The 234735-nt window shown below is 43.2% G+C and overlaps 2 protein-coding genes across 2 annotated transcripts; one reads left to right on the top strand and one right to left on the bottom strand.

Moving 5' to 3' along the window:
• The first annotated feature begins 3308 nt into the window (after nt 1–3308).
• SVOPL (SVOP like) lies at nt 3309–33753 on the top strand. Its single transcript, XM_074940348.1, has 16 exons — nt 3309–3540; nt 8203–8343; nt 9317–9408; nt 10433–10531; nt 11203–11274; nt 12230–12354; nt 15941–16004; nt 18442–18567; nt 20379–20507; nt 22579–22652; nt 24874–25076; nt 26937–27048; nt 28696–28777; nt 29986–30075; nt 31240–31353; nt 33587–33753. The coding sequence occupies exons 2-16, from the start codon at nt 8265–8267 to the stop codon at nt 33596–33598; spliced, it is 1473 nt and encodes a 490-aa protein (XP_074796449.1). The 5' UTR covers nt 3309–3540; nt 8203–8264; the 3' UTR covers nt 33599–33753.
• A 4216-nt stretch (nt 33754–37969) lies between these two features.
• Nucleotides 37970–127323, bottom strand: TRIM24 (tripartite motif containing 24). The gene is made up of 19 exons (XM_074940304.1): nt 127223–127323; nt 115826–115944; nt 100905–101052; nt 93580–93712; nt 92433–92549; nt 88655–88769; nt 87830–87976; nt 85346–85463; nt 77809–78074; nt 71424–71591; nt 69362–69541; nt 67522–67657; nt 64471–64543; nt 54030–54198; nt 53060–53373; nt 48399–48531; nt 47378–47452; nt 43285–43434; nt 37970–38693 (listed from the first exon to the last, which is right to left on the bottom strand). Exons 1-19 carry the CDS (start codon nt 127320–127322, stop codon nt 38484–38486), a joined length of 2871 nt encoding a protein of 956 aa, XP_074796405.1. The 5' UTR covers nt 127323; the 3' UTR covers nt 37970–38483.
• Nucleotides 127324–234735: the final 107412 nt, after the last annotated feature.

Here is a 234735-nt window from a genome sequence, read left to right as displayed (position 1 = left end):
ACTAGCAGCCTACAAAATAGTCCTCACATGGGGGAAGCGCTGTATGATCTGAGCTTGGCAAGAAATTGTTGCCTGTGTATCCAGGCTTACGTGCATCCCGTTGATCTGGATGGTGTTTGTTTGCAGTAGTGAGGTGATGGGAGCTACACAGTATCGTGAGGTGGTTAACAAAACAAAACAAAAAAAATCTCAGCACTTCCTGACATTTTCCACGGTAACTGTTGTCATCTCCTGTCAGGGCTATAGCGCATGTTTCCTGAGATCCACCCAGAGCAGGGGAACTGCCAAGCCTCGGGCAGTCTGGTTCAAATTCGCATCCCAAAGCTGAGGCAGTTAAAACCTCTTTCCTCCCCAGAAGTGATCCCGCTAGCGCAAACGTTAAAACACGTCGATGGCAAATCTGGATGTGCTGCTGCCCACACTGTACCTCTCATGTGGGGAAACAGCCTGGACCGTTGGCAATCTAGCACCCTCCGCCAACGTGGTAAAACCACTTCCAAAAACGAGCGCCAGAAAATGCTTCTGGCAATTCCACTGGGAACCACAAGCTGCCAGCTGCATTTGTTCCTTTGCAGTTCGTTGCTGAAAAAAGCCTTGTGCCTGACACATCATTGCTAACTTCACCATCTTTTATTTCCAGAGTACTCTCAGATTGGCGTGGCATGATGCAGACCCTCCTGTGCTCCAACACAATGCCCCTTTCTGTTACCACATTCCTTAACACCGGTTTGTTATACTGAAGCCTTGATTACATTAATGGATGAACCCGTAGCCATCCAGACCACTGCCATCCAAGTGTTCATTCTCGCATCACTGACACAATCATGCACATCACTGGATTGAATTCGTTCAGTCTTTAAGGCAGCTGCCAATTCAACAAAGGCATTGAGATGTATTATTTTCATTCGCTTTATCCAAAATCTTCATTGTTTTGCATTTCCATTCCTGTTTATGTACAAGTGCCGAGCCAGATGCATCTTCCCCCTTCTGCATGCCATAGGCATTACCGGGGCCAGGGATGAGAGGAATGTGTCTCTCACCAGGTTATTATAATTGCACTATTGTGTACTGGCCCTTATATTGCCCTCATCACCATCGTATTTAATACCTTCCAGTCGTTGATGTCCCTCTCAGGGCAGCTGCAGGAGTCATTCATTTTTACTCCTGCTCTCTCTGCGTATTTTTTGTGTGTTTGCACCTCTATTTCTTGGGTGGCTGACGTTCCCAGGAAGTGACATTCACGTGTCTCATTGGACATGGTCTGGCCCCACTTCATTCGGAATACTAATAGGCAACACTGCTGCTTCATCTACTCCTCCCCACCCCCACGCACACATTCTGTTAGCCAGTTTATTCCCAGTTTCTCTGGGCATCTGAATAATAATAATAATCTCTCTGAACTCCTTCACATATGTTTGTACAAACATGCGGCTAAGTGGGTCACTAGTGGAGAGCTCTGGATCTAAATGCACAAGCCTCTACTGCTTGAGCTAAAGAATTAGCTGTGTTAGTTTAATGGCAGTATAGACCCACAAATCTCTATACATAGCCTAGCCATTAGAGGGGAACAAAGTCAACCATGTTAGTGTAGGTTATACACTCTCACTGGTCAGGAAAGCTCATCCCATGCATTAGAGATCCACAAAGTTCAGTCCTCCAACAGAACATTATTTGTCACGATTCTCCTGGATGTATCATTGGGAGGGCTTGAACATTGGATCTCTGGGCCTAAAATTATGAGTTTCTACTGGTTGGGAATGTCACAGAACTGTGGCCAGTTTTGTTCACATTAACACAGGGAAGTTGGCATTGTGAAATTTCTACAAAATGCTGTGATTTTACATGAAGCGTTTCAATTTTGCTGGAACCAGTTTACAAAGTGGGTATAGGATCGTGGATTTGGCACACCAAATCCTACTACTGATCCATCTAGTTCAGCACGGGCCAATACGGGATATTTAAAAGGAGGCTGTAAAATAATGCTATGGAATGTTATATGTTGGGCTGGAGCAAATTCCTTCCTGACCCCAGAGGCCATGCGGCATGAAGTTAAAATGCTTTGGTAAGACTACTATTATAACACTGTGTTCAGTTCTGGTGTTCACATTTTAAACAGGGAGAAGATGGTACCTAAAGAAAACTGCCCTCCTTTACTTAACTCATAAGTCCTCATTGTGAAACAGTGCTCGTATTAAACTGGAAATATCTGGGAATAGACGTCAGGCCGTCATGCCAGCATCAGAGGAGACCATTTGGAATCTCACACTCCCATTCATTATGTTAGGGCCTCTCTCTTTTAACAAAGGATGTCTTCCCATCAGTTTCTGTGTGTCAGAGTTTGAGGGGAGTCTGTGAATCTGTGACTTCTCCCATTGATTCCCTTCCTTCATTAGTCATGGAGAGAACAGGAAGCTCTACATGCTCATGCCACTTTCAGTTCTGCATTGTGATGATGACTATAACCACATCTCATGCTTCAGGGCTTTAGTTGGTCACCTGCAGGGGTCAGGAAGAATTTTTTCCCCCTGATGAACAATTGGCCAGGAGTAGTGTGGATCAGAGGGTGGGGGCATGGAAAGGGAGTTAGGTTGGTTTGGTTTGGGGTTTTGTTTTTTTGTTTGGTTGGGTTTTTTTTTTTTGCCTTCCTCTGAAGCAGGAGGGATTGGCCAGAGGAGGAGACAGGACAACAGATGGGATGGATCAGTGCTCTGAGGTGATATATGGAGGCCTTTTTCTCTATACCTGGCCAGTGCGCCTTGTTCACGTGCTCAGGGTCAAACTGACTGCCATTTTCTGGATCGGGAAGGAATTTTCTTCCAGGGCAACTGGCAGGAAACTTGAGAGTTTTCACCTTCTTCTGTAGCATGGGGCCTGGTTTGCCTGCTGGGATCATCTGGGCACATCTCACCGAATCAATTCCCTGACACTGCAGAGGCCTTGGGCATAGGTGGCACCTCAGTCTCTACTGTTCTCTGCCTGTGGAACACAATAGTTTAGTTTCCTGAGGAGTTAAAATTGCTTTAATCTAACCCAAATTATTGAGCTCAATATATGGGTAACTGTGTAAAATGTAATGGCCTGTGATATGCAGGTAGTCCGATTAGGTGATCTAGTGGTCCCTTCTGGCCTTAAATGCTATGAAATTATGGGTTGGTGTTGCCCTTTTAAGACGGGACAGGTGAAATGTTGTTGTGGAGGAGGTGTGGCTCAAGGATATTAACCTGCATATTTTAGTGTAAATTCCTTAAAAACATTTCCTGGAGGCACAGGGTGAATTGACCTATTAAGATACCGTAAATGCAGCAACTTACTTTGGAAAGGAATGAGGAAGTTTTGAAACCCTTCATTTAAAACCCAGACAAGCCAGAGCTGAAGGATTTAGAGAGGGATGTGTGTGCCCCAGGCTAGGAAGAAAAGTAAGTTATGGAAGCTGGCCCCTAAAGCAGCAATGCAGCTAGTGCAATAAAAGGAAAAAAGGCGGAATAGTTAAAACTGTAAACGAGGAAAGAGCCATTTCCCCAAGTTTGAGAGCTTTCTAAGGTAAGAAACTCACGCAAAAATCAAAACCAAGTCCTGTCTAGGTGGAGTGGGGTTATTTGAATGTTTGTGTGTTTTGCTGTGACGGAGACTACGTTATCTAAAGGCCTAGTGAGCAGCCATGTATTTCCTATACCTGCCTCCATTGCTGAGAAATCCTGCCAGGGTTCTCATTGTGGGTCAGTTAATCTTTCTGTGTTATCTCTGTGCCACTAAACTTATCACTCAGGCTGCTCCCTTTAGCTAGTGCATTATTGTGGTGGTGATGGTTATTAATGTATCACTTATACAGCACTTAATGTTTTCAAAGTGACTTACAATTATTAATCAATTAACCCTTGTGACAGCCCCAGGACAGAAGACTCTAGCTCTTGTACCAGGGCAAATAAGTTTGGAAACGTTTCGGGGGAGCAAGCCTGCACTTTTAGTAAGATCTGTAGTAAGATTTCTTGGAAGTATTCACATATGGATGAAAACGTCACTCTCCGCTCACCCATTCTTGTAGACATAAAAGCTGTTGTGTAGCATGTGGTACTATAGACATTTGACGTATACAGCGTCTGTCATGATGCATCCAGCACAAGACACCGTATGGAGAGAGAGATGAATATACAGGGCATGTTTCTGTGGTGCTGCTCCTTTGTAGATGTGAAGCAAGGGGCTTTTTCTCATGACCACCACAGTGGCACTGCGAAAGATCTATCAGTGTATTTGACTGTGAAGCATCCAGCCAGCGTGGGAGCACTGGAGAGTGACTAAAAAGGTAGAGCCTTCTGTTAACATTGATTTGCCAAATGCTTTCTCTGCGCTACCCTCGATTTAGGGTTCTGATGGGCACCTTACTATCAAACTGTCTGAATCAGCATATGCAGTGGGGTAGTAGCTGTGTTGGTCCCAGAATATTAGCCAGACAAGGTGGGTGAGGTAATCTTGTTTATTGGACCAACTTCTGTGGGTGAGAGAGAAGCTTTCGAACCACATGGAATTCTTCTTCCGATCTGGGAAAGGCACTCCAAGCCTCACTGAGGGTACGTTTCCCAGACCTGAAGAAGAGCTCTGTGTAAGCTCCAAAGCTTGTCTCTCTCACCAGCAGAAGTTGGTCCAGTAAACGATATTACCTCACCCACCCTGTCTTTGACATAGTAAAAGCATGGCATTAGGGCCTCGTCCAGTGCTCACTGAAGTCAATGAGAGATTTTCCTTTCACTTCCGCAGGCTTTGGATCGGGCCCTTACTAGCTAAAAGACCTCCTGTGTCTCTCTCCTTTCATCTGATCTAGTTAGCTGCCTTCCAACCCCTACCCTCCACCACAAACACTCTAATAATAAGAAAAGGAGGACTTGTGGCACCTTAGAGACTAACAAATTTATATGAGCCTAAGCTTTCGTGAGCTACATCCGATGAAGTGAGCTGTAGCTCACGAAAGCTTATGCTCAAATAAATTTGTTAGTCTCTAAGGTGCCACAAGTCCTCCTTTTCTTTTTGCAGATACAGACTAACACAGCTGCTACTCTGAACTCTAATAATAATCACCACTTCACTGCATCGAAGCCAGCTCTGGTTTGGCATACCGCAGCTTTTCAGCAGTGCACAGCAATATTAGGGCAGGACGTACTGACAGAGTTATTTATTTATCTCTAGCCTTTATAGTTGTGAAGAAGACATTTCTAACCTGGAATGAAGCACTGTTCTCTTTCCAAGGGCTCTTCTAGATAATCCATTTTAGTAACAATTTATATTGTTTCCACTTATAAATGGTTAAGAATTGGGAAGAGACAGTATAAACATATTACAGATATGAGTAGTATGTGTTGTGGACAGTTATAAACACCTCAAAGGAAGATGTTATAAGCTATACCAGGGGTTCTCAAACTGGGAGTTGGGACCACTCAGGGGGTCGCGAGGTTATTACATGGGGAGTCCCAAGCTGTCAGCCTCCACCCCAAACCCTGCTTTGCCTCCAGCATTTATAATGGTGTTAAATATATAAAACCATTTTTAATTTACAAGGGAGATCGCACTCAGAGGCTTGCTATGTGAAAGGGGTCACCAGCACAAAAGTTTGAGAACCACTGAGCTATGCAATAAGCAGCTTATTGACCTGTTGGACTCTTTAACAATTTATAACAAAGATTCTGTCATCTAAAACATCTGTTAATCAATTATTAACCCTTTAAAATATCCCTCAGTGTAAAGTGTTGACCTAAATTTTGAATGCTTCCAGAATTCAATTTTTTTTCAATGTTTGTGTTTCCCTCTAACTAATATAACTGACATTTTACATCTCTTTAAAATGTCACAGTTCATTTTTTTTGTCTCAAACTCTCTGACTCTCTTCAAACCATTGTCTTTTCTGATTTGGCCTTTTGGTCTCTATCTATTTTTGTCTTCAGTGTTCAACCCTCTCTGTCAACATTTCTCTCCTCCCTTGCCTCTCTCCCCTTGCTGGGCCTACTGGGATAGGAAACAGCACATTGGTCCTGCGCCTGGAAGAGGAATGTGTTTGAGAGGGTGACTGAGTGAATTTCTTAGCGTAACTTTCCAGGGGCCCAACCGAACTCCCACTGACGTCAAAAAGAGAGCCTTCCATTGACTTCACTGGGAGTTGGACCCACATCCCGAATGCAGGCAAGCGCACAGCCCTGCAGCCTTAGTGAAAACACTAACCTTCATCTCCCCAGCCAGCAGAGGAGACCTGTGATTGCCTCTATTATAATCTTTTGGACCTGTTTCCCCTGCCCCGGAGGCAGTAGAATGTGAGATGGGGGTTAAAACTGTTTGAGGAAGCTGGGCAAAACAACCTCATGATGTTGTTTTCATTGAGGAGCGACACCAACAACGGGCAGTGTTTTGCTGGTTATATAATGGGGGGTTAGGTTGCACAGAATACACTGGCAGTGTTGTTCTCGGGCAGCGTACGAAGGGCTTAAGAAAAAGTGCTTAAGAGCACAGATGCGTGATCCCTTTTGATACGTGTGCAGGGTGTTCCAACCTGCTGGGCTTAATTTCAAAGCACCATATAATAATGATTAGCAATTAGAGAGCCCATTATGTCTTTAAAAGAGCTTAGCCAATGGGAAGTAATCCCCACAGCATTCCTGTGAGGGAGGCATTGTTGTCCCCTTTTTACAGACACACGGAAGATTTAAGCTCTAACTCCCTTAGGCGTCTTTGCAAATCCCAGTCTCCACAGCTATCTTCACCCCGAGAAGTTGTCCTTTCAGCACAAGGTTGAAGGTGCCGCTGATGGCTGGAGGGGAGCAGTGTTAAGGTAGCTTACTTTGCTGCTGCCCAGGCTAATCCCCATTGAATGCAGAGAAAGAGGATGGCAATCCCTAATGTTGTGCGTCTGGTCCTTTCCCCAGCACTGCTGGTACCTCATGTGAAACCCAGTGTGGATCTGTTTCTGAGGAAACCGGAAAAGCAGGCAGAATTCCAACTCAACAGCACAACCCTCTTTATTACATTCTCAGTGCTTGTGTGTAACGAGGAACCTGCCCCTACTGGGACTTCATCTGGAGTGATGCTCTCATTTGTGTCACACGAGAGTCTCCCCTAAACAGGAGGTGGCTCTTGTGCCAGCCAGGGCGGAAAATGTTTTTGTTGCATCCCCACTCCCCTTCCAAACAGCAGAGGAGGAAAACAAACAACCTGAGCATCACAGTGGCACTGCACCCCCTGGAAGTTGGCACCTAAGGCAACTGCCCTGCTCACCCCCCCGCCCCCCCCCCCCGCCCCAGAACAAGCCCTGCTGCTAAGAGTGAGTAGCAGAACTGCGCAGAGGAGGGAGATTTCATTTTGCTAAGGATTTGGGGCTTTCTAAATTAGGCTTTGTTCTGCAGCAAAGCAAAAGCAGAAAATTTCAAAATTCTCCATGAAGGAAAATTCTGAAGCATTTTGTTTTTCGTTTTCATGTCAGTTTTGACCCTTTAAATGTTTTGTATGCATCATAATATGTAATATAACCAAATATTCAAATGAAAAGTCCTTTTGTAATGAAAAATGTAAATGTTCCATTACGAAAACGTGAAAACAGGTTGTTTCAATGTTGTTGGAACTTTTTTCCAGTTTTCTTCCAAAACAAAATTCTGGTGAAATCAGCCTGATTCAGTGAAGCATTTAGATTTCGGTGGAAACACACTCTGTCTCTCTGTGAAGAGAGAGTCTATTACTACTCTAAGGAAAAAAGTTAGAAAGTCACCATTCATACAGTCTCCCATTTAGGTTACCTGATTCCTTCTTTGCCTTCCTTTCCTTGAACGAACACAAACCCACAGCATGCTAGGTGCCTTTCAGACAATGACTTCTGCACATATAGCACCTTTCACTTGAGGATCTCAAATCTCTTTACAAATGTTGATTAAAAAGCCTCCACGATACCCCACAAAGGTATATGAGTGTTATCCTATCTTTTTTAGTAGCTTCATTGGACTTTTCATGAATAGGCCAGGATGGTGACTGACCTTTGCCAATTTTAATAAATTGTCCGTGACAGCCCTTCTAATTTTTTATTTAAATGCACACCAACAGGAGGTAGGTGCGAACCCTTAACATTTCCGATTAGCATCCTGTGAAACTAAGAGACTTTAAACTGCCCTCACTACCACCAGTCTTGCATTGGAAATTACTTGATGGCTCATTACTAAGACTGTGACTATCTTGTAGGTTGGAAAGTGAAATCAAAGTAATCTCCATTGTCATCTTTGGGAACCCAACAAGAGCTGAAGATGGCCACCCAGCAAAAAGAAGTGCCAAATGCCATTGGCCTGGAGGAAATAGGCACTGAGAGGCAAGAACCCAAGAAAGGTTGGTTCATATAAGCTGGACTTAGGGTGGTGGTTGTCATATCTCAGTAAGGAGGGGTAGTCTGGCCCTGGGTTGGGGTTGGGTGTGGCTTCCCCACAGAGAGCCCTACCACCTCCATACGGGATGAGCAAGGTTCTGCTGGGATAAATAGCCAGCCCCCTGGATGCTACTCTGTGATAGCAACTCAGCAAGTGAATTTTACCCTAATATAGTTTGAAGGTAGATTTTAGCACTTTCTATTAAGCTTATTTTAAAGCAATTTATGCAAGGAAAGCTAGGGCCCAGTCCTCAGCTGTGTCATGCTTATGCTGAAGATGGAAAAGTAAAGTTGGCACTAAGCTCTTCAGCGGCTGACCTGACCTATAGCACAGGTTAGAGCAGCCAGCTTGTAATTGTCATCTGGGGCCGTTAAAATAACAAGGATTACTGGGCTGCAGTGAGCTCTGGCTTCCTCCCCTTCTGAAATGCCTGCTGTGCTGGGGAAAGTAGTATTATCCTGACTAGTACAGCTGGGGAACAGAGGCCCCAGAGTAAGAGACTTGCCCAAGGCCATACAGGAAATCTATGGTAGAGCTGGGAAATGAACCCAGGGCTCCTGCAGCCCAGTACAGTTCTCTAACCCGAAACCATTCTTCCTTGGTCTGAGCAATACATACAGTAGCTCAGAATACTATATGAAAAGCACTGGATGATAGACCTCGTCCTTCCTTCCATGTATGTTCTGTATTCTCACTGGCTATCTATCATCTCTTGATTTTATCTCTCTCTCATTTTGTTGAATCTCTAAAGTGCCCAGCAACCCTGACCTCTTGGGGATCTATATAATTCTACAGCTGCTTAGTTGAAAGAAGCTCTCTGGCACTGATGGAGTTTCCAACATCTTTCCTGCCAATAACAAAAAGTGGTTCTGTTTTGCAAGGACATACTTAGGGGTGGTCTCAGTTCTAACACTCTCTTTCTCTTTGATGTTTAGAACAGAAGACATTTACAGTGGAAGAGGCTGTGGAAACCATCGGGTTTGGGCGGTTTCATATAGTGCTTTTCCTGGTCATGGGCAGTACTGGTGTAGGTTTTCATTGTCTACTAACTTGAGCCTAAAAATCCTATTACAGTATCCTTATTGATATGAAACAGAATCCATAGACTCTAGGTTCACTTCTGACCTCACCTATCACTCACCATTGACTTAACTGGGGTTGCATGGGTGTACATGGGTCAGCATTTGTCACTCTTAGTTCCCTTTCCTTTCTTCTTTTTGTAACAAGCCATCCTGAAAAACACAGAAACACCACAGTTGTCAGCTGGGCTCAGACCTGAGAGTGACTGCACCAAAGTGTTATAATTTCAGCTAAAAGAGGGATCTCATTAGCTATGAGCAAATAGCAGGCTCTTATCTTTGCTGTCACCAGTCACTAGCGGGCAACATGGTCACATGTATTAAATCAATGTAGTACAATTGCACTTCCCAGCCAAGATTTTCAAGCGTGGGTGCCTCGAGTTAAAACTCTTAAATTCATAGTTAGACACTGAAAGAAGTAGCTTGATTTTTCAAGAGTCTGAAGGACAAAGCGGTCTCCACTAATACACATGGGCAGAGAGAGAGGACCCTGTCAGTCTCTAGCCCTCCCAAAAATAATTTGAGAAGCTTCCCTCTGAACCCCTCCCCCCATGTTTCCAAGAATTCACAACTTTCTGGAGAAGACAAAGATTGGGTCCTCCAGTAGGCCTTGTAAATGGTTGTTATTCTCTGAGTCCAGTACCACAGTAACTGTTCTTTGAATGACTGAGAATCCCAGTAATACAACCGATGGGGGTATGCATGCCTTGCAGAGGTACTGGATATACTCCATATCAGGGGCTGAGGGAGATGCCCGTTCCATGATTCCTTTGGCTCTGCCTGCAGAATGTTCCAGGTTGGTTCTGGAAAGTGTATGTGTACTGTTCCAAATGGATGGCCTGACGTTTGGTCACCTGGATTTCAAGCCCTAGCATGACTGCAATCTTTCCCCCCCCCCCGGCATGCAAAGGAATTGTTCACTGTGCTGCCACTGGAAATGGTCTTTGCAAATGTCTGTGTTTGTTCTTGAAGGTGGTAGAAGCCATGGAGATCATGCTAATAGCTGTTGTTTCTCCACTTATCCGTTGTGAGTGGCAACTTAACGACTGGCAGGTGGCTTTAGTGACAACGGTATGTGTCATTTATAACCCCTTAAGCTTGTACTCTGCAAACATTGCCAGGGGAAGGAGCTGTTTGGTTTAGTTTAAATGCACATTTAACCAGATCAGAAGATGCTCAGTGCTATGGAGAAAAGGGATATATGAGTACTCAGAAAATTGCTACCTAATATATACTAATTTTAGTTATTTATAGACTCTTCCACAGGGCAGTATCTGAACACATCACAGACGTTAATGAATTTAATCTCCCAATAGCCCTTTGAGGGAGGGACATGTTATCATCATTTTACAATTGTGGAAACTGAGGCAAAAAGACTAAATGAATAGCCCAAAGTCACACAACAAGCATGTGGCACCGTCAAGGTTAGAATCCCGACCTTCTGAGTTCAGTGCCTTCATCACAAAACCATTCTCTCCCTTTTAAAGATTTGTCGTAGTTTATCCGAAGTATCAGTCCCAGGATTGAAATAGTAGAGGATGCTACAGGTCTGGATTAAGCCACCTTGGGAAAGCTGTGAATGGTAAACCTGACCATACACACGGCTCAAGTCACAGTTATTAATCCCTCAGTTTCAGGTGTATTAAGTTCAACCACACATTTAAGAGCAGTGCCACATAATAGGTACAAGGTGTGGAAAAACCCCTACTGATTAACCAAGGCAATGTTTTAATCCCTCTTAGATGGTGTTTTTTGGCTATATGATATTCAGTATACTCTTTGGACTCTTAGCTGACAGATATGGCCGCTGGAAGGTAAGTGAAAGTTCTGGAGCATTCCATTTTAGTCCCTTTTAACAACAGAGCCAGGCCTGATGACAGAACTGTCAAAATAATAAGGTTAGCACTGACCCAGACTGTTACACCTTTAACCACATCACCTAATCAATCTTTATGAAGGGGCTATTGTTATTCATGTCCCCCTTTACACATACACTTGTCCAGGGCTGCACAGTGAATCAGTGGCAGGGCTGGGATGAGAATTAAGGACATTTTCAAACATGGGTTCCTACAGGTAAGCCTCTGAAACATAATCACAGAATATGGTGGGCACCATTAGATTGCTCGCAAGCTATTTAAAGGGATACCACCCTATTCCTAGGCACTCCACATTCCAGAGTTAGAACTGGTTCAGGAAGCAGAGCCCTTGTGTCTCTCACGATGGGCAGTCAGACTATATGACAATGAGCACTTGTGTCAGAGGGTATCGAATTTGCACAGTGGTTGGTTGTTGGAAGGGTACAGAAGCATTCAAAGGCTTTTATGGATCCTTGGTCCTTTTCACTTCCCCTTGAGCTTGATCTAAAGCCCTTTGAAAGCCTGCTCTTGGATCAGGGTCTTTAAAGAGGTCAATGTGAAAGAATGGGGCCAACTGGAGCTGTAGGTGACGTTAACTAAGGAGGAAGCCTCGCCCAACTCTGTTTATTTGAAGAGTCTCTCGGGCTACATCCGTGCTACAGCACTTGCAGCTGCACTGGTGGTGGTGGTGGTGACTCTGTAAGCCAACAGGCAAGAGCTCTCCTATCAGCTTAATATCTCCTGCCACTGAAGTAACCTGTAGTGTAGACAAGGTCTCAGAGACCAAGGCTTTGAATTTCCATTTGGGCTCAGCTGATCTGTGCTTTATTTATGCCCCAAGTCAGCAAAACATTCAATCCTATGCTTGAAGTGCTGTCCTGAACAGGGATGTTTTCTAATCTTTCCCTTCCAGATTCTGCTGATGTCTTTCTTATGGGGGGCCTATTTCTCCTTGCTGACATCATTTTCCCCATCGTACATCTGGTTTGTTTTCCTCCGGGCCATGGTGGGATGCGGTGTGTCAGGCCACGCACAAGGGTAACGTTGTACTTTGAGCACTGTAGCCCTGGAAGCAATAGGCAAATAGAAATCAAGAACACCTTTTAAGGGGAGGAGATCAGCTGAATTCTCCCCTTGTCTCATGTGACTAAGTACTACTTACTAAATGTGACAGATAGAGCTGGTTGCATGAGGGGTGTGTGTGGAAAAATTAAATTCTCATTTTATGCCAAAGAAAAGGTCATTGAAATTTTCCAACCAGTGTAAGCAAGTGAAAAACTTACTGGCAAGCTGACTAATGTGCCCTTTTTTCAAAGGTAAAGAGGAAAAGACCTATACTACTCGGTTAGCTGTGGTAGCCAGACTAGAATGCACTTTGAACTGATCTAATTTTGTTAGACTCAGTCGGTTAAAAGTGATAACAGAGTTCTATTAAATTGTAGTGCTCTGCAGATTACGAGTTCAATCCACAGCATCCTGGGCCTAGTAGAGGCTGGATGCTTCATAGAGTTTAAGGCCAGAAGGGACCATTCGATCATCTAGTCTGACCTCCAGTGTATATCAGGACATAGAATTTCCCCCATTTCCCCCTGTATTTAGCCCATGGAGTGATGTGGAGGCAGTTTACTTCACCTCAGGCAGGCAGGGGCAATCATGGGAGTAGACCGTCAACCAGGGACTTCTTAAGAGGGCTGGGAATAAAGGGGAAATGAGGGGAAATTCCCCCATCCACTTTACCAGAATTTCAAGGAACCCTTCTGAACAGAGCTTTAAATTACATTCCCGAAGATCTAAACAATCTAGATTAGACAGGGGCAGCTAGTTTACACTAAATGAATGACAATGGCTTATCAAATGGTGTATACAAGATAATTGTAGCTGTGTCAGTCCCAGGATATTAGAGAGACAAGGTGGGTGAGGTAATAGCTTTTCTTGGACTAACTACTGGTGGTGAGAGAGACAAGTTTTTGAGCTACACAGAGCTCTTCCTCAGGTCTTTGGTTATGGCTACACTACAGTTTAAGTGAGAATAAGCTACCCCCCTGAATGATGTAAATTACTCTGACCTAAGTGCCGGTGCGGACAGCACTACGTGTCAGCATGAGAGCTTCTCTCTCCGACATAGCTAGCACTGCTCCCGGGGGCTGGAGTAATTAAGACAACGGGAGAGCCTTCTCCTGTTGGCATAGAGCATCGGCACTCGCAGCAGTGCAGCTGGGCTGTTGTAAGCTCTGTAGTGTAGCCATAGCTTTCCTCAGGTTTACCTCAGGCCCAGACCTGAAGTCTGGTCCAAGAAAAGATATTGTCTCACCCACCTTGTCTCTCTCATGGCTTATCAAACACATTTGATAAGGGGCAAATAAACAGGTAATCGATGTGTAAATGTTACTTTACAGTAAACAAAAAAAATGGACACAATTCTGTTTTAATAATGGACTGTTTTATGAGAATAGTATGTTTGTATTGAAATGTAAATGCAGTGCGTACTTGAGAACCACAGTGTTAAGTGTTACACAGTCAGTGTTATAGCGAACACTTTCAGTACTTCCTTTTCAGAAAAAGCCTTTATGCTGTAACATTGACACTCACAACACTGTCAGCCCTTTTACTCCTGACCCCCCAACCAACCAAGAACAACAAAAGAAGAAAAAGAGGAGAAAATAACTACATCTAAAAAATTAGAACAAAAACTCTACCGCAAGTACAGTTTTTACTTGGAAAAGGGAAAGTACTAGAGATTACATGAAATCCACGGTGGAATTTGCTATTGCTATTCTTTTTTGTGGAAGGTGCTCAGATGTCGTGGAGATGGGAGGCCGTGTAAAACCCCGAGAGAGAGAGAGATACTTTACATATAGTCTTTCCCCACTAAATGGATATTAGATGCCCCCCCTTCATGAAAATCTCAGCATGGAAAGTGAGATTAAAGGCTCATGAATTCCACTAGGAATAAACACATGGGAGTCCATTCAAATCAAAAAGCTAAAGACGAGAGCTGCCCAGGTGACCTAGTTTGGCGTGTTCCGTTGTTGGAAGCCTGGAGTCACTCCCAGTTCTCAGGCAGGGGTTGGAAGTGCAGCGGGTCAATATTTTTCACCCCCACCATTTTCCCGCTAAAAAATGGAGTTTTGTCAAAAATGAAAATTTTCATAGGATACTGTAATTTTTGATTATTTCTTTAATTGTTTTGACAGGAAATTTTGAAATAAAGCAAAACATTTGATTTCAAATTGAAATTTTTATTTGGTTGGGTTTTTCAAAAATTTTGGATTTGGGTTTTTTTTTTTTTTCTTCCCCTTTCCCAACCTTTTTGCCACTGACTGTAATAGCTGAATGATGTATGTTGGGTTTTTCCCCCTCACTTTTCCCTGTGTTGGTTTGGTTTGGATTTGGGGTTTTTTTTCCCTCCATTTTCCCCCACTCTAACTTTTCAAAACATATTCAAATCTGGAAAAGTTATAGCGTGACAAAAGGAAAAATAAAACCCTGTAACTTTTTTGAAGTTGGAGATGTTTCAAAAAGTTATGGTGGGGAGAAAAAAAAGTGAAGAACCCTTTCCCACTCACATGTTATTCCTTTTTCTGCACTCAGTGGCAGAAAGGGAGAAAGGGGAGGGAATTTAAATTAAAAATATTGAAAATTAAAATTTTTTTTGAAAAAACAAAATTTCACCAAAGTTTTAGGGAAAAACTGTTTCATTTCAAACCATGCAACATGGAAACAAATCAGAAAACTCACCATTTTTCATTATTCCCGCCCTCCCTCCCTTTTTCCACTGGCTCTCTCTGGTAGTGCTATGCTGCAGGGCACTTGGACCTTGGGAAAGAAACAGTGCCCTGCAGAGGTTACTGTTCTCAACCAGGGACTCTGCTGGCGGAGTAGTGAACAGACTGATGAATTGCAAAGTGGCTTCAATCCAATGTGAAAGGTTATGACCCACCTCCAGGCTCTGGGGATAGGCAGGTGAAGAGAGAAGCCCCTCAGGATACCTAATCAAAACCAGCCTTTCTTTAACTTCACATCACACAGAATGCATAGCATTTAAACATGGAGTCCAAACAGCTCCACGGATCCTTCCCTTAGAGGTGTGCATGATGCAAAGTGCCAGCACTCAGATACTTGTATTCTGAGATTATGTCCTCAAGTGTACTATTGGATTGACATTACATAGCCTCCTTGTCCCTGTGGGCAGATATTTGTGCAGCATGTTGTGTTAAACTAGGTCGATATTTGGCAGCAATCTTTGCTGCAGGAGCAGTAACGTTAAAGGATCTCTGACATGGAGGAGGGGACACTCTCTGTCAAAGGACCAGAGACTCTTCACTGAATTACAAGTTTAAGGTCAAACCCCCATCTGCTGTAAATGGACACAGTTCCAGTGAAGTCAGTTGAGTTACACCTATTTACTTCAGCTGAGGATCTGGCTCTATGGTACGCAATGAGACATGCTCACAAACGCTATGCACATTTATTTGTTCCGCGCCCAATTTTCAGTTGCTAGCAGTGAAAGAGCAATTGACTGACAGTGGAGTCTCAATTCTACTGACTGACAGTGGAGTCTAAAATTGACTGAGCTGGCATTTCAGCTGCATGCAGATTCTCACACTCTCTGCATTTTTTTCAGACTTATCATAAAAACCGAATTCTTGCCTACAAAATACCGAGGGTATATGTTGCCTTTATCTCAGGTAAGATTAAATGCATTGCAGCCCAGAGTCCCAGATTTCCTGTGTCTGGCTCAGAAAGCAGAATTCTAGCCAGTTTTAATGTGTTCCACAATATCTGAATATGTATTACACGCAGTGAGGGTCTCTCATTCTCAGCGTGTGTCACAGGCAACACTGCATTATTAAACATGTGCACGGGTGTGCAGAAGAAAAGCAATTTCTTTTCTGATAATTGGCTGCTCTGTACATGGCACTGAGACACTGATTGACAGCTGACGTCCAGCCTTTTGGTTGCCAGGTTGATAAATGCGTCCGTTGCCTGTTCTAACAGTACCGCCCCTGACAGGCTGTCAGTCAGGAGCTGGGTCAGCCGCTCAATCTCGTTTCAAGATAATAGCATATAGGCAGCTAAAAATTGAAATAGAAATGTGCTCCACGCCGGTAGACTGGACTCTGTCTATCTGGAAGCAATTTTCAGTACTCAAACTGGGGCTGGCCCAGGACAAATGAATCAGCACATGTGCTGTGTACCTTTGGAGATGAGTTCAAAATCTGATTTGGGTCATAATAAGAGATTCATTAGGTGGTCCCATGCGAGTTCCCAATTTATGCACATCAAAAACTTATCATATAGTGTGGCATAATGGGCAGTTTCTGTTCAGGAGAGGCTCAGAGCTGGAAAAGCTAAAGGTGCCCTGGGTGGCCAGGAATGGAGCAGCATTGATGGTTGCGAGTTAGGACTGAGGTGCTCTGGGACAGGTTGTACTGCCTAGCAAGGGCTGGTTAAATCTGGAGCTGCTTGAATTTTTTCTTGTGAATGATTTGTCCAATGAATTTAGCACTTTTTCCATGGGTTTCTGGAATTATCTGTAAAGAGCTCCTGATACATAGGAATTTGTCCAATTGCTCAACCAGCAGGGGCACTGGAGCCTTCCCAAAAGTGAGGGGCCCGAGGCCCAGCCACTTCCCCTCCTCTCCCCCTGGAGGCCCCATCCCCTACCGAGCCGGAAGCTGGAGCAGGGCCAGGGAACCCGCGCGCCCCTCCCGCCCCGCCCGGGGTGGGGGTAGGGTTGAAAGCAGTCCCCTGCCCATGTTCCCGTCCCCCAGACCTCCCGCACAGGGCAGCTGGAGGGACCCAGGCTCCCCACAACTGCCTGTGTGGGCTCTTCCCGACCCTCAGAGCTGGAGCCCAGCTGTGTGGGCAGAACAGTGTGGGCAGCTGAGGAGAGCCTGGGTCCCTCCACCTGCCCGGTGGGGTGGGGGAGCACTGAGAGCAACCCCTAGCTGTGTCCCTACCCCCTCAGGCCCTCCTCCCAGGGCAGGTGGAGGGGCTGCAGCTCCCTGCCCACACCAGGCTGCGACTCTGAGCCCCCCCAGCTGGAGCTGGGTCAGGGAGAGCCGTGTGAGGCGCTGGCATGGAGTCACAGACCCTCCACTTCCACCTGTCCTGGGCCGGGGCGAGGACATGGGCCGGGGGCTGCTTGCAGCCTCCCCCGCCACACCATGGGCAGGTGGAGGAGCCACATGCGTGGCTCCCACAACTGCCCAGGTTCCCCTCCCTGGCTGGGCTCCATGCTGGCCTGGACAGGAGATGGGGCCTTGGGGAAAGAGGAGGGGATGGGGGTGGGAGTCAAAAAGCGAAAGGGCCCTGGCCCCCTAAACCCCCGCTCCCCTCGGTTCCGACACCCCTGTCAACCAATAGTTGTGCAAACATATATTGGCCTCTGGCTTATTCATGGTCTTGTAGCAACGAGTGTTTGCTTTTCATTATTCTCTGTTTGAGCCATTGGATTGATCACTTAAGTCATTGTTTCTGTTCTCACCTAAGATTTATAAACAGGCGAAATCCTTTGATTATTATTTATTATTTATTTTCCCTTCCCCCAGTTTACTCAGTGGACAGGTTGTGGCTTTTATGAATTTGTTTGTTGTTGCTTACCTTATTTGTGTAAATAAAAAAAAGCATTTTTTCTAATGGCTACATGAGAACTTCAAGGACACACATGCTTGCAAGTGTTGGGCCAGATTCTCCTGTGGTGTAAAATCAGTGGAAAGTATTGCTCACTATTTGCACTAGTGTTCATAGCACTATTGCCTTCTACAAGCATTCTTATAAGAAAAAAAAATCTCATTCATATGACTAATGAAGCAAATCAAAAGGCTCATGAATACCAGGGAAGCAGATTAAAGGGTTTCATTTGGAATGATAACCACACATGGCTTTCTGTGTTCAACCACAGCTACCTGAAACCATCCTGGGCCCAGTCGCACCAAAACTTTGGCCCAGCTCTCTCCAAAAATTCAACTTCCCTGACTGTGTCTGGGTCAAATCTCTACCATATTCTAATGGTGTGGATGGAGAAGGTTGCTCAGAAAAGAATGAGAACACCGGTGGTTAAAATATACAAACCATAACCATTGGCTCCTTTATTGTAACCTCTCACTTTCCATTTGAAAGGTCTTTTGGTTGGCAGGCTCCTTATTAATTATTGGATTGGCATCAGTGGTTAACCCGACCATAGGCTGGCGCTGGCTGATCAGAATCTCCTCTGTTCCAGGCATCATTCTCATCCTGGCATTTAAGGTGAGAAGAACACTCCCTCCCACCCAAAAGAACACACTAGGTCTGGAATCTCTAGGTATATTTTGCCATCAGCTGATAGAGACAGCAGGACCTGATAGCCTGCCTCTGTGGTCCTGCTTTCACCATAACCCACAGCAGCCCTCTCATGGAGACAAACTTTGAAGAGCCCACACCAGCCACCAGCACGCAGGGACCTGCAGGAGACAGCCTCTTTCTACAGATTTGCTGTTCCTTCATAGCAGCATCCCAAGACTAGGGCATCGGTGTTCTGGATCCATACACTGTGTTCTGATATTGTGGTGGTGGGGGAGGGAAGGGCATGCAAACATAGATGAGATGAGATTGGATTAGATTATGTAGAAGCTTGCAATTCATATGCTGGCAAATTTAGGAATTTGTTGCTGTCATCCCTGTATATACCCCATCCTCGTAACTCTTTACATTTTGTAGAACTAAGTGAATAATTCACAACAAACAATGTACCCAACAAAGTTAGCCTTTTAACAGGTTGCAACGTCGTCTTATTTATTCAGGGGAGAGCATATTTTCTCTCTCTGGACTGATGTAAACAAGTCTCTGTGAATATCGCAATTTGAGCTATGTTGATTAGCTGTGATTGGTCAGATAAATCACATAGACGATAAAATCCATTCCCTGATTGGATGAGTGCCCAAGCATGTCTGAGAGTATGTCTACACCGCAGGCAAAAATGTGATTTGCAGCTTGGGGAGACATCATTGCTGTAGTTTTAATGTATTTAGTACAGCTAAAAATAGCAGTGAAGTACAAAACTGCCTGGTCCCCTGGAATATGGATTCACTTTCCAAACCCATGCTGAAGCCTGTGCTCCTATATCTTCACTGCTATATTTAGGCCTATATTATGCCTGTCCAAGCTGCAATCACACCTTCGATTGCAGTCCAAACTGCAATCACACCAGTCCAGTGCAGACATGGACTGAGATAAATACGTATGCTTGCAAATATAAACTAGGATCTCTGTAAATACCCATGTCTTGAAATTTGACTTCTCTGAACATCTCTGCTAGTAAAACTATGCTGCATGATTTGTTCATGGAAATAACAAAACGAGAGGCACAAGCATGGCCAAGCAAATGCCTTTAAAAATTCAAGCACCGCTTTCTGTAATATTCATTCAGTTCTACTTATTTTGTGATCAATACGAGGGATGAGTGAAACACTCCAGTTAAACTAATGTCCCCCAATTTTGTCCATCCCTTGAAATGAACCCAAAATCTCTTTTAAGTCTGGGACGCTTTTATTAAGAGGGAGAGGTATGTTGTTAGTCTCAGCTTACAATGTCAGATTCAAGTTAGGTTTTGTTTAATTATTATTTCTGTTTCACTGTTTTGGTTTGGTTTCCCCACAGTTTTAAAAAAGCCATTTTCTTTTTATTGATTGGCTGTCCCAGAATGGCTGTAGAACGGAGATCAGCAGTTCTGTTAGTTCTCTGAGAACTCACTGAATATGTGGAAGGAATTGCTGTTGTTCAGAACACTTATCTAGCACTGTTTATAGACTGGACCAGAGCCTCAGGTTGGGTCAATCAACATAGCTCCACTGCAGTCGATGGAGTGACACCAATTTACGCCAGCTGAGGGTCTGGCTTAATATTTACGAATGTGCATTCTCAGTGGATTGGAAAACTGAACCATGCAGATGGGAAACAGCAAAAAGAAGGGGGGAATCCAATAACTGTTGGGTCTGTGCACTGTCTCCTGGCACTTAACCAAAGCTCTGTCTTGCTGCCCAAAGCGGTTAAAGCTCTTCCTAACCAACCTGTATTTGCAGTTCATTCCAGAGTCTGCTCGGTACAATGTATCTACTGGAAATAACAAAGCCGCCGTTGGAACACTGGAGAAGATAGCCAAGATGAACCGCTCAGTAATGCCAGAAGGGATCTTGGTGGAGTCTGTTAATGTGAGAGTTAAAATATCTTCTCTCATCACGCTGATGGTTGATTGGATATTTCCTGGGGCACAGGATTACTGGGATTCTAGGGGACAGGGCTATCTTGCTTAAGCTTTCATGTTCTATGCGTTTCTACTATATCAGGCATCATTCCAAAGGAATATTGAATGCCATGATAGAAGCTGTCACTTGTCTATTTAAAAGAGAGAAATCTTAGCCCTTTCATTTTAATGGGCTTGTTTATTATATTCTTCTTCTCATTCACATGAACGTAATGCTGGGGAAATGTTTGCTTTCGCTACCATAAAAAAGGCTTCCAGTAGAGAGCACCCCCTTTGACCTGGTGAGATCCCTAAGCAGTCTTTTCCGAGTTGCTGAGAGATCTGGCAGCAGCTCTCCGGGTGCAGGAAATTCATGTCTTTCCCTTCCTGGAAGATCTGTTCATCCAAGCTCCTTTTTGAGGGAAATGGCCCTTCAGGACACACAAACAACCATCACCTACCTGCAAGAGCATAGCTTGTAGGTGAACATGAAGAAGAACCATCTGGTTCTGAGTCAGAGACCAAAGCACCTCGGAGTAATGCTAGCCGAGCCAAAGACAAGGCCTTCATCTCTGACATGAGACAATTGCCCCTTGTTGGCCTGACTCAATGATTGACAACTGCACCCTGGTATCAGTAAGATTCCTCATGCAGCTCCAGGGCATGCTAGTATCAAGTGTGGAAATTCTCCAGGTGGCACATTTCCAGATAAAGAGCTACAAAGATTCCTCCTCCCCTCCCTGTGCCATGGCTGGACAGAGTTAAGCATGGCTTACTGCCTCAGGTATGCAGTCCAGCTCCTCAAATGGGGGCCCATAGAAACATACAAGTGACTCAGGGAGAACAGACAGACCAAGAGTGAAAAAGAATCATGAACTGTGGGAAACTGGGCTTATGCTCCTTCCTTTCCAGATAGAACTACAAGACAAGCATGTACTAGTCATGACCGGCAACACCCGGGCAGTGGCAGATGTGGGGGAATGGAGCTGGAGCACTTGACGGTGCGGGAGCACTGGAGCAGTCATTATTGGTTACAATATGGCTCAGGCCCTGCATATCAATATTAAAGGGAACATCATGGTGTGAGTGGCTCAAGAGCCCACAGTTAGATCGAAGGAACTTAGACCTGAACCATGGGAATCTTCAACACCATCACCCAGCTCGGAGGGGTCCCTCTTCTAGACCTGTTTGCTGCTTATCTAATCCCACAGGCACTTAGCATTGGCCTTGGCAATGTGGTACTATTGAATTGGCGTTAGGATTAAACAAGAAAGGCCTTCCCTATACGCTCTGTAGAATTTCTGTAAAGAGATCTCACTGGCTCTGTGATGTTTCTATTAAAATTTAAAGTTACGCACACAGCCATGTTAAACAAAGAGGAAAAAATCAACTCGAAACATTCATGTGAACTCTTTCCCCCTCCCCTGGGACAAGTGATGATTAATTGACTCTCTTCACATTCATGGCAGCAAGAATCTTGCCTTAGATGTACCAATCCTCTAGCTGTTACTACATGTCTTCACTTTCATATCTGCTAGCCCAATGTCTGACAGCTGGTTAGATGCAGAATACAAAAGCAAGCGTACAGCCTCTAATTTCTGACTCTGTTTCTCATTACGGCATTTATGTCTTGTAACATAAAATGTTACATATAAGTGGTAACTGCGGTCAGTTCAGACTGCAGTAGTCAAACCAGAAACAAATAAGTAACCAACACCTTTCCCAGCTTAGGCCATAATACAGCAAATTTTTCCACACAAGTGGAGCCTGGGAACATTCAGAGCCCTGTGGAAGTCAGTGGGGCTGCACGTGGACTTACAGGATCACAGCCACAACCCCACACATTCTCTCTACAACCTTTTCCCTTTTGGTGCTCTTTAATCTCCAGATTCATCTGTGTGCTGCTGAAGTGTGTTACATGTCTGCCTTTCAGCTCAGCAAACATATTAGTGTGTAGAAATACATGGGAGCACCAGAAAATTAGTCCAGAGAGCCAAGATACTTCTCCAAACTTGTGTTTTCTATTAAATAATTTGCAGGAAAGAAGAGGTAGATTCTGCGACCTATTGGACTCCAAATACTTACGAACCACTTTGCAAATATGGATCATATGGTAAATATGTTATTTGGTTTTGGTTATTGTTTTTAACGTAATTCTTTCATATGAGGGGGGTAGGACCCTGATTAAAAGTCTCCCATTGACTCTAAAGCAAGTTGGATCAGACTCTGAGTGACCTACAGAGACATCCGGTGTAGCTGGAATAGGGGGGAACGTCTGGATTGGTTTTAAGATTGCTCTCTCACCCCTGGCTTTCCCAAAACGAGAACCGGTGCTCCACCAGCTGCTTTGGTAGCACAGCCAGCGTACCAGTGAAATAGGTTTCAGACAGAATGTTGTTAGCTCTTACTAATTCCACTGGCTTTGGAAAATTCAAAGTGAACAAAAGATGACTCTCATCTGAAGTCTCATAAGTAGGCCTGAAGTAGATCAATCTATATTTTAATGGCACCATTGTCTAGAATTATAATAAGATAAGGTGGGTGAGGTCATATCTTTTATTGGACCAACTTCTGTGTAGTTCAAATCAACAGGAGTTAGTCCAATAAAAGATAGTACCTCATCCACCTTCTCTCTCTCAGCTCCTGGGACCAATGCAGCTCTGACACCACTGCAGACTAGAATTGTAATGTGCTGATAATGGGTGTGTGGAAGCTCAGTGACCCAGAATCTTTGTATATCGGTCCCTGCATCTTTTATGATTTTTCTATTTTTGTAAAATACAGTTTTTCTACAGTTATAAATCAGCTTATAGGCTCCATAGGTTTACTTCCCCATCCTCTGTGTACTTAGCATTCTCCTTGCATTCGGTATGCAGATCTTTTGATAGCTTGTAATTCTGAGGCTCGCTTCTTCAATTGCCGGGGGTGGGGGGGGGAGGGGAGTGAAAATCCACTTCTTAGCCTGTTTATGATGAGGGACATGCCGAATTAGTTGATGATGTTGCAACAAGGCTGCCGTCATTAATACTCTGCTCTTGACAGAGAGCCACGACAATATATGAGCTTCCCCCATCAGACGGTGCGTAAAATTGATTTTAAAAGTCACTGCACAGAATGGAGAATGAAGCTCTGATGGTCCTAGGATTTGGTAAAAGAAGCATCAGGGATTTGTTTTAAATATTCAATGGGCAGGTTCCACCAGGAATGAATGTTTGAAAAATTTCCCGGCACAAACATGCATTGCTACACATTTTTAGGGTCCACTGCCCCAGCCTGTAAATAATACCATTGCTCCTTTCATCAATGGGTCTCAAACATTTGGAAAATAGTATAAGGTAGGTAAGAAACATACAGTGATAATTTCCACCCACCATGCACCCACCTCTGGTATAGAACATCGCAGCTGTTTAGCAGTGCACAGCAATACTTCACAATACATGTGGGGAAAAATTGTCTTTAACTGAAATGGCAGAATGTAATTCTACAGACTGGCATTTGGCCAGAGCTTCAGGGCTAACCTTCCTGTTCATATGAAAAGTATAATGGGAATTTTAATGGTCACAAGGGATCAGGATCTTGGCTTTACATTTTAAATGAAAGCTTGTAAACTACAGTATATAGAGCCCTGCATCAAAGAATTTTAAGAACACCGTGGGCCCAATGCTGCCACACTTCCTCAAGCTGAGTAGTATTTTATTCTGCGGCCTTAACATGGAATAAGCTCATATTCTGTGGTGGTAATTTCATCCCTATGCAGACAGTCTGAACAAAAGCCTATGTATTTCTTAAATTCTACTTCTTAAGTCCTCAAAACAGGGTGTAAGTGAAACATTGACCTTATGCTGGCTTTCTGTACCAAGGTGAATTTCACCCTCTGTGAGATAGATTTATACCCATTTTATGGATGGGAAAACTGACACACACAGAGATCAGCATTATTTGGACTGTAAGCTCCTTTGGACAGGGACTGTCTTTTCATCCCTGTTTGTACAGCACAGTGGGGTCCTGGTCCATGACAGGGACTTCTAGGTGCTACCATACTACAAATTAATAATAACAGTCCAGTTAAGAACTGGGCTTTTTCTTTTAATAAAGAGGTGTACTTATATGGTAGCTGCCATTGTGTAACACGTTCGTGACAACCAGTTTGCTGCTGGTTGCACAAATAAATACTGGGGTTTCTCTGGACTTAAGATTTCCAAAAGTTAAGTGTTGTTTACCTGTTTTGCTTTGTAATTGTACTTGGGCATTTAATATCTGCTGAGTTTTACTCCTCTATGGTTCCATGAATCTGATTATTTTCTCCTTGTCAACATTGGTTTTCTTTCCCCCAGGCTTGGAATATCTTTTGCTTATTATGGCGTCATCCTGGCCAGTGCTGAGTTACTGGAGCGGGACATGGTCTGTAGTTTGCAGACAACAGCAGCGAAGGAGTTGGGGAATGATTCAGAGGAAAGCCACAGCCCATGTCACTGTCGCTTATTTGCCCCTTCGGATTACCGGATCATGATCATCAGCACAATTGGAGAGATTGCATGTAACAGAAACATCTCCAAGTTGTCTTTCTGTGGCTATTTAATGTGTTATGCAAAGTGTTTAACTCGGCAGTTTTACATGCCCGTGCACAAAACAATATATAGGCTATAGGTGAAATTCACCCTGTGCACAGAGCCAGCCAATGGCAATGCACTACTTCAGTGGGATTTACAGTAGAACCTCAGAGTTACAAACACCCTGGGAATGGAGGTTGTTTGTAACTCTGAACAGAACGTTATGGCTGTTCTTTCAAAAGTTGACAACTGACCATTGACTTAATACAGCTTTGAAACTTTACTGTGCAGAAGAAAAATGCTGCTTTTAACCATCTTAATTTAAATGAAACAAACCCAGAAACAGTTTCCTTACCTAGTCAAGTCATTTTTTTAAACTTTCCCTTTATTTTTTTCGTAGTTTACATTTATTACAGTACTATACTGTATTTGCTTTTTTGGGGGCGGGGGGAGGGAGGGTCTCTGCTGCCTGCTTGCATACTTCCGGTTCCAAATGAGGTGTGTGGTTGACCGGTCAGTTTGTAACTCTGGTGCTCATAACTCTGAGGTTCTGCTGTAGCTGCATATGCTTTGTGCTGGTGTCACAGGGAGGAATTTCACCCTACATGACTAATTTATCTTTAAGGACAGTTGTGAAAATTTAACTGGCAAAGCCGAATAGCCCCTATGCAGGGGATACATAATGACTTCCTTTTTTAAAATGACCATAGGAAACTACCTGAACAGTAAAGTCCAGATCCTCAAAGATACTTAGGTGCCTATCTTGCACTGAAATCAGTGGAGGCTAAGCACTTCTGAAGTTCGGTTTCTAAGTTACCAGAGAGCCAGGATTGGCTTGAAGGCAAACTTTCAGACAACTAGAACGTGACTTTTGGAAATGCTAGCAAGAATTGCAACCAGTCACTGATATGTAGGCAACAGAATGCAGCAAAGGTGTGCTTTAGCTTAGAAAGGGTATTATTTCAATGCCGTCATCCTGTACTGTGCAGCAGAGACCTGCTCAGAGTAGGTTAGAATGGAATACAGCAGAAAGTACACAATGCATCCAGAGCAACACAAATCACCATGTTTCTTGGTATATCTCCTCTACTTCAGTATTAGGTGGTAAAAGTGTCATGTGATAACATGTTTCCATAGCCCCTTCCATCTAAGGCGCTCAAAGTACTTGGTAAAACATTACTGGATTTAGCTTCATGGCTCCCCTGTGAGGTAAGCTTTATCCCCATTTACATCTAGAGCAATGAGATAAAAGGAGATTAAAAGTTTGATCCTGTAAGGTGCCAAACTCTCTGACCTCAGTCCAACAAAGGGCATAAACACATACTTAAGCTAGAAGTTAACCATGTGCTTCAGTGTTTTGCTGGGCTGGAGCCACATTGCTTAGCATCCTGGAGCCCTGGGTGACTTGCCCAACTCGTACGGGAAGTCTTTGGGAGAGTTGGGGATAGAACCCAGCTGTCTAGAGTTCAAGTGCTGTGCTTAACCACATGACCCCACCCTTCCTCCCAGCATCTTGCTGTTACTAAGAAGTGATCAAGGCTATAATGCTAGTGAGACATTACTGTAGTCGTGACACAATAGTAGTGTGTCTATAGCGGGAACTAAAGTGTCTCAAGTGAGGCCGGTTCAGAAACTCCAGACATTAAAAAAAAAAAAAGAAAAAGGAAAAATAAGTAAGAGGAAGATCATAGTGTTTGGGTAATGGAGGGTGAAATCTTTTCTACTGGGAACGGTGGGATGGAATTCCTGGTTTGTAGTGTCAGGAAATGACCGCTAAATAGGGGCTGAGACATAATTAGATCATCTAACTCTGAAGTTTGACATTTATGTTTTGTTCTGTTTTCCAGTAAATCCCTTAAACATTCTAGGCATCAATTTCCTAGGAAGACGGCTGAGCCTGTCTATAACAATGGGATGCACTGCACTATTTTTCCTCTTCCTTAATATCTGCACTACAAGGTAGCGTATTAGATTAGTATGCTAGTACTGTCGTGGTGGTTTGTAATACCACAGGCAGAGGGCAGGACCTCTTAAATTCTCAGTTTGCTAATCAGTAGTCCTGATAATTCTCTCTCTCTCAAAAAAAATCTCCTGCAGTTTCCTGTCACTTCCCAGCAAAAAAATGTAATAGCAGAAGCTGTAGTGAGGTCTTGTATTGCTGAGACTACGGGGATTTCACAAACTATACGACAGGACGTGTCCTAGCGTGCTATGAAGTGCAATAAATAATTATAGCTAAACCACACATCAAGATAAGGAAACAAAGTACATTGTGTGGTACAGTGCCCATAATTTTTTGCATTGTTTGTTTGCTCATTTACCAAGTTAGGGTAGGTCTCTATGGAGAACAGAAAACCTGTGGCTAGCCTGAGCCAGCCGACTTGGGCTGTGGGGCTTTTTCATCGCTGTGTAGACTTCCAGGCTTGGGCTGGAGTCCAGGCTCTAGGACCCTGGGAAGTGGGAGGGTCCCAGAGCTCAGGCTCCAGGCCGAGTCCATGAGCCCAAGTTGGCTGGCACAGGCCAGCTGCAGGTTTTTCTTTGCCGTGTAGACATCCCCTTAGACTAATAATCCACGGGGCGGGGGGGGGGGGTGTCGGGTCTCCTAATCAGGATGAATTAGCAAGGTTTGACTATATTCACTAAATAAAGACTGAGCTGAAGGGATTTACAGGTCCCGTCCCCCCCCGTGAAGCTGGCAGAGCTTGTCAGTTTTTTGAAGTGGACCAGGACTTCAGCTAGGGCTCGGAAATGACCCTTCAGCTGAAAGGTTCCATTAAACTGACCTTTCAGCTGTGAGGGACGGCCATGAAGCACAGTAGCTAATGGTCTGCTTTACTGGTGCCTGAAAACCAGCATAGGAAAATTGTACGTTCATGTTTGAGATGGGAACTTTACTACTAGTATCATAGGTGCTGGAACCAGTGGTGCTGCACCCCCTGGCTTGAAGTAGTTTCCATCATATCCAGGGTTCACAGTTTGGTTCAATGGCTCTCAGCACCCCCCACTGTACAAATTGTTCCAGCGCCCCTGACTAGTATAATTTTCTTCAAACTTGGCTTGTTGCATGCATGGCAGGGAAATTTAGAAATCAAGCCAAAGTCAAAGTTTCTAGCCAAATCTATGCAATAGTTACTTGAATGCAAAATTCTGATTGGAGTAAAGGGCTTTTTCCAGTGGCCAAATACCTGAAACAATTATGCTCAGTCTTCACCTTTGGGCTGAGTCCAAGCATAGACTTTGTGAGAGTTAATTAGCAACTGAGAAAGAGGGATAAGACAGCAAGTTAGAACCCAGTCTTAACTCTAGCAGATGCAACCTGAGGTGCTATAATGAATATAGATGTCATCTCTCCCTTGGCTTGCAAGCTTGGTCAGTCCATTTTCCAAGCATTTCCTCAAGAAGAAAGTCCCTCAGTGTGAATCATCAACCTTTCCTTGTCAATTGAATGGATAAAGGTTACATTTGTCATTATTACATTTTACTTGTGTCTTTTATTATATTCTTATTTTGGAGGGAAGTTCCTTAGTGCAGTAACCATTTGTTTTGCCTGTGTTTAACAAGTGTTCTCTGATGCTAGTTCCATATTCTCCACCCCTTTCTCCCTAGTACGGGTCTGATCGGTTTTCTCTTCATGCTGCGTGCCTTGGTAGCAGCAAACTTCAACACCATCTACATTTACACAGCAGAGGTAGGTCCTTCTGAAAGTTCCTCATTAAGCTGCTCTTGCCAGAAGCTGGGAATGGGCGACGGGAATTACCTCTCTTGTTCATTCCCTCTGAAGCACCTGGCATTGGCCACTGTCAGAAGACAGGATCCTGGGCTAGATGGACCTTTGGTCTGACAGTGTATGGCTGTTCTTATGGAGTGTATTAAATGAATAACAGCACAGTTGCCTATTCTCAGGAATTTTCCCATGCTACTTGTCTGTGGCAAAGTTATTGTAACTATATGATTATCTATGAGTCTGCTTTACTATCTCTGTACCATTAATAATTTAGTATATCACAATCGTGCTTACAAGAATGCACCTGCATAGATATATTAATCTTTTGGTGGTCTAGAATTGTGGAAGTCCATTATTGGCTATGGATGTGTCAGAAACCACTAACCTGAGAGCGTTTAATAAGAAGGGACAATGAAGCCCACCCAGTGCCTGGAAAATGCTTCTTGAGACTGCTCCCCTCGAAGATGGAAAGCAGTTGGGGAATCCTTCTCTTGAAGTGGCTTAGTGAGAATGATACCCCTCTGAGTCCTTCTACAACCATATTTCTAACAGATAATAAACTACACAGTCCCACCCCTTTATGCTTATGTGCTTTGCTGAAACAGGGCCTAGGAGTGGCAAAAAGCATAATCCACAGTGAGTCTTGGAGGTTCTTTTTAGGTCACTTTTTTGTCTAATACATAAGTGAATTTAGGTCTTGCCTAAGGATTGAAAGCCGTGGACACTTCTTGTCTCTGTCCATCAGACGTGGAGCGTGGCCATGCAAGAGTACCCTATATCACCCTATCACGGTTCTGCAACCCTGACCTTGAGCAACCACCTCCAAGGCTGAGGGATTCGTTCAGTGTCCGCTCCAGCTTTGATTGGACTAACGCAGTGGTTCTCAACCTATTTACCATTGTGAGCCGCAACAGTACCGCTATGGCCCTGAGGATGTCACATGGGCTGCAGCTGTGTGCTGATTGGGCTGCAAGTGGCCCATGGGCCACGCGTTGAGAACCATTTGACTAACATAAACTGATTCAATATGGAAGAGAGAGATTTGGGAGCCTTACTGCCCTTTGAAAATCTCCCCCTACAGCTGTCCTTTCTTGTGCAGTGAGCCTCCAGGAACCAGTGGCATGCCATAGTTCTTACTGGTATTGAATTAAACCCTCTTTGTCCTGCTACAGGTTTACCCTACCACAATGCGCGCTCTGGGGATGGGGACAAGTGGTTCACTATGTCGGATTGGAGCTATGGTGGCACCATTTATAGCACAAGTAAGATGCTTTTCCTGTTATCAGCCTGGTATGAGGTGGGGGTTGTCAGTGATGGGGAATGGAAAAAAAAAGCCCTAGGATGGTATTTCTTCAGCTACCTTGGAAGAGCTTTCAGCACTGGCCTTTGTTTTTATGGGCACCGTTCTGGTTTTTGGTAAACTCTATGCCCAACGTTGCCCTCAGATGCACCCACAGATCTCCTGAAAGCTCATAGGTGCATGCATACACGTGTACATACTGACCTTTGTTTTTGCCAAGACATTGGGTCTTTGATATTTATGTGGACACTAGGATTAGTTACGTGGTCATTGCCAAAAAGACCCGCATCCATGGTGGTTCTTGACAGGTGAGACACAAGTCACAAAATGGTTACATTCCCCCCCCCCCCCCAGTGTATAATTTAATAGATATTAAAAGTTTATCTTATTTATAATGTAGTAGGAGCAGGAGCTGGAGCTGCTGCTGCGGCTACTCAGGCCGCAACCAGGGGGTGGAGCATGAGGCCGGCCTGGGAGTTGACAACAGCTCTTGGTGGTTAACTTAGACAGCCCCCCTGAGGCTAGGGAGGCACAGGTCCCAACCCTGCCCCCTGAGCCCCCTCCTTGAGCCTGGCCTCAACTGCTCTCATTCCCCAGCTGTGGCCCCTCCACGCAGTGGTTACCACAGCAATGCTGATAAAATGAGACCTCTGCAGGGTAAATTGTCATGGTAACAAGGCAGCTCCTTGAGGCACTCTTCGCTATCCCACATTTCAGCCTCACGCAGCACCACATTCGTCAAACTTCCTAGTGTGGGGTTTCGCTACGGGCGCATGGATTGTGCCATTTATACCAAATCATAAATTTAAAGCTGTATAAATGTATCAGTTACATAAACAAGAATATGCAAAAGGTATGGTGTAGCTTTTTGGGAATTCTTGGGTAGCCTGTGGCTCATGTTCCTGGGCTGGCAAGCTGCTCCTGCCCTGTGTAAAGCTCTCTGTACAGAAAATAACTGGTTAGCGTGTGTTACACACTTTGCAGAAGCTGTTAGAACAGCTTGTTTTCTTGGCTATTATTGAATCCTTTAGTCTCTTATCCATTTCACATCTTGATTCCTACCATGCCCCCTGACCACAATCTTGTACTGCAGCATGGAGCTGATGCTTGAATTGTTTGTTTGTAGGTTCTCATGAATGCTTCCTTCCTTGGGGCCTTGTGCCTTTTCTCAGGCGTGTGTGTGGTGTGTGCCATCTCTGCCTTCACTCTGCCCATAGAGACCAAAGGAAGAGCGCTCCAGGTTTGTAATATCTCATTTCTGACACAGCTACAGCTTTGTCCCCATGAGAAAATGATACTGATTTAACTAAATCAGGTTAGAGGCTCCTAAAATCATTATCCTCTCCCAGCTCCATAAAAAGCACACAAACCAAAATAACAGGTTTCAGAGTGGCAGCCGTGTTCGTCTGTATCCGCAAAAAGAAAAGGAGTACTTGTGGCACCTTAGAGACTAACAAATTTATTTGAGCATAAGCTTTCGTGAGCTACAGCTCACTTCATCGGATATATGCAGTGGAAAATACAGTGGGGGAGATTTATATACACAGAGAACATGAAACAATGGGTGTTACCATACACACTGTAAGGAGAGTGATCAGGTAAGGTGAGCTATTACCAGCAGGAGGGGGGGGGAAAACCTTTTGTAGTGATAATCAAGGTGGGCCATTTCCAGCAGTTGATAAGAACATCTGAGGAACCGGGGCGGGGGGGGGGGAAACATGGGGAAATAGGCTTGAATAAAGACTGGGGGTGGATGTGTCATTACACAAAGTAAAACTAAGTTAATTGTAGCCAGTTTGCAAATTAATTCCAATTCAGCAGTCTCTCGTTAGAGTCTGTTTGTTTTTGAAGTTTTTTTTGTTGAAGAATTGCCCCATTTAGGTCTGTAATCGAATGACCAAAGAGATTGAAGTGTTCTCCGACTGGTTTTTGAATGTTATAATTCTTGACATTTGATTTGTGTCCATTTATTCTTTTACGTAGAGACTGTCTGGTCTGGCCAATGTACATGGCAGAGGGGCATTGCTGGCACATGATGGCATATATCACATTGGTAGATGTGCAGGTGAACGAGCCTCTGATAGTGTGGCTGATGTGATTAGGCCCTATGATAGTGTCCCCTGAATAGATATATATCAACAAAAAAACTTGTCAACTGCTGGAAACGGCCCACCTTGATTATCACTACAAAAGGTTTTCCCCGCTCTCCTGCTGGTAATAGCTCACCTTACCTCATCACTCTCATTACAGTGTGTATGGTAACAAACACCCATTGTTTCATGTATATAAATCTCCCCACTGTATTTTCCACTGAATACATCCAATGAAGTGAGCTGTAGCTCACGAAAGCTTATGCTCAAATAAATTTGTTAGTCTCTACGGTGCCACAAGTAAACCAAAATAAGTGTCTTTACACACACAGCTTGGACTGATCTAACTAAGCCCTTGTCTTACTACTTACTTTGCCATTATAGCTCTATTGGCATAGCTAGGCTGCCAGAGCACTGTCACCATACCTCTTGGCATAATGCCACAACCTTCCTAAAAAAAAGAGTTTCAGAGAAGGACTTAAGGTTCTTTAATTACTCTGCCTCTGTGGGTAAAAGGCAGCCCTGTGCTGAAGGCTCGCACACTATTTAAACCCTCAAATGGTTAATATTGCAATAATCAAACAAAAACACTCCAATAAATTGCATTACATGTAAGAGAAAAGCTTTGATCCATCTATAATTGACATGACCTAGATAAATGGGCTGCATTCTTGTGAGCTAATATCACAGCTGAAGTTTCAATAGACATCATCCTTTTTGCAGACAAGATCTATGGCCCTGATTTTGCTACCAGTTATACTTTTCACAAAGGATTAGTCCCATGGAGGTTAATAGAAATAATCAAGTATGCAAAGTTACTTGTGCACAAAAGTTAACCAGATTAGGGCCACAGGCTTTATTTTCAGCAGGGATGATGCCAATGCTTATGCAAATGTGTAACTTTGCATACTTGATAACATCCTATTAACATCAATGGGATCATAAAGTTATGCATGGCTGCAGATTCTAGACTAATGAATGTATTGCCCCTCGCTCTCTAATAGTAGGGATAGGAGGCCATATAAAATGCTGTCTGTATTCTTTAACACAGTGACATTTAAGGCTAAGAGCCAAGGTGGCAATGTCTACATTGTGCCTTCCAAATCTGCTTTGTAGGCAGCTATATTTCAAGAGTAATTTTAGAAGTCTGCTCAATGTTATTTGAAAGAGACACAGGCTGAAAATATCCAGCCTTTGCTCTAAGATTAAAATCTGATGCAATCTTAGAATAGTGTATGGGTCTTGCAAATACAAGGCAGGATTTTTAGACAGATAAAAATACACATTTGTATCTGAGAGCGGAACCTGCTACTGGTCCATATGCCCCTGTTCTTTCAATTTGACTCTGAAATTTTTATCCTTTTGTATCTTTCCCTTTTTTAGCAAACGAAATGAATGAAGACACTCAAAGTTGGCTCGTGTGTGAGAGAAAAAGGAACCCTTTGAATAGTTTCTCAGTTGCAGTTGAGCTGCTTTATGTTGATTGCTTCTTGATGCCATTTCTGGAAAGAGGAGGCATAAATAATCACAGTTGAAGAGCACACAAGCTACAGGATGCATTTGGAAAAACTGTTGTGTGCGCGGTCTTTCCTGTGATTCAATAAATAGATCTCTCTCCAGCCCCTGGAGCAAGATGAAGTCTCTACACTACCCACTGGATTACGGGCAGTGATCGATCTAGCAGGGGTCGATTTATCATGTCTAGTCTAGACGCAATAAATCGCCCCCGAGTGCTCTCCTGCTGACTCCTGTACTCCAGCTCTGTGAGAGGCTAAGGCAGAGTCGATGGGGGAGCGGCAGCAGTCGACTCACCACGGTAAGTCGATCCAAGTATGTCGACTTCAGCTACATTATTCATGTAGCTGAAGTTGCGTAACTTAGATTGGATTCCCCCCCCGGGCTTAGTATTGGTCCCATGCCACAAGATGGCCACTAAAATACATAGGTCCTAGGCCCATCTTGGAATACCTGGTGTTGGGCAAGTTGGTGTATTTACTTTACAGCTGGACTAATGGGGAGGGTGTTTTTCCTTCATGAGTGGAATATGGTTTTTGCCATGGCAATCTGGCTTACAGCATGTACATACTAATCAAGTACAACATTCCTTCCTCAAGGACCAAATATTCCCATCACTAGGACTGACCTGTAAAAGCAAGTTTCACTTGCCCTCACAATGGGGCTTTCGGGTGAGTGCTCTGGCCCTTACATTTACCTCAATGTTTAGAGCTGGCTGGAATTATTCCATTGGACACCTGCCAGTTTCTGTTTCTCGCCTCAGCAATCAGGGACCCTGGCACAACACTAGGGTGCTCCCCCCCCACCCCCTTTTAAATATAACTTCCACTAATGGATATTTCTGTAAGACTGGAAAGTTGTACAGAGCTCAATTAAAACAGCAGATACAAAACAGGGTTCAATACAGAGGAGTCAGAACCTGGGTGAAGGGGGCAGCTTTCCCGATCAGGCCCACAGAGGGAGCAGTGTCTGCATAGCTGTGGTGTGTTTGTATGCTGGAAGTCTGAAAACTATAGTGGTTTTTAAACATTCCAAAATCATTTATCTTTTTCAAAATACCTGTATTTCATTACTGTGAAAACTAAAGCTTCCCTTGGCTGTCACAGGCTGGGATAGAACGAGGCTAATGGACAGTCAGTGTAACCGCAACCATTTAGAATTTTTTTAATCATTAGTGTGTATGGGGGTAAAATGCAGCATTTATCAAGAGGCTACTGCCTTCTTGGGGGAGTTACTTCACCTCAGTCTCCTCTCCACATGGAGAGACAGACAGGAGGTGTTGGAGATGAGTAAGCTACTGTTACCTTGCTAGTGGATACTTGCCCCACTATGGGAATACAATCTTGAGCTAATGCATCATGATATGAGGGAAGCACTCCTTGCCTTAATTATGCCACTGCCATGGAGAATTTGGGCAGAAATTAATGTTTTTTCCACAGAATTTCCTTTTCCTCCACAGAAATGGGATGCTGGCCACTAGAGGGGCTGCCACTGGGAGGGAGCTGCAGGGTTTCCTGCAGCTGCAGTTCCCAGGAGACAGGCTGATTCTCCCTCTGGGCAGGAGGGGGCATGTGCTGCCAGTGTCTGAGGTGGGCTCTGGGGAGATGGGGTAGAGAAAAGGAATTTCCTTAAAACTCTACTCCTGGGGAATTTGTGTGTGTCTGTAATGTTACAGACAGATAGGCATTTTGAAATAAATTATTTTGGTAATTAAAACAGGCAGGATTATAGGGTGTCATTTTGACAAAAAAAATTGCAGAACTTTAAAATACCAGTGCAGAATTTTTTGGTACAGAACTCCCCCAGGAGTAAGCACATGAAACACACCCACTTGTATTTAGAACAGACATGGTCAGTCTATCCTCTAATGCTCACAGCCCAGCTTCTCTACTTTGTGCCTGTATAGTGTTGTCTGTGCCTGCTCGCAGAGTCTTTATCCCGAGGCTCGTTGTGTCTGGCAACCACGGGGCAGGGGCCTGGCTCCAAACACTAGTTGTTTCAATACAGCTGCACATAAGTGTATACATCTAGGAACAAAGAACATAGGCCATACTTACATGACAGGGAACTTAATCCTAGGAAATGGACTCTGAAAATGATTTGGGGTTGGTGATGGATAATCCGTTGATTGGCCATGAGCTCTCAGTGCAACACTGTAGCCCAAAGAGCTAGTGTGCTGCTGGCTCCATAAACAGGGGAGTAGAGAGGTTATTTTACCTCTATACTTAGCACTGATGCAACCGCTGCTGGAATACTGTATCCAAGTCTGGTGCCTACAATTCAAGAAGGATGTTGATAATTGGAGGGGGTTTAAGAGTCAAGCAAATGATAAGAAAACAGACTTATGGAACTCACTCACTAAGTCATATCTGTAATCAAGTCATCCCTAAGTAAAATAATCTCTGCATGGGGAACACATCTAGTAATGGACTGTTCAGCCTAGCAGAGAAAGGTGTAACACTCTAATAGCTGGAAGTTGAAGCTAGACAAATTGAGCCTAGAAGTAAGGTGTACATTTTTAACAGTGGGTAATCTACCAAGGGTCATAGGAGATTCACCATCACTGACCATTTTTAAATCAACATTGGCTGTTTCTCTGGAAGATCTGCTCTAGGAATTAATTTAAGGAAGTTCTATGGCCTGTGTTATACTGGAGGGGTGACCAGATGGTCTCTTCTGGCCTTGAACATTAGTAATCTCCTCCCCACTTCCCATCCATCCTGTGCCCTCCATGGTCATACCAATTTTCAAGCTGGCTATGCCTCTGCACATTATATCACATGGGAGTGGAGGGTGAGGTGACTGATATAGAGTCATGAAACCTCCATGCATCTGAAGAAGTGGGGTATTTTACCCATGAAAGCTTATGCCCAAATAAATTTGTTAGTCTTTAAGGTGCCACCGGACGCCTTGTTGTTTTGGTGGACACAGACTAACACAGCTGCCCCCTGATACTTGTAAATTTAAAATCATTGATAATTCACTCAGCTCAGCACCCACCAGCAGCAGCCCTATACTCCACTCTGGAGAACCAAAATAAAGTAACAAAAACAGGCAACTGTTAATCTAAAACCTAAACTAAATGTTTAGGAAATTACCTACAGAAAAACTGTCAGATTTTTTAAAATAGTTTGTTTACTTTTAGCAACTCCCCTTATGTATTAGGGGGGCTTAGAACCCCCGGCAATAGAATACATACTGCTACTGGGGCTCCAGGGTACCTCAGGTGGCAGCAGCAGAAGGTTCTTATTCCAGAGCAGAGGTGACCCTGCCTCTGCCTTTTTTCCTTCTCGCTTCATCCCTGCTGCAAACTTGCTAATATTTTATAATGAAAAATGGCAGGTAACCTACAGCTAAAGGGGAAGTACCAGCCACCCTTCTACTAAGGCAAAGACGACTTACCTGGCTATAATGCTCACCTTCAGTCGGTTTCTTCCCCTCACTCCAGAGCTCTGCCACCAAGTAGTCATCAATGGTTGTGGCCAGCCTCTAAACTCCTGTGGTAACGATCATGTACACTGGAGCAGCAACCTATCTATCTGTTTGCTTACCTGCAGTATTGGTGTAGACAGCTACCACAGTGCCCCACAAATGGGAACAGTTTGGCTACGGCTGCCCCTGTGAAGTTCAGTTTCCACATAAAACCAACCTGAATTAGGGCTTCTAACTGGTCTGTGGAGCACTCACAGACAGGTGCCTTTGAAAGGAAATTGTACTTAGGTCAGTGGAGCATCAAAGAGAACGGCTTGAGAAGGAAGCATGGGTTGACATATTTCACAAACACTGCCACAAGACAGCTAGTGAGGTCAATGGCAGGGAGAAGGAGGAGAGCTGAACAACAGTGTCTCCTGATTTCCAATTTGAAGAGGTATTGCTATAGTGATGACTCAGTCATCCAGGAGCGATCACCATGACCACCTCTATGAAAGGAATGAGAAATGCAAAACTGTATTCCAAAGATGACATTTTTAGAAGTTCAATAAATTGTCTAAACAACCCTAGGTACAAGTAATTATTCCTTCCTTGCAACTATGCCATTAACTCCTATTAGCACATGTACATTGAATCTGTCTTATCTTGTTTAGAGGACATTTCAGAGACATTTTAGTGCATCTCATTGCAGTAATGCATAGTGACCAAGAGAAATCCAACTGCTGGGATGAGAGGAACAACCTTCCTCACCTATAAAAACACCCCAAACAAATCCCTGATTTTTTAAATATATTTTAATACAGCCCCCCCTTTACATTTTAAATCACCAGTAACTTCTTTGGGGGGGCAACTACACTTCCATTGTACCAGTCAGTATCCTAGGACAACAAATTACACCATGTGCTTTCATGGCTTGGGGTTAAGTACAGTACAAAACTCAAATTCTGGCCAGCCACATGCCTTTGGTAAAATTAATGTCTGGTGATATTACATTGTCTTGAAACTGAGAAAGTCACACATTGAATTCATGTAACATTTTAAAGTTTAATTCTGTACAAATTCTTTTCTTTAAATGAATTTGAGCAGCTGTTGTTCCAGACTGCCGTTTGAATGACGTTCAACATGTAGGATGTAAGGACTGAACTTCAGAGAACAGTCTCTCCAAATGCCTTGATCCCTGGTAGATTTCTGTTTGAGGGGGAAGGGTATAAAGTCTAGTAGACATCCACAAACGTACAGGTCAAAGTGGTCAAGACTTTTCCTCTTGACAACTGACAGTTGATAAATATATTTGTTTAGTTTTAAAAAATTCATTCCAGTACATGCGACTCATTCATTTAAGCAACTGGCGCTCCTCTCCTTTGAGGCGTTTTTTCCGGGGCTGTACAAAATCATCATCAGAGTCATCACTAAATTCTGGATTCTCTCTCTCACTCCGACAGTAGGGTTGTATAGGGAATTCTCTCTCTGGATAAAGGGTCTTTAGGAGTTCTTCAAAGTAGGCTTCAAGTTTCATGCCAGCATCAGCCACTTCTGAATCAGGCTGTTGGGTGAGTTTACAATAATCAGTGCATCATAAAATAGTTTGACACTTATAGCACCCAAAGAATCTCAAAGTGAAAACTACAAAAATCAAGTAGCAATAAGACACAGACATCTCTGGGACATGGGTGGCAAACAACCAGCACACAGAACTCTGCAAAAATCAGTGGTGGAGGGGAAATTTTGGCCAAGGACATCACAGCTAATTCCTTCTCTTACAAAATGGACATAAAATCTAATGTTCAAGTACAGACAAGATCATTGGTTTAAGATCTCCACTGAAAAACCCACTTAAGAGATCATACATGGTACAAAGTTTAGCCACTTCAGAAATGGAAGGGTTGGGTCAATTGTGCCACTAAGACGACAGAGTATTTTGTACCAGATGCTTTGACTGCTATGCTGCCATTTTTCCACCTCTCTCATATACACAGCAGAATATAAAATGTTACTGACATGGATGATTATACCTTAGGACACTAACCAGCCCCAAGGTGTTTCACATCAGCAGCCCTGGCCAGTTTCCTGGTTTAAGCAGAGGCTAATAGCTAAAGCCAGTTCTAGTCAGGTCTGCCTCCTTCCTGCCCTACATGGGACATTTATCTCTTCCCCAGGGTTCCACCCCTCACTTCAAATGAGGAATCAGCAGATGGCTAACAAAGCCAGCAGTGGCCACGGAGTTCTTGGCATGGCAGTCAGAAGCCACTGTATACTTAAGAGGTTGATTGAAGGGCAGGACAAGGTGGGTGGGGAATGAAAGGCTCACTACTCATTGAGGGGTCAGGGAAGGGAGGAAGGGCAGTGGAAAGGATATTATTCTGCAGATAGGAGGCAAAAGGCAGAGAGAGAGAGAGAGAGATGTAAAGAAATATATAATAATGGTATATGTAAAAGGGAATTTGTCTGTTTTCTGTATCTGTCAAGATGACAGCTCTCAAAACTCTGCTAAAACAACTTTAAAGATTGTAAAAATCAGAAAGCTGGTTTGTCTCTTATCTACAGTGGATTCTTGGTTCGTGTAGATAACAGGGCAAAGCAAACCAGACAAAGTGTGTGGTTTCAGCGTAACAGCCCTGTTAGTCTGTATTTGCAAAAAAAAAAAAAAGGAGAACTTGTGGCACCTTAGAGACTAACCAATTTATTTGAGCATAAGCTTTCATGAGCTACAGCTCAAATAAATTGGTTAGTCTCTAAGGTGCCACAAGTTCTCCTTTTCTTCAGACAAGGTGTGAGATTTACTAGCCAGGTGAAGATCTTGGACTAGGGAGGATGGATATTAACTAGACAGAACTAGCGAAGTTCAAGGTCACAAGATGAAGATAAGAATAAGACACACAAAAGCAATGAAAAGACAGCTAGATTGAGTAAGGACGGTAGCAATGGTTAAAAAGACAAGAGATACCAATTAGAGTTTTTGAAGGATAAGTAAAAGATGTACTAGAGTTACAATGGTGTGTATATGAAAATGTTTAGAATAGAATGTTGACAGATAAGGAATTTTAAATAATCGGTGCCTGTATGAGACAAGGTATAAAGGACATGTGGAGCAATGCAGGACCCCTACCAGACTGGACCAGAATGGCTCTGATGAGAACAGAAACAGACTACCAGTGCCCCAGGACTGTATCCTACTCTGATCTGCTTTACTTATGCTCTATACTTAATTAAGGTGGTAATATAGTGTCCTAAAATGTTCTTAAAGTTTTCAACTAATTAAGCTTAAGTAACTGGTGTGGATTGTGCCTTTCACCCAACAGAAGAAGCCATATTAAAATCTGCTCCTATCCATTTCCATAGAATAAATGGTTACTAACTGTAACTGCACTTTGAGATGTGATGCAGATGTGTATTCCAGGTAGGTTTGTGCACATGCTGGAGCCAGAGACTTTTGCCTAGCAGTAGCCGTAGAGCAGTGGCGCTCACGCTTCATGCCTGTAGCCCCTCCCTTGGCTATATGAGGCGACTAAACCCTATCTCCCCTCAGTTCTTTTGCACAGAATGTTCAGGGAAGACTGATGCTGAGGGGATGGTGGGCGGATTGTGGTATACACGTTTGCATCCTATCTAGAAGAACCAGAGTTACAGTAAGTACTTGTTTAGTCTTCTTTCAGTAGATGCAGACACGTATTCCAAGCAGATAACGAGCGAACCCCATCTGGAGCGAGGACTTAGCATCCACCTGAGCAAGGACTGCAGGACTGCTCTTCTGACATTAGTGTCTCCTCTGGAAGAAGCAACGATTGCCTAATGATCTGTCAAAGTATACACAGTGACCACCCGACAAATGTCCAATATGGAAATGTCATTGAGGAACGCCACCAAAGTTGCCTGTGCTCTCGTCAAATGTGCCCATATCTGCTGAGGACACGTAACTGATGCTATTTCGTATGCAGTATTGAAGTGAGAGGTTATCCATCTAGAGATGGATAACAGAGACCGCTTGACCCTTCATATGGTCTGCATATGATACAAACAGGGCAAGGCGAAGCACAAAACTGTTCCATCTTGTTCAGATAAAAGGCTAGACAGCGTCTAACATCTAGTATATGGAGGCATTGCTCCTCGGGGGAGGAATGCAGCTTGGGGAAAAATACAGGCAAATACACTGCCTGGTTCAAGTGAAACTGAGACCAGTTTGGATACAAAACTTTAGATGTGGCCAAAGCATAATCTTGTCCTTGGAAAACTGTGTTTAAGGAGGACCAGCCATCAGGGCCTGCAACTCACACCCCTTCTGGCACAGGTAATGGCTATCAAGAATGCAGTTTTCTGGGACAGGAGGCAGGAAGCAAGGGGCTTACATGGCGGCCCCATTAGACCCACTAAAACCATGTTCAGGTTCCCACAAGGGGACCAGCTCTCTGACGAGAGGATGCAGGTGGAGTAGTTTTTTCAGAAATCTCATCACCATGGCATTGGAGAAAAACAAATTTTCCTTGGACAGGCAGATGAAATGAGATTTCAGTCTTCAGGGACCACTCGGGGCTCAGGGAGAAAACCCAGTGAGATGATCCATGAGATGGTTCTGGACCCCTGGTAAGTGGACAGCTATTGGGGTGGTATCATCTGATACAGACCTGTCACAGGTTGATTGCCTCCAGGCAGAGTGCTCTGTTGTGGGCTCCCCCCTTATTTGTTCACATAGTACATCACAGTAATATTATCTGTGAGTATGTGAACCACTGAATGCCTGATTCAGTCCCAGAAGGCACAACGTGTTGTGGATGGCCCGAAGCTCCACACTGATATGAAGCAAGTCTCCTGTTCCGACCACAGACCCTGCACCTCCAGCGAGTGCAGATGTGCTCCCCAAAACAGAAGGGATGTGGTGGTAACCACTGATTTGGTGGGAGAGGGCCGAGTGAAGGGGACCCATTGGCACATATTGGATGGGGACTCCCACCAGTGCAAGGACTTCAGGACTGATGAATGAAGGTGAATCAACCTGTCTAGAGGATACAGGGCAGGGCTGTAAACCATCCTGAACTACATCTGAAGAGGACAAAGGCGTAACCGGGCAAGATGGACCACCTAGGTGCTGTTGGTGGTGGTACAGTTCCCTGTTCCCATGTGGCCCAATAGGCTCAGGCACACATGGACTGTCGTGGACAGCTGTGATTGCAAACTGAGGCACAGCTGTGGAACATCAGGAACGCCCTTGACCTCGTGGAATCTAACAGGGCCCCAGTGAACACTATTTGCTGAGCGGGGGCCAAAGTCCCAAACAGTCAAGAAAGTGTAGTATGGTATCAATGTGGGCAAGAACCTCCTCTCTGGAGCCTGCAGCAACTAGTCATCAAGGTAAGGGAAGATATGGATTTCTTTCCTCTTCAGATATGCCATGACTACCACCATGCATTTGGTGAAGACTCGGGGGCGCAGCAGAAGAGAGGCCGAACGGGAGAATCATGTATTGAAAGTGGCAGTCTCTTACCATGAAGCAAAGATACTTCCTGTGACTCGGTAGAATAGCCACATAGAAGTAGGTGTCTTGAAGGACCAGAGCTGCAAGCAAGCCATTTTGAGACAAAGCAGGGAGGATAGATATATACAACAAACTAGGCTAAGATATAAACTCGTGAGGTTGTGAAGCAATAACTGTATAGAGCTCCAACTCCAGCAAATGGGCAGTAAGAAGGAACTGAGGGGGTTTGGGGTGCCGCCGCCACATATATCCAGGGGAGGAGTGACAGGCCCGAGGCATGAATGCCATCCCTCTACAGGTACTGCTAGGCAAAAGGCTCTGGAGCGTGGGGCACGCATACACCTACTTAGAATACACATTTGTATCTACTCAAAGAAGAATTAATGCATATTTAATCCTGGTGTAATAACAATTAAACCAAACTGTTTGCTACTGCCTTCTTTCCCTTCTTCCTTCTATGGAACTGTCTCTACTACATACTAATCTAATACAAAAGTAATTTCAAGTGAAATCTATAACTTCATTGAATAGGTCTTATAACCAAAGCAAGATTAATTCACAAAGTTATGTCATGTCATTTGTATCAAGAAATTCTACCACCTGCCACAAATTCTGCTTTCTTGGAAATATGTAAGCTTGTAAAACTATATGGTTTTACTTTTCTGACCTCATTAAACTCAGCACAATTTTGGAAAATCAGTCTGAAATCAGCCACAAAATCTTCTGGTTTCATATACAGCGGATGGTTCACTTGCAGTCTTTTTTTGATTGTTGACAAGTCCATAGGCTTCTTTATTATTTTGTAGTATTCAGGCACCTAAAAGAAAAAAAATCATCAATTCAATCAGATATCTCTCTCACACAGACACAGACACACACTTTTAATCATCATTTCTAGGCAAAATACTATTCAGTTTAACTCCTGAAGTATAGTTTTAAGATGTAAACATAATGCCTTCTTCCTTGAGCCTGGCTCCCTGTGAGTAGCGAGACACAACTCTGCTTACCTTTACGATAAGATAAAGGATGTATTTGGGTTTATTTCTACACCACTAAGGCCTGGTCTGCACTACAGATGTTAGGTCGACATAAGACAGCTCACGTCAAACTACCTGTGTAAGTGTTTATACTACAATTTTTCTCCCACTGATTTAACTTGCGCACTATGTTGACCTAATAACTCCACCTCAAGAGCTATAGCACTTAGGTCGATGTAGTTAGGTCGACGCAGTGTCTGCGTAGACACTGCATTGCTTACATTGCCTGTTGCTGCCTTTCACAGCCCGTCCGCACCCCACAATGCCTCGCTTGCATCGGTGCAAGTGCTCCTGGTGAGGCCGTGCACTGCCGACAGAAGGAGCATAGTGTGGACATGAAGAACGGATGTAATTACTATGGTTGCTGTGGGGCAAGCTAACTTAAGTCTATTTAATTTTGTAGTATAGACATGCCCTAAGTGTTCTCCATACTACATTAAATGAAAATGGCAAGACTAGTTAAAGATGCATTTGAGGTATAAACAGCTATCTATTGATCTATATATATTAGTACCAACACATGATTTAAACTGTTACTTCAATCCTTTCACCTGTGCAGCCAGGCTGTTGTCATAATACAGTGGTGCCCAAACTTTTCCTGTTCTCCCCCAGCCCTTACCAGTAATGGAATCTGTCTGCGTCCCCCTCCATTACTGCACAGTTGGCTCAGCAGAGGAGCTTGGGCTGAAGGCAGAGCTGGAGGCTGAACTGGGGCTGGGGGAGGACCTGGGGCTAGAGGTGGAGTGGGAATGAGGGCAGAGCTGGGCTGATGGTAGAGCAGGGGGAGCTGGACTCAGGGAGGAGTGGAGATGGGGGAGAGTGGGGCTCTTTCCCCACCCCCCGTGGGGGCTGTCCGAGGCCCCACCAGTGCGCACCCCCGAATGTTCCTCTGTGCCTCCCAGTGGGATGCGCCCCACAGTTTGGGGACAACTGTCTTAATATATGGGGTCCAACTGTACAGGAGAGTTACAAATTTAAGATAGCTTTTCTGAAACTCATGTCATGGTTTTGAACTCCCGTATCTGACAACCTGCTCAGGCAAGAACTAAAGTGCACTCAAGGTGGGTGGAGTGATTTCCCTGTTATCCAATAGAATAGAACCTGTATTTCAAATTCTGGTGGTTCACAAGACATTGGACCTAAAAACCTGTGACTGATCTAGGTTGAGTATTGTAAGGACTCTGCCTCAGGAGGAAGAGCAAATATTTTTGAGGCAGAGGTTTTTTATTTTTTAATACAGTAACTCATAGAAAGCAGCTCAAAGTGTTGGAATGTTAGAAGCAGTCTGGAGTGAAATCAGTGGGCAAAATGCAGGTGAGGCTCTCAAAAATAAAGAAATGTAATGCATCGTATAGCTACTGCCATGTATGCAGGGCACATTTTTGTTTAAAAAAATGAGTTTTCAAAACTATTTTTCAAAGGGATTTAAACCTCAGTGTTCTACAGTAGAAATACTCAGTAATATTTTACATCTTCATCTCCTTTTTAAATATTGATTTTAAACAAAATCAGAAATTTAACTCCAAAAATGAGTCACTGTTTCAGTATCTCCACAATAAAAGGGTAAGCTTCCTTTCACTTAGATCTGCCATTTTACGGATACATCAGTGCTTAGCTATAATAGCAATAGGCACCATAGATGAACCGCAGATAGCTGCAGTTTTAGAACAGAGGAAATACAGCACAATATTTGACTAGATGAAAAAGTGGTTCATGTAACTTCACTTTAAAAAAAGTTAACTTGCCTTACAGCAACATGAAGTGTTCCAAAGATGCATTTCCTTTGTCAAACTGAAATAAATTATCAGATTAGCAGTTTCCTTTGTGTGTTTAATTAAACATATGACACTTTAAAAAGAAGATAGAGGGTACTTAAGGCATGAAGGTGCAAATTTTAAAAGATGTAATTTTGTATGCTCCTGCCTGGCTCCCATGCACAAACAATGAGCAAATCCTGACTTGCATGTCAGCAAGAGATGTGGATAAATTTATTCCAGATTGTTATTTATGAACCAGAAGCCATTCTTTTCTCCCCATCCACCAACAATCTAGGCAGATCTGTGAAGAATTTTAAGATGTAGTCCAAGTTGTGGAGTTAAAGTATGTGCTTGTACTACTGACATTACAGAAAGAGAGACTTCTCTTAAGGCTCAACTATACTTACAACGGTGCAGCTATAGCGTTTAGTGAAGACTCTACCTATGCTGATGGGAGAGCTTCTCCTATCGGTGTAGGTACTCCACCTTCCCACGAGGTGGTAGTTATGTCATAGAATCATAGAATATCAGGGTTGGAAGGGACCTCAGGAGGTCATCTAGTCCAACCCCCTGCTCAAAGCAGGACCAAGCCCCAATTTTTGCCCCAGATCCCTAAATGGCCCCCTCAAGGATTGAACTCACAACCCTGGGTTTAGCAGGCCAATGCTCAAACCACTGAGCTGTCCCTCCCCCCGGATAGGAAGGTTTCATGTCAACGGTAGAAGCCTTCCTATCCACACAGTGCTGTCTGCACTGGGGATTAGGTTGGCATAACTATATCACTCGGGTGTGGAAAATACTGGCATACATTGGTAGCATATATCAAGCCTCTCCTTCCATTTTGAAAAAAGAAAAAAGAAAAGGAGTACTTGTGGCACCTTAGAGACTAACCAGTTTATTTGAGCATGAGCTTTCGTGAGCTACAGCTCACTTCATCGGACGCATAGCATATCGTGGAAACTGCAGAAGACATTATATACACACAGAGACCATGAAACAAAACTTCCTCCCACCCCACTCTCCTGCTGGTAACAGCTTATCTAAAGTGATCATCAAGGAGGGCCATTTCCAGCACAAATCCAGGTTTTCTCACCCTTCTTCCCCCCCCACAGACACACACACAAACTCACTCTCCTGCTGGTAATAGCCCATCCCATGGGCTATTACCAGCAGGAGAGTGAGTTTGTATGTGTGTCTGTGGGGGGGGAAGGGGGGGGGAAGGGTGAGAAAACCTGGATTTGTGCTGGAAATGGCCCTCCTTGATGATCACTTTAGATAAGCTGTTACCAGCAGGAGAGTGGGGTGGGAGGAAGTTTTGTTTCATGGTCTCTGTGTGTATATAATGTCTTCTGCAGTTTCCACGATATGCTATGCGTCCGATGAAGTGAGCTGTAGCTCACGAAAGCTCATGCTCAAATAAACTGGTTAGTCTCTAAGGTGCCACAAGTACTCCTTTTCTTTTTTCTTTTTACGAATACAGACTAACACGGCTGTTACTCTGAAACCTTCCATTTTGAGTTCACACAAATAAATGCTTCATTGCTGTTAAATGTAAATAGCACCATTCATTATGCAATTCAACGATGTGCCAACTACCACTGATTTCAAAAGAATGCAGCAACACTCAAGATGAAGTGGGAAAACCAGAAGTTAAGGGTTAAGTCATGTTTCATGCATAAAACACATGATTTTTAAGATGTAGCGCACACTTTATAGTAAAGTTTGTTAATTTACTGCAATTGGTAACTAAGTCTCACCTTAATCTCTGCTCGGATTCAGTGAGCACAGAAATTCCATGCATCTAGTATCAACCTGTTACCGCTATCCTACATTTTGATATTTGTTACATTAAATATCTGGAGTAGATTACTCTTCTGATGATGGATTTGTTACCAGTAACGCCCACAGAAGTGCTGGTGCCAAGTGCTCTGACTCTTTTATAAGGCAAAAATGACAATGTACATACTGTAGGAGGAACTGGATCTTGAAAAGCCAGGCTCATTTCATGGCAGTAGAGGTACAGCAGTAGCCTTTCACACTTCTGTATATAGGGAAAGACAGAATGCCTGTGTATTAGAGAATGCTGCGATTTTACTTTTAATAATTTATTATGCTAAAAAATTCAGGCAGACGTTTAATACTTCCCTGGCCCCCCAAAACAAAATCAAGCACATTTGAAAATTTCAGACAGTCAGTGAAAGCAAGTCAATCATCATTACCAAGAAGCCTAATTCTGTTTTTTCCACAGCGCCATCCAAGAGAGTGCCCCCCTGCCCGCAGTTCTGCCTAGAGTGTCCGGTGCTGCAAAGACTGCAGGGTGAGAAGCACACCTCAGCCCTAGTTCTCCTTATAGTAGGAGCCTCCATTTTATACCTATAGACTAAAGCTAGAGTGCAGAAAGCCCCTTAGAACCCAACATTAACTAAAATTACTAAACTAATCTACTAATACTGGGTAAAATACAAAAACCAAGAGGCTCTGGGAAACAATTTTTCCAGAACGTTAGGTCAAAGAGACTGAGCCCAGGTTTCTGTTCTGCACACTGCCACAGCTGGAAGGAACAGAGGTGGCTTTTATAGCTTCACCTCTAAGATTCAGAGCCACAAAGGGAGAACACCACATGCAGGCCCTGTTCCAGAGGCTGCTACTAGTGCAACTGCGACTCCAGAGCACCTCCCAATATTGGGGATATGCAGCGGCCCACCAGAAAAATATTTAGACTTCATAGTGCTCTATGAATGAAGAAGAGCCTTCAGAATAGGCCTGTTCCAGGTGTGGGAAACCAAGGCAAAGATATTTAACATCTTACTCAAGACAACCGAAGAGCACTCAGTGATTCTTGGCTATATTTTAAATGTACGGCCAAGTTCTCAGAACTGTTTAGAAATCCTCCAGTGAACTCTTATTACTACCACCAAATATATAAAAAGCAGCATTTACAAAACGACTGGACAAGCAGACTGGTTGAATGAACAACGTATTCTCACCCGCCGATCTATTGGTGCCAATCCCATATAACTTTCTAGTTTTCTTTTTTCAGAGCTCTGACTGGGATTATCACAATCATATTCTACTTCCGGCTTCGACAAGTCCCGACAGAACGTGCAAATCCACTCTCCTCTAAACAAGGGGGAAAACAGATATATTACTCCGGGCACCTGCTGAAGTTTCACGGTCTTCAATAGAGGGGTTTTCAAATGCCTTTGGACAAGCTGTTCATTTCTATTTTCTTTTTGCTCTGTGTCAATTTTTTTGCAACCACCAAAAGGAGGGATAATGATGGAAAAGGACATCTCTTTGGAAGAAAAGCTCACTCATTCCTGAAATTTTTGGAATAGTTTTACACCAAAAAATAGCATCTATTTCCACTAGTTTTGAAACCATTCATATGGGTTGACAGATTAAATTCAAATTTTAACAGCAGGTGCAGTTGCTGGTTAGGAGGCAATTTGAAGAAAAAAGTACAAGAGGAAAGGAGAAAAAATTAAAATTTTGGGATGAAAAATGGAACAGAATAGGCGGAGTGCAAAACGAAAAATTCAGAAACCACAAAAATAGAGCAACGGAGAGGTTGGGACCTGTGGGAAGTATATTTTCTCATTAGAAGTTAGCCTATAGGCTATAGTTTTCTATTCTTAACAAAATAACTTTTCAGCTTTTTTTCCCCCTCATCTCAGTTATTCTTGAGGGAAAAACTCTAAATGGCAGGGGAATAATGGTTCACAAACTACTTTTGCTAACTGCCCTTCCCCCCCTACCATTAGTGATGCCCTCAAATACTTGAGCAATCCTAGCGAATGTCTGTGGTTTAGTAAAATTCTTTACAGAGACACCTGCATCTTCACGAATAACTACAATATGGCTGAATTGTATTAACTTGCTTACAAAAATGAATAAAGACAGAATTCAGCTATGATTGATTATGAAAAGTACAGTATTAACATGCCTGTATGTACCACATATCTGATCTAATAATATAAACATGACCTCCGGCATTGGGGTTAGTTTCAGGAGCAAGTTAAAATTACTTTAGACAGTGAAACTTGTTAAAGCCTACATCAGAACTACAAGTCCTCCAAAAAACAGACATACATCCTATTAGGATAATTAAAAGATTTCTAGTTTCTCCTAGGCTAGCCTGAGCCTGGAGGGTAATGAGTGACTAACTCTTTTGAAGGCAAATGTCAGTTTGTTTGCTTTTATTTTGAGAATTAACAACTACTTATATTTTAGTAGCACCTAACCACCTGTAACAGAGGGAGCCTGTGCTAGGTGCAGTACAGAGGTATATCTGGGTCTCGGCCCATCTCTAAGACAACAAGAAACATCTGAAGGATGGAGGAAGGAGATATTCAAATATATACAAATCATGGCAGAAATGGATCTTGAGCACAAGAGAATAGTAGCCTTAAGGATCAGTATGGGGAAGATGTTCCATTCACTGAAGAAAGCATAAATAAATGTACTGAAGGCGTGAAAAAAAAAAAAAAAAAAAATCAAGGCTGGCATTGTTGGTAGAGTAAAAAAAAGTCTGGTGCTGAGGGATGGAGTTTTAAGACCCATAAGGCCTAAGAGTAACTCACTGATATTACTGCATAGTGTATATACAGGTAACATATGAAAAATTAGAAACCTGCTAAAATTATGTTCTTAAAATGTGTGCCAGGCAGGACAAGATACTCCACCCAAGACAAAGGAATGTGTCTCCAAGGTAAATCAAGACGCAACTGAAAATGTATTTACATAAAAGGTAAACAAAGCCATCAAGCTAACAAGGGGCGGAAGCAACCACTCAACTATCACTACTAGGGAAGGAACTAGCATGAAGTCTTCACCAGACCATGTGGCATCTCTTCCTAGCAAAAAAAAAAAAAAAAAAAAAAAAAAAAAAAAAAAAAGGAACTTTACCAGAGAATACATTTCACAGGTTCACTGGTCTATAAAGAAGGGGGAGCAAACTCAAGTTATCTTTCACCTGAAGAGACAAAGGAACCAAGCACTCTGTCCAGGACCCTTCACAGATCTCAGAGTCTGGTCAGCCATGCTGGAAAAGAGACTTTGTGAACAAGAGAGTCTAATTTGTTAAATAAGGTTTTAGCCTAAAAAGCATATTTTTACTTTTATTTGCTTGTAACCCTTTCTACCTTTATTCCTTACACTGGGTACCACTTAATCCTATGTTCTTTTGTTAAATACACTTGTTTTACTTTTACGATAAGCCAGTTCAGCACTGTTTGAAGAGAAGGGTGTGTTAACCCCAGTTAAGATACCTGCCTGCAGTATACTGTCTCTTTAAAAAAGAGCAGCAAACCTAATAACTTCTCTAAGTATTCAGTAAGAGGGCTGGACACTATAGGGCAGTGGCTCTCAACCTATTTATGACTGTGAGACGTATATGCGACCCACAGTGTATTATGTGGGCCACATCCAATACTACCCATATGGCCCTGAGGATGTCACATGGGCCACAGCTGTGTGTTGATTGGGCTGCAAGCGGCCCACAGGCTGCAGGCTGAGAACCACTGCTGTAGGGAGACATCTCTGGGGAAGCTGGGGTTCACTCTCTTACCCACAAGGCAAGGTTTGGACTGGCAGAGAGCTGAAGAGTTTGCTGGCAAGGCATACGAGCTTGTGTGTCCGGGAGCTGTCCTACAGCTTAGCAGCAGCAAAACTCACTTGGTGAGGCTAAGATGGGTAACACAGTAATTCACAATTCTCTGAATCCTAGCAGCTTTTCACACATATTTAGCCATGAAAAGAGTAGGTTAGGGACACGGTATGACAGCAGTTTTGGTGGAGTGAAGAGAACAGATGTCAGATGGAAAGGGATTCAAGACAGAGTACAAGGAGAGCAATTCAAGGCAATGGCTGTAACAGCATGTTCAGGGTGAAGGGCTGCAAGTAGGAGAGGCAGTTGGAGTCCAGGGCAAACTATTTTGAAGGGAACGGGCCAGAAGACAGTAAGGAGCAAAAGGGGCAAAAGAGGGAGTGAGGGAAGGTTGACAGGATGGGATGGGGCTGAGGGGCAGGTTTAGAGATGGGAGTTCAAGTGTGAAATCTCAGTATCTGTGACGGTACTGCTCAGAGTTAAGAGTACTGGCCACTAGTATTACTATGCACTTTACAGATTTGAGCCCCACTTGGAAACTTCTTTTTTTGCTCTTTGCCCCATTGAATAAGCTCAGCAAAAGCCACAGCCAACGAAAAGTTGAAACTTTAGAAAGATATTTCTGGAATGTTTAGAAAACCCAATAACTGTACAATGTGACATGAAAATAGTGATAATTTTCCTTTACACTGAGAGGACAACATTTAACTAATAAAAAACAGTTTGTTATCCATCATATTCATACAGTCTTTGCTTATGCACAGAGGAAACAAAACTGTAGAAAGCTTTTATGATCAGCAAAATAACAGTGCTGTATTTAAAGGAAGACAGCCCCATAGTTTGGAGATTCAAAAGGCACAAATTCGATGTGCACAGACTAAGTACAGTACTTGAATATAATTGGTATTTCAGAGCCTGATGTGCTACTAGCGATCGTTCTAATCAAAGCATGTAAGCAGAGCTGACCAGTGTAAGAAACTGTAAACTAAACCAGTATTTAACATTTATATCAAATCACTGAACGCTGACCATCTTATGGTAAACATATGTGTATCCTTGTTCAGTACTAGCTTAAGTCTTTTATCCAATGCTCCTATACCAGAGTGCCACAAAAATTTCATTTTTACTCTGGCAAAGCAGCTGACACCAATAATAAACTTTAGAAATACTAAGGATAAGTATCTATTTTCAAACATTTATACTTAATAGAAAAATGGATTTTTAATCTTCTGATTGTTCCAACTGGGCTGAGCAAATTGCACAGTTGCCTTCCAACAAACCAATTAAGGCCTATAAAGATTAGTCTTGCTTCTTCTCAGTGCTTACTGCGGTAGTTTTAAAAATATTATGAGCAGACAGCAAGCACTGTGCCCTATGGCTGATGTGGCCCCTGTTTAGAGCTTTTTCTTTAAAAGAATTAAAAAAACAACAACAAGAACGGTTTGCTGTCCTTAAAGGATTCTGTTTAGAATGGTGATTCTATGGCCCAATTTTGTGGCTACAGATAATAATAGATGGCCCAGATATAAGCAATCATGCCAAGAAACTGCAGCATTTTATAATAGCTTTTGCAGCAGCACTAGTTCAGGTTACACAACTCAAATTTAGTTAAATCCTGGTTTTCACCGACTCAAACTTTCTTAGGGCTTGTTTACACGTACAGAGTTGCAGGGATGCAGCTGCACTGATGCAGCAACACCGCTGCAGTGTGTCTGGTGAAGACGCTGTATGCCAATAGGCAAGAGCTCTGTCGTCGGCATGATAAAATCACCCCCGCAAGAGGAGGTAGCTATGTTGGCGGTAGAAGCTCTCCTGCCGACATAGTGCTGTCCACACCAGTGCTTATGTTGGTGTAACTTATGTTGCTCGGGGGGTGGTTTATTCACCCCCCGAGCAACATGAATTATGCCAACATAAGCTGTAATGTAGAGATAACCTTAGAGTTATCTTTTGGGGCAGAAACGTCCTGTACTTGGCCTCACAACCCAAAGGTGGTTTCTTCTGAGCAAAGTTTGGCAAAATTCATTTGGTCATTTTTACCTAGGAAAGTTCATCAGTGAAGGGACATGACAAGAAAGGTGGAACACTTTAGGGCATTTCTCACAACACAGGAGCTCCCCTCCATTCTGACACACTGCACACCAGTCCTCATTGGGGTCATCCTCTTTTCTGCTGTCTCCAATGTGAGGGGTACCCATCCATGCTGTCTTCCCACTGGATGTATTCTCCTGAAGTATCCCTGGTCGGTCACCTGTGCTATCTGGAGCATCTGTTCTTAAGACTGTTTTGTCAGAAGTGGTATTATGACTGCTATCCAATAGCAGTGAGGTGAGTATGCTTCTTGAAAAGTTGGTCTGTAGGAAAACGCAAAGATGCTAAGATACATCTAGATACCAGGCTGTCAGGTATAATTATCAATGCATAAACACATTGAAAATAAAAACATTACTTTTTTCACATGTATTGTTAGTCATGCCCCTTATAACCTCTACACAGGAATTATCACTGTTATGGCTTCAGCCAATTTAATACAGCAAACTAGTATAACAGGACCCAAGTAGGTTAGCTCTGACATTTAAAAAAACTGCTTCCAATAGAAAACTATAATAATCTTCCAGTAGCAAATAGGTCTTGCACTCCTAAAGTTGAGCATACGCATTAGTAGTAGCAAAATCTCCAAACACCATGTGAAAGAATTTACAGTATTTATAAGATTCCCCCTACCTCCCAGATCCCCACAGACTATGGCAGTCTGATCATGTCAGTTATTCAGTCATCCCAGTTTATTAAGAAATACAACTTGTTTTGGAATCTCACTTCATCCCTTTTTTTAAAAAAAAAACAAACCCAACAAAACACACCCACTAATACATTATTTGCTTCCCTTAAAGTTAACACCTAAGAGTAACGCTCTAACAGAATATTTGTAATTTATTCTATTTCCAATAAACGAAAACACCCTCCCCCAAACCCAAACTCAGAAGAGATTCTTTATTATTGTTAATATTACATTCCGAGGCCGGGATTCTTCATCTGTTTCTTGCTTCACTATAACAATTGGGAAATCATAGTTCTCGTGGGATGTACCAGACTCCTGTTTAATCCTGATTGGCTCCAACATGACAACAGGGACTCTGTGTGTAGAATCAGCTCCTGGTGGCCTGCTGGAGGAGCCGGAGCTATAGAGGATGAGAAGAGGCAGAAAGAAGAGAAATGAAGTTGTTGAACATCATCTGCACCATTCAAGAGAGCATAGTGCTTTCAGAAAAATCACACCTCTTGTAGTGATTAAGACTCATGACCCTGGAATACTACAGTATTTTCCATTCTCTACATTTTGAGGCTACAGCACTATCCACCATAGAACAAAATCTTCAGGTTTTTTAAAATAGGATAGTAAAAGGGGGGAAATGCTAATCTAATCCTAGGACTGCAAAATTGCTCAGAGTTTTATTTTCTATAGGTCAGAGGTTTGGAATACAGCATTGGTTTGTTTAGGTCCCATGGTGAATGCACTTTTCTCATTAAACTCCACCCAATACAAATTTTAACAAAACCTAAAAAATAGCAATATTTTGGGAAGTTTTTGAGAGAAGAACAGTTACATTTTTGGAGAAAGTAAGTGTCATTCCAGCAACGTCCACTCAAACACCACACACTGGACTATATCCAGTCAGGTCCTTCCCTCAGAATCAGGTTCCATGTCACTGCTTTTGTGCATAATCATAACAAAAAGAGAAAGGACATCTTAACCTTAAATTACGATGGAATTTCAATTTAATTCAAAACAGGAGACTGCACCCAAAAGGAGAAGTTACTTACTATATACAGTAAGTGGAATTATTTGAGATGTTCTGTCCCTACTGATGCTCCATACAAGGATGTGCATTAAGTCCATGCACTCATGACCAGAGATTTTTCAGTTAACAGTGGCCACGGGTCTGCACCTGGGCTGTATGCCTCCTCGTACCCCAGTAAGACAGCCTATAGGAAGGAGTAGATCCATGCTACTCCAGTTCCTTCTCCACTTTTGAGCATGGTAGGACTCCAATGCAGAGGGGAAAGGAGAGTGGATGGTGGAGCACCCATAGGGACCTAACACCTTGAAGAATTCCAGGTCCTGCCCAAAATAAGTAAACTCTCCATCTTTGAGTTATTGTCCCTATGGGTGCTCCATGTGAGGAAACACCCAAGCAGTACCTCACTATGGAAGAGAGGGTGCTGAGGAGGTGGATTCAGTACCGTGTAGAACGGCTTCAAAGGCCACGTTAACTCTGGAGGCAGATACTAAAGCATATTGTATTAATATAGATAGAATATATGGGTCAAAAGTGTTAAAATAACCCAATCACTGTCCAACTTTAAACAATTATAAACACCGTTGGAGGTTTCTGCCGTTAAAGTCTGATCCCATTTCCTAAAAGACAGAACAGGACAAGCACACAATAGGGGAGAGAAAACAGCAGCAAAAATAAAAAAAATGCAGGTTCTGTCTCCGGAGTTGACTCTTACTTGCATCCTCGCTGCTGGAAAAAACAGGTACAGCACAGTCTTATCAGCTACTTTCAGACTGGCAAACTTGTACCAGCATTGGGATGTTTAGGACATTTAGCTTCCTCTTTCTGGTTGTAGGCTTACGGCAGTGTTGCAAAACAAACAGCCCTGGTGAGCTAAGCCAGGCCCTTGGACAGAAAGAAAAAGGAGAGAGAAAATAAAATAAGTAAGGAAAAGTATATGTGGGGGCAGGAAACAATGTCTCTCATTCCAGGTGGTGGTTGGGATTCCGACGGAACTGGTGGTGTGGTGATGTCATCTGGCTTCCTCTCTGTGGCCTGGTCAGGATAATGAAGGCCCAGAGTTCCCAGAGAAGGTGGGGGTGGCAGCCAGATGGTGAAGCTTGCTCCAGTAGTCAATTTTTCTCCCAAAGTTTCTCTAAGGACCCCAGAAGGGAAGTATGGATGGACAGTGTTCCACATTTTCAGTTTTTAACAATTTTCAGCAATAAAGTATCACTTATTTTAATTAAAGGAGTTCAGTTTTTACTGATTTACACCCGTTTATCAATCCACTCAATTTTTAGGGGGGGTACTTATTTTTGTTAAACACTAACTTTATGTGATTGTTGTGTCCTGAAGCTCTGAGACTGAAGCAGATCCGCAGTATAAAACACAGAACACACGCGGCGATGGTTGGAAAATCAAATTGGCTCACAAGTAGATGCTGGCCACTTATTTCTTCGCATCTGTTTTAGTTTGGCACTGAATTTAAATGATCAATCCTCCACAGATAAAGATAGAGAAGGTAAAAAAAGATAAACATGGGGCAAAAACGCAAATCCATGCCTCAATATCAACAAGAAAAATCAGTGCTTAGAAATTTGCAAGAAAAGTAAAGATGGGAGTGAAGAGGATGCATTACACTCCAAGTACTGCAGCATTGAGGTCAAGGTCAATGCTCACGCTGACAGAATAAAGAAGCATATCAAAAGCAAGCAACACAAGTAGCTTAAATAAGAAAGTGAGCTTTGGTATAAACAGTCAATATCTGGAGCTTTCACCAGGGTTTTAATGAAAGAGGACACAGCATGAGTGTGTGCATGCTCTGTTTCGTTGGATAACCGCTGTTAATTGCAGAGGGGCCTATTGGTGACTTAGTGCAACAATACTGTCCAGCAGCAAAAACCCTTCCTAATGCAAACAACCTCCCTCGTAAGTATCTGAAAGAAAATGATTCTTTAGTATCTAAAACGATGGAATGAATTGATGGAAATTTGGTGTCTGGTCTGATTTTTGACAAGTCTTCTGATGCTTTGGACCGTCCGATTCTTGGCCTTTTGTTTTTTTTATTTCAAAGCGAATAATCCCGCATTATTTTGTGCCAATGGGATATTCATCCCCTCAGCTGACAGCCACTTTGTTGATACAGCAATAACTGACATGTTTGACATGTACCAACGGACTTGGGAAAACAGGGCCACAACTAACTTCCTGCATGGCTAAGTTTGCACAGGAGTTAAACTCAACCAGAAACCAGAATTGCTATGTATTACCTGTCCTGCTCATCTGACTAATATTGAGCTGCCAGCAGCTACTGCTACAGAAGAAATGAAAGACATGAAATCTTGCATCATTGCATGTGGGGCCATTTTCAAGCACGTGAAGAAGCTGAAGGCTTTGTTTTACACAGTGCGAGATGAGTGACAAGCCGACTGCCGATTACCTACTCCTTTTGTGCCACATTGGTGGATGAACTTGTACTTTGCTGCCTGTCATATAAACAACATATGGACTGTGCTAGTGCGTCTCCTGGATCATCCTGAGTTTGTTGGTTCTAAAGCAGAAACTTGGAAGAGACTGGCAAATAACCAAAATAACTGTGTACCAAGGGGATGACGTTCATTGCTGAAAACTTGGAATCACTGTGTGACACAGAAAACTCTGGAGTTTCTCCAACTACTGACAACACATTTGCCCCTACAGATGTTTACTGGATCCTGACAGCCAAAATCTCAGCAGAACTGAGCACAAAAGCTGCAGAAGAAACACAGCGTGAAAACCCAGATGTTTCTGGAAATCCTTGCAACACGAGAACATCAAAAAAAGAGTTCAAAACCTTCAACACAATGCTCAGCAAGGAATGGGAAACCCAAAGTGTTTGGTGCTGAAGACTCGTTTTGGAATGTCATCCAGGTGTTACACCTCCTTCCTTAAGGTGAATTTTGCAGCAGATTATGGCCATTATGCCAGACTGTTTCCACCATTTGCCACTAAAGATGAAACTTCAAGTCTGAAAGGGGAAATTTACAATGTACCTGAGCATACCTAACCCTGGCTATTTGAAACTGGATGTGCTGGCTTTTTGGAACAGTCATCAAGACACACTTCCCAACATCAGCGAAGTGACATGGCAAGCTTTGATTATACCCCCTGGATCTATTGGTGCAGAGTGCTTATTTTCAAAGTTGGACTACCTCAAAGACAGCACAAGGGGCTCAAAATGAGTGTGGATACTTGGAAGAAAGTTATGCGAGCGTACACAAACCAGGATTTCTTGAAAAGCTATTAGCTCTGACAGAGACCAAAAAATACCTTTGTACATAAAAAAAGTTTCAGTTGTACTGTAGTAAAATGTGTATATTATGAACTTTTTTTGTTTTTCTTTTTTCTTGCTTTTTATTCTTTTTTTTTTTTAAAACAGATTTCATCCCGGTTTTAATGTTTGGAAAATAAACACTGAAAAATTCCTGGATTTCTTTCCTTTTTACAAATAAAAACTGAAATCGCGGAACACTATGGATAGAATAACCCATTCTCCTCATCATTTTGCCCACTAATCAGGCCTAGTTTTCGACACATCAATTTTGGTCCATAGAAAACAAGTATGGAACTGGAAATCTAAGGATGATCTTAACACAGTCCTTAATTTGGAATCTCACTTTTGCACCTTTTCCCTTCAACTTTTGTTATAAGTTATTGTGACATCTTATGAACTTAAACTCCCTTTTTTCCATTTGAGCTCACATTTAGAGTAAGTTTGTAGGTCCATACATCATGTTCTGAGAACATGTGAAGAGAAGACCAGGTGGCTGTCTTACAAATGTTCTTGAGGGGTACCTTTCTAAGGAATACTATGGAAACTGATTGAGCCCTAGTGGAATGAGCAGTGACTTTAAGAAGGCGTGTATCCCAGAGGACTCATAGCATGTCAAAATACACCCCAAAACCCATTTAGATATTCTGAATAGAAATAGAATGATCCCTCATCCTCTCAGCAAAGGAAATGAAGAATCTAAGGAAAACCCTAAAGGGCTTAATCTGGTGAAGGTAGAAGGCCAGCGTTGTTCTTTTCTATAGACTATAGAGACTGGATTATTCCCTGGAAAGGTAAGGCTTGGGGTAAAATAACTGGCAATTGAATATCCTGACTGATTTGGACTTCTAATGACACTTTAGGGAAGCAACAAGAATGGGGATGCAACGTAGCTTTGTCTGGATAAAACACTGTATATGGTGGGTCAGCCATGAGGGCTTCCAGTTCCCCAGCCATTCTGGGCAAAGTCATTGCCACAAAAAATGAAAACTTGACGGACAGATGCAGGAGCAAGCAAGTTGCCTTGGGCTCAAAAGTGGGCCCTCTTAATGTGTTAAATGGCAAATGGAGGTCCCTTGGTAGAGCAGGGTCCTGCACTGGAGGAAACTGATTAAGGAAGCCCTTAAGAAATTTCACAGACTCCGATTCCAAGGCCAGAAGGGACCTTTGTGTTAATTTAGTCTGACCTCCTCCTGAATAACACAGGCCATTGAACTTTTCCAAAATAATTCCTAAAGCAGATCTTTTAGAAAAGCATGCAATCTTGATTTTAAAATTCTCAATGAAGGAGAATCCACCACAACCCTTGGTAAATTTTTCCAGTGGTTAATTACTATTAAAAATGTATTAATTCCAGTTTGAATTTGTCTAGCTTCAACTCCCAGACATTGGATTGTGTTATTCTTTTCTCTACTAGATTGAAGAGCCCTAGATTGAAATATTTGTTCCCATGTTGGTACTTATAGACTATAAATCAACTCACACCATAACCATCTCTTTGTTAAGCTAAATAGATTGAGCTCCTTGAGTCTATCACTATAGAGCATGTTTTCTCCAATTTACCAATATTCTTCTTGAATTGTCAACACCAGAAGTGGACAATATTCCAGTAGTGGGTGCACCAGTGCTAAACGGAGGTAAAAAAACCTCTATTCCTATTTGAGATTCCCTTGTTTATACATCCCAGGATCGCATTAGTTCTACAGGTCACAATCACACGGGGAGCTCATCTTCCTGGCAGCTTCAGTGGGCTTGGGCTGGGCAAGGGGCTCCTCTCCCCCGGCAAGTCCGGGGCAGGTCTGCGCTAGGGCTGGCAGGGACAGGTGCTCTCCCCGCCGCAGCAGGTCTGGGGGAGAGGCATCTCTCATCAGACATGGGGCTTAATAGGCAGCTGCGCAGCCACACAGCTTAGAGGGGACTTAGACCACAACCTCCAAATCTTTCAGAGTTACTGCTCCCCAGGATAGCGTTCCCCCTCATGCAAGGGCAGAACTACATTCTTTGTTCCTAGATGTATACATTTATATTTAGCCACGTTAAAACACATTGTTTGCTTGCATCCAGTTTACCAAGAAATCCAAATTCCTCTGAATCAGTGACCTGTCCTCTTCATGAATTACCCACCTGCTCAATTATTGGGCCATCTGCAAACCTTATCAGTGATGATTTTATGTTTTCTTCCACATCATTGATAAAATTGTTAAATAGCATAGTACCAAGAACCGATCCCTGTGGAACCCCACTGAAAACACATCCGCTCAATGACTATTCCCCATTTACAATTACATTGAGACTTATCAGTTAGCCAGTTTTTAATCAAGTTAATGTGTGCCAAGTTAAATTTATATTGTTCTAGTTATTTAATCAAAATGTCATGGTTGTAGGATGGGCGAAGACTTAAGCCTTGTCTACACTACAGGGGAAATTCAATCTAAGCTACGCAATTTGAGTTACCTGAATAGCGTAACTCAAATAGACATAGCTTAGATCTACTTACCGTGGGGTCCACACTACGCGATGTCATCAACTCCCCCCACTCTTCTTGATCTGGTAGAGTACAGGAGTCGACGGGAGAGTGATCTGCAGTCAATTTAGTGGGTCTTCACTAGACAAGTGCTGAAAATCCTTCATTTGGAAAGTGGAATGCTGTGATAGCAACTAAGTGACCACTGACAGAGCTCTGGGACAAACCCAGCAGATTTTAGATTCAGACGGTAATAGAGAATGAACATAAGGGAAGATCTGGAAGGAGATATGTTTTGGGCGCATCAAATCTGGCAATATTTCCACTTCTGCAGGTACCAATGATAGGCCTGCTCATTCTGGAGAGACCCGGTGATGTCAGACTGTGCCAGGTGAGATGGTTTCTTCAAAGACTCCATATTCCTCGAGGAGTTCTTCCATTTAGGGAAGTCCAACAACAGTACCAACATCTTAGCACTATGCCCAGTGGGAGACTCAGTGATAGCTACACCGGGACATGAGGTCTCCCTAATCCCAGGTCCAAATGAAGACTTTTCTCTCTCCTCTTAGTCTATCGGGGAGTGAGGTCTCTTATGTTTGGCAGTCTTCTGAGAGACCAAATCCAGCTCCTGGTTTCTGGAGTTCAGAGCCAGAGCGCATGAAGTCTCTGGAGTACTCTGTGGGGCTGAATCTGATGTACAAAATGGGAAGTTGGATCCTGCAGGTCTAAGGGAGCACTCCATGAGGAGCAGTTTTAAATACTCTTCCCTCAGTTTACAAGATCTGCTCTTGAATCCTGCATCTGGACAGGATCTGGGCTTCTGCAAGGGAGTGGAGGCAGCTCGCATTTCCATCACTGAGGGGAAGGACCTGTGGCAGGTCTAGCAAGGCTTGAATCCTAGGGCCTTGGGGCATAACCTGCTAAGCAAGCCACTGGCCAAGACGACCTGAGGAAAAAAGGACCTGACCTTAAAGAAAAAAAAGGAGGGGTGTGGCACAGAAAGGGGAGGGACAGAATAGAAGCACAAACCCTGCTAAGAAACAAAAACTAAAAGAAGCTACTAAGACTATAAAGAAACAACTGCCTCAGCTAGATAGCAGACACTACACAATTCCATGTTGAGCTATGGGCAACTGAGAAGGTATTGGAGTGGTGCAGGTCCGCTCCTTCCTACATGGCCTCATACTCGAGTACACAGAGGCACACTATAAAAGGCATCGACCTGCAGACACTGCTAACAGAAAAGTCTCTGGTCAAGAGCGTACAGGTGCATGCACATCACATGGAGCTCCTACAGGGACAATCACTTGAACTAAACTTATTTATTTTGTGAGAGTAGATTTTGCAGATATCTAAATGTAGTTCAAAATTTATGTATAAATAAAACTTTTAACTTGGACATAATAAGAAGATACGGACCCTTCATGACTTACTATATAAATAAAACAGAACAAGAAATATTCTGTTAAAAGTATCTGAACTTCCATTTCCAGCAGCACGAACATATTCTCTGCTTTTTCTCAACATGAAAAATTAACTCTATATTAATTGTATGCCCTGATTTATTGGAACACATTAACAGATCTGCTCTTCAGACAGCATTGTCTAACTATTTGTTCATGAATATTCCATCATTTCTAAGGCTGTCAAGCAATTTAAAAAATTAAATCGCAATTAATCACACTGTTAAATAACAGAATACCATTTATTTAAATATTTTTGGATGTTTTCTACATTTTTAAATATATTGATTTCAATTACAACACAGAATACAAAGTGTACAGTGCTCACTTTATTTTTTATTACAAGTATTTGCACTGTAAAAAAAATTAGTATTTTTCAATTCACCTAATACAAGCACTGTAGTGCAATCTCTTTATCGTGAAAGTTGAACTTACAAATCTAGAATTATGTACAAAAAAAACTGCATTCAAAAATAAAACAATGTAAAATTTTAGTGCCTGCAAGTCCACTCAGTCCTACTTCTTGTTCAACAAATCACTCAGACAAACAAGTTTAACATTTGCAGGAGATAATGCTGCCCGCTTCTTGTTTACAATGTCACCTGAAAGTGAGAACAGGCATCCTCATGGCACTGTTGTAGCTGGCATCGCAAGACATTTACATGTCAAATGCGCTGATATGTCCCTCCATGCTTCAACCACCATTCCAGGGGACATGCATCCATGCTGACGATGGGTTCTGATCGATAACAATCCAAAGCAGTGCAGACCAACACATGTTCATTTTCATTATTTGAGTCAAGATGCCACCAGCAGACAGATTTTCTTTTTTGGTGGTTCAGGTTCCGTAGTTTCCTCATCAGAGCGTTGATCTTTTAAGACTTTTTAAAAGCATGCGCTACACCTCGTCCCTCTCAGATTTTGGACGGCACTTCAGATTCTTAAACCTTGGGCCGAGTGCTAAAGCTATATTTCGAAATCTCACATTGGTACCTTCTTTGAGTTTTGTCAAATCTGCAGTGAAAGTGTTCTTACAATGAACAATGTGCTGGGTCATCATCCATGACTGCTATAACATGAAATATATGGCAGAATGCAGGTAAAACAGAGCAGGGGACATACAATTCTCCCCCCAAGGAGTTCGGTCACAAATTTCATTAACGCCTTTTTTTTTTTTTTTTTTTTTTTTTTTTTTAAAACAAGCGTCATCATCATGGAAGCATGTCCTCTGGAATGGCGGCCAAAGAACGAAGGGGCATACAAATGTTTAGCATATCTGGCATGTAAATACCTTGCAATGCCAGCTACAAAAAATGCCATACAAATGTCTGTTCTCACTTTTTGGTGACACTGTAAATAAGAAGAGGGCAACATTATCTCCTGTTAATGTAAACAAACTTGTTTGTCTAAGCGATTGGCAGAACAAGAAGTAGGACTGAGTGGACTTGTAGGCTCTGAAGTTTTACACAGTTTTATTTTTGAGTGCAGTTATGTAACAAAAAAAAAAATCTACATTTGTAAGATGCACTTTCAGGACAAAGATTGCACTACAGTACTTGTATGAGGTGAACTGAAAAATACTATTTCTTTTGTTTATCATTTTTACAGTGCAAAAATCTGTAATAAAATTATATATAATTTGATTTCAATTACAACACAGAATATAATATATGTGAAAATTGTAGAAAACATCCAAAATATTTAATAAATTTCAGTTGTTATCCGATGAAGTGAGCTGTAGCTCACGAAAGCTTATGCTCAAATAAATTGGTTAGTCTCTAAGGTGCCACAAGTACTCCTTTTCTTTTTGCAAATACAGACTAACATGGCTGTTACTCTGAAACCAGTTGTTATTCTATAGTTTAACAGTGCAATTAAAACTGCAATTAATTGCGATTAATTTTTTTGAGTTAATCGCATGAGTTAACTGCAATTAATTGACAGCCCTAATCATTTCTTTATTTTTGTGTCTCAAAATATCTAGTACTCACTTAACTGACCACAACATGGTTAAAGCTTCCTATTTATAATCCTCTCTATAAAGCTGATTCCTCAAATCTGAAGTTACTTATGGTTCAGTGAGGATTTTCTGCTTCAGACTTTAAAAAAACAGTTGTGTAACTGTCATGAACTTTACACCATTATTTACAGTACACGGTTATCAAAACATCTGATCAAGCTGTCAATCTCACAGCTACCATATGTTTAAACACATTACAAGTCTTTAATGTGCCATTAAAAATTAGATATGAAATTAGCACTAAATTTTAGGCCTTGAAGAGTATTACAATAAAGCCATCAGAAATGGTCTCTCAGACGAAATAACATGGCAAACCTCGACATAGATTACTGGTGAAAGCTTCTGTCAACTGCGGTCACATGCATATAGTGTCCTTTGAGATTGAAGCTATGTTTTTTTCAACTGGTCTGCTTACCTGCCTCTGCTTCCAACACTGGAGGCACTGGGTGAGCGAATTGGAGGGTGGACACTGGTCATAGTTACTGGTCCTAAAAAACAGGTGAAATTAGAAAAAACCCAACCAGGTTTGTTCATACAAGAAGTCTTACATTTAATTTTCTGTCAGAGAAGTACATAGAGATTTGTGTATAAGTATTCATTTTGATCTCTCGATATTCATTGTTCAGACCACCCTACACATTCTATTTGTAAAACAGACCAGAATATGCTTCTTCCTCTCCTCTACTGTGACTTTCGTCATTCTTTACTCATTTAACCCAAGTCTAGAAAAGAATGAGACATCTTATCCTGCACATTTCCAATCCAGAGTATTTGTTCACTCTTTTTATTTAAAAAGTATTAGAGAAGGCAAAATAATGAAATTCAGAGAGAGTGAATATGCACGCACTTACTGACAGATGGAAAAATCACCACCCGCTAAGTGGAAAAAAGAATTATTTTACTGCTGTAAGTATGTTCATTGGAAAGATATGCTTCACAAGCAGCAAATACATAGCTGTAATACAGGAATGTATAAAGTGCTAATTTAACTAACTACTGGAACTAGGAAAGGAGTAACCTCAGGAAGTCTGACATTTTGTGATGTTCACAGCTTCTGCACTGTATTTGTGTTCTTTCAACCCACAACTAAACACTTCTCCATCCGATATCACAATAGCAGAGTTCCCTCTCTAACCACAACCTCATCTTCCATCTGTCCTCTGCTCTTATACCTCTGACCTCCAATCCAACATCCATGACTTCAGCATTCCCAGACCACTCTGCTGTAGGACTCAGCTGTCAGTGGCTCAACTCAATTCTCTCCATCATACTGTACTCCTTCACCTGTCTCTCGCACAGTAAAATCCATTCCACTAACCCAATTTCCTCTTCCTCTACTCATGAGCACCCCTGAAGAAAGTCCCAGAGGCAAGAACCTCCTCCGTTACAAACTTATACTCCCCTCCTGCAATTTCCTCACCTTTCTCCTTAACCTCACAGTCCCATTAGGTACCTTTACTACACAATATAACACATTATGATATTCCTCATCCTAGATCCTACCTTGTACATCTACCACCTCATGTCCCTCTCCCTGACTTGGATCTTAATCCTCCTACCACCACAACTCAGGTTTCCAGCTTCCCCACTCCACTGTAATTGCTTTAACTTAAGTTAATTGTCTTTAACTACCTCTTCATGGTCAAAGCTTGGTGTTTCTACTCTATCCTCATCCTCCTCAACCTTTCAGCCATCTCAGATAGCTGATCATACTCCATCTTCTTAAATTGTTACCTTCCCATTGTTTTCACAACTCTGTACTGTCTTAGTTTTCCCATCTCTGTGGTCATTCATTCAGCCTTTCAATGGCTGAACCTCCTTCTCTTTTCCTCCACTAGTTTCCAGGCCACTAACAGACCACTTTTATTTTCTCTCTCTACATCTTTTCCTTACGTAACCTCATCTACTCATATGATGCAACAATTTTCTCTGCACAGTCGACTACAAAATTTCTCTCTCCACCCAATTCTTCATTAGTTCGTTGCTCTGACCTTCCTGATTCCCTTGCCATCAACGAAAGCAAAACATAGCCCAAATCAAATTCTGTCTCCCCTTACAAGTCCTCCATGCTACTTAACTCTCTCTGTCACAGTAGACATCATCACCATTATACCTATCACTCAGGCTTGTAACTTGGTTACCAACTTTGACTCCATTCTCTGCCTAGAGCTTCACATCACAGTTATCTAAATCTTGTGGCTCACATGCTCAGGGTCTAACTGATCTCCATATGTGGGGTTGGGATGGAATTTTCCTCTCAGTTTGGCAGTGACTGTGGAGAGGTGAGGGGTTCGCCTTCCTCTGCAGTGTATGGGTACAGGTCACTTACCAGGATTACCTGGGTATATCAGTTACCTGTCAGTATGGGGGGCCTGGGGTATTGATGTAATTCTGTCCCTCCTGTTCTCTCCTTGTGGCACTTAATAGCGTAGTTGCCTCTGGGCTGTAATACTTTGGTATAATTTCAGTTGTTGGGTTTAGAGTGCGAGTGCTGAATGGTCATGGTGGCCTGTGATACACAGGAGGTCAGACTAGATCTGATCTTTTAATCTCTGACCACAAAGCTAAAACTCTTAGTTAGGCCCTCATCTCCCATTTGATCAATGCCAGCCTTCTCCCTTGCCCTGAATTTGTCAGTATGTCGTAATAAGCTAGAAGGCATGATAATACATTTAAGTCAGAGGTGGGCAAAATACAGCCCACAGGCCATATCTGGCCCACGGGACTGTGCTGCCCGGCCCCTGAGCTCCCAAACGGGGAGGCTCGCCCCTGGCCCCTCCCTCGCAGCCATGCCAGCAGCGCGGCTTGTGCCCGCCCACCTCCCTGGCTTTCCAGTAAGCCTGTCCTGCCGTTCTGAGTGGCATGGTAAGGGGGCGGAGGGAGGGGGGTTGGATAAGGGGCAGGAGGTCCCAGGGGGCAGACAGGGGGCGGTTGGATGGGGCGGAGGTTCGGGGGCAGGGGAGCGGTCAGGAGACAGGGAGCAGGGGCGGTTGGATAGGGGGTGAGGTCCTGGGGGGGCAGATAGGGATGGGGGTCCTGGGAGGGGGCGGTAAGGGGACAAGGAGTGGAGGGGGGTTGGATGGCTCTGGGGTCCCGGGGGGCCTGTCAGGGGATGGGGTGCAGGAGGGGTTGGATAGGGGGTGGGGTCCTGGGGGGGGGGGGGGTGGTGGTTAGGGTCGGTCAGGGAGCAAGAAGCGGAAGGGGTGGTTGGATAGGTCGGGGGTTCTGAAGGAGGTTGTCAGGGGGCAGGAAGTGGGAGAGGGCGGCTAGAGGGCAAGGGCCAGGCTGTTTGCGGAGGCACAGCCTTCCTTACCTGGCCCTCCATATTGTTTCGCAACCCCGATGTGGCCCTTGGGCCAAAAGTTTGCCCACCCCTGCATTAAGTTGATAAATGGGAACTCTGAGATCAGGGAGTAAAGTGCTAGATTCCCCACCACACCATTTAAAATCAGGATAATCACCATACCCAAGAGGCCTGGAGATGGCACTGATGAATTTGGTGACTGGACGGTTCTGTTTGAAGGGGGTTTTGGCTGGCTCTGCTCCACAATACCATCTTTCCTTACAATGTTATCCAGTGTAATGTTTCCCGAACACTCAATCTAAAAGACGTAAGAAGGGAGGTTATTGTTAAGACAGAAATACTGTGATCAATATAGACACCTTATCTTAGTTTGCACTTCCACACCCTCTTTCAACATGCTCATTTATTTCATTTAATTAAAAAAGAACAACATGCAAATATATACAATTCAAAGAATTAATTCAGGAATCACCCAATAAGCAACCCAAACACATTCCACATCCTGGCCAGAGGACATGCATATTCAGTAGAAAAGGTACACAGTGTCAGCTAAGTGGTTATGTCTATTCAGCCATGACACATGAAGACAGAAAAATGAGACACCTGTTTTAGAGCAAAACCAGTCCCAATTTATCATCCCAGCCCACTGAAATTTTCACACATGCTGCAGGATTAGAGAAATGGCCTTTGAAACACAAATACTCTAAATAAGAGCGTTTGGCTAGAAAACACAAATAACTTTAGGATCATACTTTTCTAAAGCATTCACATGGCAAGCTGCACCTTGCAAATCCACCTGTAGAGGCTGCACTGACCTTTGACACTGTAGATTAGTGTGATGATGTGACTACTGTGAAGTGTTCCAAAAAGCACATTACATTGTTCTGAATCACTACTAATATGGTGAGGTATCTAATAGCATGTATTCAATGATACACAAGTGAAACAGAGCTGCTGATAGTCTTGTACATGCAGAACAATGTTAAAGTACTTGTCATGGATTCAAATTACATGATTATGATTGTAGAGTGTGATGTGTTTTGAGTGTGTTAACTAAGTATCTTAAAACAATTTTAAATGATGGGGTATCCAGTTCTCATTACATTGTGCTATCACAATGCCTCTGCCAATGTTTTCAATTAAAAAAAATAAAAGATAAAAAGGTTATCCAAGATCCGAGAGCAACTCAGAAGGACCAGGAGACAGGAGGAAGAAACAGGGATGAATAGCAAATTACCGCTGAAATGGTATGAAATTTCAGTTATTCATAAACTGTTGAGAGCTGTTAAAGTGCACTTTTCTTGTTTCTGACACAATGAAGTAGATCGCTTAAAGTTCAAAATATCTAATTTGGCCCTCTGATAAAGATGTAGTAATCTGAAGAGACTCTTGCTGTATTCCAGTTCAAAGTCTATTAGATAAAACACAGCAAGATTATGACACTGCTTCCCCTCCTACCACACACAAATTGTGGGAGATGAGTTAACACCCATTCCCACCCACAGGAAAAAAAAATACTGAATGCGCTGATGAAGAAAAATTATTTCAGCCTAGCACTGTATATTAATATCTACATGGGACAGACTTTCAATTATACAGAAACCTCAGTAATATAGTACTGAGACCCTAGATTTATAGCATGTACTATTACATGTTCTGGGTATTGATGACCAAAGCTGAGGAAACTCATTTTTTATTAGCAGCAACTGAAGAAGATGACAGATGAAGGCTAGTAGGTGTCTACATAAAAAGAGTACAATTGCATTTTTCATTCTTACTCTTCCTGCCAGTTCTAAATCCCTTAAAGGCAGTGCCTCCAGAACAGTGCAGGAGCACTGTCTCCAGGACCATGTAGGAAAACTGAACTGTTGCTTTCTATATTGTACCAGTTTGGTAGGCAGAGAAAGAATTTCAGTGTCAAAGACCTTTCCACTGATCACCTTTTGCAAACAATTCACTTTAAAATAAAAGCTATAAACCATTGCTTGTGTGTTACTCTTACATCAGGAAGAGAAGGTAGGGTATAGGAACTACCGACTGGAGAACTCAGATCTATCATGGGTGGACCAAATGTCTTCCCATCATACCCTGCAGCACTAGTAACAGTGGGACTGGAAGGGGTGGATGTAGTGCTGCTTGCAGTTGACGGAGCAGCTGATGCTTGTCCACTGCTTATCTGCCACTAAAAAAACAAAACAAAACAAAAACAAAAAACAACAACCAGAATTCATCATTGTTCTTTTGCGTGGTAGAAGACATCTATTACATACACTGACACTAACATGTTTGAACTAAGCAAGCAGCAACACAAAAGCAGAATGAGTTGAAATTAGAACTGAAATTCATATTTGCTTTGTAGCCTCAAATCGTGACTCACTAGAAATGGGAAAAAAGAGAAGTAAGAGGTAGGACAAATGTACGAGATTTTTAAAACTTAAAATTTAATTTATTTCCTGCTGATAACGTGCATTAGTATTTACATGTGGGAACATGCACAATGTTGCAGAGGGACAGAATAGTTTTAGTGGAATAAATGCACTACCAACAATGGGCTGAATGTGAAAACCTGCTCCTGTATTTTTAGTACTGTAAACTAGGTACTGTTATTTAAGTGGACAGTGGAATGATGTTAAGGTGTTTTTTTTTTTCAAATGATTTAAGAAGGACTTGTGAAGCAATCTTGATCTTCTCTTTGATTCAGCTCACATGATTGTGATAGCCATGGCACTATTATTCCATTTCTTAGGTCACAGATCAGTGTTTCATTCCTTCCTATGGTGGCAAGATACTCTGCTCTTTTTAAGTGTACGATAAGCCTTAAATGGTGTGTTGGTTCATTGGTATTTGCCTCATTGAGCAGCTAGAAAGTAGCTGAAGTATTCACTCTTATCCCCACATAACTGCTGATCAGCTGGGGATTGATCACTTGCAGCAGAAGGTCCACAACTGTGGAATTTCTTTCCTCTCTTCATCTGTAAGAGTCCAGGCATGGCAAGCTCCAGAGCCTAGTGGCAGCTACAGCTTTTTAAGCAGGCTTTTGTCTGTTTACTGATGCAGTAGCGAGCGGGAGAAATTAGAGGGCGGGGTTTTGTACTCTGTTTGTCGTAGACTGCAGTGAACAGAACTTGTGTTTGTGTTAAGTTTTGCAGGCTGCCCAGAAGTCAGTGATAGATACAAAATAAACATAGCAATAAATTAAAGCAAACATTTAAACCATAATTCACTCAGTCTACATCTACACAATAGCACTTACTGCAGCACAGCTGCACTGATGCAGCTGCGCTGCTGTAGCGCTTGGGGTGATGATGCTCTAAGCAAGCGGAGGGCAACCTGCGGCCCGTGAGGGAAGCAGCGGCCAGCACATCCCTATGGCCCACGCCATTTCCTGCAGCTCCCATTGGTTGGGAAAGGCGAACTGCAGCCACTGGGAGCTGCAGGCAGCCGTGCCTGCAGACAATCAGCGTAAACAAACTGTCTTGCGGCCCACCAACGGATTACTCTGACAGGCCACAGGCTGCCCACCGCTGCTCTAAGCAGACAGGAGAGAACTCTCCCATTGGCTTAGTAACTCCTGCCTCTGAGAGAGGCGGTAGCTATGCCAATGAGAGAGATAGTACTGTCTACACCAGTGCTTAGGTCAGTACAACTTAATGGCTCAGGGGTATGGTTTATTCACTCCCCTAATGACATAAGTTATACCGAAGTAACATGTTGTGTAGACAAAGTCTAACTCTTTCTCTAGTCAAAGTAGTTGGAATGGACTGGACTTGACAATTAACTCATTTCAAAATCATCAGGTATCTTGTCATGAACTAGACTAGTGGCTCTCAACCTGCGGGCCGCTTGCGGCCCAATCACCACACAGTTGTATGGCTCAGAGACTATATATATAGTGTGGATGCTGCCCACGCAGCCCACAATGGTAAACAGGTTGAGAATCACTGGACTAGACAGTAGAATATTCGCTGTAAATCCATCCCGGAAAAGTAAGGAATGTAAGTTATAAAATGAATGTTTACAGTATTCAATTTTTATTTTTGGGTGGGTGAGTGGAGAAAGTTTACCTGTTTAATAGCTTGTTGTGCCAAGAATGCCATCTGCAATGGGTTGGGCTTTATTGTTAGTCTTGGTACATTCTGGTTCTGGGGACACCTCATTTGTTGAGCAGGAAGAATTGACCCATTAGAGTTGGGATTGTGATTCTGAAAATTAATCAAGCGTGGAGGTGGCTGCTGGAAGAGACAGACAATCCCCTCAGTTAGCTGTCTGAGGACTAACACCAAACACTCCAGAAAAAACTGTTCCCTCAACTTCCTATTTAAACTTTTAAAATACATGACAAACATAGTATTGAACCATTCACTCAAATGTAAGATGAAATCAGATCTCAGCATTGATGCATCTTGACAATTAAGATAAGAGTAAAATATAACAAGTTACAATTAACTATTCTATCTGAACTAATCACTGAGGCAAATTGTGTAATAATATGAAAAGAGGAGGTTACTTACCTCTAACTGGCGGTTCTTCTGTATTCCACTGTGGGTTACACCTGGGCACCACGTGCCTGGACCCGGAGAATTTGAAAGCAGTGTCCATTGGTCCGCATGGGTGTCCAGGCTCACTTTGTGCTTCTGACCGAAGGGATAAAGAGTGGGGCAAACCTATTGCCTCTCCAGTTCCTTCTCTACCACAAATCAGATAAGATTCGAAGCAGAGGGGAAGGAGGACGGATAGTGAGATACAGGTAAGGACCATGCATCCAAAAGAACCTCCAGTTCTTTAAGTAACCTCCTCCTCTTCTTGGAGTGATGGTCCCTGTTCCATTCCACTGTGGGTGATTGACAAGCCGTACCTAAGCAGGAGGAGGGTTTGACGATGTAGACAGTAGGACTGATCAGGGTACCACCATCCCAAAGGAGGTATCGGCAGAAGAGTCCTGCACCGGTGCATGCTGTCTTGCAACTGTGGTTGCTTTACAGATGTCTAGGAAGGGTCCCTCTTGAAGAGATGCCATAGTTGTTGCTTGTGCTCTGGTGCAACAAGGTTAGAAAGCGGAGAGTAGGATGCAGCCAGAAATCTATCTGAAGATTCTCTGGGTGGAGAGGACATGCCCTCTGACTCTTTTTTTCTATAGCGACAAGACACTCTTGGGGAATACTTGATTAGTTTTGTTCTCCGTAGGTAAAAAGCTAAGGCTCGCCAAACATTGGGGGAGTGGAGTCTTCATTCCTCTGTGGAAGCGTGCAGTTTTTGGAAGATCACAGGTAACTGAATGGATTGGTTACGGTTAAATTCCTAAGCTACTTCTGGGGGCATTTGGGGTATAGACACAAAAATACCTTATCGTTATGGAATTTATGTATGGAGGATCTGTCATCACCACTCCAAGTTCATCAACCCTTCTCGCTGAGGTGATGGCTACAAGGAAAGCAACCTTTATGGAAAGAAGGGACATGGAGCAAGTAGCTAAAGGCTCAAAGTGGAGCCTCATGAGTAGAGAGAGAACAAGGTTTAGGTCCCACCAGGGAGTAGGCTTCTGAATAGATGAGAAGGTTCTCATTAGGCCTTTGCAGAATCTACTGGTCAGTGAATGTGGGAAGACCAAGTAGCCCTGAGAAGGTGGATGGTACGTGCTGATCATTGCCAAATGAATCCGCAAGGAGCTGACGGACAAACCTGATGTTTTCAAAGATAGAATACAGTCCAAGATGACTGGGAGAGAGAGTAGTCTCTGGGAGGATGTCTCTCTTATGTGCTCAAGAAAACAAGCGCTTCCATTTAGCTAGGTAGCATTTTCTAGTAGATTCCTTTCTACTATTAGGGAGGATGACTTGTACAGTTGTGGAGCATGAACATTCTTGGGATGATGCCCATCCAAATACCAAACGCATTCTCAGGATGATATCCATCCAAATACTGAGGACTCACTGGGAGGTGGACATGGATCAAGGTGCTTGATCTTGCCGTGCCACTGGGTCAGGAGGTTGGGAAACATTGGGAGGGCAGTTAGTGGTTGGGATGATACGTAGGAGGTTGGGAAATCAGAACTGTCTGGGCCAGAAGTGGACGATCAAGATGACCTGTGTGCTGTCCTCCTAGATTTTGCGTAGAACTCGTAGCAGGAATGGTAGTGGAGGGAAGGCATAGCTGTATTGGTCCAACCAGGGAAGAAGCAGACTGTTACCCTAGGAGTGGCGGCCCAGGGCTCCTATGGAGCAATATGTAGTGCATTTCCTGTTTGTTTCAGGAAGTCAACAGATCGCTGGTTGGGGTTCCACAGAGGGAAAATATTGTGCAGTACCAAGTGGTGGAGCTCCTGCTTGTGGTCGACGACGAAATATGTCTGCTGAGAGAATCTGCAAGTACATTTTGCTTCCCCAGAAGGTAGGCTGCCAATAGGGTGATTTGATTGCTGATACTCCAGTTGACGTAGAAGACAGTCATAACATTGTTTGACATACGGACACAGAGTGTACGGATGAAGGGAACAAAAGAGAGACTCATGCCTTCAAGACTGCTTGCAACTCCAGGACATTGACATGCATTCTGGACTCTTGAGATATCCAAGCACCTTGTGCTGTGTGACTGTCATGTGGCCCTCCCAACCTAACAGGGATGCATCTGTCTGCAGAGGAAGGGAGAAAGGGGAACCCCATGCAGACCTGATGAGGATTTGTCCACCATAGCAGGGAAGACACTACCTTGGGATGGAACTGTCACTATGAGGTTCGTGGAATGGTGGCTTGGGGAGTATACCAACTGCAGCCATGTTTGAAGCCAACAAAGGTGGAGTCTAGCGAAGGTGGGGACCTAGGTCAGATGGCCTTGTGCACCTACAAAAGACATATGTCTTGACTGGTACTTGAGGATTACTTGTGATGTAAGCTAGGATATTGTTCGTGGTCTGTAACCTGTCTCTGATCAGGTATGCTCTTGTTATGATAGAATTTAAGGTTGCCCTGATGAAGTTCAGAGATTGCATGGGAGTGAGAACAGATTTTTCTGTTTACACACTGATTCCCAGCGAGGAGGAGATGTGCAGTATCAGTGAGGTTGATGCATAGGCTTCCTGGTGGGACTTGGCTGCAAGGAGCCAGTCATCGAGGTAGGGGAATACAATGAAACCACATCATCTGACGTGGGCTTCTACTACTAAGAATAACTTGATGAATACTCTGGGGACGATCGCTGTTCTGAAGGGGAGTGCTCTATACTGAAAATGGTTAGAATCCACTATGAATCTGAGAAAATGTCTGTGGGCAGGACTAATATCTATGTGAAAGTAGGCATCCTTCATATCGAGATCCGTGAACTATATGCCATTTTCTAGAGATGGACCTATTGCTGCTAGTGTGACCATGCAAAATCTGAGTTTATGAATGAAGCGGTTGAGATGGTGGAGGTCGAGAATTGGTTTCCAACTGCCCTTCTTTTTGGGTATCAGGAAGTAAGACTAATAAAACCCTCCCCCTTGGTATTGAGGAAGGACATGTTCTATTGCTCCTTGCTGCAGTAAAAGTCGCCTCTTGTTGAGAATACTCTCGTGAGAGTGGTCCCTTAAGGGGTGGTGGGGTCTTTGGAGGAGGTAGGAATGCAAACTCAATTGGACAGCCAGAATGGATGACATTTAGCATCCGTCTGTTATCACACTCCAGGTGTTGAAAAAAGTATCTTTCATGGTTCTCGAGCTCCCATCAAAAATAACGTTAAGGCAGTGGCTGAGACTGAGGTGCCACACTTGTTGCAGAGAGTGTAGGGAAGCAGGACTTTTGAAACCTCTGTCTCTTACGTGGTGGTTCATAGGCCCTCTGAAGGAAAAACTGCTGAGCCATGTGTCTAGATTTAACCGATGGGCAGTGAAACTTCTTTTTAAGGGCAGGTTCGTATATCTTCAGCAAGTGGAGGGTAGCCCTGGAATCTTTCAGGGTATGGAGGGACTTGTCCATCTTCTGATTAAAGCGGTGTGATTCAAAGGGGAGGTCCTCAGTAGTATTCTGGACCTCCCTAGGGAGCCCTGACACATGGGAGCCATGATTCCCTGTGCATGATAAAGGCAGTAGCCATAACTCTAGAGGAAACATCAGCAGCATCGACTGCAAATTGGAGTGCAGTCCTGGCTATCAGTTTCCCTTCATCTATCAGAGCCTGAAAATGTGCTCTGTCCTGTTGTGGAGGGCTCTCAGTAAACTCGGCATAGTTCAGGAAATCGCATTTAGCCAATAGCACCTGGTAACTGGCTATCTTGACCTGGAGGCTAGGTGAGAAGACCTTTCTTCCCAGCAGATAGATGTTTGCCCTGGATCAGCAGGAATAGACCAGGGATGTTGCTGTCTCGCACTTTCAGAAGCGGCATGGACCACCAGTGAGTTGGGAGAGGGGTAAGAAAACAAAAATTCTGTACCTTTGGCTAGCACGTAATAATGCTTCTCTACCCTATTGGTGGTAGGAGCACAGCTAGCAGGGGTGTGCCAAACTGTCTTAGCTAGCTCCAGTATAGCTTCCTTAACAGGGAGAGCTATTCTATTGGGCCCATAAGTGTGCAGGATATTTAAGAGTTTGTCCTAGGAGTCTTGGATCTCCTCAAAAGGAATTTGAAGCTCTCCAGCAACTCTGAGGAGAAAGTCCTGGAATTGCCCAAAGTCACTGTTGTTGGGTAAGGGAAGGGGATACAGAAGTCACCTTTTTGTCTAGAAATGACAATGGCAGTCTTGCTGGTTCTGGCAGAAGTGCTGGATCTGGAGCATAATGTTCCTCCTCCTCCGATGGATGAAGGTGCAGATCTGAGTGTCTCCTTAGATGGGAGGCAAGGGATGGCTCCCTAGCAAATCAGATCAACTCTGCAAATGGATACTGTCCAAAGGCCCCCAATACAGCCAGTAGGAGGGATAGATAGGTGGTCATGGGGCCCCCATGGCATGAGGTACCAGCAGCTCAGAGTGAGTTTAGGCGGATGTTGGACCCAAACCAATATGGGTCTTTTAGGTGGTGGAGGACACACAGGGTCAGGGAAAAGCAGTTCATCAGAGGGTTTAGAATCTCCCAGGGAGAAGGCTGATTCTGGTTCCAGTGGCAGTATTGCTGATGCTGTTGGAGGGGAGATGTATTCTGCATATGGGACGGGTGATAAGTTCCTTCCAGCAGTTGATTCTCCCAGAGGCAATATCTCCCTGGAAGTGGAAGAGCCTGGTGGAGGAGCGGATTCCAGATCTGGGAGAGCGAAAACGTCCTTGAGGTGGCAACAGATTCATATCTCCCCAGTGTGAGAGGAGTTCTGCTTGTTCAGGCCATTGGAAGTGGTGAGAAGGGTGGTATCTGAAGTTGGCAGTGATCAGAATTCGTTGGTGCCAATGGATCCCAGGTTTTGGGACATGCTAGGGATGACAGTACCGATGGAACACAGTCTGGTACAGATGGAGCCCAATGCTTATGGGCTTTCTTGTTGTGCCACTGGGACTTCATACATCCTAAATCCTCATAGGCCAAGTTAGTGGGCTTGTTTACAGCCAAGTCAGACTTCTTTGAAGTGGACTTAGAGGAAGACTTAGTCTCATGCTTATGAATGTGCTTCCTAGCTTCCTGACAAGATCCCGCCATGGAGTCCATTAGGGTAGATTCTCCCAAAGCAGAGTCAGACTTTGCAACAGGAGGTGCACTCCTTGCTGAGTCAGGCTTTCGTACGAGGGGAGTTCCCTAGTCTGGGTCTGATAGTCATGGCCTTCTCCATGAGGTATTTGCGGAGTTAAAGTTCCTCTCCTTCTTGGATACGGCTGAGGAACGATCAGCCGATACATCGCGGCGAGGTGCAGGGAGCTGCCCCAAGGCAGTATAGGCAGCACTGGTGGTTGCCGCTGACTGAGAAGGATCATGGCAGGAAGCACAGAGTTTGAAGCCTGGAGTCCTGGGCATAGCGGTGTCCCAGGGTTTTTAGACTAATTTAATGCTAAACAGTAAAAACTATTAAAACTGTTAACACTATTTACAAACTGATGATTTTTATTTTGTAGAACTAAGCCGAAGCTGTGGAAACTTAAAGGTTCTGTTCGGAGCACGCAGCGGTGAGAAGGAACTTGAGAGGCAGTTGGCCGCCCCATCCTTTATCCCCTTGGAGAGACAAGGTGAGCCAGGGTGCATGTGCAGACCAATGGACACTGCTTTCAAATTCTCTTGGTCCAGGAGCATGTGTAATCCACAGTGGAATACAACAGGGACCATCACTCAAAGAATAAGAGTTCTTTACAATGCTTAGAGATTATCTGGAAGTTCTAGAGATACGGGCATTGAGATCTTGAAAAAAATGCTGTAAATACATACAATATGGGCTTCCTTATAACTATATGTGCTAAAGACTGCTGCGCCAATGAAATGTCACTAGAAGTCACCCTGTTATCATTCTATTAGAACAAGTACGATCAGACATGTCTTCTCTCTGGAACAATGATAGTTTACCTGATGAGAAGTGGGAGTGTGCTGCATGGGCCCTGGAATTCTTGGGTTCGGTAGACCCATTGGGCCTACCCTGCGTTGAGCCTGCTGCCTCTGAGCCATCACCTGCTGCTGCATGTGCTGGAGTCGTAGTTGAGCTAAACTGATCTGTGTTGGGAACTTAGACAGTTGGTTTGAAGGTAAGCCACTTTGTGGCTGTAAATTTTGTTCCATCACAGGGCTCTTGGGCATGTGTAGTGGGGTTTCTTTATCTTCAATTACCAGAGAACCTGGTAAAAAATAAAAATATATGTTTTAATGTTCACCTTACACTTGGGAGATATGCAGGTTCTCATAATTTCCCTCTTTTTATGCCATCAGGTCACCATTCCTAATTGCAGTTTAAAGGATGGGTAAACAATTCTTTCCAAAATCTGTATCAGTGGCTGCAGAACTGTGTGCATTACTGTGCCATCGATAACAATGAGGGCCCTTCCATTACACTGAAAACTATGGGTTATTTAACTTGAAATGAGATACTTGATAATGCTCTTATTTCATTTTCTTAGATATATTCTAAACAGCACCCAATCGCTAAGTTGTTTAGTAACACCCAGTTAGCCTTCGGATATTATCACACTGCCAGTAAAGAGTCTAGCTAGTATTCCAGCTAACACAACTTCAGACCTGAGATTCTTCAATATACAAGAACTCTTACAAGACATGGTCTATGGGGAAAAAGAGTTCCCGATCAACCTTGACTCTGAAGCTTTAACCCCTGGTGGCTTCAACTTCTGAAACTGTGTAATAAACCATGGAGACACACCAAAAGGGGCCAGTGCTAAATCATTATTTATGAAACCATTCTAATAGCCTGAAACACACAGGCTCCCACATGGAATTCCTGTTCCCATTTCAGTATCTCAGACTTCAAGGGAGCAGAACCCAACAATTCAAAGGCATATCAGAAGGAAGGAAAGAAAGGTTACCTGGAAATAAAGAAAAACAGCTTCTTTTATACTTATTCACACACACATTACTCACATGGCTGGACGGTTCACCCCTGAGGAAAAATACAGATACACCTCTTTTGTGATCTCTTTCCCAAAGACAATAAACAGTTATTAACTTGTTCTGTAATGACTGTTCTTCAAAATGTGTTGCACACATCCATTCCACTTTGGAATTAGCTGCGCGACGATATAAAGGGTGGAGCCACTGTTCTGTTGACCCCTGAGTCATGGAATGGACATGTCCAACAAATCTCGAACAATTACAGAACAGGTTAATAACTGTTTTCTTTGGGTGATTACATGTGTCTATTCCACTTCAGGTGACAAGCAGTTCAATCTGGAGATGCACTGGAGTCTACTTGAATTATTGTAGGACACGTCCAAATCTGGCATCATCTCTAGACTGTTGGGAGATGGCGTAATGAGAAGCAGAAGTACGTATTGATGACCAAGCTGCAGTGCTACAATTGTCCAGTATAGGCATGTGAGATAGAAATGCTGCAGAGGCCACATGGGATCTCGTTGAACGTGCCAGCACCCTATCTGGCAGAGTTACAGTGGCCAGGACACCCCACAAATGTATACAGGAGGAAATCCATGACAAGATTCTGAAATGAGACTAGAAGACCCATGACTGCCACAAACAGCTGTGAGGACAACCTAAACAATTTAGTTCTGTCCAAGTAGAATGCTAATACTCTCCTAACATCCAATAGGTAGAGCCTCTCCTCATCCTTAGCATGAAGCTTAGGAAAGAAAGCTGGTAAGCTGCTAAGTGACCGATATGGATGAGAGAAACCACTTCGGATGAGGGCATAGGTCTATCTTCTCCTTGTAGAGGACTGTATGCAGTGGATCAAATACTAGAACTCTCAGTTCACCTACTCGCCAGTTACCTCAATGAGGTAAGTACCACCAAAAAGGCGACCTTCACTGAGAGATGGAGCAACAAACAGGTAGCCAGAGGTTCAAAGGGAGGACCCATTAGTTTTGCTAACACTAGGTTTAAGTCCCAAGGAGGAACAGAATCCTTACCTTGGGTATATAACCTTTCCAGACTCTTTGAAAGCCTGACTGACATGAGGTTAGAGAAAAGAGTGATTACCAGTCAGATGGCGGAAAGCCAAGATAGCTGCTAGGTGAACCTTAACAGAACTAACAGCAAGACCTTGTTATTTTAGATATAACAAACAGTCTGGTGTATGTTGTATTGGAGCCTGGACAGGGGAAACCCCTTTTTGCTGAGACCAAATGGAGAATCCCTTGCATTTCAATAGATAAGCCTACTTAGTAGAAGGCTTTCTACTATTCAAGAAGATGTTTTGTACTTCCTTTGAACAGATCTCCTCTTGAGGGGTTAACCAGGGAGCATCCAGGCTGTAAGGTGAAGGATTTTCACATTGGGATGAAGGAGGCAACCATGGCCTGGTGAAATCAAGTCTAGGTCTGGTGATAGCGTCAATGGAGACCTGCTTGAGATGCTCAGCAGAGTGGAAAAACCAAGACTGAGCAGGCCACATCAATGCTGTGAGTTTCACGCGAGCATGGTCCAGTTTGATTTTTAAACACCATCCGGGTGTGGTAAGCTAGATGAATGGCTCAACTTTTACATTTATGAAGTGAACTAATCCTGGCCAGGCCATAGCCCTTGAGTCTTCAGAGAACCCAGGTGGACTGTCACAACCTAGGGCGGAAGTGTCCATAACCAAAGTCAAAGTAGGTTGTGGGGGAACAAAAGGAATAAGCGCACGCGCGCACACACACACACACACACACACACAGGATGAGTCTATCCATCAGTCCAAAGAGGCTAAGATCCATGTGGTCATTCAAACCGCCATGCTCACTGGATGACGAATTGGAGAGTACATCAAGCTCAGACAGCTCTGCAGCTTCCTGAGATGAAGCCTGGCCAACTGAACCATGTAAATACATGAGGCCGTATGCCCCAGAAGGCTGAGGCAATTCTGAAGTGTTGTGGTACGACAGGCCTTCACGTCTAACAAAACGGCCAGCATGGTCTGGAATCTTGTTTGCATGAGGAACACCCTGTTTTCCATAGAATCTAAGACTGTTCCTATAAACTCTATCCTCTGAACAGGTGAGAGGACTATCTTTTCCTCTTTGATCAGTAATCCTACTGTGCTGAAGGTGGTTTGGATCATGGTCATGCTAGATATTACCTGGCTCTTGGTGTGGCCTCTCACCCACCACTCATCCAGGTATAGAAACACTTGACTTCTGATTTCCTCAGAAATGCTGCCACCACTGCCATCCACTTTGTAAAAACGCGTGGGGTCACAGACAGACAGTTTGCAGTCCTGACATGTAGCCTCACAGTGGGATTGGCTAACCGTAAATCTGAGGAATTTATTGTGGCTTTGATGTATTGGAACATGGAAACGTGTGTCCTTTAAAGGTGAGCGCACCATGTCAGTTGCCAGGATCCAGGGAGGGCATAACGGAAGCCAGAGTGACCACAGAAAACTATTTTCTTTAGATAAATATTGAGCTCCGGCATGTCTAGTACGGTTCTGAGACCTCCTTTTGCTTTTAGGATTAGGAAGTGGCGAGAATAAAACCCCTTTACCTCTCTGAAGAGGAGGAAATTCTTCTATGGCTCCCAACAGGAGGAGAGACTGTACCTCTGAAAGATGACCTTTGTGAGAGTGGTCCCTGAAAAGGGATGGGGGACAGAGGTGGTGGGGCGGCAGCAATAAACTGAAGAGTGTATCACAATTCCATCATGCGTAAAACCCATTTATCTGTAGAGATATGGGTCCAAGCACTTAGGAAGTGGGATAGTCTGTTGGAAGAAAACAGGGATAGGAGAAGCTGGTAAACTGGTAAGCTGTCCTCAACCAGAACGTCAAACTGACTGCATGGTATTCTTATGCTGTCTGGACGAATCTATAGCAGACCCCAAAAGAGAGAAGGCGGAGGTATTCTCCTGTAACTTCTCCCTTTCTTTGTAAGCCAGGTCCTGATGGTGAGGTATACAGAAAGCATAATGATGAGGCTACTGTGGACAGAACCACTGCTTCTTTGGTAGAAGAGTGTAAATATCCAAAGACCTGTGCATAGCCCAAGAGTCTGTTTCAGGCTATGAAGCCTGTCATCGATCTGCTGCGCAAATAGTTATAGTTCCTCAAAGGGGAGATCTTGAATGGTTTTTTGGCCCTTTTGAGGAGGACCTGATGCCTGGAGCCACAAACACGTACTCATCGTAACAGCCGATGCCCTGGCTTTGTCATCAAAATCCGCTGCATCCAATGCAGCCTGAAGCGAGGTCTTGGCTATCATCTTTCCCTCACTAACCATAGTGAGAAACTCTTGCCTGGTCTCACCCTGCAACTTGTCCATGAATTTTAAAATATTGTCCCAGAAGGAGAAGTTATAACACCCCAGCAATACATGCTGATTAGCAATCCGGAGGCGTTATCCTGCTGTCAAATATATTTTTTCCATAAAAAGATCAAGCCCTTTTGCAACTTTTCATTTTCAAGTAGATGCCTGCTGACCTTGGTGCGCGCTCTCATTAGAAACTGAAGCCAGCAAAGATTCCAGGGATGGAGAGAGACAAAAATGCACAAACCCCTATGAGGGCACATAATCCCTCTGCTCCATCCTTTTAGCTGTAGGAGGCATGGAAGATGGAGTTTGTCACAACACTTTAGTGAACTCCAGAATAGCCTCGTTTATGCAAACTGCCACTTCAGAAGGCCCCACAGATCCCACAATATCAACCAATCTGTATGAGCTCTCCTGAACTACTTCCACCTGTATGTCTAGGGAGGAAGTCACACTTTTTAGAAGGTTCTGTTGAGATGTTTCCTAAACTGCCGGTGACACTGGTACCAAGAGACTCAGCAGATTGTGTGCCACAGCATATACCTGAGGTATTGTTGGCATTGGGACAGTCTCTTGATACTGCTGAGTCAAAGATGGTGTCACCTTAGATGTCAGTCTCAACAAGGCTACAATCAGCACCAGTCAACGACCCTGACTGATGTGTTATTTGCCCCTCTACCCTCCTTCCCAGCTTGTTTGTTGGACTTCAGTGCCAGAGACCTTAATCTCCTGGGCGCTGAGTCCCTCGATGCCAGCTTACGGTGCCTCCTCTTCAGTACCAGAGAAGATCTGCGTTGAGACTCTAAGACAGGTAACCGCTCCTAACTGAAGGAGACTCGCTTGGTGCATGCTCTGAATGGGGACACTCCTAAGGTGGGTGGAGGGCTGCCTCCATAAGGTGCTTTAGTCTGATCGCCCTGTACTTCTTAATTCCGGGCTTAAAGTCCCTGCAGATTCAGCACCAGTCTCTGATGTGCGGCACCTGGAGTGAGAGAGTCACTGCCTGGCACTGATTTCTTGCATTCATCGAAAGGCTGAAGCCCAACAACCGAGGCAATACCCCAGCGGTGGGAACCGAAGAGCATATTAATAAGTATCCCAGGACAAGGAAACTTAATAGCAAAAAATTCTGCTAAGGCAAACCATTAAATAAGTACCCACTATATACAAGACTAAGAAAGGGAAACACTTGCAGCAACAAGATAAAGTGCTCCGACAACCGTCACAGCACTAAGAAGGAACTGAGAGAGGTAAGGGACAGCTCTGCCCTTCATATCATCGCACAGCAGGATGAGACAACAGAAAGTGCATTCACCATCCCAACAGGTACCACTAAGGGAAAAATCCCAGATGCTAGTGCACTGGGCGCCCACATACCTGAAGTGGAATGGACATATGCAATCACCTGAAAACAAATCGAGTAGTTATCCAGTACCTGTGAGAAAGGATCTTGTCATGACAGCACTCTTATGACAACATTTCCCCACCTTTTTGTTAAAATTAGGGCCCTACCAAATTCACAGTCCATTCTTGTCAATTTCATGGCCAGAGGGTTTTAAAATTGGTCAATTTCACAATTTCAGATGTTTACATCTGAAATTTCAGGGTGTTGTAACCGTGGGGGTCTTGGCCCAAAATGGTATCGTGGGGGGTTGCAAAATTATTGTGCGGGGGTGGGGAGGGGGAAAGAGGGGAGAGATCCCAAAATTGCCACCCTCACTTCTGTGCTGCCAAGACAGCAGCCTCCGAGCTTCCTGCAGTTAAGAGGAGGTTCTCTGAAGTGAATAGGCTCTCCCCCATGCTGCTAGGAGCACCCCAGCAGGGAGCTCCTAGCTGCTAGTCCAGGCCAGTGACAGATTAAGGCAGGGGGCTCCAAGTCAATTTGAGCCCGGGCTGCCCCGGCTGCAGCCAGCAGGAGCGGAATCCCCCAGCCCCAGGAACCGTCAGGGGAGAATGGCCCGAGCTGCGGAAGGAATCATGAGATGGGGGGCAGAAGCCCAGACCCCAGGCTTCCCTGGCTGCAGCCTCCAAGAGCAGAAGCCCCTAGCCCGGCAGGAGCAGCTGTGGGAGGAAGCCCTGAGCTCGGAGGTGGGGGGGAGAGAGAGACAAGTCAGGAGCCCAGCTTCCGGGCTGCTGCAACACAGAAGTGAGGGTGTACCACACTCATTTGTGTGCTGCCTCTGGAGGGGAGTTTGATCTCCCCACCAAGAGCAGCCACGCAGGGGAAGGACAACTCCTGTCCCTCCCGCATGTCTGGACTGGCAGCTAGGAGCCCCTGGGATCCCAGCAGCAGGGGAGATCAGATTTCATAGGGAAGGGCTGACTCCACAGCCGTGAAATTGGTAGGGCCCTAGTTATAATGCAAAGCTGGTTGCACTTTTTGACCAAAGGCCAAAATGGCTGAAAACCATGTTCCAACAGAAAGATGAAGACACTGACAAAAAAAACCTACAGATATTGAAAACAAGGGAGGCATGACAATCAAATTCATCGAGACAGAGTCTTTCTAGACTCTAATTCCTGCTCCTAGCAGGGCAGTTCCTATGCTGTATGTCTTCATTAGACTGAGTACGTATACTTAGTCAATCATATTGAATAGGCTATTCACAAAGCTCCCTATCACAGGATGTACAAGCAGAAACCTAGCCACCGGCAGATAGAAGAGAAAATGCAAATACCAGTCTGACGGTAGGAATCCAGCCTGCCTAGAGAGCATGGTACAGTGGGGATGGTCAATCTTTGCTTGCTCTATGAGCTCACATCTGTTAACAGTATGCCAGGAAGGACAACAAGCAAAATCTATAGAGCTAGGAAAAAAGCACCCAACCCCAACTGAGAACTATTACTCAAAAGACTGCTTTCTGTACCTGATGCATTTCCATTGTAGTTCCCCTGCCCCCCTGCCCCCTTTTTTCCTTCTCATCTCCAAACCTCAGTTCTTATGCCTCAGCTCAGTCAGCTAAAACTAGTTAGGCACTGCCTATCTAGCCTTACTACCTGGAAAAGCATCCAATATGGAGTCAGATCAGACACGCACTTTAGAGTAATTTCTGTCCACCAGTAGAAGATATATCAAAGAACACATGAGAAATACACTCAATTATATATCTGAAAGGCTGTTCAGCTGACAAAACTATTTTTAGTGATACCACCAGTTTCTAAAGAAGTTGATAAAACAAGCAGGAGCCACATCATACCTAGATTGAAAATATTTTGAGCCCAGAAGCTAGGATCACAGTGAAACTGGACAGTGGTGTTAGTCACTGGTGAAGCATCACACCTTGCTCGAAGGAGATACCGTAGACGATATGTAATCTAGAACAGGAAAACACCTTGTACAAAACAAATTTTTTTTAATAGGAAAAAACCTGATTAACTTGTACTGTTTTCCCACAAGACAACAGCAGGGTTTAATGTTTATTATCTGAGAAAAATGCCTTAAATTGGGGTGAAAAGAACAGAGGTTTGTGCAACCAACTAAAAGCGAAGATTTTCAGCTTCCCACTCTCCCCTCCCCACCCACACAAATAAAGTAATTTTCAACACTCATTAACTACAGTATAAAGAAATTAAGTTTTTCCAACTGTAGAGATATGTAGTCATCTTTAGATGACAATGTAATGACCCAATATATTTGCAAATAAACTTTCTGTTCTTTATGTGATCATTCCTGGTCTGAAAGTCCTCTATTCTCACATTTGTCAGATCTTACTATTCTCATTAGAAAGGATGTTATCTCAGAATAAAAATTTCTGTCCTCCCTCCCCCCAATAATGAAATAAATTAATGTATAAGAATTCTCTGAAATGTTCTAATATCTAAGAGCTTTTCTAAGCCCTTAGTTTCAACAATTAGATTATGTTTACAATTGGAGAGAAAATATTATGAAGAGTAGAATACTTCAGGTCAGACAATTAAAGATTCGGGTTTTATTAGGAAGGAAAAAACTGGGGAAAAAAGGCCCAAGAAACCACAAGGGCTGACGTATTAATCCAAGTACTAATTATAACATAATACAGACAACTTCAGACAGGCAAAAGCTAGCCAACTCAACACACCTATTCTTTCTGGATTCCTCCTAATCCCAATTCCTCTCAAAACCTTCCTCAAAAAAAAAAAAAAAAAAAAAAAAAAATCCTACTGAAGATGCCTCTTAATCTCATACCATTTGGTTAATTTAACTTCCCTACTTGTACTGACATGAATTACCCACTATATAAATATTTTCATAGAGTTCTTTATTTACTTGTAGTTTCCTAAACTTTAGGTACGTCAGTTCTAGAATACCTAACCAGTGTGAAAATGCGTGACAAAATATATATATTTTAAAAGGGGATGTGGGAATGTTTAAAGCTGTAATCACTACCACTTTGAATGCAGGATTCCTGTGGACACCAACAGTAGCTGGGGTACTTAACATCACGAGATTGCTTCAATTTTAGTTCATATTTCACTTGAGAGCTTTTAAACTGCCTATGGCATACCAGGCTCTACATATGGTTTTTATCTATTCATTACATGACTAAAACTGTTAGCTACTACAATTATTCACAACAGCTAACAGTGTTTTGTACATGCCAGAAGTCTAGGTTGGCATATGGAGTCTTCCTGCAACCTGCTCAGCCCGTTTCTTTTTCTGCAGTGTGGATAGGGCTTCCTAGCAGTAATCTGTGTAATTTAGTTGGCTAGGTTATGCTCCTTCCCAGCTCTCTGTGGCAGGATATCCCACAGTGCACAGCCTCACATGTTCCTCTGTACAGGTGTATGTCCTCTGGAGGAGATTTCAAAGGGCACAAAACAGTCAGGCATCCAACTTCCAAATGTCTTTGCCTTTGGCAGGAGCTGAGCACTTAACTCCCTCTGTGCTTTGAAAGTCTCCCTCTGTGTCTTGCTAAGGCATGATGGGATAGTTAACCAGAATGCACTGATACAATCATGGTTAGGAAACCTGGTAGGTGTGGATGAGCAAACAATTGTGATAACAGAAAAGACAGTGTGTGAATATAACACAATTCCATTTATCTGCAGTTGTGTAAATGCCCACATTTCTAATTTTCATTTTTATTTTAATTACAATTGTACTTGTAATGGAGCAGGACCTTTGTATCTTTAGGCCTTGGTTTCTCTTTTAAAATTAAAAAGTTTGGCTTTAGTATATATCAACCTATAGCATCAGGTACATTATGCAGACTTGAAAGTCTGAAGACAAGGTCTTAACCTTTCAATGGAAGGTTATACTGACTGTGGGGAGCCAACATGTTAATTTTACATTAAAAAGCTATATCTACATTATCCATTATGTTTGGATCACCTCATCCTTGAGCTAAAAAACTGTGTTAATAGTATGAGCATGTATACACAGAGACATGCTTCATCCTAAAAAGGTTAACAGTAGTGATTCATACACTTCCACAGAAGTGTGACAATCCCTATCTCAGTGGACAACCTGTAACAATTCAAATTTTCAGGAATATCCAGGAGGGATCAGAAGTCAAAGTTTTAACATCCTCCTCAACTTGTGCTGTTGTAGGAAAAAATGTATATTACACACTTGTGCTGAAATATACAGAAGTAATCAACAAGATTAATTCCTTGACTTTACTTAAGACGCAGAAAATTCACTTGTTTGACTTAACTATGGCCCCTTAGCAACTAAGGAATACTGTCTTTCCAAGCCTTACCAAGCGTTTGCTGTACAATAACGCTGTGCTGCTGCCACTGGAAACTGCCCACTTGGAAAAATTCATGACATGTTCCAGCTGTTTAGAAAGACCTGCCACCTCCTGTTGTTGCTGCAGAAGCTTCATCCGATGGTCTTTTGACAGACTCTGAAAGGGGTAAAGCACTTCCAGTGAAATTTTCAATTTACAGCAGAAATGTATTAGCTCTCATTTGCTAATCCATAAACATGATACTCCTCAAAAATATCAAATGATTTCACCTCATTTGTCAGAAAAGATTTAATGAGTGATTATATACTCTAAAAAGTCACCAAAATTGGTACACTCTTACTCAAGAGATCAGCCCACTGGGTGTATTCAGATTCCCATCTTCTTTCCTTAGGGACAGAAAAGTTTCTATGGGTTTTTACTCTATAGTAGTGTTTAAATAGGTTTCCCTCACAGTCTATCCTCTCCTACTTGTTATTATAATGAAGTTGGACAGCTGAATTTGTGGCATCTCAACCTCCGTTTTCCTGCATCAGACATAGATCTGTGACTTCACTGCACAGCCCAGCTTCTTTTGCTTGGTTATGAGGGAGGGCAGTCCTGATTCATGAAAACTAAATGCAAACAGGAATTCAGAGTTACTGGCAAAGTAAATTGCTACTGTATGAAATATTTCTCTGCTTGGCCTTATTTGAAACGTTCTCATTAAGGGGTACCAACATGTAACTCATGCTGAAAGATAGTTTTTGCTGTGTTTGAATTTTGATGGATCATTTAAAGCCTCTGTAAAAGCACTTACAAGATGACTGTTACTTATAATCTTAAAAGTGAATTTACCTCTAACTGATGCAGCAAAGCTTTCCCCTTTTTATTTATTTCTACCATCAGTGTAAATATGGCAACTTTAATGTCCTGTTCCACCTGCTTTTGATTCTGATTCGCTTCAAGGATTCTGTAAGTAAAGAATAAATATTTAGAATTGTTTAGCACAGTGTCCTTAAGAAACCAACACAAAAGCTCATCCCGACTCAACAAAGGAAATGAATTCTTTGTACACAGAATGCTCATGTGCATCCAGTAGTCTATATGGAATCAGATGTTACCATTAGCCAGGAAAATTATCAGGCTGAGTTAGTTTAAAAAAAAAAAAAAAAAAAAAAAATAAAACACAGATTTAGGAATGCATCTGACCTTGGTGCAAGTCTGAGAAATTCTAATTATATGGACTAGAAAAGTAGGACACTTATTTAAGCAAGGGAGTTTTATTGATAAAAACGAATGGTTGAAAGAGTCTTGATTTTAATAGTCTCCTAAGCCTTTCTTGCAGGGAATACAAAAGTCTCCATACATCACAGGAATTCAGGATCTCATTTTTTTCCAATACAGAAAGTTTCTCCAGAAATAAGTTATCCAGCAATGTAGCCGCGGCCTTTGCATTTCTGTTTGTTGTTTTTAATGCACAGCTTGAAACAATACACTTGCCAATGGTGAGTCACATTACTGCTTCAGCACGGCTTGCAGCCCTATCTAGTGATGTGAATATTGCTACTACACTGCTGACTCAATCAATATGCTGCTCATTCTACCCTCTCTTTGGTGCGGTGAATGAGATAAGGTAGTGAAAAGTGTTCCCTGCTCTATGCATGGGTATCAGGCAGTGCTGAGCACCTGGTACAAGTGCTTAAAAACACCAGGCAGAAGAAGTTAGGAAGGAGAGAAAGGCACTTGGATTCCATGTGGGAGGAGAAGAGTATTATATTACTTTTCTCCTGCCATCCAGGAGCAAGGGGTGGGAGGGAGACAGACAGACAGTGATTTGCATCCATCATCCAAGAATTGATGAGAGAGAAGCAGGAGAGAACAAGCATAAAAAGTAAAGCTTCTCCATGTCCCAACAGCTAAACCTAGGGGGAAGACTGGACTTACATTATCAGAGTATTGCATCTGAATAGCGCTGTGGAGGTACTAGCTAGGACCCACTTTGAGAGACCCTGGGAGAACAACATGAGGGGGAAAGGAGTCCAGGAGAGCTGGCTGTATTTTAAAGAATCCTTATTGAGGTTGCAGGAACAACCATCCCGATGTGTAGAAAGCATAGTAAATATAGCAGGTAACCAGCTTGGCTTAACAGTGAAATCCTTGCTGATCTTAAACACAAAAAGGAAGCTTACAAGAAGTGGAAGCTTGGACAAATGATCAGAGAAGAGTATAAAACTATTGCTAAGGCATGCAGGAGTGAAATCAGGAGGGCCAAATCACAATTGGAGTTGCAGCTAGCAAGGGATGTTAAGAGTAACAAGAAGGGTTTCTACAGATATGTTAGCAACAAGAAGCTGGTCAGGGAAAGTGTGGGCCCCTTACTGAATGGGGGAGGCAACCTAGTGACAGAGGATGTGGAAAAAGCTAATGTACTCAATGCTTTTTGTTGTCTCAGTCTTCACTAACAAGGTAAGCTCCCAGACTACTGCACTGGGCAGCACAGTATGGGGAGGAGGTGACCAGCCCTCTGTGGAGAAAGAAGTGAATCGGGACTATTTAGAAAAGCTGGATAAGCACGAGTCCATGAGTCCACTGCATCCGAGGGTGCTAAAGGAGTTGGTGAATGTGATTGCAGAGCCATTGGCCATTATCTTTGAAAACTCATGGCAATCGAGGGGGTCCTGGATGACTGGAAAAAGCCTAATGTGGTGCCCAACTTTAAAAAAGGGAAGGAGGAGGATCCAGGGAACTACAGGCCAGTCAACCTCACCTCAGTCCCTGGAAAAATCATGGAGCAAGTCCTCAAGGAATCAATTTTGAAGCACTTTGAGGAGAGGAAAGTGATCAGGAACAGTCAGCATGGATTCACCAAGGGCAAGTTGTGCTTGAATAACCTAATTGCCTTCTATGATGAGATAACGACCTCTGTGGATGAGGGGAAAGCAATGGACATGTTATTCCTTGACTTTACCAAAGCTTTTGATATGGTCTCCCACAGTATTCTTGCCAGCAAGTAAAAAGAAGTATGGGCTGGATTAATGGACTATAAGGTGGATAGAAAACGGGCTAGACTGGGCTCTACGGGTAGTGATCAATGGCTCCATGTCTAGTTGGCAGCTGGTATCAAGTGGAGTGCCCCAAGGGTCGGTCCTGGGACCGGTTTTGTTCAATATCTTAATTAATGATCTGGAAGATGGCATGGACTGCACCCTCAGCAAGTTTGTAGATGACACTAAACTGGAGGAGAGATAGATACGCTGGAGGGTAGGGATAGGATACAGTGGGACCTAGACAAATTAGATTGGGCCAAAAGAAATCTGATGAGGTTCAACAAGGACAAGTGCAGAGTCCTGCACTTAGGACGGAAGAATCCCATGCACCGCTACAGACTAGGGACCGAATGGCTAGGCAGCAGTTCTGCAGAAAAGGACCTAGAGGTTACAGTGGATGAGAAGCTGGATATGAGTCAACAGCGTGCCCTCGTTTCCAAGAAGGCTAACGGCATTTTGGGTTGTATAAGTAGGGACACTGCCAGCAGATCGAGGGACGTGATCGTTCCCCTCTATTCAGCATTGGTGAGGCCTCATCTGGAGTACTGTGTCCATTTTTGGGCCCCACTCTACAAGAAGGATGTGGGAAAATTGGAAAGAGTCCAGTTGAGGGCAACAAAAATGATTAGGGGACTGGAACACATGACTTATGAGGAGAGGCTGAGGGAACTGGGATTGTTTAGTCTGCGGAAGAGAAGAATGAGGGGGGATTTGATAGCTGCTTTCAACTACCTGAAAGGGGGTTCCCAAAGAAGATGGGTCTAGACTGTTCTCAGTGGTAGCAGATGACAGAACGAGGAGTAATGGTCTCAAGTTGCAGTGGGGGAGGTTTAGGTTGGCTATTAGGAAAAACTTCTTCACTAGGAGGGTCGTGAAGCACTAGAATGCGTTACCTAGGGAGGTGGTGGAATTCCTTCCTTAGAGGTTTTTAGGTTAGGCTTGACAAAGCCCTGGCTGGGATGATTTAGTTGGAAATTGGTCCTGCTTTGAGCAGGGGTTTGGACTAGATGACCTCCTGAAGTCCCTTCCAACCCTGATATTCTATGATTCTATGTACTGTTGCAGCTGTGGTTATGCTTTTGGCTTGCAAGTGTCAGGTATGAACCCTGATCACATTGTTATTCCACAAATGATCTTCAAGTAAATCGGTCACAAGCATTTATTTACAAAAACCTGAGCCATAACATCTTATTTATAGGAGAGATACATATCATGAGAAACTAAAAAGGAAGGTGGGCAGCGAAGAGATACTGCAATTGCCTTCTAAAAATCTCCTAGCAGCCTAATTGGCTGAGCTTGCCCTCCTGTTGTCCTGGAAGTTTACAGGCTAAGAGAACAGTTATGTAACCAACATCAAGTTTAAGTTAACAAATACACAAGGATTACCACAACCAACTGAAAACCTAAGAATTTCATATTTCACTACTGAAAACATTTTGGAAATTATTTCCTTTTGGAAGTATCAAACAATGCAGAGATTATGTACAAAATCCATTTAGGAATACTTTAATTTGAAAGCCTTGGTGAGTTAGGTAACATTCTTATGTTCAGTGTGTGTCAATATTATTTAGCAACATGATACAGACCTGTTTTGGATCTGCTTCCCTGTATATTTTATGTATTTAGTCTTCTCCATTAGCTTGGTGATTAGTGTATCAATGATCACTTTCTGGTTCTGAAAAGCTTCTTCTATAAACTGGTACCTGCAATAATCAGTGACTTAATGAACTATTTAAACATGAGAAAGAGGTTTGAACTATACTTACTAAAAAATAGACTGCACTCCAACAAAATCATCACTCCAGCTAAAAACACTGCTAAAAGACCAAGTTTAATACCAGGAAGCCCATAAAAGGCAAATATGCCTGATTTTGAAGTATTTCTTGTGTAATTATTTTCTTCATAGAAATTAAGAGTATTAGTTTTTGTGAGAGCCATTAAAGTGACATTTTAGATTTCCTCTGATAAATAGTCTTCAGAGAGAAATGAACATTTCCCCTTTATGAAAGGTTTCGTCAGGTCCTCTTAAACAACCATCCTGTTCAACAGCAAACTGAGAATTATGTTTGACTATATAGTTACATAATATAGCCCCAGTGCTTTTAAGGGCTCTCTCTTTGAACAACTGCATAGCAAAGATTTCCATCTACAGTAGAACCTCAGAGATATGAACACCAGAGTTACAAACTGATGAGTCAACCACACCCCTCATTTGGAACCAGAAGTATGCAACAGCAGAGACCAAAAAAAAAAGAGCAAATACAGTACTGTGTTAAACGTAAACCAGTAAAAAAAAAGGGAAAACAGCATTTTTCTTCTGCACAGTAAAGTTTCAAAGCTGTAATAAGTCAATGTTCAGTTGTAAACTTTCGAAAGAACCACCATAACGTTTTGTTCAGAGTTATGAACAACCTCCATTCCCAAGGTGTTTGTAACTCAGAGAGTCTACTGCAATTCAACTGCCAATAAGGAAAGGCCCACACAGGGTTAGAAGCTGGAAGATCAAGATTCTATTTTCAACTTTACCAAAGACTTTCTTTAGCAAGACCTTTCAGTCAGTTAACTTCAGTTACTTCATGGGTCTTTTTGTTAAAAAATAATTTTGCATTTTAGCAGGAGCCCTGCTCAACAATATAACCGAGGCTAGTACTGTAACCAATTCAGAATTCATTCAACATCTTTCATAAGGCATCAGGTACTAGTTGTATAAAATTACGTAATTTCCTTTGGTACCTGTGCTCTTTGTGTTCCAGTAACTGGCAATCCCGGCATGTAAGTTTGTCACACGTCTCGCAATAGAGCTTCAACTGTTCCTTTTTGTGGTAAGGGCAGAAAACAGGCCGCTGACTGTTCACACCAACAGCCTCTGTAGAAAAAAGGAGGATTAAAATTTCTATTAGCAAGTTAAAACAATCTTTATTGGCTTGGGTTAGAATGAGAAGTTGGTTAGTTTCCATGTCTCCATTCTATCTTCTTTGAACAGGAATCCATTGTTCCATCTTGGAACTGTTGGACTTTTCTGCTTTCTTCGAGTCTTGGAGGCAAACAAGAGATCTTCTCCCCCTCCAGTGCAGTAGCACTCCCATCCAACAGTTGGAGTATAAACATATGAGGTGCTAAAGCGATGACATTTCAAGCCAAACAGGTTGAAAATTTATACTTTGGCTTTGTTGTATCAAGTGCTTTCATGGGAGAACATCCATGAAAGCCTTGGATTCTGTTCATCCGGTGCTGCCTTTGAACATAAAGCATGTCTGCTTTGTCTTGTGAATGGGACCCTTGAGTAGCTACCCTGCAAGTTCTGTCCATGAAGCAGTTGTATCCCTAGTGAACACTTATATTTCAGGAAGATCTTGATTAGAAGCTTAGAAGATAGTGGCCTTAATCCACCTGGATGAAGAAAGGGGTGCAGAAGTAAGTACCACCAATAAAGCATTGGGCTTCCCCCACCCGCTGAATTTTACCATTCTACAAAAGCTCTAGCTTCACGATGAGAGAGGCTTTAAGGACAAAGAGGACAAGGAAACTGACTCGCTTACATGGAAGGTTAAATTTCTCTTACAGATGAAATGGGGAGCTTGCCTTTCAACCACCTTATCTGAAAAAAGTTTAAAGTAAGACTACTTGTTGCAAAGAAACCACAAAATATGCTAATTCTCTGATGGCCAAAAGGAAGACAAACATTTGAGTTAGAAAAAGACAAGAACATTTTCCTGGTGACTTGAAGGGTTATTTAGTATGAGTGTGTAACACTTAATTGAGGCTCCATTGTTTCAGTTGGACAGTGGACTAGAGGGGGTCTTTGACATGATGCTGCTTTCAGAAAATAGGAACATCACAAGTCCAGTCAAGTGCCCCCTTTTAGCCACTCACTGTGTGGTGATCCAGTTGCTGAATCCCTAGCTGTTTTGAGCATCCAGAAGTTTTAACGAAGTCTAGGCACTGCCTCTGTCTTGGGGTCCATAGGCACACTCTCAGGATGCAGACCGTCTGTCTTGCAAACTGTGCTGAGACTTCCACAGTCAAACAGCCTAGCCCATTACCAATGCTGACTCCTTAGAATCCCTCTTCCCCGTACCTCTCTTCCAGAACTACAACCGAGAGCCTACTGGCTTACACCCTCATGGGGACACGTGGTAGGTGTAACACTGCTCACACAGACAGACATTGTACAAGACTCTAGACCACCACTGCTCTTTACTTAAGAGATAAAATAGAGTACATATCAAGAAAACACACATCCTGAACACAACACCCCTTGTTTTATTTCACCCTTCCCTTGGGAGTCCTTTGCAGTTTAGGTAAACTAGGTTCCCCCACCTACCCAGGCTCCTGAAGTAACTTCTCTCTGCTTGAGCTGCTAAAAATGGTCAAAAGACCCCAAACAGATCAGCTCCTACACTATGAATCATAAAGCATTTTATAGGGAAATTTCTTAGATTAGAAACGCTAAAGCCTCATTCTGAAGTAAGTTTTTCACCTGTGATGATTGAGGCTGGACAGCTCCAGAATTGGATGAACATCTATGGGATCTTTTAATTAACACAAAGAACCTGGAGAACAAACCTTTCTTAAGATAGAACCAAGATTATTGCTCTAAGGGAAAGAAAATGCACTACAGAGTCTAGAAACCCTCATCTTTTCACATAGTCTTCAATTAGAAGAGGCAAAAGACAAGTTAGAGAGGGTGGCTGCTGAAAGTCTATGAGAAGACCTTGTCTGAGAATCTTGAAAATGTGTGGTATCAGCCCAGGTTAAGAAGGTACTTTTGGGCTTTCATGCCACAGATCGGTCGGCTCAAATCAGCAGAGCTTATCTTGTAGAGAATCCTCTTCTGGAGAGGCCCCTCTGGCTGACTTGGGAAAGAATTCTTGGCCCCGGTGTTTTGAAAGGGATGAAAAGATTGGTGGTTCTGTGAGGACTGGAAATTGCAGAGAGATGAAGTGACCTGAACTCCAGCAAATGTCTTGATATTGGACCCAAATTAAATTATATCCAGACATCCAAAGAATTCTTAAGGACTTTGCTAGGGACATGTCAAGCATTTTTACCCTTTGAAAGGGCAACTGAACCAGATTGCTGGTGGCAGTAGTGACCCTACCTAGAGGTGTGCGGTTCCAGGTTCTTCGACCAAGGGTTTTGTGGGGGGAAAAAAAGAAGATCTGGAGAAGAATCTGGTGATGTCACACGAAGCATTGAAGAGGAAAGTACTAGAGAGAATGGGTGATATTTAGAGGCATTTGAGCAGACACCATACGTATTGTGGTACCACAAAAGCCATGGAAGACAATTCAAAGTCTCTTTTAAAAAGTTTTCAGTCTTCTGGTATACAAAGTCCTTTGGAGAATTCACCCCATTAAATTGGGTTCAAAACCCTTTTTACCTGAGAAGAATCCTAAGATGAAAAAGCAATCTATCTTCAGAACGGAAGAAAAAGGTAGTCTTATCAGACTGGATTTTCATAGAGGTATAATTAATCGACTTCTTTTTTCCAGGGTAGGAGTACTGAGAGTCAATTTTCTCAAAAGATTCCAGTACAGGGAGACAGGTCTTTTTACCTCTTCATCTTAAGGAGTTCTGGCTAGGAGAAGGACTTGGAGGAAAATGGGTTGCTGGTTCAGCTATCTGAAAAGTGGAACTGATCAATTCGTCCACGATTTCCAATGGTTCCTTAGATGGTGGGTGACCTAAATTACCAAATGGGAGGAAAGTTCCTCTTTGTCAGCAAGGATTATAGTGAATACTTCTGATGTCTCAAGAAATTCTTGAAAGGAAAATGGGGAGGGAAGCAACGCAGGAAAAAGGCACTGGTGTGAGAACTCTTCCTAGAACACTATAGACCAATACTACTCAAAGTGGTGGTCCGCGGACTGGTGCTGGTCCGTGAGCCATCAGCTGCCAGTCTGTGCGCACATTGGAGAAAAAAAAAATTGCCGGTTCCCCCACATCAGATACCTTGAGAAGCACTGCTATAGACAATAGAAGCTGGTTGGCACAACAGCCTGGGGACTCCCATAAAGCTCTCACTACTTCCCCCATTGATTGAACTGAGGCTTGTTGGCTGTCATGATCCTGGAGCAGAGAAAGAGAAAGACATATGCTGGGAAAAATGGTATGGGGTCAGGATGAAAATGAAGGTGTAGAAGCTAAGGGGCGTGCGAGTGGTCTGCTAGCACATGGATCAGAATGTAAGAACGGGAACCTTAAGCTTTGTTGACAGGGCACAAATCAACCATGACGTAGTAGAACAGCAGGAACAGTGGAGTTCCTAGCCTTCACAGAATCAGACTATCAGGGTTGGAAGGGACCTCAGGAGGTCATCTAGTCCAACCCCCTGCTCAAAACAGGACCAATCCCCAACTAAATCATCCCAGCCAGGGCTTTGTCAAGCCTGACCTTAAAAACCTCTAAGGAAGGAGAATCCACCACCTCCCTAGGTAACCCATTCCAGTGCTTCACGACCCTCCGAGTGAAAAAGCTTTTCCTAAACCTCCCCCACTGCAACTTGAGACCATTACTCCTTGTTCTGTCATCTGCTACCACTGAGAATAGTCTAGATCCATCCTCTTTGGAACCCCCTTTCAGGTAGTTGAAAGCAGCTATCAAATCCCGCCTCATTCTTCTCTTCCATAGACTAAACAATCCCAGTTCCCTCAGCCTCTCCTCATAACTCATGTGTTCCAGTCCCCTAATCATTTTTGTTGCCCTCAACTGGACGCTTTCCAATTTTCCCACATCCTTCTTGTAGTGTGGGGCCCAAAAATGGACACAGTACTCCAGATGAGGCCTCACCAATGTTGAATAGAGGGGAACGATCACGTCCCTCGATCTGCTGGCAATGTCCCTACTTATACAGCCCAAAATGCCATTAGCCTTCTTGGCAACGAGGGCACACTGTTGACTCATATCCAGCTTCTTGTCCACTGTAACCTCTAGGTCCTTTTCTGCAGAACTGCTGCCTAGCCATTCGGTCCCTAGTCTGTAGCGGTGCATGGGATTCGTCCGTCCTAAGTGCAGGATTCTGCACTTGTCCTTGTTGAACCTCATCAGATTTCTTTTGGCCCAATCCTCTAATTTGTCTAGGTCCCACTGTATCCTATCCCTACCCTCCAGCGTATCTACCTCTCCTCCAGTTTAATGTCATCTGCAGGCTTGCTGAGGGTGCAGTCCACGCCATCTTCCAGATCATTAATAAAGATATTGAACAAAACTGGTCCCAGGACCGACCCTTGGGGCACTCCACTTGATACCAGCTGCCAACTAGACATGGAGCCATTGATCGCTACCCATAGAGCCCAGTCTAGCCCGTTTTCTATCCACCTTATAGTCCATTAATCCAGCCCATACTTCTTTTACTTGCTGGCAAGAATACTGTGGGAGACCATATCAAAAGCTTTGGTAAAGTCAAGGAATAACACGTCCATTGCTTTCCCCTCATCCACAGAGGTCGTTATCTCATCATAGAAGGCAATTAGGTTATTCAAGCACGACTTGCCCTTGGTGAATCCATGCTGACTGTTCCTGATCACTTTCCTCTCCTCAAAGTGCTTCAAAATTGATTCCTTGCGGACCTGCTCCATGATTTTTCCAGGGACTGAGGTGAGGTTAACTGGCCTGTAGTTCCCCGGATCCTCCTCCTTCCCTTTTTTAAAGCTGGGCACCACATTAGCCTTTTTCCAGTCATCCAGGACCTCCCCCAACTGCCATGAGTTTTCAAAGATAATGGCCAATGGCTCTGCAATCACATCCGCCAATTCCTTTAGCACCTTCGGATGCAGTACATCTGGGCCCATGGACTCGTGCTCATCCAGCTTTTCTAAATAGTCCTGATTCACTTCTTTCTCCACAGAGGGCTGGTCATCTCCTCCCCATACTGTGCTGCCCAGTGCAGTAGTCTGGGAGCTTACCTTGTTAGTGAAGACTGAGACAACAAAAAGCATTGAGTACATTAGCTTTTCCATATCCTCTGTCACTAGGTTGCCTCCCCCATTCAGTTGGCGCCCCACACTTTCCCTGACCAGCTTCTTGTTGCTAACATATCTGTAGAAACCCTTCTTGTTACTCTTAACATCCCTTGCTAGCTGCAACTCCAATTGTGATTTGGCCCTCCTGATTTCACTCCTGCATGCCTGAGCAATAGTTTTGTACTCTTCCCTGGTCATTTGCCCAAGCTTCACTTTTTGTAAGCTTCTTTTTTGTGTTTAAGATTAGCAAGGATTTCACTGTTAAGCCAAGCTGGTCGCCTGCTATATTTACTATTCTTTCTACACATCAGAACGGTTTGTTCCTGTAACCTCAATAAGGATTCTTTATAATACAGCCAGCTCTCCTGGACTCCTTTCCCCCTCATGTTCTTCAAAGTATTCACCTGAAGACCCTCCTCTTGCCACCTGGAGATGAAGGTGAAGAGATCGCGAAAAATTAGCTAATAATCTTGAGGGAAAAGAGCCCTCAGAAAGAGCTTCTGCAGACAGCTCTGACTGAGCATGGACTAGACGATGGAGGAATATCATCAGCATACCTGTAGAGGGAGTTGAAGGCAGATTTGCACTGGAAACAAAACAATCACTTGCCTGACTCTGGGCCCTAGAAAAGTCAGAAAAACCTGTAGTTCTAAGCCTGACAAGGCAATGAATTCTCATGACAGAGAACCAACTAAAAACTGGCAGTTCTTCACAATATCTTGACAATAAAAGAACAGTCATTCACATTTTATTGTGCTCAAGTCACTCAGACCATGGCATCATACAGCTCAAGGGACTGATAATAGGAAACAATCTTTGACTTCTTACTCACTTGTTAAAACCAGACAAGAAAACCAGTAACCAGAAGTTACCATCTAACAGCTGATCAGTAACCAATTCTAAATGAATTGGCAGTCTCAGTCTAGCTTCAGTGGACAAGTGTTAACAACATAAGAAATAATACCATACCATATGGTGAGAACTGCACATGCTCAGTACCTTGAAAACTCAGATAATTTGTTAAGCACCTAAACCTGATGGCTGACAGTTAAACTTGGAACTCTCGTTACCTAACTAAAACAAGTTATAGCAAGGAAAGTTGAGAGCTAAACAGTACAGGAGGCAGTTAGTAGGGACTGGAAGAGAAAAAAATGAAAGTTTTTACTGCTTTTATCATCTCCCTGTGAGTTCAGCTGTATCCTAAAAAATAAATAAATCAAGATTATTAAATACAGTAGCTTTAAGCTTAGTTTTGAAGGTGAGTACCTGGTTTGAAAGCTACCCTTTGGCTATGAAGTACAAGAATAAGGGTAGCCAAGCTCATGTGCGTGCACGAGACATGGGGGGCTTGAGGAGACGACGAGAGAATGAGTGCAGTCTGAACAGGCCAAATGTGTACAACAAACCTATTAAAATGTTAGAAAAATAACTTTGCAATAAATATATTTAAAGTCGCAAAAAAGTATAACAACCTTCTCCCTAATGTTTTCTTGGACTTCTAAGAAGTACTTTTCACAGTGCTTAACACACTGCCTCAAAAACAGTTTTAAAATCTTTTTAATATACAGTAAAATTATAAACTAAAGCTACAAGCTTGAAAAGCAATAAGCAATGCCAGGATGTGAATTAGTAGCTAGAGGCACAATTCTTCAGCAGCTGAATGCCAAAGGAAAGCAGGAACAACCTACTGCTGCGCTCCCTGTGGTGGCTTATTGCAGTAAATTAAATGTTAATAGTTGGCAGAGCTCTACAGTGTGGGAGCTGACTGTTCGAAAGATTATCTCCTGTGCAGTCAATTTAGGAAAAGCTAGAAAATAGTTTAATACCATTTAGTGTGGAACAATATCTTAAGCATGGATTTTCCTCATTTTTCCCCGATTCAAGTCTCTCTGGACCAAGCTCACACATAATGTAATCCCTTGATTTCAGTGGAGTTACACCAGGGATGAATTTATCCCTTTATGTTTAACAGGGTGAAGGGGGTTCTTAAATTTACACTAGAGTGCATATCCTCCTAAAGAAGTATACTGGCTTAAATAAAATTATCCAAGACAGATTTGCACCCAAAGTGAAGAAGAAAGCAAAATGTATTACCTGGTGATACTTCTTCTTTCTGTCTGACTGTATGGTCCTTTGTGAATTTAACCCTCTGGTGAGCTCTGATGCAGGTCTTGCATAACCATTCTACACACTCTACACAAAAACCATTGGCTTCTGCATTGTCTTCACAGCTTGTGCAGACCTGACAAGAAGGGGGAATACAAAACAGTAATTAAAATAAAACTGACAGATAACCTCAAGTTGTAAGTGCATCTTGTGCATTATTTCTGGTAAGTGAGTCAAAAGGAAGAAAAATACGGTCTGAAGTACAGAACACATTACAGCTCTGTCCATTAGATACCCCCTTAACTATACATAGTTTAAGGTGATTTTTCAAGAAAAAACTCATATAGCTAATAAAACACTTTTTAAAAAATGAATTAGCTAAAAATCAATTCAATTCCTTCTGTCTTGTACTATATATTTAGTAAACTGCTCTTGAGAAGTATTTAACTAAAGTAAGGCTAACTTTGAAAGCTTTTCTATGCATCTAGTAGCATCCATTGGACTGGTTTGTCTTCCTAGAAATATGCTCATTAATCAGCACGAGTTTCTCCTCTACTACTACTCAAGAAACTAGAAACTGTTTAAATGGTAAATAAAACTAAATGGACTGAAGATAACACTTAGCTCCCAGATAATACTGGACATCTTCATAGCATTGTAGCAGTATTAACTAATCCTTACAACACCTCTGTGTCTGTACCTGTAATGGGATTTTTGGTATAATTTAGCACTGATGGTAACAATTATGGGTGTGCTAGTGTGGATAAGTCTCCATGTAGCCATCATACTGTTTAACTCTATTCCAAGCAATAGCCTCAAGTTGTCTGGAACTCTATATTCACTAGAGCCCTCGCTGGTGGTGTCGAACTAGTAGGAGCAATGAGAAAATGTTAGCAATAATCGCTATTGTAGACAAGGGTTAAGAGGAAGCAAGCATTTATATATGATGGTGAAGGTATGCTTTATATATGCTTAGAACTATCCCCATTTTACAGAAGGAGAAAACTAGGGCAAAGAAGTGAAATGACTTGCTTAAGACCATACAGCAAGTCAATGACCAGACAAGGATTTGAACTGCGGAGTTCCAAATTCCCAAAGCTATGACTGCTCTCCTAGATCATGTTGCCTCTCAAGCTAAGACTCTTCCGAGAAGGAAGTCAAGACAGGGATTGTGGATAATCTCCAAGTGAAAGCAAGAGGTTTCATTAAATGTTACACGCAAAGAAAAAAAAAACTTGGCTCATGCCCTTTTTCTGATTCTTTGTGATAAAGGAGGCCAGAAAGACTTCAAAAAAAAAAAAATCAATTTTCTGCTAAGAATTCGGGTCCTATTCTAGGCTGCAAGATATGGAGAACTAAAAAAAAAAAAAAAAGAAGTGATATCACAAGACTTTAGAAAATGAAAGGAACAATGGAGAGAGGAAGCAAGTTTTAGTCAGACTGTTTAAAACTTTCTATATGTTCTCCTTGACTCATGCATAACTTCAGTGACATTTTACATAAAAGAAGCATTGTTAAAGATTCGGCATCTTTAACTAAAAAGAGTTAGAACAGGCAAGTAAATATCCTTTTCTAACACCTTGTTAAAGGGGAGGGAAGAGAAGAGGGGAGATTTGACATTCCTTTTATTTCTAAAGTGCAAAACAAGCGGACATAAGAAAGAAAGAACAAAAAACAAACAAAAAAACCTTAAAAATCTTTCAGGCATTCTTACCAAGTAAACTTGTTACAAGCCAGAACATTTAAATGAGTTCAAAGGATTTCAGAAATGAAATATCCTTCCTAGGATTCCAAGTTCTTTGTCCACTCTTTCTGACATACTTTAAAGCTTTCTCGGCTGGTAAAAGTTGTTAGGGCTTGAAAGACCTACCAGTCCCTTCAGATGCTGTTCAGTAACTGCCAAGCAGGCGCTGCCAAATGAACTAAAGCTTCACCTCTCCTCCATGAGACAAAGCACATACTATCCTTTATTTGTGCAATGTCCTAAGACACCAAGGAAAAAATCAGAGTTCTCAATTTATATTTAATTAAAAAACAAGGATCAGATGTGGTAAGTCACGTCCTCAAACAACTCTTATGTGGTAACAAGTTTTGTTTTAATCCATTTTCCATTTGAAAAAGACAAAAATGGGACTTTGTTAAAACTCACAGGAATTTCTCGGGGGGGGGACGGGGGGACCAAACCATGTCCTTAATGTTATTCAAAACGTCCTTTATTTTAGTAATTAGGAGAAATGCTATGCTACTGCTTCTAAATTCTCTTGTCTTTTTCCTCTTGATCAAGATTAGAAGGTAGTTCTGTATTAACAATTATGCTTACAGGAAAAGCCTATAGCTACTCTACTTCCTCCTTACTAGTTATAATATTTGTAATAGCACAAGGCGCTCATTCAGATCTCAAGGGGGCTTCAATAAAAACTGAAGATACTCCTCGCATCACAGAAAGGTCCCTACATATATTTATCTTTGTACAGGATTGTTTCTATTCATAAAAAAATTAAAATTTACTTTTGAAAATCCAGGTAAGGCAACATCCTGTTAGAGACTTAGAAGGCCTTCACTGCAATCAGGCAAACTATATTTTAGGTAGCAAAGGGGTACATCAAGCAAAAGTTTTCAATTTAGGAAGAATGCCAAGAAGCAGGTAAATCTGGAGGACTATTCACTCAACAAGTGTTCCAAAATTTGCCAATCTAATTGCCCACAAGAGAAGATGAGAAAAAATATGAAACTAAGTATTCCAAAAAGTTTAGAAATGCCACTTCTTGGCATCTGTATTGTGTGTTGATTTAATGTGACTAAATGAACGAAAAATCACCAAGGACATTAGTTTATTTGAACTCTTCTCCCTTTCTCTGGGCACCCTCAACCACACGTGGCTCCAAATATGAGCTGAGTATTCCAAAACCCAAATACCGAAACTCCACCACTTCCCTTCTTCAACAGTATTTCATCAGCTCCCCCTCTCACAAACACAACGTGACAAAAAACAAACTCCGATTTTTCCTCCCAACCCTTCTACCCCCTTCACTATCAACAGCTCCACTATACTTCCATCACACAGGCTTGCTATGCTAGTGTCTATCAGTCTTCTCTCTCCACTTTTTCCACTCCCAAGCTCTAATCCTGTTGCTTCTTTTTTGACATCTCAAACAAAACCCATCCTCTCTTCTCCATTCCTACAACAAAACCCTTTATAATTCAACTCAATCATAGTAAGCAACATACCTTGTTATGTCCAACCTATACAAAAACACTTCTAAATAAAAGTGTCCTTTCCCTCTTCTGGTGCTGGACGCGGACAATAGGATACAGGACTAAGCACAACATGGGTCTGATCCAGCATGGCAATTCCTACATGGTTAATAGCTTCCTCTCCTTTTTCCAAATCAAAATCAAACTTAATTCTCACAAGGCCTTGCACAGCTCTACCTCACCTTTTATTTCTTTTCATCTCTAATTCTTCCTCTGCCTGTGCTCGTAATAATCTTAATTTATTGTCTCCTTCAAAGCTGTCCTGTAGTCTTGGAACTCCTTCCTTCTCTTTGTACACAACACAGTCACCCTATTTATTTTCAAAACCTCAACATTCCATTATTTTCAAAGTCTTTCAGTAAGTCAGAGTGTCAAAAAACCCCAAAAGATCTGAACCTTCCTCTGCTCATTCAGCATATTTACATTAGGGTTACCCAGGGGCTGCCTGAAGATAAGACTAGCAATTGTTTATGGCACTACAGACACTCCCCTTCTCTCCCTCTGATATGCCCTCCATGCTGGGCCCTTAATTCAGCCATGCAACAGCCAGGAAGACCCATTACACTGGAAGTATTCCTCAGGAACTTTCATTAACTTTATGCCTCCCTTCTGTTACTGAAGCTTGAAGGCACAGCCATGGATAGGGTAATAAGTCAAAGCCAGCTCTCAGCACGCTGCTTTTTTTGAGGGGGAGGATGTTGACATTTTGATGGTTTCCCACTTCCCTTGTAATAAATTTATTGTTCAGGGAAGTCAAGAAGAGAATGCTCTCTTATCTTCCCCAGTTAAATTTTAAATTATGTTCCCAGAAGATGAGATTCTTTGCATTGTAAATGTTTCAAATAAGTCTTTCATTCATGGAATGGCTATATATCACAATAGGTTATCTGTAACAAGTAGTGCTTTGGAGGGTTTTATTAACATGACCCATTACCATTCTTACGTCTGGAATTGTTCTGTGAAGACTAGGCTCCCCATCCCTTATGTACCTGGATGAAACGCAGCAGGAGTAAACAGTGAACTATTTAACACATATTATGATTTCTACTGCCTTCACAGTACAACTTGAAACAAACAAACTTTGCTCTTATTTGAAAGTTGTATTTTTGAAAAATCTCCCTAAGCTAGAAAAAACTGCTCCTTCTTCTTGATGTCATACGTGTAAAAGCCAGTTTCAGAAAAGAAACACTGGGCTCAAGCCATTACCTCTTGTATAGCAGCCCTGGCTTGTCCTCGCCAATGGACGTTTCTTGAAGAATACCTGACAAACTGTTAAATACAAAATTTAACTAAACAATGGGGTGGATATCCATATAGGCAGAAAATATTTCCAGAAATCCAACTTTCATATAACAAAGTCTGTGATTATTTTCCTATATGATCACTTGCTAGAGCAGATCTATTCAAACAAAACAGAACCGTGCATCAGGCTGGACTAATTTAAATCAAAGTGATATAAATCAGCAAACAGGAAACTGATCTAAATCATGGATTTTAATCATGATTTCCATTTCTATTTTTTAGTTCTTTTCCTACAGAAAGATTGGTTCTCATTAATTGGTAACCATTAAAACATGTCATTTGCCACCAAAGATAGCCCTTGCACTAATTACACACTTTATACTACATTTGGTGGTTCTTTATACTAAACCAGGAGGATACACTATATGTATACACATTTATTTAAGCAATTATGTAGCTTAATTTACCTTTATTCAGATTTCTAATGTAATCAAAAAAAAAATCTAACATTCACCCTTTTTCTAGTATCTGATTAATATTTTATGTGGGGTTTGTGTAAAGCTCCATTTAGATAGAAATTCAAATTTAATTAAAAATACACAGTATTTTAATTTCTTATTTAATAAGTACTGGATACATACGAAAAAGGTTTATCAAAATGTGTGTCATTTAAAACTGATTTATTAAACAAAGGAAGTATTATCTGTAGTTAATGAATTCAAATGATTTTTTTCCAGTCACCATGTCCCTCAAGATTCTGGAACAAGTAGATCATCCTTTTAGGCCTAGTTCTTATTCAAAGACTGGAGGGAACAAACAAGCTTTCCTGCTTTTCAACTCCACATTGGTTTCTTAACTTTGAATCAACTAGTCATTGAACTAGTTGAATAAAACAAAGAAAATATCCCTTTTGCACCTGCAGAAAAGGCTACTGCTGTCAAAAGTTAGCTTAGCATATCAATAGACCCTGATTCAGGTGCTTAGCCATAGAACTCCACCAGTTCAGTGGTCTGACTTCAAGATTTGGCAGCAAATGCAGTGATTCTTTTTTTTTTAATTTAAATAATTTAATAAACCATAGTAAGTTTAGGCCTTAACATAAAATGACATTTTAAATGACAACTTGAGGTTTATTTTAAAAAAAAATCTGTATTTGACTGAAATTTAAAAAATATATATCCAATTTAAATCATAAAAACCTCATTTTTATCCACCCTCTGATGCAGTTTCTTTGTAACACAAAGGAGGGTGAAAAAAAAAAAGTTACCTTTTCCGTAACTGGTGTTCGAGATGCGTTGCTCATGTCCATTCCATGTTAGGTGTGTGTGCTCGCCACATGCACCGGTGCCGGAAGTTTTTCCCCTCAGTATCCGTAGGGTACCAGCTCTGGCACCCTCTGGAGTGCCCGAGTATAAAACTATTGCTCGGGCATGTAGGAATGAAATCAGGAGGGCCAAATCACACCTGGAGCTGCAGCTAGCAAGAGATGTTAAGAGTAGCAAGAAGGGTTTCTTCAGGTATGTTGGCAACAAGAAGAAAGTCAAGGAAAGTGTGGGCCCCTTACTGAATGAGGGAGGCAACCTAGTGACAGAGGATGTGGAAAAAGCTAATGTACTCAATGCTTTTTTTGCCTCTGTCTTCACGAACAAGGTCAGCTCCCAGACTGCTGCGCTGGGCAACACAGCATGGGGAGTAGGTGGCCAGCCCTCTGTGGAGAAAGAAGTGGTTAGGGACTACTTAGAAAAGCTGGACGTGCACAAGTCCATGGAGCCGGATGCATTGCATCAGAAAGTGCTAAAGGAATTGGCGGCTGTGATTGCAGAGCCATTGGCCATTATCTTTGAAAACTCGTGGCGAATGGGAGAAGTCCCGGATGACTGGAAAAAGGCTAATGTAGTGCCACTCTTTAAAAAAGGGAAGAAGGAGGATCCTGGGAACTACAGGCCAGTCAGCCTCACCTCAGTCCCCGGAAATATCATGGAGCAAGTCCTCAAGGAATCAATTCTGAAGCACTTACACGAGAGGAAAGTGATCAGGAACAGTCAGCATGGATTCACCAAGGGAAGGTCATGCCTGACTAATCCAATCGCCTTCTATGATGAGATTACTGGTTCTGTGGATGAAGGGAAAGCAGTGGATGTATTGTTTCTTGACTTTAGCAAAGCTTTTGACACGGTCTTCCATAGTATTCTTGTCAGCAAGTTAAAGAAGTATGGGCTGGATGAATGCACTATAAGGTGGATAGAAAGTTGGCTAGATTGTCGGGCTCAACGGGTTGTGATCAATGGCTCCATGTCTAGTTGGCAGCTGGTATCAAGTGGAGTGCCCCAAGGGTCGGTCCTGGGACCGGTTTTGTTCAATATCTTCATTAATGATCTGGAGGATGGTGTGGATTGCACTCTCAGCAAATTTGCGGATGATACTAAACTAGGAGGAGTGGTAGATACGGTGGCAGGTAGGGATAGGATACAGAGGGACCTAGACAAATTGGAGGATTGGGCCAAAAGAAATCTGATGAGGTTCAACAAGGACAAGTGCAGAGTCCTGCACTTAGGACGGAAGAATCCCATGCACCGCTACAGACTAGGGACCGAATGGCTAGGCAGCAGTTCTGCAGAAAAGGACCTAGGGGTGACAGTGGATGAGAAGCTGGATATGAGTCAACAGTGTGCCCTTGTGGCCAAGAAGGCCAATGGCATTTTGGGATGTATAAGTAGGGACATAGCCAGCAGATCGAGGGACGTGATCGTTCCCCTCTATTCGGCATTGGTGAGGCCTCATCTGGAGTACTGTGTCCAGTTTTGGGCCCCACACTACAAGAAAGATGTGGATAAATTGGAGAGAGTCCAGCAAAGGGCAACAAAAATGATTAGGGGACTGGAACACATGACTTATGAGGAGAGGCTGAGAGAACTGGGATTGTTTAGTCTGCGGAAGAGAAGAATGAGAGGGGATTTGATAGCTGCTTTCAACTACCTGAGAGGTGGTTCCAAAGAGGATGGTTCTAGACTATTCTCAGTGGTAGAAGAGGACAGGACAAGGAGTAATGGTCTCAAGTTGCAGTGGGGGAGGTTTAGGTTGGATATTAGGAAAAACTTTTTCACTAGGAGGGTTGTGAAACACTGGAATGCATTACCTAGGGAGGTGGTAGAATCTCCTTCCTTAGAAGTTTTTAAGGTCAGGCTTGACAAAGCCCTGGCTGGGATGATTTAATTGGGGATTGGGCCTGCTTTGAGCAGGGGGTTGGACTAGATGACCTCCTGAGGTCCCTTCCAACCCTGATATTCTATGATTCTATGGTGCACACATGCCACTGTATAAGGTGTGCTGTCGGCTCTCCCCACCCTCAGTTCCTTCTTGCCAGAAACTCCAACAGTGGGGAAGGGGGGTGGATCATGGAATGGACATGAGCAACACATCTCAAAGAACAGCAGTTATGGAAAAGGTAACTGTCTTTTCTTCAAGTGCTTGCTCATGTCCATTCCATGTTAGGGGACTCCCAAGCAGTACCATCGGAGGCGGACAGGAATTCACGGGTGTGCAGATTGCAACCATGCTCTGCCGAACCCAGCGTCGTTTCTAGCTTGCTGTGTGATGGTGTAGTGTGCTGTGAACATGTGCACCAAAGACCATGTCACAGCCCTGCAAATGTCCTGGATGGGGACATGCGCCAGGAAGGCCACAGAGGACGCTTCAGCTCCCATCGAGTGGGCCTTCACAATAGGCAGCAGTTGGACCTGTGCTAGCTCGTAGCAGGTCCAGATACAGGAGGTAATCTGATTAGAGATCCTCCAAGAGGACACTGGAAGGCCCTTCATCCTATCCGCTGTCGCAATGAAGAGCTGGGTCGACCTGCGAAAGGGTTTGGTACGCTTGAGGTAAAACATCAAGGGACGCCAAACATCCAAGGCACGCAGCCGCTTCTCCTCAGCGGTCTTGTGCGGCTTAGGGCAGAATACCAGGAGAAAGATATCCTGGTTGACATGGAAGGAGACCACCACCTTTGGCAGGAAGGCCAGATGGGGTTGCAGTTGTACCTTGTAGGACACTGTATATGGCAGCTCCGAGGTGAGAGCTTTAATCTCCGACACCCGTTTCGCCAACGCCACTGCAACAAAAAAGGCGGCCTTCCACAACAGGTAGGAAGGGGAGCAAGAGCCCATGGGCTCAGAGGGCGGTCCTGTGAGCTTGGCAATGACCAGGTAGAGGTCTCATTGCAGGATTGGGTCCCAAATCAGAGGGAAGAACCTCTCGAGGCCTTTCAGGAACCTGATCAACATTCCATGTGAAAACACCAATCTTCCCTGGATCGGCGGGTGAAGAGCCACAATGGCAGCCAGGTGGATCTTGACAGAAGAAAGAGCATGGCCCTGATTCTTCAGGTGAAGCAGGTAATCCAAGATGGACTGCAGAGATCAGCGCGTCAGGGAGCTGCTATACTCAGATATCCAGCGGGAGAACCTCATCCACTTGGCCAGGTAAGTCGCTCTAGTGGAAGACTTTCTACTCTCTAGGAGGACCTGCTGTACCCTACTAGGGCAGGTCCGCTCTTCTGGGTTCAACCACGCAACATCCACGCCATGAGGTGGAGAGGGGGCAAGGAGGTGACCAGGATCCTGCGAAAGAAGGTTCAGGCGGTTGGGTAGTGAACACAGGGTGGCTACTGCGAGGTCCATCAGCATGTTGAACCAATGCTAGCACGGTCATGCTGGGGTGATCATGACGACTCAAGCCCTGTCTCTCTTGATTTTTGACAGGATCCTGATGATGAAGGGATCGGTGGGAAAGCATACATCAGGTCCCCAGACCACAACAGGAGAAAGGCATCAGAGTGCGCCCTTGCCAAGGCCCTGCAGAGAGCAAAACTGATAACACTTCCTGTTCTTTCTGGTGGCAGACAGATCCACTTAGGGAGTTCCCCACTTCTGAGTTGAGTGACCACTCGTGGTGAGAGCAGAAGGACCTGCTGAGGTGATCCACTAGCGTGTTCCTTATGCAGGGGAGGTGAGGCTTCCAGATGGATCTCATGATGGATGCAGAAATCTCACAAGCGGAGTGCTTCTTGGCAGAGAGCTGACAAGCAGGCTCCCCCTTGCCTGTTGATGTAGAACATTGAGGCCGTGTTGTCCATCAGCACTTGGACCACTTGGCCCGTCAACTATGGCAGGAAGACTGTGCAGGCTAAACTGACTGCTCTGAGCTCTTTGATGTTGATATGCAACGTCAGCACCTCTGGGGACCACGTCCCTTGGATCTGCATTGTGCAGAGACGTGCTCCCCAACTGAGGTCCAAGGCATCTGATATCAACGAGACCGAGGACTGTGGGTTGTCAAATGGCACTCCTTCGAGGACTGCCCCTGGGTCGGTCCATCACTGTAGAGAGAAGCGACTACCCTTGGCGGGATGGTGATGATCTTGTCCAGGTGATCTCTGGACGAGTTATAGACCATTGACAGCCACTGCTGAAATGTGGCCCTTGGGCACACCCTTAAAATGCCCGCTTAACTCCTGGCTGGGTGCAGGTGGATCCGGACTGCGCCGAAGTAGCGGGCTGCTGGCCCTGTTGGCACTTGTAGCCCTTGTTCTTTTTTCGGAAGGGCTCCGATCTAGGCTGCCTGTCCAGCCACTAAAATGGCTGCGGCTTTAAACGCTTTCTCTGTGGGCCCGGGGTGTAAAGGCCCATGGTCTTAAGCGTAGTGCACGAGTCCTTTAGCCCATGCAGTTTACTGTCTGTCTGTTCTGCAAACAGGGCTTGACTATCGAACAGGAGGTCCTGGATGGATTGTTGGACCTCCACCGACAGGCCCGAGGACTGACCCCTTCTCACTGATATGGCGGAGGCCATGGTCCGTGCCACAGAATCAGCCACGTCTGAGGCCACCTGCAGTGCTGCTCTTGCCACTCCCTTTCCCTTCTCCAGGATCACCTGGAACTCCTTTCTGGGGTCCTCCGTGAGGGAGTCGGAGAATTTGGGTAGGGATTCACAAATATTAAAATCATAGCGGCCCAGCAAGGCCCGATAGTTCGCTACCCTCAGCTGCAGGCTTGAGGATGAATAAATTTTTCTCCCAAATAAATCGAGCTTTATTGCTTCTTTATTCTTGGGAGTCACACCTGGTTGATCCTGCCTTTTCCGCTCGCTGACAGCTGAGACCACCAGCGAGCTCGGGGCAGGGTGGGTATACAGATATTCATACCCTTTAGTGGGCACATAATACTTGTGTTCTGATCGCTTGGAAATTGGGAGTAGCAAGTAGGGGGTCTGCCACTGGGACTTCGTAATCTTGGCCACCCCTTTGTGCACCGGCAATGCCACCCTCGCTGGGGCTGACGAAGTGAGGACATCGAAGAGAGCCCAAGGGCTCCTCCGGTTCCTCAGCCTCTAGCCCCAAATTAGAGGTGACCCTCTTCAAAAGCTCTTGATGAGCTCTGGCATCGTCCTCAGGGACCGGAAGCGGGGATCCGGCTATCGCCTCATTGGCTGATGAGGAGGAGGATGCAGGTGCAGTAGGTACCGCCATCCCTGAGATCTGATCTACAGGACCTTCCTCCCCAGCAGGTTGCACCTGAGGGGTCCCATGGATGGTGACCTCTGCCTCCCCATGGGAGTGGGAGACCATGGCAGAGGGTTTGTTGGAGACTCCCAACACCAATTTGCACCCTTGGGATGGCCACGATGGCCCTAGCGGTACTGCAGGGAGAACTGGAGCTCTGGAGGGAGGGCCTTGTCCTGGTGGTAGGGACTCCTGGCTCGACTCAGAGCCTCACGAGGATGGGCTGTGTTCCGGAGATCTCAACCGCACCAAGATCGACCAGGCACCTCAGTTCTGGCGGTGTTTGCCTCCATGTTCTGAGTGGGATCTGTACGAGGGAGACGATCGTCCTCATCGAGATCCCGGAGACAACCACAGCTGGGGCCCAACTCCCTGTCGAAGGTGACGGGCTGCCTCTCATGGGTTTCTACTCTCCTCTGCCCTCTCCTTGTCCTTGCGGGGAGCAGAACAACCTCTTCCCATCTTCTTCCTCTTCCCTGTCGGTACCGGGGAGGGGGATCGACGCCGGTCCAAAAATGGCGCCAGTGGCACACTCCACACCGAGGCTGCGATGCTGGGTGCAAAGTCCGACCTGGATGGTTCTGGTGTTAACACAGACTCCATAAGGAGCGCCCGGCGTTGAACGTCCCGCTCCTTCTTCATCTGAGGTTTAAAACTTTTGCTGATGCAACAGTTGTCGCTGATGTGGGTTTCCCCCAAGCACCTTAGACAGCTACTGTGCGGGTTGCTGATGAGCATATGCTTCTTGCAGCTGTTGCAGCGTTTGAAAACCGGGAACTGGGTGTACCCCATCCCTGGGCTAAGTCCTGTCTGGGACCACCAACTAGTTTAACAAACCTTAAGGGAACTATGTATAAAAATTATCTAACTATTTACAGGAAAAGGTTTGCAACAAACAGTTCTGACCTGAAGAATTTGCCAAAGCAACAAACGTTCCAGCACCATCACTGGCGTAAGAAGGAACTGAGGGTGGGGGGAGCCAGCAGAACTCCTTATACCGTGGCATGTGCGCACCACTCCAGAGGGCGCCAGAGTGGGTCCCCTACAGGTAGACCAAGGGGAAAACTTCCGGCACCGGTGCATGTGGCAAGACATGCACCTAACATGGAATGGACATGAGCAAGCACTCGAAGAAGAATATCTACACAGGGCTTTCCCTGCAGCCCACTCAGACTATCCAGCTTCCAATGGAGAACTCTGAAGCACTGGTTCAAGTACTGTTTGTATCCTCCCCAGCAGAGCAGGACCAGCAAGCATTCAGAAAGACTTAAAATCCAGGGAAGAATGGGGATCTATTTTCTAATCCACGAGGGTGTACAGTATTATTGAGTTTCAGAAATGCTCATATGCTAAGCCACGACTCCTGAAGGAACTCCATAATTTTTAGAGACTTAAGACCTTGAGAATGACGAATGAAGTCCTGCTATACAAATTTTGTGATCTGCACCCCAATCAAAAAGGCCTCAATGCCTGAGATACTAGTGATAGAAAGCTGAAAGGCAATTACAAATAAAAAACCCTTGATCCTGTCAATAAGATTACCTCAACTAGTTCGGTCATAGCTCTCTGAACTAAGGTTCTGGGAAGCTTATAGAATCATACAAATGTAGGGTTGGAAGGGGCGTCCAGATGTCATCTAATCCAGACCCCTGTGCTGACACAGGACAAAGTAAACCCAGACCTTCCCTGGCAGGTGTTTGTCCAACCTGTCTTTAAAAACCTCCAATGATTGGGATTCTACAACCTTCCTCCGAAGACTATCCCAGAACTTAACTCCCTTATAGTTGAAAAGTTCCTCCTCCTATCTAACCTAAAATGCCTTTGCTGCAATACTCCAGTTGAGGCCTTACCAGTGCCAAGCAGAGTCGGACAATTGTCTCCCATGTCTTCCATATGATACTCCTAATACAACCCAAAATATTAGTCCTTTTTCCAATTGCATCACATTGATGACTCGTTCAATTTGTGATCCATTATAACCCCCAGTGATTGTTACATATATTGGAGCAAGACAGCAGTATGGACTCTCATAAGTTTAAGAAAATTTGGGAATACCTCTGAATGGTATCAAACTCTTTATGACACCTCTGGAAATAGATAACTTCTTGCTACTCCTCCTAATGGACAAACTCACTAGAAAAGCTAACTGACTAAAGATAAGATGATCACTTTTCCAAATCAAGCAGTGATTAATCACTGCATAAATTAAAGATCATAGGTTGCTTTGGTGACTCAGTGGGTGACACATGCAAAATATGCATGATCAAAAATACTCCACATTTAAAAAAAAAATTATTCCTACACAAAAAGGTAGACAGATGTTGTCCAAGCTTCTGGAGAGCTTTAATCAAATCTCACTTTCCAGTCCAGGTTCAGAATATTTGATATCATCATAACGTAGAGGTCCAGGTCCCAAGCTGTCTGAGCATCTGAAGACAGCTAACAAAAGCTTCAGATGCCCATAAGTTTAAATATCCGCACCTACCTTGGGGTAGGGGAAGGAGACTTACAAGGTATATTTCCACCCCCACCACTAGAAACTTTGAAACAAAAAAGATTGCATGGTATAATTAAATAAGCCCTAAAGACTGCCAGAATACAAAATAGATCAAGACTTATGATGCACTGCTTATACAAAATGAAGGGATTAAAAAAGGCACTTTCAAAATAATCTTTATTTTAAAAGAGAATAGTATACAAAAGTATCTCTGCAGTTAGGGTCTTGACTTTAAATGACTGCAGCATTGCAAAAGTAGTCTTCTTGCTGCCATTATAAAGAAAGCATCTATGTAGAAAGAGGTTAAAGGAGTTAAAATCATTTCCTAAAGTCTAACAAAGTCCATTTATAAAGCACATGGACTTTTATCCTTCATTCTGGGCCATGCCAAGATGGCAAATTCTAATGCCAGAGGTTCCTAAACTTTGGCCATATGCGTCACTGGCTATTTACTTGGTGCTACCTCTTCTTATATCTGGTGGCTAAAATGCATGAAAAGAAACTAAAAGTACATTAAAAATCATTATGCACTTGTGAATGGAGAAGGCAGTGGACCATAGACACACAAGTAAGATATGATCTCAACTACAACATTTGAGAACTTCTTGTTTAATGAACCCAGCTGTTTAATATTAGCAAAACATGACACTAATTAGGTTCTATTTTCCCAGTCCTGACCAAACTAAATTGAGTTTTACACGAAAGGCAGAACGAGAAGTAATCAGCTTAGTCTGCAGCAAGGGACATTTAGGTTAGATGTTAGGAAAAAGCTTTTTAACTATAAGGGTAGTCAAATTCTGGAATAGGCTTGCAAGAGGTTGTGAAATCCCCATCACTATCTGTTCGTAAATACCTCCAAACAGCTGTCAGGGATGTCTATAGTTGGTCCTGCCTCAGCAGAGGCGGCTGGGCTTGATAATCTCTAAAGGTCCATTCCAGCCCTACATTTCTCTGATTCTATTATTCTAAGTCATTCTGGTCTCTTGTTCTAGGAATTCTCCCATTTAGAGTCCTCCATGGGAAGTGTTTTGTCTTGGGTTCAGGAAGTTTCACTGTAGCAAGATAATACATACTTTATTTCTCTCATTATCGTTGTAGCCATGCACTTACTTCATCTCAGATATTTAAAACCATTATTTTTTTAAATCAGAAGTTACCATCACCACCACTCCCAACACACTACCTGATTTTCAACGGCAGTCATAAAATACAAAAGTATGGCTATTTGAATGCTCTTTCTACCTTCCTCTCTCCCCCGACCCCAATACAAAATAAGCAATAAAGGCCACACAGCTAGCAACTTAGAATATACCTAGGCACCCAAAGGATGCTGAGGCGGGTTACATTTTAATGTACTCACCTGATTTGACTTTTCCACTGTACTGCTGGGAACCTCTGTGGTGTCCTTCACAAAAAAGTTATCTATGATGTGTCTCTCTGCACATTCCTGGCTGCAAATTGGACAGCGGATAACACCAACTGGAGAGAAAAATAAAGAGCAAGTTCAACTGGCAAGAAATCTTCTAAGATTTGTAAGCTTATCAATTTATCAAAAAAACTTCAAAAATAATTGTTCTAGAGATATACTTTTCTGAAAACTTTCAGTTAGCATTTCTAGAGCCCAAGGGATAAGATGCCAATTCTTATCCACTGCCAACCCACAGACTCTGGGTCTCTGCCTGAAAATCACCGAGTATCTCAGCTCCTAGTAAGATTCAGACACTTTAGTTTCAATAATCAGTTTTGTCGTGAATCTTGTACTTATTTCACCCCTTTGCTACTCAAAGGTTCATGTCTTCCCATGAGCAGTTTGTTGCAAAATGGCTAAAGAGTCAGTTTGTAAGGTACCAGATACGTTCAGCAGGACTAGAGGTACGTAACTGCAACAGTGATGTGATGGACATGGAATTGTTGTGTAATAATCTAAGAATATTGAGATGTAATAATTTTCTGAATACAATATACCGTCTGATCAATGAGGAGAAGTTACTGTATATTGGTTATAAGACCTTCCTGTTCTAATTAATAGGGGGCTTCAGGAAAAGCAAGCAGGACAACACAATAATAGCTATAAACAAACCCCCCAGGACAATTGCAAGACAATGGCGTACTTCCAGGCTACAGCCCAAAGTGAGACAGACATTTTACCAGTCTGGAAACTCACAGATCAAAGGGTTATAAACAGTTAGAGAGCTGTCATTGTCAAAGGGACAGGTTAACAAAGGCCCTGCCTACACTGGCAAGTTTCTGTGCAGTAAAGCAACTTTCTGTGCTGTAACTCCCGAGGTGTACACGCTGCCAAGCCACTCAGTGCACAGAAACTGTGCAGTTGCAGAGCTGTAAAAAACCCACCCTGACGAGAGGCGTACAGCTTCCTGTGCCGGGCCTACAGTGCTGCGGTGCCAGAGCGCTGTGATTGGCCTCCGGGAGGTGTCCCACAATGCCTGTTCTCGCCTCTCTAGTCATGAGTTTGAACTCTACTGCCCTGCCCTCAGGTGACCAATCATCCTCCCCATCCTGTAAATTCCTTTGGAATTTTGAAAGTCCCCTTCCTGTTTGCTCGGTGATGTGTGCAGTGGTCTCAGCGCATCTTTCCAGGTGGCCATGCCTGCTCCACGCACCAGGCGATCCCCCGCTTGGAGCAATGCCAAGCTGCTGGACCTCATCAGCATTTGGGGAGACGAGGCTGTCCAGTCCCAGCTGCACTCCAGCCATAGGCATTATGATACCTACGGACAGATTTCCCGATGCATAACAGAAAGGGGCCATGACTGGGACACACTGCAGTGCAGGGTCAAAGTGAAGGAGCCGCGGAACGCCTACCACAAGGCGTGGGAGGCAAACCACCGCTCCGGTGCTGCGCCCAGGAGCTACCGGTTCTACAAAGAGCTGGATGCGATACTCAACAGCGACCCCACCTCCACTGCGAAGACCACTGTGGATACTTCGGTAGGTCGCGTTCCAGTTGAGAGTGGACCGAGCCAGGAGGAGGAAATCTTGGACAAGAATGTGATGGGGGAGGGGGATGGGGACCCAGAAGCAAAAGGATGACTCGAAGGCCAGAGATGCATACAGCCAGCAGCTCTTTTCTACACCAGAGGAGGCTTGCCAGTCACAGCTGTCGGTGAAGAGCAAACAGGAGAGAAGGCCCCTAGTATGTGGACTTGAAGTGAGCTGTTCGGGGCAAGAGGGTTGCAGAAAGCAGGCTTGTCTCCCACCGCATGCCTAGTCTGAGCGGCTGAACAGGCTGTTGATTGACTCCCTCACTTCATGGGAATCTGCCTCAGACCTCCAGGAAACTCTCATGGAGATACTGGTCAACCCGCTGCCACAGGTTCTTTGGCAGAGCTGCTTTGTTTCTTGCCCCATTAATGGTAACTTTCCCACACCACTGTGCCATCACCGTGTGTGTGTGGGGGGGGGCAAGCCGCACAGGGGCCAGGGCAGAAGCTGCAGTCTTGGAGAAGACCCTCCCTTGATTGACTGCTCACCCTTAGCAGCGAGATATCTTCCATACTGATCACATCCTGTGGAAAGTGTGGAGACAGGAATGATCATCAGGCCCCACCTACAGAGCTGGCTCTCCCCAAGAGCCACGTGCCCAGTGTACATCTGAGTCTGGGATAAGTGATTTACCATGCCCCTGCGACTACTCACCATTTTGGGGGTCTTGTGGCTCGTGTGCTTGCCTGGGGTCAGCCAGTTAGTGACAGGTGTGTAAGTACTGGCTGTGTTTTAAATCACTGAATCAGTGTTCTGTGTGTTGCAAACAATACTGCTTCTGTAAAATGTTGCATTTAAACTTCACAGAGATAACAAAGAGGGAGGCTCAGCTCCCCAGGTCATCGGCGGCTGAATGGCTGCGCAGAATTAGAAAGCGGCCAAGAAGAACTAAGGAGGACTTTCTGCGTGATGTTATGATGCACTCCATTGCTGAGAAACAGGAATCGAAGGAGTGACGGAGACAGCGAGAAGAGGGACCGAAAGGAGAACGCGGCACACCAGAAAGAAGACACAGAGTAGCTCTTAAATGTTATGGAGCGCTAAGTGGACTCACTCCAGGTGATACTCGCTCTTCAAACCGAGCAGCTCTGCGCCCACCCTCCCCTGCGGCCACTGTTGCAAAACTCTTTCCCATTCTCCCCCCAGACACCACCACCACACTCTTATCAATCTCCCGGCTCCAGTCTATACCCGCGGCATTTCACTCCTCCCCCGTCACAGTCCAGCACTGTGGACTCCCACAACCCACTGCACTCAACACACATCCCTCTGCAGTTTGGCCCTGCTGAAGTACAGTACCCGCTGCATTGTACATCAAAGGAGAAGGTTGGCTATGATCCCTGGACATACACAAATCTTTAGCCATCCCCACCTCCTCTTGGGATCTTCCCTTCCCCCATCCCCCTCACTGCAGATTTCTTTTTTTGTTTGACTCTCTCCTCCGGTTGTTGTTTTTTAATAAAAGAATTGTGTTGGTTTGAAAGCAATCTTTATTCTATGAATTGAAAGCAAACAGAGCCCTGCAAAACAACAGACAATTATGTTAAACGTTCACATTGCACCATCACAATCCCCTCCTAGCATTACAAACACTGCACTTCCAAGCATAGCAACAGATATTAGTGGCTTTCAGCTTCAAATTGCTGTCTCAAGGCATCCCGGATCCTTATGGCCCCACACCGTGCCCTTCTAATAAATAGCCCTGGACTCTGGCTGTTCAAACTCAGCCTCCAGGCGCTGAGCCTCTGAGGTCCAGCCCTCAGTGAAGCTTTCACAAATATTATGGAGCATACAGCACGCAGCTATAAACATAGGAATATTGTCATCGGCCAGGTCCAGCTTCCCATATAGGCAGCATCAGTGGGCTTTTAAACGGCCAAAACCATACTCAGTCATTCTGCACTTGCTCAGCCTGTTGTTGAACCGCTCCTTGCTGTTGTCCAGTTGCCCCATGTATGGCTTCATAAGCCACGGCATTAAGGGGTAGGCAGGGTCTCCGAGGATCGCAATGGGCATTTTGACTTCCCCTATGGTGATCTTCTGGTCCAGGAAGAAAGTTCCTGCTTGCAGCTTCCTGAACAGGCCAGCGTTCCAAAAGATGTGTGGGTCATGCACCTTTCCAGACCAGTCTGCATTAATGCCTGTGAAATGCCCACAGTGATCCACAAGTGCCTGGAGAACATTGAGAAATACTCCTTGAGATTAATGTAATGTACTCAGTGGGTAGGTGGTCTGGTGTCAGAATTGGAATGTGTGTGCCATCTATCGCCCCTCCGCAGTTAGGAAACCCCATATGTGCAAAGCCATCCGCAATGTCACGCATGTTGCCCAGAGTCACCGTCTTTCAGAGCAGGATGCGATTAATGGCCCTGCACACTTCCGTCAACACAAGTCCAACTGTGAACTTTCCCACTCCAAACTGGTTAGCGACCGATCAGTAGCAGTCTGGAGTAGCCGGCTTCCACAGTGCAATCGCCATGCACTTCTCCAATGGTAAGGCAGCTCCCTCTCTCTCTCGCCACATGCTTCTCCAACGGAAGTGCAGGGCTGGGGCGAGCTCATCCCATGAATGTGGTTTTCCCCATCCAAAAGTTCTGCAGCCAATGCTTGTCACCCCAGACGTGCATCACGATGTGATGCCACCACTCAGTGCTTGTTTCCCGGGCCCAAGAGCGATGTTCCACTGTGGGCAGCACCTCCATGAATGCCACAAGGACTCTTGTGTCGTAGATGGTAGCGTGGAAAGATCAATGTCGCACTCCTCTTGCCTTTGTAGTTTAAGGAATAACTCCACTGCCACTCGTGATGTGTTGGTCAGAGCGAGCAGCATACTGATAAACAGTTCAGGATCCATTCCTGCAGCCCGAAGAGGCAGGGCGTGCAGTACACAAATGGTTGAAAGATGGCACCAAATATGGACAGAAGGACAGGAATTGCAGGGATGCAAAGCAATGCATCACGGGGCATTGGGATAGGATCCAGGATGCCCTGCGACCCCCTCCGTCTTCACATAGGTGCCGACCCACCGGCAGCTCCCTGCCCCGCCCCCTGCCAGAGCTCACCTCTGCTCTGCCTCGTCTGCGAGCACCCGCTTTTCTCCCCTCCCTCCCAGCACTTGTCCCCGCAAAGTGCTGGGGGGGGGGAGAGGAGGAACACGGTGCACTCAGGGGAGGAGGTGGGGCCAGGGTGGGGATTTGGAGAGAGGTCCAATAGGGGCAGGGACTTTGGGGGAAGGGGTTGGAATGGGGGGGGGGGGGCGTGGCGAGCACCCACCAGCACCTTGAGAAGTTGGTGCCTATGCGTCTTCCTACAACTCTTAGTGGCAGAAAAGGAAGAAATGCTCTGTGGGATAGCTCCCCAGAGTGCACTGCTCCGAATACCACTGCAAGTGACGCAAGTGTGAACATGCTATTGCGGAGGCAACGGACAGTGTGAACATACAACAGCAGTTTCCCTTCAGCACTCTCTGAGCGGCACTGTAATCCCGCCAGTGTAGACATGCCCACAGAGAGCCTCTGTGGCATAGATTGCGTTAGACCCTTCCCCAAATCCAGGGAACAATAAGCCTTAGGGGAATGCAGGCATGAATACAGACTGGTTTGGGGCAGAGGGACAGCTCAGTGGTTTGAGCATTGGCCTGCTAAACCCAGGGTTGAGAGTTCAGTCCTAGAGGGGGTCATTTATGGATCTGGGGCAAAAATTGGGGATTGGTCCTGTGTTAAACAGGGGGTTGGACTAGATGACCTCCTGAGGTCCCTTCCAACCCTGACATTCCATGATTCTATGAAGTTTTGTTAAGATCTATTTTCTTTTAATTGCTTTGGTTATGCTTTAAGAGAAGGGGTGCTGAAAACAGGAGGGATCAGAGGGGCAGTTAACCTGGTATCTCACACCTGATACACCATTTCACAGTTAAGTCTTTTAAACTAACAAGAAGATGTAGAAGTTAAAATATATATTACTACATAATCAACTATGTTTCACATGGTTAGTGTTCTGAACTCACCTTTTACACAAGCCTCCCCATAAAATTTTGCCAATGTATCTTAATGTGTATTACTAACCTCCCTGCTATACGAGAATTAGGCCTTTTCTGATACAAGCCCATTGATTTTCTCAGAGTGACTTTGTGATCTGGACATTCATTTAACACAGATTATAGAGAGTTCAGACTTGTGCACTGCACTTGCTTCCACCTTATCACATTTAAAGTTGAGTTTGACAAAATACATTTACTTCTACGCATACGATCATAGATATGTTAAGCTCTTATTTCAGGCCCAAAATCTTTAGCAAAGAGGAAAGATGTACAGCTTACATATCTCAAAGACAGTTGTGCTGCATCACTAGACATACATGTGATAGCTCTTCTCTTGGCTGACAGACCAGGCAGGGACTGACCTAGGGAACTCTAGAACTGAAAGTGAGATGCTACACCTTGAGCTAAATAGCCAACACTTTATAGCTGCAGGCTGTAACAACTCATTCACTGTGGAACAGCACGTAGAAGGATCTTTACACACACACTTTCTACACCCTGGTCAAAACTGCAGTAGATATCTGTTACCATCATTCTGGATATAAATCAGGAACTCTGTTTTCAAGAAGTCTGATAAGCTCTAGAGCTTAATGCAAACAGTGCTGAAACACAGGTCTGGTCTACACTACAAAGTTCAGTTGCTGACTCAAGACAACTTATAAGCTCTTTGTGCACGTCTACACTCAAATTTGTCTCTGGTCAATATAAGTGTTGCTTTTGGCGATTGCCCACCTTGGCAAGCATGCCTAGAAACTCTCCCTTGTTGTGTCCATTGTCCAATGTTTAAAATTTAAAGATTGTGACTGGCTCACCACTAAAAGACACAGGTACTAACTCCCCATTATTTTACTCATATATATATATATAAAAAAAAGTACAACAGAGGTAGAGTTGGCATCTGCTTTTCGTTCCCCTCTTGGGATAAGTGAAGGGGAGGGGTGGGTTGGGAGGGGGCACCATGCAGAACATCTCGAGGAAACTTTCATGGCAAGACTCAATACTCTCCTGAAAGTTTTTAGGGATGGCTGTTTTATTTCTTCCTCTGTGGTAGGACATTTTCCCATGCCACTATCTGATGAGCTCAGGTGGCACCACTGCAGTAAACAGGCTAGTAGCATATTGGCCAGGCAGCTTCAGGATGCTAGTAGCAGCTGGGCTTTCCATTGCCTGCGGAAAATAGTGTCAATATTACCACAGCCCTGTGGGATAGAGACTGAATTTTTAGTGCATCATGCAAGCAAAGCCATACTCACCATGGCTGGGACTGGAGAGTGATGCTGTGTAGAGGCTCTCCAAAGCTGAAGTGTTAATAAGCATGTCTTATTAAAAGTTTTTATGGGAATAAGGCAAGGGAGTTTTGCCTTATCATTCCCTTTCTGATGTGACTGTAAATCCAATGATACAACTGTTTTTAATCAGCCGCAGAATACCTGACCCTGATGAGGCGAAAAAGAAGAGGACTAGGGAGCACACGTTCAGGGAAATCCTGCAAGCCAGTGCTGTGTTAGACTCTGAACAAAGGGCCTGGAGGGCCAACAAGGCAGACAGCATGGAGAACTCCAAGCTAGCAGCTCTCTAGCCTCTCAACATAAACACGTGGCATCATGGGCTGCTCCTTACCCTTACCACTTCATGCCAGAGGACAGCAAGGAAGACTACAGCTTCACACACGAACTGTGATTCTTGTTGGACGGTGTTTGTGCACTGAAATGGGCGTTTGCTGCTCTTCCAATTTTGAAGTCCTAATCTGTTAATTTATATTTAAAGTTTGTATTGCATTGCCTGTTTTTTGCACACTGGTTTTCGACAATCCATGAATTTTTCCATTTTGGAAAACAGAATTTTCATTAGTTCACAATACATATTTGGAAACACCGATTTAGGCTTCTGAGTTTCAAATTGCTCAAGTGAATGTTTACCGTATTTTACAGTTAGAGAATAAGTAGAAGTAATGGTCTAAATACAGGGGGCAGAAACAGACAGTATTCGTCACTGTGTACTGATGAAGCACTTTGAAGAGGAGAAACTACATATACCCATTTAAGATGAGGAACAGTGAAAACCCCTCTAAAATAAGAGTCTAATGAATCAAGAATGTTCTCGAAAAAGGAGAAGGATTTAGTCAGTCACTCTTGTGAAGCCAGCCTTTATTGCTCATTATATAAGTCTCCCACAAAACATCTCCTCACTTCCTTCTATAGTTGTTCCGTAAGCATGTAATGATATACTTGAATTAATCCATGAGGCAATTAACCTCTCCTCCCTTAATTCCTTCTTCAAGACACACTTCTATGATGCCTACATGTCTGCCAGTCAATGATGATTAGGTTGTGCAGTAGCGAGGGCACGCTGATTTTAATTTAAGATTTGGAAACATCAATTTCTACAATACCTATGTAACTATTATCTTGTTTTGAGTTTGGTCACCCTCACTGCCTGTGTTTTGCCTGAAGTTACCGTATTCTTTTCAATGTGGGGACTATATCAACTTGTGTTTATGCAATAACTAACTACATTAGCATATGTCCCCATTGGGTAAGTCCTGGAGAACCCAAATACAGATAGTATAGTACTAAGTGTTTAATTTATTTCATTATTTGCTTTTATTTCCCTTACCAACATAGTCTTCCCTAAATTATTAAAACTATGGGAGAGGTAGAAATTACATTTGTTGCTGTTGTGATAGCAAAGCTTCTTACAACTTCAATGCACAGGGCTCTAACGCCGCATTTCAATCACTCAGAAAACACCTACTGACTTTTATGGGAAACCCCATGAGTAGAACTGAAGGAAAGTTACAGTACATTGGTCAAAATTTCAGCCACACTGAATATGAAGGGGGTAAAAAGTCAAACTGATGTCACAACAGTCCTTAAATTCCACAAGTAAGATCTAATACACAACTCATCCCTAAGACTATCAGAGGCTCGTTCACCTGCACATCCACCAATCTGATATATGCCATCATGTGCCAGCAATGCCCCTCTGCCAAGTACACTGGCCAACCTGGACTGTCTCTACATAAAAGAATAAATGGATACAAATCAGACGTCAAGAATTATAACATTCAAAAACCAGTAGGAGAACACTTCAATCTCTCTGGTCACTATTACAGACCTCAAAGTGGCAATTCTTCAACAAAAAAAAAATCAAACAGACTCCAACGAGAGACTGCTGAATTGGCATTAATTTGCAAACTGGACACTATTACATTAGGTTTGAATAAAGACTGGGAGTGGATGTGTCATTACACAAAGTAAAACTATTTCCCCATGTTTATCCCCCCCTCCCCCCAGCACACACACACACACACACACTGTTCCTCACACATTCTTGTAACTGCTGGAAATGGCCCACCTTGATTATCACTACAAAAAGGGTTCCTTCCCCCCCCCCCCCCCCCCGCTGGTAATAGCTCACCTTACCTGATCACTCTCCTTACAGTGTGTATGGTAACACCCATTGTTTCATGTTCTCTGTGTATATAAAATCTCCCCACTGTATTTTCCACTGAATGCATCCAATGAAGTGAGCTGTAGCTCACTAAAGTTTATGCTCAAATAAATTTGTTAGTCTCTAAGGTGCCACAAGTACTCCTTTCTTTTTGCGGATACGGACTAACACGGCTGCTACTCTGAAAACTATCATTTCTGTAAAGGGCTTTGAGACGGTGAGTGGATCAAACTGTACATTAAAGGAAGCTTTCATGGGCAAAGAAACATTTGAAAACTTTCCACAGGGTAAGTGCCCACTCCACTAAAAGGTACTGACCTATAATAGGTAAGCTAAGTTGCTGTCTGGCATTTTGAACAAGTCATTCTCTGTTCTCTAGTGCTTGCAGCTGTATCATGTTGCACTGCCGACAATCAAAAACATGAGAAAGCCAGATATCTACAATCACATTGTGAAATACTAGTTATCAGTGAAGATCATTAGGACACATTTGCCTCTGGGCCAGAAGGTTGTGCATTCAACTCAGCATGTTAATACCAGGCTCAAACTTCTTGTTGATACTGCAATGCACAATGCTCTTGCAGTGTCAGAAGGAAAATTTTTCAACTGTTAAATCTGTACAGACAGCTGTTATATTCCACCGTGAGTATATTTTGGGCTTGACTGCACAGAAATGCAGTGTAAATGCAAGAGGAGTGAGTATTTGGAGTTGTGGTGGGCATACAAAAACCAGCAGCTATTGTTAGGGATGGGTACGGTTCTATTATATTCCCACAGTTCTGTTATATTCACCGTGCTTATTGAAATCTTCACAGGGGCAGAGTTAAGGCTGCATGGGAGTAAGGTCTGGCAGGTATTACCTTAACTCTGCACTTCCTGCTTTTATAATGTTGGTGTTTTGTTTTGCTGTATTTCCAGCTTCCCAGGAGGTTTCAGTTTTCAGCTGCCAACTTCTGTGTTCTAGAAGGTATAAAGGCACTGCTAGCCAACTTTAGCCCCCTTTTAATTAAAACACATTTATTTAGTGAGTTTCTTTGCTTAGATGTACTGAATAAAATGGGTCTATCAGAGAGAGAGAGAGAGGGTTGAGACCTGTTTCTGCTCTTACTATCCTTTGTGAAGCAAAGGACAAAAAACTAGAGTACATGTCAGCAGAACGAAGCTAGAGAAAAGGGATGAACAACAAAAAAAACCCCACACATGGCCAGGATTGGTTCTGGCCCTTCCTAGTTTTTGAGAAGAAAGAGCAATTAGATTACACGTTGACATACTGAACATGCGGAATTGAAGGCTTAGACCATTAAATTGCTAAATGAACTTCTTAGCTTCTAAGCATATATATATACCAGTTTACTCTTTGGTCAGAAGAACGGAGGCTTCTGGTCCTAAGGGCACGAAGGGGTAGAATGTTCTCAAGAGTGACAGCCACCATGTTTTAAAAATATAACAACCATTTCCAATTCACAAGACAGTTTTGTGGTTTTCCTGGAACAAGTGTTTGTGGAGTGGCGAGACTAGCAAGTTAATCAGTAATCAGTTAATTCAAGTTAAAAGCTCTAGTGTAGACATATCCCTGGAGTACCAACAGAAAGTACAGTAAGTCTTCTAGTTAGTGACCTACTTATTTTTCTCATCTCCTGTACTTTGAGGTTAGTCTCAGAAGTGTTACGTGAAGAGGCCTTGTCTACACTAGAAAACTGAACAGTTTGTAACTGAACTGATTTAAACACAAATAGCTCAGTGTGTCCACTTTAATCAAGCTGAATTAGTCTGTCCTTGTCTTTGCTATGAACGAGTTGTGTTCTTAACAAGGTGTAACGATGTTGGCTCTGGCGGGACCCAACTGAAAGTGCCAATTCAAGACAAATTGCTTAAAGCAGGGCAGTTACAGCCCAAGGCTGGGGTTTCTATGCACACCAAGGCAAACCAAACCAGACAGACAGAGAAGACTTGGTTTTACCCCACAGGCGAACCACAAGTCACACAAGCAATTCCCTTAGACACTCCAGTTTCCCATTATCACCACCAGTGCCACTCATTATGGGGACAAATGGTTATGAAAACCAATACCCCAGTAAAAGAAAAAAGGTTCTCTCGATCCCAAAGGACCAAGCCCCAGACTCAGGTCAATATACAAATGAGATCTTACCCACAAATCATGCTGTTGCCAATCCTTTAGAATCTAAAATCTAAAGGTTTATTCATGAAATGAAAAAGATATAGATGAGAGCAAGAATTGGTTAAATGGAATCAATTACATACAGTAATGGCAAAGTTCTTGGTTCAGGCTTGCAGCATTGATGGAATAAACTGCATGTTCAAATCCAGTCTCTGGAGTACATCCACAGCTGGGATGGGTCATCATTCCTTTGTTTAGAGCTAAGTCCCTCCAGAGGTATGAAGCAGGATTGGAGACAAGATGGAGGAGTTGCAGCAGCTTCTTATATTCTCATGCCATGTGGTCTCTCTTTCTTTGTCCCAAGGACAAGCTGTCCATCACATGGCATGGAAAAACCACAGAGTTTTGTCCATAGGCATGTCCCTGCATACCTTGCTGAGTCACAAGGCGTGTCTGCCTTCTCTCAATGAGTCAGCTGTATATCTGATGGTCCTTAATGGGCCATCAAGCAGGCTAGGCAGAGCTGACACCAACCTGTCGCTCAGAAGCATAGCACAAGTTTGAAATACAGACAGTATAGAGCCAATACTTATAACTTTAAATACAAAAATGATACATGCATATTCATAGCATAATCATAACCAGCAAACCATAACCTTGTCTTAGACACCTTATTTGACCCCCTTTATACAAGATTTGGTGTCATTACAGGACCTTGGTTGCAACAATGTTCTATACGGTCCCAGATTATGTCAATAACGTCACACAAGGCCATTAAGAATTTTGCCTGGCATCCACACTAGCACTATTTTAAACCATTCAGTTTCAATTACCTTTGGATATCTATTCCACAGTCTCTAACTCAGCTCCCAGAAGCAATATTGAAAGATTTTGCAAGGCACTGAGGCACTCTGTGACAGTAGTGGGAAGACCAGCTGAACAGTTAAATCTAGTGTGCTCTGGCACTGCACTAAACTGGATAAACTTGCTGAAAAATTAGTCTGTTCCAAATGGTAATTAAACCAGTTGTAAGCCATTTGTAGATATGCAGTGGTTTTTGCTTGAGGAGAGGAAATGTTCTACAAACATTCTAGTGGTTTAATGGTTAAATAGTTCCAAGATAATCCAAGACAAAGCTTACCTGTTTAAAGGGCATTTCCCCTGAAGAGTACCTGGGAACAACTGGGGACTTTTGTTTTTCCCAAAGTATATCTATGGTTAAGCAGATTAGTTAGCATTGTAAAAAGGTGGTAAAATGACAGACAGCAAGACAGGATTTTCCAAGTTAACTAAGAATTGTCATGCTCTGAATTTTTGTAGATGCAAGATCTTTATTTATAATACTAACTTTACCTTTTGTAATTTATCAGTTATACTGAAGAAGAATTATAAGTACAGAAAGCAAGATTTAAAGATGGACATGGTATTTTTAACGACAGAAAAAACACAGGTATTTTAAATTTTAAAACAGTGCCAACCCATAACTGTTTCTGACTCCAAAATAAGGACGTTTCACTTGTAACAAAAACTTCCTCTCCTCAATATGTGCACATAACTCCCACTAATATGACACAAATATTGTTAAACATGTGCATGGGGTTGGGGTAAACTGGTTGTAGTCCTCATACAGGTCATATTTTTGTTAAATGTTACATAAAATGTTATTAAAAGACTTAACACTGGAGATATTACTCGCAATAAGCCTGAATACGTTTTAAAGATACCCTTTTCCTCAGTAAATCAATCCTGTGCTGGCAAAATTAACAACTTCTTCAAACTGGTTTCCTCCAGAAAAAACTGCTTCTATCTAGTTCTAGCAGTCTGCTGCTTCTAGTGGAGTTCACATAGGTTAAACCAACAAGCACACGTGTCTCTAGAGGAAACCTGCCTCTAACTGCAAACCTATAAATCAAGCAAATTAGTTTATTAAAATCTAAATGGTATAGTTAAACATCATATAAAATGGATTAATATATTAAAGATAAGAGACTACCTGATTGCAATCCCCCCTCCGAAAAAGTGTTACAGGACAGTTTCAATGCTGCAGTGCATTGACTTTCTTGAAATGGAAAGCACTGCAGAGCAGAATTAAAAATACTTCAGCTGCTCTGCAAACGTGGCTTATTGTTTTTACCACATGCCAGCCTTTAAATGTTTCAGTTAACAGACAACCTACAGATTTTGCAACTCTTGTATTGCACTGAAACTTATCACAACATTATGAATGCAGAATGTATGGCTGAAAGCAAGAGTATTTCTTCTCGTATTTCAGAGAAGCAGCCGTGTTAGTCTGTATCTGCAACACCAAAAGGAGTACTTGTGGCACCTTAGAGACTAACAAATTTATCTGAGCAAAAGTTTTCGTGAGCTCCAGCTCACTTCATCGGATGCATGCAGTGGAAAATACAGTGGGGAGATTATATATACACAGAGAACATGAAACAATGGGTGTTACCATACACACTATAAGGAGAGTGATCAGGTAAAGTGAGCTATTATCAGCAGGAGAGAAAAAAAAAGCCTTTTGTAATGATAATCAAGGTGGGCCATTTCCAGCAGTTGACACGTTCTTGTCAACTGCTGGAAATGGCCCACCTTGATTATCACTACAAAAGGGTTTTTTTCCCCCTCTCCTGCTGGTAATAGCTCACCTTACCTGATCACTCTCCTTACAGTGTGTATGGTAACACCCATTATTTCATGTTCTCTGTGTATATATAATCTCCCCACTGTATTTTCCACTGCATGCATCCGATGAAGTGAGCTGTAGCTCACGAAAGCTTATGCGCAAATAAATTTGTTAGTCTCTACGGTGCCACAAATACTCCTTTTCTCCTCCAATTTATTTTCTTTAAAAGACAAGGTTAGTGGTATGAGAAGTGCCACAATAGCAGAACAGCATTAAGGTGTACAATTCCTCTCACCTCCCTGCCGTCAACTAAACCTTGACCTAAGGACTACCAACAGTTACATCAATTGTGATGACTATGTAAAAATTATGACTATTAAAGAAACATCTTTTCATGTCCTGAAATCTACAAGTGCTCCGATTTTTATATTTATCAGATATGTAATTAATCCAATTTCACAAGACAAAATGTCTTCAGAGACTTTAAATTTGATAGAAACTTGTTGTTCTAAAAAGAAATTTCTAACTTTCAAAACTCCAGTTCCCTGCAAAAAGGTGCTATAATATGAAGGTTGCCAATAAGCAAAAAGCAGGTTTGCAGGGCTGTAGCCAAGGACGGAAGCATTGGGATGTGCCAAGCCCAGGCCTCTGGCGCCATGAAACGGCATCGAGAGAGATAACATTTAGCCCTGTGGCCCCCAGCGCCCTTCCTTACAGGGCAGCAGGTCCTCAGCTGCAGGCAGGTTTTCAGGGCTGCAGCCAGGGAAGGCATGTCCCAGCATTTCCCAGTCTTCCTGAGGCCAGAGCTTTTCTTCCAAAAGAAGTTCTCAATAAGCAGTATGGCTGTTGCCAGTACTTGAACCCCATTAACATCAAAGTCAATGGCTCCCAGCAAAATGTTGCTATGAACTGAAAGTTGTTAATATTTGGATTGCTAATGACTGGCATCCACTGTAGTTTTAATACTGCCTAAGCTTAAAGCTTCCGTTAGGAATTCTACATAAATGCCACTGAAATAATATTTTGCAAATCTAAATTTTATATATCTACATTCCTGGTTCTTATATTGGTGGTCAAGGATATAGTGCCCTAGTGCCTCTCCAGAGTAAGGAAAGCAATAGCTCCACTTTCTTCTCTGCTTGCCAGAAAACAAAAAACAAGTTTGTGGTTATTACTAAATATATTCAAGTGGGAGAGTGTTGCTGTAAAATAACTCTTACCAAAAAACTGGCATAGAGGTGGGTCTTGCATTTAGCTCTGAAGATGGCAAGGTTAGTAATAATTTTTATTTCTTTTGGCATTGAGTTCTATAGTTTAAGACTAGATCCTGTGAAATTTCAGTCTCCTACCACTAACTGACAACTTTGGTGTTGTAGTGGAAGCTGTGATTATGGAGAAGTAGAAAGACACTGTCTTTTAGGTTTCAGAGTAGCAGCTGTGTTAGTCTGTATCCGCAAAAAGAAAAGGAGTACTTGTGGCACCTTAGAGACTAACAAATTTGTTAGTCTTTAAGGTGCCACAAGTACTCCTTTTCTTTTTACTGTCTTTTAGGAAGCTAGAGCCAATCTCAGGCAAGACTCCATAAAAAAAGAGATTCAGGGCATTCTGGAAGACTTCTGAGCAGTGAGACCTTGCTGCCTCTATAGCAGATGAAAAAGTATGTTTTCTGATACGTAATATTCTTTCCTGTTGCTACAGCCAAGATCCTGTGGTAGACACTAAAATTATGAAACTGATTGATTACTGGTTTAGACACAGCTATCACTAGTATTCATTGGCACCAATTTCCCCGCTTTCCCAGCCCTGCCCCCACTCCGCCCCCTCCCTGCCCCTATTCCAACCTCTTCCCCCAAATCTCCGGCCCGCCTCCTCCCCTGAGCACGTCACATTCCCGCTTCTCCACCTCCCTCCCAGCATGCCACCAAACAGCTGTTTGGCGGCAGCCGGGGAGCAGCGCTAGGAGGTGGGTGGAGGAGCAGGGACATGGTGTGCTGCGGGGCGGGGGGGGGGGGGGGGGGAAGGCTGGTGAGGGGAGCTTGGCTGCCAGTGTGTGCAGAGCACCCACTGATTTTTTCCCGTGGGTGCTCCAGCCCTGGAGCATCCATGGAGTCAGCGTTTATGATACTATTGGGATCGGGGCTCTGCGAGCACTTTCTATCTTGATTTTCCCAACCCCTCTGCTGGTGAGCTATATCATAGCTCAGGGCAACTGCACCTGTATTTCTCCTTAGTGGTTCAGCAAGGGCATCCACTGTCAGGCTCCCTACTTGTTGCCCTTCTTTGGTGGATACCCTGGTCAGAAGGGAGAGACACAGGTATTTCAAGACCGACCAGTTCCCTACTTTCAGTGTTATTCCCAGCAAAAGACAATCTACTTAAATAGGCTCTCTCTTCAGAGACTAACACCACAGTAATTGCCAACAGTTATAAGTTACCACACAGCATTTCATATGTAAGCCTATTTTATTTTTAAAGTAAAAATCACTACAGAGAAAACATTTTTAAAAAAATGAAAAAAACTACACACCTGCTAATAAGCTTACCAGAGATCCCCTTGACTGTCTCCAACATGGGCTCTAAAAAGGGGAGTCCTTCAAACCATGTAAAGAGGTCTCTTTTGTGGTCACAGGCTCATAACAGCTTCAGCTCAGAACTGCAGGCCTGGCTTGACATGAGTAATTGGACATGAGGAAGACCTCATTTCTTGGGAGAGAGGATTAGAGAGGTAAGTAGATCAGCAGCCTGGAAACAACGTCTGTGGTAAGATAGGTAAATGGATCACTAAGCTAAGAAACTGAACTTCTGAACTAGCTAACATAAGGGGAAACATTCTGGGAACCAGTCACAACATAACAATGGACAAGATAAGCCTAGAACATAGGATGAGGTAAAAAGTAAGTCGTGCATGGACAATGTGTGGACAAGAGCATGTTGTACACGGACTGGTTTCTGCAACGTAACCAAGCCAAACTCCAAAATGTGTAATGCAACGTAGTGGGTAAATTATGTATACAGACGGACAGACAGAGAGGTTTTTCTGTGTAACTTAGCTTTGTGATGTTATCCTTGCATTTGAGTCCGATCAACTCAGCATAGCTTTGCTGTATGCCAAATAAAGATACCTAAATGTCAAAATCTGGAGTCGAACTGAGTTCTTGGGAAGCCAAGTGAAAGAGAGCTCTCAGAGGGAATCCCAACAAGAACTAGAACCCCCAAGAAAAGTTAATTCCCAACTTTATAGAGTTTACAGATGCAGATAATTAACAGACACTCAGTTTCTCTCCCCAGGATGTAGCTTCAAAAGAATAGCTCTAAAGTGGGTCATCTGCATTCCCCTCACTCCCAGGTACTTCCTAGGAAATTCACTTCACACGTTGTCCCCAAAAAGTTCTTAATATCATCCAGAGATTGCATTAATCCTGTCTCCTGCTAAAGAAGTTCCATATAACCCCACAATAGTACATAAAAACATTTGCATTTTTCAATGAACCTCAAAGATGTTAATTCACTAAGGGTTATCCAGGATATTTCAGGACGCTGTCGTATCTGTCACAAATATATCTAAAGACGACTTCAGAGAGAACTCGAAGAATTTTGCATTCATAATGGTGGTCAGGTTGAAAGCGATCCTGTGAATAACTTTAGGTGCCAGGCTTCAATGTGACGTAACCACATGCTGGTATGCCATCCTATGTAGAGATCTTACTTGATTCAGGGCCTAGGTAGAAGATCATTGGGTACCCACTAGGAAACATTCCAGCCACAAGACTGCCACTAGAAGATCTTCAGGAGGACAGTAGTTTCAATTCAAATACTGTAATACGTTCATGCCACAGCACAGCATTTGGAAACCTTAAAATTGCATTAAGGTAAGTTTTGCAATTAATATGTTGCAAATGTTCATGTAACAGTGAGGTAGTACTAAGGATTCTCATAGCAAAATTAACATCCATTGCTAAATTTTAATCCATTTCCTGACTTGCGTGTTTACATTAGACACCTTAATGTTACAAAACTGCTTACAAAAAAGGAAACCCTTAATCCGCATCCCACTTTTCTTCTTTATGCCGTTTTCTCCCTTTCCCATAAAGTTCAAACTTCTTTCCACTCTACCCTGTTTCCTCACCCCTCTTTGTCTGAGGACTTTGATCCCGCTCACCACCAGATAAATGGACAACAGAAGAGTGGCACCTTCTTTCCTCAACCCCTTCCAACACCCAGACTGATCACAACTGAAGCTGTTTTAGGGATAGTCTACACCAGAAAACTAAGTTGACTTAATCATGTTACTCAGGGCAGTGGATTCTTCAGCATAAAGCTGATATAATCCCTCAGCATAGACAGTGCTAAATCAATGGAAGAATTCTTCCGTTAACGTAGCTACTGCCTCTCGGGGAGGTGGATTACCTATGTCAATGGGAGAACCCCTACAACAGCTGTGCTACTGTAGCATTTCAAGTGTAGACAAACCAGGGTGGATAAAAACCAATGATTTAAAAAAGAAATGATTTATTTTTATTTAAATCAGATTTGCAGGGAAAAACACACCTATCTAAAGAGTTTTAATAAAGATACACTATAGCTCAAAAATATCTCACCATGGAATAGGGATTATAAAATCTAATTCTATAGTATGAGACAATATATTCATGTAATGTTTAATAAAAGTTTTGTAAATGAGTTCCAATAGTTCATGGATTAAGGACCCAATATTACGGAGTTCCAGGGCCTTCTGTATAGATTATATAGGTTAATCTTTCTACCTACCCAATGGGACTCAGGGCTCAGTATAGAAGATACCATCAGAGATGCTTAGTTTTGCAGTTCTCAAACTGTGGATTTGTCTCTCCAGAGATAACATGCTTGTTAACAGCAAAAATGTTTTTAAAATAAATAAATATTAATATATTGAGGTGAGAAATAACAGACCTCAACCCTCTGCAAATTTGTGTACACAGAGTCAATCCCTTACCTCTCTCTCTAAAGGTGCAAAGTTTCAAAAAGTTCAATGAATAAAAGATTGTTGGGGGCGGAATAGATCTGGACAAGGAGAAGAGGTCTCGAGATAAATGTGAGAAGGGAGGGAAAGGCAGTAGAAACAAAAGTGAAACTCTTCGAGCAGTATATTCCAGAAGTCTTGAGGTCTTTCTGAGTGTAGCCTTCATTGATTTGAGATCTACCATACCATTCTCTCACTGGAAGGGAAAACCTATAATGGCAGCAGGCCGTAAATGGGACCCAGTATGGGAAGATTTTAATGAAGTTCCTCTACCTGTGGGTAAGACAGGCATGTGTGCAAAATGCAAACAGTGCAACAAAGAAACGCAAGGCCTGGCTGCCCGAATAAAACAGCAGCATGAGAAGTGTTCCTTCTCAGGAGGAAGCTACGCTGAAGATATTCCTTTCATCATGTCTGAACATGCAGGATCTTCAGGTTGGTAAACTTTTTTATTTCATACTTCTTCCTTAAGAACTGCCTGTCTTCCTTCTAGACTATTCCTGAATTCTCATGTTTGAGCAAAAAAATATAGTTTGTTACTCTATGGTACTACCATTTTAGATGCAGTTGTGATAAAAAAAAAAAACAGCTGAAATAGGCAGATCTTCCTTTTACAATTTCACCTTTAAAGTAGTACGGAGTATCAGTGAATGTAATGGGTAATACTAAACGAGCAGTATGGTAACAATAATTATTAAATAACTGCATGGACTTATTGTGTTTAGGAGAATCCATCCTCAACATACAGGATTCTGAAGACTATCCACCTTCAAGATCACCATCATTTTCCATAGTTTCAGAGTTATCTGCCAATGCCAGTGTTTGAGTCACATCATCTATGTCACATAGCCACAGTATATCACCTGTAGCAAAAAGGAAAAAAAAAAAAATCTCGATCATCCAGAAGCAACCATAGGTAAGTTTGTGATAAGAACCAGCAGATTACAAAAAGACGTAATTGATGAAAAAACTGTCCAGTTTGTTTATGCAACAAACTCTCCTTTCCATATGATTGAGAACCCACATTAACATGGTTCAGTCATTAAGACCAGGATACAGTCCACCCAACAGAGCAGATGTCGCAGGCAAATTGCTGGATAAAGCGTATGAAAGAGAAATTGAGCAATGTGCAAAAGGTCTAGAGGGTGACATTGTTAACCTGAGTCTTGATGGGTGGAGCAACGTCCACGATGATCCTGTTGTACGTGCTTGTGCGACAATAGAAGAAGGGAATGTCTTCCTTACAGAAACAATTAATACATCAGGTAATGCACACAGAGCAGAATACTTACAAGTAGCAGCAGTTAAAGCTATAACAAACTGTGAAAAAAAATTAAAATGTCTAGTACGCAGCTTGGTCACAGACAATGCTGCAAATGTATCCAAGATGAGAAAAAATTATTTAGAAGAGAAGCTAATAACATACGGTTGCAGTGCTCAGTTGATGCACCTCCTAGCCAAAGACTTTAGTGTTCCAAAAATAAAGGCTAATGTTGTTGAAATTGCAAAATACTTCTGTAACAACTACTTTACAGCAACTGCTCTCAAAAAAGTGGGAGGAACCAAGCTAACTCTCCCACATGACGTGCAATGGAACTCACTAGTGGACTGTTCTGAGCACTATATCAAGAACTGGCCTCATCTGATGACAGTTTGTGAACAAAATCGTGGAAAAATAGATGGCACTGTCACAGCCAAAGTTCTCAACATTGGGCTTAAGAGAAATGTTGAAAAAATGCTGAGTACCCTGGTGTAGAAAGAATATTTTCTTCCTTTGGACTAATTCGTTCCAAATTGAGAAATCGTTTAGGACCTGAAAAAGCAGGAAAGCTGGTTTTTCTTTTCCAGATTATGAACAAACAGGAAAATGAAGGTGAAGATGACTGGGTTAGCTGCAGAAGCCAGTATGTTAAGTTTCTCATGTTGACCTGGCTGACAGTCTATTTTTTTTTTAAATATTTCATTTAACTATTTTAGTTTAAAACTATTGACAAAAACAAACCTGATTTTAAAAAACTTGAATGTTTAACTAAATTTGAACTAAACTAAACTTGAATGTTTAACTAAATTCAAAAATTCATATGCTTGCTTTGTTAAAATAGTATATGTTTGCTGTTGAAGAAAAATATCCAGACTACATAATGTTGTTTTGGTTAAATAAAACAATTTAAATGTTTGTCTGGTGATGTTCTCCTCCTAATACAGCATAGCAAGAAAATCCTCCAAATATTAAATGATTAACCTGTTGAATTGGAGACAGTTCACCTTCCGGTGACTTCATAAATATCTGCTTCTATTACCTTTGGTAAATGAAATAACCGAACAATCATTTTCTGATACAGCTATAAAACTAATCTGAAAAGTTTTCAAAATAAATCACTTTAAAAAGTATAGTGTGTACCTTCTAAAAATGAAACCTACATCTATCTCTGAGTTGTGAAGAATATGTACTAAGGTTATAACAACCAACAAGAATGCACTTTTATGTAGAAATCCATGATTAAATCGAGTCTTCCTGACTAGTGATTTAAACCATGATTATCAAATCCACCCTGAGACAAGCCCTCTCTCTATCCAGGTAATGATGATCATTGGAGACCAAGGCTCCTCTGCACTCACCTGCAGGCCACTGACACCAACTGCTTAAATTTTTCATGCTCGTCCAGTGATATTACTTCAGCACTGAACAACCGATCAATCAATGCCAATTCCCTGCAGGAAAGAGCAGCCAAGAAGCAAAATAGCAGTGCTGCTTTTATAGAGTGCCTGAAGAGACTCTGCCCCACAGCTCCAAACAAAACCCTGATGGGCTGCATGCTCCGTGCGGACAGTGCATCAGTGCTCAGAGCCATCTAGTCTTTAATTGGGATCGGTCTACATTATCCAGGCGTTTGTTTTTTGAAGTGAGACAATGCTGCTCACAAAATGAAGTTTCAGATTCACTATTGTTCCACAAACGAAGTTTTGAAAAAGCAGTATCTTTTCCTACATATTTAGCTGAACGCAGAAATAAAGACTTCATTTTAAAGCACTATTATGCAAACAAAATCATCTCTGAATTTTTACAACACCCCCCCCCCATCTACTCTTCTCCACTGAATTTCCCAGCAGCGTCCCTCTGTCACCTTCTCTCTCATCTTTGTGCATTGATCCATACTTCCTCTGTCACCAGTAACCCTTAACTTACCTCGGGTGTTGGTATATACCAAACTTACTGACTTGCACCAAAGTAACTAAAATCAGTTTTAATTCACACCTTATATCAGTAGCAATCTGTGTGTATATATGCTGTGCAGACAACAGGTGTTTACTAGCATTAAATGTATTGTATGGATCTTTGCTTTATCCAGCTTCTCAGTTTTATTTTGAATGTAAGTGCCATGAACTCATTAAACACTGTTGTGCTGGAGGTTGAGTGAATCATCATGAAACTGGTGGACATAATAGCTGTCCTTCACTCAGGCTAGGTGTAAGAAGCAGTTAAGCCCCTTTTAGAGTGAGATAGCTGAAAAACAGGAGCCACCTCCCAAAACCCAGTCCACATGAAATTCTGATAAAAGCTGACCTATTCAGGTGTAGGAGATTCTCTGGGGGCTGAATGCAAATAGAGGGCTGGGTATTGGTTTGGTAGCGATAAGACAGAGAGAACAGATGCAGTCAGAAATGTCACAAAAGATAAAAGGGCGCAAAAAGCCAAGGACAGCCAGACCTGATGCCAGGTCTACCCCACAAAGTTTTGCTGGAATAGCTATAGGGTTAGGAATGGGGGCAGGGAAATCACACCACTGCCAGACAGTTACGCCAGCAAAAAAAACACAAAAAAACCCACCCCAAACAAACAAAAAACCCCATGTCGACATATTTTATACTGGCAAAAGAATCATTTTGCTGATCTAGATGGTCATTTGAGGAGGTGGTTTGACTATAACAGCAAAAGGATATAAGCTGCATCTCCACTTAGGTACATTGTTGGTAGAACTGTACCAGCAAAGTCTACTAGCATAGACCAGTGGTTCTCATCCAGGGTTGTGTGTACCCCCTGTGGTACACAGAGGTCTTCCAAGGGGTACATCAACTCATCTAGATATTTGCCTAATTTAACAGGCTACATTAAAAACACTAGTGAAGTCAGTACAAACTAAAATTTCATACAGTCAATGACTTGTTTATATGGCTTTACATATTATACTTACATTTCAGTATATAATATTTATATTTGAATGGATTTATGTTATAATATGGTAAAAATGAGAAAGTAAGCAATTTTTAAGTAATAGTGTGCTGTGACACTTTTGTCTTTTTATATCTGATTTGTAAGCAAGTAGTTTTTAAGTGAAGTGAAACTCGGGGTATGCAATACATATCAGACTCCTCAAAAGGCGTTCAGTAGTCTGGAAAGGTTGAGGTATAGACTAACCCTGAGAGAAAGCGAAGAGAAAGCTTTTTTGGGTCAAGTGCTTGCTGAGAAAAAAAGGCTTGGAAAACTGAGCAGGGAAACTGTCTCCTGTTCGATTCCTACAGCATTCAGGACTTTGTGTACATTCTTTATAATGAAACAGGATTGCATCTAAGAAATACCTATCAGTTTCTTCTCCTAATGAAAACAACCAGCAAGGCCTCAAATAATTGGCTAACCATATGAATCAAAAGATAAATTTTCAAATTATTAAAGGCTCATTTTAAAGCAGCTTGTGAAATAAAACAGAATATATACCAGCATGATATACTTTTATAAATTTAGTAAGTGGGACAACTGAATGATTAGCATATTTCTATTTCTGCTGGGGGAGCTATTAAAAAGAATCCACTAAACAAGGCTGTAAAAGGTATGTAATGGATTAACATTTAAAGGAAAACTGCAAGAAAAGTTTGTTTTGTTATTTTATATAAAGAAGGCCTGAAAGTTGCTTCCCCCCATACAAACTTGTTCTGCCTGTCTTTACATTAAGAGTATTGGGTCTTTTCCAGTAAAAACCAAAGAGAGAACTTGTAGGACGAGAAAATTAGTAGGCTGACCTCATAAAAGAGGAACTTCAACAACTGAATGTATTTTTTGTATTTGTTAAACTATTAACTGCAATTTTAAACACTGTCTTGTGTTTGTTTTTAACTCAAACACATGAGGAAAAAGAGTGGTTTGGGGGTTTTTTTGGTTGGTTGGTTGTTTTTTAAATAATGCTGACATCCCACCCCTTCTGTTTAAGGCTGCCTTATTTCCCACAACTTTCTAGACTTCTGAGGAGTCCTCCAGCAAAAATAAGGAAGACAAGATTTGATGTTGCTGATACTTCTCAGATTATTTTCAGGTCTTCATATATCAAAAAGAAGCAAACAAGAAATCTGTATTTTGCTACATTGATATCAATTTTAAAATTTCCTGAAGACCATTGTGCAGGGCAGGTAGTTGTCAATATCTTCACTTCCCACACTACTTAATTTACAACAGATTAAAATTGATGTAATTGTAATGAGGACTATCAGTTTTATCAAGAAATTACATAGGTACAGAGAAGAAAAACCTGCACATACACACACCCCAGAAGGAGAGCATATACAGAGAACAGATAGATGCAAGTTTATTAACCTATGGTTCTGGTACTTCAGGTTTGGCTATTAGGGGATAGGGATATATTGTTTGTTTTGGGTTTTTTGGAGAGGGAATTGCTGGACAAAGAATATCCCTGTCAAACAGAAAAAAACTAAAATTACAGCTCTTACTTGTCCCACAGACACCGATATGAGAGTCAAATATTTGTAGCCAAATCCAGATTAGCCATGTTACCAAGTAACAAACCCAGTTTCCTTAGTGTCATTTCTGTTTCATCCATGGCTAAGTAATTTATTCCAACTAAAGAAACTATAGAGGTGAATCAGTATTTAGATTAGCTTCGCTTCTAGAAATATCTATCTATCGTTACTGTTCTGCAGTGTAACTCCAGCTTGTGCTGGTGTAAAATAAACTAGTAGGTATCACATCTACAAGAAACATTTTTTTTTAAAATGAAGTTTTAGACTCCAACCCAAAACTATAAATTCATGCTAACTGTAGTGTCACTGCAATAAGCTATTGACTGATGACATGATAACTGTATACTCACCATAAAGTACAATGTCCAGCACACTCATATGCCTAATGACAACAAAAACCCACAACTTTCTAATTTGTATTTATCAACAACTTCTAAATATTTTATACGGTAAAGTTTTCACTTTTTCACTAATCTGTTGCCGTTAAGGTTGCCATGTCAGAGCGGAGATTTGTTTTCACGATAAACCTGGGATTTTTTTAAATCATTTGCACAATAGTAGTTGCCACAGGATGAGAGAGAAGAAAGCACTAACACTTACTTTGGAAAATCCTTATTTTCATACGCTTGCTTATTAAGAAAAGTGATACTTTGTGCTTTTGGCAATTTCCATCAGTAGATTTCTGAGAGCTTTTCAAGGCTACCCTTAAATTGGGTTTTATTTAAGACAGCTTTCCAAATTTTTAGAAGTTGAGCCCCCTTCAGGAAATTTAAATCAAATTCATCCCTTACTGCTCTCAGTGTGTTGCTAAAGCCTCCCCAACTTAATTTATACATCTTCATCTTTTCAGGTAGTTCTTCATGCCCAATACTTTTAGAAACACTGATGTAGATCTGCTTAATATACTACTTTCTTACCTGCTACGGCCTGATCTATTCTTAAAAGTTACATACCAGTGTAAATATTTTGACGGGGGGAACGGGGGGACGACTGGTGATTTTCTTTAAAACCAGAATAGTTATATCAGTAAAAGCTTTAGTGTAGATGCAGTACACTGTTATAAAGGTGCTTTATATCCTGACAGAAGACATCAGGCGGTGAATGCTGACGCAAGAGCCATGTCCAGAGAGGAAGATGGAAACATCTCCTGCTCCATCGGTACCATTGGAACTAGGCTAAGTGGCTCTTCTTCTATCACTGGTTCCAAGCACCTGCTGGAAGGCGCATGGGATGGGGAAATTGGAGAAATCTCACTTGCTAATCACATGGGTTCCAATGGCGGGTATTGTGGCCAAGGTCCCCAATATGGGCAGCATGACGAATCTGGAGGGTGTTGCAGAAAACCCCATAGCATGGGAAACCAATGGCTCCATGACAGCTGCACCAGAGGATACTGCCATGGTGTAGGTAGCTTCCTGCAGTAGTCCTGGTGGTGGCAGCGGCATGTGATGGACAGACCCTGCCCACCGTCCGACTCATCTGAAGATGAGCTCAGAGATGGGTTCCATAGGCGGTACCGTCAGAACTGGTGGAAGTGTGCGGATTGCCGGAGCAGGAGTTGAGTGGTGAGCCAAATGCGGCATGTTTATATGGGGAGGTACAATCTCCCTAGAAATGAAGGGTCTGGACAGGTGTGGAGAGCTTGGGTCTCCCAACTAGGCCCTAGCACAGGGTCCATAGGGCTGGACTTGGACTCTTGCCAGATGGGCACTCTTGGCTGTCTCAAGATAACATATGGGGGTCCCTGGCTGGTATTCGAATGAAGCCTCATGGCAACTTCCATGAAATGCGTCCTGAGGCACATAGCCTGACCTTCTTGGGTACATCTGGCAGATACTGCACCTGGATGCAATGTGGCCCTCTCCCAAGCAGTAGAGGCAGCGTTCATGTTCATCGCTGACCAACAAGGAATGCAGACAGGAGGCACAGATTTTAAAGCCTGGGGTCTTCAGCATAGTCTATTACCCACATGTGGGTGGGGCATGGGGGGGTAAAAGACAAAAATCAGGCCCCAAACTAGCTATTCTATTCAAACTATTAGAAACTACCTAAAAACAGTAAAAATCTCTAAAAATTTACTATATACAAGTTTGAGAAAGTGTATCACAAGCAAACAGATACCAACCATTCCAACCCAGTTCCTTCTCACATCTGCATGGTCTGAAGATATAGTGAGTCCATCCTACCCTGTATCACCTTGAACTAAAAGCATGGGGTGAGTCAGGGCACGTGCATTGACCAATGCACACAACTACTTTTACAACGAGACCGGTGGCACCCGAAAAGCTAACACACCTACTCTAGCGAAACCATCACAGGACCCAATCACATCAGCCACACCATCAGGGGCTCATTCACCTGAATATCTACTAATGTGATATGTGCCAGCAGTGCCCCTCTGTCTGGTTTGGCCAATGTACATGGCAGTCTCTACATAAAAGAATAAATGGACACAAATCAGACGTCAGGAATGGTAACATATAAAAGCCAGGAGGAGAACACTTCAATCTCCCTGGACATTCAACTACAGATTTAAAAGTAGCCATCCTTCAACAAAAAAAACTTCAACAACAGACTTCAAAGAGAAACTGCAGACCTACAATTCATTTGCAAACTTAACACCATTAATTTAGGTTTGAATAGGGACTGGCTGGCTCACTACAAAAGCAATTTTCCCTCTCTTGATATTGACACCTCCTAATCAGTTACTGGGAGTGGACCACATCCACCCTGACTGAATTGGCCTTGGCAACATTGGTTCTCCACGCGTAAGGTAACTGCCCTCTCTTCACATGCAGTATATTTATGCCTGTACCTGTAATTTTCACTCCATGCATCTGAAGAAGTGGGTTTTTTACCCACGAAAGCTTATGTCCAAATAAATCCGTCAGTCTTTAAGTTGCCAACGGACTCCTCGTTGTTTTTGTGGATACAGACTAACATGGCTACCCTTCTGATACTTGGCAACTACTTTTACATTCTCTGGCTCCAGACACATGGGGTGCATGCGTAAACCCTCAATGGGGTGCAGTTGGGACCATCACTCAAAGAAGAACTTCCTCTTCTCATACAGGAAGAAGTCATACCGGTATATAGGTGCTTTATACCAGTATAACTGCATCCACAGTGGGTTGGGGGTGTTGTATTGTTAACTATTCTATTTTAATTGTACTGGTTTAACTTGTGCTTTGGTTTAGTCTGCACTACATAATTTTTCCAGCATAGCTATGTCTGCTAAGAGTGTGAGGGAGAGGAAGGGTAAATCACACTACCAGCCAACTTGCAGCTATGCTGACAGAAAAGTGCTGGGGTTCATATACAAGCAATAACAGTGTATTTAATGCTAAGTGACAAAACTTCGCTTTAATGTCTATTGCATAGATAATTTACAAACAAGAACAGTAGTTCTGCACTGGAAGGCCATCAGTAGACACCCAGGTACTGCAGTTTCAATTGCCTTCCAGAAAATGCTGTGAAAACAGAAAATAATAAAAGATGGCTGGAGCAAAGTGTGTGCTATAAGTCAACCCCCCCCCCCCCACACACACACACAAAGCCTTTGATCACAGACATTTACAAATTGGGCTGTCTCGTGCACAACATATAGTTTTGCATTTAGCCCACCTTTAACCAGAAGGCCCTGCCAAATTGGGGTTACCAAGCAGAAACTCATTGGTTGCCAACTTAAACATTTATCTGTGGTTTCAAAATTGCATAGCAGAAAGAACTAAACAAGTCCATTAATGAGTTAATACAAGAGGTCACAGACAGAACACAAATAAAGTTAAAATACTATGGACTCCCTCACAATAAACCAATTATACTCCCAAATACTTGCTAATTTCTTTTCTGTGGCTAGGCTGAAAATGTAGATATTGGGGTTCCTCTTCATTTGCGCTAACATGCAGCTTTACCAGTCATCCAGGATTAGGGTGACCAGACGTCCCGATAAAACCCGGACTGTCCTGATATTTAGTTGTTTGTCCCGCGTTCCAACCGATGTACAGTTGGAACGCCATTTGTCCCGATATTTTGGCTTGGGGCTGGAGGAGTACACTGGTGAGTGCTCACCTGGGGTCCCAGCAGTGCTTATTTGGGGTGGCTCCCACGAAACGGCAGGCAGCCAAACCCTGCGGCCCCTAGGCACAGGGGCAGCCGAGGTGGGGGGGGGGGGGGGGAAGAGTCTCTGCATGGTGCACCTATCACAAGCGCTGGCTCCACTGTGGCCAATGGGAGCTGCAGGCGCAGACACACACACACACACACACACACACACCCACCCACCCCCCGGCTACCCCTGACCCTGGGGCACTGCATGCTACTCATGTTCCCAAATAAGTCCTGCCCCCACAGCTTCCAGGCAATGGCAGCTGGAGCCAGTACTTGTGGCAGGCGCAGCATGTAGAGTGGAGACCCTGCTGGCCGCTGCTGACCCTAGGAGCCAGAGGAACCTGCCAGGTGCTTCCCAGTGGGTGCGAACTGTCCCCCAGGTGAGCAGCGGGGCTGTGGCTGGGACCCTGCACCCACGGCTCGCGGCGGGGCTGCAGGCAGGAGCTGGAGCCATGTGCTTGTGGCAGGGGCTGGGGCCAGGTGCCCCCAACCCGCAGCTGGGCTGCTGCAGGAGCAGGAGCCGGGCACCCCTGACCTGCGGTGGGGCTGCAGCCAGAGCCAGGGCCCTGCGTCCCCGCCCCACGGCTTCCTCAGGCTATGTATCCCCTTTCCCCCATGGCTCCAGTGGGGTGGGGGCTGTGAGCCTGTGGCTGCTCCTCCCCACCACCCCCGTGCCCTGATATTTTATTCTTGTCATCTGGTTACCCTATCCAGAACAGTGTTCCCACCTCTGCTTTTCCAGTTTGACTTCTTCCAGCCTGAAATAGGACCATCAGTCTGCTCTACTTCTTGAAGTAAGCAAAGTCTCCTTAGTTTGAAGACCTTGGCCAGGATTGGACTCTAGCTTTTCATAGCTTGATTGAGACAATGCAATTAGCAGGTAATCAGGAAAATAATTTGACCATCTGTGGTGTGGTCTGCATCAGCACAAACGTGGGATTTGGATCCCAGCCTCTCTCTGGCTGCTGGGAGGAAAAAGGAACACACTTACCCATCCTCTCATGTTGATGGGGGTTTATTCTCAGCTACTCTAATCCTCCTCCTGGGCATAGGCATAAAGCTGTAGGAGACTTGAGATGGTATCTGGGCATCTCACCAGTTGATGCCCTTCCATAATCACTCATACTGGCCCCTCCTGCTCGAAGATTCAATCCCGTTTTATTAGGTTCTGATAATTTAGTGCTGGATGGCTTCTGTTTACCTACTAGAGCCAGTAGAGACTAGATATTAGCACGAATCAACCATGCATCCCTGTTGTATTACGACCCATACATAACCACAGAAGTTCTTGACAATCTGACTTTATTTCAGCTACAGTGAATCAGAACACAGATAAAGATAGGCTTGTGTACTGAATGAATGGTTTAAATTTTTTTAGCTCATATGCCAACCTTTATTGTGCCAAAAGAGTCACTCAAAGATTTACTCAATGAAGTAAGCTAAGAAAATGCCAGTAGCTATGACAACAAATGAAAGACAAAGTAAAAATCTGTTAAACTATTAAAGAAAGTAACGTGGGAAATATCTGCAGAGCTATCAAGACATTACAGAGGAATAACAATCCAGAGATTCCACAACTGCTGCCATGTCAGAGAACCAAGCTTTCCAAGTTTGAAGGTGCTGTTGAATTGTGCGACAGCACAACTGTTAATCTGCCAAATATTGGTGGTCTCTTAGAAGTAATTTCTTTTAGTTCTACTAAGCAGCATGTCCTCTGGGAGACTGTTCAGCACTGTCGAGGGTATCTATGCTGATTGCTGCCCAACTCATCCTCAAGTTGCATGATGTTGAAGTGCAATTTGGAATGTTTAATGTATTACTGTTTGGAAGGAGTTCTTTCTAGTTTGAAAGAGCTGGGAACAGGATCTTCTGCATTCTTTTCAGGCTCTGCCACTGACTCACTGGTTCTGTCTATATTAGAAGATTTCCTACCCATTTTACCGCAACATGGGATAACAGTATATAGAAGCCTCTGAACCCTGTGTACACAGTTGATAAAACCAATGCAGAAGTGTACAGAACATCTAATTAGATGAACCCATTGTAAGACATTGGGCAAATCACTTATCTCATCTGTTAATCAGGTATAAACAATTCTCTACTTCATAGAAGTGTTGAAACTTAGCTGTCTATAATGCACTTAGCCTCTGATGAAAAAGCACAACTGAACTGCCAAGTAATTTATATTTGTATTACAACTCCGTAAAACCACGGTGACCTTGAGGTCATATTCAAACAGTACTGTAAATTGCTAAGATTTTTTTACTGGAGTCATCTGTTTTATGCATGATAGCTTTAAAATACTGTTATAGTCACATAATTGTGTATTTTAATATCACAGAACTCCAAGTCATGTATCAATGTTGCACATTACTACTATCTAGTAAAAGTAACAACACAGAAATCTGTTTAAATGCAGGTAATAGTAGCAATACAAATAATTGTTACTACCATATATAGACAGCAAAACATTTTATTAATGCTACTTTTAATATGCTGTTGAAGTTAAAGATTTGTACAATTTGTCTAATGGTATTTGAGAAATACACATAGGCACTAGCGCAGGGGTTCTCAAACTTCATCACGCTGCGACCCTCTTCTGACAACAAAAACTGCTACATGACCCCAGAAGAGGGGATCAAGGCCTGAGCCTGTTGAGCCAAAGCTAAAGCGCAAGAGCTTCAGCCTCAGCCAGGGGGCCTGTAACCTGAGCCCCTCCATCCAGGGCTAACGCCCCTGGGCTTCAGCCCCCAGCCGTGGGGCTTCGCTTTGGCCCCAGGCTCCCAGCAAGTGTAATACCAGCCCTGGCAACCCCACTAAAATGGGGTCCCAACCCACAGTTTGAGAACTGCTGTACTAAAGGGTGTTCGGTTGAACAGTGACAATTTCTAAACCTTCCGTTTTGAGAACGTGTTTGTACAAGATTAATGAAATGGACCATTTTCCATCATTTTTAATTTACATCTTTTAAAAAAACCCAAGATTTCATATGACTATTTTGGATCAACTAAAGTATTTTTTATTGAGAAGTTATATGAACATTTAATTTCTTTCAAGATCGCTTCATTGAACACTGAGATAAGGACAGTGATTTGTGTGTACGTGCACGAGTGATGAGATTTCTTTTAGATAAAATGGTAATATCATTATCCATGTTCTATCAAAAACAGATGAGGATACAACAATGCCCATTTTCAGTGGCGTCTTTTAGGAAGGTTTTTGTCAGTATGCATGCGCTTTAAAAAACAGGAAAGACAGGACCATCACAATCTCTTTATATGAAAAGAGGGCAGAGAGTACAGCACCCCCAAAGCAAGAATATCAGGCTCTTTCTAGGAAATCTGGCCGAACAGACTTCTCACCCTCACTGTGGTGCATGGGAGTACCAAGTACCTCTACAAGTAATGGTTGTGATCAAGTGTCAAAAGGGAGGGAGTCAGCACGAGCCAGAAGAAAGGAATGTCCAAAGACAAGTGTCCTTCAACTCAAGCTGAACAGAGGTTCTACAAAGGAAGCCAACACGGGGGGAAAGCTGCAATTATAGGCAGGTCAAGAGCAGAGCCAGCAGCTCCATCTGAGTCAGCTTCTCTCTTGGACAAAAATTCTTAATTTTGACAGAGGGAGCACTGCTCCCACAGCAATCTGCTCTCTGTCAATGATGCGGGGGGGGGGGGGGGGGGAATAGCTTGTCTTGGGCCAAGGAGATGGTGTTAATATGGAGCATTAATTGAGAGCAGATATCCCCAAGATGCCTGATCATCCCCAAGCCAACTACTTACTCCTGCCATACCTTCACTCTCCCATAGCTGTGTTGTTTCCAACCCCACCCTGCCAAGACAGTTGCTTACTAACTGGGCCTCCATACAGCACTACCACCCTCTCCACCCACAAACAGGTTAAAAAGCATGGAGGTATTGGGGGTACTTCCAATACATGTGGGTCCCAAGACAGAAGTGACTCAAGGTTTGATGTCAGGAAAAGCATAAGTCATCTCTCTAATTTGTTGGACTAACAGGGAAAATTTCTCCTATCTTGTCTCCCAACAGCCAATAAAAAAAGTCACAAGTCTTCAGAATCCAGGTTCTGCTCTCTTAGCCACGTGCTTTTCCTTTTTCTAAAAAAATCAGGTACTGGTCAGGTTTAGGGCATGCTTTTTCAAATCTAAGGCTATGTCTACGCTAGAGACCTTACAGCGGCACAGCTGTACCGATGCAGCGGCCTTGCTGTAAGGTCTCCCATGAAGGTGCATAATTAAACCACCACCAGCAAGCTGTGGTAGTTTTGTTGATGGGAGAGCATCTTCCACCAACACAGTGCTGTCCACACTGGTGCTTCAGTCATGTAACTTATGTCCATCAGGGGTGTGGTTTTTCACACTCTGACCAACAAAAAGTTTTACCGACAGAAGTGCTACTGTAGACATAGCCCTCATCAGCTCTTTCTCCCTCTTCAAACTGCAGGAAGAGATGAGCATAAGAACAAAAGCATAAGGTTGAAGACACACCCTGCCTGAGGAAGCAGGAAGGGAGTTTGAGAGAACATTATGGTAGTAGTAATTTGTACGACTGTAGTGCCTAGGAACTCCAGTCATGGACCAGGCTCCCACTGTGCTAGGCACTGTACAAATAGTTCCTGCCCCAAAGAACTTACACTTACAATCTAAGACAAGGGACAACAGACTGATGCACAGACAGACTGTGGAGTACAAGGAAATAATATTGTCTAAATAGACAAGAGACACACGGTCAGAGAAGGATAAGTAATTCTGGTTAAGTCGTTAAGATTAAATCAGTTACCTATATCACATTTCTTGCAAATTTGTTGGTCTTCAGGTTACTTTGCCAAACTAGAATCTCAAGACTTCTTGTAGCTATGTTTTACTAATCAAAAACACAACTTCAAAAAGCTAAATGGGTGGACTTATAGAGGAGGGGTGGCCAAACTTACTGATCCTCCAAGCCCCATAGGACAAATCTTCAGAAGTTCAAGAGCTGGGGTGCACCCCGAGACCCGCCCTCTCTGCTGGGCAGAAGCCCCTACCCCACCACCCTGCTGCAAGGCAGAGGTCCTGAGCTCTCCCCACGCCCACCCTCAGTTTGGTAGGTGGAAAATGGAAGGGAGGATGTGTGGGGCTCCGTGAGCCGCACCTTAATGGTAAAAGAGCCACAGTTTGGTCACCCTTGTTATAGAGCATTTAGTATTGGCCCAAGTCTGTTTCCATTGAAGTCAACTGGAAGCACAGTTAGGCCAACAGAGTGTGTCTGAAAATCCCTCCTAAAGTAGGTTACAAAAAGTAAATAAAAAAAAGTTACTCAGTGCTAATACTTGCAAACTTAAAAGAATTTAACATGAGAATTTACTAAAATATATCCGATCACACTACATTCAAATATTTTCAAAGGCTTATCACAATGATAAACCTATTCAAATTCTATATTCATGAGTGGGTGATTTTAAAGTCAATATGGAAATAGAGCCTTAACTGATTTGCCAAAAGTTATAGAACTGTTGGTGTGAATTTAAACAAGATTTACACACTACAAATTTGAACAGTTAACTACTGAAGCTTCAAATCAAAATTGCATTCCCAGATTTTCTGTGGGGTTGTTGTTTTTTTGAACCACACAATCATCATCTAATAGGTAGTAATTTAAAGTTATTTTTAATTCCTCTTGAATTTGACCAATAGAGATTACTACAGGTAACCTGCAATCCTAATTTTGGTTTACTATGAACTCTGAAATTTCTCTGTCAATTGTTTTATCACTTGGTTAGCTGATTTATAAAATTAATCCAAGCTTTTGTCCGAGAGATTATCAAATCAATGGCACCACAAGTCATGAACTAGGCATGCAAGTTCTCCGACATCTTTACAATGCATATGAAAAGCTCCCGTTAAACTAATGCTACGGTGAACGAACGACGTACTTCCCATCTGCATATTTTAATCACTGATTGGCTCAAAGTTTCTAGGTACTGACAGTGAAGTTTGTTAGTAAACAAAAAAAAAAAGTCTAGATTATACATTTAAGACTGACATGCTTTTTAATTCAGGTACACACTTTCAGAAAAATATTTAAATAATTAAGTCACTTGGGTAAAAAGAAAGCACGTGCATTCTTTACAACATAAAGCTGCAGTATAGACTGATGTAATATGACAATTCACAATGACTGCTTGACATTTCAGTTCAGTTTCAGATGGTATTTCAGTTGTAGTCTTGTTTTATTCTACTACTGCTGCACTCTTCTGTTAGGGACTGCAAAGTAGAAAGACAGTTAAATAAGGTGCTTATCTGTGGCAAAAAAATTTTTTCCAGTTATGACCATGACTAGGAATCCCTCCATGGTGACCAGTGAGTCCAGCACTCAGGCCATGTCTACACTACCACTTATGTCAGCAAAACTTTTGTCCCTCAAGGGTGTAAAAAACATCCCCTTGCACGACAAATTATGCAGGCATTGTATCCGTTTACTTTCTTTATTACAGTTAAGGAACTAATCACCTGTGTATTTCTGAGCTATCCATGCCTCATTTATGGCTTGCTTATACAAGGGTATTTCACACTAACTGAAGAGGTTTTTCCCATTAAAATGTCCTACTCTTCTGAATTAACTGGCCAATTGGATAATCCACTTTAAACATAGGCGCTGACTCCGTGGGTGCTCCAAGGCTAGAGCACACACAGAAAAATTGGCAGGCGCTTAGCACCCCCAGCAGCCAGCTCTCCCCCTCACCCCAGCGCCTCCCATCCGCCAGTGGCCCTGCCGATCAACTCCTCCCTTTCCCTCCCAATGCATCCTGAATGCTGGAGAACAGCTGTTTCATGGCATGCAGGAGGCGCTGCAGGGGAGGGAGAGGAGTGGGGAAGAGGAACACTCGGGGGAGGGAGCAAAAAGAGGCAGGGAAGGGGTGGGGCATTGGGGGAAGGGGTAGAGTGGGGGCATGACCTGGGATTGAGCACCCTCAGGGAAAGCTAGAAGCCAGCACCTGTGACTTTGCAAGTGGATATTTTTAAATAAAATTAACATCGAAAAAGGTTTGTATGGACAAGCATATATTCGGGATTAATTTCAGTCCTCATTTCTATTCCACACTGCATTGCTTCACACTAAGACTCACCTGTTTGTTTACCCTTGTGCACTCTATTGGGGTAAGTAATGTTGACTGGATGTCACCTCCCTGTTTATGACAGGGCATGCCTGGCTGTGTACCATATTTGCAGTCACACACTCCTAGAGACACATACCCTTCTCAAAATTACACAGCCATGCCTCATGCATCTGCATGAAGCCATGCAGAGGTCATGGATTTCACTGTGATGTGGCGAGAAGAGACTGTTCAGTCCTGCCTTAACAGCAGCCACTGCACTATCAGATGCACTATCCTCTTGTGCCTCAGCCTGTTGGTGCTTTCCAGCTGCTACTATCTCCAGAAGCTCAGCATCAGAAAGTTCACCTTTCATCCCAAATAACTGGGAAACTCAACAATGGCCTCAAAAGTTCTCTGTGGTTAGATCTTCAGGAACAGAAACATCAGCCAGCATATCAATGTCCACCAGGACATCATTTTCTGTTGTTAATGAAAACCTTCCCTTTCTGAAGGAGTTTAGAAGATTTTGTATGAGAATGAAGACCCATGACTTCTTAGTAAGATGAAGTGCAATCAGTTTTTCTGACATCCACCATTTGTAGACGTGGTTAGCATCCAGAGAGGCAAGAATGTGCACATTAAGATAAGCATGGTAGTGACCTCTGAAGTTTTTCATGACACCCACGTCCATTGGCTACTTGACAGAGATTATGTTTGGAGGCAAGAATTTTAACATATGTGATAGCTCTACATTTGCTGAATGAGCTGGCCAATTGTCAAATAAGAGGCATAGTTTGGTCTTGTAGCCACAGCTCCCTACTCCAGTTCTTAAGCCAACAACAAACTTGTCATTCATGCATTGGCTGAGTTTCAGTGGAATACAGGCATCTTTGACTGGACCTCAGGGAAACAATAGGGAACTTGCTCTTTCTGATCACCAGAAGAGGCCACTTCTCATCCCATTCGTTTACACAACAGAGCAATGTGATGAGGTCCATAGCTTTTTTTCCCTCCTGCAAACCCTTCTTTCAGCATGGCATGGCCTCTGTCAGGAAAACCCAAGTAGGATACACCAGTCTGGTCAGCCCTGAAGATATCATGTGGCTGGTACTGCTCTAGAATAGTGGGTAAGATGTCTGCCCGCAATTCAGTAGCTGCCATAACGTCAAGGTCTTGCTTCTCACCATGGTCCTTATGCTGAACCATGTTGCACTGGGCTTTCCACCAAGCTGAACCAGCCATCTGAAGGGTTAAAGTCCTTCCCCTGTTCTGCCGCCAGCTGCCTCGCTTTCTGTTTCAGCATTGGCCCAAGAGTCCAGCATCTTGTCCAAGCTTATGCTGAAACCAAAGCCAAAGGGCGTCACCAACACCTGCCTCCTTTTCTTTACGTTGGCACTTGTGGTCTTGGTTTATGCTGTTCCTGTACTCCTCTAAAATGTTATGGTTCTTCTTCTGAATGCACAAAACAAACTTTGAGATACCACACCACTCAGCTACTCTCACCTGTTTAGCACTGTTGGGATTCCCTCCAAGACCTTTCCACTCAGTTTAACCAGAACACCTCATCCAGTTCTGGACGAATACTTCATCCAATTCTCTGGGATCCAAAAAAACCAAAACCTTAGTTTGACTCCAGCTCGTCACTGAGGTTATCATATTAGGCATGTAGCAGCTCTTTGCCAGCACTGGCCACGCCCAGACACTGGGGATTTAGGTACAAAGTGATACCACAATTCCAATCCATTCCACACACAAAAAACTTTATATACATCTTTCCTAGCTTACATCTATACTGCAAGCATGCAAGGACTAATAATCTGCAGATTGTGTAAGGTAAGTTTATCAGGTGGGGGTGTTCCTGCCTACTTTATTTACTGTAGACATTCACAATAATTAGTTGTTTCAGCAATTACTTGTTCAGGCTTGTCTTAACTTGGGCCTCCTCACATCAACTAAATTAACCCGACAAGCACTGGTCTCACATAGGGCCCACAGGACCTGAACTTTATCAGCAAGAGACAGGTCCACACATATAGACGCCATAGCACACAATGAGCGCACTCAACTGTGTATGCTCAGAGGCAGGAAACTGATTAGACAACCCTCCCCTCTAAAAAAATTGCTATTAAGCAACATGCCTGTTGCTAATATCTAAATCCCATTAACACTGATGTTAATGGGACAGGACTGGTGCCTGGCAATATGTTGCCATTAACGAGAAGTTGCTATTATCAGGATTGCTATTAAGCAGAATCTACTGTAAACCATATAAACAAAGTGCCCTCTCCAAAAATCATTGAATACAGCATTTAAAAAGCAAAATACACTCCTATGTCACTTAATCTATACACAGAGTAATGAAACCTTGGTATAATAGTGCATAATAAAATTACATTGTAACCTTTCAGCTCTTTACCTCAAAGGAGGAGTACAGGGCAGAGCATCCCTGACCCTGAGGCCCTGATGATTTGCTTCAGGTTGCAGAGAAAGCCTCAGGAAGTTCGTGTCCTGAAAGTCTCTGCAACCGTGCTTCCCACCAATCAGTGAGACTCCCTTGCTCTCTCAGATGCTGTGAAAAATACAGCAAGCAGTTATGATTCAGTAACCTTCAGCCTTCTCATAAGATGCCATCTCCCCTTCAAATACACATTCCACTGTCGTTCTTCAGTTACTCAGGGTATAGCTGAATGGGCCCTTTCTCCTATCCAAGTGTCCAGTAAAATGTTTCATAAGCCAGGGAAGCAAAAGTAAGCTGGGGATCCCAGAATGAATGGGAGAATCACACCAGCACTAATATCCACAGGGGTCTGAGCAGCAAATTTTCCATTTCTCATTAAAGAAAAAAAAAAAAAAAAGAGGAGTGAGTTCTTAAAGATCTTAGCATCATTGACCTTTCCAGATCACTTAGTATTAATACTCGTGATAGTCAGGCCTTAGAGCACTAGGGAGAAGTACCCCTTTTTGTTGATGGACTTGGAAGCCTTGTGGGGATGTGGGGAGGCGGCAAAACAATAGGGACTTGGGCTCCATCAACTGCCCTAATATATTTAGTAAAGTCTAGCTGTGCAAAATCCATCAACAACCTCCTGGTCATTGCCAGCATTTGTGACTTGTGTCCTCAGCATCTTAAAGCAGCACAAACCTGCACGACAACAGCCCTGACCACTGATCTACCAATACCCAAACTGACTAGCTGCTGACCAGCAGCAATCAGTAGTGGTGAACTTCCAGATGGAGATGGCCACACACTTCTCCACACCAGGGGGAACTCTCATGCTGGTGTGATGCCACTGCAGCTGCAAGGTGAGCTCCACACAGATCTCTAGCAAAGTCTTACAGAGTTCCGGGGGCTTCTGTATAGATTATTTCAGTTAATCTTTCTACCTACCCAATGGGACTCAGGGCTCAGTATAGAAGATACCATCAGAGATACTTAGTTTTGCAGCTCTCAAAAACTGTGGATTTGTGTCTCCAGAGATAACATGCTTGTTAACAGCAAAAATGTTTTTAAAATAAATAAATATTAATATATTGAGGTGAGAAATAACAGACCTCAACCCTATTGTCCCTCTGCAAATTTGTGAACACAGAGTCAATCCCTTACCTCTCTCTCTAAAGGTGCAAAGTTTCAAAAAGTTCAATGAATAAAAGATTGTTGGGGGCGGAATAGATCTGGACAAGGAGAAGAGGTCTCGAGATAAATGTGAGAAGGGAGGGAAAGGCAGTAGAAACAAAAGTGAAACTCTTCGAGCAGTATATTCCAGAAGTCTTGAGGTCTTTCTGAGTGTAGCCTTCATTGATTTGAGATCTACCATACCATTCTCTCACTGGAAGGGAAAAACTATAATGGCAGCAGGCCGTAAATGGGACCCAGTTTGGGAAGATTTTGATGAAGTTCCTCTACCTGTGGGTAAGACAGGCATGTGTGCAAAATGCAAACAGTGCAACAAAGAAACGCAAGGCCTGGCTGCCCGAATAAAACAGCAGCATGAGAAGTGTTCCTTCTCAGGAGGAAGCTACGCTGAAGATATTCCTTTCATCATGTCTGAACATGCAGGATCTTCAGGTTGGTAAACTTTTTTATTTCATACTTCTTCCTTAAGAACTGCCTGTCTTCCTTCTAGACTATTCCTGAATTCTCATGTTTGAGCAAAAAATATAGTTGTTACTCTATGGTACTACCATTGTAGATAAAAAAAACCAAAACAGCTGAAATAGGCAGATCTTCCTTTTACAATTTCACCTTTAAAGTAGTACGGAGTATCAGTGAATGCAATGGGTAATACTAAATGAGCAGTATGGTAATAATAATTATTAAATAACTGCATGAACTTATTGTGTTTAGGAGAATCCATCCTCAACATACAGGATTCTGAAGACTATCCACCTTCAAGATCACCATCATTTTCCATAGTTTCAGAGTTATCTGCCAATGCCAGTGTTTGAGTCACATCATCTATGTCACATAGCCACAGTATATCACCTGTAGCAAAAAGGAAAAAAAAAAAAATCTCGATCATCCAGAAGCAACCATAGGTAAGTTTGTGATAAGAACCAGCAGATTACAAAAAGAGGTAATTGATGAAAAAATTGTCCAGTTTGCTTATTCAACAAACTCTCCTTTCCATATGATTGAGAACCCACATTAACATGGTTCAGTCATTAAGACCAGGATACAGTCCACCCAACAGAGCAGATGTCGCAGGCAAATTGCTGGATAAAGCGTATGAAAGAGAAATTGAGCAGTGTGCAAAAGGTCTAGAGGGTGACATTGTTAACCTGAGTCTTGATGGGTGGAGCAACGTCCACGATGATCCTGTTGTACGTGCTTGTGCAACAATAGAAGAAGGGAATGTCTTCCTTACAGAAACAACTGATACATCAGGTAATGCACACAGAGAAGAATACTTACAAGTAGCAGCAGTTAAAGCTATAACAAACTGTGAAAAAAAATTAAAATGTCTAGTACGCAGCTTGGTCACCGACAATGCTGCAAATGTATCCAAGAAGAGAGTCCCAAGCTAACAACATACGGTTGCAGTGCTCAGTTGATGCACCTCCTAGCCAAAGACTTTAGTGTTCCAAAAATAAAGGCTAATGTTGTTGAAATTGCAAAATACTTCTGTAACAACCACTTTGCAGCAGCTACTCTCAAAAAAGTGGGAGGAACCAAGTTAACTCTCCCACACGACATGCAATGGAACTCACTAGTGGACTGTTCTGAGCACTATATCAAGAACTGGCCTAATCTGATGACAGTTTGTGAACAAAATCGTGGAAAAAATAGATGGCACTGTCACAGCCAAAGTTCTCAACATTGGGCTTAAGAGAAATGTTGAACACGTGCTGAGTACCCTGAAGCCTATTTTTGTAGCCTTGAACAAAATGCAGGGAAATAGCTGTTTTATTGCTGATGCTATGGAAATTTGGAAGGAACTGAGTGAGATCTTAAAAAGAGAAATATGCAATGACAAAGTTAAATTACAAGCATTAAAAAATGAATGGGACAAGCACTATCTCCAGCTCATTTTCTTGCAAATAGTCTCAATACCCAGTACCAGGTCAAACCTTAACTGCTGAAGAAAAGGAGTTGGCTAGGACATGGACATCCAGCAATCATCCCTCCGTAATGCCAACTATAATAAACTTCAGAGCTAAGGGTGAACCATTCAAGAAATACGTTTGCTGATGACGTTTTAAAGAAAGTCACACCAGTGAACTGGTGGAAGTCACTTAAGCACTTGGATTCAGAGACTTTTGAAGTGATAATCTCACTTTTAACAGCAGTAGGTTCTTCTGCCAGTGTAGAAAGAATATTCTCTTCCTTTGGACTAATTCATTTCAAAATGAGAAATTGTTTGGGACCTGAAAAAGCAGGAAAGCTTGTTTTTCTTTTCCAGATTATGAACAAACAGGAAATGAAGGTGAAGATGACCGAGTTAGCTGCAGAAGCCAATATTTTAAGTTTCTCATGTTGACCTGGCTGACAGTCAATTTAATTTGGTTTTTTTTTTTTATATTTCATCTCTATAAATATATCAGAGGGATAAATACAGGGAGGGAGAGGCATTATTTAAGCTCAGTACCAATGTGGACACAAGAACAAATGGATACAAACTGACCATCGGGAAGTTTAGATTTGAAATTAGATGAAGGTTTCTAACCATCAGAGGAGTGAAGCTCTGGAACAGTCTTCCAAGGGGAGCAATGGGGGCAAAAGACATGTCTGGCTTCAAGACTAAGCTTGATACGTTTATGGAGGGGATGGTATGATGGGATAAATTAATTGACAAAATTAGTCTATCTTTGACTATTAGCAGTAAATATACCCAATGGCCTGTGATGGGATGGGATCCGAGTTACTACAGAGAATTCTTTCCTGGGTGTCTGGCTGGTGAGTCTTGCCCACATCCTCAGGGTTTAGCTAATCGCCATATTTGGGGTCGGAAAGGAATTTTCCTCCAGGGCAGATTGGCAGAGGTCCTGGGGGTTTTTCACCTTCCTCTGCAGAATGGGGCACGGATCACTTGCTGAAGGATTCTCTGTACCTTGAAGTCTTTAAACCACAATTTGAGGACTGCAGTAGCTCAGACATAGGTTAGGGGTTTGTTACAAGAGTGGGTGGGTGAGATTTTGTGGCCTGCGTTGTGCAGGAGGTCAGACTAGACCAGAGGTGGGCAAACAATGGTCCACAGGCCACATGCGGCCTGCAGGACTGTCCTGCCCAACCCCTGAGCTCCCAGCCGGGGAGGCTTATCCCCAGCCCCTCCCCCGCTGTCCCCCTTCCACGCCCCCAGGACTCTGGCCCACCGCTCTTGCTGGGCAGCGCAGCGGTTTGGCTGGCTCCAGCATGGTAAGGGGGTGGGGAGCGGGGGTTCCAGGGCGGCAGTCAGGGGACAGGGGGTGGTTGGATGGGTTGGGGGATTGGGAGAAGGGGGCAGTCAGGGGACAGGGCACAGGGGGTGGTTGGATGGGGCAGAGGTTTTGGGGGGGGAGGGGGGTTGGATACGGCGTGGGAGTCCCGGGCGGCCTGTCAGTGGTGTGGATAGGGGTTGGGGCACTCAGGGGACAGAGAGCGGGGGGGGGGGGGGTGTGGATGGGTCAGGGATTCTAAGGGAGGCAGTCAGGGGGCGGGAAGTGGGAGGGGGCACGTTGGGGGGGGGGCAGGCTGTTTGGGGAGGCTCAGCCTTCCCTATCCAGCCCTCCATATAGTTTTGCAACCCCGACGTGGCCCTCGGGCCTAAAAGTTTGCTCACCCCTGGATTAGACAATCATAACGGTCCCTTCTGACCTTAAAGTCTGTGATTCTATGATTTAAATATTTTAGTTAAAAACAATTTTAACAAAAACAAACCTGGATTTTAAAAAAACTTCAATGTTTAACTAAATTCAAAAATTCACATATAATATACATAAAACAAGCATGTTTGCTGTTGAAGAAAAAAAATCCAGAATACATAATGTTGTTGTTTTAGTTCAACAGAATAATTTAAACGTCTGTCTGGTGATGTTCTCCTCCTAATACAGCATGGCAAGAAAATCCTCCAAATATTAATGATTAACCTGTTGAATTGGAGATAGCTCACCTTCCAATGACTTCATAAATATCTGCTTCAATTACCTTTGGTAATTGAAATAACCAAACAATCATTCATTTTCTGATATAGCTATAAAACTAATCTGAAAAGTTTTCAAAATAAATCACTTTAAAAAGTATAGTGTGTATCTTCTAAAAATGAAACCTACATTTATCTCTGAGTTGTGAAGAATATGTATTAAGTGCAACAAGAATGCACTTTTATGTAGAAATCCATGATTAATTCGACTCTTCCTGACTGGTGATTTAAATCAATTTAAATCAAATCAAATCGACCCTGGTATTAATAAGTACATTGACTAAGATACACAGCAATGTGCCCTCCATGCCAGCTCACCAAAGTTTGAAAGTGGTGCTAACTTACAAAAGACATGCTGGAATGAAAGGAGAGGAATCATGGGAATTTGTTACTGTGACCCCAAGTTCCAGAATTCCAACAGCTTCTGGTAGATATCCCACAATACACCATGAGAAAAATCCCAGAATGTACAGAACTCAGCAGCAGGACAGAGCACCTGTCTGGAATGCTGAGTGCTTAGACAGAAAAAAAAGTTATTGCCATGTATATGCACTGATTTGGAGGCAAGTAAGTAAAAGCCAGCCATCTGGATGAAATTACTGCAAGATAGTTATTCCACAAGTTAGCACGCACAAATCTAAATACACAGAAAACCTGTGTAGACAAGGCATTAGCAATAAACAAGTATTTTATGACACATTCGATGGGAGATTTTGAAGACTTTCACTTCATGTTTGCTTTTCAACATTAAACTGATATAGCAGGTACTTAGCAAATATACTTATCAGAGGTATGTCCAATTAATCAACATTTCTTATTTAAAAGAAAAATATGCTGATGATAGGATAGCAGACTGTGACAACATAGTACCACCTATCAATATAACTTCCTCTGACATTAAACATTTCAGGGGGTCTCTGCCCAAATATTAAAAATCATTGAAATTACATACAAAAAAATTGAGTACATGTTTACTGCCAAGTTTTAAAGAAAGTTAAACCAGTTCATTGATTTGAGCTTCTTCTGCAGGTACAGGGAATATTTCTTCATTTCAGTTTACTTGACTAGTTCAGTTCAATGACTAGTTCATTTGAAGTTAAGAAACCAACTGGGCTTTGAAAAAGCAGGAAAAAAGTTCCTTCCAAACTATGAATAAAAACTAGGTGCAAGAGGATGAGCTCTGCTAGTTCTAAAGTCTTGAAAGACACTGTGACAAAAGCAAAATCCGTTCAATATACTAACTACAAAAGAATAGTTCCTTTGTTCAATAAATCAGTTTTTTTAAATGCAAAACATTTTGATAAATCTGTTTTTGTCTTCTGCATCAAGCACATTTAAGACAGCTTTATTCAATAAAAAAGCGAAGTGATATTTTTGTGCATTTAGTTAAATTTGAATTTCCATTAAAATGGAGCCAGACCAAAAAAAAAAATCGCAAGTAAAAAATTAATCTAGTAAATAAGAAATGCATCATTCATCATTTTCTAACATAAATTGCTTATATATACATGTATAGATATAGAACAATTTCCTGATTAGTATAAAGAAGCACCAAATTTAATGTAAAGGCTATATTCAGTTGCAAATCAACATGTCCTAGTGATTACCAAACATCAAGAACCAACATTTTAATTATTTTCCTATAGAAAAGTACAAATGCAAAACATGGTTAAAACTGATTTAAATCAATCCATCCTGGTGCATGTCTCAAGGGAAACAATATTGCAATGTGATTGGTCACCAAGGCAGGCCAATGAAATGGTGATAGTAACACCACCAGAGCCAGTAGTCTGTACCAGAAAAATCAGGCCACAGGGGAAGGATCCTATAGCATTAAATATAAATGCCCACAATATCCATACAAGTAGGTAATTAAGAGCTGAAACAATCTCACAAGTCATAATTTTGCCTTTTTTGTTCAAATATCACAGAAGTCTCTTTTTTTTAAATCTGAAGTTATTCACAACTTTCTTCCTCTGCAAAACATTTGTACAATTCAATTGAACACTGTCCAACTGATCAATGCAGTGTAAGTTTCAAACAGCATATTTCATTGAAATATTTGCCATTCATGATGTGTTCGTTAGTTATATAAGATATCCTACAAGGGAAAAGCAAAAATACAGTATATTCCACTTCTTACCAACTTCTCAGTTCTCAGCAAAAAGTTGCCATTATCCAGCAGCTGACATTAAGCAATAAGGCGCTATTTTTGAGCCCATGCATACCTGTATGGGTGTGGAAGAACAATCCACTGAAATTGTAGAAGCTTGGCTACTGTCTAAGTTTCACTTCGCTACAAGGCAGAAAAAAATTTAAAAAGGTATAAACAAAAGATGCTGTAAGTGTTACACTGTAAGAAGTAGAGCAAACTTAAATCTTGATATACTGCTAGTACTTACATGAGACATGGGGTGAAGCAGCACACAATTTTATGATCAAGTAGCCAAATTTAAAACAAAAACAAAAAATAATTTAAAATATGTCCAACGTTGCCTGCTTTTTATGATCTGTTACCTTTAGCTGTAAATCCTTCTCAATTTTGCATACAGCCTTGTAGCCATTGTCAACGTCACAATACTGGAATATCCTGCGGAAAATGTCCATTGCACATACCTGTTCTGGAAGCAAAGGGTCTTTAAGTTTGTTGGGTGACACATTACTCTCTTGTGGCTTTTCAGCCTGTGGGTGCTAAACAGACATGAGAATTTTGGCATCTGTGAGTCACCTCCTGTCTCCGGGTGACTCTCAAACTCAACAATGGCTTCAAATTCCTCCGTTAGATTACTGGGACAACACATTGTCCACTAGGCCAGTGTTTTCTGTGGATGATTCAAACCCTCTCTTTCTGAAGCAGTTGTAAACAGTCTTGGAAAGAACAGCATCCATGACTCCTTAGCGAGATGCACTGCATCAATTAAAGGATATTTTGTTTTGTTTTGCAACATCCATCACTTGTAGGTGTGGGTCAGAGAGGCAATGATGCACACATTCAGATGAGTGTGACAGTGACTTCTGAAGTTCTTTATCACATACCATGTCCATCAACTGCATGCCTGACGTCGTGTTGGGAGGCAAAAATTTTAAACACATGTGACAGCTGTACATTAACTAAGTGAGCAGGACAGCTGTTAATCAACAGGCACATGTGACTATTTTGTAGGCACAGCTCCCTGTTCCAAGTCTTCAGCCACTCTTGAAATAAACTAGTCATGAAGGCATTGGCAGAGTTTCTGTAGCTCATGGGCAGCTCTGAATAATCTTTAAGGAAACAAAATAGGTGCTTCCTCTTTCCGATCCCCATATGAAGCAGTTTTTTCTGTCCCATCCATGTATGCACAACATAGCAATATAATGATGAGGTCCATGGCTTTTTTCCCCCCTCCTGCAAACTCTTCACCAAACCAAGGCCTCTGTCTAGAAAGCCAGGCAGAAGAGAGTAGACTTAGCAATGAAGAGGTCACATGGCTGGAACTGGACTAGAAAGCTGACCAGGGTGTCCGCCCTCCAATGAGAGCTGCTGGAAGGTGAGTGGGTCTTGCTTCCTGCCGTGCCCCTGACACTGAAGAACACAGGGTTGGCCTTTCCAACAACTAAGCCAGCCATCAGAGGAGTTGAACTCCTTTCCCTGAGCTGCTGCCAGCTGAGCTGCTTTCTATTTCAATATCAGACTGGAAAAAATCAAGCATTTTGGCCAGGTATATGCTGAAACCAGAACCACAAGACTTCACTAATGTCACTCATGTCACCTCCTTGCCATTGTGTTGCTACTTGAAGTCTTGGTTTGTGCTGCTCTCATGTTCCTATTAAAATGTCACTGCTATTCTTAACAATGCACAAAACAGATTTCAAGACACGAAGCTTCTCCGCTACTCACTCATGCTTAGCACCAGGCTCACACAGGGCCTCCAGAATCTTAACTTAGTCAGTGACAGAGAGGTCCACATGTTTGGAAGCCATGACATTGCAGAAGAAGTGCTCTGCTGCCAAGGATGAGAGCCAGGAAATTGTTTACAGGTAGGACCTCTCTTCTAAAAAGTTAAGTGGTATTCCTGTTGCCAATATCTAAATCCCATGAATATCAAAGTCAGTGGGATGGGATCAGTTCCCGGCAAATTGTTGCTATTAAAGGGAAGTTGTTAATATTGTGATTGCTATTAAGCAGAATCCACTGTAAAATGTTATCTGACTAAATTACACAGCATAAATGGCAAATTTTACAAACAAGTATACTATTAGAATTGAGCTTTCATAGTTTTTACTATCATGAAGTCTGAGTGTTCAGTTATGCATCAGAGGTGGTTCTTACAATCAAGTCAAAATTCACTTCGGACTTAGATTAAATATTTCTGGGATTTCCCCTACCCCATTAGTAGCTCAGCTATAGTAAGCAATATCAACTTTATAGATGTACCATAATTGGAAAATTCCACCCATGTTACAGGGAAATTCCATCCACAGCAGGTGGATGCAAACTCATGTATCCCCTTGGCTTTGAAAGAATTTTTCCAGTGTCCAACTCTAGGTTTTTAGCACATTGCAACAGGAAACACTGCTCTAAACTGTGGCCTTGTCTTCACTGGGGAGGTGGAGGGGGAAAATGTGTTCTTAACTTAAGTTAGCTAATTTAAAGGTAAAATCCTAATGAGGATTAGGTAATTTGTAATCTTCACATAAATTAACTTTTGTTAAGACTACGAATGGTCTTGTTTTCTATCTTCACTAGGATTTTATCTCAAGTTAGTTAACTCACCTCTCCCTCGCTCATCCCCAGTGAAGACAAGGCCCATGAGGTAAGATATATTTCCTTAGTCTATGGCATCAAGAAGCATCACTACCAAGAGTGTAAACACAAATCTGAAACTCATGACCACATGCCCCTCCGTTCAATATGCATCTCTTGCCTGAACAGAGACAATGGCATATGCTTATCTTTTAATTTTAAAAATAGCCTTGTCAATTATCGTGAGCTGCAAAGCTATGACATGTCTATATTTCTTTAACATTACTAACTGGTTAATAGGTGCATTCTTAATTCTGAGACAATACAAATTAAGGTTCTACAAAGTTGGTTTCTCATGGCATAGGAGACAAGGTCTCCACAAAAGGGGTAGAGTATCTAAAACATTTAGGACAGACACACCCCCCCACTCCGAAATGTTTAGTGTCAGGTTAAGTTATGTAAATGGTTTCCAATTTTATTCTTGGTTATTCAACCCACTGTGGCTGAAGACTCAGCACCATGATGAACAAGACATAGGTCACTTTTCAGTCAAAACATCAGTGTTCTAGACCAATGGTTCTAAAACTAGGGCCACCGCTTGTTCAGGGAAAGCCCTTGACGGGACGGGATGGTTTTTTTACTTGCCACGTCTGCAGGTTCGGCCGATCGTGGCTCCCATTGGCCGCAGTTCGCCACTCCAGGCCAATGGGGGCTGCAGGAAGGGCGACCAGCACATCCCTCAGCCCTTGCCACTTCCGACAGCCCCCACTGGCCTGGAGCGGCGAACCATGGCCAGTGGGAGCCGCGATTGGGCCAGTTGTTTACCTGCCGTGTCCGCAGGTTTGGCCATTCTGCCAGGGCCTTTCCCTGAACAACCGTCGGCCCTAGTTTGAGAACCACTGCTCTAGAGAGTGTGAAGCCTCACATGGTTTCAGAGTTAAAACGTCTGAGCACCAACAGGAACAGAGTCAAGACTTAGGGCAGAGGCAAACATGACCATCCTCATCTGGAGGATGAGGCTCCTAGATAGATTAGGCTTTGTGAATTTCCCAAATTGGAAGCGCAGAATTTAAAATGCCTTTCAGCATCCGTGATGATCAAGACTGACTGGGGCAGGAATGTAGTTACACACAGAGGTCAGTGGGGAAAAAAGGCAACATACCCACAGAAATATATAGAGGCTACTTGAAGACATTTCCCTCCCCCTTTCAAAGTAGTACCTGCAGACATGTTAACTCAAATGCTGTTCTTATAATCACTTTTCCTTTTTGAAAAGTTAGGCTCACAAGAAGAAAGTACTTTTGTAATTTGTCTAACATTTGTGTTTTTGTCTCTTTAAATTTAAGGTATACAATCTGTATCTAAGCTATTTCACAAGGAACATGACTCTCTCGATCAGAGACTTGACCATCGTGTGCATGAACTGTGCCCACAGACGGTGCCCACAGCAGGCAAGGCATTCTCAGGATAGAAATAATAATGTTATGTACTACTTTTATTCTAGCATTGTCCACAGTGTGCTAGGCACACACAATCCCCACCCCAGTGAGCTCACAGTTTAAGACAACAAGCAGCATACGAAAGGTGGGGGAGAGAAACAGAATCAAACATTTTCTTTTTAAAACAGAAACCAACAACTTCCAACTGCCCCAAATCAGCTGACCAAGAGCTGATCTACACTTAAAAGCTTAAAATCCACACCCCTGACTGCCATAACTATGCTGACTTACCCCCCGATATAGATGGAGCTAGGTTAATGGAAGAATGTTTCCTTCAAGCTAGCTACTGTCGCTTAGGGAGATGGAATTCCTACAGCAATGGAAAAACCAATTCATCGCTTTAGTCTGCATCTACGTTACGGGGTTACACTGGCATAGCTATGGCACCGTATATATGCTGTTATAGTACCCATAGTGTAGATATGACCTAAGTTCTTCCAGGAATCATGGCATCAAGAACTGGGTCCTGAGGAGGAATATGGGAGAGAGAATAATGGACTTTCAGATCAGCCCAGAAAGGGCATTCATTGCGTAAAGTGTAACATGCAAGGTGGTATGAAATAGTTGTGTAGCAGACAGGCTGTCAAGGCTGGAATCATTGAGGGACTGGAGAGGCCTGAGAGAGGAATGGGAGGAAAAAGATAATAAGGCAAGAGCTGATAAACAGGGAGGGGCAAAGTCACAAACAGCTTTGATGGCAAGGACAAGAAGCTCAATCACTGATGAAAACGAGAAGAATTACATGCAGCAATAAGCAAGTAAAGCCTGGTCTGCACTTAAAAGTTAGGTTGGCATTCCTACATCTGTCAGGGGATATGTCCATATCCCTGAATGACATACCTATGCTGACCTAGCACCCAATATAATCACAGCTATTTTGATGGAAGAATACTTCTGTCAATGTAGCTACCATCATCATTCACAGAAGTGGTGTTCCTATACTGACAGGAAAACCTCTTCCACTGGTGTAGGCTGCATCTACGCTACAGGGTTATGCCAACATAGCTACAGCAACATAGCTTTGCTGGAATAGTCTCTATAGCTTCAACATATCCTAAGATTATTTTAGCTGTTGTATTTTGAACATGTAAGGTAGTCTAGAGAGGATGTGACTGCAGTAGTCAACATAGGAAATGAGGGTCTGGACAAGAGTCTTAGCTGTGTGAATAAAGAAAAAAGAGTTAGGATGGTAAAGATTAATGAAAAAGTGACAAGATTTGGACATGGATTGAATGCATGAAGGGAGATGGAGTAGTTCTTGGATCTGTCTTGTAAAGCACAAAATAGTCATGGTTAGCAATTACTTCTGGACAGCTTTCCAATGAAATATCAAACTGAAACCCTTACTGTGTCAAGTTTTCACTTAATCCAACTCAAGGAATTTAGCACATCTGTAAAAGTCAGTCTGGAGATTCTTGGACATTTGTACCCTTAGGTGTGTCCAAACTGGTCTTTACAAAGGTATGAAAAGCTTTTGAAATTCTAGTGTAGACAAGCCAACTGACAAAGGCCAAATCCTGGCCTCAGTTACATATGAGAATACTGATATTAATAGTATTTCATAGATATAGGTGAAGGCAAAATTTTGCCACGTATTTCCAATCACATCCACGACATACAGGTCCATTATCTAGAACAGTAGTTCTCAAACTGTGGATCAGGACCCCAAAGTGGGTTCATTTTAAAGGGGTGGTCAGGATCAGGATTAGACTCGCGGGAGTCCGGGGCTGAAGCCGAAGCCTGAGCCCTTGCCACTCTGGGCGGAAGCCAAAGCCTGAGGGTTTCAGCCCAGAGAAGCGGGGCTTGGGCTTCACCCCCACTCCCTGGCCTGGGGTCATGTAGTAATTTTTGTTGTCAGAAGGGGGTTGCGTTGCAATGAAGTTTGAGAACTGCTGACCTAGAAAGAGTATTCATTTGCAAAATCTATTCTGTCTCCAAATTGGCAATAATGGAAAATTCAAGAGTGAAACAAAGATGTTTCAAGCTTACATGGCAAGAAATAAATGGTTCTGAAATTTTGTTGTGAAAAAAGTATGTTCACTCATGTGGTTATCAGATGCCTCAATTTAAAAAAAATGCACAAAAACAGATAAATGCTTCTGAACTCCCTCCACCATGGAAGTTGTCCTTGAATTAAACAGAGGTTATTACTCAACTGGCCTTTGGGGCATCACTCAAAATACACATTCATGCAAAAAGAAAATTTCTAAAAAAAAATCATCTTATACTCAGTGATCAAACCTCAGTTTGCAAGCATACACTCAGTGTTCAAAAACCAATAAATTAAGTGAATTTTTATTTTCCAAAAATTCAATCAGGCCCAGATGTCCAAGAGCAATGATAACTGGTCATATACTAAACTCAGTTTTGGGAGCACCAAAACCTAAGTTTTAGGAGCACACTCTTGCACCAATATTCGTAACCCATATTACTCTATGTCAAACTCAAATCACCACGAGGGCCACATGAGGACTAGTATATTGGCCTGAGGGGCCGCATACAATGATACAGAAGTATAGTCAAAAATGAAAAAAATGAAGAGTAATATCGTATGCTATTAAAAGTCAATGTATTAAATTTTTTTAAAACTAATGTGAAGAGGGGTTTCAATAAAATATAAATACCTGTAACTATTCCTTATCTGGTCAGAAACACTGATGATGATCTACACTAACAGTCTATCAACACAGCTGTCATGGCAGGAACTTTTTAAAGTAACTACTCATACAAAATACATTGCCACTTTTAACATTCTTCCCAACTACTCCCAGCAAACAATCATACATGCTGAACTTCATACCTCAGACTGCTCGTCTAGTTCATGAGGCCCCGCCTATTCCCTCCCTTTCCCACCCCCATTCCAACCCCTTCCCCAAATCCCCGCTCCAGCCCCACCTCTTCTCCACCTCCTCCCTGCTCTCCCCCCCCTCCCCCCAATCCCTCCTGGAAAGTCCTAAGCGCTGGGAGGTAGGTGGAGGAGCGGGGACGTGGCGGGGGGGGATAAGACAGCCTACCAGGAAACTTTCAGGGCCTGGTGAATTGCCTTTACTATTGATAAATTAAATTAACCTGACCTAATGATCTTGTCCTATGAGTGAAGTTTTGGTGCTATGGTTTATACACATGCATGCATTCTGAGACTTACTCTTCGACAGTCTAAACTTTAGGAACAAAATATAAGATATCACAGACTCCGATTTTGTTCATGAAAAAAAAATCAGATTTGAATGGTGTAAAGAGGCTCACAGCACAACATAAACCAAATCTTTTTGAATTCTAACAAGCTCTTGAGCTTAAGGAAAATTGCAGTAAATGAGTTCTACTGGTTAAATATGTGTTGTGTAAAACTGTATAACCACTTAACAGTTTTTTCCAAATTCATAGGTTCTAAGGACAGGACCATTGTGCTCATCAAGTCTGACCTCCTGTGTAACACAGGCCACAGAAATTCCGCACAAATAATTCCTAGAATATATTAATGTGTATCGCCTTTCAATTTCATTTCATGTTCTTTTGTTTTTATACAGATGCTATGCAAACAACCAATGCTGGATTATGACTAAGGCTACATTTTAGTCACGGGTATTTTTAGTAAAAGTAATGGACGGGCCACGGCCGTAAACAAAAATTTATGGCCCGCGACCTGTCCATGGCTTTTACTATATACCCTTAACTGTCCAACAGTCCAGATTGTACCCTGGGTAATGCCACAGTCATACATACATTGCCCTCTTCAGAAAACAGTCTTGCAGCATTACACCTTGCACTGTAAGCCTGCTTCAAAGGTATGCATTCAAATCTACCCATATTCATGCCATACTTGTTTATGATTGATAGAATCCTCCACAAATTCCACTTTATTGCCAGACCTTACAGACCTTTTTACCTAGCTTCATACTAGGTTTTCAAGACAGAGGCATCTGTACCAAACAGACCCAATATAGATAACCATCCGTAATTCCATACCTGGTCGATTGCAAACTTCATAAGCCTCAACAAAACAAATCTTATTTTCTGACAGACGCTACACAAAGAACAGAAATTACAATAATTTGACTAGTAAGTTTCCACAGTAAAACTTAGCATTTGTACAGGACAAAGGTGATTTTTTTTTTTATTTTTATTTTTTTAAAAACAGAATGTACTGAGCTGAAGGACATTACATAGATAAGAGGAAGTTATCAGTACAATGAACACACAAAATGTACTGCCAAGTCTTACCAATGTAGGGACGAGGTGAAAGGCCTGGCCAGCATGCATGATTAGTGGTAACAGAAAAGAAACATGACAGAGAAATAGCATGGGCAGAAAAATGTATGTAAACTGAAGCTTGCATGTGGTACAGTATTGTATTTGCTATGTAAGACAATGCTTAATGTTGACTGGATGATCATATAATCTGGAATGGTATAGATGTTAGAATGTAAAGGGAAATTTCTTGTGACCCACATATGCCCCAGGAGAAGATAGCTGATCAATTTATTTTTCTGTGTAGCTATCATTCATTGCTTTTATAGAAATTGCAACTGCAAGGCCATGTTTTTGGTTCAAACAAAGGTCTGAATTGATAAACTTGAGTGTCTTGGCCCCAAGCTCACCCAACATTAGTACAGTTTCATTCCATATGTAGTATAATCACCACTGCAGCACCAGCATTACATATAACTAGCTCCATAAGCAGTAGTTTTCATCCTAGGTGTAGGCATAATGCATTATGGGACTCTGGTTCAATTTGGTCAAGAGTTCTCTCATGTCACAATGGACCTGAACTACAATGTGATAAGTGTGGAAAGGAGATACCTTGTATTCTCCATAAGTTAAGCAGGGATTCAACTTGTTTGTGAAGTGGGTATGATGAGTCATCCCTGAGCCGGTGAGTATTCTGAGGTAATTACCTGCAAGTCCTCTGAAAGGCCCATGCTAATGAACCAGGGCCCAGCCAATCCACAAGCAAGGGCCTAACCTTGGGAGACTCCAAAACAAGGTATATAGGCTCCTTAGGAAACAAGCCACTCCAGCCTGCAAAACATTGCTACCTTGAGTGACAGGATCCCCGGGGGGTACAACTTGGAACTGGGGTACTACTGTGCCCCCTTAACTCTCCAATATGGGCTGTCTCTCACAATACTTTCCTAGTGACAAGCAGCAAACCCCTCTAGGCACTGTGATCACTCAGCACAACAGCATGTGGAGCCCCACCAGACAGATAGCATGAATGCTCCCAGAGACACTCGCAAATCACACCAGCCAATGTCCCCCACTTCCAGCCTTGCACCCTAGAGCTGTACCATCTTTCCTTGTCCGAAGCCTAACCAGTACAAGTTTATTACCTAGTCCACCCCTCCCTCAATGTGGAGAGGACATACACAAGCCTTTGAGAAATCTCAGCTCAGTTTACCCACTTCAGCCAAAATACACTGTTTTAGGTAAATATAAAACAGAATTATTAACTACAGAAAGAGATTTTAAGTGATTATAAGTGGTAGGCATAAAAGGTCAGAGATCGTTACCAAGAAAATAAAAAGGTAAACACACAGTCTAAATCTTAAACCTTATTAAATCAAGCAGTTTTCTCACCCCACTAGAAGTTACAGTACTTAATACACAGGCTTCTCTCTCTCTATCCTGGGGCCAGTCACCACAGTTGAAGTCCATCTTTTCAGCATTCTTGTTGCTTCCAGCACAGGTGGGGGAGGAGAAAGGCCAAGGCAAGATGCAACTGTCCCTTATTTTATATCCTCAGTTTACGCACCTGGAAAATACTAGCCCAGACATGTCCTGGTGGGCTTTGCCGAGTCACAGGGTTGAGCAGTCCCCCAGTATAGTCTTGTGCAACTGAGTCCTAGAGTTGGTGCTAGCACAATTGTCATTGAATTGTAAATCCCTTGATTACAACTCCCCTGCTGATTAATGGTCATTGAACACCTTCCTGGGCGTGGTTTGCCTTCTTTGTCTGTCACTAGGAAACTTGTAACATATTTCAGTAACAACCATACAGCAAAATCTCAACTTAATATTTACTCATGATATACTTTTTTTTGGACAGAACAATGGGTTTCAGCAGATCATGACTCTTCATATGACATCTTATGTGGCACGCTTCGTATGAAATATATCATAATTACATAACAGGAGTAAATATGGGGGTTCCAAGGTGCTGCTTTGACTACAGAGTGCCACATCTTGCCAGGATTCCCAGCTGCCTGGTAGTTCTGACAGACTGCTCCACAGATTGTGCCTGTTCCTTCCCCAGCCTGCACTGGCACCCAGGCTAGCCTTACAGTGGAGGGAAAAAAGCAACCGTAACCAAATCTTTAAACTATAGTTGCAGCCATCATTTCCACAATCATAAAAAAAAAAAAAGGGTAAAAATAGAAGTGTTCAATCTACTCTTTCCATTTTATTCATTTTATTCTACCATACGTCCCCTCCTATTCAAGTAATCTCTGAACAGTCCTAATCTTATCTGTCTCCTAACTATAGACCTCTTCTATATTTAACTTGTCAGTTTGGATTCACATTTCATTTGGGCTGTTTGCGCTCATGACCTCAAAACTCAAGAGAATTCACCAACAAAAGATGATTATGTGGCCTAACCCCACTGTCATGGTTACACGGCTGACTGCAACTCTATCTCCTTTCTAGTCTCTGAGTGCAACACCTCATGTGTCAGGCCACATGCCTTTACCTCTCCTGGGTGGAACTCTGCAATCCTTCCACCCCTAGACCAGTCCATGGACTAGAACAACCTATGTATCAACAATGCTTACCCAATAAGTTTGACTGGGGTCAGCCCATGCCAAAGTCTAATGCCTTTAGCGTATGTAGTGACCCAACCACCTTCTTAAAACCAAAGCGTTTATTTCATAGTAGAAACGAAACTTCCACAGAAAAAGAATTTTAAAACAAGTCGACGTGCAAGTCTATCTTACCTAAAAGCTCACCATCCCTGGGTTCAAATGGGTTCAAATTTTAAAAATACAAGATGGGGGGAGGGATAGCTCAGTGGTTTGAGCACTGGCCTGCTAAACGCAGGGTTGTGAGTTCAATCCTTGAGGGGGCCACTTAGGGACCCTGGGGCAGAAATTGGGGATTGGTCCTGCTTTGAGCAGGGGGTTGGACTAGATAAACTCCTGAGGTCCCTTCCAACCCTAATATTCTGTGATTCTGTGTCAGGTAATCACTAATTAATAATGATCAACACAGCAAAGCACAGATAGGAAAGTTATACATACAAAACCAGACTGGATAAGTGATTTCACAGCTCGATTCACTTGCAACTAACACCCAGAAACTCTCCCCTTTATATGCAATGTGTGTTTACAGAAAACGAGAACGAAAACACATTGACCTACAGAGCTCTTTTCACTGTATCTGGTCTATCTAATTGATAAGCTAAAGACACATGTAACCAAGTCATTGACAAAAAAACCAGGAGTACTTGTGGCACCTTAGAGACTAACAAATTTGTTAGAGCACAAGTTTTCGTGGGCTACAGCCCACTTCATTGGATGCACTGAATGGAACATATAGTAAGGATATATATATATATATATATATACATACACACACATGCAGAGAAGGTGGAATTTGCCATACAAACTCTATGACATTGACAGAAAACATCTGTAAGTAGTTCCTGATAATGAGCAATTGGGAGAGGAGTTTAACTTATCACAGAGAACATCTGCCCCTCAGTAACAAGCAGTCCCTTTCTTGTGGTTCCACCTAGTTTTGCAGGTTGGCTAGGAGGAAGTAAAATATTCAGAGCTAGTAGTTCTAACCTTGCCCCTTAACAATCCTTGTTTGCGGAGGGATGGCTTATGCTGAGCTATTCTATTCCCTTCCTCCCTTTTCAAATTGTGGGTCGCGACCCAGTACTGAGTCACAGAATGTAAGGCACTGGGTCACGGTGGCTCTGGTCAGCACCGCCAACTGAGCCATTAAAAGTTCCACTGGCAGTGCTGCCCGGCTAAAGCAGGCTAGTCCCTACCTGATATGACATCGCGCTGCACCCTGGAAGCGGCCAGCAGCAGGTCCGGCTCTTAGGCAGGGGGGCCACGGTTCCTGGCCAACGGGAACTGTGGGGGGGGGGGGGTAGGGGGGGGCCTGTGGGCGAGAGTCATGCAGAGATGCTTGCGCTCCTCCACCTAGGAGCCAGACCTGCTGTTGGCTGCTTCTGGGGTACAGCGTGGTCCATGGTGCCACGACAGACAGGAAGCCTGCCTTAGTACCCCCACTGCACCACCTGAGATAAGCCCATGCCCCAATTCCCCGCCCCAGCCCTGAGCGCCCCCCCAAACCCAGAGTCCCTTCCTGTACCCCAAACCCTTATTTCCAGCTCCACCCCAACCCTCTGCCCTAGCCCTGAGCCCCTCCCACACCCTAACCCCCTCATCCCCAGCTCCATTGGGTTCTGGGCATCAACAATTTTCCTTCAACTGGGTGGACAGAAAGAGTTTGAAAACCATTGTCCTATTGAACTAAGTTTAGTCATAGAGTAAACATCCCAATAATAGGTCTACCTACATTATTACAGAGCAGCTCTAATTTTGTTACACCTTCTTTTTCCCCATTAAATATATCAACTTCACTCATTTCCATACTATGCTGCTTGTTTGAGGTTTTCTTCAGGATGAATTTATGTATAAGAAAGGGGATCAAGAAAATTTTAAACTGTTTTCCCTGTTTTTTGATAAACTACTGGCATAGTACTAGATTTCTGCTACTATGTATCTATTTTCTAGAAATATACGAGACATCAGATAGATCTTTACAATGAAAAGCACATTCCATTACAGACTTCATCTTGGTGCAAACAAGATCACACCTATAAACGGTGTAAAAAAATCCATCTGGGGCTGCTTAACAGCTTGCTCTTAAAACGATTAAAACAGCTAAACTTCGGAACACAACTTTCTCACCACCAAATGACAGATCTTTTATTCTGCCATACTTCTTTTCTCCCTACCACAAGCCCTTCTCAGTTATCTTTTACAGTACTGAGCAAGTCAAATCTCTTCAACGTGCAAAAGTGAGCAGTGAGAAGATGCAAAACCACCAACAAATCCACATCACTAATTGCACTGTTCAGCTTTCTCGCCTTCTGTTTAGCACATGCAACTTGTTACAGATGATAACGGGTGTGGCTCCAAAAGGAAATAATAGAAGCTCCTTCCAAGAACCAGAGCTAGATCTAGAGTGTGAAGTGCCAGAGAACACCATGCAGAGAATAACCCAGCAGCGTGAGGGGGGTGGAAGATGCAGATGGTATCAGAGAGTTTGCTCCATCTCTCGTTTCTGACACAGGACGCACCGCAATAACAGCAGCAATTAGGAGGTCCCCGACAGAAGAGTGGTAGTTAACAAAAGAATCCCAAGCCCCCACTTGCTCCTGGAAGTTGCCTGCAGAGCACACACAGCAGAGGGGCCGGGCTCCCTCTCAATATCAAACCCCCCCGCCGTTCCCCGCATCGCGACATGACCCAGGCACTCACTCACCCCCGTGACCAGTTCATCCCTACACAACAGCCACGGTGGGAGCGGCCAGAGACCCCCGGGCCTCTCCCGCTGCCCGCCAATGGGCGGCGACCCACGCGAGCACCTGCCCTCCCCTTCCTCAGGGGGGCCGCCGCGGTCCCTGACAGAGCGATGGCAAGAGCGGCGCCTCTCGGCTTCTAGCGGGGACGGGCTCCCCGCCCTCCAGCTCCCCTAGCGAGGAGCCCGGCCTGGGGTGGGATGCGGCTGGGGGCGGGCCGAGGGGCACTTACCCGGCGTGCAGTGCAGGGGCGAGGTCGGCGAAGGGACGGGCGAGGAGGGGGACGCCGGCGGCTGCAGCTCCTTGGGGGTGCCCGGGCCGGGGGCCGGGGCGGCGGGGGGCAGCATGAGGTAGCGGTCGGGCTGTGGCAGGCAGCGCAGGCAGAACGAGTGCAGGCAGGGCAGCAGCTTGGGCCGCCGGCTTTGGATGTGCTGCCCGCACACGGCGCAGGTGTCCAACAGGTTGAGCTGGGCCGCCTCCCCGCCGCGCTCCGCAGGGCCCTGCCGGCTCTCGGCCTCGTTCTCCCCGCTCAGCGCCGCGGCCCCCGCTCGATCCGCCGGCCAGGCCCCCGCCGCCACCGAGACCGCCGCCGCCTCCATTGTCCTTGCGCCGCCCGGCGCCTCCCGCCCTGGGGGGTGTGGGGAACGCGACTCCACCGGCCGATCCCCGCCCGAGACCCCGGGCCGCGCCGCGCCGCCAACGAGCGGACCCTGCCCCCTCCGCGGCGTTTGTTATCCTCGGAGGTTGCAACTGCACCCGCGCGACACGGCCAACGGCCAGCCGGGCCCCGCCCCCTCTTCGGAGATGGGTCTCCCCGTCGCCCCGCCCCCTTATTGCACATAGATTCCGCCCCGCTCCTCCCCCTGGCTCCTCCCTTTCCCCTGTCACCGCGCACTGGAGACCCCGCCCACCCCCGTATAGCTCCACCCCCAACACCACCCGCTCTGCACACGGACCCCCACCCTCACCCCTGCTCCACTCACGCAAGCTGTTTCCTGCCCCGTCCCCTCCCCTCACATAGCTCCATCCCCCACCCCTCTCATGGGTGTCCCTGGCCTGAGAGTCCTGCTTCTGCAGTCCTCCCCTGCCTGGCTTCCTCATCACACCACACTCCTTCCTAAAGGGAAACTCTGCTCCCTCTCAGGACAATACACCTGGCCTGGGGGAAGTAGGGGGTTTATCCCTCCCTACCCTTTCTAGGCTTACCACCTTTGAAAAGGAAAAAAACTGGCACCCACCCCCAGAAGGCAAGCCTGCCCCCTAACCATAAGGCAACTCTGCAACCCCTGCCCTTTCAACAGTCACTTATAGTATCTACAGAAAGAACATACATCGATAAGATTCCAGAGTGGTAGCTATGTTAGTCTATATGAGCAGAAAGAAGGAGAAGTACTTGTGGCACCTTAGAGACTAACAAATGTACTGGAGCATAAGATTGATACTATTGCACAACTCCTCACTCTCACATGACTCAAACCTTCTCTCACACATGCATGGTGTGCTTGCAGTGGTGGTGGGCAGACAGCTACTGTATTTTCAACAGTTTTGATCTGTTATCGCTTAAACTGCAGAAGTGAGAACACTGCAGCATCTTTAGCTGGACACAGAAACTTTTAACCAGGGCTGTCAAGCGATTACAAAAATTAATCACGATTAATCACACTGTTAAACAATAGAATACCATTTATTTTAAATATTTGTGGATGTTTACTATATTTTCAAATAAATTAATTTCAATTACAACACAGAATACAAAGTGTACAGTGCTTACTTTATATTTATTTTTGTTACATATATTTGCACTGTAAAAAACAAAAATATTTTTCAATTCACCTCATACAAGTACTGTAGTGCAATCTCTTTATCATGAAAGTTGAACTTACAAATGTAGAATTATGTACAAAAAAATCTGCATTCAAAAATAAAACAGTGTAAAACTTTAGAGCCTACAAGTCCACTCAGTCCAACTTCTTGGTCAGCCAATCACTCAGACAAAGAAGGTTGGTTACAATTTGCAGGAGATAATGCTGCCTGCTTCTTGTTTACAATGTCACCTGGAAGTGAGAACAGGCGTTCGCATGGCACTGTTGTAGCTGGCATCACAAGATATTTACATGCCAGATGCACTAAAAATTCATATGTCCCTTCATGCTTCAACCACTATTCCAGAGGGCATGAGTCCATGCTGATGATGGGTTCTGCCTGATAACGATCCAAAGCAGTGCAAACCAACGCATATTCATTTTCATCATCTGAATCAGATGCCACCAGCAGAAAGTTGACTTTCTTTTTTGGTGGTTTGAGTTCTGTAGTTTCTGTATCAGAGTGTTGCTCTTTTAAGACTTCTGAAAGCATGCTCCGCACCTTGTCCCTCTCAGATTTTGGAAGGCACTTCAGATTCTTAAACCTTGGGTCCAGTGCTGTAGCTATTTTTAGAAATCTCACATCAGTACCTTCTTTGCGTTTTGTCAAATCTGCTATGAAAGTGTTCTTAAAATGAACATGTGCTGGGTCATCATCAGAGACTGCTTTAACATGAAATATATGCAGATTGCTGGTAAAAAAGAGCAGGAGACATGCAATTCTCCCCCAAGGAGTACAGTCACAAATTTAATTGATGCATTATTTTTTTAACAAGCATCATCAGCATGGAAGCATGTCCTCTGGAATGGTGGCCGAAGCATGAAGGGGCATACAAATGTTTAGCATATCTGGTGTGTAAATACCTTACAATGCCGGCTACAAAACCTTGCAACAAAGCCTGTTGCCAACTGTGTCCACATATCTATTCAGGGGACACCATCATAGGGCCTAATCACATCAGTCACACTATCAGAGGCTCGTTCACCTGCACATCTACCAATGTGATATATGCCATCATGTGCCAGCCATGCCCCTCTGCCATGTACATTGGTCAAACTGGACAGTCTCTACATAAAAGAATAAATGGACACAAATCAGATGTCAAGAATTATAACATTCATAAACCAGTCGGAGAACACTTCAATCTCTCTGGTCACTCGATTACAGACCTAAAGGTCGCAATATTACAACAAAAAGACTTCAAAAACAGACTCCAACGAGAGACTGCTGAATTGGAATTAATTTGCAAATTGGATACAATTAACTTAGGCTTGAATAGAGACTGGGAGTGGATGTGTCATTACACAAAGGAAAACTATTTCCCCATGTTTATTTCCCTCCCCCCACCCCCCACTGTTCCTCAGACGTTCCTGTTAACTGCTGGAAATGGCCCACCTTAATTATCACTACAAAAGGTTCCCCCCCCCTCCTGCTGGTAATAGCTCATCTTAAGTGATCACTCTCCTTACAGTGTGAATGATAACACCCATTTTTTCATGTTCTGTGTGTATATAAATCTCCTCATTGTATTTTCCACTGAATGCATCCAATGAAGTGAGCTGTAGTCATGAAAGCTTATGCTCAAATAAATTTGTTAGTCTCTAAGGTGCTAATAGCACTCCTTTTCTTTCTGGCTACAAAAGTGCCATGCAAACGCCTGTTCTCACTTTCAGATTACATTGTAAATAAGAAGCAGACAGCAGCATCTTCCATTAATGTAAACAAACTTGTTTGTCTTAGCGACTGGCAGAATAAGAAGTAGGACTGAGTGGATTTGTAGGCTCTAAAGTTTTACACTGTTTTGTTTTTGAGTGCCGTTATGTAACCAAAAAAATCTGCATTTGTAAGTTAGACTTTCACAATAAAGAGATTGCACTTCAGTACTTGTATGTGGTGAATTGAAAAATACTATTTCTTTTATCATTTTTACAGTGCATATATTTGTAATAAAAAATAAATATAAAGTGAGCACTGTGCACTTTGTATTCTCTGTTGTATTTGAAATCAATATTGAAAATGTATAAAAACATCCAAAAATATTTAATACATTTCAATTGGTATTCTATTGTTATAAGTGCGATTAATCATGATTAAGTTAAGTTTTTGTTTAGTTAATTGCATGAGTTAACTGCGATTAATTGACAGCCCTACTTTTAACATTAGCTATCCCAGTGTATTGTGGTAATAATGCAAATCTTTAGACCCCCCCGTAAAAAAGCCCCAGCAGATTCAATTATTTTTCTGGCAATTGACAAATCCATACAAAAATCAGCCAGGCCGGTCAAATACAGGCTAGGTCAGGGATCGGAAACCTTTGGCATGCAGCCCGCCAGGGTAAGCCTCCTGGCGGGCCAGGCCAGTTTGTTTAGCTGCTGCATCTGCAGGTTTGGCTGATCGTGGCTCCCACTGGCCACGGTTCGCTGCTCCAGGCCAATGGGGGCTGCGGGAATCGGCGCGGGCTAAGGGATGTGTTGGCTGCCACTTCCCGCAGCCCCCATTGGCCTAGAGCAGCAAACCACGGCCAGTGGGAGCTGCGATCAGCCAAACCTGTGGACGCGGCAGGTAAACAAACTGGCCCAGCCTGCCAGGGGCTTACCCTGGCAGGCCGTGTGCCAAAGGTTGCCGATCCCTGGGCTAGGTGGTAACCCTAATCCCCTCCTTTCCTCCCACTGTTTTCAACCAGCTGTTTCGTCCACCTGTCCTAGGGACACTTGCTGGCTCTCCCATTTCCTAGCCTTTGGCCAGAATGAGTGTGATGCAGAGATTTGGACATAGGGTGGTGACCAGACAGCAAGTGTGAAAAATTAGGATGGGGTGATGCATAATAGTTGCCTATATAAGCCAAAGCCCTGAATATCAGGACAATCCCTATAAAATCAGGACATGTGGTCACCCTACTTGGGCACTGTGCTGTGTATCAACCTGCCAACTCATCAAGGATGAGGACTGTTCACAGATACAGGGGATCAAACCTCAAACAGTTTAGGAGGCTCCCACCTAACTCCAGCACCTAGCCACGGTGATTGTCACTCTTGCTCTCTCTCTCTATTTTTTTTAACACTGAGTTTTGTAGAGGTTGTCATGTCAATAAAAAATCTTAGGGCTCCTCTTCACAACTTTTACCCTAAGATTCAAGCTACACTAAACCACAAACGTTTTATATTCTGGAACAAGCACGTGGGGCATGTCCAGACTAGCCTTTACAGATGTGCCAACTACTTGAAGTTAATTAGAAATCAATTAACTCAAAGTGGAGGGGAAAAAACCTCCACTGTAATGCAGCCATACTATTACTGAACTGAGCGCTAACCTAATTATCTCTCTCCTCCCCACCCACAAAAGACACTGCCTCCGCATAGGGACATAATTAATCAGACAAATGGGCACACGAAGGGTATTAGTGTAAAAAGCTTTTAATGATGTAAGACAATTTTTTTTACCACACAGAACAATGCTTAGTAAGCATGCTTATCTTCACGATCCAGCCTCAACAATTACAGTAATAAGCTCACGATCCCACCAAGTTGTTTAAGGACAGAAGCAATTTTGGATTTAAAAAGAGGGACAGTTAAGAGATAAAGCTCACTCTCTTCCTGGGAATAACACCACAGGAACAGGCTACTCTTTCTTAACTCTTCTGTCTTATTTATGTTAATAAGAACGATGCCAGCCAGCCCATCCGTCATCTGCATGTCTTCTTTTCTCCAGTCCTGTCGCATCTCCCTGCCTTGCTTAGAGCAATCAACGGAAGGGTGGGGTCTTCAGTTTCAGTCATTAATATTAATATACACTAGCTTTCACTCACGCTCTCCTCTTCCCTCCCCCCACTTCTCTTCTCATTTAAGGTGGAATTGTTTCGGGATATCCAGAACAAGACAAAAAGCCATCTGAGGGGGAACTGGAATAGGCATTGCCAGACAAGTAGCTACTGAGTATGCAGTTGCAATAGAATGAGACAGAAAGCCATTTAAAGTGGAATTGCAGTAGCTGAGTACTGAAAAAAAAAAACTAATTAATGCAGTTCATTTTTTTTCTTCTGCAAAAAAAAACAAAAACCCCAGCAGTTTCTTTTTCAATGCATCTTTCATTTACATGGTAGAGAAGGGATAGAAACACCAGGTCTGTTATGACATCCTCAGATATATACATTTTTAAACTAGCCTTCACAGAAATTCATACAAAAAATTTTACCTCAGAAGCATGCCAACACATGAAACAGGAAAATATTCTACAATACAATAAAAATAGAAAACTCACTCTATTGCAAATTGATTTCAGAGGCCATTGCTGTATTTCAAGAAATAAAAAAATTATATTTAGGTCTGCAGACTGGAGCAGTTACAGTGGGAAGCAGTTCAGATAATTTAGTGTGTACACTAAAAATTGCATTGCCCTGTTTTACAGGTATGGATACTGAAAGTACAAAGGTTACTACTCTCTTGTCAAGTATTTTTCTTCTTTTTATTATTAATTGTTTTAACTAGTCTCCTAGAGAAACAAAGTGGGTAAGGTAATATCGTTTACTGGACCGCTTCTGTTGGTGAAAGAGACATGCTTTCAAGCTTTCACAGAGCTCTTCTTCAGGTCTTCTGCCCCGGTGCTTGATGCAATTTTAGTGTTTGTTTCCTCATTGGTCATAAAGAAATATCAGGGCCAGATTAAGGCAATCCCATGCTCTATGCACACCACAACACAGGCCCTCCATATCTCCATCTCCATGCTATGGCCCCACCCCATCAGTGGCAGGGCCATCTCTCACAAAAGCTGACTGCTGGATGAGGATTCTCCCACCACTCCTTTTTGGAAAAACTGGGATCCCTAACCCTCGAACATGCAGAAATAGCAGCAAGCCCCCCTCCCCTCCACCTTCCTTGTGGGCACAATGGTAGGCATGGTGGTAGGTCCCCTCCAAGAAAGGCAGAGGCAGTAATATGAAGTCTTTTTACTCTCCGAGGCATTGCATCAAGGGTCCTCCTTCCTCTCAGAAACAGCAGAGAAAACAGTGGGGGCATCTAGTGCTAGTCAGCAGGGTCCCCTCAGTACTTTCCCAGTAATCAGGGTGTAACAGTTTGGGTGTGTGGGTGTACCAGCCAGGGCCACTGCACTCTTTTCCTTCTGCCTCCCAGTGTTCTTTGATGGGGTGGTGTTGACAGGGCCCCCAGAGCAGTGGCCCCACTGAAATGTACAGTTTTCTCCCAGTTAGAGCTATTGTTTTAATGTGTCTGCCCACTCAGACAGACATATCTGTATTTCTCAGTTATAGAGACAAGGTGAGTGCGGTAATATCTTTTATTGGACCAACTTCCATTGGTGAGAGACAAGCTTTTGAGCCACACAGAGCTCTTCTTCGGGTCACCGACATGGCTTCAACTACACTGCATGCCTCACTTAGTTATACTCATTTCATATTCTCCATAACCACAAAGACAAGAAACTTACTTTTATTGTAATGGAAGCTGAGATTTTGATGTAATCTCATGGCTAGAGGAGCTGGGGCCCTGAACACAGATTTAGAGTGCCAGGGCCTTAATTTTGCATCTGGAGCATAAACCGGAATAGGAAACATTTTTCCCAATCTCACTTTTAAATCAAACTCAGTCTACTTCTCCAGCCCTGAATATACTTGTATCCATTAGAAATTGAAAAGGGAATAACATGCTGTTACCCCTTTTGATCCAAGTGACTAGTCAAGTCCAGGGTCCTGCAGGTTGTTTCCACTAAGAAAAGAAACGGATGATAGAGCCAGCCAGGTATTTTCTTTGAAGCAATCTTATTTACAAATATTGTACATACAGTCTGGTTTCCCAGAACACAGTAATCAAACAGCAGGAGACAGTTCCTCTGTTTGCTGTTCCAAACCTACCTTTCCAGCCAGCACTCTGTGCCCAAAGAGCTTCCTCTTGTAGCCTTCTTCCAGGGCCACATTACCTGTGCTTCTGTTATCATCTACTTGGCTTTCTGGTCAAGACTGTGTCTCTCTCTCACAGTTTCTCCAGTAAAAGCCCTTGCTCATGCATTTGCAATCCCTTAGCCATATAGTTCTGCTTCTATTTAAGCTTTGCTATGCACCTCTGTTTTGGGTGCTACTGCTATTGTTTCAGCCACTTCTTCACAATTATTCTGAATGAAGGATGGTGGTTACATCCAATCCAGAATAACAAAGTTTAACCCAACCTATAACAATACTTCCAAAACATACTTCTTGAAATGTAGCAAAGAGGCATTAGGTTCTTTTTTTGGAGGGAATTGCCAATGCCTCCCTTAGGTCTTGTCTACCTGGAATCATCAGCAAATTTGTGGATGATACTAAACTGGGAGGAGTGGTAGATACGCTGGAGGGGAGGGATAGGATACAGAAGGACCTAGACAAATTGGAGGATTGGGCCAAAAGAAATCTGATGAGGTTCAATAAGGATAAGTGCAGGGTCCTGCACTTAGGATGGAAGAATCCAATGCACCGCTACAGACTAGGGACCGAATGGCTAGGCAGCAGTTCTGCGGAAAAGGACCTAGGGGTGACAGTGGACGAGAAGCTGGATATGAGTCAACAGTGTGCCCTTGTTGCCAAGAAGGCCAATGGCATTTTGGGATGTATAAGTAGGGGCATAGCGAGCAGATCGAGGGACGTGATCGTTCCCCTCTATTCAACACTGGTGAGGCCTCATCTGGAGTACTGTGTCCAGTTTTGGGCCCCACACTACAAGAAGGATGTGGATAAATTGGAGAGAGTCCAGCGAAGGGCAACAAAAATGATTAGGGGTCTAGAGCACATGACTTATGAGGAGAGGCTGAGGGAGCTGGGATTGTTTAGTCTGCAGAAGAGAAGAACGAGGGGGGATTTGATAGCTGCTTTCAACTACCTCAAAGGGGGTTCCAAAGAGGATGGCTCTAGACTGTTCTCAATGGTAGCAGATGACAGAACGAGGAGTAATGGTCTCAAGTTGCAATGGGGGAGGTTTAGATTGGATATTAGGAAAAACTTTTTCACTAAGAGGGTGGTGAAACACTGGAATGCGTTACCTAGGGAGGTGGTAGAATCTCCTTCCTTAGAGGTTTTTAAGGTCAGGCTTAACAAAGCTCTGGCTGGGATGATTTAACTGGGAATTGGTCCTGCTTCGAGCAGGGGGTTGGACTAGATGACCTTCTGGGGTCCCTTCCAACCCTGATATTCTATGATTCTATGAATGTTTTAACAGTTATACTGAGATAATTATAGCAAATCCACTAGAGTTCATTGACATAAACCCCCATGCGGACTCTCTTATTTTGGAATAAGTGGGATTATTTTTGTTTGTTTATCTTAAACCCCTCCCAAAGTGACAAACTAAACTGAAAAAAGGCACTCATATCAAAAGAAGTGTGTGCATATGGGGAGTTATACTGGTACAACTGGAGAACTTTAAATGCACTCCCAACCTTACGGTGGTATAACTTTCCCATGTAAACAAGACTTTAGAGAAGGTGAGGGCCAGTTCCTCCTAAAATGGTGATCATTATACCTTTGCTTAAGAAATAATCTTTTTACTTTGGGAATCCTGTTAATTATCACCCAATCTTGAATCTCCCTTCTTTGTAAAAATGTGTGGAGAAAGTGGTAGCAAAATAACCCTGACAATATCTGAAGTCCACAGAGTTCCTTGTCCCTGATCAATCCAGTTTTAGACCTGCCTATGGCATCAATACTGTACTGATTTTGTTGATCAATCATCTCCTTCTGATGATGGATGAGGATTGAATGAGCATGCTGAATTTTTTTATCCTTTTTTTAGATCTGTCTGATGGCTTTGATGCCAGATTGCCGGTGATCACAAAGAGTCATTGACATTTTTGCAAACCCAGTGTAAGAAAGAAAGGTACAAAACAAAATTGATTACCCATACCACCTTTCTCAGGGTTCTTTGAATTTTGATTGCTTTACTAAAGAAAAAAAGACTCCAGAGTTTAATTTAAGTTTATTGAGTTTTATTAACTGTCCTTAAGAACAGCAACTAGTCATCTGGTCTATAAGAAGGCAAAAATTATATTGGACTATAATTTTGCTAACATAAATTAGAAAATTGGTTCATGCAATAACTATCCAGGTTTTCAGAATCAAATAACACAATCACAATAGAAAATGACACTTAACTACAATCCTGGGAAGGTGACTTTCTTTAGTTTTTTTAGGTTGCTCAGAATAGGTCCTCATTTATGCCAATTGGTTATCAATTCCACGGTTGCTAGCACATCAGAGGAAAAACTATTCAAAACTAAAGCGTACAAAAATTTGGTCAATTACTTACATGCCCATTCATTAGGGTTTCCTTCCCAATGAATCTATAGTAAACACTTAATCTACTTCACCATGAATTATATTAGCTAGATGATCTGATTAACTCTCCTAACTACCTAACATGAACTGTAACACTTATAACAAGTTGTATAGACTGAGAAGAGTTCAAGAGTCTTGCCCACTTGGTCTCGTTTTATGTCTAGAACTTGAAAGACAGTATGAAACCATTAACTACGTTAGACACATAGTGTTTCACAATGTTTGTTAACCATGGTAACTAGTTCAGATTCAAAGCTATTTTACAGCAATCTGTTACCAAAAAAAAAAAAAAAAAAAAAAAGACACATACTGTAACTCTGTGACAATCTTTAAAGAACTTTCCCAAGTATGTACACTTCCTTACTAATTAGCTACCCAATTTCTACATGTAGTTAACTGACTGATTTAACATCCAGGAGAAAGTCTCTGTGTTACTTATGATCAGATCTGTGTTCAGCATCAACTTTCAGTTCAGCTACTGTTCACAGCAGGGATTGACACTGCAACACATTTGGAGTGAAGGATGGACATGATTACAGTCTTTTCCTGGTTTCAGAGTAGCAGCCGTGTTAGTCTGTATTCGCAAAAAGAAAAGGAGTACTTGTGGCACCTTAGAGATGAACCAATTTATTTGAGCATAAGCTTTGGTGAGCTACAGCTCACTTCATCGGATGCATAAAGTGGAAAGTACAGTGAGGAGATTTTATATATACACACAGACCATGAAAAAATACGCATTGTAAGGAGAGTGATCACTTAAGATGAGCTATTACAAGCAGGAGAGTGGGGTGGGGGGGAGAGAAAACCTTTTGAAGTGATAATCAAGGTGGGCCATTTCCAGCACATTTCCAGGAGTTAACAAGAACGTCTGAGGAACAGTGGGGGGGGGGGGGGGGGAGGAATAAACAAGGGGAAATAGTTTCACTTAGTATAATGACTCATCCACTCCCAGTCTCTATTCAAGCCTAAATTAATTGTATCCAATTTGCAAATTAATTCCAATTCAGCAGTCTCTTGTTGGAGTCTGTTTTCGAAGTTTTTGTTGAAGGATACTCACTTTGAGATCAGAAATTGAGTGACCAGAGAGATTGAAGTGTTCTCCGACTGGTTTATGAATGTTATAATTCTTGACATCTGATTTGTGTCCATTTATTCTTTTGCATAGAGACTGTCCGGTTTGGCCAATATACATGGCAGAATGGCACTGCTGGCACATGATGGCATATATCACATTGGTAGATGTGCAGGTGAACGAGCCTTTGATAGTGTGGCTGATGTGATTAGGCCCTATGATGGTGTCCCCTGAATAGATATGTGGGCACAGTTGGCAACGGGCTTTGTTGCAAGGATAGGTTCCTGGGTTGGTGTTTTTGTTGTGTGGTGTGTGGTTGCTGGTGAGTATTTGCTTCAGGTTGGGGGGCTGTCTGTAAGCAAGGACTGGCCTATCTCCCAAGATCTGTGAGAGTGATGGGTCGTCCTTCAGGATAGGTTGTAGATCCTTAATAATGCGTTGGAGGGGTTTTAGTTGGGGGCTGAAGGTGACGGCTAGTGGTGTTCTGTTATTTTCTTTGTTGGGCCTGTCCTGTAGTAGGTGACTTCTGGGTACTCTTCTGGCTCTGTCAATCTGTTTCTTCACTTCAGCAGGTGGGTACTGTAGTTGTAAGAATGCTTGATAGAGATCTTGTAGGTGTTTGTCTCTGTCTGAGGGGTTGGAGCAAATGCGGTTGTATCGTAGAGCTTGGCTGTAGACAATGGATCGTGTGGTGTGGTCTGGGTGAAAGCTGGAGGCATGTAGGTAGGAATAGCGGTCAGTAGGTTTCCGGTATAGGGTGGTGTTTATGTGACCATCGCTTATTAGCACTGTAGTGTCCAGGAAGTGGATCTCTTGTGTGGACTGGTCCAGGCTGAGGTTGATGGTGGGATGGAAATTGTTGAAATCATGGTGGAATTCCTCAAGGGCTTCTTTTCCATGGGTCCAGGTGATGAAGATGTCATCAATATAGCGCAAGTAGAGTAGGGGCATTAGGGGACGAGAGCTGAGGAAGCATTGTTCTAAGTCAGCCATGAAAATGTTGGCATACTGTGGGGCCATGCGGGTACCCATAGCAGTGCCGCTGATTTGAAGGTATACATTGTCCCCAAATGTGAAATAGTTATGGGTGCCGTGTTTATTTCCTCCCCCAACCCCCCGCCTGTTCCTCAGACATTCTTGTTAACGCCTGGAAATGTGCTGGAAATGGCCCACCTTGATTATCACTTCAAAAGGTTTTCTCTCCCCCCACCCCACTCTCCTGCTGGTAATAGCTCTTCTTAAGTGATCACTCTCCTTACAATGTGTATTTTTTCATGGTCTGTGTGTATATAAAATCTCCTCACTGTACTTTCCACTTTATTCATCCGATGAAGTGAGCTGTAGCTCACCAAAGCTTATGCTCAAATAAATTGGTTAGTCTCTAAGGTGCCACAAGTACTCCTTTTCTTTTTCCTGGTGTGTTAGCATGCAACCCAAATTGCTGGAAAATAGAAAGAGACAGTTAAAAGTGCCGATATAAGATAGGTACTGGATATCACCAGGAGGACTCCCAGGTGGGTGGCCCAGGACCTCAGTCTTCTCCCTTCCAGGTATCTTCTGCTTTCAGGAAACAATGTGCTGAAGCAGATGGGCCCTTTTATCTCATTTCTATTAGGTGGTCCAACATGGTTCTTCTTCTTAGAGATGCTGGTGTTGACCAATCAGATGTTGACTCATACTTCTTCCGAAGATTTGAAATGTCCAATCAAAATGAGAATTATCCTCTCTCACCATCCAATCAGGGAATGAGGCACCACACTTGAGTTCTCCAACTGAGACTGGAATTGTCCAGTCTTATTGTATAAGACAAGATAGGCCATAGATATTGGTACAACCATCTTAGGGCACATGCTGAACCCTGGCTGGTTTGCTCTGGTCAGCAACTTACTTCCATAAATCACTTTATGACCCTCCGTGGTGCATCTCTTGGCCAACTTTGCATGTTTGCTCAAGTTGCAGTTTCTCCATTGCAACTCTGCTAGTTGCTGACATGTCCAGATTAAAGTTCATAAGTTTATACAAAGTCCTGACACATTGTTTTATGCTCTTTAAGCTTGTTTTAACAGTTCATTATACAAAGTCACTTTCAGAACTGTTTCAGAGTGGTAGCCGTGTTAGTCTGTATCAGCAAAAAGAACGAGGAGTACTTGTGGCACCTTAGAGACTAACAAATTTATTTGAGCATAAGCTTTAATGGGCTAAAACCCACTTCATCTCCAGCAGGCCAAAACAGCAGTATAAATCTTCCATTTCTGTTTTCCTTGTTTTAACAACAATAGTCGGACCTTGGAATGTATGGCTCAGCTGAGTCTGTTCATTATTGATCAAACAGTTAAAGTTCTGATTATTCCACTCTGCAATGAAGTGTCCTTATAGGACACTATTTGGTTTTAGTCCCTTTTATCTACTGCCTCTTTCAGCTTAGGTGTATTTCACTCACTTAATAGCATAAGCATGTTTGATTGCAAATGTTAGCCTTACTTCTTTATTTTATCACTAAACTAAAAGAAATCAATATGAATGCGTGCCCCTTCTTTACCTAACATGATTGCCCAGGAGATAAACCCTGTCTTTAAAGTTCACAGTATTTTGCCCAAAGCTGTATTACTTACAGTCAACTTCACTTTACACATATAACTTTATTTAATCACAATAGGGTATTCAATCTGGTTCCCTATTTTTCCCACTACTGTGGGAACTTAATATAGCATCTTAATATTTGATTGTGAATGCTTGATTCATTTAATACATTAATTCACAGTTAGGGACAAAGGGAAATCTTTTCAGCTGGACCAGTGATACACTCTTGTGAAAGGTGGCAGAAATTCTGACTTTCCTCTGATTGTTTGGAAGGTCTGAAGAATCTTACTATTAGACTTTGATTTTTTTTATTCTTTCAGACCTCTGTCCTATCATTTCTAAAAAAGGCTGATGTCTGGGCAATTCTTAAATCCTAATAACTCATAATTTTGGGACTTAGTCATTATACCTGTTTGGGGCAAATGGAATTACTTCTGAGTTGCTCCATTCTTTGTTCTCTCAGAGGACCTAGAGGGTAGCCCTGGGAGATTGTTCATCTGTCCCAAGGCCATTCTCATGTGGAGTGCCACAGGATTCTATTCCGTCATCTCATCAGTTTGTCAACACGTTTGTGATATTGTTAAAATATGGGAGAGCTCAGCTTCGCCTCCTCTCGTAAAGAAGACAAAGAGTTGCCCCTCCTCTCACTAACTTGAAGTAGCCCTGCACCTCTCCTCTTTGTCTGGCATCATGACAGCTCCTCTGCCTGTTTGAGTTTACTGTAACCAGGGCTGTTAGGGGAGTTGGTGAGGCAGTATGGCATGCGCTATCTTCAATAGCCAAATGACAGCTAATTCAATGTCTCTTTTTCATCAGAGTCAGAGAGTATGGTTTAATGGTTTCTCCAATATCTAGCTGCGAATGGGGCAAGCTGATAGCGATGGCTGAAGATGACAGCAAGCTGATATTCAGCACAGGTAACGTGGAGGTTATGCTGACTGGCTGCATAAAAGAAGAAGAAGAAATAGTGAGATCAACTCCCTCAGTTTAGGGGCTCGCCTGCCATTTTTTACACATGTTCACAATTTATAAGTTTTGTTCAATCCTCAGCTGCTTCTAGATATCCAGATAACAGCACTTTCCAAGAGTGGCATTTTTCCATCTGCAGTTGGCCTGGTATTTTGGATGTAGACCTTGTCACAGTAATTCATGTAGTCAGTTGTTGGCTGCATGTGTGTGTTCTCTCTGTGTGTTGTCCCAGCTCTGCGCAGATAGGGAACACAGCAGACTTTGATTGAACTGCCAATAAGACCACAGACTCGGTTCCATAGCGAAGGCACTCGGCCAGGTTTATTGCCAACGAAGCATGGACCTAATGCCCTGGCTCAATGGTTACAGGTACACTAACACATGTATGCTCATTGGAATGGACTCGGCTCAGTGAATTGTGGGACTTTCCATTCCCCCTTAGGTAGGGAGACCAGATTTAACGGGGAAAAATATCAGGACACATGGGGGAAGCCAAAAAAATGGCCAGAGTTGCTGAAACAAAAAAAAAGAAAAAAAAAAAAGCCGGAGCATCCAAAGCCGCAATACCAGGACAAATGGTGTCCCGATCGTACATTGATCAGGACGTGGGACAAAGACCTAAAAATTGGGAGTCCCGATTTTATCGGGACGTCTGGTCACCCTACCCTTAGGCCACACAAAGACACACCCTCTGCGAAGCCTCTTTTATACACTGATATAAACAAGTTACATAGTGCCCCTCTGACATGGTTAATTACCACCCTTTACCTTGTACATGTTGGTTTGATTAAAACATCTCTATCCATCATGCTGTCATCCTGTCCTTATCTTTATGGGGGGGAGGGATATGTCCCTGTTATCTTCAGGGGATTGTGTTTATACTATGCTTGGTATTGGTGTATTCTGGTACTATCCTTCTGGAAGGTGTTTACGTGAGTGTCCTGTGCCTAGCACTTCTCTGGAGTGTTTGTGTTTTTGCAATACCAACCCTCATTTTTGCCAAGTTCATGTATTGGACAGTAAACCTGCAGGCAGGTATTTGCTTTATAGCAGGGCTTGACTCTGTTTGGGCCTTATGTCTCATGCTCTCTCTTTCTACTACAATCCATATTTTTGTCATCTTCAGACTGGATTACTGCAGTGTATATGTGGAGTTACAATCATAGGTGGTGCATGGCTCCAGCATTTGGGGAGGCTGGCACAAGCATCGGAAGCTCCCCTGCTGCCTGGACCATGGCTCTGCTCAGGCCCACCCCCACTCGGCCTCCTCCTCCCGAGATCCTACCCACACTCCACTCCCACTCCACCCCACACCCTGCCCATGCTCCACCCCTGCTTTGCCCCCAGGCCCCACCCATGCTCAGCCCCAGGCTCCACTCCCACTTGCTCCCCTCCCTGCTTGACCCCCTCACCCACTGCTCGCTCCTCTCCTCTGCTGTGGGGGGCCTCATGGGAAGGGGGGGTAGAGAGAAATGACTCAGTGGATGGGGGCCTCGGGGGATGGGGTGGAGGATAGGAGTGACTCAGCGAGCAGCAGGGGCCTCAGGAGAGGGGGTTGGAGGAGAGCAGTGACTCAGTGAGTGGCGGCAACCTCGGGGGAAGGGAAGGAGGGGGACAGGAAGGGGCAGAATGAAGGCAGGCCTCAGGGGAAGAGACGGAATGGGGGCAGGAACAGCACGGGCAGGGCCACAGGGAAGAGCAGGAGTGGGGTGGAGTATAGGTGGGACCATGACCCAGGTGTCCACACTCTCAAAGGCAGCAGGGACTGTTTGGGAGGCTTAGCCTCCCCTGGCCTATTATACCCACCACCCATGGTTACAATTAAAAAGCTTCAACTACTGTAGACTATATCAGCTCACTTGTTCAGTAGTGCTTCTCATAGACGGTAGAACCTTAGAGTTAAACAACTCAGGATATGGAGGTTGTTTGTAAATCTGAAATGTTCAGAGTTCTGAACAAAACATTATAGTTCTTTCAAAAGTTTACAACTGAACATTGACTTAATACAGTTTTGAAACTTTACTATGCGGAAGAAAAAAGCTGCTTTCCCTTTATTTAGTAGTTTACGTTTAACACTATTTGCTTTTTGACAGGTTTCAGAGCAGCAGCCGTGGTAGTCTGTATTCGCAAAAAGAAAAGGAGTACTTGTGGCACCTTGGCGACTAACCAATTTATTGGAGCATAAGCTTTCGTGAGCTAGAGCTCACTTCATCGGATGCTGCCTGATTGCATACTTCCAACTCCAAGTGAGGTGTGTGGTTGACTGGTCAGTTCGTAACTCTGAGATTTTACTGCAGCTAGAAGCTGTGTAACTTCCAGAATTTGTTTGGAGGGTCCAAGTTTCTGCTCTTAGCTCTGGCTCTCTGACTGCTTCCTCTCCTGAGTTCTAGATTTTCTGGCAGCAGTGGCTTTTTTTTTTTTGGGAAACACACAAACCTCACAATTTCCCTGTAGCCACCACCAGTGAGTGCTTTCTCTTCTGACTATAGGGCAGCCCTGTAGCTGTGAGACACTCTGCTTTGCTGGGAGGGCTGCTCTAATCTATGCTGGTTGCCAATGGCTCCCAGGGGCCAAAACATCACACCTGGAGATCACTGCTCTATCAGGGTGTCTCAGCCATACCTTCTATGGGGCAGCAGCAGAGGTGCCTCTGTGCTGGATCTATGCCACTGAAAAATCCCCTTTGCACTGGGTCATCCTAGAGCTGGATATGTCAGTTCTATGGCCAGAATCTACCAGCGGTGTAGCACAAAGCAGCCACTGGATGGCCTGGCCCAAAATATACATTTCCTATTCCAGTTTTTCTTGATAAATGGATTCCTTAATATATTATTATTTATGTTGTCAAATGAATACCACAAAAATATAAAAATGTGCGCGATGTGGGCCAGATGACTGCATTAGAAATTCAAAGACAGACAGATTTAATATATTAGCCTTTCCGGCTACAGTGAGCAAGGAAGGACTTTATATGCCAGAATAGCTAGAATGAGCAGTGAATAAATATATGTGCATCATTGACTGTAGTGGCTGTTTTAGGAATTGATGCACAATATGGTCTGGGCTTGTTTCCAGTCTTTCTGAAAACCATTCTCAAGAACCCAGTAAGATACTGTTTCCAATATTTCTTCCAGTTAAGTAAGGAATAATAATAATGCTTACCAATGACGCATTCTATTACATGTTCAAAGAAGTTACCAAACATTAACAAAATTAATTCTCATACTACCCCATGAAGTATTATGGCCCCCATTTTACAGATGAGGAGATAAAGGCTTGCCCAAGGTCAGAGATGGAGTTAAAACTCAGGGGGCTACTCTTAGGCTATGACTACATTACAAGGCACAGCTGCACCGCTGTTAGGTCTCTTGTGTAGTTGCTCTATGCCGACAGGAGAGAGTTCTCCTGTTGGCATAATTAAACCACCCCCAATGAGCAGCGATAGCTATGTTGGCAGGAGAGCGTCTCCCACCAACATAGCACTGTCCACACTGATGCTTTTGTCGGTGTAACATATGTTGGTCAGAAAGGTGTTTTTTCACACCCGACAGACAAAAGTTTTACTGACCAAAGTGCTAATGCAGACAGTCTTAGTTAGGGCTCCCATTGAGAGTGACCAAAAATGTGTTTAAGTCCAACCCTCATTTTGGATCTCATGGCTCTCTCATGGAAAATCCCAGGGGTGAGAGCTAAAGGGGAGGAAATCTCAGTGAACTTTCTCTTGCAGTTTTCTACCCAATTGTTCCACAGATGGCAGGTTTGCTCCCACATATGAAGCAGTTGCAGGTCCCATCCCTAAGCTGCAGTGGATCTTATAAATTCATAAATTCTATGGCTAGAAGGGACCACTGTGATCATCTAGTCTGACCTCCTGTATAACACAGGCCATGGAATTTCCCCAAAATAATTCCTAGAGCATATATTTTAGAAAAACATCCAATCTTGATTTAAACATGGTCAGTCATGGAGAATTTGCCATGACCCTTCGTAAATTGTTCCAGTTGTTAATTACCCTCACTGTTAAAAATGCATGTCTTATTTCTAGTCTGAATTTGTCTCGTTTCAACTTCCAGACATTAGATTGTTATATATTAGTCTGCTAGATTGAAAAACCCATCATCAAATATTTGTTCCCCACGGAGGTACTTATAGCTGGTAATCAAAACACCGCTTCACCTTTGTTAAACTAAAGAGTTGGCTGAAGTTCACAACAGGCAGGTGTGACTGAGTCCAGCAGCTGTGCTTTGCTTTCTTTCCAAGGGCAATGAACAGTGTATGCCAGCAGTTACAAGTTATCACACAGCTCTTTCTAAGCAGCACATTTAATCATGATAAAAACATACAGAGAAAATACATAAAAAACAATTAAAAGGTTTTCCACATAGGGGGATCTGCAAGAGGCTAGGGCTATCTGTGCAGAAGCTTTGTACCTCAGCACTGGATCTGTGCCCCTGGAGGACCCTCAGATCCATGGCAGTGCAGCATGGATGTGTGGAATTCCAGTGTGATGAATTTGGAGCTGCCCTGTGATAATGTATGAATGCAATATGTTGGCCTGGTTATAGGGATGTTTTGGGTTTGAATATCTGTGTTTAACTCACTAGGGGTTTGGTCAGGCAGACAGGAAGGGGGAGATGGCTCCAGATAGCCATCCATCAACAGACACTTTAGAGTCATTAATGGACAATGCCAAACCAATGGCCCTGAGGACTCTGGTCTGATCACCTTCTTCCTGCCTATGCTCCAGACCAATACTAGTTAGTTAAACCCAGATATTCATACATCAAATCTTCCAATACTCACACCAACGTAACATTCATAAATCACAGGGCAGCCCCAAATCTATCACACCAATTTCTCTTCTGACACATAAAAGGCCAGAAATAGCTTTTCCCAGCAGGGCAAGTAACACTGATAGTGTACCAGATTCACTTTAAGAAACTAGGAATTATCTGGGCAGGAGGGAAGAGAGGGGAGCATGCTTCTGTTGTTATATATCAACAATCTGGGGTTCCCGGACAGAGACTCTTTTTTAAGCCTACTTTCTCTGTCCAAGTGGGGTTTTCAAATAACATGAAATATCTGGGGTGACAGAGGATTGTTTTGTAGAGCAGATAGGAGGCAGTTCAGAAAGAACCCCCATTTGGTCTGCTTCCTGATTGGTCCCGATTCTCCTGCAAGCCACAGCTGCTGGATCCCATCCCTGCAGGCCACCCTCCCCTACCCCAGCCCTGGGGAAGGGGTCCCGCAGGGAGGTGCTGAGTGACAGCTGTCACTGCATTCTGGGCTTGTACCAGCTGCCCTGCCACCATGACAGGGAGCAACACTGCCCCACATCTCCAGTGAGTACCCTCACCACAGCTACTCCCTCTGGCACCCCAACTGTACCCTCCCCAGCTCCCCCTTCCCCCTCCAGTTCCCCCCAACTGTAACCCCATGCCCAGCTTCCCCTCCACTCCCCACAAGTGTCCCCTTTTTGAGAGCCTGAATTATGCGAACCCAAGGAATTATATAGAAAGGGGTATAAATGCTGCTTCTGTGGATGCTAAATTCAGTCATAGTTGAACACTTAGTTCCATACCTGCCTATGTATGTCTCTTGCCCTCCTCTCTTCCTTTGGTAGGGAATCCTAATTAGTTTCTTTTTAGAACCAGCTCTGTGTTTAAAAAGACTGAAGTAGAGCCATGATCCTGTTACATATTTTTGAGGAGGTGCAACAACAGCTTGGAGGGCACCATTTTCTTCAGGCCATCAGAAGTCTCCCACCCAATGCACTGAGACTCCATCAACATTTAGGTCAACTTAATTTTGTAGAATAGACTTGCCCTAAATTACCTCAAAATAAAGCCACCACAGTAATTGAACTGGTTTTAAACGTCCACACTTCATTCCTTGTATCAGCAGTGCATGTCCTCACCAGGAGCCCTTGCATCAATTTATCTGCCAGTATTGGGCACTGCAGAAAAGGCTTCTGAAAGGCAGCAACAGTTGATGTAAGTCAGTGGCTCTCAACCTTTCCAGACTACTGTACCCCTTTCTGGAGTCTGATTGGTCTTGCATACCCCCATATTTCACCTCACTTAAAAAAGTACTTGCTTGCAAAATCAGACATAAAAACACAAAAGTTTCACAGCCCACTATTACAGACAAATTGCTTAGTTTCTCATTTTTACCATATAATTACAAAATAAATCAGTGTAGAGCATACAGAGCATTATAAACAAGTCATTGTCTGTATGAAATTTTAGTTTGTACTGACTTCGCTAGTGCTTTTTATGTAGTCTGTTGTAAAACCAGGCAAATATCTAGATGAGTTGATGTACCCCCTGGAAGACCTCTGTATCCCACCAGAGATATGCATAGGTACTAGAACTAGGGATGCTGCCACACCCCCTGGCTTGAAGTGGTTTTGATTATATTCAGGGTTTCCAGTTTGGTCCAATGGTTCTCAGCACCCCCACTATAAAAATTGTTCCAGCACTTCTGGGAGTATGCATACTCCTAGTTGAGAGCCACTGGTGTAAGCAATCCAGTGTCTACATTGACACTGACTTGACCTAACTACATTGACTTAAGCACTACGGCTCTCACAGAGGTGGAGTTATTAAGTCGGTGTAGTGGGCGAGTTATATCATTTTAATGTAGATGCTTACAGTGAGTCGACGTAGTGTAGTGTGGACCAGGCCTTAGTTCTTCTATCCACTTCCTACTGGGAAGCTTAGGGTTAGGTGGGCTCTGAAGCCCTAGCAGTAATGTCTATACAACTATTTTTAGCACTGTAGTCTGTCACCTTGGGCTCTGAGGGTATGTCTACACTGCAGTTATAAACCTATGACTTGCCTGTGCCTGCTGGCTCAGTCTCCCGGGGCTCAGGCTGCAGTGATGTTTCATTGCACTGTAGACTTCTGGGCTTGGGCTGCAGCCTGAGCTCTGGGACCCTCCAACTCGCAGGGTCCTAGAACCTGGGCTCCATCCTGAGACTGAAAGTCTACAATGCAACTAAACTGCTCCACTGCCTGAGCCCCACAAGCACAAGTCAGCTGGCACAGGCCAGCCATGGGTGTCTAATTGCAGTGTAGACATACCCTGAGGCCACTGCCATAGGCTGCCACTTGCTGTGTGGACACACCCTAAGAAGCTGGCTTAGGGAAGAAGGGTTGAATGGGTTCTCAGCAGTTGCCCAGAGCAGAGATGCTGACAGAGAGACACTGAGGGCTTGGGTATACTTACATTTTATAAAATGCATCCGATGAAGTGAGCTGTAACTCACGAAAGCTTATGCTCAAATAAATTGGTTAGTCTCTAAGGTGCCACAAGTCCTCCTTTTCTTTTTGCGAATACAGACTAACACGGCTGCTACTCTGAAACCTGTCATTTTATAGCGCTCTAACTTTCTCCTCAGGGGTGTGAAAAATCACCCCCCTGAGTGCAGCAAGTCAGAGCACTTTAAAGCTGGTGTAAACAGGCTCTGAGCGCTGGGAGCTAATCCCCTCATGGAGGTGGACTACCAGGAGTGCTGGGAGAGCTCTCTCCCAGTGCTCGTGCACAACCACACTCGCACTTCAAAGCGCTGCCGCGACAGCGCTCTGAAGTTTCCAGTGTAGCCATGCCCTGAGCAAGAGAGACTCAGGGCTTGTCTACGCTTACAGTGCTGCAGCAACGCAGTTGCACTGGTGCAGCTGCACTGCTGTAGCGTTTGTTCAAGATGCTACCTACGCCAACAGGAGAGCTTCGCCCCAGAGGCAGTCACTGTGTTGACAGGATAAGCCCTCCTGTTGAGAAAGTGCTGTCTACACACATCCCAGATTTTCCACACCCGAGTGACATAGTTATGCGGACATATGTTGGTAGTGTGTAGACCAAGCCTTGGAAACTGCAGCAAGCAGTGTGTATCTCTGAGTCCAGAGGTAACTGGGCTGAATAGAACTTACCAAAGCTTGCAAGGAAAAATTAAAGTTTAGGAGAGGACAAATATTATTCATCAATTTTCCTGAACATAAAAACTGTTTCCTTCTGTAATAAGGATGAGTTAGGGACCAGAACCTCAGCTAATGTAATTGACATAGCCCACTGAAATAAATAGAGCTACACCAATTTACTCCTCTGCAGGATCTGGCCAAATGTCCCTATTTGTAGTTTTTTTACAGCTATTGTTTTGTTTCCTTAGTTTGCAGTAAAGAATGTTTGAAATAGTATAAAATGTATAATTTCTTAACTTCTCCCTGATTATTCACAATCAAGACTGATAACCCAGGGAGGATTAATGTAAAAATGAACCTGTGATAATATGCTACTTTCTTACAACTGATATAGATGTGTCAGGGAGACAACCTTTTGCCCTGAGGGAATAATATAAACAAAACAGGAGTGTAGTAAAAGCACTCTTAAATGATCTTCTAAGAAAAAAGCCAATACATTTTTCAGCTAGAACAAGCCAGCTATGACAAAATTATGTAAATATATACAAGACAAAAATAGAAAGGGACTATTAAATCATTGACTGTAGCCCATCCTTTAGACTCAGCCAGAGCAGAATTATTTTGTATAATAAATTTTCTAGTGATTTGTGTAGATGACCATGATAAGTATCTCAAGCTACGGGACAATTTCACCATAGTTTAAGGAAAATTTGGGAGGCGTTTGGGGTGTGGGGGGGAAATCACATGGAGCCAAAGAGACAATCCTTAAAATGAAGAGAAAATGTCTCTACACATCAATTGTTGTCAGGAAAAAATGTGACAGACAGGGAGAGAGAAATTCCTTAGTGACATTACAATCTACTAAAAACTTAGTTATTCAAAATTCTCTACAAACAGCCACCATAAATATCTCAAGTTAGATGTCAGTGATATCACAAAAAGAAAAGGAGTACTTGTGGCACCTTAGAGACTAACCAATTTATTTGAGCATAAGCTTTCGTGAGCTACAGAAAGCTTATGTTCAAATAAATTGGTTAGTCTCTAAGGTGCCACAAGTCCTCCTTTTCTTTTTGCGAATACAGACTAACACGGCTGCTACTCTGAAACCAGTGATATCACAGTAATTCCCTAGTCAAACCTCAGTCCCGTGACAGTCATGTACTGATACATTACACATAAAAGAAATGGTGTTATCAAGCAGCATTCCAGTTGCATCAGAAAAATAGTGGTGAATCAGGCAGGCTTTATAAAAAAATAAGTTCCTGAGTTCCAAAAATTAAAAACCACTTAGAAGTACATCAGCATTACTAAAAGATTAGTATAATAGTAACAGGGGAATGCACGATATACCTTTCATCAGAGACAACGGCTTTGGGTTGCTGCCCATCCTAGTTTTTTCAGGAGAGTCTTAATTTTGAAGGAATTATCCCATGACCGGCAATCCAATTAAAATATTCTGACATTTACTGTTAGCTGGTGTAACAATGTTTATCTGTAGTTCTATTGCAATGTAACAGAACGTTGTCTTGCAACAACCTTGTTCAGACACTGAATGTCGACACATCATCTGATTTGCTGAATTCAGAAAGCCAATTTAACATTGTGGATTCAACATTTAATTCTGGAATACCACCTTTCACAGAGGTGTGAGGCTGACAGACCACTCAGTTTGGAGCCAGACCATTTCACTTGTGTGTGAATATCTAAGAAATGTTAAATGTATTAGTATGCATGGACCAATTCACTTGTTTTAGTTCAAAGGGAATGTTAATGACATTGTCTTCACTTATCTATAAACCTGTTGATTGCCATCACATTACGTGTAGCCCAGTAATTAAATAATCCTAGATCAAAGTGTGTGTATATTAAGGCGTTAGAACTTCAAATATTTCAGGGGGCCTAACTGGGAGAGGAGAAAGAGGCACAAATAGACAGTTACTTGCCCAAGGTCACACACCAGTTCAATGGTAGAACTGGAAAGAGAACCCACATACTCTGCATCCCAGTCTAGTGCCACAGTCACTGGAGTATGCTGCCTCTAATACCCCAGTTCTTTGATCAGTTTGAAATAACTCACACTCCACTGTGGTTTAGAGTGAACAGAACTGAACAGGAGGTGGGCTGCAATGGCCAATCACATCATAGAAGAAAAAATCTCATCAAATTCAGAATGCCACTCACAAAGGCCTGAAATATGTACACTGGTAATAGATCTCTCAGACTGGGAGCCAGTGATATAACTCATGCACTAATGGAGATATTTGAGTGAAGGGGAACAAATTCAGTGGTGGAACCTAAGTTCTACAATTGTGCTGTGAACCCCAGTCACAACTGAGAGTCACAACAGAGTGCAATTCACCCCTCTACAGAGGGCCAACACATGTGCTATACACCACTTACGTCCCACTTAAACTCTCCTTGGATTTCACCTAATAGGGAATAGAGCACAATTTAAAAAATCATTACCACTCATACCTATGTGATCCAAAAAAGTCACATATTAGAAACAAAGGTAAGCTAAAAAATAAATCAAGCTGTATTAGGAAAAAGTTAGCTATTTAAATGGCATAGTAATCAAGTCACAGGGCTGTCTTGGAATATAGGAATTGCCAGACTGGATCAGACCTGAGGTCCAGCTAGTCCATTATGAAGTCACTGACCAGGGCCAGCACTAGATGCTTCAGCGGAAATTGCAAGAGACCTGGGAGTAGGTAGTTATGGGAAAATCTGACCTCAAGGAAAGTTTTGTTCTCCAGTGGTCACAGGTTGCCTTATGCCCTGATGCTGACTTCCTTACCCTCATTCAAGATTCCCATGTGAGCAGACTGAAAAAATATTTGTCAAAAAATGGCTTTATGGGAAAAAAAGTTTTTGCAAAACATTTTCAAAAATTTTTTTGTTTTAACAAAAGGAAACAATCTCATTGCTGTTTCCAAAACCCTTAAAAATGCTCAGTTTTTATTTTTCTTTAATCAAAAAACATTTTTTTTTGTAAATTTCCCACTAAAAAAATAAAATGCAACAACAAAATCCTCTTTCGACCAGCCCTGGCTCTGATATGTGGCTTTCTGAACTCTAGGAGAGAAGAGAGGCCAGTTAGCACGAACAGGGCCTTTTTCATAATCTGACCTTGTAAACTAACTCTTTTCTATTGTGGCAGTTTTTGTAGCGATCACATCCTTGTATGGGTGAACTGTCTTTTTTCTTATTTGACATTTTTATATAAAAAATATTTTGGCACAGACAATATATCACACAAGTATTATCTGCACACGATATACGGCAAATATGCAAGATTAAATTGAGTTGTAGAGTGCAATAACTCTGTCCGTGTGTGGGGGGCATTGTATTAATTTAGATGGAATAAATGGACTAAAGATGTTAACCTAACCCACTCTGTCCAATATTAAACAGTGTTAAACAAGGTTCAGGGTTTCGTATAGAGACCTCAGCCTACTTAGTACCATGGCAAACACACCTTTAAACATCCTTTTAACTTTTTCTTAAAGATACAGAAAAGAAAAAACAGTGCAAGTATTTGAAATGTAAAGCACTCAATAAGGCTTTTATTTTAAAAAAACATCCCTTGGTCCCTTTCCCTTTAGCTGGAGGGAGTTTTAGAAGGAAAAAACCCATATTTGACAGTTTCGTAGAAGATAACAAAGATGGTGATAACTGTCCTTTTGGGAAAAAGAGAAGAAGTTAGTTGAGATGGGCTGGAGCTGTTGTTGCTCTGGTTGTTAACATCCATTCCCATTTCATTTCTGGTAGTATTTGGGATTCAGTTGGGATTCACTTTGGGAGCTGATCAGGTGGCAATGTTATTTGGGTCCCTCTCTCTTTAGTTCAGTCTGGTCAGGTCTTCTCTCAGAATGAGGGTGATGAAGGCCTGGGCTCTAGGAACCAAGGGTGGTAGCCATGATGGTAAAGCTCATTCCAGTTGTGCACATCGATTCTTCTCTATTTCCCACCTCCCCTCTTAGAGGAGGGGAAAAAAAAAAAAAAAAAAAGAGGACCCACAAAGGGAATGGTGAGTAGACTAGCCCATCCCCTCATTATTTTGTTCACCAGTTAGGCTTACTGTCAGACACACCAATTTTGGCTAATTAATTTCTGACTCCATATCTTCTGTTTTTAACCAAGCATGATTTAACATAACCCTCGAGTTATATCAGTAGGCCTTTTTGTTTAAACTAATTCAATTTCTCTCCCCCATCAAAATTTGTTATAGGTTATTGTGACATTTTATGAACTTTTACATACTTTTCACAGTTGAACTTACAGTGGGTAAGTTTGTAGGCCCAATTAGTAAAAAAGAGGGGCCACATCAAATGTAGGACTGATCTCGTATTTTCTAATAATTCTGTATAGGGTATTTTGGTTCCAGGTTCCTCATTATAGACTAACCTCTCACACATCAGATTAGATGCAGGTTGAAACAAGGTCCACAACAACAACATCTCATATGGTAGAGTTTCACTTCCTACTAGAATAGTGAGCCACCATTTCCTTACCAAAAAATTACTAAAATATTTCCCCCCCAGTCTAGTATGTACAGTAGTTAGTAATGAGTATTCCTTAGGAATAAAATACATTTATAAGTATTTTACAAGTAACTTTTCTCCTATTTAACTGTACCAATGCTAGATAATAACATGAGTCAGGCCCATACTAGGGCAGAGGATGGTGGGAGTGAGTCAGTATCATGGCATGAAGTGAATAATCTTCCAGCATGGCCTAAGGTGATTCAGATCATAACCTCTCTTTTTTTGCAAGGGCATACTTTATGCATGTGTAAGCCACACACCTCCTGGGTGTGGTGTTCTGTCCCATCTAGTGGCACAGAGACCGCTTAGAGAGCGTTAAATGAGTCTGCTCTACAGCCTTAGCTAAGAGCCAGCTGGCTTTTAGCTCATGCAGTAGAGGCTCATGCATGAAGCTCCCGAGGTCCCCAGTTCAATCCTAACCGTTGACGAACGGGGTCCATCAGCGTTACATATGTACAAGGGTCAGTAGGGTGGTTAAAGATGCCATGACACTTTCTTTTAACGAGATTAAAAGTGTTTACCCTAATGTCCTGATTACACTCCATATTCTTCCCACCTAAACATTATGCGATCATGTAATTAAAGACTGTAACATGACACACATTCATAAGGGGCAGAATTAAGATTGTGTAACAGGCCTTGAACTGCACAGGCAACTGTGATTCAGGTGATTCCTAACTTTTAAGGGCTTGGCTTTGTAACCTTAAAAATGTCCTTTAATGTAGTTAAGGTTGCCTAGGCAACCTTAATTCTGACATTTCCTAATTTCTTAATGCTTGACTTTGAAACCTTAATAATGTTCTTTTAACAGAATTTGTATGTGTACATTAAAAATACATTGTTACTAACAAGTCACATGCCAGCCATCACTGTGATCACTTTTCTTGTACATTGCAAACTCTTTGGGACGGCCACTGTCTTCCTGAATGTCTGTACAGCATCTAGAACATTTTCAAAGCTACTTATAAAATAAGACCAATTTCTGGGGGCTGGCCAGGAGTAAGTTGAAGATCTCATGATGCTTTTCAAAAGAAAAAGGGGATCAACTTTTGCTGTCCTGGCCAGAATTCCCTCTCAATGAAACATGTACTAATGTCCCAGGTTGCGTGGGAGCTATTGCTGAGCATGTAAAGGCTGACACATATGCTATATGCACTTATGAGTAGGGTAACCAAATGTCCCGATTTTATAGGTACAGTCCCAATATTCAGGGCTTTGTCTTATATAGATGCCTATAACCCTGTCCTGATTTTTCATCTGGTCACCTTACTTATGAGGAAGTGTCATCTCAGATATTTGTTTCAGTTAAATCATTGATTTCATAGGTCTACCATTTGTGCTACAGTATTATTCCCAAGAAATGACTGATAGGACACAAGCAAGGTTAGTCTCTAAGGTGCCACAAGTACTCCTTTTCTTTTTGCGAATACATACTAACACGGCTGTTACTCTGAAGCAAGAGTATGGAAATGTCACGCATTACTATTAAAAGATACCTTGTTCATTCTATGCATATAAGAACTCATTCCTCTTTAAGATTTTATCAAGCTCCAGATATATCTAAGAAGACAATAAGGGAGATGATAAAATCTGTAAGCAGGGATTTTGTTATTTCCTTTTTGGCTTGTCACTAGCAGTCCCCTACACCTGCCAACCTCTCTAGGCCTCTAGACTTGTCCCTTTGCTCCACTGTGATTGCAGCAAGCACTTGGCAACATACACTTGGCAGCATCTTTTGGCAGCCCTGCTCCCTCAAGTATTTGACAGAGTGCTCCAGACTGAATACCTTTAACTCCACTCTACTTCGCTAAGGTAAGAGTTTAATTTTCCTTTTCTTCAGAAAGGCTCACAACAATTTGCTCCCATAATAGCTAGTAAACCAAATTGTCTTAAATAAAACAAATTTTCTTTAACAAAGAAAGCAGAAAGCTAATCAAGGTATATACAGGAACATTGGTTCTCATAATTTATCCACATTGTACATATATAATATTTTCAAATTAGCTAGACTGTTCAAACTTAATATACAGTGGGTAAAATTCTCCTCTCATTTATTCCTTTGAAGGTGTGTGAACAACAGTATATTATGGCATTGAATTTCCCCAGTTGGAATGCGTTATAGCTTCAGGTGGTTACAAATCAAACAAAAGTCCATTTACTTCATAGGTTAACTAGAATACTATTGCAGTTCAAAGCCAACCGATAATCAGTTCTCTCAGGTGAGGAGCAAACGATCACAGCCCATACAGCATACCATATGATGCGGCAGTTTTTGGACTGTACTAGCATTGGTAACATTAAGTATGAACTGGGTGGCCTAGCTTCTGGTGAAGTGTGCTCAGACTGAGCTGATATGCACACATCTTGTAGTTTCTTCCTCTCTGAATTCTGTCACCTGCCCCATAGGTGACTGGAACATCTGTACATTCACATTCTCCCTCATTTCTAATGATTGCTCCTGTTGTGCCTTCTACATTTAGCCCCTGCAAGTCCTTGACTCAGGTTACTTGATGACTGTTTGACTTGTTCACCCAGCATTCCCCATAGTCATCAGAGTGAGGGGTGTATGTTTTTGAAGTGAACACAGTGGTGACTGGCAGCTAGGGTAAATTGTAGACTCAAGAATGTGAGTGGGAAGGTCAGTCAAGCAGGATTTAATATTGTGGATTCTGGCTCCTGTCCTAAAATATCAAGACCAACCTTGCTCTCGGTCTGGCTTTGAGCAGAGTCCAAGAGTTGGGTTGGTGTTGAGATTTCCATACATTTCTCAACATCCACAAATGCGTGCTTTGAAAGACATAGAAAATCCATTCTATATCCAGCAGTCAGATGAAGCCATCTGTGGAACTTGCGGGAGTATGGTCTGCAAAAACATCGGTAGTGAGGGAAAAAAGATTGTTTTTAAAAGTTAGCAAGTTCTATATAAGGTTAAAAACATTTTAAAAAGTTAGGGGTGGATAGAAGGCGGGAAGCTTTGGGGTGAGATGAGCAAGGGATGAAAGTGAGGGGAACAACAAGAAGAAGCAACTTTGCTCATGCTCTCACATTTTCCCTGTTAGAAATTGGTGAGCTCAAAGGAGGGGAAGAGGTCAGCTGTGATCCTAAACAGGAGGAACAAAACAATCTTCAAGGAGATTGCAGCCCTGCTGTGGGGGAGGAAGGATAAACATACCAGCCCTTTAATTTTTGTAGTGTGAGCAGCTAGAAATTGGACCAACAAATTCCTGGCAGCTCAACAACAGCTGGTGATCTGCCTGGCAACCGGGCTGGCAATTTGCTAGCACCCGGTGATCTGCCCAGCAACAGGCTTGAGAGCTTCATGTACATCAGCTGATCAATGGATATCTGTTATCTTACTAATCAGATCAGTATGAAATGTAAAATAAATAAATAAGTGTTATCAGTCAAGACACAGTGGAATGTGAACCCAGAACATAACTATGGACCTGATTCAGCAAAGCACTTAACCATAAGTTATAGTTTCATAGAAGCCAATGGGAATTAAATTCCTATTTAAAGCTAAGTACATGTTTAAGTGCTTTGCTGAATCATGGTCTGTATACCTGGCATAATGCATAATGCTATCTGTGATAACAAACACTATAGTTAAGGTTGCAGAGAAACTTCCTTGTTTTCTCTTGCTTATATTTATGAAAAATTCTCTTTTAGGGCTGCAGCCATGTTAGTCTGTATTCACAAAAAGAAAAGGAGTACTTGTGGCACCTTAGAGACTAACCAATTTATTTGAGCATAAGCTTTCGTGAGCTACAGCTCACTTCATCGGATTTCTGATGAAGTGAGCTGTAGCTCACGAAAGCTTATGCTCAAATAAATGTGTTAGTCTCTGAGGTGCCACAAGTACTCCTTTTCTTTTTGTGAATACAGACTAACACGGCTGCTACTCTGAAACCTGTCTTTTAGGGCTGAAACTTTCCAAACTTAGGACACTTGGGTTCAGCCTAAATATAAAGGGAAGGGTAAACACCTTTAAAATCCTTCCTGGCTAGAGGAAAAACCCTTTCACCTGTAAAGGGTTAAGAAGCTAGGATAACCGCACTGGCACCTGACCAAAATGACCAATGAGGAGACAAGATACTTTCAAAGCTGGAGGGAGGGAGAAACAAAAATTTCTCTGTCTGTGTGATGCTTTTGCTGGGAACAGAAAAGGAATGGAGTCTTAGAACTTAGTAAGTAATCTAGCTAGATATGCATCAGATTCTGTTTTGTTTAAATGGCTGATAAAATAAGCTGTGCTGAATGGAAAGGATATTACTGTTTTTGTGTCTTTTTGTAACTTAAGGTTTTGCCTTGAGGGATTCTCTATGTTTTGAATCGGATTATCCTGTAAGGTATTTACCATCCTGATTTTACAGAGGTGATTCTTTTTACTTCAATTAAAATTCTTTTTAAGAACCTGATTGCTTTTTCATTGTTCTTAAGATCCAAGGGTTTGGGTCTGTGTTCACCTATGCAAATTGGTGAGGATTTTTACCAAGCCTTCCCCAGGAAAGGGGGGGTAGGGTTTGGGGAGGATTTTGGGAGGAAAGACGTTTCCAAGCGGGCTCTTTCCCTGTTATATATTTGTTAGACACTTGATGGTGGCAGCAATAAAGTCCAAGGGCAAAAGGTAAAATAGTTTGTACCTTGGGGAAGTTTTAACCTAAGCTGGTAAAAATAAGCTTAGGGGGTTTTCATGCAGGTCCCCACATCTGTACCCTAGAGTTCAGAGTGGGGAAGGAACCTTGACACCCAAGGATGAGGGTTTTTTTCCTTCCAATTTAAGGAAAATCAGGCCGTTACTGAGTTACTGAGAAAGGAAAAAAATATAAACACCTTTTCAGAATGAAAAAAGAATAGTTATGTTTTCCTGTTGGGTTTTCCCCTCTTTCTTCTCACTTCTAATTTAAGAACAACTATAGCAATGAACATGTGGCTATTCCTCTTTGAGGGATAGTATAATAAAGGATATTACTCTATTCTACAGCAATGGTCCAAAACACTAACTCTTTCAATAATAATGCTATAGTGGCTGTGGTAATGACTGTAGGATAATGTATTTGTTTAAAACAAAAAGTTTGAGAACAAAGTTATAGTCTTCAGAACATATTCAATAGACAACTACTAAGATATTTATAGGGTTGGCAGAATATGATTATTTTGATAATTTTGATCAATATTGTTTAAAGCATTTTTTCTATTTTTACTGATTTAATTTTCACTGTTGAACAAAATTAGGAGTTTTAAACTTTTTAAAAATTTTACCTATTTAAATGATCACAGTTTTGGGAAATTATGATTGAGAGGTTGAGAGAGTAATAATATAATGACAGTAGGTGATGACATTCCAACAGTCTACATTTTATAACCATTACAACACAAATTGTCAACATCATACATCAAAATATACAAACAGCATTTTACTTTGCCTATCTGTAAATTTTGATAATTTATCAATGGAAATATTTGTCAGTTTTTCTGTGTACAGTAAAAACAACAAGGAGTCCAGTAGCACCTTAAAGACTAACAGATTTATTTCACTGTGTATAGATATTTATTGACATTTACCTCTACAAATCTAATCCTTCCAAGCCTAGATATTTGGCAGAGTTTAAAGAAGCCCTGAGCACAGAGTGACAACAATAAGGGAAGAGAGTTACACATTTTCTAGACAAGAAGAGAAATCACCTTAGACAATTTGCATTAGGGAACCTGGCATTGTCTTACTGGGTATGTCTACACTGCAATTAGACACTGGTGGCTGGCCTGTGCCAGCTGACTTGGGCTAGTGGGGCTTGGGTTTCAGGGCTGTTTAATTGCGATGTCGACATTCCAACTGGGGCTGCAAACAACCTCTGCGACCCTCCCATCTCGCTGGGTCCTAGAGCCAGGACTGCAGCCCAAGCCTGGATGTCTACACCACACTTAAACAGCCCCGTAAGCCCAAGCCCCTTAGCCTGAGTCAACTGATATGGCCACCCATGGGTTTTTCATTGCTGTATAGACATACCCACTGAAAAATCACACCAAAGCTCTCCCTCAAAACTTCATCCGATGAAGTGAGCTGTAGCTCACGAAAGCTTATGCTCAGCCTCAGTGGAGCTACACTGATTTATACTAGCTGAGGATCTGGCTCACCATGGCAGAAGCTACAGGTATGGTTGAGATGTGGTATCTTGCCTTCAGTGACCCAGCAGGGGAGTAGCACCAAAGATGGTTCCTCTTCACTCCCTCTCTGGCAGCAGCACTCCTTCATTCAACAGCACAGGGCCAGCTCCCCTTCACTCATCCAGCGGAGGAGCAACACCCTTGGGCCATCTTTAAATCCTAGAGTGGCATAAGCACCTTAAGCTCCTTTATAAGCTTTAAGTGCCTAAGTCTTCAAAGCTGCCTAAAGCCATTAAAGCTATTTAAGCAGCTTAAGCCATTTTAGACTCTTGGCATGTTGTTTGAGGTTGTAGCATAATGTCCTAGCCTGTGAACCAGCCAGTCCACCCCTGAGTAAATAGGTTTGAACAGAGAAATAGCTAAACTGGATCTGACCTTGTAAACTCAACCTGGCTAAGTTTTGATTGTTTATTTTTTAACTTCTCTTTTCACTCTGTGGAATTAAAGCTGTCCTTGAGAACAAGACAGGTTTGGCCTTTTGCCATGGAGTTCCAGTAGTCCTTTAGTCATCTATGAATGCCAGGGAGTAACTTTGCAGACCTCAGTGAATCTGAACTCATAGCTGTTACTGTCTGTCACAGGTCCAGATGACCACCCCAATTCTCGTCACTCACCAGATTGCTGTGTGGGGAACCAGCCATTGAGTCCCCGAGTGTTTTAAGATCCCTGAATCTGAACGCAGTTCAGGCACTGTTGCTGTCTTTGGGCCCCTGGGCACACTCTCTGGCATCCCCTCCTGAAAGCTGCAACCATGTGGACACTTGCCCAGCCAGCCTCTTGAACCCATGCTTACCCTTCCAACTCTCCCCATAGCAAACAAATCCTATCCCAGACTTCTACCTCAAGATGTGAGCCTTCCGGTTTACCTCTTAAAGGGAACATGTGATAGGAGTAGCATATAACACACAGACACTTAGCACAGGATTTTACAGCACTTTTGCTCTCTTTAATAGCATAAAAATTACACAGATATATACAAAAATAATACACCCTCCTTGCACTTCCCTGCCTTGGTTTCCTCACCACTCCAGAGCATTCTCTGGGGTGGGATCAGGGTTGTCTGGGGCCATCCAGTTTCCTCTGCTACAGTGCATGCCTTGAGTTCTGAAATGTGGTGCCGTCTCCTCCCCTCTCCCTGAGCTTGCCCCTTTTGGTCTCGGCTTGTTTGTCTCCTTCCCCCTTCTGCCCAAACTTCCTGCGTGTCTAAGTCTTCCCCTTGTGAGTCCTTTTATAACCTTCTGTTTGGTCACCTCTCTCTCTCTTTGTCCTGCTTGGGGGATTTCCACTCTCTCTACTTCCTCCTCCCTTCTGACCACAGGAAGAAGTATCTTCTCCTAGGCTGCAGCAAACTCACTGTCCAAAAGTGCTTGACCCAAAACAGGTGGTCTTTGAGTTCTAAAGATCCACCACTGTACCTGGTCAGGGAGATACATACTTAAGGCTTGTCAGCAATGGTGGACATAGAGACAGAGGTTGATCCCAGGAAGAAGAGCTCTGTGTAGCTTGAAAGCTTGTCTCTCTCACCAACAGAAGTTGGTCCAATAAAAGATTAACTTACCCACCTTGTCTCACCCAGATAGAGGCACATTCATTATACAGCAATTTTCATAGCGACAACTTCATAACATCAATGATAATTCATAAATTGTAATAATAAGTTCCCGAAAGCACCACACTATCACATTCATCCTCTTGAATAAAACGTCAAACTAGTAATCCATCTCATTGAAAAGGTATTAGTACACCTCTCATTTGATATTTAAAAATCATGGATATCTTTAAAAGAACATGAAAACCATGAAAGTCATGGCCAAATTTAGAAGGCAAATCTTTAGCCACTTTTAGATATGGACTAAAACCAGAACCTTGCATTTGAATATATGAATTTTGGGAAAGTTCTTCATGTATTTTAGATATCGTAATCTGGAATCACTGTGCTTCCTGCATGTTAACTAGTGAAAGTAAAGGCATCAAGTAGATGCTCTGCTATCTCTCTTCAAGTCTCTGCTTTGCATAAACTTGGAAAATTGGGCTTATACTTCTGAGGCCTGGTCTACACTAGCAGTGCATTGCTGGTTTAGTGATACCAGTATGCTATACCAGCAAAGCAGTCCTAGTATGGATGCATCTTATATTGTGCTTTATATTCCAGCCTCCCTGTGGGAAATGAGTTATACCTGCAGAAGTGTAGTGTCACAGACCTGAGTGAACTCCCCCTTGGTGGACTCTCACCAGGCTGCTGTGCTTGGATCCAAACCTAGGATCTGATGTGTTTCTGAGCGCCCCTGGGTCTCAGCAGGCTTCATCCATTCTCTTTCTTTGGCCTCTAGGCTTACTTCCTGGACTTAGACTCTCTGTCTGGTATCACTTCTCAGGAGACCCTAAAGTACAGCTGCCCTGTGCCCCAGGACCAGTGATGATTCCCCAAGACACCCTAGTAGCTCAAGCACACTCTTTCCCAGAACTTTGTCCGTGTGGGTACTCTGGTTTGTAGTTTAACCCCTTGGGAACGTGTGATAGTTGAAGCAAGAAAACACAGACCTTGCCAGAGGAATTCTAAACCTATCACACTTTACTCATAGACAACACAAGAGATATTCAGATCTATGCAAAATAAGAAACACCTTGCATGAAAATCCTTGCCTCACTTTACTCACCATTCTAAGAGCCCTTTGAGATTCACTCAGTGTCTATTCAGGAAATCCAGGATTCTGCTCTATCCCCTCCCCCTCAGTTTTGCCTTCTTATTCTGTTCATTGAGACACAGCTACTCAGAGCACACCATGCCATTTTATAACTTCCAGTGGTGTCTGTCAGGTGACCTCTCTCATCTGCTTCAAGTGCCCATCAGGTGACCAAAATCTCCCATCAGGTGATCTGTTGCTTGGTTACCAGCCCACCTGGGAGAAGAGGACTTCCTTTGGTGGTAGTCAGTCCTTTATCTGAGGGTGCTTCCATTTGAATGGAAGGTCACCAAGGTTTAATGACCCTCCATTGTTAGCCCTCTGCTAGGTGCAAGAATTTCTCCTAATACCTCCTATGTATTTCAAGCTCAATGTGAAGGCTACAGCACCAAGGTGAAAGCACAGAACAGATTTACAATCAAAATGGCCTTCACAAAAAAATAAATACAAATAAAAACAAAATGGAGGTTGCAGACTGATACAGATAATATGCAGACATATATTAATTAGGGCTGTCAAGTGATTAAATTAATTGTGATTAAAAAAATTAATAGCAATTAATCATGCTGTTAAAGAATAATTGAAAAATATTTAAATAAATGGTATTCTGTTTTCTACATTTTCAAATATATTGATTTCAATTACAACTTAGAATACGTGTACAATGCTCACTTCATATTTATTTTTTATTACAAGTATTTGCAGTGTAAAAAACAAAGAAAAATTATTTTCCAATTCACCTAATACAAGTACTGTAGTCCAATCTCTTTATCATGAAAGTTGAATTGACAAATCTAGAATTATGTACAAAAAATAATCCCTGCATTCAAATATAAAACAATGTAAAATGTTAGAGCCTACAAGCCCACTCAGTCCTACTTCTTGTTCAGCCAATCGCTCAGACAAACAAGTTTGTTTACATTTGCAGAAGATAATGCTGCCTGCTTCTTATTTACAATGTCACCTTAAAGTGAGAACAGGCGTTTGCATGGCACTGTTGTAGCTGGCGTCATAAGATATTTACATGCAAGAGGAGGTAAAGATTCAAATGTCCCTTGATTCTTCAACCACAACTCCACAGGACATGTGACCATGCTGATGATGGGTTCTGCTCAATAACGATCCAAAGCAGTGTAGACCAACGCATGTTCATTTTCATCATCTGAGTCAGATGCCAAAAGCAGAAGGTTGATTTTCTTTTTTGGTGGTTTGGGTTCTGTAGCTTCTGCATCAGAGTGTTGCTCTTTCAAGACTTCTGAAAGCATGCTACACACCTTATCCCTGTCAGATTTTGGAAGGCACTTCAGATTCTTAAATCTTGGGTCGAGTGCTGTAGCTATCTTTAGAAATTTCACATTGGTATCTTCTCTGCATTTTGTCAAATTTGCAGTGAAAGTGTTCCTAAAACAAACAATATGCTGGGTCATAGGCACTGAGTCCGTGGGTGCTCTGGGGCTGGAGCACCCACTGGGAAAAATTGGTTGGTGCTCTGCACCCACCGGCAGCCCAGTTCCCCACTCTGCCCCCCGCCTCAGCTCACCTCACATCCGCCTCCTTCCCTGAGTGTGCTGCGTTTCTCCTCCCAGTGCTTGCCACCACGAAACAGCTGTTTTGTGGCATAACAAGCTCTGGGAGGGAGGGGGAAGGAGTGGAAACATGGCGCGCTCAGGGGAGAAAGCAGGGAAGAGGCAGGGCTGGGGTGGCGATTTAGGGAAGGAGTCCAATAGGGGCAGAGAGCGGGTGGAGTTGGGACAGGGACTTTGGGGAAGGGGGTGGAATGGGGGTGGGGCGGGGCGGGAGGGGGCGGGGCTGAGGGTGGGAATGGGTAGAGCACCCACCGGTGCCAGGAGAAGTTGGCGCCTATGTGCTGGGTCATCATCCAAGACTGCTATAACATGAAATATATGGCAGAATGTGGGTAAAACAGAGCAGGAGACATACAATTCTCCCCCAAGGAGTTCAATCACAAATTTAATTAATGCATTCTTTTTTTTACGAGTGTCAACAGCATGGAAGCATGTCCTCTGGAATGTTGGCCAAAACATGAAGAGGCATATGAATCTATAGTGCATCTGGAATGTAAATATCTTATGACACTGGCTACTACAGTGCCATGTGAATGACTGTTCTCACTTTCAGGTGCATTGTAATTAAGGAGTGGGCAGCAATATCTCCCATAAATGTAAACAAACTTGTGTGTCTTAGCGATTGGCTGAACAAGAAGTAGGACTGAGTGGACTTGTAGACTGTAAAGTTTTAAATTGTTTTGTTTTTGAGTGCAGTATACATTGGAATTGGAAAAGGTTCAGAAAAGGGCAATAAAAATTTTTAGCGGTATGGAACAACTCCCGTATCAGGAGAGATTAATAAGACTGAGACTTTTTAGCTTGGAAAAGAGACAGCTAAGGGGATATATGATTGAGGTCTATAAAATCATGACTGGTGTAGAGAAAGAAGATAAGGAAGTGTTGTTTACCTCTTCTCATAACACAAGAACTAGGGGTCACCAAATGAAATCAATAGGCAGCAGGTTTAAAACAAATAAAAGGAAGTATTTCTTCACACAATGCACAGTCAACCTGTGGAACTCCTTGCCAGAGGATGTTGTGAAGGCCAAGACCATAACACGGTTCAAAAAAGAACTAGATAAATCCATGGAGGATAGGTCTATCAACGGCTATTAGTCAGGATGGGCAGGAATGGTTTCCCTACCTCTGTTTGCCAGAAGCTGGGAATGAGCGACAGGGGATGGATCACTTGACGACTGCCTGTTCTGTTCATCCCCTCTGGGGTACCTGGCACTGGCCACTGTCGGAAGACAGGATACTGGGCTAGATGGACCTTTGGTCTGACCCATTCTTATGTTATGTAACCAAAAAATTTTCATTCGTAAGTTGCACATTCACGATAAAGACATTGTACTACAGTACTTGTATGAGGTGAATTGAAAAATACTATTTCTTTTGTTTAAAAATATTTGCACTGTAAAAATTATAATAAAAAATAATACAAAGTGAGCACTGTACACTTTTGTATTCTGTGTTGTAACTGAAATTGATTATATTTGAAAATATAGAAAAACATCCAAAAATATGTAATACATTTCAATTGGTATTCTATTGTTTAACAGTGCGATTAATTGCAATTAATTTTTTTTAATCACGATTAATTTTTTTTAATCGCCTGAGTTAACTGCAATTAATTGACAGCCCTAATATTAATCCATCACACACAGTTTTGCCAATATATCTGTGTCAACACTAGGTGCTCTTGCTGGAACAGCTGTGTTGGTCAGGGATCACACCTCTTCATCACCCTGTATAAGGAGGCGGTGTGGTTCCCTGGTGCCCTGGAGAGGGAAGAGCCCAGCCAGACACCAGAGTGGGCGGAGCCAGAGCACTCCAAGCCTGCCCCCCGGAGGGTCAGAGGCCGGACAGGAAGTATAAGAGCCCAATCTCAGAGCTCCCTAAGAGGCAGCTGCTGGAGAGGCCAGATGCCTCTGGCCCAGCTCCTGCTGGGGAGACTACAGCAACCAGCGGCAGACCTGGAGACTGGCCCGACCGGCCAGTACTCAACATGGATTAGTGTGTGGGAGAGTCACCGAGCCTACCCCTCACCAGCTACCCAGAAGAGTCGCTGAGCCTACCCCTCGTCAGCTACCCCGAGGATCCAATGGTGATTGACCCCCGTGAGGACACCACCTTGACCCAGGTACCTCCAGAGGGGGAGCTGGGAAGTAGCCCAGGGGCAGCTGACCCGAGTCTGGCTGCAGCACAGCCGGAATCCATGTCCGTGTGTTGCGGCCAGGATCCCTACTGACACAGCAGTGGGCCTTTGGCTGCTACTAGGGCCCTGGGCTGGGATGCAGTGGAGTGGGAGGGCCTGTGTCCCCCTCTGGCACCTAACATGTGGGTGGCAGTCTCCCTCTCAGAGCCTGAAGCCTGGGTGTGCTATTTACCTGTGTTTGCTCAGCCCCTGCCTAAGGGGCTGAGCTGTGACTCTTTACTGCCCCGCCTTGACCCAGGGCCTGGGCTGGTTATCTGCTAATTGTTACCTATGTGTGCTCAGCCCCCTGCCGGACGGCTTGAGCCAGGACTCCTGAGGCCCAACCAATTCCCCAAGGACTAAAGGAGGCGGTGTGGTTTCCCCACCGCCCCAGAGAGTGACGAAGCCCGACGAACCCTCTCTACACCCTGATTGACATAGCTATGATGGCATAAGTTTGTAGTGTAAACCTGGCTGGGAATTCAACACTTCACTGAAATAAATTTGATCTTGCTGCAGCAGATCACCTCTGATGCACTTCTTGTTCTCTTGGAGTCCCTTATTAGGAGTACAATACTCTAATCTGGGGTCCAAATCTTTGCTTCAGTTATGTTTGTTGGTTAGTCTCATTGCTCTCTGAGTTCTGGTGGTAGGGGACAACCAAGCAGCACATAACAGCATGAAGAAAGCCCTAGCAAAGTCAGTTTTGCTGGGTATACTATAAGGCAGTGTTTTATTAGGGAAAAAGGTGTGTTCTGAACTTCAAGTAAAATCCTAGTGAAGACAAGGCAGACTGTAGTTGTCACATGAGTTTGCAGTTCAAGTTAAAGACTTGGGTTTTAATATGACTTACTAACTCATGTGACAACTAGTCTGCCTTTTCTTCACTAGGATTTTATTTTGAGTTACTAACGCGAGTTAAGGTACATAACTTTTTTCTTAGTGAAGATAAGGCCTAAGAGTTAAATGTTAAATTGAAATACTTTCTCCTGAACACGGAGATTTAATAGCATTTCTTTCGCTTTAGTCACCATTGTACTTGTTTTAGTAGCTGTGCCTTCAATATGTTACAAATGGCACTGTTCCCTATCATGTTGTATACTTCAGTTCCCACATGGAGAGCCCATTCATTGAGTCCACAGTCTTCAACCACAAAGCTCTTTTCATCTATGATACAGATACTTTACCAGGGCAGAGCTGTCTCTCTCTTCTTCCAGCTGGCACAGGCAGCAGAGAGGCTAGAGTTTTAGACTCCGTACTACCTTGAAAGATCTGCTTTCTTTAGTCATTACAAAGTAATAAGTCAGAGGTTCTCAACCTTTTTCTTACTGTCACCCCCCCCCCCCCCAACATGCTATAAAAACTCCATGGCCCACCTGTGCTGCAGTAACTGGGTTTCTGCATATAAAAGCCAGGGCCAGCATTAGGGGGTAGCAAGCAGGGCAACTGCCGGGGGCCCCATGCCACAGGGGCCCCCATGAAGCTACATTGCTCAGGCTTCAGCTTCAACCCCAGGTGGCGGGGCTCAGGGACCTGGGCTTCAACCCCATGCGGTGGGGCTTTGGCTTTCTGCCTTGGGCCCCAGTGAGTCTAATGCTGGCCCGGCTTGGAGGGCCCCCTGAAACCTGCTCGAGAACTGCTGTAATAAGTGATCCAAGTCTGTTTGATCACATCCTGGTCCCTGCTGGTTAAGAGTCAGCATCACAAACCCTAATTACAATTGCGTACAATTAGGAGCTTTAGAGAGCGGTTCAGCAATGGAATAGTAAAGGGCGTTGCAGTTTAAAATGGAGGTGCATGGGCAAGTTGTGTGAGGAGGGCTTACACATTGCTTTTTTGCACTATGCCCAGTTGGTTTCATGAGCTGTACATTCACCCCACACATTTAGAATATACTGAAATAACACAACAGGAAGTATTTCTTAACAGTGAGACTTCTTAGACTGGAATTATCTTATTATGGAAATGTTGGAAGCCCCATTGCTTTACTCATTTAAACTAAAGTAGGCAAAGCACTAGCAACTAGGGAACAACTCTGCATGGTAAGAAGGATGAATAAGATGAGCTAATAGATTTGTTACATGTCTAAAATGTATGTGAACAAAATAATGCAGTAAAAATTACAAATATCAACGGGCAGCTCTAAGTTAGCTCAAGTTTCTACATCCTGGGATTCCCAGGACAGAACATTACCGTTTAAACTAGGGCTAGGTGTAAACATTTGTCAGCATAGCTAGGTTGGTTAGGGGTGTGAAGAGGTGTGATCTCTGACATAGCTGTGCCTAGTGTAGACACAGTTATACCAGAAAAAATTCACTAAGACACCTTATTTTGCTTGGGGAGGCTAGAATGAGCTATACCTGCAAAAGCTCAGTTTTGCCAGCATAAACTGCAGTCAAACCAGGAGCACTTTTCTGGTAAGTATTATAAGGGGCTTACCATCAATCAAATGTTGTCCCCCTCCCTGACCTGTCAGGCCCTGCCCATCTGCCACTCTAAGACCCGCCCCTGGGGGTATTTCTTCTGGGGTCAAGATGGACACATGACCAGAAGCAAGGGGTGGCCTGTGACCCCTCTACAAACTCTTTCCATCACCTTCTACCAATTGGGATGGGTTTTTCCCCCATAGGACCTCCCCAAGAGGAGATTTGACCAATTGGGAGAAGTTCTGGTGTTGGGTGAGCCATCTGGAAGTGGGTCATGTGACCCCTCTAAGAACTCCTCCCATCGCCCTCTACCAGTTGCGGTGGGTTTCAGCCCCCTTAGGCTGTCCCAGAAGGAAAATGTGTACCAATCAGAATAGGTGTAGCACATGGGTCTAGGCTGGAACTCCCCGATCTGTGGACCTTGACAGTTGGCCGGCCGGCAGAACCCAGCCCGTAAGTCCCAGCGATGCATGGAAGAGGCCATCTTGTTCCAAGAATGCGTGTTTCAGAAATTATGGAAACACTGAGAGGAAACATGGACTCCTTCACCACCCCTATGAAAACTTTAGAATTTGTTTTAGCTCCGAGGGCCTTCGACTGCCTGCAGAGAAAGCACTACATCAGTGACAGACAGTTCCGAGGAGGAGGAGGGACCGGCTGAGGGGAGCCCTTTGGCCCAGCCGTTGATGGATACGCTGGAACCCGACTCCGAAACCCAACAGTTTGTGAAGCAGATCAATGAGCTGCATGATGGCTTCTTGGTAGGAACCAGTAGGAACTGAGCCGGGGTTGTGTAAATCTTTAAAAAAAAAAAAATAGGCGTGGGGCTTACAGTTGTTTTCCGAAAATCTCTTGACAGCTCAACGATGCCTTTCTAGAGGCCCTGGACAGCGTTGCATCGGACAGCGAAGATGAATTGAGCCCATCTTATTTTTGCTCAACGCCAGTGCAAATTGCTGATGAGGACGCTGAGGATGACGGCTATATGGGTTTAAGGAGAACCCTTGGCATAGAACTAACAGAGCCAGTGCCATGTCATGAGCGTAAAAAAGTCATGCAGTCTATTGTATGTGTTGCTGTCTATGCTGTCCTTAATCACTGCCTTAGGTAGAAGCTTTTCGAAGACTGTGAGGGCTGTCATAGATGCACCAGGCCAACAGCGCCATGACTGTGTGACTTGGACTTTGGAGAATATAAACTGCATGCTCCAGGACCTGTGCACTGACCTGTGTTTGGAAAGCTTATTAAACGCTGTTATTGCCACAGGTTATGCAAGGGCCATCCTTCAGATTTTTGGGCCCTATGCAGTATTATTCAACTGGTGCCCCTCTACCGGTGCATTCAGCTCTGTGAATACGGCCCCTGCCATCTGCCTAGTAAGGAGACTCCAGTGCGCACTGGGTGTGCGGGAGCTGACCCGCTCTTACCTGCTGTGCCAGTCATAGGCGTGGACTCCATGGGTGGGTGCTCCAGGGCTGGAGCACCCATGGGGAAAATGCAGTGGGTGCAGAGCACCCACCAGTGCCAAGCTCCCTCCTCATTTCCCCCCATGCCTGTTGCGTGCTGGCGGCCTTGCACTTACCAACACCTCCCCCTCCCTCCCAGCGTTTCCGGAATGCTGTGAATCAACCTCCCAGAAGGAGGGGGAGGAGCGCGGACGGGGCGCGCTCGGGGGGGAAGAGGTGGGGAAGAGGCAGGACGGGTGTGGAGCAGGGGTGGGAAGAGGTTGGAGGGGGTCTTGGGGGAATGCGTGAAGTGGCAGCAGGGCCTGGAGTGGTGGGGGCGAGCACCCCTCCTCCCCAGCAAGATGAGAAGTTGGCGTCTATGGTCCTGGTGGTGCCTGACATTTTTGCGTGCCCTATGCAGCTACATATGCTGCGTATGCCTAAGGACAGCCCTGAGTTATATTTTGCAAAGTCTGTACCTAACCCAAGAAAATTTAGCACAAGTGGTGACCTTGGTTACAAGGGGTTACCTGCTTAGCGCGCTATATTGACCGTCTGGTCCACACAAACAGTTACTGAACCCTGCTTAAGAGACTATTTTTAAGAAATCTAAAAGGACTAAATTAGAGAATGGTGAGGGGACAATCATGCAATATAAAGCTTGGTAGCTGTAAATAAAAATATCTATTGAAAAAGGCTTTGTGACTATCTGTTAGGTAGTTAGGTCTCTGTTAGGTCTGTGTGGCCCTTAAATAAGATAAAAGTTTTGATGAAGCATTTTGGTTTGTTTTTCAGGGGCTGTATGTCTTTTAAATTAAAAAAAAAAAAAATAGTTTGAGTACCCAGCTGAACTCTTATGTCTTTGTGTAAACTCCTGAGGTTTTATTTAGGCTGTCCAACAGCATCTACAAACTCCTGTGGTTATGTTTAAACTGTCCAATAGCATTCTACAAACTCCTGATTAATATTAATCAGAGCTCACCATCCCCACCCACCCACTTTCCCTACTGTGGGTGTACACCCATCAAACTTAATTACTGATCACTAATATGTTTAACTCTGATGGAGACAAGGGTGGATAATCATATCTAGACCTACACCTACAGACTCGTTGAAGGCAGTAGAGTCAGTAGGGGTGTGGTTAAACCATTCAGTTCAATAGGGTGAGTCAGCTCTATTGTACTCAAATACATGTCTCAAACATCCGTTTTATACACAATATAGGAGCTCTTTTTGCTTTGGTTTAAACACGTTTTTGTTTTTCTCAGGATTCTATTACACACATTTCAGGTTTTTGCTGTAAATAGGGCTCTTTCCACAAAGACACGAGAGCTGGGTTCTCACAAACTATTTTGTTTGTTTGTTTAAAAGACATATCGCCCCTTGAAAACAAACCAAGATGCTCCATCAAAACTTTTATCTTATTTAAGGGCCACACAGACCTATAGTCTGGTATAATATACTGGTAAAGCTATACAGTATAGTCTGTACAATATGTTCAATAGAAATTAGGCTTTGGCCTAAACTTAGCTGAAGTGTAGAGGAGTATGGGAAATTGAGACTGCTAGTGTGGAAAAGTTACAGATAAGTGGGAGACAGTAAGATGGGAAAATTGAAGTTAGCAAGGACATGACCCAAGGTTATGTTGCCGTTATGTTATGGTTATAACTGGTTTAAGCAAGGTTTATGAGGAGTGTTTTTGAGAATTGTAAATGTTTTATTAAATGCTATCTATATTGATAGTATGGGAAGGACATTAGCGTAGATGTCAATTTAAATGTGTAATGTAAAGAGGCAATAAGGAGTTATCAGAAAGATAAGTATGGTAAGTGCTAGTTTAATGTTAATTAGTATTATAATGGATTATAAAAGGAGTAGTTTTTGTTAATTTGGGGAGAGCTCCAACTAACATTAGCAGGGTGCTATTAGGTTCCAGGATTATAAGACTGTACTTCACTCTGCTGTCAATGGATTTATTACCCATTGATACATTATTTCATCTTTGAGTGTAAGTATAATTGCAGTATTGTGTAAGTGGTCATGGCATGCCTGTTTGCTTAACTAATCACTTTCCTTTTAAATAAAGTTTGTTTTTTATCATTCAAAGTGTCACCTAGTGGTCCTCTACTAAATATTTTTTCTGTAACCAACCTAGAGGCTCATACCTGTAAACTAAAGCTTTGTCTACACTAGTACTTTTGTTGGCAAAACTTCTGTCGGTCAGGGGTGTGAAAACTGCGCCTCCTCTTCCCCCCCCCCCCCCGAGGAACATATGTTTCACTGACAAAAGCGCTGGTGTAGACAGCGCTATGTCGGCAGGAGACGCTCTCCTCCAATATAGCTACGGCCGCTCATTATGGATGGTTTCATTAGGCTGGCGGGAGAGCTCTCTCCTGCCGGCATGGAGTGCCTACGCAGGAAACCTCGCTGCAGCACAGCTGCAGGGGTACAGCTCTGCCACTGGATGGTCTGTAAGGTTTTTATTGTGCCCTTATCTTTAACAATGTAATATAAATTGGGAGCATTTCAACATAAAGGTCACAAAAGGTAACAACTGGCAAAGTAGTCCTAGTGTAGCCCAGCCCTAGTTCTCACCTTTGTAACTAGCTTTAAAACAATGTCATCAGGAGGAGAGGGATAACCTTATTCAACACCTTATAAAATCTGCTATGAGAAATACGTTGCTAGGGGGAAAACAATAAGTTCAGTGTTTACAGGGGCAAATCCAGTGTTTAAATAATAGTTTACAGATAATTCCAGGACACAGCAGAGAAAACATGGATAAGAGTAATAAGGTTAAAAGTATATTACTGGAGCTGTTTTTGTGATAGTGACAAGGAACTGATTTTGGACTTGTCTGAGAGTGCTAGAATATTATGTTTCCCCTCTCTGAGACTCTATATGCAACCTAAGCAAGAAGGAGAACGCTTCTTCATCAACAGATATGGCATCCATGTAAACACAGCTCTCAACTCAACCTAAATTTGCAGGCATCCCTCTCCAAAATAAACTCCTCATCCCCAGAGGTGGAGTTGGAGTTTCCTCATCCAGATTTTGGCTGCGGGTCAGTACAACCACTGAGCAGCATTTAGACTTTGGATGCAGCCCAATGTTTCGATTGGCCAGCAGCCAAGAAAGTACTTCGATAAAGGCTGGGGAGAGAGTTGGGATAATACATGGTAAAGGTGACCAGAGTGGGAGCATGAGGCCTCGCAGATCTCACACCCAGGTCTGCAGGTAGTGCTCAGGTTGCAGCCACACCCCAGGGAGTGTGGGCTGGTGGACCTAGATCACCAGAGGCACTGCCCACATACCTCCCAACTGGAGGAGATGTCCAGTCTCTCCAATTGGCTCAGACTCACCAGAAGAGGCACTAGGTGAGTTGTTGGCTGGCTGCTACATTTTGCAATTTGTTCAAACAGGAAACAAGAGTTTTGATAATTCTCAAAGTTATTCAAGCTATTTTTTTATTTTCCAGATATAAGTCTTTGAACAATGCCACTCAGATGAGAAACAAAATGTCTGAAAAATTTCCTGGCCATTGGCCTGAGATGTGTCAGCCAGTTTCAGGTCCCTACACCTTTGGGACATGACATATCCGATAACGTGGAAAGTTAATAAGTGAGTTTAAAATTTGGGTTTGGTTTCAGCATATCTGTTTTCTTTGACGTGGACCAACTCTAAGAATTTAACCAAATCTAATTAAATTTTTTTTAAGAGCTAAATTCTACAGCCAGACAAGACCTATAAGGTTTGAGCCTGAACAATGCATCTTGAAATGTCAACAGTGTCTTTATTGTATTCTAGGCATATAATCAGTTGGATTCTGCTAGGAATATAAAATTTTGATGGAAGATGTGTAAGTGTGAGGAAGTGTTATGATTTTTGTTTCAATATATATTGATGAGAAAGTAGGTACTTTTTAATTTCATTCAGGTCAAACACCATATTTTTGCTTTTCATATGTGAAAAAGGAAAACATTTATTAAAATACAGACATTGAAATTAAAACACCACAATTAGTCTCCAATTTTTCTTCTGCATGTGTTTCTTTTGTCCATTTGTGGACTTGAAAGAATGGTTGTTTTACGTCAGTGGCAATATACAAATTTTATCTTGAGTTAATTGGTGTCATTTTCCAAGCCCTGATCCTTTTTCAGATCTCTTCATTCCTCTTCTAGCCACAGACTGCCTTTGCACAGCCTATCCCCTCATCAAAATGCTTTTGTGTCTGCTCATAGCCCTGTACCTACAGCATACTCCCTCTTAGATCATGGTATTGTGTATTGCCCCAGCAACCTCTTCTGTGTGCACTGCCTATCTCTGCACAAAGGCCTATGTTCTCTCTGTACCCCTTTCTCTCTCTCAGCTTTTGTTGAAGCCTGCATTCATATCCAAAGTATCCTCTATCCAGCCTTTTATGTGGTGTGCTTTAAACCCTTTTATTCCTTTGATGAACATTCTAAGCTACCGATTCTCTCCCTTACAGGGAGATGGATCTTCCTCAAAGTTATTATGCAGCAAGAAGAGACTAGGCCCCATTATTCGAATGTCTGTTTGATTTCACACATCGTTTACATGAATTGAATAAATGTGTAACCAATGATTGCCCATTAAAGTAGCTACACTGATCAGTGTTTTTCAGTAGGGAAGAGAAATTAAAACCACTCTGAGCAAAGAAGCAAGAATCAGGCTTTGTGTTGCTTTCTTTGAATTAATATTAGATGACAAATCCCATATTAATATCCCATAGATACTTCTGTATCTACCAAGAATTCACCATGACTTACAATATTACAATAAATGGCAAAGAAATGAATGATTTGATTATGATTTTAAAGCTTTCCTGTTTTTATGAAAATCATTATATTATTTGCAGAGGAATGTACCAGAAAGTGGTTCAGAGACAGATTTTTTAGTATTATAAAGCCCCTTTTAGAATTATTATTGGGGATAGAGAAAGTAAGGCACAGGGTGCCTTTAATTAAAAAAAACATTTTTATGGTCTAAAAACTAGCCCTTACACAACATTCTTTGCATCACAAAACCACTACAACAATTTGTCTTTCTTAACAAAAAGAAAAGGAGTACTAATGGCACCTTAGAGACTAACCAATTTATTTGAGCATAAGCTTTCGTGAGTTACAGCTCACTTCATCCGATGAAGTGAGCTGTAGGTCATGAAAGCTTATGCTCAAATAATTTGGTTAGTCTCTAAGGTGCCACAAGTCCTCCTTTTCTTTTTGTGAATACAGACTAACACGGCTGCTACTCTGAAACCTGTCTTACTTAAGAGTCTCCACAGGAGTGGGGGTGGGGGGATGTTGAATATCTGAACAGCAGGGTATCTAGTTGGGATAGAAACAACAGCAATAAAGCTAGTAAAGGGAAGTTTAGACAACACCTGCTCAATCTGTGCCTAGCTACAGCCACTATCATTAATCTTGCACTTTACAGAACAAAAATGTGTTTTTTTTTTTTTTAAAGATAGATTTTTCTACTATAAACTTATTTTCTGCAAAATAAATGACAGCCTTACAGATTACCGGCCCATTGAAACAGCATTAAGAAATGTTAAATGGGTCTGATTTTAAACACACACGGGCAAATTTACTTGGGTGTAGCTCCCATTGACTTTAGGGGAGCTGCACTTCCAGCCATTTAACTAAGTGGAAAATTTGGCCCATACATAGGAAAGAAATTCAGAATAAGGCTGAAACTGACCTCAGCTAAGCCTATTAGAATTAAATCTTCTAGAAATACATTTGAGATTCATTCCACTAAATTCTCCTAGGCTTCCAGAGTCAACAGCAGATCCCAAGGTACCAACTGTTTGAAGACTTTGTTTAGACATCTGGATATATTAATTAATAACAGCATTTTATTCTTACTTTTGAATTGCCTTGAGGTTTCAGAATTTAACGTAAGCCTTTAGGCCCAAATCCTGCCCCAAAGCTCTGCCCCCTTTACACAGCTCAGGCAGAACAGTAACTCTCAGCCTCCCTCTGGCTGGGATTTCTCCCAGCATGAGAGACTCTCAGTGGGCTCAGAGCCAGAGTAGAGCATGCGTCTTTGCTACACCCTTGCAGGTAGGGTTGCCAATTTTCTAATCACACAAAACGGAACACCCCTGCCCTACCCCTTCCTGGAGGCCCCGCCCCTTCTCTGAGGCCCCACCCCCTGGTTGCTCCATCCCCCCTCCCTCCGTCGCTCGCTCTTCCCTACCCTCACTCACTTTTATTACAACTCAAGGGCCCCCTCCCTCAGGGGGTCCTCTGGGGAGGCAGATCAGCATTGTATGTTGCTAATGCTGTTGCAGGCATTGCAGAGCATTTTGGGAAGGGTTAAAGGTGTGAATGTGGCATGGAAGATTCCTTTGCAGGTTGTAAAAGGCCAAAGAGGGAGGGAGAAATAAAGGAATGGGTTTACTCAATGATTCAACTAGGCTTGAAGATAACGGGCGAAACTGCTGCTCAAGGCCAACACACACACAAACAAGCTCCCTGCTGCTAAACAGCCAAAAGCCTCTGGGAAAGGAGAACTGAACAAAACAGACCTGAAAGGGGGGTGCAAAACTAGTGAGAATGCGAAGGTCAGCGACTGGGAACATAATAGTCTTGCGACCCTGAAGCCAATGTGTTTTGGGGAAACCAAGGAAGCCTCAGAAGGTCAGTTTGGACTGGTACAGAGAGCACGGGGAACAAAGGTCCCTGAAGGAAATGCCCCCAAGAGACCCCAGGACTTAAAAACCCTTCCGGGAGCTGAGGCAAATCGGAGAGATCAACAGCGGACCCTGAACGACCTGTGCACAGGACAAGAACTCCCGTTCACCCTTCTTCTTACATTACACCCAGGCTTGTCCAGGATCGGGTAGTGCGGGTGTGAGTATGAAAGTGGGTTAGGGCTTGGGCTTGGGGCACTAATGCTTCCTTCCTTCGAGTGACGTGGGAAACCCCCCAACACCCAGCACTCTCCGCTGTTGTTTTATTATTTTATCAATAGAATCATAGAATATCAGGGTTGTAAGGGACCTCTGGAGGTCATCTAGTCCAACCCCCTGCTCAAAGCAGGACCAATCCCCAACTAAATCATCCCAGCCAGGGCTTTGTCAAGCCTGACCTTAGAAACCTCAAAGGAAGGAGATTCCACTGCCTCCCTAGGCAACGCATTCCAGTGTTTCACCACCCTCCAAGTGAAAAAGTTTTTCCTAATAGCCAACCTAAATCTCCCCCACTGCAACTTGAGACCATTACTCCTTGTTCTGTCATCTGCTGCCACTGAGAACAGTCTTGATCCATCCTCTTTGGAACCCCCTTTCAGGTAGTTGAAAGCAGCTATCAAATCCCCCCTCATTCTTCTCTTCTGCAGACTAAATAATCCCAGTTCCTTCAGCCTCTCCTCATAAGTCATGTGTTCCAGTCCCCTACTCATTTTTGTTGCCCTCAACTGGACTCTTTCCAATTTTCCCACATCCTTCTTGTAGTGTGGGGCCCAAAACTGGACACAGTACTCCAGATGAGGCCTCACCAATGCCGAATAGAGGGGAACGATCACATCCCTCGAGCTGCTGGCAATGCCCCTACTTATACAGCCCAAAATGCCATTGGCCTTCTTGGCAACGAGGGCACACTGTTGTCTCATATCCAGCTTCTCATCCACCATAACCCCTAGGTCCTTTTCTGCAGAACTGCTGTCTAGCCATTTGGTCCCTAGCCTGTAGCGGTGCATGGGATTCTTCCGTCCTAAATGCAGGACTCTGCACTTGTCCTTGTTGAACCTCATCAGATTTCTTTTGGCCCAATCCTCTAATTTGTCTAGGTCCCACTGTATCCTATCCCTACCCTCCAGCGTATCTACCTCTCCTCCCAGTTTAGTGTCATCTGCAAACTTGCCGAGGGTGCAATCCACACCATCCTCCAGGTCATTAATGAAGATATTGAACAAAACTGTCCCCAGGACCAACCCTTGGGGCACTCCGCTTGATACTCGCTGCCAACTAGACATGGAGCCATTGATCACTACCTGTTGATCCCAACGATCTAGCCAGCTTTCTATCCACCTTATAGTCCATTCATCCAGCCCATACTTCTTTAACTTGCTGGCAAGAATACTGTGGGAGACCACGTCAAAAGCTTTGCTAAAGTCAAGGAACAACACGTCCACTGCTGTCCCCTCATCCACAGAGCCAGTTATCTCATCATAAAAGGCAATTAGATTAGTCAGGCATGACTTGCCCTTGGTGAATCCATGTTGACTGTTCCTGATCACTTTCCTCTCCTCTAAGTGCTTCAGAATTGATTCCTTGAGGACCTGCTCCATGATTTTTCCAGGGACTGAGGTGAGGCTGACTGGCCTGTTGTTCCCCAGATCCTCCTTCTTCCCTTTTTTAAAGATGGGCACTTTTTTTCCAGTCGTCTGGGACCTCCCCCGATCGCCATGAGTTTTCAAATGGCTAATGGCTCTGCAATCACATCCCCTTTAAATCACAATAAAGATTTAAAACTCAGTTACTTGGTGTGCTCCGTCATCTCCTCCCCTAACAATTCTGCGGCCTCAGCCTGATCACCTGACACCTCAGGCAGACTGGTAACAGAAATCTGTCACACTTTCACCAAGCTGGGGCAGGGGGTTGGGATGCGGGAGGGGTTGAGGGCTGCAGTGGTGCAGGCTCTGGGGTGGGGCCAGGGATAAATGGTTTGGGTGCACGAGAGAGCTCAGGGCTGGGTCTGAAGGGTTTGGTGTGCAGGAGGGGGTGTGGGCTCCAGCTGGGGGTGTGGGCTCTGGGATGTAGGAGGGGGCTCAGCTGGAGTTCGGGAGGGGTGTGGGCTCCAGCTGAGGGTGCGGGCTTTGGGGTGGGGCTGGGGATGAGGGGTTTGGGCTGCAGGAGGGGATTCCGGGCTGGGGCAGGGTGTTTGGTGCTGGGGGTGTGTGTGGGGTCCCTGCGGCGCTTCCACGTCGTCGAGGAAGCAGCCGCCAGGTTCCTGTGGCTCTGCACAGTGCATGTTGCCTTCACGCCCACAGGCACCACTCCCCGCAGCTCCCATTGGTCATGGTTCCTGGCCAATGGGAGCTGCAGAGCAGGTGCTAGGGGCAGTGCGCACAGCCTCCCTGGCTGCCCATGTGCCTAGTGGTTGCAGGGACCCGGTGGCTGCTTCCAGGAGCAGCACAGAGCCAAGGCAGGTAGGGAGCCTGCCTTAGCTCCAGGCCCCCACTGTGCCACCAACCAGACTTTTAACAGTCCAGTCAGTGGTGCCAACTGGAGCTGCCAGTGTCCCTTTTTGACCAGGAGCTGCAGTGAAAAACCAGACACCTGGTAACCCTACTTGCAGCCCCAAAGATAGGGTGTGTGTCTGAAGCAATCTGTGCTATGGCAATCCCTGGCTGGCAGATGCCCTTTGGGGCTGTAGTCAGCTGCTGTATCATAGTCTAAGGACAATTTACAACTGGTCCATGGTTAGGGTGCCGTAAACAGCTCTTTTTTACCTCTGCAGGGACAATCAGCAGAAACTGGGTGCAGCTGAGGAGCTGCCCCTTAGTGTTTAATCCTTTGAATATTGTGTGTGTGTGTGTGTGTGTGTGTAACACTTACTTTTTTTAGGGTGGGTGAAACCTTGTTATTGGCTGACTTAAAAAACCTCAGTGAGGTTGATGGGTATGAATATATTCTTCAATTAGCATAACTAATGATGAGTTAATCACAACCCCTTACCTAAGACAAAAGCGGTAGGTGAACCCCACCTGGAGTTCTAGACTGGGTGGGTAGAGGGGCTTTTGCTGAGCATGATTTTGGGTAAAGCATATGTGCAGTGGTGCCCACAACTGTGCAGTCTCTCCATCATGATTGGGGGGACGAGGGTACAGCCAAAACTGAGTCAGTGACATTGTGAGCGTGGGGATCACAGTGCCACTTACATTTGGGCTGTTGTGACAATTGACAGATGAAGGCTTCTCTAGCATGCTTCGCCATCGTACCTGCCACCCCCACCATCTCCTGAGAGTCGGGACCCCAGGCCTTCATCATCCGAATCCTGAGAGATGTCCTGACCAGACTGTGCCAGAGAGAGGGGTGACAATGTTATTTGAGGTCCCTATCAGCTGCAGCTAAATCCCAACCAACACCTGGGATGAAACAGGATCAAACTTTAATAGCAGCAATGGCTCAAGCTCATCTCAACTAACTTCTCTTTCCCCTCCAAAAGACAGTTTGTCTTTAATACCATCAAAGAATCAGTCAAACAACGGATTTTTTTCCTTCTAAAACTGTCTCCAGCTAAAGGGAAAGGGACCAAGGGATGAACGCTTTCTTAATACTTTAGGTAAGGTATTTGAAATGTATTTTTCCTTCTTCTCTACTAAAAAGTTAAATATGGTTTTTACTGATGAGTGTGCCATGGTACTAAGCAGGCTAAAGTCTCTGTATACTAAACCCCACACCTAGTTTAACACTGTTTAATGTTAAACAGCAACTGTTATCACCTTTAGCCCACATATTCCATTGAAATTACTACAACAAGCCCCACCATACTCCTGTCACGGAGGGTCTGCGGGGCCACACTTGAGCTACACTGCAATCACCGTACACTGTGCAAAGCCACTCAGTTTTGGTCCTGCCACTCTCCATCATGATAGGAGGGATCCAGGGGTCAAACCTAAGTGGGTGGTGGAGTGGCCAGTGCTGTTCCTCCTCACCACTGCCATGGGGCCAGCTCCTGAACCAGGGACTGATCGGCCTCACCCCACTTTCAGCAACCTGTGTCCCCTCTGCTCTGAATGCTGGACTTGCTCAGCGACAGCATCAAAACCTGCTTTGAGTATGGAGAGCTGCGGCAAGTGCCTGCATGGAGGATCTGATCAGAAGAGAGGCTGTGGGGAGGTCTGGTGGGGTAGACACAAAGGGGTTTGCCTTGGGTAAGATTAAAAAGGTGTACATGTAGATACCGTGTTAAGTTAAAGCGAAAGCGGGTCAGCTGTGCATACCATCCGAAAAATTTCTGGAGGAGCCCGTGTGTGTGTGTGAGGGAAGGGAGAACAGAATCAGAGAGAGAGAAAAACAAAAAGCAAGAAAGCCAAGCAGCAGCCTGTGAGCATAGTGTATGACCCTGGAAAATGAGAGAGATAGATTTGGGTCTGGTGTTGGCTAAAGAGGGTTGGGGCTGTAAGCTAAGAAACTATTCTTTTGTTTCTGGTGCCTTCTGCATTTGGAGAAGCAGGACCTTGTACATTCCTTGTAACTAAAACAAGACTGCATCAAAGGAAATACCAGACTCTATCATCAATTTCTACTCCCTTACTGGGACATCCTCAGGGCCTTGGACTTTGACTAGCTGCTTGGGTCAAAAAGGATATTGATGATTAATTATTTGTAGGGCTGTCAATTAATTGCAGCTAACTCATGCAATTAACTCAAAAAAATGAATGGCGGTTAAAAAAATTAATCGTGATTAATCGCAGTTTTAATCACACTGTTAAACAATAGAATACCAATTGGCAGGTGGTAGTGAAGTGCCTCACAGAGATGGGTACCCCTGGGAAGCATCACACTACCCCCTTATTATACTTTCTATCATAGTGTAGGTTGTTTCTTAAGTTCCCTGTTCCCACTTTCCAACTGCCTCAACACCTTATGGGTAGTCATTGTTTGTCCTTTTTTGGACAATGTTTGCACACATCTTGCAGTTAATATTACTAAAATATCTGCTACCGCAATTTCAAAATAAGCTAAAGGTTACTGCTCAGTAAAATTCCACCTTCTATTGCTTAACTGCAAAGCATCACGGAAGTCTTGCTCCCTGGCAAGCCTTAAAAACCTTGCTTGGCCTATCTTAAGTGTCAACAAGGGGGAACAGTAGTATTAATAAGAACATAGATGTGTTTGAGATACCACTTCCTTATGAAGACTGAGGAACTCCTGAAATCTGCATGTCACTGAAACCAATTATGCTAAGACTCAGTATGGCTGATAGCATCCTCCGCTGTGGGCTAGAAAATTATGAGTTCAAGTGTCAGACCAAGCATGGTGGTGTAGCCACTGCAATAGTGGAAGGAGGCAGATGTTTAACTCAAAGTCTTTCTCCTTATTTCAGCTATAGCCCCTTGGCACTTTCTAAAATAGTTGGAAGTAACTTCAGGCCCTGATTCTCAGACTCCAGCTGAAGTCAGTGGGAGCTGCAGGGGCTCAGAACCTCTGAAAAATCAGGCCCAGAATGTTCTGGTCAACAGTCTCTCTCCCCCCCCCTCAATCCTAAAAATTGTTTTATTCCCTCATGCCAGCAGTACTGCCTAATGGCGATACTCTGGGGCATAACTCCTCATGGTGAGAGTCCAAGGTTCGATTTATCTGGCAGTTACAGTTTGGGAAGTGCCACCCACTGGCGTAAGTCGAGAGGCCATAGCTCAGGGAAGTAGTAGGGTGAGATGGGGGTAGGGGAAGCCGGGCCCACTGTATTCCACCAGGTTCTGACTAAGGGCCCTTCAAAACAGTAGCCATTGTACAAGGCCTAGGGTCGGATACTGCTAAGCATGCTCCCTGAGTCACTTCCTACTCTTGTTCCAGTCTCTCTGACGACATCATGGGTTGGACTTGGGATCCCTCTTGTGTTCCCCTCTAATCTGTCTCTGGAGTCTCTTCTGCTGGAAACCGAGAGTAGTCACCTTTGGCTTCTGCGGTCAATGCGCTTCTAGTGGCTTGGCTATGGGTTCCAGTCCCAGCAGCCTGGAGGCCTGGCAGTTTCTTGGCAGGAAGCGGCTGCATCCAACTGCTCTCCTCCTCTGTCAGCGCAGACTGAGCTAAGCTGCTCCCTTTTGAATGTTCCCACCACTGGGAGCATGTCCAACAGAGAGGGGACATGGCTTCATGCATCATCCAGAGAAGCTCCTTAACTTTTGCTTTGCCAGTGTGGGGTTGATACATCTAACCAGGTGTGACAGGGTGTGAGTTGCATCTCTGATCATGGGGTGACTGTTTGCTTACAGTGCCATCGCAACACCAGTGATCCATTCAGGAGTACTTTGGATGTTTGGTGTATAGAAGGAGCTAGACAAAACTATGTTCTATTATAGAAGTGTATGGAGATATTCTTTCATACCTTGTATTACTCATGCTCTGGACTGTGCCAATTCTCCAAGCCAGAACACGATCATTTCAAATTCACTCTTTGTGGAAGTATACACTGTTCACCCTAGAAAATGTTAATCACTTTTCTACAGTTTCAGCCAATGTTCTGCCATTTCTATCTTCACATAAGATAAAGGTAGATCACTGGTGCCATCGTAAGATGATAGACTGTAAGCAGGTCTTTGTTTCAGGCATAAAAGAATGAATTTTAAAAGTTTAGGTTAATAAAGAAATTGGAACTCAGTGGCAGGAGGCAGTTTTATAGATTTTAAAACACCAGGAGCAGGATTAGCATTGTGGCATGAAAATGAAAGAATGCAATAAAATAAATAATTGTATTCTCTAATTCTTGGAGCAATGAAAATGATTTTGTCAGCAGGGGAGGGTTGTTTTTTCTTTGAAGCTTAATGTGTATATTCTCTCATTATTGCTTTATTTTAAAAGCTTTGCCATAAGGGAGCACATACCATACAATTTAGTTCACGTGGTGTTGTATGAATGATTGTCTTGCTTCTGCACTGAGATATTCATACCAACATGAAAAGAGTTTGGAGTTAACTTAAAATTTCAGCAGGGATAACTAGTTGCTATATGAGTTTCAAGGAAAACAGAAGGATATAAAAATGTGACCAGTGATCTTTGTAAAGGTGCAGAGGCATGGGGTATGTTTACATTCCTGCAAAAAAAAAAAATTATTAAAAGCAAGTAAAAAATCATGCAACTTGCAATTTGAGAATTTGTAAAAAAAAAAAAAAAAAAAAAGCAAATGTAACCCTCCTCCCCTGTTCTCCTTGGGTTACTCAGGAGCAGGCAGCACCCCCCTGTGTGCCCGGGCACCTGATGCCGTTGGTGACCATAAAGGAGATCCTGAGTATCCCAGTGGCAATGGTGGAGAGGGGGGAATCCTCTATCCATCCCTCTTCTGCAGTCCTTTTACTTGTGAAGGAAATTAAAATTGGCTGTACCTCCACCTGGTTGGGCCTTGTACACACACTCAATGGCATCCCTTGGGAGCCTCTAGAAATAAATCTAGGCTAATCTGTGCAATGGGTCTAACTCAAAAATACCATTTATAAACAATACTCATCTGGAGTACTGTGTCCAGTTTTGGGCCCCACACTACAAGAAGGATGTGGATAAATTGGAGAGAGTCCAGCGAAGGGCAACAAAAATGATTAGGGGTCTAGAGCACATGACTTATGAGGAGAGGCTGAAGGAGCTGGGATTGTTTAGTCTGCAGAAGAGAAGAATGAGGGGGGATTTGATAGCTGCTTTCAACTACCTGAAAGGGGGTTCCAAAGAGGATGGCTCTAGACTGTTCTCAATGGTAGCAGATGACAGAACGAGGAGTAATGGTCTCAAGTTGCAATGGGGGAGGTTTAGATTGGATATTAGGAAAAACTTTTTCACTAAGAGGGTGGTGAAACACTGGAATGCGTTACCTAGGGAGGTGGTAGAATCTCCTTCCTTAGAGGTTTTTAAGGTCAGGCTTGACAAAGCCCTGGCTGGGATGATTTAACTGGGAATTGGTCCTGCTTCGAGCAGGGGGTTGGACTAGATGACCTTCTGGGGTCCCTTCCAACCCTGATATTCTATGATTCTATGATTAATATATATTTAGATTAAAGTTAACACACCTTTATTTAACAATTTAAGAAAACATGATATAACAGATTAAATGTCACCACTAATTTAAACCAGCAGGTGGCAGTTCAATAAATTAATTAACAAATAGAGTTTACAGTAATAAATGAAACTTATCTAATTTGCATGTACACTGCCACCATTTACCCCACCCCGGAGTGTACATTCCTCTGGATTTCACAGTTTTAAACACTTGTATGGGTGTGTTTGAAGATCTCAAAGCTGGAGACAACACTCTGTTGATCTAGTGAATCAGTCCAGCCAAGGCAACAAGCTGCACAACCTCTCTGAAGACTGGAGTTGTCTTAACCAAATGTCAGCAACCCTAGATCCTGGTTCAATGAAAAGACCACTGTGCCTCGTCTCAGACTCAGACAACCCCTGAAAGTCTCTTTGCTGTCCCCCTTCCCTTGCAAGTACTTTCCCAAACAAGGGTGATGGTTACTCACGCGGCCTTCATTGCAGGCCCAGCTCAGTCAGTTCTAGGCATAGCAACAGTCTCTGCCCTGGCTGCAGTGAAGTCACCAACCACCTCAGAGGCTCCCTGCTCGATCAAAGCCCCAACAGGCTCTCAGCAGCAGCTGCTGGCTTCCTAGCCGCAGTTAACAGCAACTCCTGGTATGGACACAGTTCCACATAAGCAAGCAAGCTCAGCTTCTCTCCCAAAATGGAACCCCCCACATACTCTCCCTGCACTCCCTGGAAGAGGAAGTCTCTCTCTCCCTTGCTCGCTCTCTCTTCCCCCAAGGCATCATGGGAGTTGTGGTCTCTGATGCACTCAGCAGTGTCTATGGACACCCCTTTCTGCATCAATTTTGCTTGGGAGGTGTGACCCTGTATGGAATATGGGAGACACTTTATGATATTGCTAATACCAATATTATAAAATTGCAAGGAATCTGATCAGATATGCCATATAAGGTGTCAGTGAAAATGCTATGATTTACCAAGTATGATAACCTTGTTTGTATCACCTTTTTATTGTGAGTTATAGATAAGTATGGTATATCTGTATTTCAAAACTTGTGCTGTGTTTCTGGGTGACACCCCCAGACAGAATACCATCAGCATTAAACCTGCTTGATGGCCCATCAAGGGAAATCAACTATACAATTAACCCACTGAGAGAAGGCAGGGGCTACACCTTATGAGTCAGCAAGCCCTGTAGGGGCATGCCTATTATTGGGAGTGGATTACA

The sequence above is a fragment of the Natator depressus genome, chromosome 1, assembly GCF_965152275.1.
Source record: "Natator depressus isolate rNatDep1 chromosome 1, rNatDep2.hap1, whole genome shotgun sequence".
NCBI classification, from domain to species: domain Eukaryota; kingdom Metazoa; phylum Chordata; order Testudines; family Cheloniidae; genus Natator; species Natator depressus.
Note: the sequence above shows the minus strand (reverse complement) of the source record. Positions and strands in the feature narration are given on the sequence as shown.

Bases quoted from the DNA above. Each gene is read 5' to 3' on its own strand.
- SVOPL (XM_074940348.1), top strand. From the start codon at position 8,265: ATGGCCACCCAGCAAAAAGAAGTGCCAAATGCCATTGGCCTGGAGGAA. The intron at 25,077-26,936 runs GTAACAGAAACA...TCTGTTTTCCAG, and splicing joins CACAATTGGAGAGATTGCAT to TAAATCCCTTAAACATTCTA. The intron at 27,049-28,695 runs GTAGCGTATTAG...CTTTCTCCCTAG, and splicing joins CTTAATATCTGCACTACAAG to TACGGGTCTGATCGGTTTTC.
- TRIM24 (XM_074940304.1), bottom strand. From the start codon at position 127,322: ATGACCCATCCCAGCTGTGGATGTACTCCAGAGACTGGATTTGAACAT. The intron at 71,592-77,808 runs GTAAACTATCAT...TGTCTCTTCCAG, and splicing joins ACACTCCCACTTCTCATCAG to CAGCCACCTCCACGCTTGAT. The intron at 69,542-71,423 runs GTAAACTTTCTC...TTGTTTTTTTAG, and splicing joins CACAACAAGCTATTAAACAG to TGGCAGATAAGCAGTGGACA.